This window comes from Talpa occidentalis, unplaced genomic scaffold (assembly GCF_014898055.3).
Source record: "Talpa occidentalis isolate TD23 unplaced genomic scaffold, MPIMG_talOcc4v2.1 talOcc4.4, whole genome shotgun sequence".
Taxonomy (NCBI): domain Eukaryota; kingdom Metazoa; phylum Chordata; class Mammalia; order Eulipotyphla; family Talpidae; genus Talpa; species Talpa occidentalis.
The window spans coordinates 114,641,018-114,929,375 of record NW_023604295.1 but is presented as its reverse complement, the minus strand read 5'-3'; the positions used below and the strand labels follow the sequence as shown (position 1 = coordinate 114,929,375).

General features: G+C 41.6%; 5 protein-coding genes across 34 annotated transcripts; 3 read left to right on the top strand and 2 right to left on the bottom strand.

The window, feature by feature from the left end:
- The first annotated feature begins 69,282 nt into the window (after nucleotides 1-69,282).
- FGFR1 (fibroblast growth factor receptor 1) lies at nucleotides 69,283-124,893 on the top strand. 14 transcript variants are annotated; one of them, XM_037526069.2, is made up of 18 exons: nucleotides 69,283-69,369; nucleotides 77,680-77,861; nucleotides 100,947-101,213; nucleotides 102,376-102,459; nucleotides 102,726-102,898; nucleotides 105,142-105,265; nucleotides 106,559-106,749; nucleotides 108,656-108,800; nucleotides 110,744-110,940; nucleotides 111,705-111,850; nucleotides 112,362-112,483; nucleotides 112,930-113,040; nucleotides 113,538-113,728; nucleotides 114,391-114,513; nucleotides 114,753-114,823; nucleotides 115,123-115,260; nucleotides 115,412-115,517; nucleotides 115,635-124,893. In XM_037526069.2, the coding sequence occupies exons 2-18, from the start codon at nucleotides 77,768-77,770 to the stop codon at nucleotides 115,809-115,811; spliced, it is 2,460 nt and encodes an 819-aa protein (XP_037381966.1). In that variant the 5' UTR covers nucleotides 69,283-69,369; nucleotides 77,680-77,767; the 3' UTR covers nucleotides 115,812-124,893. The 14 variants fall into 14 exon arrangements, with proteins under 14 accessions (XP_037381966.1, XP_054556867.1, XP_054556866.1 ...); XM_054700892.1 differs by having other exon boundaries at nucleotides 69,285-69,369; nucleotides 100,944-101,213; nucleotides 102,376-102,465; nucleotides 110,744-110,947; nucleotides 111,706-111,850; XM_054700891.1 differs by lacking the exon at nucleotides 69,283-69,369 and adding an exon at nucleotides 69,589-69,687 and having other exon boundaries at nucleotides 110,744-110,947; nucleotides 111,706-111,850.
- On the bottom strand, nucleotides 119,484-142,356 carry LETM2 (leucine zipper and EF-hand containing transmembrane protein 2). Of its 8 annotated transcripts, none has more exons than XM_037526082.2 (11): nucleotides 142,227-142,356; nucleotides 137,382-137,462; nucleotides 135,574-136,027; nucleotides 134,799-134,942; nucleotides 129,482-129,619; nucleotides 128,584-128,784; nucleotides 127,306-127,425; nucleotides 124,112-124,225; nucleotides 122,008-122,100; nucleotides 121,598-121,699; nucleotides 119,484-120,864 (listed from the first exon to the last, which is right to left on the bottom strand). In XM_037526082.2, exons 2-11 carry the CDS (start codon nucleotides 137,426-137,428, stop codon nucleotides 120,802-120,804), a joined length of 1,476 nt encoding a protein of 491 aa, XP_037381979.1. In that variant the 5' UTR covers nucleotides 137,429-137,462; nucleotides 142,227-142,356; the 3' UTR covers nucleotides 119,484-120,801. The 8 variants fall into 8 exon arrangements, with proteins under 8 accessions (XP_037381979.1, XP_037381980.1, XP_054556868.1 ...); XM_037526083.1 differs by lacking the exon at nucleotides 142,227-142,356 and adding an exon at nucleotides 139,303-139,338; XM_054700893.1 differs by lacking the exon at nucleotides 142,227-142,356 and adding an exon at nucleotides 139,007-139,024.
- An 841-nt stretch (nucleotides 142,357-143,197) lies between these two features.
- NSD3 (nuclear receptor binding SET domain protein 3) lies at nucleotides 143,198-255,691 on the top strand. 4 transcript variants are annotated; one of them, XM_037526065.2, is made up of 24 exons: nucleotides 143,198-143,716; nucleotides 180,695-181,413; nucleotides 189,590-189,661; nucleotides 189,813-189,975; nucleotides 197,087-197,241; nucleotides 198,954-199,469; nucleotides 201,652-201,778; nucleotides 205,097-205,197; nucleotides 207,312-207,357; nucleotides 210,239-210,369; nucleotides 210,743-210,871; nucleotides 211,752-211,878; nucleotides 217,959-218,156; nucleotides 218,644-218,817; nucleotides 222,861-223,007; nucleotides 226,119-226,275; nucleotides 232,415-232,617; nucleotides 233,605-233,717; nucleotides 235,398-235,667; nucleotides 244,496-244,612; nucleotides 247,127-247,268; nucleotides 248,336-248,442; nucleotides 248,933-249,137; nucleotides 249,555-255,691. In XM_037526065.2, the coding sequence occupies exons 2-24, from the start codon at nucleotides 180,739-180,741 to the stop codon at nucleotides 249,794-249,796; spliced, it is 4,317 nt and encodes a 1,438-aa protein (XP_037381962.1). In that variant the 5' UTR covers nucleotides 143,198-143,716; nucleotides 180,695-180,738; the 3' UTR covers nucleotides 249,797-255,691. The 4 variants fall into 4 exon arrangements, with proteins under 4 accessions (XP_037381962.1, XP_054556856.1, XP_037381963.1 ...); XM_054700881.1 differs by having other exon boundaries at nucleotides 255,480-255,679; XM_037526066.2 differs by lacking the exon at nucleotides 222,861-223,007.
- A 432-nt stretch (nucleotides 255,692-256,123) lies between these two features.
- Nucleotides 256,124-262,075, top strand: PLPP5 (phospholipid phosphatase 5). 4 transcript variants are annotated; one of them, XM_037526060.2, is made up of 7 exons: nucleotides 256,124-256,245; nucleotides 256,478-256,586; nucleotides 257,031-257,121; nucleotides 258,155-258,218; nucleotides 258,642-258,766; nucleotides 259,420-259,590; nucleotides 260,828-262,075. In XM_037526060.2, exons 1-7 carry the CDS (start codon nucleotides 256,184-256,186, stop codon nucleotides 260,989-260,991), a joined length of 786 nt encoding a protein of 261 aa, XP_037381957.1. In that variant the 5' UTR covers nucleotides 256,124-256,183; the 3' UTR covers nucleotides 260,992-262,075. The 4 variants fall into 4 exon arrangements, with proteins under 4 accessions (XP_037381957.1, XP_037381959.1, XP_037381958.1 ...); XM_037526062.2 differs by having other exon boundaries at nucleotides 256,136-256,245; nucleotides 256,478-256,546; nucleotides 260,828-262,074; XM_037526061.2 differs by having other exon boundaries at nucleotides 256,137-256,245; nucleotides 256,506-256,586; nucleotides 260,828-262,073.
- DDHD2 (DDHD domain containing 2) lies at nucleotides 261,745-284,458 on the bottom strand. 4 transcript variants are annotated; one of them, XM_037526057.2, is made up of 18 exons: nucleotides 284,182-284,458; nucleotides 282,605-282,832; nucleotides 281,708-281,898; nucleotides 280,892-280,981; nucleotides 279,944-280,064; nucleotides 278,787-278,876; nucleotides 277,401-277,536; nucleotides 274,802-275,010; nucleotides 274,470-274,537; nucleotides 273,505-273,633; nucleotides 272,083-272,178; nucleotides 270,586-270,714; nucleotides 270,338-270,493; nucleotides 269,983-270,085; nucleotides 269,674-269,844; nucleotides 268,507-268,669; nucleotides 265,141-265,248; nucleotides 261,746-264,304 (listed from the first exon to the last, which is right to left on the bottom strand). In XM_037526057.2, exons 2-17 carry the CDS (start codon nucleotides 282,822-282,824, stop codon nucleotides 265,167-265,169), a joined length of 2,154 nt encoding a protein of 717 aa, XP_037381954.1. In that variant the 5' UTR covers nucleotides 282,825-282,832; nucleotides 284,182-284,458; the 3' UTR covers nucleotides 261,746-264,304; nucleotides 265,141-265,166. The 4 variants fall into 4 exon arrangements, with proteins under 4 accessions (XP_037381956.1, XP_037381954.1, XP_037381955.1 ...); XM_037526058.2 differs by having other exon boundaries at nucleotides 273,511-273,633; nucleotides 284,182-284,283; XM_054700880.1 differs by lacking the exon at nucleotides 261,746-264,304 and adding an exon at nucleotides 264,327-264,355 and having other exon boundaries at nucleotides 284,182-284,283.
- Nucleotides 284,459-288,358: the final 3,900 nt, after the last annotated feature.

The following is a 288,358-nucleotide window of genomic DNA, read 5'->3' as shown; positions in this document are numbered from 1 at the left end:
CCCTACATAGTCTATCGAGCCCCCTCATAAAATTAAGCTTTCTTTTTCTATCCCTAAGTAAACCCCATTTTTTTCTAGTAAAACAGAAGTTGTTGCCTCTCACTCAAAATGTTTTCCTTTCCTGCTTTGTGTCTTTGTGGTTAATAATACATCAGGCATCCTGCTTCATGGGGGATATTAAGGTAACCCTTACAGCAATTCTATGAGCTTGATATTAATTCTCCCCATCTTCCATATGGAAAAGTGAAGCTCAGAAAGTTTAAGCCACACCACTGTTCAAAGCTGGGTCAGCATTGGGAACCCCAGCACCCACACTGTCTCTACCCAACACTGACTGCCTGACACCACTCTCCAGCTCCTGACGCTCTAACCTCTTCAAATGCAGCTCAAATCCCCTCTCTCTGACTGCTCCCCACCTTCAACCAAATGCAAGTTACCTTTCATCATTCTGAATTCTTATTGTCTGAACTGAAAAGTTTACTGCCCTAGTGCAGAGGCAAGAAGGGCACTGAGCAGGATTTCTATATGGAGCAGACAGGGTGAAGGAGGAGTCTTGGAGCCCTCGGTGGCTTTTTCAGGCTTTTATTGGGATTTACCAGGTACAAGGGGGGGGCGGGGAGGAGGGGAGGGGCAGCGCTGGGAGGCTGGTGGGCCCCCAGCAAGTCTTCACTCTTTCTGGGCTCTCTGGTGTTCTCTCATGGCCTTGCTTCTCTGCTGCTGGTTCTTTCACTCTTCTCTGTTCCTCTCTCTCTGTGATGCTGCCCTTATAAGCCCAGTCTCTCAGCCCAGGTGTACCCACCTACATATGCCCACACCCTACTCCAGGTGCCTGCCATCAGGCATGCATTCAGGACCACAGGGTTCGATGGAACCATCAGTCCTAATGGTGGAAGGGCAGAAAAGCCTGATAATTTTTTACCTTACCCTACACCTGGCTACTGTTTGCCACCCCTCTTCAGTTTCATCCATGTCAGCTTTTCTTCAGCACCTTTCATGTGCCAGGCCCTGCCAGATGCCCAGCCCACAGTCCCCATCCTGAAGGCAGTTGCATCTCTGACTAGATGGTGAGCTGATTGTAGGCAGGGGCAGAATGGCTATCTCTCTGTGTCTTCTGCTGTGCTGGTAGCTCAGGAGGCCTGCAGCAGCTGTCTGGTGGAAGGGGGGGGCTGTTTTTCTCCCTCAAATTAGTGCCACTGCACCACTGCATCCATGTAGGAACCTTATGGCTGCCCATTCTGGAAATTCATCCCTTCCTACTCTGAAGCCTTTTTCTTCTCACCAGGGAGGCAGCTCTGGCCAGGTAATTTATCTGTGTGTGCTGTCTTCTTGGGAGAGGGACGTCCAGCCCGGCAGGTATGTGATAACAAGCTCCTCTCTGTTCTCTGCGGGAGCTTCCAGGCACTCTGCAGTGTTTACCTCCCCCTAACAAGCAGGGGATAGACCAGGGGCTATCTTAGTGAGGCAAAGGCAGGAAAGAAACTATCCCTAAAGTCCATAGCCACCTGGAGGGAAGACAATGCATTCAGCTCCACACTCTCCTCCCAAGGAGCAGGGCAGTGGCCAGAGGTTAGTAGCATATGAAATCCTGGTACTTCATTCCTCCTTCAGATTCCTCCTTTGCCACACACACACACATACAGGGGCACACAGGTCCACGCGCCTTCTCTAGCCCCTTGAGATAAAAACTCAGAACACAGGTAAGAGGTAAAAATAAAGATATAACCTTTTATGATGGAACTAGAGTAGGGTGTTGTAGGGTAAGGAAAAAAATGTCAGGCTTTTCTGCCCTCCCACCATCAGGATAGATGATGGATCCTTGTGGTCCTGAATGCATGCCTGATGGCGGGCACCTGGAGTAGGGTGTGGGCAGATGTAGGTGGGATTCACCTGGGCTAAGTCTGGACTTTTAAGGGCGGTGTCACGGGGACGCCAGCAGAAGCAGAGAAGCCAAGAACGAACAGAAGCCGAGAGAGAAGCAGAGAAGGCTGGAGAGCCCAGATTGAGTGAAGACTTGCTGGGGCCTGGGAGGCCTCTGCCCGCCATATACCTGGTAAACCCAATAAAAGCCTGCAAAAAGCCACTGAGGGCTCTGACTCCTCCTTTACCCGGTCTGCTGGATCATAGAAAACCAGCACTGTGTCCTGTCCTGCCCCTACAGTGGTCCTCATCCCTAAAGTGCAATTTGAGAGTAACAGGCAGGACTAAGTCTGCCACCTGTCACCATTTTAAGTCATTTTCTGTGTCTTTGCATGCTGGTAGCAGTCTTGCAAGTTTAATAACATTCCTAAAACCCACCAAACTTTCTGTAAGAAGTGTGGCAAGCATCAGCTCCACAAGGTGACACAGGACCAGGAGGTACAAGTACAAGGTACAAGTCTCTACGCCCAGAGAAAGAAGCATTATGATAGGAAGAAGGTGGCTATAGTGGCCAAACTAAGCCACCTTTCCAGAAACAGACTAATAACACTACAGAGAAGATTGTGCTGAGGCTTGAATGGTTGATCTCAACTGCAGGTTCTGTAGGGTAAGTGAATTCATCAGGCTTTTTGCATTAATAGCCTCTGTGGCTATCACCAGGGCCCTGATTGTGCTAATGTAGGAGGCACTTGGGAGCATGGGCGCAGGGCACGCGTGCCTGATTCCAGACACCTGGGGTATGGGTGGGGCCATGCGTAAGTGTGCACACCTGAGCCTAGAGGCCAGGGCTACGAGGGCGGCATCACTCAGAGACTAGGGATGGCTACAAGAGTGTAGGGTAAAGAAAATGTCAGGCTTTTCTGCCCTCCCGCCATCAGGATAGATGATGGATCCTTGTCCTGAATGCATGCCTGATGGTGGGCACCTGGAATAGGGTGTGGGCATAGGTAGATGTGATTCACCTGGGCTAAGACTGGGCTTTTAAGGGCGGCGTCACAGGAACGCCAGCAGCAGCAGCAGAAGCCGAAGCCGAAAGAGAAGCTGAGAAGCAGCAGAACGAACGCCAGATAGCCCAGATAAAGACTTGCTGGGGGCTGGGAGGCTGGCAGGCCTCCCAGCCCCCCAGCCAGCACCCCTGCCTGCCATTTGCCTGGTGAACCCCAATAAAAGACCTGCAAAAAACCACTGAGGACTCTGACTCCTCCTTTATCCTGTCTGCATGGGATCAGAAAACCTGCACTGTGTCCAGTCCTGCCTTTACAAAGAGGAAGAGTGACTACCAAAGGGGCCAGACCATGAGAGAGCCCAGAGAGAGTTCAAAGAATTGCCAGCCTCCTGGCTCCCAGGCCCTCCAGCCCCCCTCCCTCCAGTCCCTCTGCCCACCCTGTATCTGGTTGCCCCACTGCAAGGTCTAAAAAGATACTGACAATACAAGCTTGAGATTGTTTAAAAAAAAAAAGTTATTTTCAAAATGGCCCCAAAAGTTCCCTTTGAGAAGCAAATCTTGGGTAAACAGGGCTGGCTTCATGGCATTTAAAGGTACCCTGCACTTGGTTGAATGCTTCGCTGATGGCATCTTGAGATTCTAAATTTTTTTTTTTTTTTTTTTTAGAGGCATGTTTTATTTATTTATTTATTCATTTGTTTGTTTTTTTTGTTTATACATGCACTGGGTACAGTCAGAAGCGCGGGAGGGTGAGAGAATTCACCAGAGCCAGAGCGGGGAGCAGAGCAGGCAGAAGGACCGAAGTACACTGCTGAGGGGAGCAGCGGGCGGCAGGAGATTCTAAATTTTTAAGGAACCCCGACCTTCCCTTTTACTGTGTGCTGGGCCCGCAAAAGACATAGCCGGTTCTGAGGATGTTATGAGCACAATTCTTCAGAAACAATGCAGGACAGGATGGGGGAGGAGTGGCCAGGAGGTTTGTGAGGGCTAGCAGAGCTGTCTCTGAGACACAGGCTGCCTCACTAACCCCACTCAGGCCACAGAACTTCAGGCTTCACTGTCTGAGCTCTATTTCTTACCCCTCTCCTTCCCTCACCAGTTTTTGCTAAGTCACCAAGGCCAGAAAAGCCCCAAGTTGAGAGATCAGGATCTCCCTCTGTCCTGGGGACATCAGAAAGTATCCCCCTGCCTTCCAGCTCTGCATGTGGACAAGGAGTACAATGGTTACCTGTTCCCATCCCTACCAGCTTCTGTCCACCCACGGGCCCTGGGCTCAGTCTCAGCCACAGTCACTGGAGCCATAACAAGGTCAACTCTAAAGAAAACACAGCTGTTTGCTGGGTGCCTTCAGCCACAGCAAGCTGGATTGGAGGTTCCGGTTCACCTGGGCTATAAGGGTTCTGTGTGAACCAGAGCCCAAGGACAGAGCAGAAAATTCACTCCCATCCTCATTCACAGCAGAAACCCTGCTCCCTCCTTGAGAAAATCTAGCACTTTATGCAGGAGATAGGTGTGGAGGGACAGTGAGGCTTCTTTAATGCGAAAGCTAGGTCTTAGGGGCCTCCCTGTGGTGCAAGCGGTGAAGTCTCAGCACTATGAAGATATCCGCAGCCTCTGCTGCACTAGTTCAATCCTGGCCAGGGAGGGAGGTAACCCACATGGCGCAGCAGACCTCTCCTAACTCACCTGCTGCTCCCCTCAGCAGTGTATTTCAGTCAGTCTGTCTATTCTGTTCCCCGCTCTGTCTCTGGTGAATCCTCTCACCCCCCACACCTCTGGCTGGTACCCCAGTTCTTGTATGCATGGATAAATTAAAAAAAAAAGCTAGGTCTTAGATCCTCTTCAGTCAGTGTCAAGCTCAGGGTCTAGCACAAAGTAAAACCATGGAAGGAAGGGGAGAGAGAGAGGAAGGAAGGAGGGAGGGAGGGAGGAAAAGGAAGGAAAAGTCTACCTAGACAGGATTATTCAGCATAGAACCGAGAATATCTCGTCTTCTAATCTCCACCCAAAAGCCCATCAGATCCCACCAATTTTATTGCATTTCTTAAGACATTTTGGCCTGGAGAAGCACTAATAAAATTCAAATATCCCTGGAAATGGTAAACTCATGAGCTTTCTTCCAGGGAGATCAAGGGTGGTACTTAGAATCTGGTGAAGGCAGAAGTCAGGGGGGAGGGAGGCAGGGGAGAGGGGAGAGGTAGTAATGACAACTGCTGCACTGCGGCTCCCGGGGGGGCCTGGGAAGGACACACCAGCGGCCACAGTGGGAAGAGGCCTTGTAGGCCACCTGGCTGTAGCCTCTGGCTACAGAGCAGACTGACACTGCTCTGCTGCTCTTGTTTTGTATGTCCTAAGCTCCCTCCTGCTGACCTGGGAGAGAGAGAGAGAGAGAGAGAGAAGGGGGAAGAGGGACATGATCAAGTGTTCTGGGCCTCTCTTCAAGGAGAAAACAGCCAAAGTTACCACGTGGGTGGGAACATGGATGGAAGGTGGAACTGCTGCAGTGTCAGTGCCCCGCCTCCAGCCTCCTCCAGCACCCTGCATCAGCCCACGGAGCACCCCGCCAAGGCTGTGCTGAAATCTGCCTCCTGCTACATCCACAAGCAGTAAGGGGCAGGGGCGGGAGAGGAGGGCTGGGAGTTGGGGGCGCTCAGACATACTAGAAACCCCATCCCTTGCCACAGAATGTGACCTCATTAAAAAGGCCTGCTGGAAAGATGATTAGGCATCACAGTGAGTTCCCATCATGTGGTTGTTATTATCACTAGTTTTCATCATCATTCAGAGCTCATCATTCAGAACTGGTGCCCTCTCCCAGCTGCAGCTGCCCAGGGCTCAGCTGAGCCAAGTCAGGCTCCCTCCTACCTACATCCCATTGTGAATGGGATATAATCCCATAAGCGTGTAAGTTCATCAAGTACACAGGCCTCAGGCCTTCCCTCCCTTCTCCTCCCTGAGAAGAGAGGTGGGTGCTGGAAGGTCTCATGGGGGTGGGGGAGCAAGCTGAACCTGGCAGAGTGGGGGCGACCAGCATATCTTTCTTTCTTAAGCACATGCCTCTGCTTCTATGTGATACCTCCAAATAGCCTGGAAATTGCCCCAAATGCAGTGAAAAGCATTTTCCTGGAAATTCTAGGAATCAAAGTGGTCTTCACTGCCCCCAGGATTCCCCCATAGTTGTGGAAGTGAAGAAAAGCCTGTCACTTCTTCATACCTGCTGCTGCCAATCAGAGAGCCAAGGTCTGGGGTCCTAGACTGTCTGTCCCTCCACCTCCTGCTTCAATCTGAAACAGTCTCTCCTAATGACCCTAAGCGTAGGGACAGTTCAGCCAAAGGAGCCCCTGAGGTATTTCACAATGTTCTCTACAGCTCATTTCAGGGCTGTTCTCACAAACAAGGGCAGTGCTGCAAGTAGTGGGCTTGTACGGGCTCCAAGGATCAAGTTCCCAGGTCACTCACTCATTCATTTGCCCCTTAAATTTGCTTGGCTGAACTGAGAAACTCAGGGGAAGACCTAAGCCTGAAGAACAGGAAGGGTTTGGTGAAGAGAAATGGGAGCAATAAAGATAGGGGAAGGGGCATAGGCAAAGGACCAGAAAACCTAGAACTTTCTAGAAGATTGGGAGGCCTAGAACATTGATAGTTCTGAGGTGGAGCTCAGACAGGAAAGAGGAAACCCTCTCCATTAGGCAGAATCGAGGCATAATCAGATTTACATTTTAGAATGTGATTGGCCAGAGTTGGAGGAGGACACTATGCTGGAGGACCAGGCTTTGTCCAGTGAGAGACAATGGACAATTGAAGGAAAGTAGTAGAGGAGGGGAGAGGATGGAAGGCATAGAGGAGAGGAGAGGATGGAAACTCTGATGGAAACTCTGATGGGGGGAAGGATGGACGAACCTGTGCTGATGAACTGATGTGCAAAACAAGCAAGAGAAAGGTGAAATCCTGTTTCTGGCTCATTGAGCTATTAACAAAGGTAGGAGACACAGGCGAAGGAACAGGATTGTGAAAAATAATAAAAAGTTTTTGTATTTGTTGCATTTGGGGTGTTTGCATAACTAATAAGATGCTGAGAAGTTTTAGATACTCCTACCTAGATGTTTGAAGACAATGGCAAGCTGAACTCCTATTAGTACCTGAGGTCATTCAATTTGTAAATGATGACATGACTAACCCCCACAGGAACACCAACATATAACAGAAAGAGAAGGGAAGAGGAACCTGGGAAAAGTTGAAAGGAGTGTCCAGAAAGAAGAAAAAACAAGGGAGAGAGAGAGAGAATTAGAATCTTTCTGCTTTAAAACTGGTCCAACCACTATGGAGAGCTGTGTGGAGATTTCTGGACCTACTAAACATAGAGCTTCCATATGTTCCAGCAATTCCACTCCTAGGTATTTACCCAAAGGACACAGAAACATCAATTCCAAAGAGCACCCGCACCCCTATGTTTATAGCAGCACGTTCACAATAGCTTAGCTTTGGAAACAACCCAAATGCCCAAAAATAGATGACTGGATCAAGAAGATGTGGTCCATATACACCATGGAATATTACTCAGCATTCAAAAAAGATAAACTGATGCAATTTGCAGCAACATGGATGGCGCTGGAAGGGATCATGCTCAGCAAAATAAGCCAGAAAGAAAAAGAAAAATACCGGATGGTCTCACTCATAGCAGGAATCTAGAAAACTTAAATAAGGGACCAGGAAAAAGAATAACTATAAGAAAGAAAATATCAAAATCAACAAACAACTACGAACCAGAGACACTCTATGGGGGGTGGGGGGCGGGAAAGGAGGGATTGGGGTCACAATAAGGGGGTTGTAATTGTATGGGGAATATAAAAATAAAATTTTTTAAAAAAATTTTTTTAAATTAAAAAAAAAAAAGAATCTTTCTGCTTTAACAAAAAAGCCAATTCAAATTGACCTAAATAATAAAAGTTATCTAGGACCTCCCCAGTGGCACAGCTGGTTGAGTGCCATGCTGTGAAGCTGTTTGCAGCCTCTGCAGTGTGGGTTCGATTCCCCGCCAGCCAGGGAGAAACCCACATGGCATGGCAGACCTCTCCAGCCTCACCCACTGCTCCCCTCAGCAGTGTCTTTGGTCCATCTGCCTGTTCTACTCCCAGCTCTGTCTCTGGTGAATCCGCTCACCCTCCCACGCCTCTGACCTATACCCCAATTCTTGTATGAATAAATAAATCTTAAAAAAAAATAAATAGGGCGTGAAAGGTTAAGACACCACCTATGAAGCTGTCCCCAGCCTCTGCAGCACAAGTTCGATCCCTGGCCGGCCAGGGAGCAACCCACATGGCGCAGCCAACCTCTCCTGCCTTGCCTGCTGCTCCCCTCAGCAGTGTATTTCAGTCAGTCTGCCTGTTCTGTTCCCCACTCTGTGTCTGGTGGATCTTCTCACCCCTCACATCTCTGGCCTATACCCCAGCTCTTGTGTGCATAAATAAATCTTTTATAAATAAATGTAATTTAAATTTTCATGCAATTGGAAGTCTTAGACCAAGACTAGCTTCAGGTTCAGTTTGATTCAGCTGCTCAACAATGACATAAAAGATCCAGTTTCCTTCTGTCTCTTGGCTCTTCCTTCTGTGGACTTAGCTTTCTTCTAAAAACCAAGTGTCCAAACTCTCAGGTTTCATTTTGCCCTCTCCAAGTCCAGGGAGAAAAGACCAATACACCCAGAGATCGCCCAGTGAAGCAAGGAAATTTCTTCCCCAGGAAACTATCAAATCTTTCCAAAGCTCATTGATTTGAATTTGGTCACAGCCCCATCCTTGAACCAATTTCTGTGGCTGATTAGCTTACCCCAAAACCATTTCCCCCAAAGCACATAGACAGGGGAGTATATTCCTTAAACTAAAAAATTTAAAAAACAATGTAATTATCATATTACAAAAGAATTAGAAAGAATGCATGTGAAGGAGACAATCACAATGTAAAGTATCACAGATGAGACTTTTCAAGGAAGAAGAGGTCCACAGCAGCAAAAAGTAGAGAGGTCAAGGAACACTTAATTAAATAGGTATGTTTTGAATGAGGTGGATGGTAGTGGCTGGAAGGAGCAGGGAGCCATCTGGACAGTCTTCTGGGAAATTGTAGTGGAATAGAAGGGAGAAGAAGCGTGCACTAGTGGAAGCATGGTGCTAGATACTGTGTGTGCACATGGGAAAGGAGAGGTGTTTCTGGGAGGAGTGTTTCCAGATGAGTCTTGCACAGAGATCTAGAGACAAGGTCAGCACACATTCGATATGGCAAAGCAAAAATCCATGGTAGTGGCAACAAGTGAGGGGCTAGAAGCCAAGTTTTCAAAAGGGTCACACTGAGCCACTGGGACATAATCTTGAAGGCTATAGGAACCACTGGATGGCTCTAAGCAGAGGTGGCATAGCCATCCCGGGCTTAGAAAAATCCCTCTGGCTTCAGTGTGGGGGATGCAGTGAAAGAGCAAGGCATCAGGCTTGTTTACAAGCCCTGTTCTAGCCACTGTGACCTTGGGCAATTTTCTCCTCTATAAAAGACCAACCTCATTAGGCTCTTATAAAGAATAGATGTGAGATAGGAAGCTATCATATATATCTGGGTGGCATCAGCCCCAGGTGGTGGTGGCAAGGGTAGACAGAAGAGACTAGAATGAGTGATATTAATAAGGATGCGATAGCAGGAGTGGGGAGTGGCTGGAAGTGAAAGCTGAGGAGGGGAAACACCCAGGCTTGAGGGCAAGGCAGAGGGCATCAAGGAGAGAGTCCTCACCACAACCCTCCTCCTCCCCATCCCATTTATCCACTGCCTAGATGCCAGTGCCTTCACCACAAGCTGCCAGCATCAGGATGACTCACTGTTAATTGTGGAGAGGAAATTGCTTGTACACGTATGGGAAATGCTTCAGGCTACAGCTGGCTCCACAGGTGGGGGAGCAGCGAAGAGAAGGGGGAGCAGCTACAAAATAAAAGAACTAAAAAGGAGATATGGTCCCAATGAAATGGAGATTTCATTTTTTTTATAAAAATGCAAGTGAAAGGGAATTTTGCACCAAGGAGCAGCCAGAACACAAGAATAGGATCCTAAGTCTTAATTTTGATGGCAGCTCACTGAGTGGTCAGTAATTTTTCTTCTTGAAAGTGAAGTATTTGCAACTCCTGCTCCAAGTACTTTCACCCCACGTCCTATTTCTTGGAGACCTCAGCTTTTATCAAATGAGAGATGCTGGAATCCTTTCCAAAGGAGACCAGACCAAGCTGCACACTTGGCTACACTTCCTTGGCCCTGGCTCCAGTTTGGGGGAAGAGGAGAGGGCTGGGGATTGATGGAGAACACACAAGGGACAAGGGTGAAGGAATGGACTGCTCTTCCCAACAGCAGGACAGGAAGGAGAGTGTTGGCAAACAGCTAATCCCCTGCCTCTGCTTTCTCGCTCAGTGTTCTCGGACCTGGAGTTTCAACCATTGTCTGATTCCAGGGCAGGAGAATGTTTCCAGGACTTGCTCGGCCAAAATGCAGGCCACCAATCTGGGAAACACAGCCCCTGGCTGACCACAGCCTCATTTGTCTCCATCTATAAGTGGGGTGACAATGTCCTCTGGGACACCTTCCACATTCAATTCCCACATCCAAGGACAGAGGACAAGGCAGCTGGAGTTAGCCAGAGAATATTGATGTGCAAAGCCTTGGCCTCTTCTCTGTCCCGTAGTGGCAGGAGAGTCTGGAAAGAGTCAAGCTAGAGGTCCTGGTCACTATTTTCACATGTTCAAGGAAATCTCTTCTTCAATCTAAAATCCTGTCCACCCAATCACCAGGAAGGACACAAGGTCAAAAGTAGCCTTTTTGCTCACACTCCACACCTTCTTCCTCCTCACAGAGCACCAAGAATAACTTCCTGCTGGGGGTGAGGGTGGGTAAAAAAAGATTTAATTACAGTTTCTGTTTCTGAGCTGGCTCCCCTTCCCCCAGCAGCCACCATATTGCCCTGCCTGGCTGTGATGTCAACGTAAGGGTACTGGCCATGCGGATACCTCCACAGGCCAGGGTGCCGCCCAGAGAGAGCGTTAAGGCAGGAGAGGCATCTCCACTGCCAAGCTCACTCATCCTCACAACAGCCCCTGAGCGCCTCTGGTAGTAACAGAAAATTTGGTCTTACAATACCTTCTTAGGAATCCTAAGACAGCATGGAAAAGGGTTTTAAATCTTTGAAGGAGACAGTAATCACCATACTCCAGTAGCACCAGGCCAACACTGTCTCCTTCTACTCTTTCCACATCTCCCACACTCCTGACCCCCAACCCCTTTCTTACTGCTCTGTGGCAGTCGACCAGGGTTGCTTCATGCTCCATGTTTTCCACATGCAGTTCTCAATCACACTGGACGGGCCTTTCATTGTGGATAAGACTGGGCCACACAACTTCTCTGAGCCCCACATCCCCTTACCCCAAATCCAACCTCCAGAAGGAAAAGTGTTTTAATTCAATGTTCACCAAGCAGAAATTCTCTTGTCTATCTCTGCACTGAGAGGGACTTGCACCTGTCCTCTTAAAGTCTGATTTGTAGGTGAGGAGGGCCCTTCCCCTACAAAGCCCCCCAAGCTTCTCAGAGATCTCATTTAATCTGGTCATCAGATGTTTCTAGAAACCATTGCTGAGCCAGGAGGGGTATTATGGAACTATGCGAAAACTATTTTTCTGGTTTGGGACCTCACCCACAGGGATTCCGTTAGCTGCCTTTGTTGTCCAAGAATTTGAGTTAGGAATCCCTCCAGGAGGTAGGAGGAGTGGTGAAAATGAGGAAGAGAATAAAAGCTCTTAGTTATGGTCCAGTCGTGCCAAGAGCAGCTTCAGAGGCTTACAAGTGCTCACAGGACCATCAAAGGGAAGCTGCAACGATAACTGTTTGTTGACTCGGTGAAATACTCCATCTCAGGGTTATTGCCATTGAAAACATCTCCTCTATCTGGAATCTTTTCTACACCCAATGAACAATTGCTTCATTCATCTCTTCAGAGGAATCTGTTCACCAAATCCATAAGCTGCCTGGGCCAGCCAACAGGCGGGGCAGGATACCAACTTGCCCAGCCTCCGCCCACTGGAAGGAGCCAAGGATGCAGTTCCTGTGTTCATAAAGCCCCAGATGTCTTTCCTACCCTGTGGGTGGCACCTTCCTCTCTCCCCCAACATTGTCTAGCCCCACTCCCACCCCCAAGGAATCAAGGCAAGGAATAGGGATGGAAGAAGAAATTCCCAACTCAATGTTCAGGAAGATTCACACACAGGCAACACGATCTTACACCATAAAAAAGAAAAACTAACCATATAGCATGGCTTCTATGTGCCAGACGGATGTTATGTCACACATCTAATCTTCATAACAGCCTAAGGAGGAGAAAATTGCCCAAGGTCACAGTGGCAAAAGTAAGACTTGTAAACAAGTTCTACCCACTGGTGATAAACCACTAAGAATTTGAGCTTGGGGTTACCTGTCTCTATTCTGGGAGTCATACATAAGGTAGCTTCCTTATCCACCTCACAGCCTCATGGAGAGGGAAAACAAGAGCAGCTGAGTCTGAGAATTTTATAGCCTAGAAAGCAATATTCAAATGTTAATGGACTGTGTGTGCCTTTCTCAAAGGCAGGGAGGAATCTTATACATTGTCTTTCTGTGTCTCTATATACATATCTGTGTCTGGGCAGTAATCAGCCTCTGACAATATCTAAGTGGAAGGAAGCGGTGCCCACAGCATGTCCTGTGGAGAGCTTAGTCTGCCTCTGTTCAGAGTGGGATTGGTGGAGACATGGAGGTGTCAGCCTGGTGTCAACCAGAGAGAAAGACTGTAGCTCTTGACGCTTGGGTTTGCCTAATGGAAGAGTAAAACGGAGCAGGTGCTTTGGACAGGCTTTAGTTGGAGGCAGGGAAAGGTGGAGAAAACAGGAAGGAAAGCTCTAGGTGGTGGTGGGGTGGGGGTCTCCTCAGGACATGCCCATAGAATCATAACTCCCTTATAGGAAGGGAGTCTCCTGCCCCAGACACAAACACTATTGTCACCTCAGGGGAAAGCCTCCTGGGTTCCTGCCAAGAGGGTCTTTAAATGCCCAGGAAACCTATCTGCAACTTGTTTTTCTTTTCTTTTTTAAGATTTATTTATTTATTTATGCAAGCACTGGGTACAGTCAGAAGCGCCGGAGGGTGAGAGAATTCACCAGAGCCAGAGCGGGGAACAGAACAGGCAGACTGATGAAATACACTGCTGAGGGGAGCAGCAGGCGCGGCAGGAGAGGTCTGCGCGCCATGTGGGACCCTCGCCATGTGGGACCCTCGCCATGTGGGACCCTCACCCTGCGGCCGGGGCCAGGGATCAAACAGGCGCTGCAGAGGCTGCGGGCAGCTTCACAGCCCAGCGCTCAACCGCTGTGCCACGGGTAACTTCTTTTATGGCACTAACTGCCTTCTACCTTTTGTTGCAAGCATTTGCATCCCTGTCTCCCCTTCCTTATGGAACTAAGGACGGGTCCTTGCTCGTCTCAGGCCCTACTCAGCAGCTTCCACGGTGCAAGCAGCTCGAGAGAGCTCCACAGACACAGGAAGCAACGAAGGCGGGTGCAGGCAAGGAAGGAGCCCAGAGGGCAGAGAAAGGTTAGAATGGGCCCGCTCGCCCAATTGCCCCCGGCCCTGCCCACCCTCGGCCGATCCCGGGCTCCGACACAGCCCACTGGGGGCCCTGGCACCTTCGCGGGCTGCGGGAGAGGGCGCGCGTTTAGCCGCGGGCGCGGGCGGCCTGTCCCGGGCGGGGAGAGCCGCGGCCTCCCGCAGCCCCGCAGGAAGCGCTCCTGCCGGCGCGTCTGCACGGCGCAGCTCGGCCGCGCTCTCCAGAGTGATTTGTGTGTCAAAAATACGCCAAGGCTGTAAATCAGGTGGTAGGAAGCTCTGTCTCCTGTTTTCCTGCTCAACCAGAAGGAGACGGAATGTACTGCCACCGGCTCCCCAATCTGGAAAGCGCGTCTGATTTAAGAGATTTTTAACAGGCATTAGCCTGGGCCAGCGCTGGACGCCGGATTCCCGACTCCCCTTCCCGCCCGGCCACCTCTTCGGGCTGGAGGGCTGAGCCCGTGGGGGCCCTGAGAGCCAGGTGCCTAACGAGTCCCCGAGTTCTATGGCAGCTGCTACAGCTCCTCCCCGGGAGGCTCCGGAGGGGAATTTTCCACTGCCCGGTTCGATTAGGCTCTTGCCTGTGCTGCTACCTTAACTGTTCGAGGGTGGTGGGGATCCACGCTGAGGCCTCCATCCCACGCGGCTGCAGCCAGACTAGAGGTGTCTGTGGGGGCAGAGGGTAGCGTGGGTGGGCACCAGGCCTCCCTTGGGTAGGGAGGAGAGAGGATCAGAGCGCCGGTGGCAGGGAGCGGGGGTTGGGGACAGAAGCCAATGAGTCGCCTCCCTCGGCCTGTCCCTCCCTTTCCCAGGATGTCCGAGAGGTGCCCGGCGTGGGTGAGCTCGCCCTCCCTCCTCCCTGGCCCTGCTCCGCCCCCTCCCCGGAACCGTGGCCCCCTCAGCGCTGAGCCGCTCATGCCCTCCGGGCTCTGTTTTCATTCCAGGCTGAGGATCCGGTCGTGGGAAGCAGGTAGGAAACCATGATTCTGGGGGTTAAATGAAGAATTATATTTAGTGCTCACAGAAAGCCAAATATTGGGTTAGCAGCCAGGAATGGAGAGGGAAAAAAACCAAAGCAAACAGCAGAGGAAAGAAATTCCTACCAAACAAGGTCCCTATTCATTCTTTCAATTCCAGGTGCAGGGGCCTGCAGGGGTGAGACCCACTGAATGTAAGCAGCCCATCCTGGCTACAGAGAAAATGCTTGGACCCCAAATTTTTATGGGGCCCCCCAACTCAGACCCTTCACCACCCTCCACTTGTGGCCCTAAGGCTCTCAGTCTCTGCCCCATAGAATGTCAATAACTCTGCTGGCAATGGTACCACAGAGCTCATTTCTTAGACCCTAAAACCTGGGATCCTGGAGTTGGGCAGGAGGCAGAGCAAAATGAAGTGTTCCTGGTTTGACCTTGAATAACTGATTTAACCTCCTGATACTCGTGTATGGAATGCAGGGATTGCATTAGGATTTCACACATCATAATATCCTATTATTCTGTTTCTGCCTAAAATTAATAAGAATAAGAGTGCAAATAAGACTATAACAGCAGTATCCATCTGTTCCTTAAGGGCTTAGGGCAAGGTTTAGAGAGCCAAAGTGATGTGTTTCAGTTTATTCCCCATTCTCAGTTTTTGTGTGTGTCTTGGCCTTCTACAGTGTAAACTACTAGAGTCTGAGCTGACACCTCTGGAAGTCCCAGATGTGCTCCTGGAATCTTCCCAGGCTGCTTAGGAGTAGGTAACAGACTGGGCTAGAGGAGAGCGTCCACATGCAGCCTGGCTAAGGGAGAACTGGAGAGACTCAAAGTTCAGGGAGAGGTTGGGGGTAGGTAGAGGTGGAGGAGCAGAGGAGGAGAAGTAGAATACCTTCAAACATCCTCTGTAGGCTCACAGTGAAGACGTTTATACTGACTCTGAGACATGTGTATCAAGTCACTGAGTTATCTAATTATCTACCTCTCCTGTGGAACCGTTGGGAGTTGAGATCTGCAATAGGAGGCTGGATGCCAGGAAATAAAGGAACGGTAGAAGCAGAAGTTGCTAATCAAGGGGTAAAGGACTGAATTCTAACCAACTAGAAGAAAGGAAAGACTGGGATTCCTTGCTCCTCAGTTTGTCTTTCTCTAAGTGTCCCTCTTACCTCATACTTTTTCTTACCTCATGGACTCTTTCTCTTCCCACCCCCTAGTTTTTGTTAAAAGGGCTCAAGCTTCTGGTAGAATCTGAGCACTCCCATACTCCTGGCCTGGAAAGGCCAACTTGAGGATTAGCCATTTCCTATACACTGATAAATGTCTCTTCCCAAAAGCCCCAACCTGAGGGTGACCCATTCTACTGGCTAATCCCCTTCCAATCCCTCTCTCCCCAGGCTCCAGCCCTCCTCAGGAGGGACTCAACTCATCTGTAAGGTGAGTTAGGAGACGAACTCTGGGAGGCGAGGACATGCATAGTTAGCCACTGACAAAATTGCGCAACAAAATGAATTGCCACAAACCTGTTCCTTCCCTGGTATTCCTTAAGCTCAGCAAATTACACCACCTTCCACCAGAAACTGAAAGTCATTCTTGGTATCTATCCAATCCATCATGTTCTGTTTATCTCCCCAGTGTATTCCTACAGTCTTGCCCCACTATCACTACCCTCATGGACTCTTGGCATGTCTCACCCACATTATTGAAATTCCCTCCCAGCTGGTAACCCTGGCTCTGTATGGCTCTTCTTCATTCCACCCTTTGTAGTTTAGCCAGAGAAATATTTCTAAAATGCCTATGTGAAAAATCATTTCACTTGCCTGCATGCAATTTTCATTGTCCATTCACTCCCCAGAGGACAAAGTCTGGTGCGTGAGTGTGCAAAGCTTTCCATCAGCTGAACCCAGCCTGTCTACTCTCATTTCACTGGTCTCCAGCCAGAACTAGTGACAGTTCCCTAAACAGGTATTGCTAGACTTCAAGTCGAGATGGAAGGACATGATTGGTGAAGTCATTATGGAAAACAGTATAGCAATTTCTCAAAAAAAATAAAAATAGAACTACCATATGATCCACCAATTCCACTTCTGGATATATATCTAAAGGAAACAAAAGGTCTCTCTTTATCTGCTCTCCTCATATTCATTATAACACTATTTACAATAGCCAAGACATGGAAGCAACCTAAATGTTGACCAACAAATGACTGGTTAAAAAAAAAAGTGATATATGTGTAAATATAAAGACATGTATATTGGAATATTTTTCAGTCACAAAAAAAAAAAACATTTAAGACAGCATGGTTAGACCTAGAGCAAGTACCTTGAATGAAATAAATCAAACAAAGACAAATACCATATGATCTCACTTATATGTGTGGAATCTAAAAAAAAAATTGAACTCATACATACAAGAACAGATTAGCAGTTGTCATCAGCAGATGGAGGGGGTAAGCAAAATGGGTGAAGATGGTCAAAAAGAGAAACTTCCAGCTATAAGATAAGAAATCCTGGAGATATAATGTATAGCATGGTGCCTGTAATTAGCAATATTGTATATTTGAAAATGCTAAAAGAGTAGATCTTAGAAATTCTCATCATAAGAGAAAATGTAGTTCTATGATGTGGTAGATGTTAAATAGACTTCTGGTGATCCTTTCTTTATATATAAATATCAAGTTATTATGTTGTACACCTGAAACTAACATAATGTTATATGTCAAATACGTTTCCATTTGAAAAATAAAGAACTCAGAAACCCATGTATCTTTGGAAATTTGCTATATGACAAAGATACCCCTAACTATCAGTAGGGAAAGAATGAATTATTTGGTAAATGATGCTAGAACACTGGCTATTTGCCCAGAAAAAAATTAGAGGTCCACTTTATACCACATAGAAATCACAAACTTTTGGTGTTCAGAGATATAAATATATTTTTAAAAACTTTTGGAAGAGGGCCTCCCCGGTGGCGCAGTGGTTGAGCGTTGGGTTGCGAAGCTGCCCGCGACCTCTGCGGCGCCGGTTCGATCCCCGGCTTCTCCCTTGCCACCGGAGGAGGGTCCCACATGGCGCGCAGACCTCTCCTGCTGCCCGCTGCTCCCCTCAGCAGTGTACTTTGGTCCTTCTGCCTGCTCTGCTCCCCGCTCTGGCTCTGGTGAATCCTCTCACCCTCCCGTGCTTCTGACTGTACCCAGTGCATGTATAAACAAAACAAACAAACAAATAAATAAATAAAAACATGCCTCTATTAAAAAAAAAAAAAAAAAACTTTTGGAAGAAAATGTAAAGGGGGGAGAAAATATAGGAGGATACCTTTATGACTTCAAGGTTGAAAATAGCTTAATCCATAAGGAAATGATTGAAAAATCTGACTGTTATACAATGTAAAACTTCAGTTTAAATAAGAGATAACTTCTAAAAATATAAAGACAAGGACCAGGAGAAGATCTATGCAGCATACACAATGACAAAGAGATTAGTATCCATATTTTATAAGGCCCTCTTAAGAATCAATTTAAGAAATGTTCCAGTTTCAGCAAGACAGAATAAGCATCCTTGCCTGTCTCTCGCATTGAATGTGACTATAAATCCTACACAAACTGTGTAAAGCAGCTAGTGTCCTATCTGAGGACACTGAAAGGAAGATGGTAAAAGGCTGACTAGGGAAAGATATCAGAAGTCAAAGATCTACCCAACCAGAGGTGAGGTCACCATTGTTTTCCCTTCAATATCACATGGCCTGAAGGAAAACCAAAACCCAGAATTACACATCAGGTGAGCAAGAAAAAACCAAGAGAAACCTTCTTTTTGTGGTTTGAAGAAGGGAAAAGCTAGAAAGAGTTCCCTATTTTGTTGTTGTTGTTGATTTAGGGGGGGTTTTAAAGACTTATTTTTATTTATACATACAAGAACTGGGGTGTAAGCCAGAGGTGGAGTGGGGAGTGAGGATTCACCAGAGATAGAGTGGGGAACAGAACAGGCAGATTGACTGAAATACACTGCTGAGGGGAGCAGTGAGCTAGACAGGGGATGTCTGCTACACCATGTGGCTTAGCTCCCTGGCTGGGTTAGCTCCCTGGTGATAGCTTGATAGTGCTGAGACTTTAACCCCTGTGCTACCAGGGAGAACCAAACGTTCCCTATTTTGCTTTTTATTTTGTTCTCATTTTTTGCATGTTTCCACTCCTGCCCCCAGGCAATACCAAAGTGGAGTCACACATTGACAGGTGCCAAACCTGTGCATTGCTGGTGGGAATGCAAAGTGTTGCAATGTTATAATGTAACTAACATTATGAATGTACTAAAAACCACTGTATACTTTAAAATGGTTACAATGGAAAATTATATATTATGTGAATTTTACTTCAATTTTTTAAAAAAGAATTCTTCATCCAGTGAATATATTCTTTCGTACTGATAGTGAAATAAAGATATTCTCAAATAAGGAAAAACGAAGAATATTTGTCATCTATAGACTTGTTCTAAAATAGATGTTAAAGAAAATTCTTCAGATGGAAAGAAAAATGATACCTTAAAGAAACTTTGAACATCAGGAATAAAGAAAGAGACACCAAAAAATGGTAAAAATATAAGACTATTCTCCTTGAGTTCTTTAAAATATGTGTAACAATTGAAAGCAAAAGTATAATATGTCTCAGTGAATTTTCAGTGTATATAGATATAATACATATGACAACTACAAAATGAAGGAAAGGGTGGTAAGGTTTCTACATTCTACTTAAAGTAGTAAAATATTAATTCTAAGTAGACTGTGAAATTATTTATATATATATATATATATATATATATTATAATCCCTGGAGAAACCACTGAATCTTTTTTTCACATATTAAGAGATACAGTTAAAAACTCAACAGATAAATAGGGATACAAAATGCTAAAAAAAAAAAAAAAGTAGACCTAATTTAAAACATACCAATACTTTTATGAAAGTATTCTAAAAGACAGGAAATTGACAAATTAGATTTAAAAACAAACAATAAGACCTATATGCTGTCTATACTTTAAAAAAAAAAAAAAAAAGATTTATTTATTTATTTATACAAGCACTGGGTACAGTCAGAAGCGCGGGAGGGTGAGAGAATTCACCAGAGCCAGAGCGGGGAGCAGAACAGGCAGAAGGACCGAAGGACACTGCTGAGGGGAGCAGCGGGCGGCAGGAGAGGTCTGCGCGCCATGTGGGACCCTCGCCGGTGTCCGGGGATGGAACCGGCACTGCAGAGGCTGCAGGCAGCTTCGCAGCCCAGCGCTCAAACGCTGTGCCACGGGGGAGGCCCTGCTGTCTATACTTTTATGATTAAAAGTAGATTAAAAGAATGGAAAATATATACCATGTGAAAACTAATCAAAAGAAAGCTAGAGTTTATATAGTAATATTAAACAAAAGAGGCCGCATAAAGGGAATAATTTCTTAGAATAAAGAGGGGGCAATACATGATAGTAACAGTCAATTCACTAAGAAAACCTGAAACTTTTAAATGTCTATGCATCTAACTAAAAAAGCTTCAAAACACATTCAGCAAATGCTGATAGGACTGAAAAGAAATTGGAAAAATCCACAATTGTAGTTGGAGACTTTAATACTCTTTTCTCAGTAACTGATAGGATATCCCAACAGAAAATCATCAAATATATGGAAGAACTGAGGTATTCAATCCACCAACTGGATTCGATTAACATTTACAGAAACTCCACGTAGCAAGAACAAAATATACGTTCTTTTCAACTGTACATAGAACATTCACTATGATAGATTATAACCAGAGTCATAAAACAAACCTTAATAAATTTAATAGACTTGAAATCATACAACGTATGTTCTCTGACCATAATGGAATTAAACTAGTAATCAATAACAGAAAGATAACTGGAAAACCTCCAAACACTTGGAAATTAAACATCATAATAATCTATAGGTCAAAGAGGAAGTCACAAAGGAAATTAGAAAAAACTTTGAACTGAATGAAAAAAATACAACAGATCAAAACTTGTGGAATGCAGCTAAATAAAGTAGTGCTTAAAGGAAAATATATACTATTAAACTTATATTTGAAATGAAGAAAGATCCCAAGTTAATAATCTAAGCTCCCACTTAAAGAAACTAGAAAAAGAGAGTAAAGTAAATCCAAAACAATCAGGACAGACTAGAAAGAAACTAAATGAAATTTAAAATAAAAATAATGGAGACTCTCCATGGGCCTCCCTGGAGGCGCAAGGGGTTAAGCGCAGCGCTATGAAGCTTTTCACAGTCTCTGCAGCACAAGTTCGATCTGGGTGGGCGAGGTAGCTACCCACAAGGCACAGCCTCGCCTGCTGCCTCGCCTGCTGCTCCACTCAGCAGTGTATTTCAGCCAGTCTGCCTGTTCTTTTACCTGCTGTGTCTCTGCAAGTCTAGCCTGTACCCCAGTTCTTATATGCATAAATAAATAAATCTTTGAAAAAAATAAAGACTATCAATTATAAAACTGAAACCTAAATTTTTGAAAATTTCCATAAAATTAATCTCTAGCCAAGCTAACAAAAAAGTAGGGGAGGGGTGAAAGAGAGGACACGAATTGCCAGTATTGGAGTAAAAGAGGATATCACTATAGACCTCACAGATATTAAGAGAATCCTATGAACAACTCTACACAAATACAATTTTTGACCTATATAAAATGAACTAATTCCTTAAAAGCCAGGAACTACCTAAGAAGAGATAAATAACCCAAACAGTTCCATATCTATAAAGAAATTGAATTCACTCCTAAAGTACTTTGATTTTGGGATGATGAAACTGTGTTGTACCCCAATTGTGGTGGTGCTTACTTGTATCTACACGTGTGTTAAAACTCAGAACTGCAAACCTCCTTACTCAAAAAAGGAAATTTTACTTTGCTAATTCTTAAAATAATCATTTAAGAAAAAGTCAAATGAATCCATATCAAAGTAGACAAAAATAAATAGGAAATTCACAGAAGAAACAAATGAAAATAATAAAGATGTTCAACTTTCCTAGTAATTGGGTGGAAGGTAGGGGAGGATGCAACTGACATAACAAGAAGTCATTTGGTACCCAATTTTGATCATAGAAATACTGAAGTCTGTCAATCAACAGGACTCTCACAACTGGTAGTGATTCAGCTGGCCAGTCACTCTACAGTGGAATTCATAAAATGACACTAACCTGTCCTTCCTCCTAGCGATACCCCTTCTAAAATTCTCACAGGAGCACAGAAAAGGAGAGGTGCAGGAAAACACATTGCAGCATGTCTATAATAGCAAAACATTTTTTAAAACTGGAGAATTAATACATGGTGTAGTATTCATACAATGAAATCCTATATGACATTTTAATATTTTATAATATGCTATTTTAAATAAATAAACTAAGACCTATGTGGAACCAACATAGATAAAATCTCAAAGATAGAAGGTTGAATGCAAAAGCAAGTTGTAATATGACATTATATAAAGTTTGAAGACATGCTAAACAATGTTATATTTTATTCATGGATATATACAAATGCTTTAATAGTATAAAAACATGCCTGGGGAAAATAAACACAAATTCAGGATAGGTACTACTTCAAGGAAAGGAGGAGGAAGTGTTCAGGGTAGAAGGCACAAGGGGACTTCAACAGTATCTGTAATTTTTCTTATTTTAAGAAAAATGAATATGTTGCAAATTAGGCAAAATGTTGGAGTTGAATGGAGATAGATGTTGGACTGATGCAACTTCAGTATGCTATTCTTTGTGTTTTTCTACCTATTTGAAATAGTTCCTAATCTAAATAATTACTGCTGCTTACAGCAAGACATCTTGGTGGTTAGAGCCACAGCCATGAGCACTGCAGGCTGCCTCCTGGGCTCTGATCCCACTTCTACTGCTTTCTAGCTTGGAGCTTAGAAAAATTACTTAACTTCTCTGAGCTTCAGTCTCCTTACCAGTAAAATAAGGATGATGATGACAACAATACTTTCCTTACAGTGTTTTTTGTGTTACATGAGTTAAAATCTAAGATGTTTAATAAAACTTGGCACATAACAAATACACTGTTAGTTATTTATTATTCTTCCTTTGAAACTCAACTGTCATCTCTCTGTGAAAGCTTCCCCAGCAGTGACTCCGTGTCTAATCCATCTATCAAGCCTGGTCCAAGAAGAACTGGTCATGCCATCTTCTTGTGAATTCTTTATTAAAAACTGTATAGCTTAATTATTTGTCTTTCCAACTATATTATTTTTTCCTTTGTGTCCTCAATATCTGGCAATGGTAGGAATATAAGAATCACTCTATGATTAAAAGAACAAACATATGAACAAGTGATTATCCCTCCTGTCTTCCAATAGACCCACTAGTGTTTTCTCCCCTCTTTTCCCCGTCCCCCACTTCCCAAGAATTCTGAACTTTTTAGAGACCCGCTCAACTCTTTCTAATTACAGGGGGGAAAACAAAGAGTCATTACTCTGAACAAATATTCCTCTTGGGTTTTACAGGAAACCTATAAGTAGAAGCAAACTTACGGAGTCCAAATTCTAGTACACACACACACACACACACACACACACACACACAATCTCTGTTCAGAGAGGGACTGTCTCGACGAGTGAGAAATAATGAAAGATAATATGAGAACAGAGCTCCCAGAAAAAAAATTGTGAATGTTCTCTTGAAAAATTGTGAGTCATATTTTTTAAAATCACAAATTATATTCTTAGTGAATAAGAGAATGTTTTTCATTTACTGAAGAAACTGGTTAGTTAGATCTTCTTGTGAATTCTTTATTAAAGACTGGAGTGAGGAATTCTTTTGTTAAGTAAATATTCAGGCCCTTCCTTGCCAAATAGCTTTTGAAATCTTTGCTGTAATTATGCTGATGTTTTCTGTGTTTATATGTTAAATGCTTAGAGCTTAATTGTTAATGGGTAAGTAAGGGAAGCCACAGGGTCGTTGCCAAAAGAGGCCCAAGGGCTGGGGCTGGGTAACAGTGACTCCACCGCTCCCCAGTGAGTAGAGGCTGTTAGGAAAAAACAGCAGACTGTGTTCTAGCTCCATAGAGGCAGCTCCTGGTGGAGTCAAGGGAGGTCAGTGACAGGCCTGGGGGTGGGAACAAGGGTGACCAGTCGTGGACCCGGCCCTGAACAAAGGTGCTGCTGGGGCTCTAGTCTTAGTTTGTTTTTTCCTCACCTCTAATAAGTCAAGAATTTCTGCTGCTTGCAAGAAACCAACCTGAGTATTAGGGTGCTGTCAGCATACCAGTCTACCAAACAGTGAGGCCAGAGCTAGGGTCACGGGTTTATTTCCCAAGGGAGGTGACCTGGGCTGGAATTCCTCACCCACCACTAGCAACCCATATTATTTAAGCTTAGACACATTGTTTAACCTCTTTTCTCAGGGTCCCCATCAGCAAAATGGGGAGAGGAGTACCTACCTCATAGAGTTTAATGATAAATAAATTAATATCATAGAAATTGCTTAGGACTATGTCTAACCCAGATATGAGTGCTATGTCAGTTAAATGCTTAACTGAGAGTTAAATAAACATAGATTTTGGTTTCCACATATCAAATTTATCAGGAACAGAGGTGCACGTAACACCTTACAGTGTGGATCTGTCACCATGTCACCTGACTTGCCATGCATATTTGATTGGTCCTCTATATCAATGCATATTTAAATATAGTATAGTCTTTCTAGTGACTGCTACATATCCTCTAGAAGATTATATGCTTCTGTTGAAAATCCACTATGGCAGCATCTCTGTTCTAGGAATTGGGGTCTTGGTCGAATCAGTGAGCTTCTGAGCCTGCCAGGGTAGCTCCAAGACAATCTTAGATATTCCAGACAAAGTAAAGCAGATCAGTTGTAAGGAAGGAGTTCAAAATGTCAAAATGTCTGTAGGTATGTTTGCTGAGTGCCTTTTCCAGCATTGAAGTGGGGAGTGGAAGCTACGGGCTTGTGGGAAGGTACAGGCTTAAGGCAGACTAGGTCAGGTAAGACAAGGTAGATCCCTCCAGAATCTAGTCTTTCAGATGGATAGAATGTGGTCAGAAACAAGGTTATCATACAAGTAAAAGGAAAATATGCTCTCAAGGCTTACCAAACTCAAAATGCCAGAGATGCAAAGGAGTATCCACCATCAGTTAGAAGCAGCTGACAGGAGCCTAAGTGTTCCCTGTTTTGAGGCACAGAAGGTCCCTCAATTCTCAACATCACAGAACGAGCACCAACTTGGGTATGAGCTCCTCAGAGCACAACTACCTAGATCAGTCACATGGAAGGACCCTCCTGTCCACTCACTGGAAGGGAGGACATCGTCAGAGCAAGTCAAAACTGCAATCTCACCATATCCCACAGCACTTCTTTGGAGGAGACAGAGAAGTGTGGTGAGGATACTGGCCAGCTGAGTACATAAATGCACCCAGAGGTTAATGACGCACCTAGGGAGATATAGCTACAGGCCATGACAGGTGCCAGAGGTCCTGCTGTGTTCCTCACTGAACTCTACTATACTCCTTGGTTTTTTGAGGGATCTTCTAAGGGAAAGAGGGAAAACAAGTCTCTCTCCTGGTGGAACACCCAGGCTTGTTCCCCTACCTTCCCATTAGAACTATGGCCATTCAAGTGAAGGCAGGTGCCCTTTGGTGTCCTTCTGCATACACCCCCACACACACACACTTGTTTCCACATATCTAGGGGAGGTCGAAAAGTCAAGGCCTAGCAGCCCCAGTATCTTCCTTCAGGTGTGCAGCACCTTCTTTTCTCTGCATCTTCAGAAACAGCTGGTTCTGCTCACATCCCATAGATGGGCTCTCCACCTGGAGAGCCTGTCCCAACAGGTGTGTTGGGACACACCTGTCCCAACATTTCCATTTGTCCAAGTGCTGGGAAGAGAGGGTATGCTCACATAGGGGTGTGCTCACATAGATGTGAAGGTCACACTTCAGAAGGTGCCAGCATGTTCTATCTTGTGACCATCGCTCAGTTGCAGTTCCCTTTGTCTTAAGAAGTCTGGTTCAAATGGCGCAAGCATTGGAGACCTTCCTGCCAAGACCCCCTAAGAAAGTCAGGAAGCTATCTCCAGGTCAGAGAGGGGATGAGACCCTGAGGGGAGAGGACTCTTCATGCTAAGGGGGTTATTAGAAACAAAGAATCTTGGACTGGGAAGGGGCCTTGGAGATGGTGGGGTTCAGTCCAAGAAATTAGCTGAAGAGTATTGGAGCAAGAACCCCAAACCAGCCAAGTAGGGGACAGAAGGGAAGGGTTGAAGAGCAAACAAAAAGACAAAGAACAGGCCATTCCAAAGAGCCAAGAACGCAAATCATTTGCAGACGCCGGTGCAATGCTCAACCACGGCTCCTGTGGGAGGCCTGTCACTGTGGGCTCAAACCCGTCCACACGTCACAGTGAGTGTGAGCCTGTGTGTGCAAGCATCCCGGATGAATCATCCCGTGTGTGTAATGATCATGTCAGTCGGTGAATCACTCTGTGAGTGTGTATGTGTGTGTGTGTTTTCCAGTGCCCAAGCCTGTGAAGACTGCCAGGCCTGGGTGTCTCCGGAATGTGAATGAAAGCCAGAGCTCAGCAGCGTGCAGAGAGCTCCCAGGGTGAAGCTGTGTTTAAAGGGCACCACGCTTCATTCACACCGTACATCACACACCACATTTCTGAACTTGTTCCAGAGAAAGCCATCTGTCCCCCCTTCCTGCTGAAACCCCCCCATGGAGCAGCAGTGTTAAATTCTACAGGCTTTTGGGGTTGTTTTCAGAGTCAGAGATGGCCACGATCTTAGAATCCTAAATTTCAACCCCTTTGTTTTAAAGAAGGGGACTGTGGCAGGTAAAACAGATACAGTGGTCCCAGAGTCACTGAACTGTCTTGTGGCAAAGGCAGCTGCCAACCCAGGTGTCCTGACCACTGTCCCCACCTGCTGCCCAGTCTTTGGTCCACCTGCGCAGAGTGGGTCTTTTTTTCTTTTCCCTCAGGGATGCGATGAGATCACTTCTTTCTATTAAATACACATGAACTCTCCCATGGAATGAAACACTGATGTTATGTCCTAGAGGCTGGAGTCCTCAAGTAACCTCAGAACAAAGTTGGGCATCTCTGGCCAGTGGCCATTACACTCAGAATCTTTTGACTGCTCCTCCACCAGCCTCATTCTCATCCCACCCAGGTCAGCAGGAGCTCTTGGGGAGATCCGTTCTTAGGTCTCCGTGTCCGTAACTGGCAAGGCCCTTTGGCAGCTATGACACCTTGTGATTCAGAAGTTGCTTATGAGACATCTATGAATATCTCACTCAGGATTCCTTATTCCTTCTCCTTTCACCTTCCTGGTAGCCATTTCAAGACTCAATTTTATTTGCCCCACAAGAATGAAAAATAAAGGAGAAGATTTATTTTACCAGTTCTGATGAAGGGTTTAATAGGTAAAGAACCTGGACCTATTAACTATTAAGATGAGGTTTGGGAATTATCTATGAATTTCAATTATCCATTCCATTCATTCTTGTCAGATGGCTCAGAGCTGACCTGAACTTCAAAGGGATCACTTCAGCCACTGGATTTATTGTTCTTATTTCATATTAATTAAGTACTTACTATATACACAGTGTTGCTGAGGCCATTCGGCAAATGCAGGCGCTGCCCCACATCCCTAGAGAGTAGAGATTGATTATCTCATTTATCCAAACTTCAAAGGCCTTTAACTCCAATAGCATCTTGTCACTGACTGTGGAGGCAGCCAGGGCACAGCAGGGCAGGAAAGGGACAGAAAAATCACTGCAGCAGGACAGGTCTGGAGTGAGGCTGGCTTACATCTGGGTCTAGGTCCTGCCTTCATGGAGTGATGTCTTCCAAACAGGTTTCTGCCAAAAATATCCCATGGGATGACTTCTTGTAGCGGACAGATTGACACAGCAAGTAAATGTTCATAGTTAGTATCGCTCAATGTAGCACATGGGTCACAAGAGAATAACCAAATATTCTCTTGATATATATATATATATATATATATATATATATATATATATATATATACACAAGGGTATTCATGTCAGCATTTTATGTAATAACTGAAAGCTGTAAGCAATCTGAAAATACATTAGTAGTATATTTGTTAAATAGATCATTTCCGGGCCTCCCTGGTGGCACAAGGGGTTAAGACACAACCTACCAAGCTATCCAACCTATGAAGCTGTCTGCGGCCGCTGCAGCGTGAGTTCGATTCCCGGGCAGGGAGCTGCCCACGTGGTGCAGCAGACCTCTCCAGTTTCACATGCTGCTCCCCTCAGCGGTGTATTTCAATCTGCCTAGTCTGTTCCCCACTCTGTCTCTGGTGAATCCTCTCACCCTCCACACCTCTGGTCTGTACTCTAGTTCTTGTACGCATAAATAAATAAATCTTTAAAAAAAAAAACTAAAGATCATCATTTCCATCATTCAATGGAAAACAATGCAACTGTGAAGAAGAATGAGTTATATCTGCATATATTGACCTGAAAAGAGATTTATGGTCATTAAATTAAAAAAAAAAGTAAGTTACAGAATATAATCTTTTATTATAAAAAGTTAAAATGAGTATGCTATAAGTAATGTTGTATGTGTAAAAGAATGTGGGGGAAATGTATATGGAAAACATGTGGAAGGATATACACGTGAATCTGGTTACCTTGTTCACTTCAAAGGGTTGAGTTGGAATGGATAAGAAAATTAATTTTTATATACTCTGTTTGATTTGTTGTATTAATTATTTTGCTACTTTAATAAAGTAGAATCAAATGTATTACAAAAATAAAGAATAAAAAAGGACTTGTCAATGATAACCGACCATACCCAACATTGGAGCTTGCCCCTATGTGTAGTGCCTCATCTATTATGACATTTGGAGAGCTGGCAGCCATCACTTGGGAAAACATGCCACATTTGGCCTCCGCTGCAACATCATGGAACAAAACAAGGACGTCAGCTGTCAGCTCAAAAGAAAAATACTGATTTGCATAAACATATGTGACATAAATTTATTCAATGACTTTGAGACATCTCACTCTAAACAGATAAAATTAATTAAAACTAGTGCAAGTTTCTGGCAACTATATTCTAACTTCCCATTTTTTATCCAGGACATTGAATACTGGAATACATCACAGATTCTTAAATCACATCCTGAATCAGGAGGAGGGAAGGGGAAGGGAAATAGGACTTGCTGTATGTGCCAGACACTGGGTTGGGCACCATGCCTATATCATACCATTTGGTCCCTACAAAATCCAGCAAGGTAGGAGGAAAGGACACACACACTCACGCATACACACACACGTGCACACACACACATTCAAGCATACACTAGAAACTATATAAAACAGGCAAGAGGAGGAGACCAACAGGGAGAATGTAAGACTCAGAGAAGCACAATCCTATGACCTTCCAGCAGGCAGGGGACAGGTTACTCGTCAGCATAGGGTAGTAGTATTTCTGGTGTCCCTTGGACACCATGGCCAGGAGACTAACTTTACGTTGTCTGGGTCCACTTTATCTCCCTGGAGGATCTGAAATTCCGGGGGCTGGAGCCTAAGCATGAAAGGAAGCTGTATTAGTCAGGACTCTTTTTATTGTTAAGTGACTAAAACCTAACTCAAAACAGCTTAAGCAAAACATTGACTTATTTGGCTCTCACACTAAAAATGTCCACGAGTAGATTGCTCAGTGGAACTGAGATTCAACTGTGTCAGTTGGGGCTCATTCTCTCTCTTTATTTTCTTGGTTTTGTTTTCCCATGTTTGGGTTCCATTTTTCAGCAAAATTTCTTGTAATATGGCAGCAAGTATGGGCCCATAATCTACATCTTACTTGGTTCTTTCCAACTTGCTATTCCAATGAAAATAAAGGACTTTTTTCTCACAAGTTTCAGCAAAAGTGCCAGAGATGACACTAGGGTCCCATGCCCATTCCTGATTTAATTACTACAGTAACCTGACAGTCCAGACTGAGCCAACACTTCTCAGATAGCATGGACTAGGAATGGGGCAGTGGTTTCTCTCTCCAAAATTGGAGGGATATCCCCAAAGAAAGAAGGAAGGCAAGTTGGACAGCTATCTATCACAACTTTATGTAAAATCTTACCCAAAAATTATAAACTGAGAGGTATTGATAGGTGTTGGTTATTTTTGTAACTCTCCTCTCTTGGCAACCATAAATTGCTATCAGAATTTGTTCCACAGCTCATGGAAATTGCTTACTACAATGAAAGCATCCTGAAGATTCTAATGACCCTATCCTCCCATTGCCAAGCTTAAGGGCTTGGGAAAATGACCAAGAGTTCTCTGATAACTCTATTTTGTCAGTCAGCACTGGAACCATCAGGTCCTAAAGCTCTACACAGATTGTGGGGAATCAGTTGTCTAAAGAACTGTAATGACAGAAAGCCCTGATGATAAGGAAGCTGGAAATGTCCTGGGAAAAGCTTTGGCCTAGTCACTAGGTGCCCAGGTTCTCACCCAACGTCTGCTTCTAATAAGACATATGTCCTGGAATACATGCCCTAAGTTCTCTGATGTCAGAATCTCATAGGTAAAATACAGAACAAAGCAAAATGACATCTAAAGTTATTTACAACTTTAAAATTTTGATTCCAGATCAGGTTACAACTTGGAATAAACTTATGGGTATCCATGAATAAATGAGGTAATACTAGGCTGAAAAAACTTACCACGCCCATGGGTCAAATCTGTGACAATTTGAACAACAAAATAAATGATGATAGTAATGGAATATAACTCATAAACAAAATTAGAAGACATGAGTTCATAGTGATATCCATCCATCCATCCATCCATCCATCCATCCATCCATCCATCCATCCATGAGAAAGAAAACTCCCTTCTTTACAGTAAAATGTCCACTAGAAGGAGTAAGGAAGTTAGAAAAACATCAATGGGTGTCAAAACTAGCAGGTAGAAGTTTAAAGAGAAACAGAATATTTAAAGTCTCAAGACAGGGCCTCTCTGGTGGCACAGGGCGTAAGTCTCAGTCCTATGAAGCTATTGTCAGTCACTGCAGCATGAGTTTGATCCCCAGCCAGAGAGCTACCCACATGGTGGAGCAGACCTCTTCTGTTTCATCTGATACTCTCTTCAGCAGTATATTTCAGTAGATCTATCTGTTCTGCTCCCCAGTCTGTCTCTGGGGTGTCCTCTCACCCCCCATACCTCTGGCCTACACCCCAGTTCTTGTATGCATAAATAAATAAATCTTTAAAAAATAAAGGCTCAAGATATCTCTCCATAGATTACTTATTAATTACAAAGGAGAAAAATAGTAACTTTATAGTAATAAAATTTGGAGATTACCACATTAGCCAATAATCAAAGTTAGCATCATCAGTTTTGGAGCAAACCAACTTTTCTTTCTGACATGGTGTGCTGAGAAGGCCATAGCACCCCTTTGGTGTCTTTCTGCCCAAAATGCATAATCTGAATCTAATCATGAAAAGCAACAGAAAAACAGATTTGAAGTCAATTTTACTTAATGATAGACTAGCTTAAAATGCCAAGGTTTCATTTGAACTCCTTTAAAAACAAAAGTCAAGGTCATACAACTCAAAGTCTAAGGAACTGTCCAGTATAAGAGACTAGAGAGATAATAGATTGGAAAAAAATAGCCTTAATTATCTCTCCCATGTTATATAGAGTCTTGAACAAGGTCCTCTTGGATGGAGGACAGGGGAAGGGTAATTTGAGAATTTTAATGATTTTCTGTGATTGGAAGGGGAGTAGGAAATGCCAGTTTGCAAGGTGGTGTTTCAACAGGGTCATGAAGGATGAGTAGGAGTTCCCAGAGCCAAAAACAGTAACAGCATTATCAGCAATGGAAAACAATGGAAGAAGCCACTTTCAGTGGTAAATGTTAGCTCAAACATAAGCACCTTCTTGCACATAACTCTGATTTACAGCAACAGCCAGGGAAAAGATCCCAAATCAAAAGTAGTAGGTTAGAAGAGAGAAAGGTGCACAGGTCTGGGCATCCATCAGTCTCTCATACTTGGGCTCTGACACTAGCGTTTACATACTGTTCATTTAAGGGTATTTGGAGATTTTAAAATTATGCATATTATTATTTTCCATTATCTATTCAGGAACTGTTTTTAAAGCTAAAGACCAAAAGTTATAAACGCCTCCCCCCCCCCGCCCCCCAAATCCCTGCCCTCTGCCCCAGGAACTTCTTTGAAACCTAGGAATTTCCCCAAAGCCTGGAATTTGGTGTCTGGGTTCCAGATTTTGGGGTAATTTTTGGACTCCTTCCTCAGACCCATGTGTGTCTTCTGGCTTCCCCACCCCCTCCCACACCATCTGCTCAGCAGGGCACAGCTTTCCAAAGCCCCAGGTCAGACCTCTTTTGGTAACTCTACCTGGGGAGAAAAGAAACTCTGATGACCCACCAGATCAAAGATAAAACTCAAAGTGTTTACAGTATCCACTTTCACTCCCTGGAGAGAAGGACTATATCTTTCTCTATGACTGAAAAACTGAACTGTAGCTTTTTGAATGACTGACCCTCTTGGCACTTCCAGGGCCAGGAACCCAGCTGCTGCCCTAGCACAGTCCAGAGAGAGGGAAAGATAGAAGGGGATGGAGGCCACTGACAGGACACCCATGATGAGAACAAAGCTATCAACCCCATCTTTGCAGGGTACCAGCCTGGCCCTCACACCTGCCAGGCGGAACATTCTCTTTCTTGGCAGACTTCTTTGTCCACCTAGTTCAGCACCGGGCACAAGGGAGAATCTCAATGAAGGTTTGTGGTTCACTAGCAGCCCAGTTTTGTGACAAGAATTTGAGATCTGGAATCAGGAGATCTAAGTCACACTCTTCTTCCACCTGCGACCAGTTACCACATTCTGAGCCTTGTTTTGCTCATTTTAAAATGGCACTGATAAACATGTTTGACCTAGCTGTCCATCAAGGTTATTTACTCACTTATAAAAATGACAGCATGGAGCAGAGGAGACAAAGGCCTCAGGTCTGGCCTTAGCAGCCAGGCTGTTATTGCCTAGTTATGTAACTCTAGGCAAGCTACATTACTTTTCTGATGACTTAGTGTTGCTCATCTGTAAAGTGGGATTATAATAGTTACTACTTGACAAGGTCGTTAGGAGGACTAAATGAGTTAATACTTATAAGGAGCTTAGTACAGTGTTGGGTACATAATAAAGTTTATCCAGTGCTGATTTTGGTCTCAGTGCCGTGGAATGTGCTGGGGTTCTAAGCTTCAAAGACTTGCACTGTGATCACTAATGTGAAGGCAAATCAAGTCGTCAGTCTGTGTGTGTGCCCTCACTACATGACCTCAGCCTGCAGACTCCATTCTCATCCTTCAACCTATCACCTATCACACTCTTTCTGTTTCTTCCCTCTGCCTTGAACAGTGGTCTCTCATCTGGAAACATCAGTGTCTTCTGGAAACTTTTTGGAAAAGCAAATACTTCAACTTCATGTGGGGCCCTCAGGAATCAGTGTGTTCTGGTGCACATGAAATTCTAGAAGTCACTAGACTAGAATATTCTTCTTTCTGTTCTTCTTGGACTGGCCCCTTCTCTGGAGGAATTCCTCATTATTCCTCACAGAAGACCGCCTGCAGCCAGCGAGGTTGTTGAGGTAGCTGTGGCTTTGTTTTCTTTGTTGATTTATCATTTACTTTAGAGGAAATTAGAAGTCTCTTTAAGAAGCCAGTTTGGTACATCCACCCCATGGGAACAGTTCTGGATGGATGAAGTCAATTGCTGGGGGCAGGTGCAATGACACATGTTGATTTCCTGACCATACCACGCATTTCAGAAAAAGGGCAGAGGCCTGGAACAGGTGAACTGGCTTAAGTGGAGAGAAATGAAGTCACTTGGGGATCTTTAGCACCTAGTGTAAAAGCAGAAATGTTAAAGAGGTAATTAACACCTATGTTCTAGTCTCAGTGGTAGCTAAGTACAGACTTAAACATGAGCTTGAAAATAACAAAATAGTCCCAGGAGAACAAAAGAAAATCTAGAAGGATATTGCTAAAAACAGTGATGTTAGTGATACCTACAAAATGGGGATTTTTTTCCCATTTTAATATAGCATCTCATTGTGATTTCCCAAAAAGATCAAAGTTCACCAACAGTCTATGTTGTTATCTAAATACTTCTAGATACATTTTCTTAACATATCTTGGGTCTGCGGGCACCTCCACACTCACCTGACAAATGGCAGCTCCCTCACTGCAAAAGTAGGGAGAGGCTGTGGAAGGACTGGGAAGCCCTGTCCAGCCCCCTCAACCTCCCCTCCCCCATGCTGTTTCAGCATGGAGAAGCAAGGAGGTGGTGGGCAGAAGAGCTGCACAGGCCAGTGAGCACAGAGCAGGGACCTGCCGCTGGTGTGCACGCACTGACCTCCTCATCCAGTGCACTTCTGAAGAAATAATGCAATTGTGAGAGGCCAAGAAGCCGCAAATAGAACAAAGGAAGGAAAGGAAAAATCAATACGCAGTAAAGGAGGAAGGGAGCCAGGCGTGATGTCTGAATCTTCTGGCAAGAAAGGGAACAGGCAGTCCAGGTCTGCTCCTCACCCCACATCACAGAGCCTGGACAGAACGCTGTGGACAGCGTTCCCAGGTCATTGACAGGACAACTGCACAAACCCCCTCAAAGAGGACACAAGTGACCATCTTCCACACAAGGAGAACTGAGAGTCAGAAAGATTGCATAACATGTTCAAATTCACATTATGAATAAAAGAATTGAGATTTGAATCCAGGATCCCAACCCCTGATCCCAAGTTCTTTCTTAGCAACCCCAGCAATTCAGTCTACGAGGGCACTCAGGAAACATGAGCTAAAGTGAATTTGGAAGGAAAGAGGGCCACTTTATCTGGGTTTATGGAGCTGGCTTCCCAAGGCTGATTCACCTGGGAAACAGCCTCTGGGGAAATTTGATTCCTTCCCTCCCTCTGCGCTGTGTAAACCGATGTCTATCTCTGAAATCAGCCAGTGTGAGACTTCGCCAGGGCCTCAGCAGAGGCACACCTTGCTCCTTGGAAGTGGCAACTTACACACACCCCCCCCCCACCCCCACCACCACCTCCTAGAGGAGATATAACAGAGACAGGGACACTCAGAGAAGGGGGAAGGCATGGGGCTCCAGAAATTGAATTTGCCATACTTTCCTAGTCAGGCTTTCCCCAGGGGGATGTAGAGACTTCCCTTCACTGAGCCACACCCTGAGCCTCCCAGACCTGGGATCATCCGCGCCATCCCTCCCACTCTGTGGTGTTTTAGTTCGAGAGTCAGACAGAACTGGCTAAATCAAAGTGGTTTCCCCAGCAACTGTAGGAGAAGCAGGTTTACTTATGCCAGGTAAATAATGCATGAGCTCAGGCTGAGAAATACGGCAACCAAGTTCATGTTACTAACAGGTTCACTGAACCTGGAGGGTTGGCTCCTGAGCCAGAGTCCCAGGGGATAAGGTTGCAATTCCCCGCCTGCCCCTCCTTTCCAAAGGAATCTTTTCTGCATTCACATTGTATTTTAGTGCCCCCACCCCTGCTATTTCCCTAAATCAAACCACCTTTCCTTCAAGAACCAAGGGACTAGGCACCCATCCTCCATGTGCTTTCTCCCATCTTTAAAGACAGGATGTTGGCAAAGGCTCCATTTTGCAAAGTCAGGCAAGGCAGCACAGACCTGGGCTCCCCAGCCTGCCAGAAGGCAGTTCATTTTCAAATTCAGTCAGTATACCTGACAGGTCTGCCAGGTCCCCACGCTCCCTGGTACAGATGCACCCTGCCAAGAAGAAATGTAAACGGAACCAAATTGTGAAAGAACAACTTGTGATAAAGACCAAGTTCTCCTCCCTCCCCCTGAGAATAACTGACACTGAGCTACATCCCTCCACCCTCCTGGGAGATGTGCTTTCTCTGGTTTGCGCTCTGAAAGTAGCGAGTTCCTTTTTTTTATTTTACAAATAGGAAATGGCAGTATAATACAGGAAAATCTTTTCCCAATTACACAGAACCCTCCCAATGTGACATTCCCTTACCCTAACTCCAAAGAGAATCTACTCATTCAATCATTTAGATGATTGAAAATTCAGTAAAAGAAGTAATTTTTTAAAAAGATTTATTTATTTATACATACAAGAGCTGGGGTGTAGGCCAGAGGAGGTGGGGGGTGGAGGTTTGAGAGGATTCACGGGAGAAAGTGGGGAGCAGAACAGGCAGATCTATGGAAATACACTGCTGAGGGAATTAGTGGGTGAGACAGGGGAGGTCTGCTGGGTCATGTGGGTTAGCTCCCTGGCCAGGGATCAAACTAGTGCTGCAATGGCTGGCAAAAGCTTGAGAATGCTGTGTTTAACCCCTGCCACCAGGGAGGCCCCTATAAGAAGACATTTTAAGACACCAATCATGGGCCTCCCTGGTGGCACAAGAGGTTAAGACACAACCTATGAAGCAATCCACAGCTTCTGCAGCACAAGTTTGATCCCCAGCCGGCCAGGGAGCAAACCACATGGTGCAGTAGACCTCTCCTGACTTGCCCGCTGCTCCCCTCAACAGTGTATTTCAGTCAATCTACCTGTTCTATTCCCCACTCTGTCTCTGGTGAATTCTCTCACCTCCCCCTCACACCTCTGGCCTGTACCCCAGCTCTTGTATGCATAAATAAATATATCTTTAAAAAAAAAAAGACACCAATCATAACAAAGTAAGAGGTTTTATTGGGGGGGAAAGTGAAAATTTAGCCAGTACCCAAAAGGACATATAGCCTTTGGGGTTCCCAAATGACAGTTACTGGGACTCCAAATTTGGGTAAGATGCACTGCTTGCAAGTGTGTATAGCAACTGACATGTCGTATCCATTTTCCTCAGGAGATAATGAGAAAGGAGCTGGACTCTATTTTCTTTATATTCTTGGCACTTGGCACTCTGCCTTGCACACTACAGGTCCTATCTAGATGAGTATGAGTAAAAAAAAAAGGTTGATGACAGCATCTATTTCCCATAAAAAAAAAATTAAGAACTTGCCTCAACACAAGCCAGAAGAGTTTGGCAACTGTTGCCATTTGCTGTGTCTGTTCTAACATAGTCATGGTACTATAAAATGGTCTGATGCAGGGATCTCCTTGGTGGTGCAAGGGGTTAAGTTTCAGCACTATAAATCTATCTGTAGCCACTGCAGCACAAGTTCGATCCCCAGCCAGTAAGCTAAACCACATGGTCCAGCAGACCTCTCCTGTCTCTCCTGCTGCTCCCCTCAGCAGTGTATTTCAGTCAATCGGCCTGTTCTGTTCCCTACTCTATCTCTGGTGAATCCTCTCACTTACCCCCACATCTTTGGCCTACACCCCAGCTCTTGTGTGCATAAATAAATAAATCTTTAAAATAAAAAGTTCTGATGCAGACATTGTATAGAACATCAGAGTGTTAAAGAATAACTATCTGTAGAAAAGCCCCTATGGAAAGCCTCCCTGTTTCTCAGGTGGAAGGAAGTAATTCACACTGACAATAGATTCCGCTCTGTGATTGCAAAATGAGGCAAGTCTTCAGTGAGTATCATAGCAACCTAGTTGGTCTGTGAAAATTATGGCAGCTTTGCATTAAAACCTGAAAACTGAACATCCAGCTCTGTTAGAAAACTATTTTTTAAAGAAGATCCAGGAGGAAGGAAATGTGACATATGCTGCAATGTGCATGAACCTTGAGGACATTATGCTAAGTGAAATGTCAGTCACAAAAAGACAAATACTGTATGATTGCACATATATAAGGTACTCAGAGTTGTCAAATTCAAAGAGTCAGGAAGTAAAATGGTGGTTGCCATGCATGGGGGAAGGAGTAAATGAGTAGTGTTTAATGAATATAGATTTTCAGTTTTAGATGATGAAAAGAATTATGGACATGGATGGTGGTGTCCACAGAACATTACAAATGTACTTAATACCATTAATGGGCCTCTCTGGTGGTGCAAGGAGTTAAGTCGCAGCGCTGTGAAGTTATCTGCAGTCACTGCCGCACAAGTTCGATCCCCAGCTGGCCAGGGAGCTGCCCACATGGGGCAACAGACCTCTCCTGTCTTTCCCGCTGTTACCCTCAGCAGTGTATTTCAATCAATCCACCTGTTCTGTTCCCCACTCTGTCTCTGGTGAATCCTCTCACCCCTGCACCTCTGGCCTGTACCCCAGTTCTATGCATAAATCAATAAACCTTTAAAAAAATACCATTGAACTGCATACTTAAAAGTGGCTAATATGTGACATTTTATATTATGCATATTTTTATCATAATTTTTAAATGAGGGGAGATCAAATAGCAAATGTAAACAGGACAACTGAAACACCTTCCAGTAACTATTGAAGTAGCTTAGGCAAAAATCATACAGATAAAAGCAGTTTGACTTGTTATTGAAATAAAGTAAGGTGTTTGGTCTGGACTGAAAATTTGTTTAGTTGATCCGGGATCATGCATTCACCACTAAACATTATGACAGGTACATCAAAAATGAAAACTTGCTCAATAACAACCAACTGAGGAAATGATTGAAGGTATAATTGGAGGGCAGGCACCTTGTCTGCCGCAGATCATGCAACAGGTATATAATGATTACACAGCAGCCGTCAGCCTCAAATGTGGGCTGATAAATGGATTGTGCAATACGATAGCACACACTGAAGAATGCTTTGGAAAATAACCACCACAAAATGTACTGGAATTGGGCTGTAACAGCACATCAACAAATCCTGTCCAACTGAGCAAACAGTCTGTCTGTTGGAGAAAATGAATAATCACTGTGGAAGTTATTGACAGAAGCACAAAAGTCTTGGTGGAAACATCACAAAACCTATTTAAAAGAGAAAACAATGTGTGTCCCTGGCAGAAGCACTCTGGAGGAACTGTGGAACCTGAGAAACTCGGGTATAAAATCTGCACTCTTTTAGGAAACTGGGGAGGCATTCAGACACTCTGCCCATCTTTCAAGTATCAGGACTTTACATGCTTTGGCATCAATTCAAAAGGCAGCACATCGAAACAACTGCCACCTCAGTATGACATCTCTGTCCCAACAACAGATTATTTTCACAACGGGGACTGGCTAATACAGCGGGGTCTGTTAGATTAAGTTATATAAACATATGTTTATAGAATGTTATACTTTACATTTCACACTGTATCATACTTTCAAAGCACCATTGGGCCTTTGATCAAATTTATATTTTTGTTTTTTATCTTCCTATTTTATTGAGAGAAATTCTTCCATTTCTCTCAAGGAAACTGTGGGACTCAAAGTAGCATTTTATAAAAAAGAAAACTAAAGTCCAGCTGGGTCTTCCAGCGCTCTTTGTGGCCAGGTCCATCATGCTAGCTACACTGGAACATTCAGCCCCCCGTTGGCATGTCCCTCCAGGTCAGGGTATATTGACTATGATTGTCCAGATGATATCCTTCAACACTTCACATGCCTCCCCCTGTGCTATGCACATCGCTGAGAGGAAAACACACAAGTGTTTGGGGCTCTATGTCACCAGACAATTGCCAAACCTCCATCTACCCCACTCAGTGTCGTGCACTATGAACAATGTGCATGGTTCTGAAAGTTGAGAGGTGAGGCACTCCCTTGCACCCCATGCTCTCCCTGCCACATCACCAATGGCACGAACATCCCTCCTGATGACCCTGCCCTGGGCTCTGACTCACCTAATCACAGCCCTGTGCCTCTCCATGAACTATAGGGAGTAATTTAGGAGCTTGGATCTACAGCGTGCCAATCAACCAGCCACCCAGAGGGGAGGGCCCACAGAACCCCTGAGGCCTCAATTCAGGACAGCAGTAGCTTGTGGAGAAAAGGGAACGCCATGGCCAGCTAAGCTGAGGGTCAAACAGGAACTGCGCAGTGCTCACACCAAGGACTCTATCCTGTGGCACAGAGACCCCAGCCCACAAGTACATTCCTTTCACTGTTAAGGACCAGGGGGAGACCTCTTTGGAAGACAATGGGTGTGGCCTGTGTCCTAAGCCATTGATGCCTTTCCAGGGGTTCTGGGGAATCCCCAGTTACTGTCAGAAGGAATGCCCACTTTGCTGTATGGCCACAGAGCTCAGGCCTTCCTCTACTGGACCAGAGTTCATTCTGCCCACCCTCAAGTCTGGTCTTTTGCCAGTTTTTCCAGAATTCTTTTCAGCTCTTAAAATATCTTTAAAAGGGGGCCTCCCCGGTGGCGCAGCGGTTGAGCACTGGGTTGCGAAGCTGCCTGCGGCCTCTGCGGCACCGGTTCGATCCCCGGCTGCAACCCGGCCACTGGAGAAGGGTCCCACATGGCGCGCAGACTTCTCCTGCCGCCCGCTGCTCCCCTCAGCAGTGTCCTTCGGTCCTTCTGCCTGCTCTGCTCCACGCTCTGGCTCTGGTGAATTCTCTCACCCTCCCGCGCTTCTGACTGTACCCAGTGCTTGTATAAACAAAACAAACAAACAAACCAGCAAACAAATAAATAAAGCATGCCTCTAAAAAAAAAAAAAAAGAAAGAAAAGAAAAGAAAAAGAAAAAAAAAAATAAAATATCTTTAAAAGAGCTCCAATTTAACTGCACTAACTCCCCTTCCTCCTTCCCCCATGATCCTCCTTTGTCTCTGAAAGGAAAACCAAACCACAATGTCAGATTAGGTTGCCATTCCTTAGACTCACACTGCCTGCACCTAGCCTGCCCCCCAACCTTCAGAGGAAGCCTGAGGCCTGATGGGAAGAGGATGCAGGAGACTGAGATTTCTAGACTCCAGGGCGAGGAATTATATTCCATCTTTCCCTTCCCCTTCCAACTCCAACACATTTTCACACACACTCTCATCTCCCACTGCTGCCGCAGCTGGTAGTGTAGAAAGCACCCCCAGTTCTGTGGACCTGTGAAGTCTCAAGTGTACTTTTCCATACTCACAAAAGCCCTGCAGGGCAGGTAATAGTATCTCATCCACAGATAAAGAAATTGAAGCTCAAAGGGGTTAAGTGTATGGGAAGACAAACACAAAACCACTAATTCCAAGGGAAACCTGCACTATGGTCGTTGCAGCACTGTTTGCAATAGTCAAGATATGGAAACAGCCTAAATCCCTCAAAGCAGAGGAGTGGATCGAGGAATACTACTCAGCAATCAAAAATGACGAACTCGTGCCATTGCAGCAACACAGATGGAGTTGGAAGGGATTACACTAAGTGAAATAAGCCAGAAAGAGAAAGATAAATGCTGGATGGTGTTACTTGTATGCGGGATAGAGGGAAACCAAACAAAGGGTTAAACTAAGACAGACTTTAAAACTAACCCTTGAAAACTGACAGGAGATCAGAGGAATCCAAGAGGGGAGGCATGAAAAATGAGGGACGGGATGGAGAGAGTGCAAAGGACGATGGGTGCTTTGGTGGTGGGAGAGCTGCAGTGACTAACACCTAAGGGGAGATATCTTATATTGCTGCAATATTAACAAGATGTAAAAGAAGTGCATGTGTAGAAAGGTGGTTGCAGAGCAGGAATTGAGGTGGGTTCACAGAGCTGCAGCTGAGAGCCCTCTGTGACATCATCAGAACCACCAGAGCTCCTCTCACTGCCTTTGCCAGGTGGGTCCCTGTTCATCTTCAAGCTTCTTTTATCCTTTGGAAACTGGGGCCCTCTATACTTCCCTCCATATTCTTGGCTTACAGCAGTGCAGTGACTGTAAATTACAGCAATCCCAGGAAACCAGCTCTCCTCTGATCATGCTTGTAAAGAGCATAGGGAGACACAGACTATCAGAAGAGCTGCGCAGAGCTCTTGGCCTAGGGACATCACCCAGGGACAGCACTGGGGTGGGAGCAACCCCTTCCATGATGTCAGGTCCTATGATTAGGGCCCTGTGGCCCTGACGGAATCCCACCCCTGCTGGCAGGGCACCCATGCTCTGAGTTCCTTAGGAAGGAAGGTTGGAGCAGCACTCCAGGGCCTTTGAGACTTCCGTGGCCTAATGGGATGCAAATTGGAATTTGCTCCCATAAAGATGTATTATGCATGGACTTTCTATTAGATTTCACTTGGAAACTCGTCATCCATCACCCCAGCAGGGCCTGCACAACCTCGGGCCTGTGTCAGCAGTTTCTTGTCATCTGGTGTCTGATGCCAAATTCATCTCCTTCTAGGGGGCCTGGGGGAATCCAAAGATTTGGAACATGGCCTAGGTGCAGCGGGAAAACATTGCCTGTCATCCTTTGAGGTTGTCCTGCCCTTGCTAGAAGAGGGCGGACCAAGAAGAGGAGGGTCCTGACTGGCACAAGCAGGGCTATGGAGTCTGGAGCAACTTAACCTCTTGTAAAAATGCCCCAGGGACCACTGGAGCACAGAGTATTCTTGGGAGAGTTTCAGGCTGGGAGGAAAAGAGGGACTGCAGGTGCTCGTCAACCTCAGGCAAGAAAGGCCAGAACTATAGTCTTTGATCATGGGGGTAAATAAAGTCCTGAGTCTCCCAGCAGGATTAGTCTGGAAAACTCACACATACGTGCTCACATATATACACACAATCCACATTTCTATACCTCTCACAATCTCCACGCATACACATATCAACCTATCTATGCCCCCCACATTCATCATATATGTGCCACATACAACCCATACCCATACAAATGCTCACTCTCATTCACATACGTAAATACACACACATACTTGCACACTGTGTTCATAAGGCACACGTAGATGCTCACAGACCCCATTCCCACACACACACACACACACACACAAACATGAAACACAGCCCATACATACCCACAATCACATACATATAACAAACAACCCCCTAACTCACTGCCCACATACACACATGCAACAACCACACCCTCACACACTCACACACTCTTTTACACATAGTTATGCACACACATACATATTCACATCCTGTATTGCCTCTGAAGCCACAGAAGGGAGTTTTTCCTCATTCATGAATGGCTGGGGATGCAACTTTCCAGAGTTGCTAGGATACAGACTCTGTGGGTGTGAGCAGAGCAACGGTAGACAAGTTCCCAGGCTCCTGAGGAGCAATGACTGAGGAAGTGGGAGTCCCGTGCCTTTCTGTAGTGTCTTCCTTCCCATGCAAGAGCAGATGGGTAATGAGGCCCAACAAACCCAAAAGGAGGAATCAATGGGGCACTGGAGATTGATAAACCGCTGGATGAGAAGGAAAGGTCTCAGCCCCTGAAGACTGTGAAAACAATAAACTCAGCAGCCACTGTTGAAGAGCATCTACTATGTGCCAGGGGTGAGCTAGGGAGCCTGAGACCCAGACTCAGCTTGCCAGGAGAAGATAACAGGTGAACCCATAATCCTGGGCAGTCTGCCATATGCCAAGCAAAGGTTTTGGTGTCACAAGTGCTAGTCTGGAGTCACTGAAGGGACCAAGTCACTGTAGGCTGGAGTGATCAGGGAAGGAAAGGAAAGAATATTTCAGGTAGAGAGACAGGTGGGAGCTAAAACTTAAAGGTAGGGCTATGGAAAATCTGCAATGAGGAGGCAGCCTTGAAAAATTGCTTGTTATGGGGGACTCCCTGGTGGCACAAGGAGTTAAACACCACACTATGAAGCGATTTGCAGCCTCTGCAGCACGAGTTCAATCCCCAGCTGGGCAGGGAACAACCCACATGGTGCAGCAGACCTCTCCAGTCTCACATGCTGCTCCCCTCAGCAGTGTATTTCAGCCAGTCTGCCTGTTCTGTTCCCCACTCTGTCTCTGGTGAATCCTCTCACCCCCTGCACCTCTCACCCCCTGCACCTCCCAGCTCCTGTATGCATAAATAAATAAATCTTTTTTAAAAAATTGCTTGTTATGGGTCTGGTCCCAGGGTTGCATTGAGGTTAGGAGCCTGATTTTAAAGTCACTCTTGCCGCTACTTGTCCTTAAATGATGCTTCCAGGCTCACCTCCTCCAGGAAGCTGCCCAAATCTCTCCCTTCTAAGGGTCCAGCAAATCTGTTGTCTCTATAACTTTAATTTTAAGGTCTCAGATTTAGACCTGTTTACTTACATAGTTGGTGAGATTTCCTGATAACACCCTGATGTAAAAAATAGAATCCCTGTCTACCAGGGTAAGTCATATAAACTAACAGCTATACTAGCAATCTCTTGGAGGCAAATGTCATTTCTTAACATAGACTCTTAGATGGGTTCAAAGCAGGGAGACCAAAAATTCAGGTAGGACAATCAGATAAGGCCTTAGGGAGGAAATTATGTTCAAGGACAGGCTGAATATGTAATTTCATTATTCATCAATTTACATCTTGTCCCGCACACTAAAGTTTGCTTATTATGTCTTATACCACTTTATCCCCTATCATGCCTAGCACAGAACTAGACATTAAATTTCTTAATACATTTATTATGTTGTTCAGCCTATCAACATTTGCTTGCTTATAAGTAGAGCTTCTGGAATGCTAGAAAAGTGGGGTTCCAAGTCCAGTCTGCTCTCAGCTATATGAGGGTGACATTTCTAGGGAAGGTTGAATGCTACCCTTGTCAGTCTTGTGGCTGCCGCCTCTAGCCTGTAGCTCAGAATGCAGCAAGAGAGTAAAACAGAATCCTGGAACTAGGACCTCAGAGATGCCAAGGTCTAGAGATACTTAGTGTTGTGCAAAGATCCAAAGGTGATTAGATGAGATACATACATTTTAAAAGGTGTTTCAAAGCAACTTGACTGTGGAGCATCCTAACAAATACTATCCCAGTCAGGTGATCAAGGTCAACACCAGCAGTGATAAGTCATGTTGATAGCATATATCTTGATATCATGTGCTAAAAATGGCACTTGGCTTCTGTGTTCTTCCTCCCCAAACTCATAACTTCACTCTAATCATAAGAAAAACTTCAGCCAAATGCCCGTGGAGAACCTGCTATAAAATACCTGGCCAATATTCACAAAACTGCCCCAAGTCATCAAAAACAAGGATAGTCTGAGAAAATTATCACAGTCAAGAGGAGGTTAAGGAGACATCAGAACCCAAATGTAATATGGGATCCTGGAACAGAAAAAGAACTTGAAGGAAATCTGAATAAAGTTTAGACCTTAAATAATAAGAATATGTCAATATTGACTCATTAACAAATGTAACTAATGTAAAATGTTAATGATAGGGGACAGAGTAAGGATATATGGGCATTTCCTCTATTCATTTGCATTTTTCTGTCAGTCTAAAACTGTTCTAAAAAATTTTTTTATTGAAAGAAAATTGTGCTTCTGTTAATGCTTTCTGCCATCTTGGTTCTTGCTAGTGTTAATAATACGCCCTCAGGCCAGGGTTCATCCTAAACAGGACATGGTTGCTGAACATATTAATGTCTTTTTAGGCTCCTCTTGGCTATAATAGTTTCTCCAACTGTCCCTGTGCTTGATGACGTTGACAGTGTTGACCAGTACTGGTCAGGTATTTTGTAGAATCCCTCGGTTATGATTTGCCTACTGTTTTTCTCTCAACTTCATTTCAGGTCATTAGAGCCATGCAGCTGAAACCACGTCTTTTTCCTACTCACGTAAGAGAATGTGGCACCGCGGCCTTTTCTATTATGAAAACTCTGTGTTCAGGGTGACCAAGGGGTCAGTGCATGTGGGTAAAACCACCTGCAGGGAAGCACGTGGGCTGTTCAGAAACCACCCTGGCATCCTCACCCCAGAAGCACTGGGCCTAATGTTCCAGCCTGGCTTCATGTGGGAGGTTCAGCAAGGGTGGGTCCAAGAGGGCAGAGTCTTCCTGAAGGCTGGCTATTCCAGAGGTTAGTCTCTGCTTTTTTCTTTCCGGAGCCAGTCCAAGAGACAGACTTCTTCAGTGGACCTCAGGGGGTCCACGGGGACTGATGGACCTGTGGATACTGGCGCCCACAAGAAGTTGCCTTGACAACCCATTCCTTCCAGGTGTGGGGGAGAGAGGGAGAGTGCCTGTGTGAGCTCTGAAAGGACAGGATTCCAGGATGCTGAGCTGCCTCGAAGGGCGTTGTCATTTTTATCCTCCCCTGGGTCCTTTCATTATACAATTTCTTAGCCTCAATCCTCCTCAGACTCAGTGCTGGTGAGGAGGAGGCAGTCACCGGGCATTGAACTGTGTGGGCTTGACAGAGCTGGCAGGCAAACTCAGCATGCTAAATCCAGTGGACCATTCGAGATGTCTAGACAGGAAGCCAGACTGAGAGAAAAGCAAGGACACTCCCCTCACACCAGAGCCCAGGGGCTGCCAGGCAGGCTGCTGTCACCACTCACAAGCCTGGAGGGCCAGTCCTCTGGGGTCTGGGTGCCAGTTCAGGGCACTGCCTTGTGAAAGTAAATGCTGTGTCTTTCCCAGATCAAGTGCAGCAGGGAAATGTCAGGCGCAGCAGTGGGTGGCACCGAGGTGGAAATGACCCAGCATGATCTTGAAGTTGAAGCTGGGAAGGTGGACCTGTCATTCCCTGATGCCAGCATGGGGCATGCTCTGATCATCACTCAACATCCAAGTGAGGGTATCAGAGGTAATAGAGAGCTCCAGAGATTTAGCTCAGCTCATCCAGTGCCAGCCAGTAGCTAGTACTGGGAGCTCAAACAAGTTAATCTGTCTCTGTTTCCCTACTTGTAAAATGGGGTTAATTGTATACCTGCCCAAACTGTCGCATAGCTCATTGTGAGGTGCAGATGAAATGATATGGAAAAGACCTGTGTGTGAAGTACGTGGAGGCATGATTATTTAAAATGGTGTTTATATATTTGAAGCTATTGAGTTATTCAATTCCATTGAACTGGGAGACTTGGCTTCTTCAGGTTGTCAGTCACCAAGTTGCTTAGACCAGTAAGTCTTACAGGTCATTAAGCCCAACTCACCCAGCTTGTCCTTGAGAAAAGCTAGTGCATGTGATTCTGTGACCTTCCCAGCTCCCAGAGCAGGTTAGTATCTGAGCTGGGCCTACAGCCCAGTGCTGCTGATTCCCATACAGGGATTGTGCATCAAGCTCCTCAGCTCTGTCGCTGCCAGACTGATTCTCTGGAGCTAAACATCTACATCTCACCCTGGCACCAAGAACTCGTCCCAGTAGCCTTCATTTGCATTTCAGTGCATACCCACTTTCACAGCTTATCATATAACCAACCCTCACCTCCCCTCTACCCCCGCCCGCCCCACCTCCCAGATTCTGGGATCTTTAAGGAAATAAAGAGAGTGGAAGACACAACAGAAAGATGATAACCAAGTGTTCTTTTGGAGCTTTGCCAGTGTTGGTCGGCAGTATGCCTGAAACTCCCGCCCTCAATCTGTTCACCAACCTGTTTCTCTCCTCATTCAAGCTGTTCCTGAAAGCCTTTTCCTCTGGGAAGTCTTCCCAGATCAACTAAGCTACTGGCAGCTTCCGTAGGTTGGCCCCATCTGAACCTAGTACTTCCCTGGTGTCCCTCACCCACCTTCCACCTCAGTGGGCACTTTGTCCTCCACTCCCAGCTGCAGGCCAAGCTTTCACCTCTTCTCTTGGCGCCTGTGCAGGAACACTTCCCAATCACTCCTGCTCGCCAGGCTGTCCGCATTCCTGCCATGCGCTTGACATATATTTGATGTTGATGCTTTATTGCCTCTTGATGTATTCACTTCCTGCTTTGATTTGGTCATAAGCCTGCCCTCTTCTCATTCTTCCCATCTCTGTTGTTTGTCTGAGACACTGATAAGTCAGAGGGTCTCATTGTCAAGAAGGGAGAATTGCTTGCCTCTGCCCTTTTGTTGAGTCAATTGGGGCACTAGCCTCCATTCCTCAGGTCCAAATTCCATGTCTCATCAGCCTCAGCTATGTATCTGAATTCCTTCTATTCAGACACTCTCTTGAGTCCTTGTGACAATTGTGTCTCTGGGTTTTTATTATTATTATTATTATCTAATTTATAGGATAGAGAAGTTTATCTTTTTCTTTCTCAGACTTTCTACTTACCCTGACCTTTTATTATCTAATGATAGTGCTTTTTGAAAAGGGTCTGCAGAAATGCTTCCATTGTCAAAAAGGAAGGGTGGTCACATACAAACACATACCCGTGTGTGTGCATATATGTATGCACGCTTTGTTGTCAAATATAATTTATCTCTGAATGGCGCCAGTATAAATTGCTTCTGTCAGTTTATATTATCTCTGAATAATGCACAAAACCCTAAAAATATGAGTTGCCTTTTGTTATATACCTCTTTCTACCTTTAGAATTTTCAAACTTTTAAAATATGAATTATTTCATAGAGACCAAAAAATAACTGAAATGAATTATAAATTGAAGTATAATAATAAATCAGTCTCCCCTGTGGATCCACCATTGAAAATAAGACATCAACCATTACCAGAGTTGTAACTACCTGCATGATCTTCTTGATTCTACAGAGGTGGTTGCTGCCCTCACTCTTAGGGCCCTGCAGGCCTCTCGAGTTTTCACACAGATGTCTGCAGCCCTAAACAATACATTATTTCATTTGACTTGTTTTGAACTTTTAATGGGGCCATACTATATGCAATCTTCTGTGGCTAACAACCTAGTTCTCAGAATCATCCATGCTGATGCTTACAATTTTAACTCAAGTGTTTTTATTGTTACTTACCATTCCATTGTATAACATTGAGTATAACCATTCCAGTGATAAACATTGAGTTATTTCCTATTTTTGTACCTCTGAATTTCCTTATGCCTGTTTCCAGGTACACGTGTATACAAATACCACTGGTCTAGAAGGCAGACACAACTTCAGTCCAAAAACCATTTGCTAAATGGTTTCCAAATTACATTCACCAATTTACATTCCCAACAGCTGCTTGAAGGGCTTTTGTTCTTCAAAGTTCTCACCATCACTGGATAGTAATTGACTTTTGTGGGTCTGCTAGACTTAAGCGGCCTGTTCGGCTACTATTATTGTTACCTGCAGTTCTGCATTCCTATACAAAGGTCACTACTGCCCTTCAGAAACCAGTCAACCAGTCATAGGCACCTTGTAAGGTGCCTTTCAAGTCAATCAAGAGCAGAAAGCTTGATCACCCTGGGAAGGGTATGCATCAAGAGATATGACTGGGGGGTAGGGGTGGGAATTGTATGGGGACTATAATCAAGATGAAAATGCATACATTGTGCAAAAATGAAAAATGATGTAGCAAATACAGAAAATAAATTTTTTTAAAAAGAGAGAGAGATGACTGGGAACACCCAGTGGGGCGAGGGGAGTGTGGGGGAGTGGTGGTGCTGATGACAGAATGGGTAAACTTACTCCTGACTCATTGTAGGGTAAAGAAAATGTCAGGCTTTTCTGCCCTTCCGCCATCAGTATAGATGATGGATCCTTGTCCTGAATGCATGCCTGATGGCGGGCACCTGGAATAGGGTGTGGGCATAGGTAGATGGGATTCAGCTGAGCTAAGACTGTGCTTTTAAGGGCGGCGTCACGGGGGGACGCCAGCAGCACCAGCACCAGCCGAAGCCGAGAAGCAGCAGAACGAACGCTAGAGAGCCCAGATAGAGTGAGGACTTGCTGGGGGCTGGGAGGCCTGCCAGCCTCCCAGCCCCCCAGCCAGCACCCCTGCCTGCCATATGCCTGGTGAACCCCAAATAAAAAACCTGCAAAACTACTGAGGACTCTGACTCCTCCTTTACCCGGTCTGCATGGGATCAGAAAACCTGCCTTGTGCCATGTCCTGCCTTTACAATTGGCGTAAGTCGGCAAGATCCATGTAGACGGGTATTGGAGCCCTCCAAAGACCTGGAGGAACTAAGGAGAACAGACTGTGTTTGACTGTGAGGATGCTGGAGGCACCATGGCGGCACAGAAGGTGGATTCGTTCTGGAGCTGTGGGACGAGACCTCGCATGGAGGAGATGCCCGAGAGGACCAGCCAACGACACCGGAAAGGACCAGGCAACGACACTGGAAAGGACCAGCCAATGACCCCTGAGGCAGCAGGCCGCTGCTGACGCAGGGAGAGGCCAATGGACATGGACGGATAAACCTGGACTGACAATCCCGCCAGAAGGCGGAGGACCTTAGCAGGTTATGTTTATTTTTGAGAATCTGGGGGTGGCCAGTGGGCCTAGATGGCCAAAAGCAGCCTGTGTATGCCCAGTGGCCAGGTGGAGGAGAAAAGCCAACTAAGGTGGCAAAAGCTGGTACTGATGCTAAGTTGAGAAGCCCTAAAGCGGCTGTTAAGCAGCCTGGGTATGCTGAAGCCCTGTGAGTCTCGTAAAATCACCTATGGGTGATGCCCTGCTCATTCTTGAGTGAGGGTGAGGAGCTGAGGAGCCCGTCCTTGGGGGACGGGTGGGGAATGTGGCTTGGGGTGGAGCCCAAGCCAAATGCAAAGTTTGGATCCCCGACCCATGTGCTTGTGCAGTGGGTTGGCCTGAGTGCAGGGGTCTGCGAGTCGCATGGGTGGCCATGAAGGCCGAGTGTTGGAGCGACTGCAGACAGAAACCCTGAGGGTTGGTGATTACCCCCAACAGAATAAAATTGCCAATCTCAGAGCTAGTGCATCCTGGGGGTGGATGCTGTGTGCCTTGTAGCCTAGACTACAGCCAGAGAAGGCCAGGAAGCCTGACGGCTCCTGGTGTGTGACAGTAGATGCCGTGAGTGATTCCCCTCCCTCGTATGAGCAGTGCCTTCGGCAGCAGATTTGGTGGCTCATCTGCTGGTACCAATAATTGTCTTTTGCACTTGGTTGGTGCCCTGCCTGGACTTATTTGTGTTCTGTTGTATTTTGTTATATTGTATTTTGTTATATTTGATGTATTTGCTTTTGTGGGCCATGGCTGCATTGTTAGTTTGCTTAGAAAATTATATATATATGTATAGACTGTATGGCAGAAAACCCTGAGGGGGTGGACTGTAGGGTAAAGAAAATGTCAGGCTTTTCTGCCCTTCCGCCATCAGGATAGATGATGGATCCTTGTCCTGAATGCATGCCTGATGGCGGGCACCTGGAATAGGGTGTGGGCATAGGTAGATGGGATTCAGCTGAGCTAAGACTGTGCTTTTAAGGGCGGCGTCACGGGGGGACGCCAGCAGCACCAGCACCAGCCGAAGCCGAGAAGCAGCAGAACGAACGCTAGAGAGCCCAGATAGAGTGAGGACTTGCTGGGGGCTGGGAGGCCTGCCAGCCTCCCAGCCCCCCAGCCAGCACCCCTGCCTGCCATATGCCTGGTGAACCCCAAATAAAAAACCTGCAAAACTACTGAGGACTCTGACTCCTCCTTTACCCGATCTGCATGGGATCAGAAAACCTGCCTTGTGCCCTGTCCTGCCCCCTACACTCATACATCACATCACGAGGTATGGTCGGGAACGCCCAGGGGGCTGAGAACTGATGTATGACAAAGGACCCCAGAAGTTGATCAGAGGAATGCCTTGTTGATAAGATTAAAACCATGGCCTGGGGTTTGGGGTATGGTTTCAATTACAACACTTGGTCATCAAGCAGATAAGAATTATCTGGTCAGCAAACTCATGTCCTCCCGAAGCCCTAGATGACAAAAACACATTCTTTAGTTTCACCCATCTTTTTCTCCTTGTCCTCCTACCCCACATAACTGATGTTGTACGACTATTCTATCAATAAGGCCAGGATCTTGCTTGTTCAATAGCATCCTGCATTGCACAGCCTGCTCCACGACTCCTATTTCTTTATCAGTATGATGTTGCCAATGCAACAGACTTTATTGTTTGCCAATCTAGTGGGTATAAAATTATGTGATATAGTACAAGCTTAACTTACATTTGTCTGGTTACTTATAACATCAAGAACATCCACTTAGGTTTATTGTTCAATCAGGTTTCCACTCCTTTGAATTTTTTTTTTTTAAAAGATTTATTTATTTATTTATACAAGCACTGGGTACAGTCAGAGACACAGGAGGGTGAGAGAATTCACCAGAGCCAGAGCGGAGAGTAGAACAGGCAGAGTGACGAAGTACACTGCTGAGGGCAGCAGCGGGCGGCTGGAGAGGTCTGCTGGCCATGTGGGACCCTCACCCGGCGGCCAGGGATCCAACCGGTGCTGCAGAGGCTGCGGACAGCTTAGCAACCCAGCGCTCAACCGCTGCGCCACCAGGGAGGCCCTCCTTTGAATTTTGTTTTTTGAAAAATGTAATTTGAAACATATTGCCTACACAAGAATATATATTTACTAAAACTGGTCTACACTATCTCATTTCTCATACACAAAAGACCCTCCTACTCTTCCCTAAAGCACACAAATACCATCTCTGAAGAGTTTACAATAAATGTAATTGCTAACAATACATGGGTGGGTGAGTATTTGTAAAGGGCAGGACTGGCCACTGAGCAGGTTTTCTGATCCAGCAGACCGGGTAAAGGAGGAGTCAGAGTCCTCAGTGGTTTTGCAGGCTTTTATTGGGATTACCAGGTATAGGGCAGGCAGGGGTGCTGGGGGGCCGGGAGGCTGGCAGTCCTCCCAGCCCCCAGCAAATCCGCACTCTCTCTGGGCTCTCCGGCGTTCTCTGCTTCTGCTTCTGCTTCTTGGCTTCTCTTCGGCTTCTCCTGGCATCCCTGTGATGCCGCCCTTAAAAAGCACAGTCTTAGCCCAGGTGAATCCCATCTACCTATGCCCACACCCTATTCCAGGTGCCCCCCATCAGGCATGCATTCAGGACCTCAAGGATCCATCATCTATCCTGATGGCGGGAGGGCAGAAAAGCCTGACATTTTCTTTACCCTACAGTATTATTGACTAAATTGTGTCACCCCCAAAATTCATAACTCCCAGTACCTCAGAATGTAACCATATTTGGAGATAAGGTCTTGGAAGAGGTGATTAAGTTAAAATGGTATCTTTGGATGCCATCTAATCCCATATGACGGTTGTCCTTGTAAGAATAGGAGATTAAGCATAAAGGGTCGACCATGTGAGGACACAGTGAAAAGGTAGCCATCTGCAGGCCAGGGGATGAGGCCTCAGAAGAAATTCACCTGCCAACATCATGATCTTAGATTTCCAGCCTCCAGAACAATGAGAAAAGACATTTCTGTTGCTTAACCAGCAGCCCTTCCCCTCCTTTCCCCTACTCCTGCCCCAGGACTTTATTATAGTGACCCAAGTTGACTCCTACAGTTTACACAGAGCTGCTTCATCTACTCATTCACCATCAAATATTAATCAAGCACATTCTGGGTCCACGAACACATTTCATTATGAAACCTTCACTGCAATCTCATAAGTCAGGAATAACTATTAAAATGAGGGAAGGAAGGCTCACTGTATTGGGGTGAGTTCAGAAAAGGATAGCTAGGATGGCAAAGGAACTGAAGACCGGAGAAAGACTGGAGAAGAGGAAATGTAGGCATCATATTTAAATGAGAGCAAACCATTCTGTGGGAGAGGGACCCATTCTCCCTTATGGCTCTCACGGTCAGAATTTTGATGAATAGGAGGAAATATCAGAAGACATATTTTGCTGGCGTTTAATAAAAAAAACCACTGTTACAGTCAAAATTGTCTAAAGGGGTAGTGAGATGATTTGGATATAGTAAGTTGTCCCTATAGAAGCTAGACAGCCACCTTGTGAAGGATGTGTGTATATGGGGGAGAGAGAGAGAGAGAGAGAGAAAGAGAGAGAGAGAGAGAGAGAGAGGACGGTTCAGATGTGTGGTTAGAGGACACAACATTGAAAGTCCCTCCCTATCCAGAGAATCAATGATATGTCCAAGACCAGGAACAGAACCTGTCTTGATTCTGATCCTCTAGTCTCCCCACCAGGCCAAGCTGCCTCTAAACAGATTAGTGGCTGGAGTCCTAATGGTGACTGCATTCACGCAGCTGCCTGGGGACTGCACACAGTGACAGGGAGTCTATATAGCTTTTAAAAGCAGAGAATTAATTGCTTGCTTTTCCCACTCCAGAAGTCTGATTATAGCCAAGTAGGTAACAGAAAACAGGAGGGAGCAGGCAATTTTGAGAACCTACTAAGCACTGTGCCTTATCATGATTTAATCCTTTTCATTAGCTCCAGCTGTAATATTATTCTTCATCTCCATTTTAAATACATCGAAGCTGAGTCTCAAAGAGACTAGGCAATTGTCTAAGCTCATGAAGCTAAATCACAGCAGTGACCTTGACCATATTCCCTCAGAATGTGAGCCAACGACTGCCTGATTCCAAAACCCATTGCATCTTGTTACCTAATGGCCAGTGGAATGCAAAAAATTTGGTTTTTATTTCTGTAAATCCAGACTACTGTCCTTTAGTACTAAACCCAGGATAAATAAATGTCTTGAATAGGACTTACATGCCAGGGAGGGAATAGGGGGCGGGACAACTTTTATATTCTTGGATTTGGACACATGACATTTTCTCAGCCTCATACAATGCTGCAAGCCCTGACTTCTGACCAAATTGCAGCCTTTGTGTTCCTCCAAAATTAAGCTCATTTCTGATATAATGAATGTTTTCCTTCTGCAGTGGGTATTCTCTCATTCTTCCCTCTCGGAACACTTTTTTTTTTTTTTAAGATTTATTTATATATGCATACAAGTACTGGGGTGTAAGCCAGAGGTGGAGGGAGGGGTGAAAGGATTCACCAGAAACAGAGTGGGGAGCAGAACAGGCAGATCTACTGAAATATACTGCTGAGGGGAGCAGCAGGCAAGGCAGGAAAGGTCTGCTGGGCCATGTGGGTAGCTCCCTGGCCGGGGATCCAACTTGTGCTGTGGTGGCTGGCAGTAGCTTGATAGTGCTATCTTTAACCTCTGCATCAACAGGGAGGCCCTTTTTATACCAGGAGATAGCAAGGACTGCATCTAGCAGAATCTCTCCACAGAAAAGGGAGAGATTACCACTGGCAAAAAGGCCTGAATGGGCCTCATTTCAAGCTGAATGATCTATTCAGTCCTCATTGATCTGCAAACTGGGCTGAGAGCCCTTTAAGCTGGCCAGGAATGAGGCCTCAGAGCTGGGAGTGCTCTGTGTTCATCTTTACAAAAAAAAATTTGTTGCCCATGGCAAAATGTAACTTCTGTTTTAGACTGAGCCCCACCTTCCTTGGTTAGGATTCATAAACAGACAGCTGGTGGTGGTTACTCCAGACAGTAACAATGATGAGGGGGGCAGAACAGGATCATTGCTTTTGCTTAGGAGCTGGAGCACTGGAGCACTCAGTAGTCTGCCAGAGGGGAAAAACTGGGGAAGTTCCAGAATACAAAGGAACTCTCTCCACTCTCAACCAACCTTTGTCGGACTTGTGGACACTTCAAACAGCCTCCTCCACGTCCAGTTGCATTAGAACCTGGGTCTTTCCCAATGTGACCCTAACCTGGAACTGAAGAATGGGGTCTCCTTAAACTCCGAGATTTGCTAGGACTGGGCTTTCCTCTCATCTCAAGCATTGACTCCAGAATCCCTCCCTGCACTATCCGCTTCTACTTTCCTCCATCCACCTTCTATCCCTGCCCCCTCCATTTCTAATCTAGCATATTATTCAATCCATCTGACCTTTATGGAACTGAGAACTGAGTACACAGCATTGTTATAGATAATAGGCCCAAAGGGGTGGAGAGTCACAGAACAAAGAGAAGAAATGGGTTTTTCCCCTCAGGAAGTTTAATTAGATCAGATGAACACAAAGTTAAGCTGGTTAAATACAGAATTTATGAGCCAGTGCATGGCACAGCACACACCCAAAGCAGGTTAGCCCAAGGACTGCTGTTGAGTGTGACTTTCATTCCTGCTTTTTGGGAAAAATTTGCAGAAGAGGCCAGCTGTTAGCTGTCGTAAAGGGAAGCACCAGGTTGATGTCTAGTTTACAAGGAGAGAAGAGGCATACCCTGCCTGGGGGCCCCAGAAGCAAATGCAGAGAGCTGGTGCATCTGGTTAAGAGAGAAACTGAGGTTCTGAAACCAGACCCATAGAGAGAAGAGGAGGTCATCATATTGTCAGGGAACATTTCCGTGTTCCAGGGAACAGACAGTATTTGTCATACACTCAACAGGCTCAGTTACACAAAATTCCCAGTGTAGCAAAGACTGCATGTACCTGCCATGTGATCCTGCATAAGTCCCTGAGCTTGTTGGGCCTCGGTTTTTGTTTTCTCACCTACATTAGGGAAGGTTTGGATCTGATCAATGATTCCTAAATTTTCAACCAGTCCAACTTTCAAAAAGTTTTGGGGACAAACTTTATATTGCTGAATAATAGTGTTGTTGTTTTTTTTTTTTTTATACTGCCATCAATTTAAAAAACAAAAGCACATTTCAGTGTTAAGAACATAGACAAGACATAACTTAGAATACTAAGGACAATCCCATAAGGAAATATGGAAAATCTACTACATGATATTACTTTTCCCTTCTCATTGCAGACTGTTGAAAAACTTCATCAGGGAAGGAAAGGAATTCTAGAATTTGGAAATTAAGAGATGACTCCAAAGGTGTTTTCTAGCTCCTAAGATTTCATGATTTGAATCTGAAACTGGGCCAGTTTCCCAACCCCACTTTGATCCACATTTGGTACTTTCTAGACTCAGAAGCATCGTGATGCTAAGTGAATGCTGGCCTGGGTGATCTGTGTAAGTGACTGATACCTGCAATGCAAATCACCATTCCCTTTCAATTTTCTCCTGTTTCCTGTGATACAGAAGATGTTGCCTGTTGAGGTTTTGTCACTGGCACATGACTTGGTGGGGTGTTGCAGGCAGAAAACTAAGAGGTGCTTCTTTCCCTCTTCTATTACAGGCAACAGGTCACTCAGGAGAGAAATGTACTCACCCATTTTGGGCATCCTCGCAGCACTTGTACATAAAGTCCTTGCATTAATATACACTGAGGTTAACTTCCATACTCCAAGGTCCAGAGAATCTAGGGTCCACACAAATGAGAGCAGATTGTATGTGCACAATTTTAAAAGACACCCCCACTCCCTTAAGGTGGCTACAAGTTCTGGAATTTAGCACCAGATCAGCCTGGGCTAAGGGAGGTTCTCTTCTGCAGATGTATGATTTTGGTAACAGAAACAACTTGGGGAGCAACTCCCCACACAGCCCCCAGAGTCTGGAACCAGAAAATGGACAGCTGCCCTGGCTGCACAGTCCTTGGTGGGACTGCCTAGCACAACTGCTGTCTGGAGACAATGCAGCCCATGTGACAGGCCCTAATGAGGCCCTTCTGGAATCCCACAATGGCCAAGCGCAGAGGCTCCCTGAATAGGTCTCTCTTTTCCTGGAATAACAGTGGCTCCTTTCTCATTCTCCTGCCATGTTTCTCTCCCTTCTTTTCCTTTCTTGTCACCTTTTTTCTCTTAGTTCCTTTAACTCCCCTGTTCCCTTTTGACCTTTTTCTCCTCCTCCACATACCCCATCTCTTTTCTTTCTTCTGGCATACCCTCTTAGTCACAAAATCACCCCTCACTCTGCCATGGGGCACCCCACTCCAGGATCTCAGAGCTGAACAGCCCCTCCTCCATGCCATGCTCTTCCTCTCCACCCCAAGAAGGCTACTTTTAAATCATGTTTCCCCTGCTGCTGCTGTGAGTTTGGGGGAGTTGGCAAGGTTTAGCGATTGAAAACAAAAATTATCTGTAATGTAAATTAATTGTAAGTACTGCCATTCTTCCCAGTTATTTTAAAGTTCCCGCCTGCACAAGACAGCTTCTTTTTCTCTGCCATTCAGAAAAATTGGGAAGGGGGCCTCCCTGGTGGTGCAAGGGGTTAAGCACCGCACTATGTAGCAGTCCGCAGCCTCTGCAGCAAGAGTTCGATTCCAGGCCCGCCAGGGAGCAGCCCACATGGTGCAGCAGACCTCTCCTGTCTCACCGGCTGCTCCCCTCAGCAGTGTATTTCAGTCAGTCTGCCTGTTCTGTTCCCCACTCTGTCTCTGGTGAATCCTCTCACCCCCCACCCCCAACCCCACCCCGCATCTCTGGTCTGTACTCCAGCTCTTGTATGCATAAATAAATAAATCTTTAAAAAAAAAAAAAGAAAAAGAAAAAATGGGAAGGTCAGATCCAGAAGGAGCATAGAGGAGTGTGTTTGCTTCCCTCTCTCACTTTCTCACATACACTGAAAGGAGCCATGTTCAGCTGCCCAACTTACAGCTCGACTGGCTGGCTTGGGGCTGCCCAACAGTTGGTAAGAGATCCTGTTAGTGAGGTTGGAGGGTGCCCCTGTCAGGCTATGTTGCCCTCAGCCCTCACTCCCACCAGGACACCCCACTCCATGGGGACCAGAGCTGACAGAAGGTGGGCCAGAGCTGACGGAAGGGAGATGGTGGAGCTCTGGTTTTTACAAGATGTGGTCAGGAAGTACTCAGGGGCCTTCCTAGCTCACTACTAGAACTCTGAAAAAAGGGTAATACAATAGAGGAAGGCTTGAAAGGGGTCTTCTGAAAGAAGAAAGATAGTAATTTATCTCCAGGAGGAGAGAGGTGAGCAGAGGGCAGAAACCAGGGCTGGGAACATTGTGGACACTCCATAAATCATTAGTTTTACAGTGTTCATTTAAAATCTAACTGTGAAGCACAAAGAAGGAGAATCCGAGGGGTGGGAGGAGAGAGAGGTTGCCAAGGAGGTTATAGAGAAAGAGGAATTCGAGACTCACCGATCTGTTTCATTCACCTTGATTGCTCACCATTTATTCTCTGTCACAATCACTTTTTCTTTGATATCTGTTTTTCCGAAACTTGTATGTTGTGAGAAGCAGCATTTTATTTTTTTTTTTTTTTTTTTTTTTAAAGATTTATTTATTTATTTATTTATTTATACAAGCACTGGGTACAGTCAGAAGCACGGGAGGTTGAGAGAATTCACCAGAGCCAGAGCGGGGAGCAGAGCAGGCAGAGGGGCCGAGGTACACTGCTGAGGGGAGCAGCGGGCGGCAGGAGAGGTCTGGCACCATGTGAGACCCTTACCCGGTGGCCGGGGAGCAGCGGGCGGCAGGAGAGGTCTGGCACCATGTGGGACCCTTACCCGGTGGCCGGGGAGCAGCCAGGGATCGAACCGGCGCTGCAGAGGCTACGGGCAGCTTCGCAACCCAGCGCTCAACCGCTGCGCCACCGGGAAGGCCCAGAAGCAGCATTTTAGCATAAACTGCTGGGGGGGAGTTGAGGGAGGAGAGGGGAGTGTGGCGTTGAAGACCACTGATAGTGATAAATAAGAATTGGAAACCCTTTGCTTCTTTAGACACTCCCTGGGATAAATCTTGGTGATGTGCTAGCTCTAGAATAGTTCCCTGGGGTGGTAAGCCTAACACCACCACCATCCCTCTACCTATTCCCCCTGCCACACACCCCTACCCCATACACACAAATGTCTGAATTTCAAGCTAGAACATTGTTCAGGCCTTCTTGTCAATTGTGACTTCTGGACATGGTCCAGTAGCTCAGGTAAAGGCAGCCCACATTAAATGAGTACCTACTATGTGTCAGACACTAGGCACAAAGCATAAAATGGACTATTTTTTTACATCCTCACATCCCTGTATTCCCACTTCACAGTTCAGGAAATTGAGGGACAGAGAGGCTGCTAAACTTGCTAAGGTAACAAAAGAAAATCATATGCTGGTCAGATTAATGCTTACCTAGACCCCAGGGAACGTTGGAAAGTCAGTGAAACCAATGATGCTAAAGGGGTCTTTGGTCTGTAATTTTTATCAAAGTTAAGGAACGTTACACTTAAATGCAGTGAGCTTTACAGTTTAAACAAAAGGCCCCTGGAAGCAGAAACAGAAAAAGGAGGGTAGGCAGAGGACATAACTGCTCACCCATCCCAGGACTGGGCACCTCTTGCCAGACTCGGGCAAAGCATACCACTGTCTGGATGAAGTCAGCCTTGTGTTCATTGTCCCAGTGTGTTTCCCAACAACATCCTCCCTCCTAACAAACCAATAGTCTGTTTTTGATGCCAACAACCCATGATAATCTGATCTGGAAGGAAAAAAAGAGAGTGAAGTATCTATAGAAATAAACATCATCAAATGTCCTGGCTCCCTTCCCAGAGCATCACTAGAAATGCAGGAAGGAAGAAGCCACAGAGCAGAGCTACAGCAGGTCTTCCGGAGCCTCCATTAAGTCACTGAGAGAGGACTTGGCATCTTCTATGCTGATTGCCAGGTGACGAATAAGGATGTGAAGTATGAGCCAGGTGCTAATCTTCTGGTTTATTCTCTTCCTTCACCTCCATATTCAACTTTTTGCCATGACAAACTTTCTCCTGATGGTTTAGTGCATTTAAAACCTTGGTTTAGAATCATAGTACTAAGCACAGCACTGATTTGAGCATCTAGTGACCAACATACTCTCGGGAAGAAGGAGGTGATGGATGGGAGGGCTGGTTCTGGGCTCCTTCACGGAGGTACAAATAATGTTTCTTTTCTTTTTTTTTAAGATTTATTTATTTATGCATACAAGAACTGGGGTGTAAGCCAGAGGTGTGGGGGAGTGAGAGGATTCACCAGAGACAGAGTGGGGAGCAGAACAGGCAGACTGACTGAAATACACTGCTGAGGGGAGCAGCAGGTGAGGCAGGAGAGATCTGCTGAGCCATGTGTGTTGCTCCCTGGCCAGCTGGGGATCGAACTCATGCTGCAGTGGCTGGTGACAGCTTAATAGCGGTGTCTTTAACCCCTGTGCCACCAGGGAGGCCCCACAAATAATAAGGTTTCTGGTGAAGGAAAGCTGACAGTGAAATAAAAGAGCAAATCATTTCACTCATCAGAATACAGTCCCTTACATCTCTCTTCAAAACTCTGAAGACAGAAGGAGATGATATTATAAGGGGGGTGGGGGGGAGGGTAAGGGAAGGACATGTAATGGAAAAAGATAAAAGTGAAAAATAAACTTGAAACATACCTGGCAGAAAGCACATTTGATTTGAATGATTCTTTCCATCTCAATTCTCTGTGGGCCTGTTCATAACAGAGATATGGTTACTTAAAATACAGTTTCTGCACTGAATGGTTGAGTCTCCTGAAAAATGCCTTTTATGTTTTTACTAGCCCCTGCATTAACTCATAATTCCTGAACACCACCTCCAACAGGACCAGTTGAACTTGAGCAGACAGAGTGATTCTGAAACCTAGTGACACCTCTAAATGACACTGAGTCTTAAGCCCAAAGGTGTCATATTTCAGCTCTTTTTTCTACCAGCCCACTCTCTACCTTCAACACACACGCACACAGTGTCAAGATCCAAGGCAGAACTATTTTAGAAAAATGGCACTGCTGTTGATTCAAGCAGAGTAGTAACAAGTTCTCTTTAAAACACACACTCAGACTGTTCCAATTCTGTTTAGTATGGCTTAAACTTTCTTTGAATAATTGAATTTTTAAAGAAGCAGTGGTTTTAAATTCTCTTCTGCAGACACCATTAATCAAGAGCAGCCTCTTTTCCTGAAGTAAAATGGCTGGCAATGAAGGTTCTGAATCAGACTTTTTGGATTTGTGGACTTCCTTCCTTCCTCACTTTTGAGTCTATGTAACTTCTTTAAGCCTCAGTTTCCTCACCTCTGACATGAGGGCTAACAATGGTATCCATCTCATTGTCGCGAGGTTTAAATAAGATAACCCGTCTTAAAGTGTTTAGCACGGTGCCTGCTCACAGTAAGCTTTCATTAAATATTAGCTATTATGGCCTCAAAAGAAAACATCTTTTTAAAAAGGCCTTAATCCAAGAGATCAAATCTAACACTGCTATTTGTATTTTCTAAATATTTCTTAGAAAATAAACTCACATGCTCGGACGCCTATCAGAGTCAATCAGCGGCTTTAGGAACACAACAGTGAATTATTAGGCACTATTTAGCCTTAGTAAAACTTCCTGGAAGATGAAGACATAAGCAAACCTGACACCCATTGAGATTGCTTTTTAAAAAGAAAATCTACCCCAGCTGATCTGGCAAAGAAATGCCTTCAGAACCCCTGCAGCTGCTGCCCAAACCACACATGGGTTACAGGGCACTTGTGGCTTCTGGCTGGGGTAGGCCTCACAGATGTGCTTTGCGGGACTCTGCACTGACCGGTATGGAAGAAGGCAGGTTTCAGTAAAGACTTAAGGTCAGAAGGATCTCCAACATTTCCTGAACCCAAAGCACCATCATCTGAGATTTCCGATAGGTTTTCAGGTTGTCTCTCTTTCTCTTCAGATGAGGGGTCATTTCTCTTCAGATGGTTGGGTTTATGGTCACGATGTATCTTGGGTTTAGGAGTGTCTTGTGAAGGTCTTAGAGTGGACACTTAAACGTTGTGCAAATGGTCTTGGATCTGGCAGGGTATTTCTTCATGATCTCTCTTCTAAAGATAAAAATCTTGGGGCCTCCCTGGTCATGCAAGGGATAGGTCTCAGACTCTGAAGCTGTCCACAGCCACTGCAGCATGAGTTCAATCCCTGGCCAGGGAGCTGACCCACATGGCACAGCAGACCTCTCCTGCCTTTCCTGCTGCTCCCCTCAGCAGTGTATTTCAGTCAGTCTGCCTGTTCTGTTCCCCACTCTGTCTCTGGTGAATCCTCCTACCCCACACCTCTAGCCTGTACCCCAGTTCTTATATGCATAAATAAATCTTTTAAAAAAAACGATAAAATCATCACACTAAGTATGTGTTTGTTTTTCTAAATATGACTTCTTGTTATTAATATTATGACTATTAATAATATTATTTTGCTGGGCCTCCCCTGGTGGTGCAGCGGTAGAGTGCTGGGCTTTGAAGCTGCCCGCAGCCTCTGCAGCGCCAGTTCAATCCTGGCTGCCAGCAAGGGTCCCACATGGCGCAGACCTCTCCTGCTCCCCTCAGCGGTGTATTTCATCAGTCTGCCTGTTCTGTTCCCCGCTATGGCTCTGGTGAATTCTCTCACCCTCCCACGCTTCTGACTGTACCCAGTGCTTGTATAAATAAATAAATAAATCTTAAAAAAGATAATAATAATAATATTATTTTGCTGACTGTTGAAGTAGGACATGATCAGGGCCAAGGTACTTTTGTGCAAACTATGAAGAAGGTGGTGTCCTAGTTTAAATCTCCCCTTTTCTTCCCTGTTGCCCTAGTCATTTAATTCACCAGTTGTGTATATATGTTTCCTTCCTGATAATCTACATACAGATTAGCATATATGCATAATGATATCTGTACATGTGTATATGTGGCCTAATTTTTTTAATACAAATGATCTCTTAAATACACAGTACAAAACTTCTTACTCTTTCCTCTTCATATTAGTGCATACAGAGCCATTTTATTCCTTTTAACAGATGTGCAATTTTGCAATTACCCATGTACCATGATTTATTTCACCAAATCCCCCATGGACCAGTCAGATAATGAAAAGTAGTACATTGTTTTCATTGTTTTTCAACCACAGACAATGCTGCAATGATTGTCATTGTCGATAGAGTCTCTCTGTGTCCATATGTGTTTAAAATGCACATACAGTCTCTATACATATGTAAAGACATCTCTTAAATTAAGTTTCTAGAGGAAGAATTATTGGGTCTAAGAGTATGTAAGGTACCTATCAAATGTTGATAAATATTATCAAATGGCCCCCAAGAGGCTCTCTGATCAGCCCTCCCACCACTTATCGTTTTGGGTGTTTATTTTCCCACACTCTCACAAACACCTTTTTCTTTCCTATATTCATCCTTCAGAGAAAAATAATACAGAAGTCTTTTAAAATGTACATCCATCTTTCCTAATCTAAGAGAAAACTATCTTTAAATTCTTTTTATCTCTGATATGGTCCATCCTTGTATCACCACAAGTTTGTGATAACCCAGGAGAAGTCATCTGCACCTTTGTTAGCATATCCTTGGATGAAATCCACTTCAAAGTTGAGTCCTCAAGAATCCCAGTCTAACTCTGAAACTTTGATCTTTGCCCCTCCCTAGCAGGGCAGCAGCCTAAAGAACCAGGTCCTCTATCCTGGGGAGACCTCAGAAATGCAAATAGTTCACTGTTCTGCTCCTACCACCACTGCCACCTCCCAGTCCCCAGCACAGTACTTTGGATGAGTGATTTTTACTGGGAGAAGACTTGTAAGTGGGGGCCAGAAAGAAGAGTTTTGGGAGCTCCAAATTAAATGGACAAAAGAAGGCCTGCTAGTCGGCAATGAGCATTCTGAAGGGAGTCTGAAATCTAGACCAGGGACCATGGTTGTTAGGATCCGCTGGGGTTTTATAAGCCTTGTTAGCTTCTCCATTTGTGGTCTTGTGGTTTTCTTTTGATTTCACAGTAAAACCTATCACAAAAAGGGTTTCTTGTCTTGGGGGGCAAGGGGAAAGGAAAGGGCAGGGAGATTGCATAACAGCAAGGAAGGAAGAAATTAATGAGGAAAGATATCCTTTTCTGCAACTGGTCTTGGGAGACAGAGATTCTGAAGGATGGTGATGGTGAATGGATAGCAACACTTTGAAAAAAAAAAACCTAGAAAATAGGCAACAAAAATAGCGTCTTTAGACAATGGAGTGTTCCTTGGCTAAAATATAACAACTACCCTTTGAGTACATACTATGTGTCAAGTGCTTTACATGCATGATGAACTCATTTAATCCTTTCTTTTAAAAAAAGATTTATTTTATTTATTTATGCATACAAGAGCTGGGGTGTAGATCAGTGGTGCGCGGGTGAGGGGTGGGTCTGAGAGGATTCATGAGAGACAGAGTGGAGAGCAGAACAGGCAGATTGAAATACACTGCTGAGGGGAGCAGCGGGTGAGACAGGAGAGGTCTGCTGCGCCATGTGGGTCAGCTCCCTGGCCAGGAATTGAACTTGTGCTGCAGTAACTGCTATCTTCATACTACTGAGACTTAACCCCTTGCGCCACTAGAGAGGCCCCTCATTTGACCCTTTAAATAGTGCTGCGAAAAACACATACTATTGTTATCTTTATTTTACCAGTGAAGAAATGGATAGTTAAGGGACTTGTCCAAGATCAAGGTCAGAAAGAAGTGGCCAAATAAGGACCAACCTCCAGATCTGTTTGAGCCCAGAGGTTATGTTCATCCCTTCAGATCAAGATAATACAGAACCTTCAAAGTATCCTCCCACCACCACCACCCTCCTGCTCCCCCCCACCCCAGCCCTCTGTACTCTCCAGCCTTGCTTTCCTCGAGTATCCCAGAAGAGTGTGCAGATTTTCACATGTTGTTCATGGTTTTAGATTTAGGCATCACATTCACCAAGTGGTCTCCTTTCCTGGTTTCTACTCTCCAGACAACTTGCAGGTACCCCTGGTGTGACACTACTTATAATGTTTGGTCTCCCCCAAATGGTTGTGAGCTCCTCCCAGAGACTGAGCCTCATCTCTTTATTCTTCAGACCCACTGTGCCCAGTCCAGTGCTCATCTCATAAGCAGTACCCCACCCTCTATGCTCAATGCATAGGGCCCACAAGCTGAGCTGGCACTACTGTCAGCTCCCTTCCCACTCCCAGTTGGTAAGAGAGTGAAATGCTATTTACAAAAACACTGAGCCAAATAAGACCCTCCCTTCCTTGATATGCTGAAGTTGTGCTGAGAACAGCCAGGGGTCACCAAATGGCAGCCAGATGGTAACTGACTGCTGTTCCCTAACTCCGGGGGCCTGGGGCAAAAGGCTTGGCTTCCCACCTGCTCCCAGGGACCTGTGAACAGCCACTCTGTAAGGAAAACCCAGTCAGTTCCCTCCTCTGGATCCCCTCCAGGACCAGTGCTCAGTCAGCATCAAGCCTCTGAGAGGGACTCCCAAAGGCCCTGGGGCAGCGCCAGGACCAAATTTAAAGTCAGTATATATGAGGCCTCCTTCTCCCCTCCCCCCTTTCTATAACAGGGAGGTGTTAACTTTGTAGTACCACCCCAGTGTGGTAGGGGTGTTGCTGCCTGTGGGAACAGCTGCGCCCTGAAATCAGTAGACTCAGATAGAGCAAAGGAGCGCTAGGGAAGAAGCACAGGGAGAAGTTCCTTTCTGGGTGAACTCTGAGGACACAAGTGGCTGGAGGAAGAGGGAAGGGATTTTCTGCAGTGTTCCAAACAAAGAGAAATGATGGGGCTTTAGGGAGAGCTCTGTTTCCCTCTCTTTCATTCGGCACCAGTTCCCTCCTCCCACTGCTCCATGAGGCAACAGGCCCCCAACTGGTTATCAAATCCTGGAGCGTAAGGGCCTTTGTCTCCCCTTCAGACATCTAGCTGGCAGGGCAAGGGGCCTACAAATCCTCCCTGACCCTCCCAGCTCTTTGTTATCTCTGAGGGAAGATAACATTTCTGTGTGGGGCGGCAAGGTGCCAGAAGTCCTCAGAGCAGGACAGAGGCAGGCAGGACAGTCTCCGACCCTGTTGCCAGGAGCTGCTCAGGGCTACCCTGGAGATGCGCTCTCTCTCCACTGGGGAGCCCTCCTCCTGGGGGCTGTCCTGGAGTGGAGGGTCTGCATTTCGGGAAGAGGAGGGGAAGGAGAAGCACTGAAGGAGAGCTGACTGGGAGGATAAAAGCAGCCGGCTCTCAATTATTCAGGAGCCAAGTCTGTGGTCTGTGGATGGCCCATTCGGTGTCTGGGTTTCTCACCTTCCCTATTACACACTGCCTCTGGCTGTTTCCCTGAAAACTGGGTGAGAGGGAGCTATGAAGTTGGCCGCTTGCTTTCATTTTGGTTTCTTGCTAAATCTACAGAGAAGTATGTTCAACAGCAGGTCTACGCCCTCGATGTCAACAGCACTGGGGTCATTTTCTTTCTGCTTAAGTCAAGGACATATTCTTCAGCTTCTTCTTTTGGGTTCAAACTATGTCTACCATAGTTCCAAATCAAAAGATTAAAAAGCTAGATTTAAAACTCCTGTCTTAAAAGAATCATAGAGAGGAAGGGTGGTATGTCCTCTTTTAGTAGTGATAAAATGAGGAAGTAGTTGGGTGTTAAAATTAAGTGCTGAATTTTCCGTGACTAATCTTCCCAGTCATATTCCCTTCTGTTGTATGTCTTCCTCTGGTCCCATATGCTTGTTACCCTCATCAAGTCCATCCATCAACAAGATGCATGGACAAAACACCTGTGAGTGGCGTCCTGCGTGAGATCAGATATGTAGATAGGATCCTTGCCCTAGAACAGTTTAGAAGTTAGCTAGAGAAAAAGAATGAGAGAGACAACTAACAAAGCTATGTTAAGCCTCAAATTGAGGTCAATAGGAGTTCCAGAGACTGACAGGGCTGAGATTGGCAAGGAAGAGCTCTCCAAGGGAGAGCCAAGTGAGTTGCGCCTTCTTGTGGGCCTCAAATGAACATTATTTTAATCGAAGATAACCTGATATGGAGGCAGCTTTGAGGGGAGGATAAACAGAGGATAAAACGGAGAGGAGGAGGAGCTGAAGGGCTGAAAGGTAGAGAGAGAGACTTGTAGGGGAATAATGCTATTTAAAAATGGCAGAAGTTCATTTATTCACACTTTCTACTTCACTTTAATTTGCTCATTTGCACTTCAAATATTCATTTAATATTTACTCTTCAGTCAACAGACATTTACTGAGATCCTGCTATTCACTATTCTTGCACTGATGGTCAAATAAAGAACTAACTTAAGACACTCCTTAAATTAGGGAGTGGCATAATCTTCTTCAGTATTCATGCATCCCACATCAGATGACCCTCAGTGTGGATGTGGAGAACATACCCTACCATTACCTGACATAGTGACTTCTATTTGTCTAGCACTTTTGGTGCACTAGACATGCGTTATTTTATTTGATCCTCAACCTTGTGAGGGAGTCCCAAGCAACTGGAGAGTGATAGGTAAACAAGTCCCGATTTTTCAATCACATGACTTGTCCAAAATACAGGTCCTAACTGGGGGACCAGATAGGGCTTGTCCTTCAAAACTAGTGTGGCATGGGCCTCCCCGGTGGCGCAGCGGTTGAGCGCTGGGTTGCAAAGCTGCCCGCGGCCTCTGCAGCGCCGGTTCGATCCCCGGCTGCTCCCCGGCCACCGGAGGAGGGTCCCACATGGCGTGCAGACCTCTCCTGCCGCCCGCTGCTCCCCTCAGCAGTGTACTTCGGTCCTTCTGCCTGCTCTGCTCCCCACTCTGGCTCTGGTGAATTCTCTCACCCTCCCGCGCTTCTGACTGTACCCAGTGCTTGTATAAACAAAACAAACAAATAAATAAAAAAAAAAAATAAAAAAAAAAAACAAAACTAGTGTACTTCGGTCCTTCTGCCTGCTCTGCTCCCCACTCTGGCTCTGGTGAATTCTCTCACCCTCCCGCGCTTCTGACTGTACCCAGTGCTTGTATAAACAAAACAAACAAATAAATAAAAAAAAAAATAAAAAAAAAAAACAAAACTAGTGTGGCTTATATTTCCTCTTACCGGTGGCCCCAACCTGGTCTCACCTCACCTTTAAGGTCTCATGGGAACCTTAGAACAAATATACATTCTCGACTCTTTCCTGAGACAGCCTGATTCCTAAATCTGAGTAGGTCCACTATTTTGTGTTTTTCAGTCGATCCCCCACAGGACTGATGTTCATTTGGATTAAGGTATCACTAGACTAAAGCACTCTGTGGAAGGACCTGTGGAAAGACCTAAAAAAAAAAAGGACTTCTTGGCCACTTTGGTAGGCTCTGGCTAATTTCCAGGCAAATAACAATGCCCAGCTCCCATCACGCTCTTTGCTTCTTAACCATTCCCTGCAGGCTGGAGACTTCTGGAGGCCAAGAATGGTTCCCTAGACTTTACAGTGCCTGGCTACCTGTGGCCCTCAAAACCTAAACTCCAGGGCTGGACAAATTGAGATGGGAGGGGAAGATCTGGGAAGGGGGAGGGTGGTGTCCATCTTCTCATGGATAAAATCATCTTGTATTTATTGAGTGTTAACTAAGTGCTGGGCCTTCATATAATCCTCAACTCTATATGCAAAGTACTGTCACCCCCCCCCCCCTTTACAGACCAGAAAACTGAGATTCAGCGTGAGAAAATCAATTCCCCCAAGCCACATAGACGCTGAAGTCCACGTTACCGCGTGCAATCTCAGGGCCACGGCTTTTCCCTACTTCACCCCCCAATCTGCTAATCTGCCCGGGACTGAAATTCCGGCGCCTCCCAGGAGGTAACCCTGAGGGGCACGCGCGCCCAGGGGGACCAGACCTCCCGAAAGGAGCGGCAGAGCCCCGGGCACTTCAGCCCTCTCCCCGCTTCTCCGGGCCGCGGCTCGGGAACTACAAGGCCCAGCAGGCAGCTGCAGGGGGAGGAGGCGGGGGAGGGCCCAGGCGGGTGGGAGTGAGCGCGAGTCCTCGCGCCTCGCCGGCGCACAGCGCTCGGAGCGCTCCTGCGGGCACTAGTGCGGTGGCCTCGGCGGCGGGCGGCGGCGAGCGGGACCCGTCCCCCGGTCCGGCGGCAGCGCGCGGAGGCGCCCCGGCTGTGCCCGGAGCAGGGCGGCCGCGTCGGGACCGGACTTAGATTCTGCTTAGCGCATTGCGGCGACCTCGCCTTCCCCGGCCGCGAGCGCGCGCCGCAGCTGGAAGAGCCGCGGAGACCTGGGACTTTTCTCCGGTCCGAGGGGCGCCCCGCGGGCGCACGGTGCCAGCGCTGCAGTCGGACACGCCGAGGCGCCGGGGACCCCCCAGCACGATGGAGTCCAGTCGACTAGAAGCTTGAGGCGCCGCCGCCCGGTTCTGGAGCGGGGGGGCCACAGGGTCTGGAGACCCCGGGCGGCGGACGGGAGCCCTCCCCCCGCCCCGCCTCCGGGGCACCAGCTTCGGCTCCATTGTTCCCGCCCGGGCTGGAGGCGCCGAACCCCGAGCGCCACCGGGAGTCGAGCGCCGGCCGCGGGGCTCTCGCAGCCCCGCTAGAATCCGAGTGGGGCCGGGTGGCGGCGGGCCGGAGCCGGGGACGCGGGCGCCCGCCCGCCGGCTCGAGCCACGGCGGACTCTCCAGAGGCGGAATCGCAGCGCCAAGTGAGGTAAGAGCCGCGGCGCCCCCAGATCCGGGGCGGGCTTGGCGTCCCGAGCGGCCCCCGGCGCTGGAGCCTCCCGGCTGCGCGCTTCCCCTGCCGCAGCCCTGTCGGGTCCGGCGCCTCCCTGGTTACCCGCCCCCCTCCACCTCCCGACTCCCTCCCCGACGCTCTGCGCCCCCCTTTTGTCTCCCCCCTCCCTTCCCTCCGCTCGCGTTGTCTTCTGCGCCCCCTCCCAGCGCTGGTCTTGCCGCTTCTCCTGCCGCCCAACTTTTCCGCCAACTCCGCTGGGGAGCCGGGGAGCCCGGGAGCTGGCGGCGGCGCGCGGTGAGTCCCGGGAGGGGACAGCGGCCTCGGTGTCTTCAGACCAGGAGGAGCCGGGAGTGGGCTTCGAAGTGGGGTGTGTGTGTGGCATTCACTCCAATCTTTTTAATCTACTCTTGGGGACTCACCCCAATTCAGCAGGTAGCTTTGGGTGGAACTCTCAAAATGCGGGGGGCATTTCCCAGTCTTTCCCCACCTCCGGGAAACTCAGGGATTGGGGTGGGGGGTGGGGATGGGGGGTCATGAGGAGCGAAGGAAGTAGAGGGTTAGGTTAGATTCTCTTCGAATAGGTTTTAGGGAGATGTCGTCACCAAATGGCTGAATCTGCTCAGGCTGAGAGTCAGAAAGGAATTCCCTTTTCCAGAGGGACTTATCTTTTACTTTGTCTATCTCGGAAAGGAAAGGGACGGAAGTTTGGGGAAGGGGGGTGTGATGTTAAGCCCCATTATGGGGGTGGGGGGTGAAGAACGTTCAGTTCCTAGGAGGCTCTAGATGGTGGGGGAAGGGATGAGGGTTTTGTCCGGTGCGGTTCACTCGGCAGCTCTGCTTGTTGCTTATGGGGCCCAGACCCCTCGCTGCCCCCCACCCCGCTCCTCCCTCCCGTTATGTTTGGGGTTGGGAGAAGAGAGGCTGACCCTTATTTGCAGAGGAATTTATTGACGTTGTAGACAGAGTTCATTTAGCACCATCCTATGAAGGCAGTCAGACACCTTTTTGGAGGGTGGGGTGACTCCTGCTTCTCCTTTCTAGGCCCAGGAGCTATTAACCCATTTAGATTTTTCTGCGGCGTCTTTCTCTCCCAACACCCCCCTCCCCCATTTTCCAGATGTATCAGCCGCATCTGGTTCCGTTTCACCCCACACGGGTACACCGCAGCCACATTATTAACATCCTCCTCCCTTCCCCCTACCCCAAATTAAAACTGGGATTTTGAAACTTGTCCTGAAGGACCACCTCTCGGTTTTAGATTGGAGCCTTGGAGATGAGGCTTTGGGATTTGGGGAGAAAGGAAAGTTACCCTGGATCCCAAGTTATGTAGGAGCTGATGGTTGTTGCTTCTTTCCAGATTGTGCAGAAAAGAGGCACAGCTGGAGATGGGGCCGAGGTTTTAGGGGGTGGCATTTTCCAACCGTTCTGCTGGAGGTGGCCTCTTGGGCCCGGGGTCTGACCCAGAACTGGCCCAGACGGAAATTTCTGGAACCAAAGCCTGGCCTTTCTGCCCCCCTGAGTTACAGCTGGAGCAGCCGGAGCATCTGACTCCGTCTGAGGCCCGCCGTCCGGTCTGGGGCCGCCCGCGGTGGCGTCATGCGTCCCCTTTCCACCCTCCTTGGCCCGAGCCCGGGGACGTTGCGTGGGGCGGGGGAGGGGGTGCGCCGCTGCTGCCGCAGGCGCTCCCTGCGCGTTTTTTAAGGAGTTATTTGGGCTGCAGCGCCGGAAACTACCGTGGGACATGTTGCCATTTAAGTAACGGCTACAGGTTTGAAAACGGAGCTTGGCTTGGGGACGGGCTATGGTCATATCCTTTGAGGTGGGAAAACACCTTCTGGTCCAAAGTTGCGGGAGGATGGGTAGAGTTGGGTCGCTCTCACCCTCTCCTTTCCAGTCTCTTTCAAATTGAAAACACTTCTCTGGTTTCCTTCTTTGGGCGGTAGTTTTGGAGGCTGTAATGAAATCGCACTTTCCCTAGACATGGTAATTAAGGTGACTATTTCCTCTGCAGATGTGCCCTGCCCTTTGCACCTCCGGACCAGCGCTTTTTTTGGAATACCCTCTAAATGGTAGACCTTAGCCTTGAGACTGTTTAGCAGAAAGTGGCCATTTTCCCCTTTGGCACAGGCCACCGTTTGCTTTATGCGCGTGTTTGAAAGCTAAGTAGCAGGACCCCGTGGGATATGCTTCGTCTGGCTAACTACCCCCAAGCCTGGGTCATCTCCCTTTCTTTCAGTGACCGAGGGAGGGGAGAGCCATCGCTGCCGACTGTCTGTCCTGATGGTCTGACTCCCTAATGATTTGTTTACATATCCCCCCCACCCCCACGTTTTGGTTGGGAGAAGCTCCAGGGCTGCTGCTGGACCACCCTGCCACCACCCCAAGGCAGGCACGGGGTATTTGGGGACCAGGAGGTTGCTGGGGTAGTTGCTCCAGCTGGGGTAGTTGTGTTCTGCATCTGAAGGGAGCTCCTTGAAATATCTGTTGCATTTACTCTTAATCATAGTGGAGTGTCAGCTTTTAAAAGAGGCCCCATGAATGGAGAGCCACCAGACTTGTGTGCTTGCACTCCTTGCTTTTTACTATGCCTGTAGAATTGTCCATTTTTTGAGGCATTTTTCACAGATGGGATTGGGGTACCACTTGCTTCGGTTCCAAAGTAGACAGTCTTGGGTACTTCTTATCCTTGGCCTCTAGCCCTGGAGAATGTTAGGAAGTGTTCTGTAAGGCACTGTGAAGTGAAGCAAAAGCAATGAAAAAATGGAGCCAGGAGCATGGCAGGTGCTTTTGGGCCACCCCTGTGGAGGGAGAAGGTTAGAGTACAGTGTCTAGCTTTACTCCTGGTGGACTCCAGAGGGCAGGAAGATTCAGCATTGAGCATTGAATAGAGTCACACTTCTTCAGTCTTGGAAACCAAGGAAAGGCCTTGAGTTTTGCCTTTTAGTTATATGCTTTCTGTTTGTTTGGGCCATTGACCTGAAACATGACTCCTAAAATAGGAGATTTGCTCCCGTGAGCTTTGGGCTTTAGCAGCCAGCTTCTCTGAATGCTTTCTTCTGGCCTCCATTTTTAAATCTTTCATCAAAATGGCTGTTAGTTAAGAGCTTCTTAGGCGTTTGAGTCTTTTGCTGCTGAAGGAAAAGACAGTAGAGAGAACTAATTCAAATGTCTTGTTCTGAAAAGGCCTCACATCTTTTAAGATGAGTTTAATTTCCTCTTGGGGAATTTGCCTTGAATTTATCTTCCCAAGAGCTTAGCAAAAAGTCCGAATGCTCCAAGGATTGTTGCGAGCCGTGAAGTCGAGCTTTAGAGAAGATTCTGGAGTTTCCAAAGAAGATTAAACATCAGAGTTGGGCCAAGATATTTGCTTTTCCACTTAAGGTTGATAACAGAAATTCTCTCCCCACCACCATTGCGCCCTGCAGTTAAAGAAACTGTTTTTCTCTCCCACCTCCCCCCACAGGTAAATAGACCTCTTGAACAACTCAAGAGAATGGTGGTGTTCCACTAGTCCATCCTGCCTTGGACAGCAGGGTCCCCTAGATTATGGTGGAGCAGTTAGTGTGTCATTTATTGTTACAAATATTTTATACATCTCACTCCCAAGGACAGACACTCAAAATTTAAAAATTAGCATTTCCTTTGGACCAAATAAAATTTTAAAAACTGAGCTGCATAACTTTTTTTCCCTCCCCAAATGTTTATTAAGTACTTGCCCTGCCATTTTCAACAGTGAGTAAAGAATGTTCCCTTTTGGGAATGTGATCATTTTTGTGAAAAAGTCTTATTCTCATGTAATGGAGTTACTTCCTTAATTCTGAGGAATCAAGGTGTTTAGAAAATGTCCTAGTTGCTATGCTTTGGAATAGTACTTGGCTGGCTAACAAGGAGTACTTGAGTATTTCTTTCCTAACCTTTCTGCAAGAATATCTGTGTCCATTTCTTTTCAATCAGTCTGTCTTTCACTCACTTGTTTACCCAGTTAACAAATGTGTCCACATCTGCGGTGTGCATGTTAGGATGTTAGGTGCTGTAGGTATTAACAAAAGTTGGACATAGGCACGGCTCTAAGGGAATCTGTGATCCCACAAGGAGGGGAGAGAAGGGAGAGACTAAGCCACAATCATGAGATAAACTAAGTGCTGCACGAGAGAGAGGGCCTAAGAACGTGTCTTGGAAATTCAGAGGAATGAAGTTGGGCTCGATGGCCCAACTAAGACTTGTGGGAGGAGGTGCCTTTTTCAGCAGGGCTCAGAGAGTAGCAAAGCTTGTCTTGTTGGACATGGTGAAGGACAGAAAAGAGACACTAGGGCAGGGCGTGGGGGTTGCCTGCATGTGTACCATCCGGCCACATGGAATCTTAGATTTTCTGGTAGCTCTGTTTAAATGTAAATAAATAGAAACAGGTAAAATTCACATTTTATTGATGAATTCATTTTTAAAAAATTTTAATAATATATTTGCTTTAACTCCATACATCTAAAATATTATCAGTTGAACATGTGGTCAATACAAAATTTATTAGTAAGATTTTACATTGTTATAACAAATTTTCAAAATCATTTCTAGTACATCCTACTTCACACTAGTCACATTTTACGTACTCAGAGCCGGAGTGGTTAGGGGACACCAAATGCACCAGCTCTGTCTAGGGGCTACAGTTTGAAAATGAATAGTGACAAACACCTTTGTAAAGGTGGTAAGTTTGATCCTCCTGCCACCAGTTACCAAGATCTCCTGGGAGTGTGAACTAGGAACAGCCAAAACTTTTATCCATGCTGCCCATTTGATCCTCATAACTACCTGCTCAAATAGTTTTTTCCCCTTTGACAAGTGAGAAAACAGATTCAGAAAGGTTAAGTGACTGTCCTAGGGTGACAGGGGTCACAAATGGAAGGGCAAGAATTTATTACTTTTACCAGAAAGCAGAAAGAAAAAAGATTTGCCCTGGGCTTCCCTGGTGGTGCAGCGGGTTGAGCGCTACGCTGTGAAACTGTCCGCAGCCTCAGCAGTGCGGGTTCGATCAGGCCTGCCAGCCGAGATGAATACCGTATGGTGCAGCAGACCTCCCCTGTCATGCCCGTTGCTCCCCTCAGCAGTATATTTCTCTCGTCTGCCTGTTCCGCTCCCTGCTCTGTCTCTGGTGAATCCTTTCACCCTCCCATACCTCTGGCCTGTATTCCAGCTCTTATATAAAAATAAATAAATCTTTAAAAAAAAAAAAAAGGAAAGAAAGAAAAAGACTTGCCCTAAATCACATCAGCTAGTTTTCCTGACATGGCAGTTGGAAGGCCATGGAATCTTTACTCTTTGACTTTGGGAGAAATGCGAGGTCTTTTCTTGTTGTTCAGCCCTGCTTGCTCTCCAGATGTGATCCCATCTGACACTGGATTAGTGCTTAGAGAGGGGAGCAGGCACCAAACCGTGCTGCCCATTTCATTCTCAGCCACCTGTGATGTAGGCCCCCTCTGACAAGTGGGAAAACTGAGATGTTGTGTCTGGATCCCCTAGTGAAGACTTCTGCACCCAGGTGGAGTTGGACTTTGAGTCCCAGGGGACCTGAGTGAATGGAAGAGGCTGAGGTGGAACAGCTGCAGGGTCTCTGAGGATCCTGCTGTGTACACCTGTGAGGCTACAGGTCACATCTGTGAAGCAGTGAAGGAAGGAGACTGGTCCCAAGGGATTTTAAGAATTCATTAATTAGTAAAATGGGGGGGGGGGAGGTGGCTCCCTGGTGGCTCAAGGGGTTAAGACACAGCACTGTGAAGCTATCTGCAGCATGAGTTCGATCCCTGGCCAAGGAGACACCCACATGTCGCAGCAGACCTCTCCAGTCTAGCCCGCTGCTCCCCTCAGCAATGTATTTCAGTGAATCCGCCTGTTCTGTTCCCCATTCTGTCTCTGGTGAGTCCTCTCATCCCCCACACCTCTGGCCTGCACTCCAGTTCTTGTATGCATAAATAAATCTTTTTTAAAAAATTAATAAAATGGGAAGAAGGTGAGGGGTAGGAAGAGGTGGCCGTCCCTAGAGTCCTAGACAGCATGTGGACTAGTGGTTTGCGTCACTGTGTTAGCTGCAGATTTGTGAAGTGGGATATGTGCCCATTTCTCTTCTCATTCTGAGAGTTGGTACCCAGGAGACTGGGTTTTCTTAACATTCTTTGTTTTACAGATGTGGGGCTTGAGGCCCAGGAGACTTGCAAAGAAGCTGCCATGCAGATTAGTTTGAAATGTTTTGTTGACAGAGCCTGCAACCAGCTCCCACCTATGATGGACGGGCAGGCTTTTTAGGAGTGGTAGCCTAGTAGTGCCTGCTGCTCTATTTGAAAACAAGATTAACTATCTAGAAGTGACACCACCCCTTTCCTTTGGATACTGAAAATTCTTTCATTATTCTGGCAGTTCCTTAGGACTTACATTCTTATCAGGCGTACCTTTGGATCACAGGCCTGCATCCTGTAGATGTGGATTATGGTTTAGAGAGGGTCTCTGGCAAGTGTAGCTTCTGTCTCTGGCCAGGGATCATTCACTGTCCTTTATCCTATCTGGCAGCTTCTGAGGGTTTTTCTTTCCAGCAGAGGAAGTGAAAATGGAGGTTCTCCTATTCCCAGGCTTACCTTGGATCTGTCCTTACTTACCTGGGTGTTCTTTTATGGTACAGGGATGCCCTTTGTGGAGAGTTTCCATCAGATAGAGCCAGATTTGATCACCCCCCCCCATTTGCTTCCTCTGCTCTGTCCCCTGGCACCCCAAACCCCAGGCCATGAGAGTACTGGTGTAGCTGCTTACCGGCGGTGTGTCTTTGGGCAAAAGAATGAACTCCCTTGAGTTTCTGCTTCCCCATTGCTTTAAAGGAGAATAATAATTCCTGTCCCCCCCCCCTAATTTATAGTGAGAAATAAATGAAATTTTATAGTTAACAAGTTTTACCTAGTTCATGCTCGGTAGGTAGTAGGTATTCAGTAAATATTTGTTCTGTTCAGTTTCTAGTCCCTTTCCTAAACTTAGAAAAATAAAAGAAATGTTTATTTCTCCTTTGACTTGAAGTCATTAAGAAATTTTAGTAGAACCTTGGGAGGGAGCAATGTACTTGTACTCCCACTGGCAAGCACATGTGAAGGAAGCCAAGAATCCAGGGGGGGGGTTCTGCCAGCCTGGACTGACTCACTCATGAGGGGCCCTGTCTGGCTCAGGGGGAGAGGGGACTGAAGCACCACTTTAGGGCATGTTCCGGGGAAGTGGATTCTCAGAATAACTCGAAGGGTTCCCTGGAGTATTTAGGACAAAAGCCACCTGGAGAACAGACATGGTCATCCCCACATAGCACAAGAAGTCCCCAGAAAGTCTTGTCACTTGGTAAATGTTTAGCGACAACAATCTGTTGTTCCTTAAGCCCCTAGGAAGTTGTCTGGGTGGTAGAGCTTCCGGACCTGAGAAGGGTGAAGGGTGGCAGCCTGTGTTTTAACTGGGACTGGCAGGAGCCACCAGGGAGTCAGCCCTTTCAAGGGCCCTTGGAGTCCCCACTTCTGTATTCATTTCTGTATGATATCAGCAATCACCCCTTTGATACTGGGTAAGAGAATTGGTTCTACCTTGTGGTTCTGCACCCTGAAGCCCCTTTTAAGTACTTGGTGAGAGCTGTGTACTGTCAGTGAGGGAAGCTGGAAGAACCCAAGATATAAGTGCTGCAGACAGTTCTAGAAAAAAAAGAAGAAAGGACCCTGGAGATACATTCATTCAACTTTCTCAGTGCTTAGGTCCAGCGAGGTTCAGATGCTTATATGACTATTTCCTTGCTCTTGGCTTGTTCCTTGTCCATCTCTCTTTATTCCTCACCAGAGGGGTTGGTTTGCCCTAGAGGGAGCCATTGGCATACTTTACTCACCTCAGTTCCTCCACACTCTCAGAAGTCCTTGCCCATGAAGTGACAGAACTATCTGGGACTTTCGTGAGTGATATGCTTTTCTGACACAAAAAAAATCTCAGCACTTAGGCCTTGCAGAACTTCTTGACAGTTTTCCCAGCAAGTCTTGCACATAGTCCACACTCAATAATAGTTGTAGGACAGAATTAAAACACTGCTTTGCTAATTAAGGCCTCTCACCTCAAATTCAGCCGTGGGGCAGCACCACAGTTCTCTTCTTTGTGCCTGAAGGACTAAGTTCTTGTTTCAAGCTCCCTTCCAAACAGTATGATTAGGTGGCATGCTTTACCTGCTCCCCCACCCCACCCCCAGCCCTCTCCACCTTGCAATCCCTCCTAACTTTTGGTTTTCCTTTTTCCCAGAGTCAGCTTCAAAGGGAGGATTGAGCTCAAGCCGGAGTCTCCATGGAGGGGTGGAGCCTTGTCACCAACCTCTAACTGCAGAACTGGGATGTGGAGCTGGAAGTGCCTCCTCTTCTGGGCTGTGCTGGTCACAGCCACATTCTGCTGCACCGCCAGGCCGGCCCCAACCTTGCCTGAACAAGGTAAGGCTGGGGCTGAGGGGCAGCTTGGACTCCTGGCCCTGAGAAATAGGGTGGGCTGGGCCAAAGGTGATGCAGTCAACTGGGAAGGCTCCATCCTAGGTGGAGCAAGGGCTCCTTTCCTATAGGAGAGATTCCCAAGATACCTGGGCTGGTGTGTGGTTATAAACATAATCAACTTCATCAGAGTTTGGGTCGTGTAGGCTGATAATACCCATTTACCAAAAATGAATGATTTGCTCTGGGTGGGTTTATGCTTTTCTTTTTTTTTTTTTTCCCCTGAAAAAAGAACTTTTGCTTAGGATCCAAGAACCAGCTCCCTAACTTATTATAATAGATGATACATAAAATGAAGTTATTGAGGCAGTGGGGAATAAGTGGTCAGTGAATTTGGGCTTAGTACTTGGTCAGACTATGGGGAATGTTGAGGGGTGTGGGAACTTGATAAAGACTTCTGACTTCTAGGGCCTCCCCTGGTGGCACAGTGGTTGAGCGCTGGCCTACAAGGCTGCCTGCAGCCTGGCCGCTAGTTGGTTCCCTGGCCGCTAGCGAGGGTCCCACCAAAAGAAAAAAAAAAAAAAAAAAAAGACTTCTGACTTCTAGAAGATTTGTTCCAAAGACATATGTTCTATAAAGGCTGACCATGCCTGCCATTTACTTTCCTTGACATTGTCTCCAAGGCTGTCTTTGGAGGCCTACTAAGCAATTTGCTTTGGATATAGACTGTCAGAGGGATTTTGAAGAAATTGAGAACCAAGGCACATTATAGGGCTTGGGTGGAGACCTCAGCATGTTGGAAATTCAGAGAGGTTATTGGTAACAGGAACAACTTGTCCCACTGCTCATAGAATTTGCTGAAATTATGAAAATACTTCATAGAGATGACAGGTACAGCATACTTGGCTTTTGAGGGTCTTTGAAAAATAATATTTGGGTGTTTCTGCTGCCAATGGGTAGTGTGGCTTGTAACTCAGTGGTGGTCACATCAAGAGAGTCGGAAGGCTGTGGGCGAGATATTCAGATGTGCATGTGACATAGCTGCATTTAAAGGGCCGTCATCTCAGCAGTCAGGACCTGTTAAATGATGCATGAGTGAGATACACTGTATGGGGAAGGAAGAAGGGAGGGTATGGGAGGCTTTTTAGGAAGTGCACTGGCTGGAGCCCAAAGGTTAATGTTGGATTTGGTAACAACTGAAGGTAAGACCTGAGCTAGACCATGCAGGAGACCCAAAGTGTGAGAGACCATCTCTACCCATGAGCAGTTCATTGTGAGGGAAGGAGGAGGGGAAGGAGGAGACAAGAGCACAGATAAATAAATAAGGCTAGACTGTTTAAACCTCATAGTGGAGTCATAACAAAATGCAGTGGGAATACAGAAGCAGACAGGAGCAGGGAGCATCTAAGATGTGTCTAGAGGGGTGGGCAGGGGTTGGAAGAAGAATATAAAGGGCATTTTAGGTGGAATAGCGTGAGCAGAGTTGTGTATAAATTGTAGAGAGAACAAGTAGATAAGTGTAGGAGAAGCTGGAAGAAGTTAGCATTGTTCCCTGCTAGGAAACTGTACTTAAATGGGTAGATACTGGGACTCTTGAAAAGTTTTGAGCAGGTCCAGCTTTTAGAAAATTGATCTGGCAGATGAATATGGGTGGGTGGGAGGAACAAGTGAGAGGGACTCTATTCAAATCCTTTTCCATCACTTAATGATGTCATTACTTGCTTTGACATATTTTCAACCAAACTGAGCCTTTGTTTGCTCATCTTTAAAATGCGGCCATTAATAAAGGATTAGAGGAGATAATCCTGATAAAGCACTTACAGGTAAAGTGTTAGTAGTTATTACTGCTGCTATTGCTGTTGCCAAAAAGACAAGTGGGACAGTTGCTTTGTTTTTTTTTTGTTTTTTTTTTTTTTGTTTTTTGTTTTTTGTTTTTTTTTAAAAGTCCACATTTAATAGTGGTGCTCTTTATTTATTTATTTTTTTTTTTTAGAGGCATGTTTTATTTATTTATTTATTTGTTTGTTTGTTTGTTTTGTTTATACATGCACTGGGTACAGTCAGAAGCACGGGAGGGTGAGAGAATTCACCAGAGCCAGAGCGGGGAGCAGAGCAGGCAGAAGGACCGAAGGACACTGCTGAGGGGAGCAGCGGGCGGCAGGAGAGGTCTGCGCGCCATGCGGGACCCTCCTCCGGTGGCCGGGGAGCAGCCGGGGATCGAACCGGCACCGCAGAGGCCGCGGGCAGCTTCGCAACCCAGCGCTCAACCGCTGCGCCACTGGGGAGGCCCGGGACAGTTGCTTTGAATCTCTAGCTAGAAGTAAGGGTGTCGATGAAGTGGGCAGGAGGGGAGACATACAGGTCATAAAGGAAGGAAAAATGGTAGAGACACTGTAGAAATAACCTTGGGTTAGGGTTTGACATCAACTCTGGGTGACTGCAGACAAAGGCAAGATGAGATGAGAAAAAGGGAATGAATTAGAGGGAGGCTTGGGTGAGGAGCAGAGAAGATTCACATCACCTACACCACAAACTTTGATAAGGGAGTTCTAAAGCAATGGGGGCTTGGATGTGGTTTGAGAATATAAATTTATAATAGCCCATAGGGTACTTTTTTCTTTTTTAACTTTTCTCTGACTCTTTTGCAGCCTAAGGATGGATCTCAAGCCTGGGGACTTATAAAGCAGGAAGGGGTGCCCAAAGTATAAGCTTAAGCTTAAGGAATTTCAGGGGGGCAGCAGTGAGGGGATAAGGGTATTGTCATTGAAGCTGCTGGTAAGTGACTCTATACGGGGAAAGGAAGTTACAGCAGTGTAGGAGGATGAGCCGCAGAGTGATGATTTTGATGAGGACAAAGTACAGGCTCCATGAGGGAGAGAGAGTAGGAGAGCTGGCGGGCTGTTATGAGGCTCTGTAGTGGTAAAGACAGAAAGTAGGCTGCCATTTTTAAAAAGAAGTGTCATTGAGGTATAATTTACATTCTGTAATGTACACTAATTTTAAGTGTACATTGCAACACATTTTCATAAATGTAACATTTCTGGAAACTTCCATACGAATCAAGATATGGGACATTTGCATCACCCTGGGCCCTCCCTCTTGCCCCTTTGCAGTCAGTCCCCTTGCAGCACTAACCTCAGGCATCCACTGATCTGCTCACTGTCTCTGTAGGTTAGTTTCATGAACTATTCCAGAATGTCATATAATGGAATAATATGGTGAATGTGTATCCATTTACCTAGTTATTGGCCATTTGGGTTGTTAACAATTTTGGCTGTTATTACAAAAATTCCTGTGAACATTTGTATACCGTATACCTCTCTTACCCTGGATTGCCTTGGTTTTGATTTTGGCTCCACTTCTTACTGACTGTTTACTGTTAGGAAAGGTTCTCTTTGTGTCTCTAAAATATATTGAGGGCCTCCCTGGTGGCACAGTGCTGTGAAACTGTTCGCAGCCTCTGCAGCGCGGGTTCAACTCCCAGCCCGGCAGGGAGATACCCACATGGCACAGCAGACCTCTCCTGTCTCGCCCGCTGTTCCCCTCAGCAGTGTATTTCAGTCCGTCTGCCTGTTCTGCTCCCTGCTCTGTCTCTGTTGAATCCTCTCACCCTCCCATGCCTCTAGCCTGTACCCCAGTTCTTGTATAAATAAATCTTTTAAAAAACTAAAAATATATTGATGATGGGCCTCCCTGGTAGCGCAAGGGGTTAAGCACTACACTGTGGAACAATCCTCATCCTCTGCAGCATAAGTTCTATCCCCAGCTGGGGAGGTGACCCACATAGCAAGGCAGACTTCTCCTGGCTCGCCTGCTGCTCCCCTCAGCAGTGTATTTCAGTCAGTCTGCCTGTTCTGCTCCCCACTCTGGTGAATCCTCTCACCCCTCCCTCCACCCCCGCATCTCTGACCTGTACCCCAGCTCTTATGTGTATAAATAAATAAATCTTAAAAAAAAAAAATTGATGATGAACATCTGCCCCTGAATTCACTGGGAACACCAGTGCGGTGCTCTTCAAACAGTGCCCAGTACCTAGTCAGTGAGCAGAGTAATCAGTGGCAGTGTGGGTGCCTTTTCCTGGAACCCCGCAGGAGACACCACACAGGGAAGGGCTTATTTCATAGGTAGACATGGGAAGTCTTAGGGCACAGAAGTGGAAACACTCTGGACTTGGAGAATAAGTCCCAGTTCACTATTGGTTGATTAGGTCCCTTTCGAGGTAGCACCTTCACATCACTTACCCTTCTGAGCTGTCTGATAGCCAAACTTGGGCCTGTTGATTATTCAATAATGTTGTCCTCAAAAAAGACTGTCATCTGTATATATAAAATATTTGTCCCAAAAAGTTTTAAACAGATTACCCAAACCCTGTTCACATGGAGAGATTTTCTGCTTTAGAAAGACTTTGCTGTGACTGGGAGGAGAGGGATTGGGGAGCCCCTCCCCCAGACTGCAAATACTCCTGAGGGATGGGGAGGGCCTGGAGTTTCTGGCTGTCCTTGGAAAGTTGATTTAATAAGGGTTCCAGGAAAACCAGCCCCCCTCCTTCCCTCCCTCTCCTTTCCCTTCTCTTACTCTGGATATTGAAGAGGCTGCCCTTGTTTCAGATCAGGCTTTGGGGGGATTTAGGGGGCCCCTTGTGGATGGGCTGAAGCTGGGCTATGTATGGAGGGGTAGAATGCCCTTTTCAAAAAATAAGCATCAACTTGAAAGACATTTGGAGCTTGAGGAGGGTTGTTTCTGTGTATTTTTCTGCCTTTTGGAATAAGACGGGAAAAATCAAGTGACGGAATCCAAAACTGCTTGTAAGACCCCTTCATACAGTTGGGAGTAGGGGTGCTGCCCCCTTTTCAGCCATATCATGGGCTAAACACCACAGATCCGATGATTGGGGGATAGTATAAGATTTGCAGTCTCAAAATACTTTGCCTACATGCTCAGAAACCTGCAACTAATAAGCGATTTAATGGGCTAGGGTTTTACAGCTCCTCCCACCTACCCAGATTTGAAGGAGTCTGGTGGCCAGTTGAAGGGGGAGAGGTTACATTTAATGGAAAAGCCGCACGTTTCCATTTCTGGCTGCAAGCCCCCTGGAAGCTGGGCTCCACAAAGCAAGGCTTTGTCTTTGTGTTCCACAGAAACCTGCACCCATGGGGGAGAGGCTGCGAGTGACACTGCCTCAGCTTCAAGTTGTAGGGTCCTGGCCACCCCACCTTAACCTCCTAGGGATCCTGTAGCTGCCTTTGCCCGAAGGGGTATGCATTTCAACCTTGCAGCAAAGAGAACCCCTGAACAGGTACCAAAGGGTATTCCACTACCGGCCTCAAACAACCTGTGGTCCTACTGTCAACAGCCAAACGGTGATTGGAGGGCAGCGTCTGGTGCTGCCCGTTTACAAGTAGGAGCACTCTTTAGCCCACCTGTGCTCAACTAATTTCTACCAGTGAAAAACCTGTTTACTTCTGCTTCTCACTGGATTTACCCTCTGCCAGAAGGCGAGTGGAACAAAACTTAGTATTGGAAGACCCACTTGAGAACAAGGGTGGAGGATTTGGGTCTGCAGAAGTCTGCAGGGTGCTTAGATGCGGGGTTCCCCCAGATGATCTACTCTGTTCCAGATTCTCCTCCCCAGAGGTGACTGGAGTGCCTTGAAAAAGGGTGTGTTCACAAGTGTTCCAGGGCTGAGCTGATCAGAACTGGGCATGGGTGGGGGCAGGAAGGACCCAGCGCTCTCTGCATGTGAGAGAATGTGAGGGAGGAGTGCTCACGTGTCCGACTTGACCACACTGGGCAAGTGCAGCAGAGCCACTCCAGGGCTGTGTTCTTGGCTCTGGCTTCTGCATTGCTACACCATTAGCTTCACTGATTTTCCACTCTGGCTTTGCCAGCCAGCTCCCCGAAGTCAGGGAGGAGGAATTTCTCAGGGAAGAACAAATGGCTGTCCAGAGATCTCTGCCATGGGTGGGGGAGGGGAGGGGAGGGTGCCCAAACAAAGAATCAGGCCTGCAGTCTGTCACCTGGTTTCTGGGGCTCCCTGGAGTCTGGGGTAGGCAGGAACTGGAGAGAGTGTGGCAGGGATTCTTCTGAAGCCAGTGGCCCCAGCACCAGGGTGGGTCAGCGAGGCTGGGTAGACTGCTTGCTTGGCTCCAGCAGAGCAGTGAGTGATGGTTGATGTCTTGGTGGTGATGGATAGATAGCCTTGGGAGAAGTGAGTTCTGGGGAGTCGTTATCCGGGACAGTGAGGTATGGGGTCATAGAGCCTGACCCTTAGCTCCACCCTGTTTTTTACAGTGCTTCACTCCTCTGGGGTCGCTGGGGTCTCTGGCTCCCTGTGTGGACACTGTCTGTGCCTCTCTCTTCTTTTCTTCCCTGAAACCTGGAAACTGGACAACTGTTCCCTGCTGACTGGGGAAAGTCCAGTCACTCTGGCGCTCTGGTCTCCAAGTTCAGCTGCTCAGGCCTTCCTGTTCTCTCAGGAGACAGCCCAGTCACAGATTTAGTGTCAGCATTCTGTTCTCTGCCCACCTACCCCCGGTCTCAGTCTTGGCCTCAGCAAGGGACTAGAACAGTGACTGCCCTACCTGGACTCTGAAGGGCCTGGAGTGAATGCCAAACTTTCCTGTTTGGGAGAAGCCTTCTGGAGTTGGGGCTGCTCCTAAACTTTCAGGGATGCTCTGACTTTCAACTGGTGATGGCCAAATAAGGGGTACAGTTACTTGTTGCCTCTTAGTGGTACCACAGTATGGCAATACAACTTGAGCCCCTACCCTCAAAGCTCCCCTCTCCTAGTGCTGGGTTCATGCTGACTCATTTTTTCAGTGCCCGCCCTCTTCATTTAAAGGCTTTGCCCCAGACTTCCCTCGTGTCCAGGGGTTTAAGTCTTAGCACTATGAAGCTATCACCAGTCACTAGGGCCTGAGTTAGATCCCCCACCCCCGACCAAGGAGCTAACCCACATGGTGCAGCAGACCTCTCCTGTCTCGCCCACCACTCCCCTCAGTAGTGTATTTCAGTAGAATCACCTGCGTGTGTTTTTTTAAAAAGATTTATTTCTTTATGCATATAAGAACTGGGGTACAGGCAGAGGTGTGGGGGCTGAGAGGATTCACCAGAGATAGAGTGGGGAACAGAATAGGCAGACTAAAGTATGCTGCTGAGGGGAGCAGCGAGCAAGTCAGGAGAGGTCTGCTGCACCATGTGGGTTCACTCCCTGGCCAGGGATTGAACTCATGCTGCAGTGGCTGCAGATAGCTTGATAGTGCTGAGACTTAACCTCTTGTGCCACCAGGGAGGCCCAGAATCGCCTGTTCTGCTCCCCACTCTGTCTCTGGTGAATCTTCTCACTCCCCACACCCCCACACCTCTGGTCTGCACCCCAGTTCTTCTATGCAAAATAAATGACACCCCCCCCCCGAAAACTGGGGAGTGCTGGGGGTAAGGGGTTTGTCCATTTAGTTCCAGCACTGAGAAAGATCCATCCAGGCAGAGCTTGAAACCCAACGCCCAGTGCTTATCCCATGTGTTGTGCGTGGTTCCTGCGGTGGGTTGTGTAAAAGGAGGTGAATGTTAGGGCAGCGGGCCCTGCCATTCCAGTGAATGCGGCTGTGTTTCCCGGGCCCTGGATGTGTAGGCGCATTGAGCCTCAAGTGGGTGAGAGGGTCAAGGAGATCGGCAAAGAGTGGATCTTAGTGGTTTGGAACCCTGGCAGGGAAAGAGGTTAAAAACCATCCACACTGAAGTTTCAAATACTTATCAACAACAACAACAAAAAAAGTTGAATTTAGAGCTTAGCCTTTCCTCAGATTTTTCCAGGATTGAAAACTAGCCTCTGGCTAATGACCCATTCATCATTCATTCACTGATTTCATTTGCTTCCTCCCTTTGCTTCCTCCCTCCATCACTCCCTCCCTTCCTTCCTCTCCCGTCCTTATTTCTTAATTTCTGTCTCATTCCTTCATCCATCTATCCACTTATATACCCATCTGGCCAAGTATTATTTCTATTTCGTTGTCATCGAACACTTTATAACCATTGTTTTTCCTGTTCTTTTAGACGGATATAGCCATCCCCGCTTGTCTGTTCTTTCGTTTTGTAGTTCCTACTCAATTCTTAGCTTAAAGTTTATCTTGGGTTTAGCTTAAGGGTCACCACCCTCTTGGTGATAGTCTTACTCCGTCTAAAATTAATCACTCTCTCCCCGCCCTTTCTGTTTAACTTTCAATCCAGCACTTCTTCTGCCTTACATTATATGGCGTTTTTAATATATAACTGTGTCCTCCAGTTGAGTAAAGTTCTGTTTCATTAGAGAGAATAATTGTATTGCTCTTTTAAAACATGTTTTTTTGCTCATTGTAAAATTTAGAAATTCTAGACCTGTAAAGAGAGAAAAAAGTCTTATAGTTCCATCCAAAATTTACCACCATTAACTGTGACTAAGACTTTTTTCCTTGCATTTGTATACTGGATTGTAGCATAAACATGTATTTATTGCCATGCAGGGAATTTTTTTTCTTCATCTTTAATAACTACATAGTATTCTATTATGTGATTGTGCAAATTTTATATATTTACCCCATTGTTGGGCATTTAGGTTATTTTTAATAATTGGCACTTGAGTGAGGAGCACTCAAGTAGGAGCTGCTCCTACTATTTTTAATAATTGGCACTTTTACAAATAAAATTTACCCAAGTATCCAAGGTATTTATAACCTAAAAGTTTTGACTACACTGTGTCAGATTTCCCTATAAAGGTTATACCAGTAAGGATCTTTTGAAGTAATAGTAACTATTTCTTCACATTCTGCTTGCTTTACATTTTTACATCTTTATACCAGCCCTGTTGCCATAGGTTGTTTTCCCACAATCAAATGAGGAAACTGAGATTCAGGGAGTTAAGTCACTTACCTGAGTCATTAGTTGGTGGGATGTGAAAATAGGATTCATGTTCAGGTAGGTATGGCACCTGTTTTTTTCCAGTGTGTTATACTATGTACCTATATCAATCTGGGTTCCCCACAAAATTCTGACAGACCAACCTTTGAATTTAAACATTGGTGGGTCAGTCCCCTTTATTCTCACAGGAAGCTTGTTTTCCCCCCCTTTCTGAGGTGGTGTGGAAATGGGTGTGACTGGGGTATGAGCCTCTGGAGACACTTGCCCAGTGACATTCTGCTCTCTTGACTGGAGGTTACACATCCCTCATTGCCTATAAGGGGCCTAATGAAGGTGGTTCCCTAACTTAGAATAATCAAAGAACAAAAACCCCATAGAGTCTGCTTTTTGCACTGCAGCTGAGCCCTCCTGCTTGGAGAAGGTCTAGGATCAGGGGTATGGTAAGTCTCAGGTGCCGAACCTGGGTAATCTTGGTATTCTACACTTGTGTTTGAATTCCGTGGTATCTCAGGGTGACACAAAATAAGCATCTAGATTGCTTCCAAAATGGTTATAGTCCAGCACCATCACATGGATAGAAATAAACATGTCAGAAGATTCAGAGAGGCTAGAACACTAGCATTGTTTTTAAGATAGAGTATTTTTTTTTTAAATGGAGAAATGCAAAAAGAGGAGGGAAGATCCTCAAGTTTTGTTAGTATTTACATTGAACAAGTTGTTTCAAGCAAACACACAGCAATATTATTAGGCTAGTCAGAATAATTATAGAATTTGAAAATACATTATTAATTTGTGGTATGCTATCTAAAGTGTAATTTAGGAATAGAAAACAGATTTATTGAAAATTGTTGGCAAATATTTTCTGCCAGTTCTGTCATTATCTGTGTAAGCTTTAGGGGAAAACATCAAAAGTTGCAGAGACCCTTCTTGAAAGGGTGGCTGAGGGGCCTCTCTGGTGGCCTAGGGGTTAAGTCTCAGCACTATCACCTCTAAGGCCTGAGTTTGATCCCTGAACAGGGAACTAACCCACATACAGCACAACAGACTGCTCCCTGTCTCACCCACTGTTCCCCTTAGCAGTCAGTGTATTTCAGTAGATCTGCCTGTTCTGCTCCCCCACTCTGTCTCTGGTGTATCCTTTCACCCTGCCCTAAACCCTAGTTCTTCCACACTAGATAAATAAATCCCAACTATCAGAAAAGATAGAAAAGGAAGGAAGCCAAAAACAAATGCCGGTCCTACCCCCTAGGCCAGTCCTGGCCAACATTACTCTCATTCGACATAGGTTAATACAGTAAGAGTCTCTTTTAAGAAGTGTCATCCACTATATCAAACAAGAACATAAACCCAGCTTATGAGGACATTTGAAACCACACGGGAGATGACCTCTTTCCAAAGGGAAGGGACTAACTGACCCTTATTTATGGAGGTGAGGAGCTAGGGGGGAGGGTCCGAGGTTTTATCTGTGGAGCTCTTACATCATCTAACTCAATCTAACCAGCACTGCTCATGGCATCCTGTCACCTGGCAGTCTTGTTCAAAGCTATTGCCATGCTCCACTCCCAGACGTCTTGATTCTAACAAGAACAAGGATGTTGATATTGCTTTTCCAGGGACCATAATTTGAGAATTTCTGATATTAATTTCTTATCCCAAAACTCTATAGGAGTAGGTGTTATTTCCATTTTCTAGGTTGGGAAATTGGCTCAGAGAGGTAAAACACAAAAACACTTGCCAAGGTTAAACTGCTAATCATTGGTGAAGCTGGAGCTCAGCCTTGGGTCTGTTCATGCTGACAGCTTTAACCCCTGTGCTGGAGGGTGGGAAGTCAAGGGGTCTAGGAAGAGGAAGACAAAACTAGCAGGGAGAGAGGTGGGGAAGGTGGAAGCAGACCCAGTTGGTTTGTTTGGAGGTGGAGCTTAGGGAGGAGAAAGGACAGAGAGTAGGAAAAAGTAGTCTGAAAGCTTTGCTCCGAGGGAAGGAGACCCTCTTCCTAGACCGCCCTCCTGCTTCGCCTGAAGCTTCCGGGGCTTTAAGTCAATTATCACCGCCTTTGGAATGTTGATCAGCTTTCCAGCAGGCTGTAGGCATCCCTTTGCATTCAGAAATCTCTGCCCCTTTATTGTCAAACTTCAGAATTGACTTTGGAATTAAGATTTATTTTCTTTAGGTTTTAGGAATTAGCTTTTGAACCTTAGGAGAGTCAGGTTCATCTACTAACTGCTAAATGAAGTTCTCTTTGGCATTCACAACTTGTCTTGTTATTTGAGCGATCACGACTGTATGAATGCCTGAAGAGTATGTTTGGAAGCAGCATTTTAGAATTGTAATCCTTCTCCACTACCTTCAGACTCCCAATCCACTTTAACATTTACTTGCCTAGCTAGTTCTTATGGGATAATACAGCATCTGAGTTTCTAGAATCTGGGCTCATAGTTTTCTGCCAGTCTCTCAGCTACTCCTTATCTCCCCTTCCGAGGCTGCTGCTACTGAGAATACCAGAGAGAGGAGATGAAGAACAGAAGCCTGTGTGGAAGATGCTGGTAGCCTCAGCTCTGGACCAAAGCAGAATGCCCTCTTATGGAAAGTTAACTCCTGGTCTCTTGCCTCCCCACACACCAAAGGCTGCTTGTGCTTGTGAGGGCAGGAAGGATGGTTTTCAGTGGGGAAGTTCTCACTGTAACAGAATATTGGTCAGAGCTGGAAGGGGCTAGAACTTGTCAAGACAGCCTACCCCGCCTGAGAAGGGACATGACTTACCTTGATTCACACAGAGTGGCTTCCACTCATCTATGCTCTTTCTGCTGCACCCAGCCATTTACAACTATTTGTCATTCAAGGAGTTTGGTACTAAATGTTTTCTATCAAGATTTCAAACCTGGCTCTCTCATTTGTGGGACATCGCAAATATTAACAATGCCCAGAGTAGGAATCTCTTTCCAAGGACTGTTCAGTATGCCCCCGGCCTTTTGAGAAGCAGGTTCCCCCATTGTAGATATTGGCATTTACCTTCCCTTGCTTCTTTCAAGTGCTTTCTACCGGAGAGCCATATCATCTCCAATAGAAAGGTCCCTAAACCATGTTCTCTTAATTTCTTCAGTACTAAATCCCCAAATTACGGTGCATGTGAAGGAGAGAAAGAATGAACACATGGCTACACCAACAGTGGGTTATAAATGAAACAACGTCCTGCAATCCTGTGGAACAGACTCTTGGTGCCATTGTTAAAAGCATGGACCAGTAGAATTTTACCCCAACTTTTGGAGACCTGCGTAGGGTTGACAACTTATTTTATCACGAACATGCCATCTACTACCATTACCACGTGGTTTCTTTTTCTGTTTTCATGAAACACTTAAATGCCCATTCTCCTCACCCCAGTCCCTGGCAACTATTGTTCTACACTATTTTATTTTAAAAGGGTTTTTTTTGCCCCTACCTTTCCCCAGATCCAGACCCACTATAGCAGCTTTGGGAGGACTCTTTGGGGTGTTGAGATCCCCTGTGAATTGTGCTCTCAAGCACCCATTGTCCTTTTGGAGGGCCAAAAAGGCAAATTCTGAAACAGCTGAGGTTTCTGCTAATTCATCAGCGAGTTTAGGGAGCAGCAACTTTTTCCTGCCCAGCTGCTGGCGTTTCCTTTCCCTAAATAAGCTCTGTTTGATTGTGGGGGAGGGAAGGCCTCCCAGAGGCTTTGCTAGGGGGTGGAATGGAGGGGGGAATAGGAGGGTGGGTGGGGTGGGAAGGCAATACATTCTTTTCTTTTAGGAACCTGACCTGACTGTAAGGTCAGAGTACAGCGGAGTAGAAGCTGCAGGGTTACCTCTTCTCCGTTGATTCATCTCACTCTCCTCCCCTCCCCTCCCCCACTCTTAATGATCTTTCCATTACAGAGCCCAGACCAGGAAGTGCATGACAGGTCGCAGCTGCAGACACATGGCTGGGAGGCCTGGGCTCCAGGCCAGTGGTGGGAGGGTCTGAACTCCCCTTCTAGCAGAGGGACCCCCCCCACACACACACAGACACACACCAGCTAATTGTCCAGCTTTTCCCTCAACTTAATGGAAAGTGTTCTTCTATATTATAACAGTTGGTGACCAGTACTTTTGCTTTGATTTTAGGATGTGATTTTGAATAAAGGCAGGAAAAGACCCCACCTGTGTGTCTGTTAGGGGGAAAGAATGTCCTTCTGCCCTGTAACATGTCTAGATACTTACAGCCTACAACTCACATAAATGGTCCTTACTGAATTTGGGTTCATTGTGGGGAGAAGTCTATCATTTAGCAAAGGCTTTCTAAATGCTTTTCCAAAAACAGGGCCCACCTAATATGGCCTTAGAAACTTCCCAGATGTCCAGAGGAGTCATTGGACACAGTCTAAATGCCACTGAAATGATCGCTATTCCTTTATTAAATATTCTATCAAAATGCCATTTTCAAAACATGTTTTGGAAAAAAGTCTAGAAGCATGGGCTTTGCAAACACGTTTTTGTGATTTGGGTCTAAATCCTGATTGAACGCGTTGAGATCGCCTTCATTTTTCCATCTTCTTAGGGGATGGCTCTTTCCACATACGTGCTTGCTCAGGAAGTGTTAATTTACCCTAAACTGTGTCCTAGAGGGGGCAGTTGTCACACAGAAGTTTCTGTCTCCACCGCCAGCTGTGTTGTTGGCTTTCTTCCCTGAATCTGCCAAGGCCGGATTCCTCTGGTGCCAAATGTGAGCCAGTGACACAAACTTCTAGGAACTGTGAGTTTAGCCTGCCCGCCCTTAACTGCAGGCCATCTCCCCTGGCTCCTCTTGGGTGAGTGGACCCTAGGCTTCCTGCACGTTGCCAGGGAACGTTCCTCTTCCCTGAGCAACTTTTTCCTGGTAAGGTAGGAAGGAGAGGAGCGAAGTGTACTGGGAATCGCTTTGGAAAAATGGATGCAATGAAAGTTTTCTGTTCAGTCCACGGTGTGTCAGCAAACAATTGAGGTGAGAGCTTTTGATGGGGAGAGAGGAAGAAAGGAAATTTCTTTTAAAACAACTCCTGGGCACATTCCTTTGTTAATCACTTAATTATAGCCCCGGAGTGCTTTCCCTGCTGGTGGGAGGTGGGTGGGGGGGATGCTGGTGCTGATTTAGAGACAAGAAGGGAAAAAAAATGCAGGTACCAAGGAGGCATCAGATAGAGCCCACACTGGAGGTAAGAGGTGGGGGGCTCGGTGGGTTGAACCCGACTCCATTCTGACGCCTTGTTAACCCTCGAAACATCTGTCAAAAGGTTTACACAAACTCTGTGCCGAGGGTACTTTTGGCCTGGGTCTCCTAAGTGGACTTCTCCGTGACAGGGCCTCCAACTTCTCAGCTCTTGGAACCTGTCTTTAGGGGGTCCTGGGACAGCACAGGGACCTGGCTGCGCCTTTGGCCAGTGCAGGCGGCTCAGCACTAAATTACAGTGACGAGGTGGGACACACAAAAGGCCGAAATCTTTTTTTAATAAAAACAAAACAAAACTCCGGCTCCAAGCCCCTGGGCTGCTGAATGGCGATGGCTTCCTGTCAGGATTAGCCGGACTGCCTGGGCATGTGTGCGCTGCCTTTCTCCTCAGGAAATACCTTTAGTAAGCCCCGGTGGGGTCCCCATGGCAACGCGCGAGGGGACCTGCTGACAGAGGCCATTCAGCCCGCCATTGTTCTGTAGGCCCTTTGTCGGGAGCTGTATTGCTGCCCCTCTGGCAAACACAGCAGTTTGCACCGTTTTGTCAGGCTGAATGTGGAGTTTTTACATTTTAATGGGCTCTTCTGGCAGTGGTCCATTTGCATGCAAAATGTTCCTTCTTCTTTCCCTTTTTCTATTAAAAAAAAAAAAAAACCAACCCTACACTCCAAATCCCCTGGATTGGGGAACTGGTGAATGCTATGGGATCAGGGTGTCAGGCCCCACCAATTGATTTGGTGTTCTTATCTCCCCTACCACGCATGCCTGTGCCCCCCATTTTCACCCGGTTCCCCTGGTTCTTGGGGACCTCATGAGTTCAGGGAATCATATATATTTAGGGTTTCCTCTCTACATCCCAACTCTTGTAGGACGATCGTTGTTCCCTGGGATTTCGGTGAGATTCCCCCCTTCTGGTCTGGCCTTGCCAGACTAAAGTAAGTTTTCAGTTCCATTTCAAAGCCAAAATAACGTAATAAAAACCCTCTGCAGAGGGCTCCCGGAGCCCCGCTGTGCTGTTCTGTGTTCCTTTTAAGTTGCTTTCAAAGCCACCCTGAGTTCCTCCCCCACCCACAATTGCCCCCTCATTTATCTCTGGGGAGTTTGTGCCAAGACTGTAAACATTCTTGGACCACCAGTTCCCCATGTTACTGAAGAGGATGACCATGCTCCCCTAATTTTCTTAACCCAGAAGTCCAAAATCAAAAGGATTTCAAAGGGACAACAGAAATTGCTGTCCGGAGACATCGTGCCTGAATTTGGTTGGGCCCTAAGCCCCTTGGTGTATAGAATATAGATGATATTACAGCTTACCTTAGAGGGTAGATAAAACATATGCTGTGGACCAACCCACAGCCAAGCAACATGAATAAGCACAAGATAAAGCCCTGGAAATGTGTAAGTTTCTGGGAAGACACTTTGAGATAAAGAATAGTTGGGGAAGTCTCAGAAGAGTGAGTTTTAGGGAAATGAGATAAGAGGAGAACGGCGTCTTAGGAGAGGGGAAGTCCATTGGGTGGGAGAAAGCAAAATAAAAGCAGTGATGAGGGCACAGACTTGGCTGGAGAGGGAGATTGGACAGCTGAGGTGGGGGAGGGAAGGTCACTGAGGGGCTTTGGGTTCTGGAGGGGAGGAAATAAATGAAAGCTCCCCCAGAGTGTGAGGGGATGAGAAGCCGAACGCCCAGGTGGAGAGGTCAGGACTTTTGAGCTGGTTCAGTTTGCGGATGTGTGATCAGGAGCCCTGCCCCAAGGGAGGGCAAGGAGGGCCAGATCCCTTTGCCTAATGTTCTTAATCTTCTCAATGGAGTCAGGCAGGGGTCATCGGAGGTCATCAGCTGTAAGCGATAATCAAGGGTGAGGGACTGGGGTCAGGAGAAGCTATCAGGTGACTGATGTAGAATTGAGCCAAGGATGCAGCGAGGGCTGGAGGGCCGGGCTGTCCACCTGTGGCCAAAGCAGAGCTCTGACTACCTTGTTGGGCCACCTCCCTCTCCTGTGCCCAGTAGAAGCATGGTCTGTGGAGGAGCCCAGGACCTAGTGGCCCAAGCATTTGGAGCCTGTGCTGACCCTTTTTGTGACTTGGGGTTAAGTCCCCGCCCCCATTTTCTATGTCTAAATGGAAAAGAGCATCAATAGCATGAACATGAGTATAAACATACCTTGTAAATTCTCAAGTGCCATATAATACAAATTAATTGTTATTATTATTTCTGGGTATGCCATTATCACAGTGCCCGCCCCCAATTTCTCCAATTGCCGAATGTGCAGTCATACCATCTCAACTTTCAGGGGTACGTGCGCATGGACAGGAAATTGCACTTATAAACTAAAAGCAGTAAATTATTAAAAAGGTTAATTTATAACGATGTGTGGTGACAGATGTTAATTAGATGCATTGTGGTTATTTTGAAATTTATATAAATATCATTTGATGATTCACGATAGATTAATATTGATGAATCATGATATCTGACACTAGTGCTATATGTCAATGATATCTCAAAATTTTTTTAAGCACTTAATTATAAGGTAGTCCTTGTGGGGCTTGAGAATATTGAGGGAATGAGGAAGAATAAAGCCAAAGAACCAACTACACAATCCAACTCGAGGTAGGAATATGGGTGAGGTTAGACAGCACTGATGAACATCACTAAGGGTTTCAGTCACTTCTGGAGATCAAGGATTATAAAAGCACAGTGAAGGTAGAGACTGCCTTTCAAAGCCAGAGGATGTGTGTGGATTCTGGAAAACCAGGCTACCTGGGTTTGAATCCTGGCTCTGCTGCTTACTAACTAGGTGGATCATCTTGGACGAATGCTGAAACTTTCTGTGCATCATTGTCTCCTTGTAGGGTCAGGAATGGGCCACTGAGCAGGTTTTCTGATCCAGCAGACCGCGTAAAAGAGGAGTCAGAGTCCTCAGTGGTTTTGCAGGTTTTTATTGGGATTTACCCGGTACACAGGCAAGGATGCTGGGGGTCCGGGAGGCTGGCAGTCCTCCTAGCCCCCAGCAAGTCTTCACTCTATCTGGGGGCTCTCCAGCGTTCTCTGCTTCTCTTTTGGCTTCTTCTGGCGTCCCCGTGACGCCGCCCTTAAAAGCCCAGTCTTGGCCCAGGTGAATCCCATCTTCCTATGCCCACACCCTACTCCAGGTGCCCGCCATCAGGCATGCATTCGGGACTGCAAAGATCCATCATCTATCCTGATGGCGGGAGGGCAGAAAAGCCTGACATTTTTCCTTACCCTACACCCCTCCTTAAAATAAGGGTAAATCCTATCAAACCTCACAGGGTTGTGTGAGGATTAAATGATTGTCTGTGTTAAGCATCTCAGTTTATGGGATATAGTAAGCACACAGTAAATACGGACCAGTATTAGTACTACCATTTTCAGAGTTGTTTAGGGATCCCAAGATAATATATGGGAAAACACAAGGTGAACTGCAGAGTACTATGCAAATATGTTATTCTTCAGCATGTGGGGCTTGGGCATGGGTAACTTCCAGGCCCATTTGCCTGTTTAGGCACTAGGACTGGTAACTTGCAGGTATATTTGTCCATGTGGCACAGCATTCATCATCTCTACAGAGAAATGTGTTCCCTGGGACTTCCTTAGTTCTATTCCCTACCTTACAAATTAAAATCATTATTTTTTTTTTACTATTTTCTATTAGAAATCTTCCATTCCAAGCTGGTTATACAACCTGGTCTCGTCTTCCACTACTCCTCAGCCCAAGGCACAACCATGTTCATAAGCACCTCATTCTTTCCTGCTCCCCCCAAAATTTTCATTTTCAATCAAATTTCTTAATTTGTTTCCCCCTGCTTTCCCGCCATTATATTCAACCTCTGCTGCAAACACCACTGTTCACTCTGACCACTGATACTTTTCTGTAACCTGAGAGCCAGTGTTGGCTTGCCTGTGCGGGGTTCTTATATTCTTTTCCAGTTGTCTCATGTTGCAATACAAAGTGTTTCATACATGTCAAGGACTAGTGTAAATCTTATCACCCTGGTTAGGACAAGGCATAGGTCTTCTGCTCCTTTGTTTAAACTATTTCTTCTTGCACAGAAGAACCTCATGATAGCTATTTTAAAGAAAGTACCCTGTCAGCTAACCCACATGGCGCAGCAGACTACTCCTGCCTCACACGCTGCTCCCCTCAGCAGTGTATTTCAGCCTTTCTGCTTGTTCTGTTCCCCGCTCTGTCTCTGGTGAATCCTCTCCCCTCATCTCCCGCACCTATGACCTACACCCCAGCTCTTGTATGCATAAATAAATAAACTAAATCTTCAAAAAAAGAAAGTTCCCTGTCTTCTCCTTGGACTTTAGGGAACAGCAGGGGCATGAATGGAGGTTCTTATTGAGACTCCATTCCCCTGACCTACACAATGCCTGAAGCTGGTGGAAGACACAGATTCAGAATCAAGAACTTGGGTCTGTTCCCAGGGCAGACCCACCTGCTAGGTGACTCGCAGGTTTCTGGACAGACCTGCCATAAGCAAAATCTGCATCCTGTTGACCTGGTGGTAATTATATATAAAGCCTTGCTATTTTGGAGAAAAGTAGGAAAGGGGAGGGATTCTATGGGGCTCCATTAACATTGTGCTTCTGGATACCAAGGCAAGCACAGCTCCTCACCATTCTGTTTTTTCTAGCTGCTTTCTTCAGCATTACTGAAAAGCATCCCAGATCTGCTACTTGTATTCCTTGAGAGAATAGAGAGGCTCCTTTAGAGAGGCAGGAAGGGATGGGTGAATTGCATGAGAATCCTTTCCACTTCCACTAAAGGGGATATGGGATCCAATCTGCTTGGCCTTCCACAGTTCTTCTGCCACCTGTCCCAGGGACCTGCCTCAGAGCCAGCACCTCCTCAGCCTCAGATTCAGGCTGCTGAGCAGGAACCTTTGTCCTCTTCTGTTTCCTGGATTTTTGTTCAAGCTGTGGCGGCCTTAATCCTCTAAGCATGTCCAAGTCAGTCCTAACCTTAACCCCGATTTTCCTGTTCCTGGTGATGATAGTAGTATATATGTGCTGGGGGTATCGAAGCACAGTGCACCTTTTTTCCACAAAGCTCTTTGAACACGTTGCACCTAGAGCAGCTAAGAGAAAAACCTGGTAATTTGACTTGCAGCCAAACATTTTCAGCATCAGACTAGGTCTCCATGGAACCCAAATACCAAATATCCTTCAACCTCCATTCCTCACCTCATCTCTTAGGAAACAAGATGCAAAAAGCAAGTGTTTTGGTCTGCTACTTCCTCACAGCATCCCATTCCAATTAAATCAGGTTCTCCAAGAGTTCAACCATTGGTTTCAAGTGGCTGAGCCATAAACTGGTTTTCTTTTTTCATCTTTCGTGGCCAACCCCAATAAAGGTCTCAGCTCCTTTCTTATTAACTAATACCAACAAATATAACCCTGGTCTGTTGATCGTGGCCAGAGGAAGACCAGCTCAAAGGAGATGGACCCACAGATGCAAGGGTCTTTCCAATGTCCTCATTGAAATGGAGAGTGACTTGTGACTTGTTAGTTATAGGCGATTAGTGAGTAGTGATGTTCTTGAATCTGCTTCCTTACCTAGGATTTCCCAAGATTAGGACTGCTATTCACAATTGATGCAGAAGGGCAGGCTACTATAAACCAGCAAGAGGTTAGTTTCCTTACCATCACCTCCCAGATGAAGAAAGTGGCATTATCCTTGCTTTGTAAATGGAGACCTTGATAACATCCAAGGGTACTACTGGCCATGAGAAAATCTACTATAACTCAAGATCTGAAGGTTGCTTTTTGGTTCCCTTAAAAATTAGCCTTTGCCAGATGACAAATTCAGTTCAAGACCTATTGAGTATTTTGCTTCTGACATTGTTATGTTCTGTGGGAAAATTACAATAGGTCAATTATGCCCAGAGTTGCTTGCTGTTTTCTAGGAGAGGCGAGACATGATTGCTTTTGACAGTTTGAAAACCAAGTGATGACTCGATAAATAAAATGTGATATCCATACAATGAAATAATACCTGAGAGTTAAAAGAAATGAAGTACTGATGGGTGCTACAACATGAAAGAACCCTTGAAAACATTAAGTGAAAGAAGCCCGTTAAAAAAGATTGTAATTGTTGAATTCCACTGATGTGAAGTGTTCAATGTAGGCAAATCTATAGAGACAGAAAGTGGTTTCCCTAGCCAGAAGATGGAGGATGGAGAGCACAGGGTTTCTTTGTGGGGTGAAAAAAAGTTCTGACATGAGATTGTGGTCCTTAACTTTGAATATACTAAAATTCATTGAATTGTACGCTTAAACGAATGGATTTATGATATGTGAATTATATCTTAATAAAGATGCTGAAGTAATCCAAGAATGTATGTAATTGAGTGTGAATTTGTGTGGTTCAGACATAGCTATACAGAAAATTAGGGCAGCGTAGAGACACTAGTGCAAACAGAAGCTTCCTGGACATTTTGCATGGTGCGTGTTGAGAGTAGTCCTGGGTTATGAGGACTCTAGAAAGGATCCGACAGTCTTGGGCAGAAGTAAGTTTTGCTGTGGGGGGAGGATGCAATTGATGCAGAGAACAGCCAAACTTGGAGGGAAGACAGGGAGAAAAAGGCAGCATAGAAAGGTAGGCAGAGATTATGAGAAGCCTAAACAGTCGAGCATGACTGTAGATTTTTTTCTGTACACAGTTCTGGATCTTGATTAGGAGAATAATGGGACAAAGTGCACCAAGCCTGGAGCATCAGGGACAGGGGGAAAATAAACTTGGTTCTTGAGCCTTCCTACAACTCATGTAGAAGAGTTTCATTTGAGTGTCCTGGTTGGAATGAGTGAGACGTTTTGTATCCAAGCTAGAAGTAGCAGGAGCCGGTCTTAACTGTTTTCTCTTGGGGAAATGTCCAGGTTCTCTTTGCTGCCACATTTTTGTCTCTAAGACCTGTTGAAATGGGCTGTATGATGCCAGAGGCTAAGAATTTGAATTTACTGAATTTACTGTTTGACCAACGGCTGGTACAGATCACGAGTTGCAAAATATTTAATCAGTGAGGTCACTGGAGGGAAATGAGATTTGATCAATAGGAGTGTCTGCTATTTTCCTTAAGGCTCAAATCTGAACTGCTTTTGTTTTGCCTTCTTTGCTCAAAACCACAAATATTAAAAATGGAAAGAATAACTTTTCTTTAAGACCCACAAAAACTTATTTTTGATGGCTTGTGTGGTCGACTCACCTTTGTGGTATTTCTCTTGACCCGATTTCACAAAAATAAATGAGTGCTAGCCTGCTGGTTTCTAAACCCTTTTAAAGCAGCACCCCCTTTTTGATGACTCAGTATTTACCCAGTATTGACAACAGAGCCCTTGGATTACAGGGCCAGGCTAGCCTTCATCAAGGCCCCTCTGAAGAAAACTCTTAGTCCTTGGTACCTGGTGCCTTCCTCTGCCTAGGACACCATTTCTAGTGGACACCTATTGAATGCTTCAGCGTCTGTGGAAATGCGGGTAGTAAAGGAGAACAGGGTGTTCACAAGGGAGACAATGAAGAGGTAGTGTGATTGTGCATGTGAGTATCACATTATTCAGCAAGCTTTCATTGGGCAACTCTTGTGTGCCATGTACTGTTCTAGGTGCTGGAGATCTGAAGGTAAATATGACATGTTCCCACCCTCAGGACCCATTTGAGAATGAAGACTTCCTGCAGTGCAACAGGAAGTATGGTTGGGTGGTAGAAGGTCACCTGACCCAAAGGCTTCAAGGGGGGATTCCCAGCAAGGCAGGGCTTATGGGTGGACACTGCAGCACGGGGAGACTGCTGCCTTCCAGAACATATATTTCAGAGCCTCATATATCAGGAACCTACAGGGAGTCCCAGGTGAGCCTCTGGTGAACAGATGGTGAGAAATCAGGCTGCAGAAGTCAGGAGGTGGTTGTGAGCTACAACAAGCTCATTGTTTTCTTGGGAGGAGGACAGTGGCTGAAGATGCGCAGAGCACCTTTGAATATACTGAAAAGACATAGAATCTGCATCCCCTTGTGAGTGAAGAGGGAGACGCCCCTTCAGGGTGTCCATCTCCAGGCCTTTTTGTGAACGCCAGAGCAGGCCGGCGAGGGGAGCATGGGTGTGGGGACGGGTCCCATCACATCTTGTGAGCTGTGGACCACCGGGTCTGGGGACAGAGGTGAGGGGGAAAGACTGTGTGTGCCAGGCCCCTAGGAAAGAAGGTGGGGAACTTGAGCGGGGGACCCTGCCGTGCGATGAGGAGAAAGAAGCTTTGTGTGCAACAGCTCATGCTGCCAGAGCAAGTGTGGGTTTGTGGCAGCTGCAGGCTCCGTTCCTAATATAGTCAAAGGCTCCCAGGCCGCTGGTCCACACCTGTTTGCTAGAGGTTCCCCTGAGCTGACCTCTCCTTGGGCTGCCTTTCTCTATACATCTCATGGATCTGACTCATGGGGGGCCAGACACCACCACCCCCAACACTTGAACCAAGAGCCTTCATCGACAAATTGCCTTCTCACGTGGGTGGGGACTGCTGGATCTTTGAGGGGTGGGGTTTGTTCAGCTGTTCCTAGGAGGAGGGTAAGGCTGACCTAACCAGAAGGAAATGGGGTATTCTACTGGAAACTGGCCATTTTGGGCAACAAGCTGAGTGTGTGGGGTGGGGACACTCTGGATACAGAAAAGTTGCTGGGAAGGGCCAGCCTTCCCCCCCACGATGGAGGGAAATGAAACTCGAACCGCTTAATGCTGCTGCAGCTGCTTCCTAACTTTGCCTCTTTCTTCCTTTGGCCTTTGGAGGAGTGGAATAGAGAAGAAGAGTTGGGGGTTCCCAGATAGCAGTCACTTTCAACTGAGCCATATTTCAGTTCCTCCCTCCCCAGCTCTGTAGCCTCCTGGGATGTGTAGCTCAGTGCGTCTAGCATAAATCCCTTTATCTCTCTCCTCCTTCCCTCTCTTCCTCTCCCATCCCTTGGTTCCTCTTCCTGGCCCCTGTGGGTGGCAGCAGCCCAGCCCTGGGGAGCCCCTGTGGAAGTGGAGTCCTTCCTGGTCCACCCTGGTGACCTGCTGCAGCTTCGCTGTCGGCTGCGGGAAGATGTCCAGAGCATCAACTGGCTGCGGGACGGGGTACAGCTGGTGGAAAGCAACCGTACCCGCATCACAGGGGAGGAGGTGGAGGTGCGGGATTCCGTGCCTGCCGACTCTGGCCTCTACGCTTGCGTGACCAGCAGCCCCTCGGGCAGTGACACCACCTACTTCTCCGTCAATGTTTCAGGTTGGTAGCAAAGCCCTGCCCTCACCCCATCCTGGACCTACCCCTCCCTCCAACCCTTTCTGCTAGTTTCAGGGGGAGGTGAACCTCCTCCCCCTCCATGATCTGCCCCCACTCTGCTTCAGAAACTGCTGCCCACTAACATTGCTCCCTGCCAGCCGCGTGGCTTAGCTCTCAGAGGGGGAACTGGTGGTGTGGGCCCCAGTCCATCTGGGACTTCCCAGGTCTGCCTCAAAAGTGGTTGCTGATCCTCTGGGGGGGGGCAGGGGGGCAATAAAGCTTGCCCGGATCTCTAGGGTGCTAGGTAGGGCGCCATCCTCTCACTCCCTTCCCATTTGGACTTGGTACTCCACTTAGTAATCAGAGCCCGAAAATACACAGTGAGGTCCCTCCCCTCCTGTGATAGGTAAGGGTCCAGGTGCACCGCACTAGCCCAGGCTTTATGGAAAACATCTGTCCTCCAGCTTCCAGAGCTAGAGGGATCTGCCACTTCTAAAATGCCACTCACAAAACTAAGATTAAACTAAGTAGAGCTGAAATTTTCTTTTGCCATGTGTGCATCCCAGGTTTCGGACTTGGCACCTCCTCCCCATCATTTAACACGCCACGAACTGAGGAAACTGCCTCCTTTATTTCCCTCTAGATCCTGAAAGCACTAGGAAGGACTGGGGAAAGGTCTGGTCTGAACCATGATTGGTGACCACATGTGTGTCAAGCCTCTTAAAGGGGGTGGATCCTTGTTGGGGAGAGCTGTTGGCAGCTGTGGATTGTGTGGTGGGCTGCCTATCTGCTCAGGTGAAGAAGGGCAGCTCCCAAACCTTAGCAGATGTGTGCTAGAAAAATTCTAACTGGGGGTTGTTCAGCCCATGGCTTTGGAAATTGCTTCTGGCAGCAGTGTGCCTAGATCTGTCTGGATTTCCCGATGGTTGGCATTCCAAAGGAGAATACAGTTCTCTGGGTTCTAGTTCCAAAACCTAGCCTGTCCGGAGGCTACCATGAGTTGAGGAATCCTTTGGAGAGAGAGTGACTGGGGGAGAGTCAGTATGGGGAGCAGTGTCTGTTCTGTAACTGTATTGGGCCACCCCCGGGGTGGCTGTTGAGCGATAGAAATCGAGAGCCCCCTTTCCCTTGGAGGGACCTCATCGCCCCTTTGTCCTTTCCATAGATGCCCTCCCTTCCTCAGAGGACGACGATGATGATGATGACTCCTCTTCAGAGGAGAAAGAGACAGATAACACCAAACCAAACCGTATGCGTGAGACACTGTTTCCTACCTTACTGCCTTTTGGCGCTGGGCACTGGGTTTGGGTGGGACAGGGGGAGCTTGGTTGCTTGGTTGCTTGGTTGGAGAGCAGGAGGAAAGGCCATGTGGGTTCATGATGCTTGGTCCCCCAGGCATTCATTATTTACAGGTGTTAGGCAGGCAGGTGGGGCCCTTCCAGGTGTTGGCCTTGGCCCCTTGCTCCTAAGCCTAACCTGCCACCCTGCGTGTCCCTCTTGGCTTTCCCTGGGCAGCCGTGGCTCCATACTGGACGTCCCCAGAAAAGATGGAAAAGAAATTACATGCAGTGCCAGCTGCCAAGACGGTGAAGTTCAAATGCCCTTCCAGTGGGACTCCTAATCCCACCCTTCGCTGGTTGAAAAATGGCAAAGAATTCAAACCTGACCACAGGATTGGAGGCTACAAGGTAGGTGTGTGTATACAAAAGTTGGAATAAAAAGAACTGGAGAACGTGACTTAAAACATTCTTACTGTATGCCTTTAATTGTTTAAAATAATGTGTGCTAATTATATAAGTAAAACACTGTAGAAAAAATTCAAATATAAAATACAAATAGGGCCTCCCTGGTGGCGCAGTGGATTGAGCATCGCACTATAAGGCAATCCGCAGCCTCTGCAGTAGAAGTTCGATCTCTGGCTGACTAGGGAGCAATCCACATGGCACAGCAGACCTCACCTGTCGCGCCCGATGCTCCCCTCAGCAGTGTATTTCACTCAGTCTGCCTGTTCTGTTCCCCGCACTGTCTCTGGAGTCCTCTCACCCCCCGCGTCTTTGGCCTGTACCCCAGCTCTTGTATGCATAAATAAATAAATCTAAAAATAATAATAATAAAATACAAATAAAGGTAAAAAATCTTTTCAATCTTTTTTTTTCTATGTAGATGATTTTCACATAGTTGATCACATTATTTTTAGATAATTCCTTGTCATTTATTACCATTGTAGCCTGAACTCTTTACCATGTGTTTGAATAATTTTTCACCACAGCATAATATTCCACTATTAAAATATCCCATAATTTATCAAACAATTATGTAGTACGAGTTACTTTCTGGGTTGGTTTTTTTTTTTTTTTTTCTCTATTTAAATAATGTTACAGGAAATGTTTTTGTGCTCAGATCTTTATCAGCATCTTTAAATTTCCTTGGGACAGATCACTGAAAGTGAAGTTACTCATTCCAAGTATAAGCTTTTTTTTTTTTTTTTTTTAAGATTTATTTATTTATTTATACAAGCACTGGGTACAGTCAGAAGCGCGGGAGGGTGAGAGAATTCACCAGAACCAGAGCGGGGAGCAGAACAGGCAGACTGATGAAATATATTGCTGAGGGGAGCAGCGGGCACCGCAGGAGAGGTTGGCCAGGGGTCGAACTGGCGCTACAGAGGCTGCAGGCAGCTTCGCAGTCCAGCGCTCAACCACTGCGCCACCAGGGGAGACCCCAAGTATAAGCATTTTTAAGCCCTTGGTGCAAATTACCCAATTACTTATTTTCCTGGTAATTAGGGAATTTCATTCATTCACTTATTTATTACATGGACATTTCTTGAACACATGTCTTTCAAGAAAATACACTAGGCAATAGAGGGTTCAGAGTCCAAAAAGTCATAAAATTTTACTGTGATAATTGTTCAAATAAAGGACAGATGATGTAGATTATGAGTTGGGGTGAGATTTTATTTTTAAGTTTTATGTTATTGTTATAACAATTACTTTCTTAAAAGGGAAAATTAATTTACCCTCCCATAACAAGGTCTAAGAATGACAAGATCACTATATTCTGCCAATAGATTTCATAGATGCAAGTATCTCATTGTTCTGTCATGCATCCTTTTGCTTATTAGTGAACTTAGAATTTTCATATGTTAATACATGATTTCCATTTCTTGTTGTATAAATTATTTGTGTCCTTTTGCCAACTTACATTTCTAAGGAGACCATCTTCATTGTAATCTTTTCTTTAAAGATTTTGATCATCCGTAGCTTCCTGTTTTCTCTCACATCTCACCTAGACATTCATTTCTCTTTAATCTTGTTAAGAAAAGCAGAAGTCATTAAGAAATAGGGGGGAAAAATAGGGAAGCCTTTTAAATCCTCTCCAAATACTTTTGTGTACAAGGCACTGTGCTATGGGTGATACTGATGGCACTTCTGCCCATAAAGAATTGTTAGTGTGCTGTGAAGGCAGACATCCATGAGCACCAACTAAAAAATGGAGGTAAAAACAATTCTAACTCGAGATTTGGCTGGAGGTGGTGGCTTTGGGGATGAGCTGTCAAGGGCAGAGAGGCCTGGACTAAGCAGGATGCTGTGGCACAGCAATGGCATGGACAGAGGCACAGTTGGGAAATTTCCCGGGTGTTTGGGAGAGTGAAGAAGTCACTTTTGTACCCATCATGAACACCTTGGTTATTTTGGGTAGATTTCTAGAGTTCCTCACTTCTGTCGCCAGTTAGCCTGATGTGTTCTTTCAGGATATAAATAGGCAGGGGTGGACAGCCCATGCCTTATCCTGGCTCACTGCAAGCATGAGCTATGTGCTCTGTGCTCTGATTGAAGGGTAAGTACCACGTGGCATCAATGCCACCAAGTGGCTCTGCCTTCATTTTCCTCCAGACCCTCAGTGGAGCCTTTTGGCATGTTCCCCTCAGGTCCGTTATGCCACCTGGAGCATCATAATGGACTCTGTGGTGCCTTCAGACAAGGGCAACTATACCTGTATCGTGGAGAATGAGTATGGCAGCATTAATCACACCTACCAGCTGGATGTTGTGGGTAAGAAGAAACATGGTCATGGGAGTATATTGCTGACAGCGGAAGAGAAAAGGTGCTTGAGAAATGGTCACGGGGTCCAGGGCTACATAGGGACAGAGTCCACACAGTGTTGGCACTTGTCAGGTCTGTCACCTCAAACAGATGACTTTCCCCTTATGACTTTCAATTTTCTGAACTGTAAAACTTAGCATAAAAGTCGTGGGGGCCTCCCCCTCCCCAGTGGTGCAGGAGTTAAAGTCTCAGTGTTATCAGGCTGTTGCCAGCCACTGCAGCATGAGTTCGATCCCCAACCAGGGAGCTAACCCACATGGCACAGCAGACTTCTCCTGTCTCACCTGCTGCTCCTCTCAGCAGTGTATTTCTCTAGATCTGCCTGTTCTGCTCCCCACTCTGTTTCTGGTGAATCCTCTCAACCCCTACCCTCCACCCCTGCACCTCTGGCCTAGACCCCAGTTCTTAAATGCGTAAATAAAAAAATAAATCTTTAAAAAAAAAGTCACTGTTGGTTCCTGAGAATCAGCAACATGCTAGGTATCTTAAATACATCACGTGCCATTCTCATGGCACCCCTGCACAGTGGGCACTGTTGTTCCAAGTATATAGAAGAGCAAACTTGAGGTTCAGAGAGGTCAGACATCTAATTAATGCAGAACTAAGGCCTATGCTGACTCCAGGGCATCCTACAAGATACTAGGGAGAATGTCCTGCTCTGAGTGCTGTCATTGTAACCTGTTTCTTCTGGAGGTTCTCAATCTCATTCTCTGGAGATCCTAAGGTAATGAGTTTCACAGCCTGCATTCTGTCTTGGTTTTGAGGCTATGGTCCAAAAAGAAACATGTGCTCCAGGAGGTCTGGGGGAGGATTTGAGACTCAGCATTTCCAACAGTCTCCTCAGTGGTGCTGGAGTGCCAGGACCGCACTTTGAACAGCAGGCATCTAAATGACTATGATTTTAGTCTAAGAGAAGTAAGGTTAGGCTGTGCTGAAGTCCAGGAGTGTGCTACAGGCTTCTCATTAAGGCAAAAGAGACTTCTTAGTCCTGTGAATATGGATGCATTGCTTTGGGGAGAAGGTTCCCGGTAGCCTTGGACCTGAGGAAAAGGTGTTTTCCCTCAGCTCAAGTTTATGGGGTCGGGGCTCATTAGAGACTCTGGGAGGTACACTGCCTGTCACTAGTTGAGTCTCTGGGGAGTGCACTTCACTTTGGTGGTCTTTGGATACCATCTGTCAGCATACCAGCCAGGAACAGGCCAAGAACAGTCTGATGAGCCTCTCCTCTCCCTTCCTCCACAGAGCGGTCCCCTCACCGACCCATCCTGCAAGCAGGGCTGCCTGCCAACAAGACAGTGGCCCTGGGCAGCAATGTGGAGTTCATGTGTAAGGTGTACAGTGACCCACAGCCCCACATCCAGTGGCTAAAGCACATCGAGGTGAATGGGAGTAAGATTGGTCCGGACAACCTGCCTTATGTTCAGATATTGAAGGTAATCTTGACCCTAGTCTCCGTGCGCTGAGTGCTGGGACACAGACCAGTATGTCCCAGGACCCAAGTTGCTGTGGTCAGGCTCAGTGCCCACAATTGGCACACATCCCTTGCCCTCAGGCACATGCGCCACCTTAACTCTGGAACTAGCCAGTTCCCCGGGACTACTGACTGGTCACAGAGTAAAGCTGTGATGGGAACAGAGGACTCTGGGGTTGGTAGGCAGTGCTGGTTTCTAAAGAGCTATAAGAGTGACTTTGCTTGGGCCTTTGGGTTGACTAGTCAAGGGAGACCTTTGAAATACTTTTTTACTGCCCAGGGCCAAAAGCTTTGCAGCTAGCATTTCCCAGTCTCTGCTTTGTTTCCCAAGTCACATTCTTTCTGGCAAGTGGGCAGATGAGAAGAACATAGCTTAGGTAGAGTTGGAAAAACAAATGCCACAGGTAAATTCTAAGTCATATCAGGAGTAATGGCATTTTCTTCCTTTTTCCTCTCACTCCCAGACTTTCATTGTCCCTGAATGCTCCATTAATCCAGGGAAGGTAATTGCCTTATTTTCTAGTGGATCTTGCAGCAGGAAGTAACCAGAGCTGGGAAAGTGGTTTATCTCCTGGTCCCAGAGTTAGACCTTCATCCTCCCCCAGCTTGGCTGCCCCAAAGACTTGCTGACCATCCCTTCTCTTCGCTATGGTGTTGAAACTACTATGTAGGAACTGGCCCATGCCTTGGGCCTTGGCCACTGTCTCCATTCATAATCTGCCTTCATTCCAAAGGAGTGGGTTCCACACAAGCAGCATTTGATTGGGGGCAGGGGGTGGGGAGCAGTGATTTTTTTTTCATTTTTTTAGTTTATTTTTTGCTCACATGCTTTGGACTTTTGAAGTCAATTTGTTTTTAAGAAGGAAAGGCTAAGTGTCACTGAATATCTCCCTTGCCTTAGCTCCCTGAGCCTGCCTTAAAGTTACATGGGAGCAAAGTACAGCCACATCTCAGTGTTTGCCCAACTGACTGGCGTGTCGTTGGTTTGTTCCAGCATTCGGGGATTAATAGCTCGGATGCGGAGGTGCTGACCCTGTTCAATGTGACAGAGGCCCAGAGCGGGGAGTATGTGTGTAAGGTTTCCAATTATATTGGTGAAGCTAACCAGTCTGCGTGGCTCACTGTCACCAGACCTGTGGCAAAAGGTAATGGGGAGATGGATGGGGCCCTGTGCTGGGAGTTTGATTTAGGCCCCAAGCTGCTGGGGCAGGTGGGGAGCCAGCACCGAACTCTCCCTGTTATCCTGCTGTTTTCCTAGTGCCCACAGCCATGGAAAAATACCTGGCCTGGGAGGCTGGTTTGGTTTGGTACTGTGTTGGTGTCTCTCCCTCTGTGCCTTCTGTGTGGTCCTTGGCTGTGTGTGCACTTGTGGGGAGTCTTGCTGCCTTGTGAGTGATTCTGCAGACTGAAGATTTACATGGTGGAGGAGAGAAGGGTCAAGCGTGCCCTTGCAGACCAGCGTCCACAGGCTGTGCGTGCGTGTGGCCGTAGCATCCTTCCATCCCTCTTGTGTGTGCCCTCTGGCTTTCTTTACCTGAAACCAAACAGCCCCCCTTCCGCCGGGCCCCATTTCTCCATGCTGCCCACTGCCCGCATGCTTGGATGGGCCAGGGGCTGCAGCATCTGGTGAAGGGTCGTAACCAGCGTCGTCATCTCAGGCGTGCCAGAGTGCCTCCCTGAGGGTCTCACACTCTTCCTCTAACAGGTCTCGCTGCCTGGTGGTTTTTGTTTGTTGTTGTTGCAAAGGAAACGCTGGGGAGCATTCCTTCCTCTGGTTCCCCCCCTTCTCTTTCTCCCTCCCTCTCTCTGTGTCTTTTGGAGGTCTCATGCCCTGTGCTTGTCCATTTTGCTTCCGTTGTCTCTTCTAGACTGCCGGAGTTAATACCACCGACAAAGAGATGGAGGTGCTTCACTTAAGGAATGTCTCCTTTGAGGACGCGGGGGAGTATACGTGCTTGGCGGGTAACTCTATCGGACTCTCCCATCACTCTGCATGGTTGACCGTTCTGGAAGGTATACACTGTACTTCTCCTCTCGATGTCCTGCCCTTGCGATGGGCACGGGGGGAGCATGCATTGCTGGGCTGGGGGAGACTCAGAGCCGGGACAGGGAGCTGCAGCAGTTTGATCAACCTTGAGGGTGAAATCTACTTGGCTCACACAGGAGCTGTCCTCCTTTTGCAGGACTGTGGGGACCTCCCCCGGTACACCTGCGTCTGGCTCTCCCCTTTGCCAGTGCAATGCATGCATGGGATCTGGATTTAACCTGTAGCTGGGCTCTTCTCCAGGGCAGCCTCCTTCCATCCTTGGGCACAGCAGCCTTCCCTCGTCCACTCTGTACTGAGTGTCAGTCAGCCCCAAAAGTTTCAGAAAGGGCTCCACTCCTCCCCTAACTGAATGTAGCCACTCTATAAACTGGAATTTACAGCTTATAAGGAACAAAGCTGACCCAGCCTTCCATACTGCAGTCTTCCAGTTTTGAAGGAAGAGATGTCCTACCTGGATGTGTGAACTCAAACTACTCTTACATAATGCCTGTCTCAAACAGCCTCCAGAGGCCTGATGATGCCCATTTACCCTCTTTGGCTACTGACTCTGCGGGACAGGAAGGAAGGAGCCTGCAGCCTGCTCGGGTGGTGGGCTGGTGACTGCAGGGCTGGAGCGTGGTGTTGCTGCTCTCTGAGCGTGCTGCACGTGGGTGTGGGTGTGGTGCTGTTCCTGTAACTGCTGACACTGCCCTTTCCTCTTCTCCCCACCCTTTCTCTTCTGCCCTGCCTGCCTCACAGGGTCTGATAACGCCCCTGTTGGAGGCAGAGAAGCGTTCTGTTTTTATCATTGTCACTGTCTGTCCTGCGTGTGCTCCCAGTTAGTTGTCTTCTCAACGCTGGGGAAAGAGAAAAACAGAAACACTTCTTGTTATCAGCTTTGCTGTCCCCTGTTGGGCCTTGGGAAGTTCTCTTTAGGCTCAGTTTGGGGGCATACCTTGTGGCTCCCCGGGGAGGTCCCCTGGGTGCCTGCCCTTGTGGCTGGCTGGTGTCTTTGGGAGGTGTTGGGGAGCGCTGTGGAAGGAAGAAGGACAGTCCGGAGGAAGGAGTGTCTGTGAGGGCACTTGCTGCAGCCTTGGGGGCGGAGCGGGCGGAGGGAAGGTTTGAACTGATGGGCTTCCATGGGAACTAGGTGAATTCTAAACAAAAGCTGAGAAAAAAGAAAACATGCCCTCCTTCCACTTTCTTTCTAAGTTGAAAGAGTTAGGGGCCTGTGAGTAGGATTCTTAAAAACTAGAAAAGTTTTAAGTTTTTATCTAGAGCTGTTCAGGCCTGTTTGGAAATTCAGTCAGTTTTACTTGTGGTCTGGCTAGTATTTACATGTCTGACCTGACACAGGTGACAGACAAACGGTGGGACATCTTGTCAGGATGCAAATTGGTTCTGCCCTCCCTACATTGGTCCTCATTTAGTGCCACTATATGCCACGTGCTGTGACAAAAATTTGCTAGGTACCTTCCTTGCCCTCCAGGCACTCATGGGCTCGTTGGAACAAAGGACTCAGGCAGTTTACCTGTCCCCATGTGCGAGGTGTGTGCATGCCATGCTGAGGTGCTGCAGAAAAGGGCATCTGGAGCAAGAGGCTTCTATCTCAACTGTCTTTGCAGGGTACTTGGTACCCATCTAGCCAAGCAGTCCAGCTGAGCAGTCCTGAGGTGATGGGGATGGGCCTCTTTAGGAATGTCTGGTCTAGTCTCTTTTGAGGCGTTCGACTCAGGGTCAGGAAGGCTCAACCATTCCCAGATGTCTGGTTTCTCAATGACAGAACCTCAGTTCTAGGTCAGACATGGTTTGGTTCTTCTTGCCCTAAGATTCTCAGAGGGAAGGAGATGGGTGGTATTTTTCTTATGAAACTGGGACCCCAGTGGACTGGGCCCCACAGCCTGCTAACTTTCTGTTCACACTGACTCAGCCCTGGAAGAGAGACCTGCAGTGATGACCTCGCCCTTGTACCTGGAGATCATCATCTATTGCACAGGGGCCTTCCTCATCTCCTGCATGGTGGGGTCTGTCATCATCTACAAGATGAAGAGCGGCACCAAGAAGAGTGACTTCCACAGCCAAATGGCTGTGCACAAGCTGGCCAAGAGCATCCCTCTGCGCAGACAGGTAACAGAAAGTAGATAGGGGATTTGCACGCTCCACATCACCTTCTTTCTTTGTGTCTGGGGCTTCTCCAAGGGCAACTCACACTTTACCCTCTTCTCTCTCCCTAAACTACACTCAGGCTTTGCTTTCTGGCTTCTGGGCCAGGGTCAGTGTAATGTCCTGACATAAGTGCTCCAGAGTTGGGTTTCCAGTTGTTCTAGCCCCTGAATACCCTCTCCCCACCAGACCCTGACTCGAGAGTGCTAACTAGGCTGAGTGTGCCACTGGTATTGCACATTTGAACTGTCCCTGGGGGTCAGTTAAGGGTATAGAGACTACAGAAGAGACCGGAGTGGGCCCCTGGGTGCCCTCTCTATCCAGTGTGCCCATGCCTGCTCATCAAAGGAAATGCATAGAGGTGAAAGTGTGTGAAAAGAGGGACTGCTAATTCCAGAAAGTACTTTGGGAGTTAGGAATCCATAATCTGAGGCAAGGTTTCACAAATAATCTGGACAGTAGAGTTGCAATGAGAAGTAATAAAATGTCAGTCCGAAAGAGGTACATTTGGTCTACCTATGTTAAAGGTGAATAAATCAATTTATTCAATTAGTAGTGAATATAAGTCAGTGTTAGACCTTTGGTCTTCCAATCTGCTGCTGTGTAGGGGCTATCAGATACCATACAAACACCTCTGTGACCTGTGAAAAGCCCTGACTAGTAATTGGAGGAATCTGCTGCCATTACCCCCCCTACTTGCTAGAAGGGTGACCCCACTCTTCCTGTAGGTGTCAGCTGACTCCAGTGCATCCATGAACTCTGGAGTTCTGCTGGTTCGGCCCTCACGTCTCTCCTCCAGCGGAACCCCCATGCTGGCTGGGGTTTCTGAATATGAACTTCCTGAAGACCCTCGCTGGGAACTACCTCGAGACAGGTTATTACTCTGACTCAATTTTTTTTTTTAAAGATTATTTATTTGTTTGTTTATTTATACAAGCACTGGGTACAGTCAGAAGCGCGAGAGGGTGAGAGAATTCACCAGAGCCAGAGCAGGGAACAGAACAGGCAGACTGATGAAATACACTGCTGAGGGGAGCAGCGGGCGCGGCAGGAAAGATCTGTCACACCATGTGGGACCCTCACCGATGGCCAGGGATCAAACCAGCGCTGCAGAAGCTGCGGGCAGCTTCACAGCCCAGCACTCAACTGCTGCGCCACCAGGGGAGGCCCCTCTAACTCAATTTTTTAAGGAAGCCCCCTGCTTATTAGTCTAATGGTGGAAATTGTGTGTACTAAGATCTTCCAGGGGGTGAAAACACATGAAGCACCTGCAGAAATCATTTCTACTTTCTGCTCTCAATTAGTTGGAATATGGGCAGGTAGAGAAGGGGTATCCTGCCCTAGGTTTGAACTCAGCACCAACTACCACTCTGTTTCCCCAAAAGGCTGGTTTTAGGTAAACCCTTGGGAGAAGGCTGCTTTGGGCAAGTGGTATTGGCAGAAGCCATTGGGCTGGACAAGGACAAACCCAACCGTGTGACCAAAGTGGCTGTGAAGATGTTGAAATGTAAGTGATATTTCTGTCCTTGCAAAAGTGATTCCTTCTCTTTCTAAGCTAACTGTGGACTCTAGGCCACAAAGAACACTCTCTTTCACGCCCACAGCTGCTACACTGCCTACCCTGGGTTGCCTGGGTACGGAAGGAGCATTCTGGACCTTGAAATTGGCCATAAACTCACTTTGTTTCTTGAGACCAGCCTGGGTTGTGGTCAGGTGTTTATACTAGATCCCACTGGGAGCTGACTTTCTGTCCCATAGCCCCTGCCCACTGGGTGCTATTTATTGCAACGAAAGTTCTTTTAAGAGGGAAAGAAAGAAATTTGGTTGCACAAGGCCGGGGGCAGGGAAGCAAGCCCTAGAGAGAAGGGGCTCCTTGGGCACACCTTCTCCTAAGCTGTCCTCTGTCAGTCCCACTTCCCAAGTCTCATCTCCATCTCTGGTTTGTGTGCAAAGCCGATGCCACGGAGAAAGACCTGTCTGACCTGATATCAGAAATGGAGATGATGAAGATGATCGGGAAACACAAGAACATCATCAACCTGCTGGGGGCTTGCACGCAGGATGGTAGGTGCTGAGCAGGCTGACTCTGCGACCCCATCTAGGGAAGGGTCTCAGACAGGAACCTGTCCTCCCACTCAAATAACAGTGCCTGTCATGGGGGAAGGCAATACTCTGGGGTTTCTATGCCAAGACATCTCTCAGCTCTGCATAAGGAAGGGGGCTGAGTTGGAATGTATTTCTCAGGATCAGGGCCAGTGCCCATTGGAGTTCATGAATACAGTTACCTAGATTAACACACACAGTGAGTGGATAGGAACAGGTGAGTAATTGTGGTCTAGATTAAAGCTCTTACTTCCATTTTTGCTTGGGAACTCTCTGGACTATGCCAGGAAGAATTATTTCCCTGACTTTAAGTAGTAGGCTAAGTTTCTTGGCTTCCCTAAAGGGGAGGTTAGGATTAGGAAACAATTGCATGGTATGCCATTCACTTCCCTGGAAGTGAAGCTAAACTTGCTTACCTGCCTGCCTGCGCTGATGGCCCCTTTCATCTCTGCTCTCAGGTCCTTTGTATGTCATCGTGGAATATGCCTCCAAGGGCAACTTAAGAGAGTACCTGCAGGCCCGGAGGCCTCCTGGGTTAGAATACTGTTACAACCCCAGCCACAACCCGGAGGAGCAGCTCTCCTCCAAAGACCTGGTATCCTGCGCCTATCAAGTGGCCCGGGGCATGGAATATCTTGCCTCCAAGAAGGTATGGCGCCTGCCAGCTTCCCTGGGTGAAGTCGGGGGTGGGAACAGAGCCCTCAATCATACTCCAGCTTGTAGTGGAACTGTAGATGTGTTGGGCGTGGCCTGCCTGTGCTGAATTAGGCACTCTGGGGACCTCAGAGTTAAGAGCCAGTGTAGCCTTGTGGGCACTATTTACTATCTTACATTTCTTCAAAACTAAAGTAAGACTGTTAAGACCTCTGTTTTAGGATGGCTCTGGGGGTAAAATGAAGTCATGGGACAGATACAGATGGCTTTGCTGGGGCCCCAATCCATTGTGGCTGTGATACACCTCAGAGACAGGATTTCAGAGCACACACATCTTTGTTGGCATAAGGCTTCAACCTTTCTGGCTATGAATCCAGGACTTTGGGAAAACCAGGACAGGAAGCGAATACAAAGTGTTTGATATAGTGATTGTGAGGCCTGGAGCCAGAGTAGCTGGATTTGAAGTGGAGGAAAAGGACTCTAGCAGGAAACTAGAATGTTCTGGAGGTGGAATGGTTTGGCTGGACAAGGCCTGTGGAGTCAGTGCAAGAGGAGACGGTCACTCAGACAGCTGGGTGCCGGTGCTTGTCACAGCTCTCGACTCCTCACCTGCCTCCTGCCCTCCTCTCTCCATCATTTGCCCACCTCTCTCCACAGTGCATACACCGAGACCTGGCCGCCAGGAATGTCCTGGTGACAGAGGACAATGTGATGAAGATCGCAGACTTCGGCTTAGCTCGGGACATTCACCACATTGACTACTATAAAAAGACGACCAACGTGAGTGCTGGCGATGCCACTGAGCACATGTGCTGTGCGTAAGACACTGCCCCACCAGCCTTTCTCCAGCTTGGGTTTCTCTGCTGTTAACCCAGCACAGGTTGCCTTACCTGAGAAACAGTGTGGTAGTATAAGCTGAAATGTGCATCCCCCCCCCAGTCCAGTCCCCCTTGTACCCCTACTTGTCTCCTCATTGCTTTTTGCTGGGCCATCCCCAATCTCCCCTGTGCTCCTTGCAGGGCCGACTGCCTGTGAAGTGGATGGCACCTGAGGCCTTGTTTGACCGGATCTATACCCACCAGAGTGATGTGTAAGTGCAAAAAGCAACTGTCAGGGATACTTGGGATAAGGATAGAGAATTTGCAGTAAAATAGTGTCCTGCACCCATCTCCAGATTGATGAGGGTCTCCTCAGTTGGGGAGAGAAAAAACAAAACATTGTATAGATATATTCACTTCGTTCCCAGAGCTTGAAAGGCCATTGGACTTTCAAGCACTGGAATTAAGGGTTTGTGTTGGAGGGGGCGGGTGGGTTCAGAATGAGTATCTGACCTGTGGGTGAAGGAAGGATGGAAGGACTAGATTGACCTGTCTCTGTACTCATCTACAGGTGGTCTTTCGGGGTGCTCCTGTGGGAAATCTTCACTTTGGGTGGCTCCCCATATCCTGGTGTGCCTGTGGAGGAGCTTTTCAAGCTGCTGAAGGAAGGTCATCGAATGGATAAACCCAGTAACTGCACCAATGAGCTGTAAGTATGAGAATATAGTTGAGGTCTGAACTAGCTGGTGGTTGGGGGAGAAAGGGAATGAGTTTGACAGGTAAAGGGAGAAAGAGGTGTGCGGCTAGGTCTAGCAGCCCTTCCTGGTTCTTCCTCCTCTGACTTGACGGTCTTGCTACAGGTACATGATGATGCGTGATTGTTGGCATGCGGTACCTTCTCAAAGACCTACCTTCAAGCAGCTGGTAGAAGACCTGGACCGCATTGTGGCCTTGACCTCCAACCAGGTGAGGCTGTCCCATCCTAGACTGTCAGCTATCATCAGTAGCTACATCTCTGTGAATTGAAACTGCTGCGGGGAGTCGCATACTGGACCCATTGTTCTTTTGTCTCTCCTCTCAAAGGAGTATCTGGACCTGTCAATGCCCCTGGATCAGTACTCTCCCAGCTTTCCCGATACCCGGAGCTCAACCTGCTCCTCGGGGGAGGATTCCGTCTTCTCTCATGAGCCGTTGCCTGAGGAGCCTTGTCTGCCCCGACACCCAGCCCAGCTTGCCAATGGCGGACTCAAGCGACGCTGACTAGTACCCCAGCATTCCCCCTCCCTGAACGCCATCATCAGCTGTAACCCTCATCTACCACTCCCTGCTGGACTCACTGCCTTCCCCTTGGTCCCTTTCCTGCTGGCAGGAGCCAGCTGCCTACTTGAGGCCTTCCTGTGTGACCTACCTTCACCCCAGTGAGCTCACTTCTCTTCCTTCTCCTCCTCTCAACCTGTGGGCAAGAGGGAGGAGCAGAGAAGCAGGTACTTGCTGTGGCCACTTTGTTCCCTCCCAGATATTGGACCAAGACCCCTCCCTGCACCTGGTACTGCCCGCAGGGATGGGGAGTGGGAGAAGAGCAGGCACGCAAGTGAGAGCACACCAAGCTTTCTCGTGTTGGTTTTGTCTGCTTTGCCATAAAGCCCCTGTGTTCTGGTGGCAGGCGGGAACCTCGTCCTCGGGGCTACAGCAGTAGTGAGGAGAGGTCAGTGCTTCGGGCCTCAGTGGAAGGTGACCTCTGCTCCAGATAGATGGTGCCAGTGGCTTATTAATTCTGATACTAATTTGCTTTGCTGACCAAATACCTGGTGCCAGAGGATGGGGAGGCAAAGGCTGGGAGCAGTGTTGTGGCCCTGGGGCCCAGCCCCGAACTGGGGGCTTTGTACATAGGTATGAAGAAAACACAAAGTGTATAAATCTGAGTATATATTTACATGTCTTTTTAAAAGGGTCGTTACCAGAGATTTACCCATTGGGTAAGATGCTCCTGGTGGCTGGGAGGCATCAGTTGCTATATATTAAAAACAAAGAAAAAAGAAAAAAAAGGAAAATGTTTTTAAAAAGGTCATATATTTTTTGCTACTTTTGCTGTTTTATTTTTTTAAATTATGTTCTAAACCTATTTTCAGTTTAGGTCCCTCAATAAAAATTGCTGCTGCTTCATTTTTATATGGGCTGTGTGACAAGGGAGAGAATGTCAACAAAAAGGGAGATAAATGGGGTCCTGGAGTCGTCTGTCCAGGGAGTGTCACATGCTCCCTGAAGTTTCCTCCTAACATCCTCTTAGATCTGTACTAAGACCCTTAATTCAAACTTCTGTGATGCTTTTGGAAAGGCAGGAAAAGAAGTTGTCTGTCTTAGGGACACAAGCCTCCTGTCAGTGTGCACCCGAGGTGCTGGGCCCAGAGCCCAGTGCCCCTCCCCTAGCCCTCAACCACAGATTGTTTCCTCAGGAAACTGAGGGGAGGAGGGGAGGCATGGGGTTGGGGGTCAGAGAAAGTTGGGGGCCTACCTCAGAACAGCCAAGGGGTTGAGCTAAAGTGATTAAGAGGAAAGCTAAAGATTATCCAGCAAGGGCCTGCAGAAACTCAAACCCAGATATGCGTCTGCCCACTCTGGGTGTGTGTGGTTTTACCTTTGCTGCCATGTGAGGGCAAACATGTCACCTGAGACTATATTTGTGTTCAATTCAGGTCCCTTGCTTCTTGTTTCCCAGCCTGCTCTGTTCATAATCCTCCCCCACACCATTCTTCTGGTACCCATGTGACCAGGCTGCATTTGTTGGGAGTATCACAGATCTTGGCATCTTATAGTCCTTCCTGTACAGACTCCACCCCATCCCTCAGGATAGGGAAAAAATTCTCTGAATGTTTGTTTTTTTTGGCTGCTTGGAAATTTTCTTCCTCTGCCACCTGCTGGTTACTGCTGTACTCACCAAATGGGTCCTGGTCCACAGAAGCTTAGTTTGCATGTTGATGAATATAGGCACCTAGGATCTGAGTACAGACCCTCAGTGGGTGGATCTGCTTCTGTACCTAAGACTTAATTTTTGCTGAATTACTGCTGAATGAATACAGAAGAAGGTTCAATACACTTTCATTTCTAGAAGGAAAATGGGGTTGCTGCTTTACGTTTCCTTTCTAAGCTAGCTACTTTTAGCAGCTGTAGTGGCCACTATTGTAAAATTGTCTCTTGTCCTTGTGTCTCTCTGTAAATATGCAACTATCAACATATTACAGCTTGTGTTTATGTTGAATGAAGGTATAATTTGGTGAACAAAGCCAGGAAATGAATTTTAGCTCTTAAAGCCATTTGCTTCAAGATGTTATAATAGTGTATTTTGTTGTGAAAGTGATCCCTTAGCCCTCCCTTGAAACAGTGTTGTGTGAATGAACGGAGGATCTGTAATGGGCTTTACAGGCCATCGGAAGAGGTACTAGAGAAATAGAAGGCACAATTATGATGACAGTGGTGTCCTTGCTCTTACTACTCAAATCATGCACGGATATCCCCAGAGACTGAGCTGGCTGTCAAATAAAAGATAGTGAAATTGACCTGAGAGAAAATGAAATGGCCATTTTACTTAGATGACCAGATTGAGTCTCTGGAGGAAAGGAAAATCCAGTTTATCTAATGAAGACATCGGGCTGTCAAGGCACTAAATCTGGTTTCCTGAGGGTTAAGAGATTAGGGCTTGGGATCACCACAGCATTAATCAATACTGCCTTTCCGCCTTTTCTAATTGCCATAGGCTGGGGATCATCAGTCCCTTGGCACTGCTAACGTAATATATTGATCTCAGGTAAGTAAGATTGAGCCTCTGATGAAACAAGAACTCTATCTCAATGACAATGAAGTTGCTTTGTATATCAGCTACCACTGGGAGGAGCCAGCACTCCAAAATCTCAATCAATAATGTGTCAGTCTGCTTTGAAGTCCTATTAGTCTGACTTTCCTTACAGAGGTATACTGGTCATGACTAGAAAATCTTTAGCCTAGGCGTTAGCATTATGGAGCATTTATCACCAGTGTGATTGAAGTATAGAATTAGACATGGCAGACGTGCAGGTCCATGGAAGACACAGGCCAAGTCTGACATCACTGAGGCTGGATTTTAAAAAAAGCTTAAAATTATACCCAATGAGAGTATTAATATCAGGTATAGCTAAGGTATATGCAGGGAAAGGAAAAAGCTGAAGCAACCTGGCACCACCTTCCTTTCCCTCATAAGAACCAAGGAGAGGGAAGGTTCAGTTTGGCACTTAACAGTATTCAGGGTGCTTGTATTCCACATAGAAGTGATATATTAGCATGCCACCCACTAAAGGTTTTATCGTCTCGTTTCTCAAAGAGAGGAGGGGTCAGCTGGGTACTAGAGGCAGCTCTTGAGCTAATTGTGCACATCTCTTCCCAACTCTGAGTGCTGTTTAGTGACCCTCCTACTGTGGCCTAAAATTAGCCGTTGGGGTGGACTTATATCATTGAAACCAGCAAATGCTACAAATCAGCGTCCTCCACCGCCAGGCTTGGTTGTTAATCTTTTACCGGACCACCACTGGCTCAGTTTCAATGTGGGGCTAGCTCTAACAATCACCGAACCCAACAGCCAAGTACTTTAACTGATGAGAGCAAAAAAATAACCTGGGATTCAATGAGCTACTGTAAGAAAAGGAAGAGAGGAATACTGTGTCTTAGATGTGCAGATGTAGCAAAAAATGGATGGAGGCCAGGTGGGGCCAAAAGTGACTAGGGGCTCTTTGACCTAACCATTTTCATTCTACTCATAGGGTAAGAATTACAGAGCAGCCCAGTAGTACGTATGAATCATTCACCTGTATCAGGATTGAGCAAGTAGCTAAATCCCTTTCCCACATTCAACACTTTGAAATGTGAACTAATTAAAATAAACACCCATCATTTTTAAAATGGGAAAATTTATTGTGAATCACCTTGCTAGGCCAATGGCAAGATCCGTGGAGTGCTACACAGTAGGGACTCATCCTCAAGGAAGTGGAGTTCATTAGCGGACGTGATGGGACTTGTCCTCTTGTAGAGAGGTGGTTTAGGAAGCTTTGAAAAGTGCATATTCTTGCTGCAAAGTGCTGATGACATTCCTCATTCGGGTGATCCCAGACAGGGAGATTTGAGTTTTACTTGGTTTAACTGACTCCCACCTAACTGCTTTTAATTTCTTAGCATCTGACTGGCAGTAAAGAAATCTAACTTCACCCGTAAGTCAAAATCTATTTTCCCTTCTAGGTGACCCCCCCCCCCCACCCGGAAGAAAGCTGTTGGTCGGTTGCCTGGCAGTCTATTTGTTATCTTAAGTTTTCCAGTACTGACAATACTAAACATAAATGCCTGAACATAATACTTGTTACTGAGTAGCTTAGGGATTATATCAAACTTTAACAACCCCTATGACTAACAAATAGTCTTGTTTGTGAAAGACAAACAGACCAGAAAAATACACACCCTGCACAGACAAATCGTTAAGCCTTAAGCCCTTAATTATGTCTCCTAGCAAAATGGTGGCTAATGAAAACCATATGTGCTAGAATAGTGGCAGCCTCCCAGATTCCTGCAGCTTCTGCAGGCCCAAGAGGGAGATGTCTCAGAACAGCCACGCAGCAGCCAACTCTCTGTGACTGCCAGTCTGCTTTACTCCCGGTTTTCTCCTCCAAAAAGTGTTTTCTTCTTTACATCCAGGAAAACCTTCCTGGGGAGTATATCCATTCTGTTTCACAGGGTACTTTGTTTCCAGGATACTTCCTATTGCTGGATCACTCTGAAAAAGCTGAAGAGGTGCTCTTGCAATGATCTTTGGAGTTTCCAAGTTCTTGCTTGGGCTACATGTTTACAAGCCAGAGGAGGCAGAGGTATCTAAGGTACCAGCCTGACTCCATTATGCAAAAAATTCCCTCCTTTAAAGAACATGCACACAAATAGGAAGCTGTTTAAAAATAACATGGAGGTGAGGGTGAGGGGCTTTACACAAAATTTAGTGAGATGACATAATGAAACAGAAGAAGTGGACTTTGCAAATACATTTTTCTAAATGGTCTGACCTTGCTCTCACTGCTGATATCATCTGGAATGATTGGAAGGCCTCAACGGATGGCTCCAAGGACTAAATGGCTGATCCCCGATCTCAAACCAGACACAGACAGTCCTAGCTGGGAGGTCCTTTATGTATACTACTGCTGAGGGCAGGACGCTGGAAAGCGTGAGCTTCAGCCTCCAAGATTCCTTAGGCTCCTTTTGAACTAGCCTTGCTGTTCTGGGTTGTCTTTTGTGATTTGGCTTGGTGTACCTAGGTACAAAACAGAAGGGCTTGTTAAGTGTTGGTCACCATTTAGATAATATAGCTTCTTTAGTAGTCCCTATTTTATTCTCTTAATCAAAATAATCACAGGCCACAGAGTGAAATCTGTTTAAAGTTTATCTTGGCAATAAATATAAAGAAGACAGGCAAACAAGGCCCCTATGTGTTTACTCCATCTGACTGTCCACAGGTTCTCTTTGGTCCTCAGGAGCCAGTAGGGCCACTCCATAGGTCAGCTCTCCCATGCTCCTCCTACTGTTTATGTGTTTCATGCATGCTTTGTGATCTCTCACCAGATTCCTCCACCCAAATGGAAAAGGTGAATAGATAAGTAATTTCTTATTTACATGCATTTCTCCTAAGACTTAAATTGCTTTCCTGCTAGTATTTCCTGACATCAGAAGCCTGTGTGAAATATAAAACATATGGGAACCATTTCCATCTGGCGCAAAAGAGAATAAGAATCTGCCTATATTGTAATTAGCTTCTAGACTTAACATGTTTAGGTCTAATCCACGATTGCATTGGTTGATTTTTTCTTTGCTTTTGGATAATTGAGTTTAAAAAATGCAGTGGTTGTAAGATGACTAAAGTTCAGCCTACAACTTCCTGTTTGGACGACAGGAAGAACTATGCAGTGTTTTGCAATAGTTATAATTCTAGATTGTCACTGCCCTTTAAATTACTAGAGGAAAAGCATTTTCTTTTTTAACATACTTACAGCTTCTTTAGCAGAAGTAATGGGTTCCTTAGGTAATAAAATAGGTACTGATGGTGCTATGGGTGATGCGGTAACTGGTGGCAGCTGTATAAATTCTTCATCCTTAAACATCAAGAACTGGGTTACTGGGTTAAACATCAAGAGTTGGGTTACTGATTTAAAGCGAAATGTGTGTTAGATCTACAGTAACAGCCACAACTACCAGGAACTTATAACAGCTAATTCATCCTGTGCTATTCTGGCACAGGATGAGAGAGACAAAATCTGGAGCCCAATTTTATATAATCAGTTCAATAAATATTCTTTATTAAAGAACACCATTATATTGAAATTCAGTGAAGGAGGTTAAAAAATAGAGAAATTATTTTCATTTATAACCTAATTAATCAAATGAAAAGTAATTATCTAACCTCAGTTCCCTTCAGTTGAGGGGCAATATCCACCATGTTCTCTTTAGATTTAGGGGAAGTAGTTGATTCCACAGGAATATTCGTCATTGGTGGCTAAGAAGAGAAATACTTTCTATAAGCATAAGCTTTCTGCTCCTCCTAAAACTCAGACACACTTCTATAGTAGTCAATACTAGTCAGCACAATTTGCTTCCCACTAAATCCCTGACTTCCTCCTATTATATCCCTTATGAGTAACATAGAAAATATGTCCCTGAATTTACCTTTGAGTTTTGAGCACCCTATATGCAATAGTTGCCCTCTAATCAGATTCTAGTGTTTAAGATCCTCAATAACAAGCCATTATTTTGTAAGTTCTGGTCCTGTTCTCAGTTTCAAGAAAACAACAACAGTTACTATTTTTCAATTACTTCTGTTTGTAACTTAAGTCAAAATTGACAGCTTTATCACTTTTGGTATCTAATAATAAACAATGAATTTACCTGATTAAAATGGTAGGTGTTGTTTAACAGAAGCTCCTGCAACATGAGGAAATGGAGTAGGCTAGCTAAACTGTCTTCAAGAATTATATTAGATTTGAAAAATAAATATATCACTGTCTTTGGTAATACGTATTTTCTTTGTGTGGCTGGAAAACTATAATATATTCAATTTGATGACAGATACATGAATTCTAAAACAATTAAATTTCTAGGAGCTTGTCATTCTCAACTATTCCAGAAAGCAACATCTGACTGAAGAGTTTATGCCCATCTAGAATAATTCTGAGAACCCAAATTTAACTATGAGCCACTGTGCTGCTCCCAGAGTTCCTTGTTCCTGAGAGCCGTCTAAGAATAACAAATAACTTTGGTCTGTTTTAAAGACCAATGATAGAGTAAAAACCCACTAACCTGCCTTTTAGACCATAGTCTGTACTCCAAAATTGCTCCTACTCTCCTAGAATCCTTCCTGGACAAAGCCCAAATCCAGATTATCTCAGGAAATATAGAAAGGGAGAAAGCAAGATGGTGTTACCTGAAGCACAACCTTCATGTGGGAGTTCATATATTTTTTTCCTTGGCTTGTCCAAAAAGTCAACAGTATATGGTTAAAAATGCTTGTTTTTCCTCACTCCAGAGTACTTAGTCTAATCTCCTAAACCATACAAACAGCATCTATAATGATCTTTCCTTTCTCATGCAGGCTCTGAGTTAGACATGAAGCCACAAATAGAGAAATAAGAGACCATTTCTGATGACCAGTCATCTGCTCTGGTGACTACCAATCCTGGGTCAGAAAAATGCCAGAACAAAAGGTGCTGGGTTAAAGGCAACAAAAAATGATTAAGGATGTGAGGTGAAGGAAGACATTAAGTTTACATTCAAGATTTATCCATCCATTGCTTAGAAATTAATAGGAATCTGGACAAATGAATCAGACATGAAAGAACAAGCACCATTCAGTCTCAACGGAGGAGGAGTGTTTAAAAACAGTCTACCAGGGGCCTCCCTGGTGGGGCAAGGGGTTAAGACCCAGCCTGTGGAGCTGTCCGCAGCCACTGCAGCATGAGTTCGATTCCTGGCTGGCCAAGGAGCAACCCACATGTCACAGCAGACCTCTCAACCCACATGTCACAGCAGACCTCTCCTGTCTCGCCTGCTGGTGCCCTCAGCAGTGTACTTCCATCAATCTGCCTGTTCTGTTCCCCTTGCTATCTCTGGTGAATCCTATCACACACACTCCCCCACACATACACACCCCTCTGGCCTGTACCCCAGCTCTTGAATGCATACATAAATAAATCTTTAAAAAATAATAAAAAATAAAAAACTGTCTGCCGGTGATGCCTAGATAGTTAAGGGGAAAGAATAAACCAGAATTCTATTAGTAAAACTAAATCAAGATGGAATTAAAGATAATAACAGTGCCTTTAACTCAGCACCTTTTGTTCTTCTGGTAGTTTGAGGAGTTTTAATTTTTTAGGAACTTTTTAAAGGTTATAAAGCCATTTGAGCCAATTCCAAAAGATAATGTCTGTTCTGATTGTAAGAAGAAATAAGACACTTGTGGAGAGGCTCTGGTTTTAGACGTCCAGATTCCCCAGGAACCAGTAGTTACTCACCTCTTCACTTAATGGTATCTCGATTGGCTTTGGCTTCACATCTATTAGGTAGAAGGTTCGTGACAAGAGCAAAAGAGAAGGAGGGACATTCTCCTTCAGGTGGAGGTCCTGCCACTGGAGAAGGGGAGAGGAATAAAACATGATAGAATCATAGAATGTGAAAGCTAAACAGGGACCACGTACAGTCATCTACTGTTTCTTTGGGTTTAACCGCTTCCCCGGGTGTATGCTGACAACTAATGGAAGGAAGAGGGTAAGAACTGGTTGTACCTGCAACCTCATTCACTACAGTGAGATTACTCTCAGGGGTGGAGAGGGAGTGTTCAACTAAATTCAACCAACTGTGGGTCAAAGTAGCTAACTATCTTCACTTAGATAAAAAGTAGATAATGTGAAAGAGTAAGTCAACCTTATTTAGAATCCAGAAAAGTAAACATTAAAATGAGAATGAGATGTAAGTTTTCAAGTACCAAATTGGCCAAGATTTTGAAAATATGTATTTTTAATTCAAAAATACATGCACAGGGTCTCCCTGTGGTGCAAGGCATTGAGACGAAACCTATGAAGCTATCCGCAGCCACTGCAGCACGAGTTCGATCCCTGGCCAGGGAGCTACCCACATGATGCAACAGACCTCTCCTGACTCACCTGCTGTTCCCCTGAGCAGTGTATTTCTGTCAATCTGTCTGTTCTGTTCCCCACTCTGTCTCTGGTGAATTCTCTCACTCCCACACCTCTGGCCTGTACCCCAGTTCTTGTATGCATAAATAAATAAATCTTTTAAAAAAATACATGCACAACAGTCAAAATTCAAAAGGTCAAATGTAGTCAATAAAAATAATCCCAACTTCTATCCCGGTTCTCCAGCTACCCTGTTTCCCTCCTTAGAGGCAACCACTGGTACCAGAGCCTTATGATTTTCCAGAGATATCCTATACATATACAGTATATGCATTTATATATTTTCTTATCTTTACACAAAAGAGTGACATACACTTTTGTTCTTTGCTTTTTTTTTCCCACTGAAATATCTTAGAGATTGATTCATAGCAGTAGCTGCAGCACTGCTTCCTTTTTTTAAACATCTATAAAGCACTCCACTGTATGAAAATGCCGTAATTTGAGTATTCTACTTATGAACTTTAGGTGATCTCAAATCTTTTGCTATCATAAATGGTGCTGCAAAGGATAATCCTGTAGTTGTATCATTTTGCACATGTGCAAGAACCTAAATAAATTCCTGGAGGTGAAATTGCTAGATCAAAGAGTAAATGAATTTTTAAATTTTGGAAGATACTGCTATGAATTAATCTCTATGGGGGTTTTACCAACAGTGCACAAATGCCCCCACCTCACATCCTCACTTCGTAGTGTGTTATCAGAATCCAATCTTTGCTGGAGTCTAATAGCATAGGTAAAAATGCTATCTCTCAAGTTTTAATTTATCTTATCATGAGGCTAAGACATCTCATGTGTTTCTCATACATAAACTTGAAATGTCTCCTCATATTCTAACACAGAATTTTTTGAATAACATAGTTTGAAAGAAAAAAAAAAAGACTAAATAATTTAAAAATAAAATATATGGGGCCTCCCTGGTGGCACAAGGGGTTAACTCAGCCCTATCAAGCTACCAGCAGTCACCACAGCACCAAGTTCTATCCCCAGCCAGAGAGCTAACCCACATGGCGCAGCAGACCTCTCTTGTCTCATCCGCTGCTCCACTCAGCAGTGTATCTCAGTCAAGCCACCCATTTTGCTCCCCACTCTGTCTTTGGTGAATCCTCTCACACATACCCCCACACACATTTGGCTTACACCCCAGTTCTTGTATGCATAAATAAATAAAATAAAACTTTAAATATATATATATACACATACATACATACTCTGACTGTAGACTAATAGAGGCTTGATACAAAAAAATCATAAAATACAGAAAGTATAGTTAGCAAATAAAGTCATTCACACCCCTACCACGTAAACATAATCAATGATAATATTTTGGTATACATACATGTTTTATATGATGTGAAAAGTACATAATATGAAATATCCTAATTAAATTGGTATCCTCACTCATTTATAGTGGGATTATAACTCTTTCAAGAAAGACTTGTATATATGTTCATCTTCCAACAAGAATGACTCCAACATGTAAAAGGAAATAGCTACCCGACATGGTTTCAAAGTCACAGCAGTAACTCCTATTACCAGATAATTTGTGTGTACTTTATAGCACTTTTTACACTTATAGGAATGAGAATTTGAATAGGCGTTATTTTTATTTTAAATTATTGGCACTGCTAGTTAAAAGAGGAATATATTATATGCGGGAAAATATTAAACATCTATAACCAAAGCTAACACTTCACTTTGGTATGGAGCACTGGTTGGGAAAGCAGTTCCACATGAGCATGTTTAGACCATCTCAGGGATTTACTCAAATTACACACCTTGCATTAGATTTTGCCAAGCCCTTGCAGTACTTACAGTAGGCAAAATTCTCAATTGGTCTTGAGATTCCTGTCCCTGATATACTCATGCCTTCTCCCAGTTATTCAAACACTAATCTAGGTGCTGCTAAAAAGGAATTTTGCTGATATAATTAAGGCCTCAAGGCAGTATACCTTGAGATATGAAGTTTAATATCCTGATAGGTCTCACCTAATCACACGAGATCTTTAAATCTGAGGCTAGAGGTCAAAAACGGGAATGCTGAGGTTTGCCATGTGAAAAGTTTTCCATGCTGGCCTCGTAGATGGAGGGACCTAAAGATAAGGAATGCAGGTGGCCTCCAGGATGGAGGTCAGCCTGGAGTTTACCACCAGTGAGGAAATAGGACCTCAGTTCTACAGTTTCAAGCAGCTAAATTCAGTTAAAGAAAGGACTGCGCATGGAATGGCGTCTTCCCAACATCTAGGGAGAAATACTGCCTGCACATTAAATACAGAACTGAGAGTTAATAAATGGACGTTGTTTTAAGCCATTAAGATTGTTTTATGCAGCAATAGGAAATGAATACAGCACTGTCTCAGTCAAAAACAAATCTACCTTCTTCAGCAACACACTGCTCAATAAAATAAGACAAATTCGGTAAGACAGTTCACTGCAAAACAGAAATCATAAAATGAGTTTTGCAAATTGCAGGAGGGAGAGTTCTAATGAGAAAGCTCAGGAAAGCTGCTACTTGCCTCTGTCAGCTGTTGTCTCAGTTGTTCCTCAGTGAGACCCAGCGATCTCATCCCTCGGGCCCTACAGGCAGTTTGTAGTTCTGACACGCTCAAAGCACCCACTCCTTCTTTGGCAATTATCTGAAATAAACATAAGGAATAGTATTAGATCTTTACCTAATCCCTAAATCCCCACAAATCAGAGAAAAGACAGAATCTAATGCTTTCTCATTTTGTCCCCTGCATGTCTGCTGCAAAGGCCAGGAACCTAAAAAACAAGGTGACTTCAGAAGGTGTAGCAGTTGAGATGAAGGCAATTCTGCCACCAGGTATTTATTATATCAGAGATATTTACATAACTCCTCCTAACATTCAGTTACCAATGTAATTCTTTCCTGTCTTGATTTGCATTTCACCTGGTTATGACACCTCCTCTTTCCTTTCTTGGCAGCTTCAGGATTCATAATAAAAATTTGCACTTGAAAAGCATTCAATGTAACATTTGCTGCATGTCCCAGAAGTGGTTTTCCCCTGCTATCGCCCAACTACCACCCCAGGAATGGCCCTAACTCTTTGGTTCACAAACCTCCCTCCATAAATAACTTAGTCGAGTTTCTGCTTAATGTGATCCAAAACTATTATTCTTCTGGGACCAGTATTGGTTATTCCAAAGTTCTGAAAGCAACAACTGAAATCTAAATGGGGCCAGTGGGATTATACTTTCTCAGTTCTGGGAATCCTGCTCCCTCAGGCAGAATGCTTTAAAGCAGCTGATTTGGATTCAAGAAACATTCTTCCCATTTTTTAAGAGATCTAATTAGTAGTTATAGTCCAACTGGTGCCTTTCTTCCACAAGATGGCTAGGCTCTGCTTTCTCTCTCTGCATTACACTTTGCCACCCCCTTCTTACCAAATCAACTCACCCAGCAGAATATTTACTTTGGTAAAAGCTTAGTGGGAGAGGAGCACAGGTGTTAGGATAGAACACTGTCCTTAGCAGAGGAAGACTCAGAAGTCCACTGAGCTGCTGTTCCTTCCTAGAGGGTCCTACTTCAGTGTCAGCTAAAAATCCAAATTACTAAGTGCTTATGATGACTTTCTCAAGAAAATGGGTCAGAGTACCACAGACAACTCTAAAATGAGTAGTCAAGGTTCCAGCTGTCATGGTAATGGTTGTTTAAACCACTCATTTTGGTAGAACCAGTCCATGAGCAGAAAATACCTCATTTAATCACAAAGTCACCCTATGATATCTCTCAATGCCTTGCTAATTTCCTAAAATAATAGTTAAGTTCTTACTTCATCATCTGCTTTTATAGACTTCAGTCTCTGCAGGAGTTGAAAGCGAAGCAGATTATTGGTTCCAAAGTATTGTAATTCTAGCAGTTTGCAAAGGGCAACCAGTTGCGGTCGGTCTAGGTGTTCCAGGGTTAGCTGATCCTCAAAGAGTTTGGAAAATTGAATTATCTCCTTTGTGCAGGGCTTGTGGCCTGTCTGGACCTTAACAGTGGGATAAAGAGGCTAATTAAAATGTGTTTCCTGGGCCTCCCAGGGTCAAGTCTCAGCACTATGAAGCTATCGGTAGCCACTGTAGTAACAAGTTCTATCCCTAATCAGGGAGCTACCTACATGGCGCAGCAGACCTCTCCTGTCTTGCCCGCTGCTTCCCTCAGCAGTGTATTTCGGTAGATATGCCTGTTTTACTCCCCACTCTGCCTCTGGTGAATCCTCTCACCCCCTCACCCCCACCTCTGGCCTGTACCCCAGCTCTTGTATGCATAAATAAATCCTTAGAAAAATAATAAAAAATAAATAAAATGTGTTTTCTATCTAATTTAATTTACTCTGTAAACTATTTGAAAGACAGGTCAAAGCATTTATGGACTCTGTCTTATGTCTGAAAATGGGCCTTATGGCCCATTTTATTCCTTAAAAAGGAATAAAAAATTCCAAAGTCAGTCTAAATTAACTGAAAAGAGTAGTTCAAAAGTTTGATTCGAGAAGCTACCAATGTCTCCCACATGTTGATTGTGTTAAGTTTTTCTGCAAACTACTATAATTGTTTGCAATATTTTATGTATATAACTTAGATATCTGCAAATTCAGGTTGTGCATAGTTTAGGAAGCCCACAATGATGTGAATTTTTCATATAGCTGCCATCCCAGGAGTTCTTTAGTTTATATAATAAACTGACACCTGTTCGACATAGTTTGAGAACTGTGTAGAGGCTTCTCCCAACTTGGTTCTGTTCCTCTTTGCCAATTCTGTAATAGTTTCTTGAAGAAATTTTGCTAGTTCCAACATTGCAGCCACTTTCTTTTTCTGTTTTTCTTCCTTAATAGTAGAAAAGGATTACATGATTACAGCTGATAAAGATGAGAGAATTACTGTCCCTTTGCTATTGCTTATCCCTATATTGTATTAAATATTACTTTCAGACCAAATTAGATGGGTTTTGTAAGAATTAGAACAAGTAAAAAGTAGCTTCCATTTGCAATTTATTTCCTTAATCTTACCTTTTCTTTTTTCTTTTCCATTGATATAATGGTCATAAATATTTGACAGATCCAAAATATCCCCCGGGGATTCCCTGATGACATAGCTGTTAAGTCTTAGTGTTATCAAACTATTACCCTTACAACCTGAATTTGATTCTGGCCAGGGAGCTAACTCACATGGTGCAGCAGACCTCTCCTCTCTCGCCTGCTGTTCCCCTCAGCAGTGTATTTCAGTAAATCCACCTATTCTGCTCCCCACTCTGTCTCTGGTGACTCTTCTCACCTCCTACACGCTGCCTACACTCTAGTTCTTCTACACAAAAAATAAATTAAAAAATAAATATTTTCTTAAAAATGTCCCTTCAATGGGGAGGCTTTGTCATTACTTAAGAAGATGAATTTGTTATCTCTTAACCTGGTAAAAACCACCTGGATTACTAGTCAAGTCAACCCCTGATCTGAGTATCCCTTAATTTTGTTTGACCCACAAACAAAACTAGAAAACTTACTTTATGCTAAAGTAGCTTACAGTTTAAGTAGAAAACAGATAAAATCAGTTACAATACAACGAATTAAGTGCTATCCAAGATATGAACAAAGCACCACAAAAAAGAGAGTTAACTACACACTCTTAAAACACTATATTGGGGCCTCCCCGGTGGCGCAGCGGTTGAGCGCTGGGTTGCGAAGCTGCCCGCAGCCTCTGCAGAGCAGGTTCGATCCCCGGCTGCTCCCCGGCCACCAGAGGAGGGTCCCACATGGCGCGCAGACCTCTCCTGCCGCCCGCTGCTCCCCTCAGCAGTGTACTTTGGTCCTTCTGCCTGCTCTGCTCCCCGCTCTGGCTCTGGTGAATTCTCTCACCCTCCCGCGCTTCTGACTGTACCCAGTGCATGTATAAACAAAACAAAAACAAACAAAAAAAAAAAAACAAAAAAAAACACTATATTGACCAGTATTTCTAAATCCTTGATCATTACCAGAGTTTGAATGTGGTAGTGTTTTCAAAACAATCATGATCAGGACTCAGTAGGGTAGAGAGGAACAGAATCTACAGACCAACCTTTTTTTTTTTTTTTAAGTTACTCAAGAAATACTAATGATCAGTCAATCATAAGTCATTGATTATTAGAAACATCTTTTTTTAATTAATTTAGTTACTTTTTACATCATTGTTCAATTTTTAGAACGCTCTTACAAGACTCAGTAAAAAAAAAAAAATTACACAATGGCAATATCGTCATTAGAACCCATTCATCCATTTCATTATTCCATATTCACCCATCCGTCCATTTATTAATTTATGGAGCAGCTATGTACTGGGGATAAAGTGGGCAAAAGCAAGTAAGAATTCCTACCCTCATAGAATTTCTAGTCTAATGGGTTACAAATACTAGTGACTAATGATAATGCAGTATTCCACAAATTAATGTAAAAGTATAATGCATAAGTGTTATGAAAGAGAAATGCATGGTACAGTGATCTGATGTAAACAGAAATTATGCACTCTCTTTTCTTCACAGAATAAAACAAACAAGAAAGCATTTTCTAAGTCTAGCTCTGATGTGTACATAATGTGTATAGATGTGTTTTTGGAGAATACATGGTGCTGAAGAAAGCAGAAGATATAGATAAATCTTTTTCTCTATTCCCCCAACTTGCTGCATTCACTAACACTTTCCTTGGAATCCCCTAAGCATTAATTCTAGATGCTGACTACTTTAACTACCATTAGGCAGTTAAATATTGAAATTTGATTCTACCCCTTTATGTATCTCAAATTTTCAAGATTTTATTCCTAATACCACTTTTTATAATTTAGGCTTGTCCTCTCTCTCTTATGATATTACAACAGCACTCCAGGTGATTTCTCAGCTTGGTTCTGCTCTTTCAATCCTTCTTGCCAGCAAACTTATTTTTCTAAAACATGGATGTAATTATTATTTACTCCCTGCTTAAGTTCACTTTCCATGATACACCATTGTCAAAGCAAAGCCTGAATTTCTCAGAATGGTAGATACTATCCAAAATTGACACCAACATGACATCTCCTACCATGTCATCTATCTACCTTGGGGCCTCCCTGGTGGCACAAGGAGTTAAGTCTCAGCACTATGAAGCTATCAGCAGCCACTGCAGCATGAGTTCCATCCTGGCCAGGGAGGTGCCACACATGGCTCAGCAGACCTTTCCTATCTCACCTGCTGCTCCCCTCAGCAGTGTATTTCGGTCAATCAGCCTGTTCTGCTCTCTACACTGTCTCTGGTGAATCCTCTCACCCCTCCCACCTCTGGCCTGCACCCCAGCTCTTATATGCATAAATATATCTTTAAAAAAAACTAGTTAAAATTCAATGCAGAAGGGCCAGTGTTTCCAACAAATGGTACTTGAAAAACAAGATATCCACATGCAGAAGAATTAATTCTGACACTGAGGTTATAACTCTTACAAAAATAAATGCAAAATAGATTGCAGATGTAAATGTAAAACTCAAAACTATAAAACTTCTGAAAGAAAACATAGGAAAAAATCTAGGTAAGCTTGTGTTTGGCAATGAGTTTTTAGATAAAATACCAACAGCACAATCCAAAGTAAAATTAATAAATTTTACTTTATTGAAATTAAAGCATTTGATATGAAAAGACGAATCAAATTAAGAGAATATAAAGACAAGTCACAGACTAAGAGAAAATATTTGCAAAAACATATCTGAAAAAGGACTTAGATCCAAAGTATACTAGGAATTCTTAAAACTTAACAATATGAAAAACAACCCCATTAAAAACTGGGCAGAAGAACTGAGCAAAAATCTCCCAAAGAAGGGCCTCCCCTGGTGGCGCAGTGGTTGAGTGCTGTGCTGTGAAGCTGCCTGCAGCCTGGGCAGCGCCGGTTCCATCCCTGGCTGCTGGCGAGGGTCCCACATGGCGCGCAAACCTCTCCTGCCATGCCCACTGCTCCCATCAGCAGTGTATTTTGTCATTCTGCCTGTTCTGTTCCCCGCTCTTGCTCTGGTGAATTCTCTCACCCTCCAGGACTTCTGACTGTACCCAGTGCTTGTATAAATAAATAAATAAATCCTTAAAAAAAAAAAAAAACTCCCAAAGAAGATACATAGGTGGCAAATAAGCATGCGAAAAGATCAACATTATGTCATTAGAGAATTATAAATTAAAATAACAGATTCCTGTGCCTTTCTGGTGGCGCAGGGGTTAAAGAGAGCACTATCAAGCTATCACCAGCCACTGCAGCACAAGTTGGATCCTTGATCCTTAGCCCTCCAGGGAGGTGACCCACATGGCGCAACAGACCTCTCCAGTCTCACCGGCTGCTCCCCTCAGCTGTGTATTTCAGTCAGTCTGCCTGTTCTGCTACCCACTCGGTCTCTGGTAAATCCTCTCACCACCCCCTTTCCTGTACCTCTGGCTTACACCCTAGTTCTCATATGCATAAATAAATAAATCTTTAAAAAATAATAATGGACACCTGAGAGAAGAAAGCAAACATTGTACAAAAATGAACAATGATGGGGCCTCCCCGGTGGCACAGCGGTTGAGTGCTGGGCTGCTAAGCTGCCTGCAGCCTCTGCAGCACAGGTTCGGTCCCCGGCCACCGGCGAGGGTCCCGCATGGCGCGCAGACCTCTCCTGCCGCCCGCTGCTCCCCTGAGCAGTGTACTTCGTCACTCTGCCTGTTCTACTCTCCGCTCTGGCTCTTGTGAGTTCTCTCACCCTCCTGCGCTTCTAACTGTACCCAGAATTAAATAAATAAATAAATAAATAAATAAATAATAAATCTTTAAAAAAAATGAACAATGATGTAAAATATATATAAATAGAGATACCGCTATAGAATGAGATACCACTGTTAGAATGGCTAGTATTCAAAGCACTAACAACAGTAAATGCTGAAGAAGATATGGACAAGAGGAACTCTGGTTGCTGGTAGGGAATAAAAAATATCACAACTACATTGGATGGCAGTTTAGTGACTACTGACAAAAGTAAACATAGTCTTACAAGATGATCTTGCAATTGTTCTCCCAGATATTTACCCAAGTGAGTTGAAAGTTTATGTCGACACAAAAACCTACACATGAATGTTTCATAGCAACTTTTATTCACAAGTGCCCCAAATTAGAAGCAACCAAGATATCCTTCACCTTGAATGGAAAACAAACATCTGTACAATGGAATATTGTGCAGTTATAGAAAGAATTGAGCCATAAAAAGATAAGGAGGAAATTTAATTGCATATTACTAAGTGAAAGAAGTCAGTTTGAAAAGGCTGTACAACATATGGTTCCAATTCCATGATATTCTTGAAAAGGCAAAATTATAGAAAGAGCAAAAAGATCAGTGGCTTCCATGGGTTGGAGGATGAAATAGGAAGGAAGAGGAACAAATAGGTGGAAAAAAGGGAATTTTTGGGTGGCAGTGAAACTATTCTGTATGATACTGTACTTATAGATACATGACATTATATATTTGTCAAAACCCATAGAACTGTGTAACACAAAGATTGGATACTAACATAAAGTATGAGCTTTAATTAATAATAATATACAGGGCCTCCCTGGTGGTGCAAGGGGTTAAGACGCAACCTATGAAGCTATCCCTTGGCCAGGGAGCTACACATATGGCGAAGCAAATCTCTCCTGGCTCTCCTGCTGCTCCCCTCTCATCAGTGTATTTCAGTCAATCTGCCTGTTCTGTTCCCCACTCTGTCTCTGGTGAATCCTCTCACCTCCTGCCCCCACCCCCATCTCTGGCCTGTATCCCAGTTCTAAGTATGGATAAGTAAAAAAAAAATTTTAAATAATAATATACAGCTATTGGTTCTTCAATTATTACAAATGTACCACACTAATGCAAGATGTTAATAAGAAAAATGGGGTAGTGGGGAGGGGATGGAAGAAGGTATCCAAGGAGTCTGTACTTTCTGCTGAATTATTCTGTAAATCTAAAGCTGCTCTTTAAAAAAAGGCTTATTAATAAGAACAAGTTTAGAAATCTTACATACCTTTTTGGATTGTCTTTCAAAAGTTGATGGCAACATCTCTGGGAAGAGTTTCACAAATACTGGTAATAAGAATTCCATGAAGGGTACAATTACGAACACCATAAATGGAACCAGGCGGAACAAATCAACACAAGTTCTCAAAAGCTAAAGAATTAAATGCATATGCAATATTCATTATTTTAGGACATGCCAAAAACAAAAACACAAAAACAAAAGAGCTTGTCTTGGCTTTTAAAGTGTTAAAAACCAAAGACAGATTTTCTGCAGCTGTTTATAAAATAGAAAGGTAGCACTTTCCCCTTTACTATAGCTCTGAAGTAATATTTACAGGATATCTACAAGGAAATCCATGACAATCAAAACATAGTATTGGCATCTGTTAGCTTTCATCTAAGTTAGGGGTTTTTACTCTAATAACATAGCAGTTTTCTAAATTGCTTTTTCAAATGCATATAGTTAATATATTAACAACAGTTTGTATTTCAGATGCACAGATCCAACCTGAAATCCCTCAATTACTTGGAGAGATTAGAAAACAATTGTAACCATTCTATAGGCAAATATCTACAAATTCTAAGAATCTTGCCTAAAACTGTATAGCAGGTCAGTGGCAATTAGTAAGTAATTCTGGTCCTCACCACCAGTTACTATTCCCACTTTGGAATTTTTAGGGTGAATTTTAACTTGATTTTAAAACTTGGTTCTAAAATATTTCATCTAACCTTAAATATTTTTCTTTCTTAAATTTTCTTTTTTAAATAGGATTCTTGCCTACCCTTCTCCTATCTCGTCTGGTCAGCACCTGTCCATGCAACAGCCTCCAAATCATTCTGATGGCAATTTTGGTATCGATCCAAAGCAAATAGAATCCATTATAATAATATTTAAGTTCATCCACAATTTTTTGCCTGAAAGATCGCTTTTCTTCCTTAATCTTCGTGTCAGTTTCTTTTGTGGGCTGAGGACTTGTCACCTCTGGCTTTTTTGTGGTTTCCTCCTGTTGAGGTTTACCAGGGACCTCTTGTAGCCAGCAAGTTGATGTATGTAGCTTTTGTATTATCCTAGTTCGTACATGAAGTACTTTACTGCCTGGCTGACTATAATAAGAGAACTTCTTGCTTCCATAGTTCTTCATATATGTTTTATTTAAATAGAAATCTGGCAAGTGAAGAAGTGCAAGTGATGTGTGAGAACAAGCGCAGATAGGATGGACAAAATGGCTAGGGAATCTGGAAAAAAGAGCAACAACCTCTGAGTTGAGCACATACTGTGACACATTTAGAAGTTAAAGAATTAGGACCTCCCTGGTGGTGCAGGGGTTAAAGTCTCAGCGCTATCAAGCTATGGCCAGCCACTCACTGCAGCTTGAGTTCTGCTTCTCCTGTCTCACCAGCTCCCCTCAGCAGTATATTTCAGTAGATCTGCCTGTTCTGCTCCCCACTCTCTCTGGTGAATCCTCTTACCGCCACCAACTCTGGCCTACACCCCACTCTTGTATGCATAAATAAATAATTTTTTTTAAAGAAGCTCTGCAACTATTAATTAAAAAATCTAATAGCAGGGCCTCCCCAGTGGTGCAGCAGTGGAGCGCTGGGTTGCAAAGCTGCCCGCAGCCTCTGCAGCTCCCGGTTCGATCCCCAGCTGCTCCCCAGTCACCGGGTGAGGGTCCCACATGGCGCACAGACCTCTCCTGCCGCCTGCTGCTCCCCTCAGCAGTGTACTTCGGTCCTTCTGCCTGCTCTGCTCCCTGCTCTGGCTCGGTGAATTCTCTCACCCTCCTGCACTTCTGACTGTACTCAGTGCTTGTATAAATAAATAAATAAATCTTAAAAAAAAAAATCTAATAGCAAACATATTTCCACCAGAGGTTATGTTTGAAGTTTTGTCTCTAGCTACTATCATATAACAGGTAGAAAAATTTGTATCTTTAGCTATTTTACTGACAATTGGAATATTGTTTGAATGAAGCTTCATGGTGCCTGTGGGGATTAATCAATTACACAATTCTGCTTTGTCCTTGTAGTACCAATGGACTCTCTCAAAAGAAAGGCACTGATAGGGCCTCCCTGATGGCGCTCCTGGCAAAGGGACTTCTCTTGGCAAAGAGATGGCTTTTTCCATTTTTTTTCAGACTTTTTTTGAAACATGCCAAGATAAGATACTCTTTGAATGGCCAAAATGGAAAATGTAAAATATCTGGCACATGGTAAGCTCTCAGTGAATATTCTTTGGAATAAGTGATAAGAGATTTTACTGGGACAGGTAGGTTTATGTCTTAAAACTGGTTTGTTTGCCAGCCATTTTACTCCTTTTTCATATCTAATATTCATTGATTACAGAGGTGTCACTCTAAACCCATTACATCTTCTATCCTATCTATACCACAAGTCTACAAAATCAGCCAGAGTTCTAAAGCATATAGAAAAGTTGGGATAAGTTTAAATACATTAGAATGTCAGTTCCCTAAACCCCAAATCTATCCTTGGTTAGTCTAGTCCTTGCCTAATCCTAAGTCTATCCTTTTATATATCTTTTCCCTCTGGAAGAAAAAAGTTCATATATTGTGGGTGGAGGGTGGCTTACCTTGTTCCGGTAATAGCTAAGACTGTATTATAACTGTAGAAGGCCATATTTATATTTGTCTCAACTAGTCAACATAGAGACCTAGACAGGAGGAAGTAAGCAATTTATTATTTCAAAATATATCAGTTCTAAAGATAACAGGATTAAAGTGTTTTTAACTATTGCAAGGGTAGAAAGTTTGCATATTCTAGTCAAAGTATAAAATCTCCCTCAAGTTATTTCCAACAATCATGAATAATATTTTCTTAGCCCTTAATTTGAGAATGGTACTTTGATATCCCAACAAAAAGAAATGATATCTAATGTGATGATGCTCATAATGATGATATGGTCTTCAAACATATTTTGATTTCTGGTCAATAGTACATTGCAAACTATCTATTTGAATGGTTGCCCAGTATTTAAGAAACTGAACATGACACACTTATTTGTATCCTAAAAATACAATGGATACGGTGGATTTGTTTTCAATTAGTTCTTTTTCCATTCTGGGCCAAGCTGCCCCAAACTTTTAAGATTGAAAGGACTCACTAATCTCATTTATGTAGCGGTGAAAATATACACGGTACCTATTCAAGTTCAAGAACCGGTAAACCAGTTTCCTGGGCTAGTAAGTTTCCACTTTTAAAATAAGCTTTACCCAAAACCTTTCTCTCAACTCTAGTTTACACACAAAAAGGTCATTTGGAATAAAAACAAATAAATGATCTCCATCCTGAGGTGCTTTTCAGCCAGTGACAAGTAAGAAGCCTTGCTATCTCATGCTGTCAACTTTGCTTTCCTGCAAATGGGAAGGGAGTACTGCTGCGGGACGGAGACCTCACCCGCAGAGCTGACATTTTGAACCGGCAGCCAAGTAATACTTCAGCAGGTCTGAACCCAGCCTATGAGCGGGTGGGGTGGCCTCACGCTGGAGGCAGACCAGACCGGGTTTACGGGTGATCTGCCGTCTGGTCCCGGGCACTCCCGCTCTGGACTGTGAGCAACCACTTCCCAGGGGGGCCGGGCCTAGGCGAGGACCAGCTGCGCGCCCCGCCCGGGCTTTCGCGCCGCCCTCGCCCAAGTCAGAGCCCCGGGCTCTCGGGGTTACCTTTGCTTCTGGCATTTGACCCCCCGGGGGCAAGACGAGCCCTCGGCTTCCCCGGCCAGGGGCTTTTGTGCGCGCTGTGTGTTGGTGAACAGTGTGTGTTGTCTCGGGGTCGGGGCGCGGGGGTGGTGCAGGCACCGGAACGACGAACCAGGTTGGCGATCGGGGGTGAGGGAGGAAGGTGAAGGGAAGCTGGGCTCAGGGTACGGAAGAGAAAGACGCGAAGCTCGGAAGCGGGGGGAAGGGAGGCTGAGCTCCAAGTCTGGGGGGACGAGGTCAGGGCTGAGGACCGCGCAATGGGGAGCAACTGGAAGCTGCCGGGAAACTGGGCGCGACGGGAGGAGCAGGATGCGCGGACTCCGGAGGAGAGCAGGCAGGTACAGCCCCCCGAACTTGAAGGCCTTGGCCGGCTCACCCCGACCGCCTCCCGCCGGCTCCACGGAACGGCTGCCTCAGGACTCCAGGCCCCTTCCCAATTGCCCCTCGCCCTCAGCTCCCCAAGCTAGAAGGGCCCGAGGCCAAGTCTCTATGGCTCCACCTCTTTCCTCACCCGGTGACGTCACTCTGAGTGACGACACCACCCACCAATGAGCGCTCAAGCTCTGAGGAGGGCGGGCGTGCCTCGCCGAGGCCGCCCCCGAGGCCGCCCCCGAGGCCGCCAAGTCCGGTTCCTCCCCGCGAGAAGACTTCTCTTGTGTTTAGTTTCTGGAGACCCTGCGCGGGGAGGTCCGAGGCTGACGTCTCTCTGCAAGTCCACTCTCCGTAGGCTGTGGATTCACCTCCGCCCCCTCCCCAAAGCCCTTCATTGAAAGCTAGTATTAAAGAAGCACTTACCTTACCGATAGCGTAATACGCCAGATAGTCGCCATGGTAACCATCTTGGAACCACAAATTACATCACTTTGATGTTTTTCCTCCCCACCCTCCTCCCCCTCCATCTCGCCACAGCCGGGGTGGGGTGGGTTGGGGTGGGGGGGTGGGGGGAGCAGTGGGAAGAGGGAGTGGCAGAAAGGGCGGGAATGGTTAAGGAAAAAACATCTCTGTTCCTTCTTCAGGGCCCACGATTGTGAAATTTTCCTGTGGAAATATGAGTTCCACTAAAGAAATTTGCTTTATAAAGGTTCTTTTAACGGGTGTTGTTCATGATCAATAGATTGTGTATAAATTCCAAAGAACATTTAAAATGTATAATATAGTTGGTGTGTGATGACACAGGCACTGCAGGTTTGCAAGCACTTCTAGGATGGGCTACTGAGTCATCTTCGGAAAGTGAAAGATCTAGAAACAGTCTCGCTCCCCAGTTATTTCTACCCATCCATTTTATCTGACTCTAGAAGGAAGACAACATTTTTATTGGCTCTGTTTTGACATAACACCAGACAGCAAGGAATCGCTTTCTCACGGAGAATAGTTTTCCTAACATGTGAGCTGACCACAGATGTTACTCATCTGGACTGCACATTTGTAAGAATGAAAAATAGTGGGTATTAAATTTCAGTTTTTAAAAAAATGCAGACTGCTTTTAATCCACAAAGCATTTTTCAGCTAATAACCAAATGGATCAACTATGTTAAATAAGCAAAAACATTCATTTTGGCCACTAGAGGTCCCTTTGTGAATGTTTGATGACCAACTTTCCACTTAAAGGTTTTCACGTGCTACGTTTACTAGAATTAAAATCTATAAAGCTTTGGCTTTATAGGCTTTCCTACTCTGAAAATTCTTATTGGCAAAATTTTGAGCTTTAAAACTATGTATAGCTTTCACACTAATTTTGTAAATTACTGCACAACCATGTATACATTTCTGGAAAAGAGCATTAAATGATGGACAAATATTCCTCTCAGTTCCCTGGGAGACAATTCATATTGTGAAATATTCTTATTGATGCATTGTATTGGCTTACAGCAAGGCATAGTGAACGTCATTAAGTATTCATAAACCAGATGAATGATTCCAAGCTCTGTATTTGAAAGATGAACTAGGTTTTCTACCATGGCCATATGTCAGCTATCCTATTCTGAAAGGGGAAGGGTTAAGAAAGTTTACAGAGGGGCCTCCCTGATGGCGCAAGGGGTTAAGCACAGAACCATGAAGCAATCTGCAGGCTCTGCAGCACTAGTTTGCTGCACAGGCTGGCCAGGGAGCAATCCACATGGCCCAGCAGACCTCTCCTGTCTCCCTGCTTCTCCCCTCAGTTTCAGTCTGTCTGCCTGTTCTGTTCCCCACTCTGTCTCTGGTGAATCCTCCCACCCCCCATCTTTGGCCTGTGCCCCAGTTCTTGTATGCATAAATAAATAAATCTTAAAAAAAAAAGAAAGTTTACTGAAATCCATTTCGAAGCAATGTTTGCTTTCTGTTACCAGGCCTGGCAACTTTTTGACTTTAGGATGAGTGATTTATCTTGTAAGGAGTGTGGGGATAATATTGGAAGAGAAACAATTTTTTTTTCTCCATAACTTTGGCCCTAAGAATTGTTACATTGCTGTTTTAATGAGCTTGTTGCTCATTTACTATGGGGGAGAGAAAGCTCACTGAATCTCAGAAGATGTTAGATGCTAAAAATGTTTTTTTTCCCCCTAAGTATGGCTGTAGATCAAATAGTATTAAGTGTATTTTCTAATGTTTTGCGTGAAGTGACTATGCACCTACTTCATATAACTTTAAACATTTGTCAACATATTTTTAGGAGCAGAGTGAAAGCAAATCTCTGGGGACAAGGTATCAGAGTTTTTTTCCAAGGAAAAAACAGGTGTGAGGTGAAGGTGATGATCTATCAACAAAGCCATGAGGATACAGGAAGATGGGAAAGGAAGTATGAAAGTAATAATGACCACAAGAACGAAAAAGATGAAATTCACCTCTATGGGAAATAGAGTCAAACAAATAGGCTCAGATGGTCCCCTTTTGGACGTCTGTGTACTAAAAAAGACATTTATAACAAACAAAAATGTGCTTTTATTGATTCCTTTAACTTTTGGTACTCAAAGCATAGGTTCTACACAAGCATAAGTTTAGAAGTAGTTAATGATTATGTGAATATTTAATTCTGAGTATCATCCTTAGGATTTTTTTTAAAGGGTTGTTTTTATTTTTATTTAAATATTTATTTTTTATTTATTTATGCATATAAGAACTGGGGTGTAGGCCAGAGGTGAGGGTGGGTGGTATGAGAGAGGATTTGCTAGAGACAGAGTGGGGAGCAGAACAGGCGGATTTACTGAAATACACAGCTGAGAGGAGAAGCCCGAGATGGGAGAGGTCTGCTGCGCCATGTGGGTTGTCTTCCTGACTGGGGTATTGAACTCATGCCGCAATGGCTGGTGATGGCTTGATAGCGCTGAGACTTTAATCCCTATGCGACCAGGGAGGTCCCAGGGCTACGTTTTTAAAAGTGATAATCAGTAACATTAAAAGAATTGGTCGTTAGGAACCTTTTCGTTTCTGATTTAAGTGGTATTTAGAGATACCATGAATTTCTTGAAAGATGGTATCTACTGAGAGATGAACCCCACGTGCTTGCAGTGCTACCACTTTACTATTCTGAGAGCAAAGCATTGGTTTCCTCATCTGATGGTTGCCCATGTTTCTTTTGTACATTCATATCTCTGCGTGGCAACCTTCTAAGTCATTCTCACCAGGTCCCGGGAATTACCACCAAATGCGCACGCTCCTGCAAGACAAGTTCAGCTTGTCCTAAATCTCGGACCTTCTATTGTTCGACATAGTTTCCTCGGACGCGAGGGCAAAAAGCTTACAGCGATTTTTGACTCTCTTCCTCCTCTCATTTTGGCGCGAGATCTGTCCAAGACAAGTGCCCTCACATCCCTCGAAGCGAAGGTCTGGCCGCGAGCAGCTGAGGGCTCCGGCACGTGACGGGTTCCGGGCCCCTCGGGCCCGGGCGTCCCGGCGGCGGCAGGCGCTGACGTCCTCCTCTTTACCCACAAGCCTCCGGGCCGCACCGCGAGCAGGAAGCAGGCGCGCGGGCCCGGCGCCTGCGAGGATGTTGGTGCTTCCTAGACACTGAGAGGAGGCACCGCCTTCCAATGCTTGGCTTCTGGCCCTCTGGGGTGGGGTGGGGTGCGGTGGGTGGGGTGGGGGGCCTGTGGCCCTCACATCCGCGACCGCGAGGGAGCCTGTCCCCCGAGGCCGAAGTCTGAAACTGCAGGCGCGGTTTCCAGACGCCGACACATGTGTAACAGGGGAGGCTTCCCTGGTTCCCTGACAGCTGTCGGACGGGGACAGTCAGGGAGGCGCATAAACTGTCCCACTTTTCCCTGGTCATCGTGACAGGACACGCGTTTGTAGGTTATTTCTCACATCCAGGGCTGGCAGAGCAGAGCCCCTCCGAGGCGTGCCATATGGTACTGAACACGCGCTGTTATTTAATAAGTACCAAGAACACGCACAAGCTCAATTTTATCTCACAGGCCCAGCCAGCCTTTAACCTGTTTTCTAGTGTGTGTGTGTGTGTGTGTGTGTGTTTAACTCTTCTTCGCATCATTCCTTCCTCTCTCCCTGACTTTATCTCTTGCGGTCTCGTGTCTCATCTCGACGCTCCCCGACCGCTCGCGGTTCTGGTGACGCTCCCGCCCCTGCTCTCCGCCCCGCCGCCTCGCCTCTTCCTCCTCTCGCCCCTGCGCCCCAGCCGCGGACTGCATTTCCCGGCAGGCGCCGCGGCCGGCGGCCAATGAGGAGCTGAGGATTTGGCGGCGGCGCCGGCGGCGCTCCGCGAGTCGGGTGGGGGGGCTTTGTGCGCGGCGGCGGCGGCGGCGGCGGCGGCGGCGGGAGCGGACGGCGGCGGCGGCCAGGACGGCGGCGCGGGCCGAGGGGGACGGTGCGCGGGTCGCCGCGAAGAGACGTGCGAAGGCCGCGTCGAGCGCCGAGGTCTCCGCTGCGCCGGCCCGGCCGCCGGCCACAGGCTGCTCTCCAGCGGCGGCAGCGGCTGCGCGGCGACCCCCATCCCTCCGGCAGCCCTTCCCCGCGCACCTCCGGCTGCCCTCCGCCTCGCCGCCCCGCCTCGCGCCCGGCCCGGCCCGGCCGTGGCCCTCCTTGGTGCTGGCCGCCATGGCAGAGGCGTCCGGCGCCGGGGAAATCTAGCCCGGGGATTTCATGCGGCCTAGCTTGGTTCCGTCTCCTTCCCCCGCGGCCCCGGCGGCTGCCCGCACCCCAGCCCCACTCCGGGCCTCCGTGTCTCTCCTGTTATCGTACTGACACGGCCGGGGGGTTAGAATGGAACAAACTGAAGGTAAAGTGAGCGCGCGCGCGCGTGTGTGTGTGCGTGTGTGTGTGTGTGTTGTGTCTCGGAAGGAAGGGCACCGGAGGGGGCGGCGAGGAGGGGCGACCTGTGATGGGACCCGGGTAGGGAGAGGGACCCTGGCTTGGAAGGAGAAGAGGGCGGCCTGGAAGGGCTCGGAGGGGGTCTGCAAGGAGGAGCAGATGGCAAGGTGGGGGTGTAGAGGGCTTGGGAGGTGGGGCAGGGGAGGTAGGGTTGGGGTAAGAGATGGGGTGGCTCAGAACTGGGAATTGGGAGTAGAGGTGGGATGGGGGCGGGGATAAGGATGAATCGGGGGAGGGGCAGGGGCAGAGAAGAGTTAGGTTTGGGAAACATAAGAGACCTGGGCGGACTGAGAAATAGGGGAGGTTTGGGGTTGGGGGTGGAGTGTGGGAACTGAAGAGTCTGGAGCAAGGGGATGGGTTTGATGGAGAAACGAGGCATCAAAGGAGAAACGAGGGAATGGAAGTGGAGGAAAAGGTGGATTAGGGAAAAGGATGAGAAATAATTGAGAAGAGATGTAATAGGATAAGATTCAGGAAACTGAAGGGCAGGTTATTGGGATAGGGGGAGACGTGAAGCCTCCTCAAATGAATGTTGAGAAGGGTGAGAACTATCGATCAAACATCACAAAGTGGGAGGAAAAGAAGGGGGTGGGGGTTGTTAAAGTGTTAGGAAGGGAAAGCCTTTTGTTTCTACATTTGTGTGTATTTTGTACCTTTTCTTTAAAGGCTAAAGAATAGAGAAGCTAGTGGTTGTGGGGTTGTGATTGTTGTGAAAAGAGGTGTGGGTTTTACTGTTCTGAGGGAGGAGGAGATGTGTTTGTGTTATGGTAGCAAGACAGGGAGAGCCATGGCCATAATTTGATGTTTTTGGTGAGGGAGTGAAGACTATTCCGATTTAAAGGGGGCAGGGGCAGCCATGTTTGCTGCCAGGCACTGCAGTGTAAATAAATTTCTTCTCCGACATCACTGTGATTCAGGAGGGCCAGTTCAGATTGTTAACCCCCTTTCTATTTGTGAACTCTTCCCTTACATCTTGGGGTCATTGAAAATTATTCACAACCACCAAAGGAGGTGGTGATGTTTTCCATCTTGTGTGTTTTGCTGCTCCCCCCACCCCCTTTCCCTCTTCCTTCTGGTTGCAAACAAGGCATGCTAATGAACTGCAGTGTAAAATTTAACCCTTTTTATAAAGTTAAAACTAGCTTTTTACTAGCCGAAGGAATCATTAATACTCTCATATTTTAAACATAATCATGAAAAGTCTTCTAAATAACGAAAATTCGTTTGTATTTGAAACCTCAGAAGCAGTTAACATGTTTTCTGCAATTCTTTAAGTAAACAAGGAAATTGCATTGGTTATTTTACTTGGGCTTGTGCTCTTGGCAAAACACTGTGGGGGTGAGAAGGGCTAGGGAGATCTGCTTGCTGTATTTTGAATGTTGGAATATTATAAATGTGTGTATTTTAAAATGGTTGTTTCTGATTGCTCTTGCCTGTAGATGATGGATGTTTTAAGTAGTAGTGTTTTGGATTTTTTTTTTTTTTTTTTTTTTTTGATAAACTCTCCTCTATCCCTTCTCTCTGCTTTCATGTGGCTAGGTCAATACAATTTCCAAATGCTAGTTCAGCACAGTGCAATCATCTATGAAGTAGGCATTCAGTTCTTAGAGCCTCACTAAGAGGCCAGTTTTTTTGGTGGGAACTTCAAGTCACTCTCAGGAAAGCTACAGTAGCTCTTTAATGTAGTCAGATGTAAATACTTGTGTGATTTGAAATAGTTACTGTTCTAAAGGTTTAAACCCTGACAAATTTACAGTAGATAAATTAAGTGGAGCTATTTTGTTTTCATAATGGAAATGATTAAATGTGTTATTTTGTTTGGTTTTATAACTGCAGTTGGAGTAATTGCACACTTTAGCCCATCTTATTGATAGGGAAACTTCTCTAATACCAGGAAGGTCTGTCAAAATTGTAACATGAATTCAAACCATTTGTGCAACATGCTGATTTAATCGCCTTTAGTGCAGTGTCTTTTCAGGTTGTTTTAAAGTTTAGGATGTGTTCGTAGTCTGTTGGAAAAATTAAATTGAATAATGTGATTGGTGCTTTGTGAGAGTGCTTTTAGTCGAGATTTATAACTTGCAGTATTTTGATTTGATAATATTTGGCCAGAATTTTTTTTTTATTCTATGAAAAAAGTTCTACTTTTAAAAAGCCATTCAGAATGTTTCTCTGGAACTTCTTTTTATAGCGATTCCAATTTTATTATCTCCCAGTTGATTGATGTGTTATTTGTAATCTAGTAAACTGTGCAAATATCAGTGCCATAAATTTTTAGAAAATTTAGAAATAGTTTACTTAAAAAATCATGTTGGAAACTTGAATTACTAAAAAAAAAAGAGTATTCCTATGTATTCAGCATTATAAAGAGCAGGGTCCCCTACTCAGCTGTCTTGATTATTTTGACTCCTTGTATAGGTATCTATATGATGAACTAGGCTATTCTAGTTGGATTATACTAATTAAAACCTAAATTTTGCTCTTAATTCTAGGTTCCTTAGCTCACCTGCTATCTGTGATAACTTAAAAAAACTCTCAGTTACTAAATATGTTCGTATACAATCAGTTGGATGAGTCTGGGGTGAAGGAAATTGGTTGCCTTTGAAATTGGTCATCCTTGAATTATCAAATCTCATTCTAAAGATCACACATTAAGTTACTGGAGTTTATAATAATCATAGTAATAGCTGCTAATCATTATTGTCCTCTTAAAGTTGCTCTGCTATATCTTATATACATGATTTCCTTTTATCTTATTAATAGTTGTATGAGGTTAGTGGTAGTAATTCCCTTTTGCAAATAGAGAAATTGAGGATAAGTAATCTCACAGATGGTAAATAGAAATCAGTATTTGAATCCAGATCTTTTCTAAGCATAGAACCTGTATCAGCAGACCTTTACTTTCAGATTTTTTTAAAAGTTCATAAAAATAAATATTCACCATTTAAATTTTTTAAAATGTCCCAAGAGACTAAGGCTTTAAAAGAAGTTAACACATTTCCCATTGATAATCATTCTGAAGTTTCTTGTGTAGCCCTCTAGAAGATTTCTGTACATATATATGCACATTTCCAACTTAAAATGCACACAAATTGGATCATACTATCTGCATTTTGGGTTTTTTTTTTTTTTTTTTTTTTGGTTTGTTTTAATAGGCTATCTGGGTCATCCTTTTAAATGAGCTCAGAAAACTGCAACTTTTTTTTTAAGGACCAGATAGTATTCCATTGTTTGGAATACTGATTGTTAGGTTGTTAACAGGTTTTTGCCATTATCACTAATATAACCGGTCCTGAATTAAGTCCCTACCAGCCTATGTAAAGGGAAGAGATACAGTGCAACTACTAATACAAGAGACAGAACAGAGGCCTAGAGCAGATAAGTTCAAGTCTTTGGTAACCTGCTATCTCACTCTTTACACTGTATCACATTATTTTATTATGATGGATTTGAACTGTCTGTGAAAACTCAAGGTGAGGTAGAATTCTCAAACTTAGGCACATTTAGTATAATGAATGCATTAGACTTAAGTTACAGTGAGGCAAAGGATTTTCTCTTCATACATCATTTATATATTTAGCATATGCAAAAATTATTTTTACAATTATAAATTAATCATATACATGTATCTTGAAGTGTGTGTTTTGTGTAATGAAATGGTTGGGGCAAAATTTTCCCATTTTAATTAAATTATCAGTGAAATAAGATAGTGGAATGAAAAAATAAGAGTCCAACATCCTGGAAAATAACTTGGAAAGAAAATTGAGACACTGGTAAGTTTTTTAAAAATGAGCTAAGAATATCTAACTGGAAAACAAGTTTTTTTTTAAAAAAAGACCTTAGCAGGCAACTGTTTGCTTTATCTTTAATTATTTTTGCCTATCAAGAAGAAAATAAGTTAGCCATGTTTCTTATTCACTCGACACTTTCAAAACTGTTTTAGGCACTCAAAAAGTAAAATAAATTTAAAATTTAGAATTTAGGTTTAGAATTTGTAATCTGTCCATAAAATTCTGTTTCTTGGTACAATGCTATTTTCAGTTTCACTTAAAAAACATCTTATTTTTTGAAAGAGCAATTAAAATACTTATTCCTTTGTTAATACACATGTCCAGCTTTTGAGTGTTTAAATGAATGGTGAGCTCTATTTTGTAAGTTAATTTTTTATAAGTACTAAGAAAGATAAATTGAAGAAATTTATTATTCTGCAACTGCCTAACACATTTCTTGAAAGCTTACAGAGTTTTGTTTTTGGCTCTTGTTAACTTTGCTAAGTACTTAATAAGGGCTTTCTATTAAATATTTCTGTATTGTGTTATGCCTAAGCAGTTTGGCCTGAAAAAAAAATAAATAGCATCTTCAAATTTTGTGGTGTAGAGAACAGAGGTGACAGATAGATAGCTAGATCCCTAGATGAATGTGTGTTATTGCTTGTAAAGTACCTCTGCTTACTGATAAGATTTTGAATTTGAAAAGCTCTCTGAAGGATTCTTGGCTAATTAAAAAATTTTAGATTTAGATCTGTGTCTTCATTAATCTACAGTGTGGTAACTTTTTTCTTACTAGGTTCTCTTTTTATCCAGATTTAGGACTACGCTAAGGTAAAAATGAAAATTTTTCATCGGATTCCATTTTAGCCATATAAATATATGATACTGTCACCTAATAATATATTTGTAGAAACTTTCAGAGGTGTTTCAATGGAATCCCTACACAATAACTACCTTTTTAAATTTTTTATTTTTTTAAAGATTTATTTATGGGAAAAAAAAGATTTATTTATGCATATGAGCTGGGGTGTGGGTCAGATGTGGCTGAGGGGGGTGAGAGGATTCACCAGAGACAGAGTAGGGAGCAGAACAGGTGGATTTACTGAAATACACTGCTGAGGGGAGCAGTGGCCAAGACTGGAAAGGTCTGGTATGCCATGTAGGTTAGTTCCCTGGTCAGCCTGTGGTCAGTCTTGGGGATCAAACTCTCATGCTGCAGTGTCTGGCAATAGCTTGCTAGTGCGGTGTCTTTCACCTCTGCGCCACCAGGGAGGCCCAGTAACTACTTTTTTTAAAATGTGAAGTGGGAAAGCACAAGAATTGTTTAACTCAGTTAAAAGATGGGAAAATTTAAGATTTTGGGAATTCCTTAAGCCAAATAGTCTGCCAGCTAAGTACAATAAGGTTTTCAGATGTCTGATTACTGAAGAATTTTTCTACAAATATGTGTGTATGTGCCTTGATTTTTTTCCTTCATGTTCTGCATTATCTTTATTTTAGTAGACAATTAAAATATACAACAAAGAATTTTTCTATTATAGTATATGCTTTTTCTTATTTTGGTATAATTATTTCTATCCTGAAATATACAAATAGGTATTTCATATTTAAGAAATGTGTGGCTTCTTGGGGTTTTTTAGTAAAATAAAATTTAGTTCATAGACTAATTTAAGATTAAGAAGATTAAACACTCGCACAGTGGTGTTTTGGCCATAGCCAAGACAGTAGAATGTCTATTGAGTCTTGTGTTACTGACATCTCTTAACTGTGGAATCTTAAGAAAGAGATACATTAAAAAAAGTAAGCATTTAAAAAGCCTTTAAGCTGTAAAATAGGATAAATATATATAAAAAGAGCATAAAACCTAAATGTACAGTATAAACAAATAATTAGAAAGTGAAAATCTTGTCGCCACCCACATAATAAGCTCTTTAAGAAAAGCTGCAGAAACAGTCTTGGTTTAGCTGGTGATGCTTTGGTGGGAATTGGACTTTTAGAGATAAAAATATGCTGAAAAGTAACATGAAAAATTAATAACCATGAAGAGTTAGCATATGTAAAAATGGAATCACCATTTTTAATTTTGTTATCAAAAGGGTTACCTAGACAATTGGGAAAAATAAAGTTTCCTAACATTTAGTATATTCCTTTAGTGCTTTGAAATCTTGGTGCCTTATTAAGAATGTGAAACAAGAAACTATTGAATTCTGTAAGAATCATGGCATTTTATATAAACTTACTTATTCATTTTATTTCTGTTGTAACTTTTTGATAGGATTCAGTGACTTGATTTTGTTTTTTGTAAAGATTTTACTTTTTGCGTAGAACTGGGGTGTAGGCCAGAGTTGGTAGGGGGCGGTGAAAGGATTCACCAGAGACAAAGTGGGGAGCAGAACAGGCAGATCTACTGAAATACACTGCTGAGGGGAGCGTCAGACAAAACAGGAGAGGTGTGCTGCGCCATATGGGTTAGCTCCCTGGCTGGGAATCAAATTCAGGCCTTGGCAGTGATAGTATTGAGACTTAACCCTTGGGGCACCAGGGAGGTCTGACTTGGTTTTTTTTTTTTTTAAAGATGTATTTATTTATTTATACATACATACATACATACATACATACATACATACATACATACATACAAGCGTGGGAGGATGAGAGAATTCACCAGAGCCAGAGCGGGGAGCAGAACAGGCAGAAGGACCGAAGTACACTGCTGAGGGGAGCAGCGGGCGGCAGGAGAGGTCTGTGCGCCATGCAGGACCCTCCTCCGGTGGCCGGGGAGCAGCCTGGGAGGGGAGGATCGAACCGGCACTGCAGAGGCTGCAGGCAGCTTCGCAACCCAGCGCTCAACCGCTGCGCCACTGGGGAGGCCCACGTCTGACTTGTTTTTTTTTTTTTTTTAAATAGAGGCATGTTTTTATTTATTTATTTATTTGTTTGTTTTGTTTACACATGCACTGGGTACAGTCAGAAGAGCGGGAGGGTGAGAGAATTCACCAGAGCTAGAGCGGGGAGCAGAGCAGGCAGAAGGACACTGCTGAGGGGAGCAGCGGGCTGCAGGAGAGGTCTGCGCGCCATGTGGGACCCTCCTCCTGTGGTCGGGGAGCAGCCGGGGATCGAACCCGCGCCGCAGAGGCCGCGGGCAGCTTCGCAACCCAGCTCTCAGCATGCAAACTGTAATGATGACTTTTGCTTGGAAAATGTCAATTTTACCTATTTTAATAACCTCTTAGGTATGTTTATTTTCTAAGTACAAAAGTGTAGGTTTTATAATTTACAAAAATCAGTTTGATTCTCTTAGTTTCACATTAATGTAATCATTCAAAAAGTAAACTGATTGGTAATGACAGTCTCTATTTGACTCTTTACCCTTGGTGCCTCTGATTCTTACCTTTTCAGTATCTTGAGTAGGTGAATCAAATCTCTTTTGAGTCTGGAAAAACGTACTTGTGTTTTCCCTGGCTTTCTAGGCTTTTTTCTTACATGTTTGGAAAGGTTAAGTGTTTACTTCTAAAGGTTTTGAGAGCAGAAAAAAATTGAATGCTTCCCTTTGATTACTTAACAAATGTATCTTTTTGCATAAAATGTAGATTCTGAAAAAGACATTTTTGTAACACATCTACATACATAAATGAAAGTTTTTATAATTTTGTCACTTTAAGCTGTCTCCAATTTTTAATTTTTACCCCTCTCCTGTCTCCATTTTTAAAAATACTATAGGATCCAAGTGCATTAGCAACTAGTGTTTAATATTTGATTGTAGTGAGAAACTTCTTGCTGGCTTTACTGTATCCTTGAATTTCTGTGATGCATTAGGATGTTATTCTTTTTTATTCTGGCTGAGGGTTAAATAATTTTTTTTCTAATTTTCCTCCTGCAAGGATAATAAATAATTAAGTCTTGAAATGAACATATATGTTGAGTTTTCCTAGATATAGGTGTAAACATTAGTTGATATTTTTTAAGTCTAAATTAGCTAATTTGATTTTGTGTATGAAGTAGAGTTAATATGGTTTTTGCATATTTCATACATATTTTTTAACATTTTATTTATGCATACAAGAGCTGAGGTGTAGGCCAGAGGCGGGGGTGGGGGGGTGTTGCTAAGAGGATTCACCAGAGACAGAGTAAGGAACAGAACTGGCAGATTGACTGAAATACACTGCTGAGGGCAGCAGTGGGAGAGACAGGAGAGGTCTGCTGTGCCATGTGGGTTAGTTTCCTGGCTGGGGATCGAACTCCTGCTTCAATGGCTGCCTATAGCTTCATACTGATGAGCCTAACCCCTTGTGCCTATCAGGGAGGCCCCATTTTATAGTTTTTATGGTGCTGCCAGCTATACAGTTAAGCCTTAATCATTAGAATTTATCTTTCTGGGTGATAAAGTTAGTTGAGATATTTAAGTTACTAGTTTAGGTATTGCATACATATACATACATGGGTACACATATACACACATAATACCCTTAAGAAATGTTGATGACCCTGTCAGTTTCGAATTTTTATTGGAAAATTTTTACTTTCCAAAGTAGCTGCTAGTTTAAAAATAACATTTTGTTTAAGTTATGAAAGGATTGTATTGTAAAAAAAATTGAAATCGGTGGGTAGATTAAAATCTCCTGAAATCTTATCTACTAAAAGTAACTACTCTTAACATTTTGTTCTATCACTTTCCAGTGTTTATTCTTATGCTGACATGTATTCTTTTTACAAATTGAAATTGTACATTTATATTTTATAGCATCCTTGATTGTGAAATGATTTTCTTTTTGACAATGTGATTTTTAAAATTGGCTTACAGTCTCACTATATGGATGTGCCATATCTGTTTACCATTCTTCTGTTGGTGTTTTAGGCAGTTTGTATTTTTTTAATATTATAATTTGTTGATAAGACTTAGACAGTAACAATGCCTACATCTGTCTGACTGTGATTATTCTGCTATAGCAAACGTCTAGAAGTAGAATTACTTAAAAAAAACATTTCAAAAGCTTTGGACACATATTTCCGATTTGTTCTCCAGAGAGGTTTTTTTTCAATGAGTTTTATTGAGAAATACTTCACATACCACGTATTTCACCCATTTAATTGTACAATGCAGTGGTTTTTCTTATATTCACAGAATTGTGCAACCACCACCACAATCAGTTTTAGAATATTTCCAGAAAGGTTTCCAATGGTTTCCAATTTAGTCTCCCCTCAATATCAGAAAGCTTTGTTTTTAAAAATTGTATTTGTGGATTTTAAAGTATAATACAAATATACAAGAACACAACACCTTGATACTATTTCTTTATAACACTCATTTATTTTAAAAATAGTCAACTTTATTGAGATATTAATTGATGTCTAGTTTATGTCCTTTTTTCGAGTGAGATTTTAGAAAGTCATCCATGAAAAGGTGTTGAGGTAGATTTTTTGAATTATAAAAATGCCAAGATGGGGCTTCCATGGTGGCCTAGGGGTTAAGTCTCAGAGCTATCACCACTAGGGCCTGAGTTCTAGCCCTAGCCTGTCTCTCCTGTCTCTCCCGCTGTTCCCCTTAGCATTGTATTTCACTATATCCTCCTGTTCTACCCACTCTGTCTTTGGTGTATTCTCCATTCTTCACACCGCCTGCCCCCCCCCCTTCCCTGCACCTCTGGCCTATACCCCAGTTCTTCTACGCAAACATAAATTAATTTAAAAAAATGTTAACAGCCTCCCTGGTGGCGCAGGGGCTAAAGACAGCGCTATCAGCTATTGCCAGGTACTGCAGCACAAGTTGGATCCCTGATCCCTAGCCATCCAGGGAGCAACCCATGTGGCGCAGCAGACCTCTCCTGCTTCTCCCGTCCCACTGCTCCCCTCAGCAGTGTATTTCAGTAGATCTGCCTGTTCTGCTCCCCACTCTCTGGTGAATCCTCTCACGCCCCCACACCTCTGGCTTACACCCCAGTTCTTATATGCATCAATAGAACTTTTTAAAAAATGCCAAGATACCTTTATTGAGAATGGAATTAGGTTTTAGTTCCTTTTCATTCATAGTTTACTTAGAAACATTTTATGTCTTTAGAAAGTATGATACATAATTTTATAATTAACTATGACAAATTTGTCTTATGGAAAGTATGGTTTTCTTTTTATTTATTTTTTAAAAAAGATTTATTTATTTATATAAGAACTGGGGTATAGGCCAGATGTGCGGGAGGGTGAGAGGATTCTCCAGAGCCAGAGCGGGGAACAGAACAGGCAGACTGATGAAATACACTGCTGAGGGGAGCAGCCGGTGAGACAGGAGAGGTCTGCTCACCATGTGGGATTCTCTCTGGCTGGCCGGGATCGAACCTGCACTGCAGAGGCTGCGGACAGCTTCACAGTGTGGCGCTCATTAAGAAAGGTTTGCTTTGCTTTCACTGACCTTCACCCTAACAGTTATTCAGTTGTTTGTTTTAAGCCATTTAACAAAACACCTTTTTTTTTTTTAAACTCAGTGGACAGTGGAGTGTAGGTCAAGAGTCAAGGAGACCTGAGTTCCTATCCCCAATGTATTTCTTGCCATTGAGCCTTAATGTTCTTATCTCTGAAGTGGAGGTGAAAATTACTTTTTGGAGTAAGGTGGATCCAAATTAGAAGTACTAGAGTATGCCTAGAACTATACCAGGCATATGACTGATAATAAATTAAATGACCTTTTCATAAAAGAAATATAACCTGCAAAATGAACTAGCCTTTAGTTGCATATTTAGTGGATGAAGACATGAACTCAGTTCACCTAAACTCACTTTCATGCAAGTTAAAAGTTGAATGTTAACTAAAGCTTGAACAGAACCTTTGCATGATTAGATGGCTGTTTGTCAGTTGGTGAGGAAATTCATGCTGGTGCAAGTATGAACATGAAGTTAACTTTCCTGTCCAAATTTACTTTCACTCTTGTTATTACAGCAACATAATGGCCTTACCTTCAACACTTACTCTTCTGATTTAACAAATGGATGATAATACAATATTTAAATTAGTATTTTAAAGTTTTTTGTGTTCTAACTTTTAATACTGATTTTGAAAACAAAGTTGAATACACTTCAACCTAAAATGCTAAAGTAATAAACCTAATGAACCAAAAACAAAACTCACTGATCTTTATAGGAAAGATACACTTAGCAAACTGTTTTAGATATTGTGATAAATTACTTAATACTTTAAAACCTTTACCTTGGGCCTACCCTGGTAGCGCAGGTGGTTGAGCACCGCACTGTGAAGCTGTCCACAGTCTCTGCAGTGCTGGTTTTCCCGGCCGGCCAGCTGGCGAGGGTCCCACATGGCGCTGCAGATCTCTCCTGTCTTGCCTACTGCTCCCCTCAGCAGTGTATTTCATCAGTCTGCCTGTTCTGTTCCCTGCTCTGTCTCTGGTGAATTCTCTCACCCTCCCACGCATCTGGACTGTACCCGCATTCTTGTATAAATAAGTAAATAAATCTAAAAAAAAAAAAAACCTACAGCTTATTTTTTAAATACATTCTTTTTGCTTTGCTATGGGAATGCATAAGTAAAAGTAAAATTTAAACATTTGCAAAACTTTAAGACAATCTTAGTAACTACTGTAATTTGTTGGGAAAGAGGCAGGAAAATATGTGGATCAACATGTTTATTTACTAGATTTCATGGTGAATGGAACAAACAAGAAATGACTGTTTAAAATTACTTGGTTTATAGTAATTTTCAGTATGAGCCACTATCTTTGAGGTAAGGGATTGGAAAATAATTTAATGTAAATTTTCTTCAAGTGGTAATACCATGTCTGTTGTTGCTGGGTGTGGTAAAGAACAAAGTGAAAACATTTGAGGTTAAACCAAATAGATAAGGGAAATGGGTGTTTTACGAGTACGTTTTGTATTGGTACAAGACAGTTCAATAGTAATGTGGTTTAATCAGGAAAAAATAAGAACTACAAAGCAGTCTGAAATGTATGACTATGGAATCACAGTCAAGTGAAAATTGTGTGATTGTAAATAGTGACAGGTTTTCTGGTTAAGTAAAACAAGATTTAAAAAAATTTAATTAACTAATTGGGTTTCATTTCATTTAAGTCACTTCCTAAAATAAGATAATTTGTTTGTCCTTGACTATCATCCTTCAGGTAACACATTCTTTCTTTTTTTTTTAGCAGTCTGCTTTTTTTTTTTTTTTAAGATTTATTTATTTATGCATATAGGAGCTGGGGTTTAGGCCAGAGGTACTGGGACGGGTGTGTGTGTATGAGAGAGAGAGAGAGAGAGAGGGGAGAGAGAGAGAGAGAGAGAGAGAGAACTCAGCAGAGACAGAATGGGGAGCAGAACAGGCAGATTGACTGAAATACACTGCTGAGAGGAGCAGCTGGGAGACAGGAGAGGTGGGCTGTGCCATATGTGGGTTAGTTCCCTGGCAGGGGGTTCAAACTCCTGCTGCAGTGGCTGCTGATTGCTTCATAGTCCTGAGACTTAACCCCTTGTGCCACCAGGCAGGCCCTCTTAACACATTCTTTTTTTTTTTTTTTTAATAAATTAGACTAGATTTATTTTTTTTTTTATAGAGGCATGTTTTTATTTTATTTATTTATTTGTTTGTTTGTTTTGTTTATACATGCACTGGGTACAGTCAGAAGCACGGGAGGGTGAGAGAATTCACCAGAGCCAGAGCAGAGAGCAGAGCAGGCAGAAGGACCGAAGTACACTGCTGAGGGGAGCAGCGGGCGGCAGGAGAGGTCTGCACACCATGCGGGATCCTCCTCCGGTGGCCAGGGAGCAGCCGGGGATCGAACCGGCGCCACAGAGGCCGCGGGCAGCTTCGCAACCCAGCGCTCAACCGCTGCGTCACCGGGGAGGCCCTCTTAACACATTCTTAATGTGAAATTTCAGAAAATATTTTGAGTGATAACAATAGTTAAATATATTGTAGATTTGTATAGTTATAAAGAACAGTGTTCTTCTCTGCCACACCTGGATTACTTAGAGAAAATTTTGTAGAAAGAAACATGATGGTCATGGGCCTCCCCTGGTGGCGCAGGTGGTTGAGCACCGCACTGTGAAGCTGTCCGCAGCCTCTGCAGTGCAGGTTTGATCCCAGTCGGCCGGTGAGGGTCCCATATAGCACAGCAGACCTCTCCTGTCGCGCCTGCTGCTCCTCTCAGCAGTGTATTTCGTCAGTCTGACTGTTCTGTTCCCTGCTCTGTCTCTGGTGAATCCTCTCACCCTCCTGTGCATCTGGCCTATACCCCAGTTCTTGTATAAATTAATAAATAAATCTTTTTTAAAAAAAAGAGAGAGACATGATGGTCATGCTGATTTTACCCCCCCAAAGTTTTGTTTATGTATATAGGTATTGGTTGTGAATTTCATATAATTTTTGCTAATGGAAATAATGAAAATCTTTAAATAATGTTAATATGGCATCGACTTTAAAGCTAACTTTTTTTAACCACTTGTCAGAGTGAAAATCCAAACCGTACTTTTATGAATTTATAACTAGGAATAATCAAAGCCCATTTTCCCATTGTTTGGGATTATTTCAGGTTATGTGCATATTCTGATTTAATATCCAGTGTGGGCTATAAATAAAAGCTCAAAGATCTTTTCAAAATTTATGCAACTAAATTAGAGGTAGAGTGAGAACTAAAATTCAAGTCTAATGACTGTGAGACAGTGTCAGAGTACCTTTTTTTGCTTGTCCCCACATTTACTGGAATCGATCTTATTTTAGCATAAAGATCTGATTGTTAAGAGTTTTCTTGATGTGGCTCTTTATAGTACTACTGACCAGTTTCTTTAAAAAGTTTATTATTATAATTTTTTCCCCCCAAAGATTTATTTATTTATTTATACAAGCACTGGGTATGGTCAGAAGCGCGGGAGGGTGAGAGAATTCACCAGAGCCAGAGCTGGGAGCAGAGCAGGCAGAAGGACCGAAGCACACTGCTGAGGGGAGCAGCGGGCGGCAGGAGAGATCTGCACGCCATGCGGGACCCTCCTCCGGTGGCCAGGGAGCAGCCGGGGATCGAACCAGCGCTGCAGAGGCTGCGGGCAGCTTCTCAACCCAGCGCTCTACCGCTGCGCCACCGGGGAGGCCCTAAAAAGTTTATTATTAACATTCTATAAACTTTTTTTAAGGTGTTTTTGTTTAGGTCAAATTTGAAAAATAATTTACAACAGCACTATCTGAAAATTTTCTGCAATTATGGAAGTGCTGTATATCTGTGCTTTCCAATATGGTGGCCACTAGCCACATGTGGTATTGAACATTTGAAATTTGGCTAGTGTACCTGAAAACTAATTATCTAATTTTGTTTAATTCATTAAAATGAAATAACCACATATGGCTAGCACTGATTTAAATATTTTTATTTTTATGAAAGATTTATTTATGCATACAAGAACTGAATGTAGGCCAGAGGTGCATGGGGGGAGGGGCGGGCGGTGAGAGGATTCACCAGAGACAGAATGGGAAGCAGAACAGGTGGATCTACTGAAATGCACTGCTGAGGGGAGCAACAGGTGATACGAGAGAGGTCTGCTGCTATGGGGGCTAGCTCCCTGGGCAAGGATTAAACTCATGCCACAGTGGCTGGTGATAACTTGAGTGTGCTGACACTTTAACCCCTGCACCCCCAGGGAGGCCCCAGATCTACATATTTTTAATGAAAGGGAAGAATTAAATAGAAGTGAACATATTTTCAGTGTTCTTTGCTTTTGTGATTACTGTATTTGTTTTGTGGAATTGTGTTTTTAAAATCTCATTTATCTAAAATGTGCACTTGGTCAATAAATCCATTCATAGGAAACAAACTTCGTAACAGTTGTTTGAACACTAACGTGTTCTTTTTTTTTTAAAAAGATATATATATTTTAAGATATATTTATGCATACAAAAGCATGCATCTCTGGGGTACAAGCCAGAGATGCGGGTGAGGGGGGCGCGGTGAGAGGATTCACCAGAAACAGAGCGGGAAACAGAACATGCAGATTGACTGAAATACACTGCTGAGGGGAGCAGCGGGCGAGACAGGAGAGGTCTGCTTCGGCATGTGGCTTGTTCTCTGGCTGGCTGGCGATTGAACTCGTGCTGCAGAGGCTGTGGATTGCTTCACAGTGTGGTGCTTAACCCGTTGTGCCACCAGGGAGGCCCCTGAACACTAACATTCTTTAAAATTCTTTTAATCAATGAAGTTATTTACAGATTGTAGACTGCTAACCAACAAAATGATCTCATTTTAGTAGTATTTTGGAGTGGATATGGTTCCATAATATATATAGCTTAAATTTTATGTACATGGAATACATGACAAACTATTATTTAAGTCTTCTAACTATACCCATAGTAAGAAAGGAAATATTTCAGAAAGGAAATAAAAGATATGCCAGATGATCATGTCTTCACTTGTCTTCATGACTAATTCCTGATTTTGATTCCATTTGCCTTTTTTTAATAACTATCTACTCTTGTGTTCACTGTAGGACATTATCCCATTTTGTAGTAACTTATCACATCTGAAATTTTCTTGTTTATTTGAGCTCTATAACACCAGAGTCTTATTTTCTTTGATATTCCAGGACCCAGAACATGGTCTGTTTATTTGTCTGTGTGTGTGTGTGTGTGTGTGTGTGTGTGTGTGTGTGTGTGAGAAAATCAACTACAAAATCCATTATGACTCAAAGATTTTGATTGTCAGAAATTGAAAATCTTAAATACAGTGAGTATTTTAATAATAAAAGACCCAATAACATTACTGTGTCAATACTGTGTAATAGATTTACTGCCATTTCCTTCTGTGTATCACAGCTATGAATAGAAAGTAAACTCTTGAGCATAGAAAGCAGCAGTGATTGTGCCAACAAAATGGGAACAAGTCACTTCCATTTCATCTGCATATGTAAAAGGTGGCAACAACACCCTACCAGCAATTATAAACTAATGGCTTTTTCTGGCTGTCTAGGGATAAATTGTAGGTCACATTAGCATATTTGTATCCATACATAGTACTATTTATGTTGTGATTGTGTAAGACATCTTTAAAGTGGTATTTCTATTTCAGGTTCCTCAAATCTTTGATTAAGGAATCTAAGGAATTCCCCTCCCTGCTATATGCTTTATAGGGGTGTTAGTGGAACTGAAGAATACGAAGTGATTGTATGGAAATACTTTCAGAGAAGGTTCTGTTAGTTTCCTATTGCCTCTCTAACAAATGACATCTAATTTCGTGGCTTAAACACAACAAAATAAAAAACACAAGTTTATTATCTTACAGTTCTGTATGTCACAATCCCAGTGGGTCTTAGTAGGCTAAAATGAAGGCATTGCGTTCCTTTGGAGGCTCTAAGGGAGAATCTGTTTCTTTACCTTTTCTAACATCTAGAGGCCAGCTACAATCCTTGGCTCAGAGTTCTCTTCCTTTATTTTCAAAACCAGCAGCATAGCATCTTCAAATATCTTTAACTCTTCTCTCTCCCTTTTTAGTTTATAATGATCTTCCTGATGACCCACCTGGATAATCCAGGATAATCTCTCCATTGCAAGATTTTTGCCCACATCTGCAAAGTCCCTTTTGCTATATAAAATAATAATATCACAGATTCTAGGAATTAGGATGAAGGCATTTTGGTAGTGGGCATTATTTTGTCTCTCTCGATCTCTATACAAGTTGAAAATGCTGACTTTGTTAATTGTAAATAGGGATGTTTTCTGAAGCAGCAAGCATTGCCTTTTTGAATTAATGTAGACGTGACAGAAAAGTGGTTTAATGGTCAGTGGCAGTATAGCATGAGGTATAGAAAGCAGGTCCTGAAACAAGACTTCCTGGATTTGACTCCTGGTTCTACCACTTATTGTGTGTGTCACTTGGAACAAGCCAACTAATCTGTTTTTCAATTTTCTCATCTGTAAAATGGATGTACTAATATCTACCTTATAGGGTTTTTCTGAGGATTAAATGAGATGTTCTAAAGTTCTTGGAACATCACATAAGTGCTTGGTAAATGATACTGTTTTACTTGAAGCATCTTTAGAATATATTTCACTTGCAATTTTAGAGAGATTCTTATACAGATTAAAATTTGAATCTATTCTGAGTTGCTGCAGTGTTTTTTTTAAAAGATTTATTTATTTATGCATACAAGAATTGGAGTATAGGCCAGAGGTGCTGGGGATGAGAGGATTCACCAGAGACAGAGTTGGGAACAGAACAGGTGGATTGACTGAAATACACTGCTGAAGGGAGCAGCGGGTGAGACAGGAGAGGTCTCCTGCACCATGTGGGTAGCTCCCTGGCTGGGGATAGAACTTGTGCTCTAGTGGCTGCTAATAACTTCATAGTGCTGCTACTTAACCCCTTGTGTCACCAGGGAGACCCTGTTGAAGTATTTTTTTTTAAACATTCTGAATACTCAAATATTTCATATTTAAGTATTTAAATATTTCATGTTTAACATTACTTGCTGAGCTGAGTCTTTAGTTTATAATTGATTAGTTGTATTTTTCTCTTAAAAATTAAAAATTTTATATGTTTATATAAAACCTATGTTTGGTAGTGTTTAGAGACTTTTGATTGTTAATTACTGGTAGGTGTTACTGCTGGCATCTGGTGAGTAGAGGTCAGGATCCTGCTAAACATCTTACCATGCATGTGGTAGCCCACCACAAATTATTTGGCCCAAAATGTTATTAGTGCTGAGGCTGAAAAATCTTGTTTAAGTGTGAACTCATTGGTAAATGTTTTGCTTCCTCAGTCTGATTCTCAGTTATATATTTGAATTTTGGATCACCTTTAATCAGTGGGTTACTTAAAATCCAGCTATTAAAGCCCAAACTTGATTTGGTAGCTCATACTTGGCTCTAGGGAAATGTTAGTAGTTGTAGAGATTAGTATAACACAGAAGTTTCATGTGGTTACCAAAAAAAAGTTATACCTTGAGATTATCTGAATAATTTATTTTTTTAAGATTTATTTATTTATATAAGAACTGAGGTACAGGTCAGAGGTGTGGGAGGGTAAGAGACTCCACCAGAGACAGCGGGGAGCAGAACAGACAAAGACATTGCTGAGGGGAGCAGCGGGCAAGGCAGGAGAGGTCTGCTGTGCCACGTGGGCAGCTCCCTGGCCAGGGATCGAACTGGTGTTGGCAGTGGCTGCGGAAGGCTTCATGGATTGCATCTTAACCCCTTGCACCACCAGGGAGGCCCTGTTAACATATATTAAACTAAGTTGTTAGTCCAGTCCTTTCAACCTTTACTGTAATACTGCCTTCTGTTTACAGTTGAATTTTTTTTATTGATAATGTGCCAGGTACTGTAGTTAATTCTGGAGATTCAGAGGTGAAGTAGTCCCACATCCTCAACATAAACTTAAGAGTCTTTCCTTATTCTTTGGCAACTAAACTGATTTTATTCCCCTGACTTACGTAATGTGCTTTCTTTAAATGCTTGTAATTTGGTTTTGCAACATATCAGTAAATGCCATTCTAGTAATCTAGATCATTTGGAAGCTGTGATATTGAGAAGCGAAGAAATTTCTTAACTGAAACACTTTAGGTAATGGTTTATGTAGGTCTTTACAAAGGATCTCCTCTCTTTCAACCACAGTTGGGGATTTTGTGTTTCTAAGTCTGGAAATGTCTTTAGGTGTCCTATAACTTCTCTCTGTCCTAATATACTCCGATTTCTCAACACTGAATATTTTCCTTTGTCATCCAGGGCAGTAACTGTCAGCAGTAACTCTGTTTCGCTCATCTTTTATCTCTGGTACTCATGACTAAACATAATGTAAGTACTTAAAATGAAATAAATACATGAATTTTATCAGGAGCACTTTCTGAACCTCATCTCTGGCACTTTGCCTTTATGGATTTTATTTCTTTCTAGCAATTTTTTAATTGTGTAATTGCAGGAATTAGGTCTGAATTTTTATCTCTAGAACTTTAGTGCTTAGCCCAGTATCTGAAAATAGTAGGTCCCTAATAAATGCTTGTTTTATTAGAGAAACCTGTGTAAGTTGGTTGGAGACAACCTGACTGTAATTTTGATCTCCTTCCCATTGTAGCAGCAGCAGAAGAGGAAGGAAGGATGTATTGGTATGACTCTTAGCCTGTCATTGTCTCAACCTATAGAAAGAAGGCAATTAAAAGGCAGCATCTGGTAAACCAGAATTGACGTAATATTTTACTATTATTTCTTACAAAAGTGTTTTAAGGTTCCCTCTGGTGGCGCAGGCTGTTGAGCGCCGCATTGTGAAGCTGTCCATAGCCTCTGCAGCGCTGATTTGATCCCAGCCAGCTGGGGAGAAACCCACATGGCATGGCAGACCTCTCCTGTCTCTCCCGCTGCTCCCCTCAGCAGTGTATTTCGTCAGTCTGCCTGTTCTGTTCCCTGCTCTGTCTCTAGTGAATCCTCTCACCCTCTTGCACATCTGGCCTGTATCCCGGTTCTTGTATAAATCTTTAAAAACAAACCAAAAAAAGTGTTTTAAGATCATGTTCACTTATACACACACTTTATTTAAGGTCAAGAATAGAAGGTCACTATGATGCTATGTCAGCAGAAAAGGGTACTGAATCTGGCTTTAGTCCTTTATCTACCTAGAGTTGGCATGTGGTATATTATATAGTGTGATGTTTGAGAGGTGATCTAGAAAAGTTCTTGGGATATTTTCACATAGCTGAATAAATCTAAAAGGATCAGAGGGAGATGAGAAGAAATGCTAAAATAGTAGAAGGTAAAGTGGGAAAGCTAAAGCAGCAAGAGAGGAGGCTGGACAAGTAAGTGGGGCCAAATCAAAAAAGCTCTTCTTTTTTAGATTTTATCCTAATGCATGGAGGGACAAGGAAGGTTATTATTGATACATTTGAGAGTCAATCTGCTATAGAGAGTAAATCAAAGTAGACAACTTTGACAGCAGGAAGAACAATTGGAAGTTGTTGCTCTAATCCAGTGAGCAGTATAAGACAGAGCCAATAGACAGCAGGAATTGTGTAGATATGGGGAAACGCTGGAGGGTAGAACCCAGTGCTGTTTTATGCGTTTATCTTCTCCCAGCATGGGGCCTTGTCTTTGCAGTTCCTTGTATTGTCTTTTGGCTTATAAGTTTTAAAATTAAGTTTGTTGATACTATTATTCTTTCTTTTGTGTTATACTCTTGTTTAAAAAATTCTTCTCCTTTGATTTCTTAAAGACATACTCCTATTATGTTTTTCATTTTTCACAGAAGTTTTTAAGTTTTATATTTTACATTTAGTCCTTTATCTACCTAGAGTTGGTATATGGTATATTATATAGTGAGGATCACATTTTTAAATATAGACAAGCAGTTGTCCCAATACCATTCTTTGAATCTCCTGTCCTTCATAATCCAGTGTTTTCTTTTTATGTCAAATTCCAGTAGAGGCTTGGGTCTTGTCTAGGATCTGAATCTGTTTCACTCCATATCCCTTTGCATCTACCTCACCTTTTTAATTACTGTAGCTCCCTAAGTATAAAGCTTTTTTAGCACATTCACCATGTACAAACCAGTAATTCTTTAAATGAATATTATAAACTTTATTGTTTATATGTAAATGCTTTTTTGATTGGAGAGTATTTTTTGAACCATAATTCACATCATATAATTCACCCTTTTAAAAGTGTACAATTCTGCGGTTTTTAATATATTGACAAAATTGGTCATCCATCACCACTAGTTCCAGTATATATTCATGCCCCCCAAAGAGATCTTGTGCCTGTGTAGCACTCACCCCTCATTCTTGCCTCTTCTCAGCCCTTGGCAACCATTACTCTTTCCGAGTCTATGGATTTGCCTCTTCTGGACATTTTATATAAATGGTATTATAAATATGTAGCATTTTGTGAGAGAACATTGCATAAATTAAGTAAAATTGATAGATTAGGGAATTCAGTGGAAATATTACTGTGTCTTTAAGAAAATAGGATGAATATATTGTACCTTAATGGGGGGAAAGAAGAGAAAAATCTCACTAATACTTATTTCTGTTTTTTATTATTGAAGCCTCAAATTCATTTCTTTTTCCTTCATTTATTGGACAAAGAGACCTATTTTATGCTTTTTCTTAGGTGCTTAATGAGTAAGGGTGCAGCAAATCTTGTTTTAAATGGTATCCTGTATTGCTGTATCTTGAATTTATTTCGTATAGACAGTGAGACTATTTTGATTAGGATGTGTATTGTCAGTATTTGTATGAAAATGACATGATTAACTTTGTATCTTGGTGGATAAGTGAGTAAAATCATGTAAAAATATAAGAGGGATCTAGTCTTATCTGAATTATTTATGCTTTAAAACAAGCAGATTTTCCATTTTAACCTAGAAATTAGTCAGCAGCTTAGAGTTCCTTCTAAAAGGTCAGCTTGGAAAGTACCTTTAAGTCGAGATACCCAGATAAGGTTTACTAATATAGAACATTTAACATTCTAAAATGTTGTAAGCCCTTTGTGTCATTTGGGGAATTGATGTTTATTAGTGTAATTACTGAAGAATAGTTCAGAAAAAAAATTTCCCTTAAATCATAGCATTAAACCTTCAAAGACTTAGACTCAACCAGAGTTGTAGTAATCCTGTTTAAATGTTCCAGGAGTTTGACCAGACCAGTCTTTCAAACTTGGTAGTTTTGACATCCTCAAATTTTCATGAAAGCCATAAAGAAACTAAAACTTTGTTAGGCACCCATAGAGTTAATACCATTGTATAATAGTTTCAAAGTCTCAGAAGTCCAAGCATATGCATTACCATGGGAATGTAACAAATTGAGAGAAAATCCCTAAATTTCAGTCAGAAATAATTGCTTCTATATCATTGCCATTATAACTTTTATGAATGGTTCTAACTACCAACTGTGTAACACTTGGATGCTGTTAAAACACTTATTTTCGTAGATAAAATGGTAAATCCTGTAATCTGATATAGTTTTTATTTCCTCAAATAATAAAATAATCTAAAGACAAAGGGAACAACTACTTCCATTTGTAATTTTGTTTGTATTACCCTGACAAAAATATTTAAGCGGGATTCATCGTTTTGAAAGATTGTCATTGACTTGTGTAGTCACTTTACCAGATTTAGTTAATGGCCTTTTATCTATTAGATGCTAGCAATTCTAGTTGCTTTTAGTAGACATTGTTGTTCATTTCCTTTTTGGTGCTGTAGAGGCCTGGACAAGTTCTAGAACCAAATGTTTGATTGTTTTTTTCTTTTTTCCCATGAACTACAACCTCACCCCCATTTTTAAAAAAAAATATTTATACAAGAGCCTGGCTAAAGGCCAGATGTGCGGAAGGGTGAGAGGATTCACCAGAGACAGAGCAGGGAACAGAACAGGCAGACTGACGAAATACACTGCTGAGGGGAGCAGCAGGTGTGACAGGAGAGGTCTGCTGCGCCATGCCATATGGGATTCTCACCAGCCTGCCAGGGTCGAACCTGCGCTGCAGAGACTGTGGACAGCTTCACAGCGCTGTGCTCAACTGCCTGCGCCACCAGGGAGGCCCCACCCCCATTTTTTGGAAGTTAAAATGTAGAAAGACTTTCAAAAGGAGAGTATTGATTTTTAATGTAATTTGTGTCCTGTTCATACTTAATGGTTGTTTGTATTTGATGATTTTTAAAGGTGTATATTTAGGTTCCTTAAAATATTTATCTCTGACTTCCAAAAAGAATGAATTGCTTGTAGTTTTTTTTTTTTTTTTTTAAAGATTATTTATTTATACAAGCACTGGGTACAGTCAGAAACACGGGAGGGTGAGAGAATTCACCAGAGCCAGAGCAGGGAGCAGAGCAGGCAGAAGGACCGAAGTACACTGCTGAGGGGAGCAGCGGGCAGCAGGCAGGAGAGGTCTGCGCGCCTTGTGGGACCCTTGCCAGTGGCCAGGGATCGAACTGGCGCCGCAGAGGCTGCGGGCAGCTTTGCAGCCCAGCGCTCAACCGCTGTGCCACTGGGGAGGCCCAGTTGCTTGTAGTTTTAAACTAGATCTAGCATAATAAAATAGCGTGATCTCTATTTTTTAACATACATCTTTATTACCTTAACAGTTAAATGACTTAGATTTTGAAGGCCAAAGTAGGCAATAAAGAATTTATGACTTGCAAAGGATCATCCTGACCACATAATTAGATTAAAATCTGACTTGAACACAGAGCCTAAAAGAATGGGGCCTCTTTTTTTTTTTAAGTATTTATTTATGCATACAAGAACTGGGGTACAGGACAGAGGCATGGGGCAGGGGTGAGAGGATTCACCAGAGACAGAGTGGAGAACAGAACAGGCAGATTGACCAAAGTACACTGCTGAGGGGAACAACAGCGAGTCAGCTGCGCCATGTGGGTTGCTCCCTGGCAGGGAATCGTACTCATGCTGCAGTGGCTGAGGAGAGCTTCATAGGTTGCGTCTTAACCCTTGCACCACCCGGGAGGCCCCCAAGAGGGGCCTCTTTTAAAACCCTAGCAGTAGAAGACTTTAGCATTCTTTTTATAGATAAACGTATTTCTTCAAGTTTTTACTTTATAGAGGCTCTGGTTTCACTCTTGTAAACCTATGGTCTGAAAATAATGGACCATGTTAAAAAATAAAAATTTCTTCACCTGTTTTCTTCTTGATACTGATTTGGGGGAAAATTAGTAAAATGAACATGGAAAGTTCTCTTGATATTGTTACCTGAAATTGTCATGTTTTATCATTATGTATGAATCACTGTTGGAAGGTTTTTTTGGGGGGGGGGATTTATATGTGTATGTATTAAATCAATTTCAAATGCAATCTGATTTTTAAATTAAGTGATTGGTTAGAAATTGTGTATGTGTGCATAAATATGTATATGATGGCCTTCTCTTGTTGTATCTCCAACAGTGTATACTTAAGCTGGCCTTTCTATACTATATTTCTATTTTTTGCTCTAAAGCAAAATGATACTCAAATTTTTTATTACTGTTATGTGTCTTAAACATTTTTTAAAATAGTTTTTTTAAGATTTATTTATTTATACAAGAACTGGGGTACAGGTCAGAGGCACGGGAGGGTGAGAGAATTCACCAGAGAGAGCAGGGAGAGAATAGGCAGACAGACCGAAGACACTGCTGAGGGGAGCAGTGGGTGAGGCAGGAGAGGTCTGTCATGCCATGTGGGTTTCTCCTTGGCCGGCCGGGAATCGAACCCTTGCTGCAGAGGCTGAGGACAGCTTCACAGCTCATCGCTTAACCCGCTGCGCCATCGGGGAGGCCCTTTTAAAATATTTTTACCACAGAAATCGTCAACAGTAAAATCACCAGGTTTTCTTTTTTTTTTTAAAGAGGCACGTATTTTATTCATTTATTTATTGATTTGTTTGTTTGTTTTTGTTTATACATGCACTGGGTACAGTCAGAAGCGCGGGAGGGTGAGAGAATTCACCAGAGCCAGAGCGGGGAGCAGAGCAGGCAGAAGGACCGAAGTACACTGCTGAGGGGAGCAGCGGGCGGCAGGAGAGGTCTGCGCGCCATGTGGGACCCTCCTCCGGTGGCCGGGGAGCAGCCGGGGATCGAACCGGTGCTGCAGAGGCTGCGGGCAGCTTCGCAACCCAGCGCTCAACCGCTGCGCCACCGGGGAGGCCCAAAATCACCAGGTTTTCAAGAGCCAACATAGCTGGTTTATTACTGTACTCTGTCTGCATGCACTCTATGCCTGTTACTATAGAAACACATACAGACTGGATTTATCATAAACCTTGAGAAATGTCCTTGCAGCAATTCACATAAGAAACATCTGGATTCCTTGTTTATCCTGGGGTAAAGGAAGACCACCCTCTTCCTCTGTGTAGTGGAAATCATGTTATTTTCCGCTATTTTATTTAGCTATAAAAATTCTCATGCCGATTTATCAAGTATGTTTTGTATTTCAGTGTGATTGTAATTACTGCAATTGAGTTGGAAAATAAAGATTAATGTTCATAGTCAACTATGACTATGAAAATTATATTTTGAGAGCTACATTTTGAATTTCAGATCTACAGTATCAATAAGGTTTTAAATATATATATATTTTATAGCAGTTTTATATATCCCTTGTTGGATTAATAGATTCCTTAGAAGTTCTTTTGACTTCATGTCAGTCTCTTGAAACTTTAAATCTTAAGGGAAGTTTAACTCAGAACTAAAGACATTCTTAGTAATGGCTAGGTAAGCAGTCATCAGTCAAATTTTGCCAGGGATATTACTGGGAGAGACTATAACTACATTTATATTTTTACTTCTCTATGGGAAGATCTTTGACAACCCTTTAAAGCATTTCACTTACATGTAATAATTCCTTGATGTTTATATAGTTTAATTTAAAACATTCTTTAAACTCCTCTAATTGCTTCAGATTCTAGGAACCTATTGATAAAATTATTCCTGTTCTTGAAAATCAGATAAACAGTTTGTTTCATGATTACATCTAAAAGGCATGCATAGGGTATTTTAGGAATACAGAGGACAATTGCTCACACTAACCTGGAACTTGTGACTGCTTCTTGGAACTGACTTTCTGAGCTCAAAAGATGGTTAAAATTCAAGCAAAGAAGAGGGCGTTAATAGGGCATTTATTTGGCTTAGGAGATAATACTTGTAAAGGCACAAAGTTCTGAGATTATATCAGTTATGGTATTTCTCAGTGATTTAACATTACTAGCATACAAAAGTTACTTGAGGTTGGAGATGTAGACTTGGGTCTCATGATAGGCCTTCTAGTAATTATTGAAGGATTTTAGTTAGCAGAATGATGTGGTTGGATTTACAAATTAAATAGTAATGTATTTAAGGGGTAGTTGGGTACGAAAACAAATAGGCAATTCATGTCGTCTTGGAACTACTCTAATTCCAAAATAACTGAATGATGATAGATGCATGAATAATTTTAGTGTATAGTGAAATATAAAGTTTCGTCTTATTGAGAAGAGACTGGTGTTAAGCATAGAAAAATAATTATTGACAGCATTTACAGCATTTAATTTTGAAATAAGGTAGAATCTGGCAGTGTATATGGCCTACCAAAGGGAATTGCTCATTTTAAGAATTGTTATAAGTTATTTAAACTGTGACATTTGACATATGAGAACTTCATTGATATTTATAGCCTCAAGTTGTTCATCTGATTCCATTTTTCTTTGTACCTATTCTTTGACTTAAGGATTCTATAAACTTTTATGTTACCACTTTCCTCTTTAATAAATAAATAAATAAATAAATAAATAAATAAGAGCACTAAAGCTTTAGTTGTTAATTTTCTACATTAAAAGTGTCTATGGACAGGCTTCCCTTCTGGCGCAAGGAGTTAAGCGCAGTAGTATGAAGCAATCTGCAGCCTCTGCAGCACAAGTTCGATCCCCGCCCAGCCAGGGAGAAACAACATGGCGAAGCAGACCTTTCCTGTCTTGCCCACCGCTCCCCTCAGCAGTGTATTTCAGTCAGTCTGCCTGTTGTGTTCCTCACTCTGTCTCTGGTGAATCCTCTCACCCCCCACATCTCTGGCTTATACCCCAGCTCTTGTATGCATAAATAAATCTTAAAAAAAAAAAAAAACGGTGTCTATGGACAACTTTAGTGAAATCAAGAACAAAGTATTTATTATCTTTAAAAAGATCTAGAAACATTGACTAGAGGATGGATTTGTCATAAATTGTTTGCACATGACGGTTTTCATTTACTTGGAAGTACATCAAAATGTTGGAAAAGACTAGTACCATTATTTAGTCCACCATCCAAATTGTTTTACTCCAGTGAGTGGGACTGGGGATATGTGATGAATGAAAATGCTGTGCAACAGTTGCCTGGGTTTGAGTCCTACATGTGTGAATGTGGGCAAGTTACTTACTAGATGTGTGAATGTGGGCAAGTTACTTAATCATGCTGGCATTCATATTTCATTTGTAAAATGGGTGTAGTAATAGAATTACCCCAAATGGATGTTATGAGAAGTAAAATAATAAGAAAAATGTGAAGCGTTTAGGATATTGTTGACATACAGCGTTCAGATGTTAACCATTATTATTACTATTTTAGTAATACAAAAAAATTAAAGCACAGCATCTTTTTCAGGGATTTTTTAAGGAAAAAGGTGTGAGAATTTTTGGTGTCCTAAACTGTGGTTTTAAAATTAGAAGGTGAGGGCCTCCCTGCTGGCGCAAAGGGTTAAGCACAGCACTGTGAAGCTATCCATAGCCACTGTAGCACAAGTTCAATCCCCGGGCCAGCCAGGGAACTACCTACAGGGCGCAGCAGACCTCTCCTGACTCGCCCGCTGCTCCCCTCAGCAGTATATTTCAGTCAGTCTGCCTGTTCTGTTGCCCACTCTGTCTCTGGTGAATCCCCTTACCCCCCGCACCTCTGGCCTGTACCCCAGTTCTTGAATGCATAAATATCTTTAAAAAAAATAAAATTAGGGGGGCCTCCCCAGTGGCGCAGCGGTTGAGCGCTGGGTTGCGAAGCTGCCCGCAGCCTCTGCAGCGCCGGTTTGATCCCCGGCTGCTCCCCGGCCACCAGAGGAGGGTCCCACATGGCGCGCAGACCTCTCCTGCCGCCCGCTGCTCCCCTCAGCAGTGTACTTCGGTCCTTCTGCCTGCTCTGCTCCCCGCTCTGGCTCTGGTGAATTCTCTCACCCTCCCACGCTTCTGACTGTACCCAGTGCATGTATAAACAAACAAGCAAATAAACAAACAAACAAATAAAACATGCCTCTATAAAAAAAAAAAAAAAAAATAGGGGCCTCCCCGATGGTGCAGTGGGTTGAGCGCCATGCTGTAAAGCTGTTCACAGCCTCTGCAGCACCGGTTTGATTCCTGGCTGGCCAGGGAGAAACCCACATGGCTTGACAGACCTCTCCTGCTTCACCCACTGCTCCCCTCATTAGTGTCTTTGGTCTGTCTGCCTGTTCTGCTCCCCGCTTTGTCTTTGGTGAATTATCTCACCCTCCCACACCTCTGATCTGTACCCCAGTTCTTGTTTAAATAAAAATAAATCTTGAAAAAAAAATAAGGGCCTCCCCTTGTGGCACAGTGGTTGAGCGCTGGACTGCGAAGCTGCCCGCAACCTCTGCAGCACCGGTTAGATCCCCGGCCGCCTGCGAGGGCCCCACGTGGCTCAACAGACCTCTCCTGTCTCGCCCACTGCTCCCCTCAGCAGTGTACTGCGTCAGTCTGCCTGTTCTGTTCCCGGCTGTCTGTGGTGAATTCTCTCACCCTCCCGTGCTTCTGACTGTACCCAGTGCTTGTACAAATAAATAAATAAATCTTTGAAAAAAATAAAATAAAATTAGAGGGTGAAAAACACTTCCTGGCCTAAGTGCCTCTCTCCAAAGAATATTGTTCTTCTCTAAATGTCTGTAACGGTAACACAGTTATTGTTGTAATGGTAGTCTGTTATGGTAATACAGTCTAATTCTCAATCACTTTCTGTTTCATGTTATTCTATTGTTTACTGTAATTTTATGAGTCTTTCTTATAAAATCTTTTCTTACTGAACAGACTATAAATGCTTTTAGGTCAGAGATCAGATTTTTCACAAGTTCTTTGTGCCAAACATCAGACTGAATGATGATAATAGCTAACAGACATTGAACTGTAACCATACTTTAGTCCTCTCTCGTCCATGGTTTTGCTTTCTGCAGTTTCAGTTACCCATAGTCAACCAGAGACTGAAAATATGTACAACAAGGTTTCAAGAGAGAGACCACATTCATATACCTTTCATTATAGTATATTGTTATGACTGTTTTATTGCTAGTTATTAATCTCTTACTGTGTTTAATTTACAGATTTAACTTTAACATAGGTATGTACATGTAGAAAAATATAGCATATGTAGGTGTTTAATACTAGCTGGATTTCAGTCATCCACTAGGAGTCTTGGACCATCTCTCTTACAGCTAAGGGGGTACTCCTGTATGCCAGGCACTGTCTGAACTACTACTAATGGATTAACTCTTGAATTCTTAAAATAATATTGTACAAGGTAGATGAATATGAGTATTCATAGTACCTGGATAAGCAAATTGAGGTTTTGTGAGATTTGGTTGCCTAAAGTCACAGAACTGAAAAGCCTTGGTCTGGATTTTGAACATAGCAGTTTGAGTCTTACCTATACTCTCTACCAGTGTTCACTAATTCAGTAAGTTTCAAACATTGATATTAGTCTGCATGTCTGTTACTTGAATGTTGGCTACCAGATTCCGGTACATATAATGTAAAGTACATCATTATGTAAATGAATTTAGTTATAGTCCCAATGTCTTTAAAAAATTATCAAAACTGCTTTCTTGGTTGCAATCATGTATTATTTGGAGGTATAAGAAAAAAAATATGGCTCTGTTTGTTCTTTGACTTTCTAGAAATTAATACAGTAGACCATTTGGCGTATTTGGTCAGAATATGGTATCACATTTTATTTTTTTAAAGATTATTTATTCATTCATTCATTCCTTCCTTCATTCATACAAGAACTGGGATACAGGCCAGAGTTGTGGGGGGTGAGAAGATTCACCAGAAACAGAATGGGGAACAGAACAGGCAGACTGACTGAAATACGCTGCTGAGGGGAGCAGCAGGCAAGTCACTGATGCCCTATGTGGATCACCTCCCTGTTGGGGGATCGAACTCATGCTGCAATGGCTGCGGATAGCTTCATAGTGCTGCATCTTAACCCCTTGCACCACCAGACTTTTCCCATCTTAAACAGTAAGTTTTTCCTTTTTAGTACTTAAAAAATTTTCAAACCTTTAGAAAAACATCGCAGTCAGCACCTGGATAAGCCAGTGGTTAACATTTTGCCTGCTTTGTTTTGCTTTAGGTATATCTACTTTCTAAATCCTGAACTATTTGAATGTTATGGATCCAATGACCCTATTTTTGAAAGATTTATTTTTAATTATGCACACAAGAACTGGGATGTAGGCCAAAGGTGTGGTGGGGTGAGAGGATTGACCAGAGACAGAGTGGGGAGCAGAACAGGCAGATTTACTGAATACACTGCTGAGGGAAGCAGTGGGCGAAACAAGAGAGGTTTGCTGCGCATGGTGCAGTGGCTGGCACATGGTATAGTGACTGGCGCAGTGGCTGGCGATAGCTTGATAGCGCTGAGACTAACCCCTGCGCCACCAGGGAGACCCCAGATCCTATGATACTTTAAGTATTTCAGCATAGCTCTCATAGGAATAAGGACACTCTTCTTATATAAAAAGAATGCTGTTGCTATACCCTTGAAAAGTAATAGCTCTATTATTTAATAGCCAGTTCATTACTAAATAATTGTCTCCAAAATGTTTCTTACCTATGTGTGTATGCCTAAATCCAGGACTTAATGAAAGTTCATGCATTATGTTGGATAATCTTTGAAAATCTACAATAGCCTTTCTTCCTTTTGTGTGTTGATAATAGCTTTTGTAAAGAGAGAGCGCAGGCCAGTTGTCTGAGAGACTCTCTCATATTGTGGATTTGTCAGTTTCCTCATTTTGAGATTCAGTTTATGCATTGGAGATGATGTGTTAATGAGTCACATCATAGGGTGTATAATACCAGGTTATCTTGCTTTTAGTAAGGTGATGTTTCATCACTTTTTTTTTAATGGTGTCTCCCAGGTAGTTCTGTTGTATATATTTCTGGTTGCAATTAATAAGTAATCTGTGGAGTAACGAATATTTAAATTATAATTTCACTTCTCTCAGTTTTGCTCAAAAAACCTTACTGGGTGTCTCATCATTTTCTGGAATGTGAGAATAAGGATATTCTTTATTAAGTATATTTCGCAAATATTTTTTTCATACCTGTAACTTGGCTTTTTTCTTTTTTCCCCTACCTTACTCCATGCTTTTTGTTTTCTTGACTTTGTCTTTTGAAGAGTGAAAATTTTTAATTTTAAAATCCATTTTATCAATTTTTTTCTTTCATGGTTCATTATATTTGTGTGCTGTTTAAGAATTTGCCTCAACCAATGGTATATTTTTCCCCCATGTCTTAGTCTAGAAGTTTTATAGTTTTGACTTTGGTATTAGGTTTATGAACTAATTTACTTTCTATGTACAATGTAGAGTAAGGATTGAGGTTCACTTTTTTTCCATACAGATAATTGATTCAGTTGTTCTAGCCCCATTTGTTGGAAGTAGTATCCTTTCCCCTTCAATTACCTTGCCATCTTCATGGACAATCAGTTGATCACGTAACTATGCATGTCAGTGTTTTTTTTTGCTTTGTTTTGTTTGTTTTTATTATAGTGGGCATGGTGCATTTTTGGCAGTTAAGCAGTTAGTGCATGAGTAAAGTTATGTTGAAGAGTAATAACCCCAGATACCTGGCAGATAAATGGAAGTGGTATACCAGGTTTAGGCCCTTTGATGGTAGGGACTCTTTGATATATTTATTAATTAAACCATGTTGAGTGTCCAGCCTTGAGTGTATGCCATACATGGTCCCTGCACTTACAGAGCATACAGTGGGGTGAGGGAGACAATCAGTAAGAACACAAACACATTTGTATAACACATTATTTAAATGCTAGAAAAAAGAAAAAAGTAGGCTTAATGAGGAAGCTGAGCAAGGGACCTCAGGAGGCCTCTGGGAGATTAGAGTACTCAGGTAGTGAAACTCCTGATTGCAAAATCAAATTTGGCCCATTTGGAAAACTGAAAAGAAGGGAATGTGTGGAGAGGGCAGTGGTGCAGCGGAGAGTGCTAGTAGATAACTTTGGAAATATAAACTGAGGCCTGGCCATGCAGGAACTTGCTGGGTATGGTAAGTAGCTTGGATTCAGTTCAAGTGCAGTGGGAAGGCGTAGAGGTTTTGTTCTTTTTATTTATTCTACCAACCATGGCAGCCACCGTCTAGATCAATACATTTTAATATTAACCCAGAAACCATCTTATATCCCCCTTCAAGTTCTCCGCCTCCACAAGAAGCAACTATTTATAATTTTAATGGCTGTCTCCATAGATTTATTTTTAACTTTATCCTGTTTTTGAATCTTACATAAATGAAAGCACATGATATACCGTTTGAATGGAATCTTGTCTGGCTTCTTTCACTCAGAATGATGCTTGTGAGAGTCATTGTTGAATGTAGCAGTAGTCCATTTGCCTTGCTGTACTTTGAGAGGGATAGTTACATGATTGGTTTAGTTTTTAAAGGGTGGCTTAAGTTATATGAAAAAATAGATTTTAGAGAGATGAGAAGCAGCATGGAGACTGGGAAGGTAGCTATAGCATACACTGGGTGAAGAGCTTGCACTAATATGAAAAGCAGAAGAGATGAAATGAGATAGACAAATATGAAATATGCTTTGAAGATAAAATTCAGAGGATTTGCTGCTATATTGGATAAGAGTAACAATGAGGGAAAGAATGTATCATCATGCTTTCTAGGTATCTGACTTGAGCAACTGAGAGGAGGAGGTATCATTGTTTCTTCATAGGCAGACTTGGGGAAGGACACATTTAAGTAGAATAAAAATTAGGAATTCGTTATTAGGCATTTTAAGATGTTTGTGAGAGATGAAAGAAGCTTGTTAAACAGATATTTGGATTATGGGTATGGAACATATCGGGGGAAAGTGGAAAATATGGATTGTTTGCAGATCATGAAGCATTTGCTGTGTAAAGAGCATGGTATTGAAATTAGAAGATAGAGCTTCACCATTTTATTCAACTTCTGTTGATTGTGTGATTAAGGGTGAATTAATCTTTTTGAACTCCATTCTCTATTTGGGAATACTACTACTTACGGGATTAAACAAAGCATAATGTATGAGCGAGGTCATGTCTTACAGATATTTGACCCAATGGATGCTCAGAAAAATTTATTCATGCACATACAATTTGGGTTGGTAGGAAAAAAATGAGATCAAGGAAGGCATTGAAAGACATGGAAGGGAGTTGGTATAATAGGGAACTTTAGAGTTTCTCAGTCTAGAAGTAGACTTACTGTAGTTTGGTTTTAGGACACATCATCTAACTCTATAGGAAGAAGGTAATGGCAAAAATATTTAGAAAATTAGTTTTCACAGTTCAGATAAATGTGCTGAGGGTCTGGCCTGACATAGGTGTAGAGATCAAACAACAACTGAAAGATGTCAAGGGAAAAACCATTAAGATTTGTTCAATGACTAATTTGAGTGGGAAGAATCAGTCATCGAGAGCCTTAGGCTTTCAGTCAGGAAACTAGTAAAATAGTGGAAGCAGTGAAAAGTCTGGGGTAGTCTGAAAGGAAAACTGACTTAGAGAAAGGGTAGTGCATTTAGTTCTGAACATATGACTCATAAGGTTGTATTTCAGCATTCAGGTGGTTGTCACTGGGGAGTTGGATATTCTGTGCCAGTGAGATATTATGGAAAAGAGTGTAAGATTAGAAGTTCAGGAGATTGATACTTTTTTGGGCTTAATCACCAGTTAGTTTTGTTGTCTTAAGATTTCAGCTTCTTAAATACTCAATGTAGTTGTTTAAAAAATGAAGCTAACATCTGCCATGTCAGCAATATAGGATTGTTTTGAGATCAAATATGAACATACAGGAAAATATTGTAATTGTCAATTTCTATGTAATTGTAAGATGGTAATGTCATTTCTTAATTTAAACTAAAATGAAACATTTGGTTCTAGAACTAGGATGGAGAAGAAAAGGAGGGGAAGTACCAAACATGTTAAAAATTTATGTTTGGAAATAAATCAGAAATCTTAGTCTCTGAATTTATATGTCTGAAAAGCCCTGTAGACTATAATTTGGGAAACTAATCTGGAAGCTGATCTTATATATGACAGTTATGAGAAACCAAAAACACAGGTTGCATCTTGTCCAATGTCAGTATTTAACTTGCCTTCAAATTGAAAGTTCAAAGAACTTTTGTTCTGTTCTGTCCTTTTTTTTTTTTTAAGATTTATTTCTTTATGCATACAAGAACTGGGGTATAGGCTGGAGGTGCGGGGGGCCGAGATGATTCACCAGAGACAGAATGGGGAATAGAACAGGCAGACTGAGTGAAATACACTGCTGAGGGGAGCAGTGGGTGAGAAAGGAGTGGTCTGCTGTGCCATGTGGGTGGCTCCCTGTCCGGGACGGGATCGAACTGATGCTGTGGAGGCTGTCGATAGCTTCATAGTGCTGTGCTTAACCCCTTATGCCACCAGGGAGGCCCCAAAGAACTTTTGAATTCCATCAGTATAGTTGTCCCATGGATGTTTACATTATTTTATTTTAAAGATTATTTATGCGTACAAGAGCTGGGGTACAGGCCAGAGGAGTGGGGGGGGGGTTGTGTGAGAGGATTCACCAGAGACAGAGTGGGGAACAGAATAGGCAGATCTACTGAAATACACTGCTGAGGGGAGCAGCGGGCAAGATAGGAGAGGTCTGCTGAGCCATGTGGGTAGCTCCCTGGCAGGCCGGGGATTGAACTCGTGCTGCAGTGGCTGCAGATAGCTTCATAGGTTGCGTCTTAACCCATTGTGCCACCAGGGAGGCCCTGTTTACATAATTTTGGAATATATCCTTGTGTCTGTAAGCTATACATTTTTGCAAAGTGTTAAATTAGGGTAATATTTCATTCTTAAGCTGTATATAAAGAAATAATTATTCCTAACATTTATGGAGATTATCAGTATGGTAAATTGGTTAGGATCACAGATTCTGAAACCAGACTGCCTGGATTGAGTCCCAGCTCTGTCAGTTTATGACTGGCTCGTGTACTTGAGCAAGTCATTTAATTTCTCAATGCCTCTATTCCTATCTGCATTGGGAATTAATCTTTACCTGAAGAGTATTGGGGGGACTAAATGTTTTACTGTATGTACTTCATGTAAAATATTTAGATTGGTTCTGGGCATATACCAAGCACTATTTAAGTGTTAGTGGTGGTTATTATAGAATAGTTAGTTGTTATTTTGGCAGCAACCAAGAAATAAAGTACTTGAGAAAAAGAAAGTAATCCTGGGCCTTCATGATGGTGCAGGGGTTAAAGTCTCAGCCACTGCAGCTGAGTTCTGTCCCCTGCAGAGGGGAAATTGGGGGAGGTATCAGCAAGGCCTGTCTTGCCTGCTGCTCCCCTCAGCAGTGTATTTCAGTGGATCCACCCGTTCTACTCCCCACTCTGTCTCTGGTGAATCTCTCACCCCCTGTACATCTGGCCTACACCCCAGTTCTTATATGCATAAGAAGGGAAGTGGAGGTGGTATAAGGGTAAAGATCATAGATTTTTAAGTTAGAAATACTTAGATTCAAATCTTAATTCTGTCCCCTTTTGCTTTGTGATTTAAGCAAGTCGCCTAACCACCCCTGCAGCTCAGTTACTTTCACCTCTGGACTAGGAGTCAACAATATCTATCTTGCAGCGTTGTTATGAGGAATAAATGAGATAATGTATAAGTTCTTAGTCCAGAGTAGATGCTTAAAAAATCAGAGTGCGTTTTACTCCCAAGCCCCTTCCTCTACTATAGAGCAATATGGGCAAGTTTGATTTTCCTGTGTTTTCTCATACTCATTTGTTTGCAATTTTAGAACTTTGGAAATTCTTTCCATTTGCTAACAACAAAATGAACCGCAGCTTTTTAATTGGATACACCTTGAAAAGTATATTGTCAACTTTTTTTTCCCCCCTCTTTCTTTGCTATTTTGGATTACTTTGTCATTAATGGTAAATCCCACTAAAACCAAGATGGTAGACAGTCATAGAATTGAACTGAATTACAGCCTCAGAATCCCTTTTCACAATATTTTTCCGATAGCTACAAGCTGTTTATCAAACTTGCTACAATAGCGAAATCCTCTCTGCTTTAGAGTTTCCTAGAAGAAATGTTTGTGGAATTATCAAAATAGTATCTGGACTGTTCCTTAATCCTGTCTCAAGATGTGGACATGCCAAATTTATGACACAGCAGAGTGGTTTTAGAGTATCTTCTAAGAGATGCTTATCTATATTGTAACATTGTTACAGATGTGGACATCTTTAGATACCTTTTAGAAGACATGACTTAGTTGTAAGACTATAATACAGTGACCTAACCAAGAGTGTGTATCAGAATCAGCTGGAGTGTGATCTTAAAATACTCATGCTGTGGGTCTCATCCCAGATTTATTGAATCAGATTCATCAAGAAATAGACCTTAACATGTACATTTTGTAAAAACACCCCAGATAATTCTGCTACTCATACCATTGATTAAAAACAACTAGATGCTAGCAGTGTATCAGGCTTTCTTACACACTATTGGGCTGAATGTAAATTGATGTAGTACTTGCCTGTCGAACAGTTTTAATGTGTCTATCAGAAAGTTCAAATATGTCCTATAGGAAAGTAAATATATGCACAGAGATGTGGTTTCAAGAAAGTATCCTATAAGGCTACATATATATCATACAGTTATGTGCAACTCAATGATTACTAGTACACAAATAATTAAATATATTGTGGTAGTTGTCATAGTTGTTTACTATGCATCCATTTAAAGAATGAAGAATGCATGAAAATTTTCTATATATGACAATGTAGAAAAATATTGATGTATTGTTAGGTTGAATAAGCAAGTCTGAATAAACCCTCTTTTTAAAATTTCGTATGTGCCTGTATAAAGACTTGGACAAATACACACCAAAGTGTTTACAGTGTTTATCTATGATATAGAAGTGTGGGAATAAAGGAAAGGGGTAGGAATTGGCCTTTTTTACTTTTGTATTTAAAATATTGCAGTAATATTTTGTTCTCATAATAAAAGAACTTCTGTACAAAACATCAATGATATGGAGGAAACTTGTATGAAACCTAGTTTATTGTGTCAGAAAGCTACTTATTTTGCAAATACCAGTTTTAAGCAGGGATTTATAATTCTAACTTGGGAAACAGAAAGGAATGTTAAAAATATTTTGCATGTTTGCAAGGAAGATATAATTTTATTATTAAAGTTACCGCAAAAGTAATTGATAATTTTGAACAGATAAGCATTTATGATAAAAAGTATTTGCCCTGTGTCAAAATTACATTGGCTAGCTGTTTTAGAAATATTAGTGTGTATGCATATCTGGGTGTGAAAATTGGATTCATAATATTTCAGTTTAATTCTTTTTCAATTGATTAGCCTTTAACCTATGAAGGTATTAATACCTTTTAATCTCCTCTTTTAAAACTTTAGGCCCGATGAGAGAAAGGGAAAGTTAAGGATGCTGGAGCAGAACAATGGATTTCTCTTTCTCTTTCATGCAAGGGATCATGGGAAACACAATTCAGCAACCACCTCAACTCATTGACTCCGCCAATATCCGTCAGGAGGATGCCTTTGATAACAACAGTGACATTGTTGAAGATGGTGGCCAGACACCGTATGAAGCTACCTTGCAGCAAGGCTTTCAGTACCCACCTACGACAGAAGATCTTCCTCCACTCACGAATGGCTATCCACCTTCAATCAACATGTATGAAACTCAAACCAAATACCAATCATATAGTCAGTATCCCAATGGGTCAGCCAATGGCTTTGGTGCAGTTAGAAACTTTAGCCCCACTGACTATTACCATTCAGAAATTCCAAACACAAGACCACATGAAATTCTGGAAAAACCGTCTCCTCCACAGCCGCCACCACCTCCTTCGGTACCACAAACTGTGATTCCAAAGAAGACTGGCTCACCTGAAATTAAACTAAAAATAACCAAAACTATCCAGAATGGCAGGGAATTGTTTGAGTCTTCCCTTTGTGGAGACCTTTTAAATGAAGTACAGGCAAGTGAGCACACAAAGTCAAAGCATGAAAGCAGAAAAGAAAAGAGGAAAAAAAGCAACAAGCATGATTCATCCAGATCTGAAGAGCGCAAGTCACACAAAATCCCCAAATTAGAACCAGAGGAGCAAAATGTAAGTTGAAACATCTTTTTGAAAAATTTTGTAATATTTCAAATTTACAGGAAGTTCCAGAGATTTTTCACTTTTTATCTTGTCAAATATAAATATTTCTGATAATTTCTAATCCCAGAAAGGAGCTTATGATATTATAATTGGTATTGAGTAAATATTTGTTGAATGAATGAATGGACATCAGTTGAATGAAGAGAGATTTTTAAAACATGTGATACTAAGAATTTTGTTTCTTGACCTAATAACTCACTTGTTATAATAAACTCATTTCTGAAGAATGAAAAGGAAAGGCAAAGAGAAGGTGGTTAATACCAGTTTTTCATTATTTCAGACTAACTGTTGCTGGTAGAGCAATTTTAGCACTCATTGTTAATGTGTTTGCTGCAAAAACATTTGAAGTAATAGAGGAACTTTTTAAATTAGTGAATATTTATATTTACTGATTAAAACTTCAGTTTTTGTAAGTCATCTTTCATAGATAATTTATGATGCATGGTGTTAAATTTTTTAATAGCTAAGGTTTCAGTTTGAATTTTTATCCTCATAATTAATTATGTAACAAATTAATTCTACCTTGAATGATACATGGTATGTATTAAAGATGTTTCCCAGACATTGGGACAAAATTATTTGGGACAAAACATATGTGTGTGTGTATATATATGTATGTATGTATGTATGTATTTTTGTGTATGTGACAATTGTATACTTTTATATTTGGTATGCCTGAATAATATGTTATCTTCTGTTCAAAGAAATGTTGACTTATCAACTCACTTTTGCTTGGTGATAGGTTACAGTGCTTTGTACAACTCAATCGTGATTTTTTTTTATGGAGTAAAGCACAGTGGTTCTACACTTCGACAAGTCTCAGTATGATATTTTGATAGGTTTCCTCATTCTTCTATAGTTTTCTTATTCAATTAACAAGTATGAATTCAATTAACAAAAGTCTAGCTGCTGTGTGCTCAACTCTTAAGAATTAACAGTACAACAATGGGTATGGAAAGCTGTGTGGGGGTTCCTCAGAACACTAAAAATGGATCTACCATATGATCCAGCGATTTTACTCCTAGGAATCTACCCAAAGGACACAAAAACACTAATTCAAAAGGAAACCTGCACTCCTGTGTTTATTGCAGCATTATTTAAAATAGCCAAGATGTAGGAATAACCCAAATGCCCCAAATAGATGAATGGATCAAAAAGTTGTGGAGTAATTTATACAATGGAATATTACTCAGTGATCAAAGAAGACAAACTCATGCCATTTGTGGCAATAAGGATGATGTGGAAGGGATCTTGCTTGGAAATTAGTCAGAAGGAAAAAGGTAAATACTGAATGTTCTCACTTATATGTGGAATATAGAGATACCAAGCAAAGGGTCAAGAAAAAGTCAAAACTAGCAAGCTGACGGTAGAACTGAAACATTACAGCAAAGGAGGAAGGGAGCAAAATAGGGAAGGGATGAACACAAGGGAATATGGTTCACGGGTGACATGGTGGTAGGTTACTACAATGTGGGGACTACAATGATGTAAGAAAAAAATTAATAATAAAAAATTAAATTTGGTATAATGAAAGAAAAATAATGTAGAGCAGTGGGTGAAATCTAAAGATGCCAGTATGCAAGATGCTTATATTCTAGGAAGAGGAACCAGAAAATACATACACATGTATATATGTATAGAAGTTCAAATAGTGATGAGTATTATTTAGAAAATAAAACTGGGTAATAAGATAAAAGTAATCAGGTGTTCTTAGTTATATTGGTATCTTAGTTTATACATCTGTAAAATTAAGATTTTGGAAATGGTTTTTGAAATGTCTTTTAATTCTTATGTCATATACATAATATCTTAACGCCATTTGTTAGGTAGATAAATAAATGAAAGGAGAGAAGTTAACTTTTTTGCACATTAGATATATTCACTGTAGCAATTCCTTCTATAGACCTGAAGTGAAAAGATATGAGATACACTTAGGCCATTGGAAATCAGAAATGCATAAACCTGAATTTTGTTTTAGCTTAGTTTCCAAGTATTGTCTTGCTGGCCCATCTTGCTTTTGCTCTAGTGAATCTGGTAAATAGGGGAATATCCAATTTTCTTATTAGGCTAGACTTTTGCCTTTATTGATAAAGTTAGTTAGAATAGATATCTTAAAATTGAAATAGAACTGGAAGCAATTAGGTAGGATAATAGGATCTATTTACTCTTTGTATCCACTTTTTGCTTTATTTGAATCTAGGAAAAAATTCAATAGTCCTTTTGTAATGAGATTTTATAGTTAGTTCTGTCTTTGCTGGATATCTGCTATACCTGGCTCTTTCTATTACTTAAACCTTCAGTTTGTAGGGGAAATCTAGATTTTTTTACTTGTTTCTCTTCCTTCCTCCTTACCTTTCCTCCATCCTCCATTCTCTTTCCCTGAAGTCCTCTTCCCACATCCCTCATCCTTCACTCCCTCTCTTTCTTTCAAAGAAGTGAACAACTAAGAACTTTAAAGCTAGAACTACCAAGGCTCTTCCTTGTTAGTGTCATGCTTCTGCTAATCTACCCAGAAAACTAATGGTGTGCATAAATTAATTTTGTGTATTTTTTTAAATAGTTCTTAATTGGATTTCTTAATTTGCATATCTGTTTTGCATCCTTCAGGATGATTTTTTTTTTTTAATAGAGGCATGTTTTTTTTATTTATTTATTTGTTTGTTTGTTTGTTTATACATGCACTGGGTACAGTCAGAAGCGCGGGAGGGTGAGAGAATTCACCAGAGCCAGAGCGGGGAGCAGAGCAGGCAGAAGGACCGAAGTACACTGCTGAGGGGAGCAGCGGGCGACAGGAGAGGTCTGGGCGCCATGCGGGACCCTCCTCCGGTGGCCGGGGAGCAGCCGGGGATGGAACCGGTGCCGCAGAGGTCGCGGGCAGCTTTGTAACCCTGCGCTCAACCGCTGCGCCACCGGGGAGGCCCCAGGATGATTTTTTTTATTAAAGTTTTAATTTTTGACATCCTATACCTCCTATCACTGGGGATCCAAATTATTGTTGTTTAGCATTATAGAGCACCTTAAAAGTGAAAGAGTTGTTCTAGTAAGTCCTGATGCTCCTGGATAGCTCCCCTCCTGCAGATGCCTTAGAGAAGCATTTATATGATGCTTATAGAGAACTATCTACCCGGGGAAAAAAATTTAAATTATTGTTCTCAAGCTGCATTTGTGTGTAGTGTGTGTGTGTATAAAGAACACTTTATTTTTTGAGAAAACAAAGTTTCATCTAAAATAACACTATTAGATAAAATTTTATCTAAAACGCACACAAAATAACTACTTTCTTACTTTGTAGTTGATCTACAAGTATTTCCTCCCACTTCTGAGCTCCTTGGCCTTTTACAGAGTGGCTGTTTATTTGGAACATCTAAGTATAACTCCTCAACAATGAAAATGTGTCCAAACATCTAGTCAGCAGGAGACCTGAAATCACTATTGAAATTGTATATTTTATAAAGCTGCTAGCTGTTTTTCTTCTCACCAAATTAGAAACATGTGGAAATGTTTCTGCATTTCTTTCTCCTTGGCAGGTGTAATGCCTCAGGCATGTGAGGGTAGGCCCTATTCAAACATTGGTCTTCTGTGAGCACCTCAGTGGGCTTATCCACTTGGTCTCATTAACTCTTAGCTTGCTATTTTTATTTATAGCTGGTTTGGTGCTGTTAGCATTAAGTTAGAGGGTTGAATATGGTTCTGTAGTCTTAAAGGATTTTTTTCTTAAAAAATACTTAGGAACTGTTCACATGCATATGTTCTTTTTATACAGATTTTTTAGTTTTTAAGATTATAAACAATCAGTTATGTTGGAAGTAAAAAAATGCATGAACAATTTACTGTCTTTAAAATTTTCTTTATACTTTAAATGTGATATAAGTTTTCAGTTTTTTTAGAGAGTATGATTCTGCTTAATGTTGAACTTGAAAGTGTTAAAAATTTGCGTATTATTCATTTTAGTAAATCTCTAGGTTTTAATAAAAGTACTAAACCAAAGCTTGTTTTTAATTGTTATTTATTTTTTATTGTGGTATGATGGGCATATAGCATCATCATTTGATATTTGTGTATATTGTAAAATGTAGACCAAATTTTTTTAAAGGAATATTGAGGATAATGTAATTTTAACTGGTCTCAACTTTCTTTCTTGTTTAAGAAACTTGCTGTGATTCTCTCCTGGAATATTGGTCTTTCCCATGTGGAATCAATTACAAATGTAAAAAAGTAGTGTATGCCCATAAAATCATAAATTTAACATTCAAGTGAATCAAATGCTAAGAACTCACTGTCATCTTTTTTGCCGATGTTTTCTCTCTGTAAAGCAACACTACTAGTATCAAAAAAGGTATCTTCTGTTCTTACTTGATTTTAATCACTTTTAAGCTTGTCCTATCCAAAGAAAATGGATTTTATATCCAGATGTTGGTAATTTTATCTGTTGGTAATTTTTGATCTTTATTTTTTTTTGATATCTAAAAACAGTTAACTTTTGTTGACTATTTTCATTTCCCTTTCTTAAACTGGTATTTCTGATACTATGTTAGCTCTGACTTATCCTTCTTAGCTTATTTTTGAGTTCAAGTCATAGATCTAATATGCCTTCTGACATTTCTATTTTGCATACATATTAGCATATGTTACAATTTACTAATTTGCTAACTAGCAGAATTTACTAATGTACTCATTGCAGCATCCTTAGTTGACTTTTCCCCCTTTATTAGTCTTAAAAATTTAGAATAAATCTTGGACTTCTTTCTTTCCCTTGTTATTTTTTTCCTTTTAAAATGACTGTGTAGGGCCTCACCGGTGGCGCAGTGGTTGAGCGCTGGGTTGCGAAGCTGCCCGCAGCCTCTGCAGCACCAGTTCAATCCCTGGCTGCTCCCTGGCCACCGGGGGAGGGTCCCGCATGGCGTGCAGACCTCTCCTGCCGCCCGCTGCTCCCCTCAGCAGTGTACTTTGATCCTTCTGCCTGCTCTGCTCCCCACTTGGCTCTGGTGAATTCTCTAGCCCTCCCGCGCTTCTGACTGTACCCAGTGGTTGTATAAATAAATAAAATAAATAAATAAAAATAAAGCTTAAAAAAAAAAAAGAAATGTTTGAAAGGGTAAACTTTAAAAAAATAAATAAATAAAATGACTGTGTAAAAAATCAATTCTATGAAAGTGATTTTAACAGTATTTCAAGCTAGCCTGAAAGCAATGCCAACAATCCAATAAACCAAAAATTAAAAAAAAGAAGATAAGCTGTTTGAATAATAAAAAGGTCTTGAAGGAATTCCTGTCTTTAATCCAGAAAGGGAAAAATGTTAATGGACTTCAGATAAATTCTTATAATAGTAGGATTCTATTGTTTGTAAAGATTAGTCACCACATACCTATCTAACCCTCAAAAAGAAGAGATCCTTTACACCCAGACATCATGAAAACTGAATGTACAGGGGAGGATGACTTGTTTTCTTGGCTACATCTGTGCTTCCGTGAGTGGTCCTATTTTCTTGCTGTAGCGTGAGAATGAGAAGCTGAGGTGAAGGCTTAAGCTACATCTGTAAACTAAAATGAAGCTATGAAGGAGGCCCATGAAAATGTGTGCAACATTTCTAAACTGCTTTTTTATTACAGTAGTGATCAAGAAAAAGAATTTCATTTGAACACAGATTTTCTTTTCCTTGCTCAGTGAACGTGTCTTTTCAGATTAGGTATTCATGATGCTTTCACAGATAGATGCATCTGACATCTAATTTTGTGCACATCAATAAGTTGTTACTTTCTTTCATCCAGGATGTTTCTAATCTCAGTAATTTAATTAAACATTCTGCTTCCCCTCTTGCCTTTCCAAAATATTTTCCACAGAGCTACTAATACTCTTTCAAATATACAAATCAATATATAATACCCCCTCTATCTAATCTCTTCAGTGGCTTTTTATTGCAGCTGAGATAAAACACTTGAACATGGCTTACAAGGCACTTGTAATATAGCCTGCATCTCCACTGTCACCTTATAAACCTATCTCCTTTTGGAAGTCAGTTGTAATAGTCTTCTTCAAGTTTCTGCCTTTTTAACCTTAGGCACCTCACATATGCCATTCCTTTCTGGGATTTTCCCCAGTTTTTACTAGATTAACACTCTTCCTTTGATTCTCAAATTATAATTTATTTTCTCAGACACCTTTCCTAGTCTTCATATCTAAATATAAACACATACATGTAACCATTATTTCATATACTTACATTGTAAAAATCTATATGTGTTTATTTAATATCTGTTTTTTTCCTACCCAAAGTAAGCTCTTTGAGGCCAGGAATCACATCAGCTTGTTTCACCATTGTCATAGGCACTGTTGAGTAGTTGACACTTGGAGTTTTGAATATTCATTTGGCTTATTATTTCCTAACAGTTTGATACCTTTTTACAAATTATAAAACTTTGTTTTTGCAAAAGTCCTAAATTAATTGAATGAGAATTTTCAGTAACCTGTAGAATTAGCCTTTTTTTTTTTTAGTGGAATAAGCCCTCATTTAATGGATATACCCTTCTATTTAAGCCATCTCAATTAAATTTTTTTTTTGACAAATGAGAAAACTTTATTTTAAATTACAGAAATAACTTGCTTTTATATAGAAAATGCATAATGCAAAAGGATAGAAAATCTTCCTTCAATATTTTCTTAATTTGGGCCTCCCTGGTGGCGCAGGTATTAAGTCTCAGTGCTATCAAGCTGTCACCAGCCACTGCAGCATAAGTTCGATCCCCTGCCAGGGAGCTAACACACGTGATATGCAGCAGACCTTTTCCATCTTGCCCACCACTCCCCTCAGCAGTGTATTTCAGTAAATCCGTCTGTTCTGCTCCCCATCTGTCTCCGGTGAATCCTTTCACCCCTGCACCTCTGGCCTATACCCCAGTTCTTCTGTGCATAAATATAAATATTTTAAAAATATATTTTCATCATTTCATTACCTAAAGATAAAACTACTCATCAGTTTGATATACAACATACCAAATATTTTCAAAGTATATATATAGGCTTTTAAAATAATAAAAAAAAAAAACCAGGAAGATATTGATAGGCATGTAGATTACTGACATGAAATAATACTATGCTTACCATACTTCTGCTGAGGTTTTCTCACTTCGTATATTTCTGTTAGAATAGGTTCCTAAAATATAGTTGCTCGATTAAAGATTGTACGTGGTTTGAATTTTTTTCAAGTTATTTGAGATAAAGTTGGTTTTCATCATTGTAATATAAAATATTGTTTTTCCATGTCATTTTATAGTGTATGTTATTCTATGTAGTTATAATTTAATTCTACATTTTTGGACATCTAAACTGTTTCTAACATTTGTTCTTCTTTTCCCCTAACATTTGTTCTTATCAATAGCATTAGCATGCATATCCTCATTCTTAATAAATATTTTTATATTTCTTATGCTTACAAGTGGATTTTACTGGGTCAGAGTCTGAAAATTTCAGGCTTTTTTTTTTTTTTTTTTTTTTTTAAGATTTTTTATGTATACAAGAGCTGGGGTACAGGCCAGAGATGCAGGGGGTGAGAGGATCTACCAGAGAGAGAGTGGGGAACAGAAGAGGCAGAGTGACCGAAATACTCTGCTGAGGGGAGCAGCAGGCAAGACAGGAGAGGTCTGCCTTGCCATGTGGGTTTCTCCCTGGCTGGGGTTTGAACTCGTGCTGCAGAGGTTGTGGATGCTTCATAGTGTGATGCTTGACCCCTTGCGCCACCAGGGAGGCCCAATTTCAAGCTTTTTATACATACTGTTACTTTCTGGAAAAGTTTCCAATTATATCTTACTAGCAGTCTCAGAGTACCAATTTTCCTGACTCTGATTGGTTAAAAAAAAAAAAAGCAACAGTTTAATTTGAAATTAAGTTTTGAAAGTAATAAGACAATGGTAATAATAAAGGTAATAATAGCAATGGTGTGGAATGAAAAATTAATACTAATATATAGCTTCAAGTACTACATAAGTTATATTCATACTCCTTATGTTATTTGGTTAACAAATGTCCTCTATTGCCTTTGCTATTTAGTTTTCTTTGAATCTTTTTCTGTATGTCACTATCCTTTGGTTTGCTGGCAGTTTATTCTTTTCACCTATATCTTTTCACCTAGGGACCAAATGAGAGGATTGACACTGTATCAGAAAAGCCAAGAGAAGATCCAGTAGTAAAAGAGGAAACCCCAGTGAGTTGCTTTCTTGAATATTCTCTGACCAAATATGATGTAAGAAGGTGAAAGCAGTAGCGATTAAATTATAGAATAATATTATTACAGTACTTGGTGCATAATTTCTAAAACTTCTCTGCTAATGAAGTTTTATGACCTTTTTCTATAGGTTCAACCAGTATTATCTTCTGTCCCAACAACGGAAGTGTCTGCTGGTGTTAGGTTCCAGGTTGGCGATCTTGTTTGGTCTAAGGTGGGAACCTATCCTTGGTGGCCTTGTATGGTTTCAAGTGATCCCCAGCTTGAGGTTCATACCAAAATTAACACAAGAGGTAAGCAAAAGTAAAAGGTTGGAAAAAAATAAAACTGAATCTTAAATGTTTTATATGAATATAAGATTACACACATATAACCTGATTCCAAAATACCTCAGTTTTTAGTATCAGTGAAATAATTATGGTCATCTTAGAAAGATCTATAACTGGTATAATCCTTATTTTCCGTTTTAATAGAAAATTTTTTTTTTTTTTAAGATTTATTTATTTGTACAAGCACTGGGGTACAGGCCAGAGGCGCAGGAGGGTGAGAGAATTCACCAGAGATAGAGCGGGGAGCAGAACTGGCAGAAGGACCTAAGTACACTGCTAAGGCGAGCAGCTGGTGAGACAGGAGAGGTCTGCTGCGCCATGTGGGGATTCTCACAGGCCTGCTGGTATCGAACCCATACTGCAGAGGCTGCGGATAGCTTCACAGTGCTGCGCTCAGCCGCCTGACCAGCAGGGGAAGCCCTAATAGGAACTTTTTTATCCTTTGTTTTGTCCTTTCTTTCACAACGTTTTTTTAAGACTATACTCTGACTTGCCTTTCATAAGAAATCTTAAAGACAGCACATGGATATGTAATTAGATTTCTGAGATGAGCTTAATAGGCATTTCAGCCAACCCTTCTTTAAACATTTTAATTTCACCATTGACTTCTATGGATAGCAATTTTTTAACCAACATAGGTGCTTTTCATTCTGATAAATTTTGCAGGATGATTTTTTTTCTCCACCCCATTTGTGAATCTGTGCGTTTACTGTGACATTCTTATGAATTCAATATGACATAGAAGTATAGTTTAAACCTAGCTGTGTAACATAGAATCCTACCTTAGGAATGTTAATAAAAATTAAGAAAAGATGTTCTTACGTTTCTCTGTTCCTTTTCCTGGGTTTGACCAAAACATGTGGATTAGATTCCTGAAATTCTAGCATTTGGAATGGATTTGCTTAGTAGCCAAAGGAAGATTTGAACTTAGAACTTATTTTTTGGATATCCTCTTTGTGAACTCACTCTTGTTATGCATTGAATTTCCTTATTGTTTGTGACATCTTTGCCCCTTGCTTTTATTGCTCCTTTAAACTTGGTATCTCTTGGTCCCTGTTCACTGTTACAAGGAGAAAACATACCTAAATCAGTTTAGCAAGTCAGATTTGTGACAGAATCCGCCTTCTCTGTAACTTTTGTGCTACATAGCCAGGAATCTGCCCTGGTATAGAAGGCAGTCATCTTGTCATAACCTGCTGATTAAAGGTTGGGGTAGCTTGATGCATCATTGGGGCAGATGTAAAATAACAAAACAGAAAACCAGTGTTGTGTGTCTATTTTGTGCAAGGCACTGTGTTAAGCAATTTTTTATGCAGTTCTCACAGCAGCAACACTGTGAAACAGGCATTATTAACCTGGTTTCAGATAAGTAATAGAATCTCAAGAAATCTTACTTCATAACCACCATATAGTAAAGTGAAAGTAATCAAATTCATCCAGTCACAATTTACAGAGATTGTAGGGAGACATTCCTGGTTCCTTTATTTGTATCATAAGTATGTTAGGTTGTTAATGTCTGAAGTCTCTTGCAAATTTAATAGTCTGATTTTATGAATGGGAGAAGAATGGAATAAGGATTTCCCAAGAGGACCTGCCCTTCTTAAAGCAATTCATGTCCCTCTCTGGGTTGCAAAGCACTTTGAGATGCTGTATCATGTGAGAGTTGTGGCTCTTCAGTTCTCTAATTCTCTCACCTTAGAAAATTATCCCTTTGAGATTATATAAAGAGTTTCATGTTTAATTACTTTATGAAAACCTACTCATTTTAGCTTTTTTTAAAAATGGGATACAAATGAAAGCACAATTTCACCTCATTTGTATTTCAAAGAAAGTATTTAAATTTAATTTTGTGAAATAATCCGGTTGGATATATGCTCCGAATTCCCCTTTAGTGCTGAAAAACTGAATTTGTATTATTGAGGAGCAAAGAAATCTGACAATTTAGGTTAAAATGCATATTCTGATATTTAAATTTTTCTTTCTGCAGTAGTTTTTAAGTAATAGTTTTCTTGATTTGATTTATATACCATAAAATAAATCCTTTTAAAAGTGCGATTCAGTAATTTTTAAGTAAATTTACTTTTCTGTCTCTGTAGATCTGCCTTTCTGTAGATTTCATATAAATAGGATTGTACAATGTATGCCCTTTTTCACTTAGCATAATGTTTTAGAGGTTCATCCATATTGCATCATGTATCAGTACTTCATCTCTTTTTATTGCTAGTAATGCTCTACTGTTTGTCACATGCAGTTTTAAGAGAATTAGTTTTCTGGATACCAAGAAAACAGCATAAAACTTTATTGATTACATTGAGCACATGATGCCTGTGAAGCCTTTTGTATTGCTTATTATCTAAACTGCTTTGCAAACTCTTTATCTTGGTTATGTATAGTCAACATTGGTTTCTATATTATTATCAGTATTGTTATTAGTCAGATTCTTAGCATTGGGAATGTGTAAGTTTTCGCACATATACAGTTCTTTGTAAGAACATGTTGAAAATGTTTTAATTGGGCCTCTCTGGTGGCGCAGTGGGTTGAGCGCAGCGCTGTGAAGCTGTCGCAGTCTCTGCAGTGCCAGTTCTATTCCCAGCCAGCCAGGGAGCAACCCACATGGCAGGGCAGACCTCTTCTGTCTCGCCCACTGCTCCCCTCAACAGTGTCTTTGTTCCATCTGTCTGTTCTGCTCCCCACTCTGTCTCTGGTGAATTCTCTCACCCTCCCATACTCTGTCCTGTATCCCAGCTCTTGTATAAATAAAACAAATCTTTAAAAAGATGTTTTAATTATGTCTATCTTAAGTTGTATTTCCTTGTTTAAGACTTATAAGTTTAAGAGTTAAAAATGAATGCTTTTTCTGTTTTTAGAAATAAAACACATATCAGGTCAAAGCAAAAGCTGCCCGTTGTCTCATCCTGCAGATCTATAACTACTATTAAAAGTTTGAGAGTTAATTCTTTTCTCTATGCATATTGTAATTAATAGATAGAAAATAAAGCCTTTTCCTGAGAGTTTTATAATTACTTTTAATCTTAATATATGTATATATATATTTAAAGATTTATTTTTATGTATTTATGAACTAGGGTGTAGGCCAGAGGTGTTGGGGGTGAGAGCACCAGAGACGGAGTGGGGAGCAGAACAGGTGGATCTACTGAAATACACTTTGAGCAGCAATGCAGTTGAGACAGGAGAGGTCTTTTGCACCATGTGGATTAGCTCCCTGGCTGGGGATTGAACTCGGACCGCAGTGGTTGGTGATAGCTTGATAGCACTGATAATTTAACCCATGTACCATCAGGGAGGCCGTGTGTGTGTGTGTGTGTGTGTGTGTGTGTGTGTGTGTGTGTGTGTGTAAGTTTAAAGCTAGATGGTTTTACCTGTATATTAAAACATTTCCTCAATATTTATCTACTGGAAATTTAACTTACTTTTTAGAGACAGGTATACTTGTTTTTCAGTCTTTCATATCTAAGAGTTTTTATTTTGCTCTTATTTTATAGTTTTCCACCCAGCAGGAAACAAAGTGCTAACATACAGCCAAATGGTTTGATTTGTTTTATCTGTAATAAATGACTTAATGTTGGAAGAGGTTGAAAATAAAGATTAAAATGAGATTTTGTTCTGTTTTCTGTTTTAAACTATAATTTATCCTTCGTAATTCCCTATTTGCTTCTAAATAAATAATTTTTACTTTCGGAAACAGATTATATTTTGTTATTTTGACCCTATTACTTTACCTACTATTCTGTCTCACATACTTACCTATTAGTTTAGGTTATATTTCTGCTTTTTCCTTCAAAACCCTTGTACTTTTTTTTTTTTTTTTTTTTAATAGAGGCATGTTTTATTTATTTATTTATTTGTTTGTTCATTTGTTTTGTTTATACATGCACTGGGTACAGTCAGAAGCGCGGGAGGGTGAGAGAATTCACCAGAGCCAGAGCGGGGAGCAGAACAGGCAGAAGGACCGAAGTACACTGCTGAGGGGAGCAGCGGGTGGCAGGAGAGGTCTGCGCACCATGTGGGACCCTCCTCCGGTGGCCGGGGAGCAGCCGGGAATCGAACCGGCGCCGCAGAGGCTGCGGGCAGCTTCGCAACCCAGCGCTCTACCGCTGCGCCACCGGGGAGGCCCAAAACCCTTGTACTTTTGACATATTTTCTTTGATTAATTATAAGCGAATTTGTGCTTGGCTCTTCTCAGATTAGATGATATGGAAATCTGAGATGGGTGTGTGTTTTTTCTCATTGGCTATTTTGTATATGAAATTTTAATCTGATTTCAAAAATAGTTCCTTAATTTCTCATTAACGACTAATAAAACGAAAGTTTTTCAAATTCTAGATGTAACCAATGGCAGATAACATTACTCCAACTTAGACCTGTGCCCATATTTTTCTAGACAGGATCTGCTTGCTGCCTTTCTCTCCCTACCTGTATTATCTTAGATTCCCCAAGAAGACCCATTTCTATTATTTCTCTCTTGACCTGAGATGTATTCTGTAGGGCAGCATTTTTTCAACTATAGTAAAGGGCCAGTTTTTTTCCTTTAATTTTCAGTCCACCATGGACTAATACTTCTGCAAAATATAATAAAATTAACTATTCGAAAAATGAAAGGTGGCCAGGGAGCTACCCACATAGTGCAGCAGACCACTCCTGACTCGCCCGCTGCTCCCCTCAGCAGTGTATTTCAGTCAGTCTGCCTGTTCTGTTCCCCACTCTGTCTCTGGTGGGTCCTCTCACACACAAAAACACACACCCCCCACGCCTCTGTCCTATATCCCAGCTCTTCTATGCATAACTACATAAATCTTGAAACAGAAAAGATTTTTTTTTAAAAAATGAAAGGCTTCCCTCTCTAAAAACAGGCCAAACCTCCCCCCCCCAAAAAAAAACCATAGTACAAAATCCCTGATCATATATCTAGATGTCTTGGGAATGTCAAATTATAGTCTAAATGCTTACTCTTAACTTTTGTGCTTATTACGTCGTATACAGACTTGTTCTGGGAACCACAGTATCAGGGTCGTAGTACTTTATAGCAACAGTTCTTAAATGTTTTGGTCCCAGGACCCACTTTACTCTTAAAATTTGAGGGCTCTAAAATTTTTATTTGTATGGATTACATCCTCTGCTATTTATTTTAACTAAGAAATCAAAATTTAAGAATATTTACTAGTTTATTTAAAAATAAGCATTATCATTATGGTTTTATAAAAAATAACAGATTCCTAACCAAAAAATAAAAAGAATGCCACTTCACAGTTTTGCAAATCTCTAATGTCTGGCTTAAATGAAGACACTAGATTCTTGCATGTTACTATGTTCACTCTGTTATGGTTCATTGTTTTGATTGAAGTATATGAAGATAATCTGGCCTGACACAGATATGTCATTGGAAGAAGAAAGGCTATTTTAATGGCCTTGCAGACAATTGTAGATTTTTCTCTGATATTAAGCAAAAAATTCAACAATTGGTGGTTTAGTTGCAATATGGAATCTGAAATCCTATCAGTAAAATATTTGTACTGTGACATTAAAATCCATTGGTTCTCTGGGCCTCCCCGGTGGCGCAGCGGTTGAGCGCTGGGTTGCAGGGCTGCCCGCAGCCTCTGTGGCGCCATTTCGATCCCCGGCTGCTCCCTGGCCACCAGAGGAGGGTCCCACATGGTGCTCGGACCTTTCCTGCAGCCCGCTGCTCCCCTCAGCAGTGTACTTCGGTCCTTCTGCCTGCTCTGCTCCCCGCTCTGGCTCTGGTGAATTCTCTCACCCTCCTGCGCTTCTGACTGTACCCAGTGCTTGTATAAATAAATAAATAAACAAATAAACAAACAAATAAATCTTAAAAAAAATCCATTGGTTCTCTTGCACTTGATCTTTTTTATACCTTTGAAACATTGCACATTGGCTGTTTAAAAAATACTGGTTCGCTAAGTCATTCATATTTTCCAGATGTTAGTGTTGACATATTTCTTTATAGAGAATTTAAAAAATCACTTTTGTTAATATCACTGCTTACTCAGAAAATTCTTTGATTATTGAGAAGTTGAAAGACTCATAGGGGCAGATACTAGTTTTTCCAAAATTCTAATTTTTGATTGGAAGATCAAATGTCATTACTGGCAACAAATGCTGTCAGTTGTTTTCCCTGAAGTGACAAACTTATTTGTTCCTTTTTTTTGAGGAATAGTTGTCAAGTGCCCAAATTAAAATAACCATAATTTTTCTGTTAGTAATTCTTTCAAGTAAAAATGGTGTTCCCCTAAAAGTGGCCAATTCACCTTGCAACTTACACAGTCACACACAACTGTTCCTCAAGATAACCATCATACTGTGCTTCGATATACGAAGTGCTTAATGCATACTTCCCATTTTGTCACATAGACTATTAACAGACATGTATGTATTCAAAGGTTAAGATTCAATGAAATTAATTTTTTTTACTGTATCAAGGACATTAACAATTTTTAAAAAAAACTCAGATTATGACTGCCAAGAATATGGCACTAGTATGATTTGGTTTCTTTTACTGCCTTTATTTGTGGTAAGATGCCAGCACTTTTACAACCACCATTGCTCTTTCAGTGTTAAGTGCAAGCGTCAACATAGTAAGAGAGACAAGTAACAACGTGGTATTATTACGAAGATAGTTTTGCCCTCATAACATCCCTGAAAGAGTCTCAGAGCCCTCTCCTCCTCCACCTGTAGGCCTGTATATTGCACTTCTGCATAGCTAGAAAATCAATGATCAGCACTTGTCTTTTAAAAGTCCAAGAAAATAGTTATATATTTTTCAAAGCAAACATGATTTATACCGAGATTTGTTTGCAAAAAGGCTTGAGGCAAGGAAAAATATGTTACCAAGATAATAAAATTTGATAATTAGCAGAATTTCTGATTTTCTTAAAACTAATTTTAATCATTTGAGATGATTTTTACAGTTCTCTAATTGGTAGGTATTGTATTATATCTTTGGACAACCCAAATCATGTAAGTTTTAATAGCAAATTTATGGCAAAGTATATGTGGATGCTTATGTTCTGAAATGGTTAATAAGAATTTTCACTTGCAGGTGCCCGGGAGTATCATGTCCAGTTTTTTAGCAACCAGCCCGAGAGGGCATGGGTTCATGAAAAGCGGGTACGAGAGTATAAAGGTCATAAACAGTATGAGGAGTTACTGGCTGAAGCAACCAAACAAGCCAGCAATCATTCTGAGAAACAAAAGGTAACTGACACTTTATTAATACTATCACTCAAATGTGGTTGGATGTAATAATTTGGAATTTTTCATATTTGAATTCAGACAATTGTTAGAATGTGTGTTAACTCCTTGAAGCTACTGTGTTGTATAAGCAAAATTACAGTACTATTGAAAACTATAACATTAATACAATGTTGATTCTGTTTTGAATTGGATTAATGTACTTAAATCTGGTAGATCTAGTGAAATGTGGGTTTTGCCTTGTTTTTTTCCCTCATTTCATAATTTTTTCTTAATTCTCTTTTGTTTTCATTTAGCAGAATTATTTGATGAATGTAGTTTTAAAAATATTTGCTGAGACAGGTGCTATTTTAAATTATTAATTTTAATAATTCCTTTAATCTTTATAACATAAATGGGGTAGATACTATTACTTGTGTCTGCACAGATGGAGAAATTGTTACCTAAAAAACTTAAGTAACTGGTTCAGTCAAGGTCACACAAATGATGGAACCAAGAAATATGTTTGACGTGGTAGTAGGTATTTTAGTATTTGGCTGAAATTTTTGTTCTAGTTGAGATTTTTAATCAACCTATTTTAGTGTGGGTCTCTTGTGATTCAGAACTTTGTCATTTGCTAATTTTTTTCACAAAGGGGTTGATTACTTTTATCAGACTGAACATTTTACAGATTTAGATATCAGCATTCAACATATGGCTAAAGAAGCCATTTAACAGCTTCATTAGTTGATTTCTGCATACCTGAGCCGCCTGTAATCCCCTGGATAATTTTTTTTTTAAAATATTTATTTATACATACAAGCACTGGGTACAGTCAGAAGCGCAGGAGGGTGAGAGAATTCACCAGAGTCAGAGCAGGGAGCAGAGCAGGCAGAAGGACCGAAGTACACTGCTGAGGGGAGCAGTGGGCGGCAGGAGAGGTCTGTGTGCCATGCGGGACCCTCCTCCCGTGGCCGGGGAGCAGCCGGGGATCGAACTGGCGTCACAGAGGCTGTGGGCAGCTTCGCAACCCAGCGCTCAACCGCTGCGCCACCGGGGAGGCCCGTGGATAATTCTTAATTGCTTTGGTTATCTCGTATACCTTTATTTAAAGTTTTATCTTTTTTCTTGTCAATTCAAAATCTTCTGATTAGCTGTGGACAGCGACCTATAGAAACTAGTTCAGGTTTATTTTTTTTCATCCATTCGTGCTTTTCTATGTGTTGTCAGCTTTCACTTGTTTCCTAGCCTCTCTCCTTTCTCTTCATCTTGTCCGTGTTTGCATTATGATCAAACTAGCAGCACATTTTACAGTGCTTGCTTTTTACCATTTAGCTTTGTTGTGTTCTTGGTAGCACTGTGAGCTTAGGGTATCATTTTTAATGTTGGTGTTTTATTGGCCACGGAAAGTAAGTATTTCTATAATCTTCTCTTTGCCCTCATTATTGCTAGCTTTTTCATGAATATGATGTGAGATGAGTGACTCCCTCTTTAAGGGATTTGTTCAGCAGAGTGGTCCACAAAGGAGGATTTATAGAAGAGTAGGCCTGCATGTCATCTTATAGTGGTTTATCAGAATTATGGAGCTAGAACATTTCATTTATTTGACTGAAGAACCTGAAGACTTTTATGCATACCTAGAAAGAGTACATGGGAAATGCTAATTGACTTAAATGTACCTATTAGATCAGAGCATGTCCGATTATGTTATTGTATTATTATTATTTTTTTTTAAGATTCGGAAACCCCGACCTCAGAGAGAACGTGCTCAGTGGGATATAGGCATTGCTCATGCTGAGAAAGCATTGAAAATGACCCGAGAGGAAAGGATAGAACAATATACTTTTATCTATATTGATAAACAGCCTGAGGAGGCTTTATCCCAAGCAAAAAAGAATGTTGGCTCCAAAGCTGAAGTTAAAAAAACTCGAAGACCAAGATCAGTGCTGAATACTCAGCCAGAACAGACCAATGCTGGTGAGGTACCTTCCTCACTATCAAGTACTGAAAATCGGAGACATAGCCAGAGGCGGCATACCAGTGTGGAAGAGGAAGAAGCACCTCCTGTTAAAATTGCCTGGAAAACAGCAGCAGCAAGGAAATCCTTACCAGCTTCAATTACAATGCACAAAGGGAGCCTGGATTTGCAGAAATGTAACATGTCTCCAGTTGTGAAAATTGAACAAGTGTTTGCTCTTCAGAATGCTACAGGAGATGGGAAATTTATTGACCAATTTGTTTATTCAACAAAGGTACCTCTTTTTTTTTAACGAATTTCTTTGGGGGATGATATTTAATAGGTAGTCAGTCTTGGCATTTAAACAAAAAACAAGAAACCCAAAATTATAGTTTATGTAGCTTTTGTAGCCACTGCATTAAAAATGTACGGTAAGTTTACTCTGTTTTAGATAGGGCAAAAAAGACATGGGCAAAAGGGCTATGGTTCCCCCACACCCCCTTTTGTAATATCCCCATCTGTACTAGATTAATCTTGAACTGTGTAGCCAAAATTGAGCTTAGGTTCCTACAGTTGTGGGAAAAAACTGGGCACTTTGCCTATTTCTAGTTTGTATAGTTAGTTTTTCCTAGATGCAAAGTGTGCTTCTTGTGAAATCATTTTTGTCTATTATGGAATTAACCATTGTAATAATTATACCTGCTGATCTGTTTGATTGCACCAGCAGTTTTGTTAGGCCCATGTTGACTTAGGATATCTAAATGCATTTTAGAGAAATGACAGAACTGTGATGGTTCTGTAACAGTTAAATACAGTGATAATTTGGAATAGGGTGAAAATAGCTTCTTCAAATAGAGTGTCTTCATCAGCCCATTTTGGGCACTTATACTTTTGCCTAAAGGTTTTGAAATTCTTTCCTAACATTTGTAATATTTCATATATCCCTGCACTAGCCTTCCAATCCAAACCACAATTTTGGGTTTGTAAATTCAATTTAGTGGAACCTCGTGGATGTATACTTTCAAAGATTTCAGTATCTATTTCCTAACATCATCATATATACATTAAAATAATGAAGTATGCTTCATTAGTTGTATATTTTCCTAGAGAGTAGTGTAAGCACCCTCTATTAGCCTGTTTCTGCTTATAGGTTCAACCAATTGTGGTAAGGTTAAGCTGCTTGTAAAAATTTTAAGGTACAAAACCCACTTGGGGGAGCTTCCCTGGTGGCACAGGCGTTAAAGTCTCAGTGCTATCAAGCTATTGCCAGTCCTGTGGTCTGAGTTCCATCCCCACCAGGGAACTAACCAACATAGCTCAGCAGACCTCTCCTGTCTCTTCCGCTGCTCTCCTCAGCAATGTAATTTAATAGATCTGCCTGTTCTGCTCCCCACTCTGTCTCTGGTGAATCCTCTCAACCCCTGTACCTCTGGCCTACACCCCAGTTCTTGCATGCATAAATAAAATTAAAAAAAAAAATCTTCAGGGCCTGCCTGGTGGCACAGGGGGTTGAGCGCAGCGCTGTGAAGCCGTTCCCAGCCTCTGCAGCACCGGTTCGATCCCTGCCGGCCGGCAAGGGTCCCACATGGCGAGCAGACCTCTCCTGTGTCGCCCGCTGCTCCCCTCAGTAGAGTATTTCTTAAGTCCGCCTGCTCCGTTCCCCGCTCTGTCTCTGGTGAATCCTCTCACCCTCCCCCACATCTGGCCTGTACTCCGGCTCTTGTATAAATAAAATAAATCTTAAAAAAAAAAAATCTTCAAAACCCACTTGGTTCTGTTGAATGAATGTTTTGCATCTTTTTTTTTTTTCACTGCAAATTGGCTTCATTTTTGAGTTGGTTTGATCTACTTTTGGATGCACAAATCAAACTTTGTCACTTCCTCCAAAGAGTGCTATTTTAAGTGAAATTCAATATAAAACTGGTCTTTTCAAAATGAAGGCTTTAAAAATACAAACATGCAACTATATATATATTATAAATCACTCCTTTGTTTCATTGCATTAGAAATACCTAAAATGTGACAGAACTGTAATTGTACCTACTTTCTGTCTGTTCTGACTGCTTATTGGCCACATTTTGGTAACTATGAATGGCATATTTCTATATCGAAGAATATTTTGTCTTTTAAGATGTGGTGACACATCTACCTATGTAATAATGTGTTTTACCAAATGAAAATGACTTAGAGTTCTCTTACTGTTATATTCAAGACAGAGAATATTTTGATTTTGACAGAAAATTAGATGACATAGTTTCATTTTTTAGTGTTAGTTTTTTTTCCTACATACTCTACATTGGGCATTTAGAAAACATACTGATAACTAAATAAAATCTTTCTGATAATGGTTAAGATAATTCACTCTAATCAGACTATATAAAAATCAAGCAAACTGTGATCATCTTAAACTATATTTCTAAACCAGTGATGCCATTTGCCTGCTAATCACCAATTTTTTAATTTGCCTTATTTTTAAGGGAATTGGTAATAAAACAGAAATAAGCGTCAGAGGACAAGACAGACTTATAATTTCTACACCAAACCAGAGAAATGAAAAGGCAACTCAGAATATATCGTCTCCTGAACCAACATCTGGTCTTACAGGTTGGTGTGAATGAAGAATGTATGAATCTATTTTGAGAGGTCATAGTTTTGTTCTGTGATAATACGATAGCTATGTGTGTAAGAAACTTTTAGTTGTCAAAATCAAATTATATTTAAAAAAATTAAATTATAAAATCAGTAATTTCAATAGGAAAGATTGGTTGAGGGGCTAATAAAGACCTTTTTCATAGCAATAGTCACTTTTCCAATAGAAGTTTAAATAACAGGAGGGTTCTGTAATTAAGAGTGTAGTTATGAAATCTGCACATAAGTGAGTACATGGACCATTTGATTATCTATCTTTGCACTTACTTTTCCAGCATTGTCAAAACATTCTTAATATTTTCTCCCTTGTCCCCTGTTGGAAACATTAGTAGCTGCCCAGGCTTTTTTCATATTTCTTAGGTGTGCTATATGTTAGCAGCTAATGACCTAGGACCTAACTCTTCTATTATTGTTTATTCTCTGATTAACAGATACCAAGAATTGAAAATCAAACTGTATTATTATTGCTTAAAAGAAAAATGCCTATATTCAGGAATATTGTCCCCTTGGAATGGTCAAAGTAATTTTTATAAAGAGACTTAACTGAGGATCATTTTAACTGTCTGTTTCATGCAGTTATCAAGAAAAGAGTTATATATGACCTAGCTTGGTCACTGAGAATCTTAATAAAGGAGAAAGGAATTTAGTTCTTTGTTCTTTTAAATTTTTTTGCAATCTAGTAAGTGACCAAATAATTTTCCAGAAAGTATTGAAGTCTTATAACCGAAGGTAATAATCTTGAATCAGCTGTAACTCAGGCAAATCTGTGATTGTATGGCAACAAGGGACAATTTTTTTTTTTTGGTGGAACCCTCGCCGGTGGCGGGGAGGGGAGGGGGGGGACTGGCGCTGCAGAGGCTGCGGGCAGCCTGGCAGCTCAGCGCTCAACTGCTGGGCCACCAGGGTAGGCCTGTGGCAAATATGTTTTTTAAGGGAACTTTTGAGTAAGATTCTTATAAAAGCTAAATAAAATAATCATTTTTTAGGAAAGATTGGGCTAGCTTCCTTTAAGAAAAATATGGGGCCTTCAGGACAGGGAGAGGTAGTGGCAGAGGGCATGGGGCATATATTGGATAGATCATGTTAAAGAGTATGCCTTTATCCAAAATTGGGTTGGGAAAGGGAGCTGTGTTGCAGAAAGAAGGGAGTGGCTAAGTTCACAACAAGATTTGCAGCTTCTATAATTTCAAAATATTGCATTAAAAGTGAAATTATAACGGACTTAGGTTTTGCATTAATTATCATTAAAAATGTTCCCTTCTTTGTGTATTAAAAAATATTTGGCCTCACCTACCCATAGTTATCATTTTGTTATCTTTACACAATTGTTAATTTGAATGTAAGCATGGTACTTAAGCTAGGAGAACCTTTATTTAAACATCTAATCCTAACTAGGGGAAAAGTCAATTTTTTATTTAGTAGTACAGTGATTTTAAATATTTTGTTTATTTTTAATGAAGCTTGGTTTTTCCTTACCTGCAACTACTAAACATTTTTTAATGCTCTTTTCATTTTAAGATTTAAGTTCTGCTATGAATTGTTTATTCTTAAAGTGAAAGATAAAATGCAAGGTTCTAATTCTTTGTATCTGGAAAAAGGTAGCCTACTTCCTTCCTTAGGCATACATACGATAATTAGGTTGTAAATTAATATTAGAACCTTAATTTAGGGATTAGTGTTCCACAACTTTGACTTAGTTTTCCCTTCAGAAATCAATTGCATCATTATCTCAGTTGGTGTTAAATACTTTGGGAGAATTCTTGAGCTTTTTCCTAATAAGCAGGTGAGATACACATTCATCTCTATAGTTTGAAAAATTGCATTTATACTAGATTTCTAAGCTATTTTCTAAAAAGTCATGTTGCTTTAGATCAAATGTTATCTGCACTTGATGGAAAATTATAGTCATCATCAAAACAAAGATTTTTTTTGTTTGTCTTAGGCAGATCTATTTCATATTCCTGTTCCCTGATATAGGTACTTGAATATTGATGACTATTCTAAAGTATGGATCTCTGGATATTCAGGTGTTTATAAGGGTAGTGTATCTGTTGTCCAACACTTTCATCAGTATAAAGAAGAGTGAGGGTAAAGGAAGGAGCCAATATCTTCATTTTTGATTTTCCTCCTAGAAATAACCATAGCTCAGTAGCAATATATAATGATCAAACTCCCCATTCCTTCTCACAAACAAAAATAGTGGAATCTTTCTTTGATTTGGCATTGTGCTATGATGAAGGAAACTATTTACATAACCAAGAGCAATGAAATCAGAAAATAAATAAGCTGATATGGCAGGCTTTATTTAAATAGCTTCTGACTGATTTTATAGGTCTTAGTAGCTTTTCCCTTGGCAAGTGAAAGATGATTTATTATCTAAGAAGGACCATTTAGGTGGTCCAAGCAATGAAAAGATGAAGAACAGCTGCACTGAAGGTATCATTCCTTCTCAGGATCACAGAATGAAATCATCCCTGACTTAGTGTTCTTTCAAGTTGTGGTCTTCAATCTATGTTTTATCCTTTCCAAAAATGGGGTCCATGTGAGTTTTCTTCTGTTTACTTTCAAAGAATTTTACTGTTTAAAAATCTTAGTAGCTTATTGTTTTACTATTTAACATGAAAAAGCTTGATAATTTGTTTTAACTGGTTTTCTTTGACTTTCTAAAGCATAACAATTCCCTTTATATTCAAATTAACAATTTAGTTTTGGTCACATTTTTGTGCCTTTCCTGCTTTTTTTCCTTTGGCTAATACCAATCGTAAAACATAAAAGCATACGAATCATTGTTAAGTTTTTTACATGTAGAATTTAATTCATTTGTTAAAATGCAAAATATGTAGTACTGGTTGAATTTTGAACCAATAATTCCTAATGTCAACTGGTTAATGAAGTCATTTCATTCTTCCCCTCAATCATAGTTACCTAAATGAACATACCTGCCTTTAAAATTAAACTATTTCTCTGCTGTTGCTATTTTTAGTTAGAATTTATAATTTTAGTACATCTTTATCTGTATAATTTAGGGTCCTTAATGAATTCCCAATTTCAACCTATCAACCTTTACAGTTTGAGCTATAAAAATATTGTCTGTGTTCCCAAGTACCTAATAGATTTTTAATGATTTATAAATAAAAGACCAAATAAATGGATTAGAAATTAGGGAATTTGGTCAAATCTTAAATTATATAAATGTCATATATTTATCCTTAACGCATCCTTAGGCATTCTTAAGAGATCCTTAAATGAGTCTTTGTGTTAATCATCTCTTAGGCTCAGTAGAAAAGAAGCAACAGAGAAGATCAATTAGAACACGATCTGAATCAGAGAAATCCACTGAGGTTGTGCCAAAGAAGAAGATCAAAAAGGAGCAGGTTGGCTTCCTACATGTAGAGAGTTAATACATTATATTTGTAAATGTTGTGGCTTCTGTTGGTATCTTAAAAGAAAGAGAAACTTTTTCCACACTGGGTTTCCTTTCTGGACTATGTTATGCTTCTCTATGGTGAGTTCCAGAACCTAATTCTAACAGCCATCTCTGTGATTCTGCTTCAAGCATTTTCACAGAAAACAGTCAGGCGTCAGGAGATGGGAAGCCAGTGGTGCAAGACTCTTAAAGAATCCTCATATTTAATTTGAAATTTCTGTTATGAGAAAAATGATTTCATGTTTTCATGATTTTTATTTGGAACCATCATTGAGTTCCCTTTTTTCCTTAATTTTGATTTTTGGTTTAAGCTGCTGGTATGTATTGTTTTTATTTTTTAAACAAATCTAATTTATAAGAATTATATTTAAGAAACATAATCATAGATCGTCTGATTTTTCTGTTGGCATGACAGATTTTTTGGAATGTTATTTTCCCAGTGGAATGGCACTCACCTATTATTGGGTTATCAGATACACACTATTTAAGTGAAAAAAAAAAAAAAAAAGAGGAGGGGCATTTGAAGGGTCCTAAACCTTTGTAATCAATGTAGTTATATATATATTAAATAACCTTTTCAAAGAAATTTTTAGAAACCATTACTCATTTAAATTAAATTCACAATAGAATTTTTTCCTATTTTTTTTAAAGTGGAATAATATTCATTTTTACAGCCCAGACAGCTGCAATTAAATAAAAAAAATTCTGAGTAATGTTAGTCCCAACAAGCTATATATTTTTAAACTGCTTAATATGGAAGAGTGTGGACTTTTCTATTTAAATTATTTCCTTCATAATTTTAAACTCTGAAACTTACAAGGTGAATCTGTTGGTATACAATGGTAGCATCAAGCATGTAAAACCATTTTCCCAGAAATATTAAACTAAAATTTTAAAAATATACTAATTTGTCATTTATTTACCATAATTAACTTTCATACATAGGAAATCATATTCCAAAAAATCTTTCTAAGCTCTTGCAAATCTACAGTATTCATTACCAAAATGAATTTGTGATTTTGCCAGCTGGTTCCCAAATTCAGTCTGTGACCAGTCAGTTTAAAATTAATAAGCAGAATGAGTGCAAAAATGGGACAAATTGTTAATGCCACTGTGTTATAGTTAGTAGTAGATCAATACCAGTGATTGTTTAGAAGATTTTATATTTGTATTACTAATTGTATCTTATAAAAGCACTTCTGTTGTATGTTTTTTTACTTGCTGTAAAAAAAAATAAAATTTTTTTTAAAAAGCTTAGAACAATCCTTACATATTTACAAAATGTGTTTCAACATGCATATTTCACCACATCTTAAAGAAACATAAAATTCAATTCATAGCTTAAACAGGAACTCCTCCAAACAGCATCCTCTCTTTAATTACAATGGTCCTCAAATTACCACGTGTTTTACATATACATTGGCAGAATAACTTCTGATCTCGCTCTCCTAATGTAGGATCAAGACACTGTTCATAAGACACTCAAGAAAGTGCTTTTGCAATATCACAAACTTATTTTCTTAAGTTTGTACTAGCAGCAAAAGTATTGAGCTTCCAGCTGTATGGAGCCCTGTAGCACTCTCTACAGAGAGGGTCCTGATTCCCAGCAACTTAGCTGTGAGTGCAGGCGCGGAAGGGTCTTAAAGTGGCGTGAGTTACATTAACCTGAGTATCATAGTAAGTAAAAATTTATCCTAACGTCTTTGGGGTGGGAGGGGTTTATAGCAACATTGGGGCTGGTTGCAGAAACAACCCCTCTCCTGCCTCCCAGACACTGAGGAAAGTATTTTTGTTCTCTTCATATACCAAGGGTATGGTGGGAAAAGTCTGCTAGAGAGCATGTGGCTGTGTGTTGTCACTTGGTATTCAGCACAGGCAGCGAGGCTTTAACCCTACCCGACCTCGAGACAGAGACTTTTACCCAGAATATGGGACTGAGTTCAGATTTCAGATACATTAATCACTCATCTTAACTTAGATTGATGAAAATATTATTTTTTCCCTCTGTTACTAAAAGTGAAAAAAATTTCTTGTTAATGCTGTATTTTTCTGTTCAAACAGGTTGAAACAGTTCCTCAGGCTACTGTGAAGACTGGATTACAGAAAGGTGAGTTATTATAATGTGGCTTTGCATTTCCTTGATTAAAACCAATTTTTAAGAATTATTTGTATTCACGTATTTTTGTTTGTCTATGTTTAATCATTGTTGTTGCTCTTCAGTCAATAATTTGTGTGAAATTGCAGTATTCCCTAGTGTTTGTGTGTGTGTATGTGTGTGTGTGTGTTTGACTTACAGAATTTATCTTATTCTGTACCTCCATGTAAAAAGTCATAATTGTTTTGGTAAATTGGAGAACACCATGTAGACTTGATACTGTTTCCAACTTTTCTCCATAAGATTCTGGGGTTTCACTGGTTCATAAACTAGGGATGTGACGAATCCACTTTTTTTGGTATTCGACTGAATACCGAATAGTAGCTATTAATGTTTGTCAAACATGGACAATGACAAATCAGACAAGACACCAGATTGAAAAAAAATCTTGCCACATTTATTTTTACAGTGCTGTAAAATCTTTTTGTAAATTAAAATGATTCATGGCATATTTATGGCCATCATTAGATGACCTATGCAAATCTATTTGAAATATGCACAAAGTTTAAGAAACCTTAAACTTATATCTGTATTTTCTGTGTGCAATTTGACTACAGTACAAACTCCATAGCATGATTCGTGCGTTTTTGGTGAGATCATTCAAACTGTATTTAATACCTGTAGTTTACTCTGGGCAAATTGCATTATTTAAAAAAAAAAAAAAAACACACCAGCCTCTCTGCATTCTCGGGGAGAAGTCTGCAGCGATGGTCTCCGTGGAGATCCTCAGCAGAACTGAACAGCCTCTCGGAGGGAACACTGCTTGGCGGAGCTCCAAGAAAAGACATCGCGATCGCTGCGAGATTAGGAGGCCTGATTGCGTTGTGTTTCCACCATTCCACAGGGTCGGCGGACCGGGGAGTGCAGGGCTCTGTCAGATTCAGTGACAGCTCCGTCTCCGCAGCGATTGAGGAAACTGTGGACTGAGATTCCTGTACAATTTCATCCCAGAAACTCCAGACTTGTAGTCTCCATGCAAGATTTCTTTGTCGGCGGCTCGATAAACAGTTTCTTTGTTTTCAATTTTGATTTGCCAAACATCATTATTGGCATTTTCCTGCCTGGTTTCTTCTTCAAGACTCTGAACAATTGCTTTAACATTCAAATGATTTTTCTTTTTTTCGGTCTGAGCTGGATGGGTACAGCTTAAATCAGGGGTCCAGCCTAAAAACCATCGTTTAACTTACACTGATCAACATGGACTGTTTTTGTTTTTTGTTTTCAAATAAAGCATCATTAATGCACATCTGCAGGGTTTTGCCAAACAGCCCAAACTGTATACATTACAATCATTAAAAGTTCTTTTTTTTATTAGTGCCGTTATCATGGAGAACAGCATGACAGCTGTCTTTGGCAGTCTGTCATTTTTCTAGCATTTTCAGAAACTCATCGGAAATATGGCGGTACCTGTGTTTCCCTTGGAAAGCCTCTCAGTACAACACTCCTGTTCCTCTGTTAAAACTCCTTGTTAATCCAGTGATCTTGTAGGCCAAGGAAATATTTTGTGGTGGTGTTCTGGGTCCATACACCAGCAATGAAGGAGATAGATTTGTGTACTTGTGTTTTTTAATCAGCGTTAACATGGGCAGGCACCCTCATTTATAGATGTAAGGAAACATTCAGTGAAAAACTTGTAGAATGGGATGTGATAACAAGGTTCCAGTAATCTGAGCAGTCTAACGAGGCCCACATCCTCCACCACAGAACATGCTGTATACCAAGTGCTGCTCTCACTCAGCCTGTTGCGGATCTTCATGGCCTCAGGAGACTTGTTTCTCCGTGGTCTCTTCTGGACTGCACACTTCCACCATAGCTTGCTGGGCTGATCTAGATGTCTGTTTGTTGTATGGAAATTTTGGGGGAAATATCCAAAACACAAACTGTGGGTTGAAATATTAACCGTCTCCTTGGTTCCTTGGTATTCACCGTGCCTGATCTGCACATTTCATCGTGGCTGTTTCTGTATAGCCTATACTGCATTAGCCCAAGAGATTGTTGCTTTGTAACTTTTTGCACTATTGTTTTGGCTGGATTTGTATTACACACAATTTTAAAAAAAAATTCCACACTATTCTCTGCCTTTTTTTTTTTTTTTTTTTTCATATTCCTTCCCATACAAATTCCACATAAAGGCCTCTCATCCAGCTCTTCGTAATTTGGCTGCACTTGAACATTGATTGTCCGTTCACAACCCTCAGCAGTGTGCCTCCTAAATGGCATGACATATGTAGATATGCTGCAGCACTTGTTCATGGTCACAATAAATGCCACTTCACCAAGGAAGTCTCAGATGAACAATTATGAACATCCAAAATTTATGTGGGGGGCAATAATCAACTGAATTGCAAAATTCGGGGGAAAATGGCACTATCCGTGTACGAATCGAATACAAATCAAAGATTTGTCACATCCCTAATAAAAACAAGATGGAGATGTCTCTGCGACCATATTTGTAAGCTACACAGTGTGTTGGGTTTATGTCTTCTTCCCCCCCTCCAAATTGAATGGTTCTTTGATTGCTCCAAATCAATCAACTATCCTGCAGTTTTGATAAATTGATTCTTAGGTTGGAACTTGGGCTCTGTTTACTGAACATAATTTTAGAGCAGGAGCACCGAATTAAGTGTTTTTATAGAGCGGTTGTAAAATTAAATCACTCACTCTCAGGAAGGTCAGGAGCTTAAGAAGTTTTGACTTATGACTTCAGTGTTACAAAGAGCTGTGCTTTTTTTACACTACAGATGAGTTTGGGGAAAGAAAATATTGTCCCACAGAAAAATTAAAACAAACTTTAAGCACTATTTTAGGATTAATTTCAGTGTGTTGTATTAAGGTGCCAGCGAGATTTCAGATTCCTGTAAACCTCTAAAGAAAAGGAGTCGCGCCTCAACTGATGTAGAAATGACTAGTTCAGCATACAGAGACACATCTGACTCCGATTCTAGAGGACTGAGTGATCTGCAGGTAAATATGGCCAAGGGTCTGGGCACAGTGCTCTTTTTTGCTTTGCAAAACCAAGTAACAATGTTTGGCTTGACTTATTTGGGAAGATTTTAAACATATGCATGAAAAAGAAATCATTGTGGTTATTTTATACCTTATAAGTACCTTCATTTTGCTGATCTCTCACATAAAGGAAACCTAGTTTGTTTCAAGCTTTTTGATTTGAACTACAGTTTCTCTCAAAACACCAAACTTATGATATCCAGGGGTTTTAGGAAGAAAGGAAAAGAGTTTGTATCAAGGTTTATTTGAGCAAGTCTTACTAGGGTTTTCATAATACCTAAGTTTGAGAAAAAAATTGTTTTTTAAAAAAAATGTGCTGTTTTCCATATAGGTAGGCTTTGGGAAGCAAGTAGATAGCCCTTCAGCTACTGCAGATGCAGACATTTCTGATGTGCAGTCTGTGGATTCAAGTTTTTCGAGAAGAGGCGCTGGAATGAGTAAGAAGGATACTGTGTGTCAGGTAGGCAAGTGACCTGTCCTGTAGGGTGAAACAGCTGCTATATTCTGCTAATAATATACTTATTTGTGTTCTAAGTGAATGACATTACTTTAAAGCTGCAGATCTGAAAGCCTTATCTAACTTTTTTTCTCTTTCTGAGTTGGAATGCTTACTTTTTATATGCGAAAGTTGTCTTGTGCTAATCTACTATTAATTGAAAGTAAATGTCAAATGACTGATTTCAAAAGCATTACTTAAACTTAAGTTGGTATTTTTTAATTTTTTTAAAGATTTATTTTTTATTTATACAATAGCTGGGGTACAGGCCAGAGGCATGGGAGGGTGAGAGGATTCACCAGAGACAGAGTGGGGAGCAGAACAGGCAGACAGACCGACAGCACTGAGGGGAGCATTGGGCACCGATGCGCCGTATGGGAATCTCCCTGGCTGGCTGGGAATCGAACCTGCGCTGCAGAGGCTGCGGACAGCTTCACAGTGCTGTGCTCAACCCGCTGCGCCACCAGGAGGCCCAAGTTGGTACTTTTTAAATGTGTATTTACCATTTTTGAAAAATACTGTTTTGCCCTGTGAAGAAAAGTTAAAAGTATGCAGATTTCAAAGAAGGAATTATAAAAGATCAAGTATGTATGTGTTTTAAACTTTATTCCATATTGGGTCTGGAAATGGTTATCTAGTTCAGCCATTCTCAAAGTGAGGGCTGAGGACAATGTGCATCTGCATTGTCAGGATCCTTCTTAGACACACAGATTCTTGGGCCCCATCACATACCTACTGGATCAGAAACTGGGAGGAGGGATCCAACAGTCTGTCTTAATGGAACGTCCATGTGATTATGGTGCTAGCTAAAGTTTGAGAACCATTGCCTTTTGCCATATTACAGATTTGTGAAAGCTCTGGTGATTCTCTGATTCCTTGTGAGGGAGAGTGCTGCAAATACTTTCACCTGGAGTGCCTAGGACTGACATCACTCTCTGATGGAAAGTTTATCTGCATGGAATGTAAAACTGGTAAGTTTTCTTACTTTCATAAATATGGAAAGATGACTAGAGAGGAATATGCAATGCCATCATCTCCCATGACGTCTAATTCACTAACTGCCTTTGATCTAGCTCTTATCCTCTCCTATAGGTATTTCAACAAATTAAGACCATTCAATGATTTGCATTCCTAAGATTAAAGAGCAGTTAGCAATGTTATGGTCTGATGTACTCCCACCAGTGCTTTTACCATAAAATATATCAACTCATTGAGATGTACTTGTTCTGTTCTATTGAAAGAGCTATATAAAGTGTGTATATGCAATTATTTTTCAGTTGGATTTGAGGATTTTGTGTTTAATAAATTGGTTTACAGCCTCTTTGATATTAATAAATTGGAATAAATGTCAGTCATAAACTATAACCATAATGATTGTAATTTTAGTAGAAAGATAGAATTACTGGAAATTGTTTTTAAAACATGGGAGTTTGGGAATCACCATTTATTTCTTACCTCCCCCATACATAGACTAGATTCTATCAAAATAATTGAAAAAGAAATATGCAAGTTTATATTTCTTCTCTTTGTAACCATGGTTCTAGTTAAGGTCAAAGAAAGTCAGAGTAGAGTTGTAACACAGTAAATGAAAAGTCGACCAGAGGTGGTATGATAGTGCCCCTCACAGCTGTGTTTTTGTGATTTTTTTGTTTGTTTTTAATTCATTTTTGCTATACTGAACTATGAGCCAATTGCATATCAAGTATTTATAATATGCTGATCAAGTATTTATAATATGCTAATATATAATAAATATTATATTTATAATATAAATATCAAGTATTTATAATATGTTCACTTCCTTTATTTGATCTTCACAGATATTTATGATTTTTGATTGTTGTCTCTTAAAATCCTTTTATTCTAAATTCCATTAGAGTAATAATTTTTTAGTTTGAAGTACGTCAACTGGCAACCTGGGGGTCAAATTATCTCCACGTCCTTTCCTTTGGCTCTCAAAATGTGTTTTGAAAGTCTGAACACGAATTGGGCATGTATTACTGGTATCCCATATTCCTTATCATTTTTTTTTTTCTAAAACGCTGTCACTCCAGTCATTTATGTAACCTGCTTAACTCCTTAAACATTTGTTTGCTGTGATTTAGACTACTTATTAAAAGGACCATATATATCAGTATTAAAATACTGAGTACTTCTAACTTCCGGATGCATCAACACTCTGCCAACAAAAATTAGATATAATCTAATTGGTATATAGCTGTAAGGAAATTTAATGGGAAATTTGCTTTAAAAACAATAAAAAAAAACAAGTAGAACAAAATTGGAAAGCTTATACTTCATGATTTCAAAACTTACTGCAAAGCTACAGTAATTAAAGCAGTGTGGTACTGACATAAAGAGACATATAAGTCTATTCCATTGTATGGAAAGCCCGAAAATGAACATTGGCATATATGGTCAAATGATTTTTTGACAAGGTATAAAGGCCATTCAATAGAATAAGGACAGTCCTTTTCAACAAATGATACTGGAAAAATGGATATACACATTCAAAGAATGAAGTTTAACCTTTGCCTAATACCATAAACAAAAATTAATTCAAATGCATCAAAGACCAAAACATAAAAGCTAAAACTATAAAACTCTTGGAAGAAGACCTGGAAAAACAATCCATAACATTGGATGTGGCAGTGATTTCCTGGATATGATACCAAAGACAAAGGCATAAATAAACAAACAAACAAACAAATAAATAAATAAATAGAACTTTATCAAAATTAAAAACTTTATATACCAAATAATGCTATCAACAGAGAGAAAAATCATCCCACAAAATGGGAGAAAATTTTTACAAATCATATGTCTGACAAAGGACTAATATCTGGAATATATGAATTCCTACAACTCAACAGCAGTAACAGCCAAAAAACCAAAACAGCTCTGTTCAAAATTAGGCAAAATACTTTCATAGACATTTCTTTAAAGACACACACGCACACATGCACACACACACGGCTAATAAGCATGAAGAATGCTCAACATCGTTAGTAATCCAGGGAATGCAACTCAAAACCACAGAGAGATGCTACTTTACACTCATTAGGACAGCTATTATCAAAAATAAAACAGAAAACCACAAGTTTTGAGCAGAGTATGGAGAAATTGAAACCCTTACACATTATTGGTTAGAATGTAAAATGGTATAGCCAATGTGGAAATTACTGTATGAACCAGCAATTCTTCCTCTGTGAATATACCTAAAAGAATTGAAAGCAGGGACTTAAGCACATATTCGTTGCAACATTATTCGTAACAGCCAGAAGAGTGGAGACAGCTCAAATAACCATCAATGGAAGAATGGATAAACAAAATGTGGTATGTACAGGCAATGGAATATTATTTAGCTTTAAAAAGAAATGAAATTTTAATACATGCTACAACATGGATTAACCTTGAAAACATCATTATGTTTTCATAATAAGGGAAATAAGCAAAACACAAAGGACGAATATTCCATGATTCCACTACTATGCATGATTAACCGTAGTTACTTAGTGTAGGTAAATTCATGGAAAGTAGAACAGTTGTGGCGGGGAAGAGGAGCTTTTTGGTATATAGTGTTTCAATATGGGATAATAAAAAAATTCTGGAGATGGTTGCAGATATGTGAATGTACTTAATGTCTCTGAAGTATACACTTAAAAATGGATAAAATGGTAAATTTTATGTTATATATTTAACTACAATTTTAAAATTACCTTTTAGCTTTTGATTTCAATTCATTATTACATGAAAATTAGTTTATACTATTTGGTATCTTTTAAACATAGGATTAAGACTCAGGTTTTTCAAATCATTATTTAAGGTCTTTTAGGAAATTTTCTTATGTTTATCAAAATATGTACACTTTATATATGAAAAGTATTATAGCATACATACATAATAAAGTTCTTACACTACCACTCTATTGTTTAAGAAAACAGATTTTTAGAAAGTATTTACATTTGCCCTTTTGAATAAAATGTATCACTTGAAATTTTATGTTATTTGTCTAGATGAAGGCCATATCCTAGTGAGAAGGAGGCGTATTAGAAGTATCATATGCTATAATTTTAAACATAAGTCTTAAAAGGTTTTCATCACTCAGCTCTCTATTAATATAACAGTATCATTAGTTATAATAATTTTTCTTTATTTTATACTCACTTTGATCATTATGAAAGTGAAAGCCTCTTTTTACATACAGAAGTTTTTGCATTAGATAAAATTGTAAAGTCAAACCTCTTAAGATAATTTTCTTCAATTTTAAAATTTCTAAAAATTACTTTATTTTTAATTTTTTTTAAAGATTTATTTATTAATATATACAAGAGCTGGGTACAGGTCAGAGATGCAGGGGGTAAGAGGATCCACCAGGGGCAGAGTGGGGAATAGAACAGGCAGATTGACTGAAATACACTGCTGAGGGGAGCAGCGCCTGAGTCAGGAGAGGTCTGCCTCGCCATGTGGGTTTCTCCCTGGCCTGGCCGGCCTGGGATTGAACCTGTGCTGCAGAGGCTGCGGATTACTTCATAGTGCAGTGCTTAACCCCTTGCGCCACCAGGGAGGCCCTAATTTTTTTTTAAAGATTATTTATGCATGTAAGAACTGGGGTACAGGCTAGAAGTGTCAGGGGAAGGGGTGAAAGGATTCACCAGAGACAGAGTGGGGAACAGAACAGGCAGAACTACCGAAATACACTGCTGAGGGGAGCAGCAGGTGAATCAGGAGAGGTCTGCCGCGCCATGTGGGCAATTCCCTGGCTGGGGATCGAACTCATGCTGCAGTGACTGTGGACAGATCCATAGGCTGCATGCTAACTCCTTGCGCCATCAAGGAGGCCCAAGATTTCTAAAAGCTACTTTTAAAAAATATTATTTCATGGGGCCTTCCTGGTGGTCTAGGGGTTAAGTCACCACTACAGCCTGAGTTTGATCCCTGGTCAGGGAACTGACCCACATATGGCACAGCAGACCTCTCCTGTTTCACTGCTGTGCCCCTTAGCAGTATATTTCAATCAATCCGCCTGTTCTACTCCCCACTCTCTCTATGGTAAATCCTCTTACACACACACATCTGTTCTTCTATGCAAAAATAAATAATACACCCCAGTTCTTCTATGCAAGAATAAATTTTAAAAATTTAAAAATATTATTTCATATCTACATGCATATAAATATAATTTGAAATTATATCTATACATCAGGACAAAAAAAGAGGTCTCTGCTGTATTTCTAAAAATTTTTGCTTATTGTTTCTATAACAAAAAACAGTGGGTGAAAACATGAAAATCACAGCTGAATCTGCTAACTTAAAAAAAAAATTTCATGAATCAAGCAATGCAGATTTTTGTAGTATAATACAAAAAATGGGCAAAAACTTGAACACTTCTCAAAAGATGATATATAAATGGCCAATAATAACTTCAATTTTCATATGTAAAGCAGGCGATACAAAGTGAAAACTCAATCTCAATAAAAAATTATATAACAAAATTATAGCTGGATATCTAATTAAAACTGTAGACTCAAGGATAAAAATACTAAAATTATTCACAGAAAAGATAATTACCTTGAAAGAATAATAAGACAAATGGTGATGAAAATGTTGTATTTTGTTGTTCTTTATTTATAACCAACCATTTTTCTGCATTAAAAAAATATTCTAATTTGGGGGGGGTTACATTTTTTTACTACTCCACATATGCAGATGTTTTACTCAACCTCCACCAAATCACTTTTGCAATACCCTATCTGCTTCCCTCCTCTGTACCTACCTCCTTTCTTGCCTCTTTATTGCCCCCGTTTTTCCTGCATCTTTATTGACATGCTTATGATCAGTTCCGTGTGTCTTGTCCATTCATGTTTTGCAATTTTAAAGGTATTTTTATGCTGGTATTTTAAATTTACTATTCTAATTGTACAAATAATGCACAAATGCAGTGTTATGAAAGTATTGTAATTTTAGCTCAAGCTGAAGTTCCTTTTGGTCGTTAGTCTTAATGGAATTTTGCTTAATTCTAGCCCTTACCAGAGGTTCTACTGTTCATCGGTTTGGTATATGACCCTGTGAATGTGTGTGTGTCTGTGTGTGGTAGTGAAATTGTGTTATACCATTGTTCTGTAGCTTGTTCTTTTTGCTAAGTTTGTCTTGGATCTCTTTTATGTCAGTACAGATACATTCTGTTTAGTTTCTGCCTAAAGCTTCCTAGTACCCACGTTTCATTGTTTATTTAACTATTTCCCTATTGAAGAACACTGAGTTGCTTTCAGTTGCAAACAATGCTTCACTCAACATCCTTTTCATGTACAAGTCCTCCCTAATGTAGATAAACAAGAAGTGGAATTTCTAGGTGACAGAAAGGGAATGTGCTTTTATTTTAATGGGTATTTCCCTGCCTTCTAAGATAGTCCTTCCATCTCAACTACCAGCAATATATAAAAGTACCTATTTCTCTACACACTAATCAGCAGTTGTCATTATCAAACTCTCTTAAGTTTTTTCCTAATTAATTTTTAAATGATACTGTGGTGTTAATATTTATCAGATTAATGGTGAAGGTGAACATTTTTCATGTTTATTGACTATTTGTCTTTTTGCCTTCTGTAAATTGCTTATTCTCACCTTTTGCCCATTTTCATATTCGGATATTTTGTCAATTTATTGATGTATCATTCTTTATAAGTCTTGTTTAGTTATCTTTGCTGATATATAAAAAATATGCAAGATACATATCTGAATTCTTTATATAACAACAGTCCTTTGTCTTCTTTGTTGCATGTGTTTTTCCACATTTGTGGAAAACAAACACAGCGCTGTGCTCAATCACCTGCGCCACCGGGGAGGCCCATAAATCAATTATTCTAACAAAATTTGTTAAATAATCTTTTAATTTAACCATTTATTTTCAATGCCTTCTTTTGTATGTTAAATTCTTAATACATGCTAGCATAATCTTTTGAGGATAACTCTTTGATGTCAGTAGTTGCTCCTATATATAAAGAATATACTTTAATCATATTTAATATGTATTCCTCAACTTATTTTCTAGGACAGCACCTATGTTTTTCATGCAAGGTGTCTGGTACAGATGTGAAGCGTTGCTCCGTTGGTGCTTGTGGGAAATTTTATCATGAAGCCTGTGTCCGCAAATTCCCCACTGCCATCTTCGAATCAAAAGGATTCCGCTGTCCCCAGCACTGCTGCTCTGCCTGCTCTATGGAGAAAGATATCCACAAAGCAAGTAAAGGTAAAACAGGGCTAAAGAAGGGGACAATGCTTTTTGCTGTTGTTGTTTTAAGTGCAGTGGTAAATAATTTATTACCTACACTATTATAAGAAACAATGGCATTCTCCCTCTGTTTATCTATAGTTATAACAGCTCACCCACAATCAGTAGCAGAATAAGTGAAGATTAGGTTCTCATTCATTCAGACCATGAGAAGAAAGTTACATATGTTCAAAATTATCCTTGAAAATTTCTTTAACATGGTTCATAGAATGACAACCATCTCTTCAGCATTGGAACAGACAAATCTTTCTTTGAGTGATCTCTAGGTGGTTATTGCACTTAGGGGGCACATAGCATAGGAATGACAACCAAACAATGAAGAAAAATGTTTGTGTCTTTAACCAGCATCAAATGGGAATTCAAAGAACCCAACTCCAAAAATCTCATTTAAATTCAGAGCTGCTGTCCTGTTACATAGATTCCTTTTTGACTTGTGTTTAAATAGGTCGCATGATGAGATGTTTGAGATGTCCAGTAGCCTATCACTCTGGAGATGCTTGCATTGCTGCAGGAAGCATATTTGTATCCTCCTACATTCTCATCTGTAGTAATCATTCCAAACGGAGCAGCAATTCTTCCTCTGCTGTAAATGTAGGCTTTTGTTTCGTTTGTGCAAGAGGTGAGTGGAAGTTCTTTCTGTTTCTTTCTGAGTTCATTGACACATATTTCCCCATTAAAACAGATTTTAAGTATTATCCTTGAGAGAGATTTATACTTCCAGTAACTAATCCCTTTTATAACATTAGATATCCAAATTGTTAGAATGTTAATTTTTCCATTTATTAAGTTGAAATCCGCATTTTAAAAAATAACTTAGATTATAGATAAGTTCTTAGTGTTCCTGTTGGAGCATCAGAAGATTATTTCCTTCTGCTCACAGTTCTTCCATTCAAATTAGACTCTTCCTATGTTATATCCTTTAATCCATTATCTTCAACTTGCTGATATTTCATTTGGAAGGCAAGCACATTTATTTTTCACTTGTTTACTTTGTATTTTATCATGTTTTGGTCTGGCATTGAAGAAGGTCTAATGGGATACAGCCAAGGGAACATATGTGATAGTGTTAAGAGCCAGCAATAGAGACTTCCTTATTTGCCAGCTGTTGATATTTAAATATGCCAAGAGACTGATCAACTAAAAACAATATTGTAACTCTGAGGGGGTCAGTGAACTAGAGTTTGTGATAAACAGAAAATAGAACTTCTTAAGTTGAATACAGAGCGTCCAATTTTATCTCAGCTGTACTATAATGAAACAATTTTTAGTAGTTAGTAAGCAATTTAGAAACCAAATTATATCCCCAAATGCAGTTTGTTCTTTCTAATGTAAACACTAAGTTTTCTAAACTTCGCTTAAAGTAAAATATCTGAAAGGATCTGTGGCTTGTCCAACCTGTTGATTATATTAGGCTATACTGAAGATGAAGATGGTTTGATTTTGGTTTTGGTTTTTCTTTAGGAGACAGTCTTATTTTGGTGAAAGTACTATAAAGTGTTTTAAAATAGAATTTAGGTGGATCTTCAGTTGTTGTGCTTTTGTATCTTTCATTTAAAAAGTTAATAACCTGAGAAAGTAGGCAATAAAAGATTAAATAAATAGTAGTCCTTTTTGTAGCAGCTACTGAGTCCATTGTATATTACGGCTTTCAGTGTGCCAGGGTTTTATAAGCAGCAGGGCTGTCTGCCATTAAGGAAGCATTGTGGTGGATTTGTTTTTGCTTATTTGTTTGCTTGTTTTTGTTTTATTTTTATAAGAGCAATTACATTTGTAACCAGCTCTGAAGCCTGATTAGTACATAAAGGAATCATCTGAAATGTTTGATACTAACATTGTAACAGGTGGTAGAAAGTATTGAAATAGTGAAAAGCAATTAAAAAGTCACCAGTTGTGTCTTTCTGTGTGCCCATCCCTAAAAACAAAAATAGGATGGAGATATTGAATTATCTTTTGAGTGGCTAGCTTTAGAGAATTTTAAACAGAAAAGCATGTCAATGATAAAATCTCTATCACTATAAATCTTTTATTCTGCTATTATGAGCACATACTTTTATTAGCTCTGTGTGTATGTGTATTTGTGTGTGTGTGTGTATAATTGAACCAACATTTTAAACATCAAGTTTATAACTATCGTGCTGCCTTGTTTTAGAATATATTCTGAATTAAGTACCATCAGTATATTAACCAGTGTTTTCTCTTACTCTGTTTCATTTAAAAATTTGGAGGCCTTTAAAATGGACATTTTCAATTTAAGATAGGTGGTAAATATCCCATTTTCAAGAACCCTAGTCTCTTACAGTCTCTTTTAAACCTTGATTATAAACTTGAGATAATGTAAATAGAGGGGGAACATTCATGTTTTAATAGCAGAATTTGTAGATGCATTTATCAATTTGGCAGCTATTCTGAAGGAGTTACTGTATTTAAATGCCTATTTAAGCAAGATTATTTAATTCTCAAACATTTTAACTGTGAAACTGTGCAGTAAACAGAACCTTTTGTTTTTCTTTGCAGCATTTTACAGAAATTTATTCTAAATAGATCAGATGTTGAGATTTGAGAAGGCTTATTTAAATCAAAGTTTTTCAAAAGTAAATATGTGTTCATTAATCGGTATTTATAGAGATTTTCATTTTAAAAAAGCCCTGATTGTAATAAATCCACACACAAAAATGTATATTTTAATCATTTATGCTTTGATATTAGAAAAGTTAGCTTGTTTTGCTTTTCTTTCTTTGCCTCATAGAGAATTTTTTCCTCCTTGGAGGGGATTTTTTATTGCTGCTGGTTGTTTTAAATCATTAAGGTAATTATTAAGGACTGACATACCTAGAAATATTTATAGAAATGTTTCAAGGTTCTGGCCTCCAAGGTGGTAGAGGAGTTAAAGTTTCAGCACTATCAAGCTCTCAGCAGCCATTGTGCCATGAGTTTGATCACTAGCCAGTAGCTACCCACATGGCACAGCAGACCTCTCCTGTCTTGCTGTCTGCTCCCCTCAGCAGTTTATTTCAGTAGATATGTCTATTCTGCTCCCTGCTCTGTCTCTGGTGAATCCTCTCTCTCCCCCAATCCGCCACCACCGCCTCTGGACTATACCCCAGTTAGTGTATGCATAAATAAATAAATCTTAAAAAAATGTTTTAAGGTTTAGAGGAACATTACTCCTCTCTGCCCCACCTCCCACCATGGAAATGTTCAGTCATATTTCAGTTTTATATATATTCTTTACATTTCTCTTCAGCTGAAGGGTGGTATGAAATGAAAGTTATATTCTGTGCCTTTGTAATGGTAATTTAAAATGAAGATGGTAGATTAAGGTTTTCTTTTACATTTTAATAGCAATTTATTTTGTATCTGCAAATCAAACTCTGCTAGACATAGCTGAATGAATTGCCACAATTGCTTTGTTATTTCTCCATTTTATATGAACAAGAACACTAAAGCCCAGATTAATTAATTTACTCGGGGTTACACAAGGAATTTACTCGGGGTTACACAGGTACCAACATTTGTACCTGATCTTTCTTCTTTCAAAGCCCTTGTTTTATATAATTCCTCTTCTTCTCTCTATTAAATCTATAAAATTTATTTAACTTTATAGCACCTTTTAAGATTCTTATGTTACCATAAGCAGTTTCAAGTTCTATTTTATCATCTGTGTGAGAGAGATTTCTTGAATCTGTGTCAATATACATTAACAGCATCCACAGAAAAAAGTAAATAACCCCATTAAAAATGAAACTCATCCCTCTTATCAAAATGATCTCTGTAAAACTGCTGTTATAATTTGTATTGTAAACTCCTAGATCATGCTAAACTGACCAGTATCCACATAGAGAATTTTTCCCTGGTCTCACAGTTCCCCTAGGTTTAGGAGGGGCCTGTAGCTATACTATAAATTCGATGAGGAGAAGAGTTGTGAAGAGAAGTGGGTGTCACATGTGTATTAGAGCAGATCTTGTGTTTTCCTCCAAATAGTATAATTATTGTACTGATAAATCAGAAAAGATTGCTTTTATAAGCCCTTAAGATGTCAATCACTTTATATCTGGCAGGGAAGATTTTTAAATGGTTTGTATTGCCTCAGTAGAGTTCAACAAATTATGTTTCCTCTAGACTCATGTATCACATTAATAGAGAAAAGCTTCGTTATTTGGCAGAGCAAGCTAGAATTTGAGTAAAAGGTATGAATAAAGAAGAGGAGAGACTTAATTCTGCCTTTATGATACTTGATACATTGAAGGTAGATCAGGGTCTGTCTCTACTGTGTTATGTAAGTAATTCTTATTTCTAGTAAAAAAATGGTGTATCATTTAGTTCATTGGATTGTCATCACAGCACTTCTAAATATTAAGGAATGTAGGTTTGTTTTCCATAGGTTGTTTTCAGTATGATCTCAGATGCAGTTTACATCTTCAAATTACTTTGGAGTTTTCTTCTATGGCATATAGATTTCTATATAGGGATAAAACAAGAGTAGTTTAAACTCCCTTTAATAACTATAGAAGGCCTTTTCTGTCAGGTCTTTCCTTTTCTTCATACTCTCTTTTTTCCCCTCAACTTTAAGCACAGCTACATAATAGGTGTTGGTTTATTTTTTCCTCATGGAATCATGGGTAGTTTCATTGCAGCTCATCTCTTTCTGTTTGTTTCGTATAGGGCTGATAGTTCAGGACCATTCAGACCCCATGTTCAGTTCATATGCCTATAAGTCCCACTACCTACTGAATGAATCAAATCGTGCAGAGTTGATGAAATTACCTATGATTCCTTCTTCGTCAGCTTCCAAAAAGAAATGTGAGAAAGGTAATAATCAAAATAGTTTATCTCTTGCTTTTATTTTTGCATTTCCTATTTTTCTCTCTTTCAACAAAGGGGGGCAAATGTATGCCTGTCAAACACCATCTGTTATTTTTGGTAAATTCTACCTTGGTGGTTGTGACTTTGTCTTCATATGGCTGCAAAATTATTTAAAAGGGCTTAAAATAATTCCATTATTACAAAATTTTACTCCTCTCCTTGAATAAATTTTCACAGAAGAACATTATGAGGACACCCATTCTTTTGCCTGATGTAGAACTGCTTTTCATGTTAGGATAGCATAGATGTGATGTTATTTTTTACTTTCAACTAAATAACAAGAAGATTATTAAATAGAAGGAAACCAAGATACTGATATTTAACATTTTGATTTTAGGCACATTCTTTTTGTTTTGTAAAGTTTTATTACAAATATATAAAAACTAGTTGCTCTTCTCTCCAGAGACATTGGTGGGCAACTAGGGCAGATATCCCCAAATAATGGATATTGAAAGGCAGTCTGATGTATGTGTATATATATTTACACACACATAATTTAATCTATGAAGAAAATCTTGTGTTTAGCTTTATATAACCTACTTGCAATAAAAGAGAGAAATGGTTTAACAATAATGTATCAACTGGGGAGTTATGCCATAATGTAAAATAAATAACCTGGAAGGTGAAGGCTTTTTCTTGTATATATTCCTGTTATGATCTAGGCCACAGAGTCAGAATCTTTAAAGAAAAATTAATTCATACCTAATATTTTAAGGATATTTGAAATGGGCTTTTTATTCTAGTCTTTGTTGCCTGCTTGGTTTATCTTTGCTCTCTATCAAACATCTGAGTGGCAACCCATTACTAAAAGAAAGTATAACTAAGCAAGTTGATTAGCACCTGTCAAGAAGTAGGCTAAAAGAGAGTATTGGCATTTTTGTTTGCTTTCCATTAAAGTCAGTATGTCACCTTGCTGGTGGTACACTACTTCCAAAACAAAGACGGACATAAGTCTGACTAACTCCATAATGCAATGAAATTAGACTACCCAAGGCATTTTAAGAAATACCTTATTTTGCTGCTAGCATCTTTATAAAATTAGATTAATTCAGTTGTTGACTACTTCGTTTTCAGTACTGAGTATTGACCTTGACGTGAACTGAAATTATTTTGAGCCCTCTATTTGCTTAGCTGAACCATATCTTCTCTTGCATCCTAAAGCAGTGTTCTTGCATAGCACCAAGGTGGATTATTCATATTTTTATTTTTCTATTTCCCTTGTGTATTTTTTGTCAAAAAATCGTGATGATTTTCACTTATGATTCTGGGTCTGTATTTCCTCTGAAATAAGACTTAAAATTAAAAACTATTCCATAATGGCAAAGTGGCCAGCCTGACTTTTCCACATCAGCTCTAATAATCCCATGTCCCTTAAAGCTGTTTGCAAAGCTCTCCTTATTGGCCACTCCTTCCTGATGGAAAAATTAATTATCTCATTTTACTTAAAACAGAAAAGTTCCCCACCTAGGAGAAGAGCACTCAGGCAGCTGATTTCTAGACTGGAGAATTGGAACAGTTAATCCATATTGAGATCTGTAGACAAAAAGAAATAATACTAATGATTGAAGTAAAAACTTTTAAGCAGAGGAAATATAGTAATTTAACTCATCACTGATTTGTGTATGGATTTTCTTTTTGTTTTTATGTTAATCAGTTAGATGTTTGAAAGTCTACAGAAAGTCTGGAAAATTGATAGCAAATCCTCAAAAGGTTGGAACATGTGATTTGATAAAGTTATATAAAGGACTCAACCTTTTGTGTATGAGACATTAATTTTCAGAACACTTGTGGATTATAGATCTGATTTTCCAATGGAAAGATGAATTTTTTCTTTGCAGTAACTGTCTTTATTTTATCTCATCTTCAGTGGTTACATCTTTCTCCATTACTTGTTGAAATACCTGTTAGAAATACCTAATATCCCCCATTTAAAAATATTATTTTGTTTGCTGCACATGTTTTGTTCTTAATCCAAAGATCATTTTGTGTATTTAAAAGAAGAAGATTTTGCTAGGGATCTTGGAAGGATCTCCTTGTGTGTGGTACTTCATTCTATACTGATAATTACTTAGTTTTATGCTATAAAGCAGTGGTTCTCAATATGAAGTCAGAAAAGACTTATATAAACAAAATTTTTGAACTGTTTAATATCAGAAAATCTAGGAGAATCACACATTTGTACAAAATTAGGCTGCATGTGTATTTTTTATATTTGGCTACAATTTTAACCATTTAATGTGATAATACTAGTTATTGGGATCATAAGCTCTGATTGGCAGTTATATTTTTCTTTGATATAAACAAGAGAAACTAATCTGTTATTTTTAAAATGCAGGGATTTTGGTTTGCAGGTGTTTTTTTTTGGTTGATAAAATATTTGAAAACATAGGCCCATAAAGTTGATAAAATATTCAAAAACATACAGGTTCATAATGAATGGAAAGGGAACCCTTGGTGATGAAAAGTTTCAAACCACTGCTGTATAGCTTATTTGACTTTATCTTCACTGAAAAGGTAATGGTAATATAATGACCAACTTGACAAAGTACAATCCTTTTGCTTTTTTGTATTTTATCGGAAGAAAAAACGTGCTGATCAACCTATTGGCTATATTTTCATTCTTGCTAATTTTGTTATAAAGGGATTTAGTTAACTGTGGCACTGGATTAAAATACAAAGATGACTATTGCTTGCTTTCTTTGTTCTCAAGGAGCAAAGAAAATAAGTTGCTACATATTTATTTGAAAAATCTGCTCTCAAGTCTACTCAGTCTAAAGATTTTATGCATCTATTTTGTCATGTTAAAGTTTCAGCTGCCCAGATTTTAGAGTGGTAAAGAATACACTAATATTTTGGTGCAACTCCAAAACTTGAAATAACTTAATCTGTTCAATTTGCTTTCTATTTTAATCCATCACTATAGCTATGACTCAATCCCTTTGTTATTTCCCCCCAGTTTGAATCAAATTTAATGCACTACAAAGATAACTTTGTCCTTTTTTTTTTCTCCTCTCTTTCTTCTATTCTCAGTTATTAAGACTGTTTATTTGTTTCAAGGTGGAAGACTGCTCTGCTGTGAATCGTGCCCAGCTTCCTTCCACCCGGAATGCCTGAGCATAGAAATGCCAGAAGGCTGCTGGAATTGTAATGACTGTAAAGCTGGCAAGAAACTACATTACAAGCAGATTGTTTGGGTCAAATTGGGAAATTACAGGCAAGTTTTTCCAAGGGCAAAGAGGAAGTATTCAGTCACTGATCACACATAGGCTCATAATCTTTATACCAAGTGGGTAGAAGATAGGTAGAACAGCACAGAACTCCGTCCTTAAATAAAAGAAATGTTGTAAGTATGGGTTTTGGAGGATTGGGAAGGATATGTTGCTAAATTTTTTTTTCCTTTGGATTGGTTATTTTTTTTTTCTCTGAAAGTTATTTTATACTGATTAACAATAGACAATTAGATTCTGGAATAAAGGGTATTATGTGGATAGTGAGGAATGTTTTCTTGTGTCCTAATTGGATTTTTATTCATTTTTTATTTCAAATAAAATCGAGAGTTTATATCCTGGCTAAAATAGCTCTTCCATTTTAGTTCTAGCTAGAAGCTTTAAGCTGTATGCAAAGAGAGAGCTTTTAGAATTTATAAAGAGATTAATTTATTATATCAAGAGCCTTTTGTTCTTAAGGGACTAAAGTAAGAAGTATGTAGGATTGCTATTATTTGAATAAAATTTCCTCCTTTAAGAAGCTTTCTTTTAGTAAGTCTTCACTGAAGGAGTAGCAGTATATTTGAAAATTTCTATGCTCCATGTTTTGGGACTGTTTATCATTTTACTAAGAAAATAGATACAGTTCAAGAGAGCACAACAAAAATAAGGGGGTTGCAATTGTATGGGGAATATAAAAATAAAATTTATTATTAAAAAAAAAAAGAGCACAACAGAGGTTTTTTTTTTTTTTTTTCCCCCAGTTAGAATCCTAAGTAAAATGTCTTTCTAGAGAATTTCCAACGTACTATAATTTTTTTTTAATATATGATTTTTTTTTTTAAGATTGATTTATTTATATAAGAACTGGGGGTCAGAGGCCTGGGAGGGTGAGAGAATTTACAATAGACAGAGCAGGGATCAGAACAGGCAGACAGACCAAAGACACTGCCAAGGGGAGCAGCGGGCGAGGCAAGAGAGGTCTGCCACTCCATGAGGGTTTCTCTCTGGCCATGCGGGAATCGAACCCTCACTACAGAGGCTGCGGACAGCTTCATAGCATGGCGCTCAATCCTCTGCGCCACAAGGGAAGCCCACATGCTTTAATTTTTTTCAGTAAGTGCTATGCCATGGTCTCAGGTTGAATTATGCTGCTTGCCTATGTGTTTAACTTCAAAAGCTTCATTTTCAGCTGAGATTGGGGCAATAGGGGATTGAGAAGCCACTACCACCCAGCACTGTTTTTGTGTGTGTGTTTGTTTTATAACATATTCCAGTAAACCTCCAAGTTCTGAGAAATAAAACTGACAGTTTGAATACATAAACAGTTTTATACTGTATGGCAAAAGAGATCATAAAGTTTTAAAAGGCAAATGTCAAACCAGGGGAAAGTGTTTGCTCTTCTACTCTCAATAAGAAAAGATTAAATAAATACCTTACTTAGAAAAATGGGCAAAGATGAGAGAGAGCCAGTTCGTAAAAAGAATAGCAAATAGAAAATGAACATACGAAAAATACTCAGCTTCACAAAAAGTAAATGTACATTAAAAACAGAGGTTTTTATGTTTTCAGTTAACAGATTAGCAAAGATCAGAAAGAGTAATAATTTCGTGATGAGGGCTAGCATGAAGAAACAAGTGCTACCTTTAAGGCAGTCTGACATCATGTATCAGAATTATAACTGTGTGTACCCTTTGACTTCAAGGAATTTAAGAGGGGAAAAATTGGACTTGCAGGCAAAAAATGCAGTTCTAGGGATGTCTACTGCAGTATTATTTTTTTTTTTTTTTTTTTTTATAGAGGCATGTTTTTATTTATTTATTTGTTTGTTTGTTTGATACATGCACTGGGTACAGTCAGAAGCACGGGAGGGTGAGAGAATTCACCAGAAGGACTGAGGTACACTGCTGAGGGGAGCAGCGAGCAGCAGGAGAGGTCTGCACGCCATGTGGGACCCTCCTCCGGAGGCCGGGGAGCAGCCGGGGATCGAACCGGCGCCGCAGAGGTCGCCGGCAGCTTCGCAACCCAGCGCTCAACCGCTGCGCCACTGGGGAGGCCCTACTGCAGTATTATTTTTAACTGCAAATTTGAAATAACTCAAATGCTCAGTCATTGGGGGATCTGTCAAATAAATTATAGTGTGTTCATATTGTAAAACACCTTAAAGCCAATAAAAGGCTAATGCAGATCTATGTAGTAATGTTACAGGGCAACCCCAACATGAAATGGGTTGCCTGGGGGCCTCCCTGGTGGTGCAGGGGTTAAAGTCTCAGTGCTATCACGCTGTCGCCAGCCACCGCAGCATGAGTTTGATCTCAGGCCAGGGAGCTGCCCACATGGTGCAGCAGATCTATCTTGTCTCACCTGCTGTTCCCGTCAACAGTATATTTCAGTAGATCCACCTGTTTTGCTCCCCACTCTGTCTCTGATGAATCCTTTCACCCTCTGCATGTCTGGCCTGCACCCCAGCTCATCTATGCAAAATAAATAAAATAAATCTTAAAAAAAAAAAACAAACAAGAAAGGGGTGCCTGACTGTGGGTCCTCACCCATGTGCTTAAAAGGGACTTATGAGACTCAACTGTAGGCATACACAAAAGGTTAATAAAGGGTTAATTTACAAAAAAGGGAAATGCAGAAATGAATAACTCAGGGAGAACAATAGAGATAAATTCATGAATGCATCCTACCAGTTCCACTGAGCTGGAATCCCATTAGCATGCTGAGAGCTGGTGAAAAACCAAGAGACCACCACAAGGCCCACATGTCTGGTTATATACCAAACCTGGCTGCTTAACCCCACCCTCAGTTCCCACTAATCCTTCCTTTGGTGATGATGACATTATGGGATTTGTAGTCCTTGGTGTCTTGGATCTCTTTGGTCTGGGGTGGAGGTGGAGTCCATAAATCCTATGTTTGTGGAGTTGGTTCAGGACATCCTTCCCCCATCCCCAACAGTAAACTGAGAAGATCTTCAGGATATAGTTGAAGTTAAAAAGTATGTTAAGCAGTATATACATCATTTCCCCATTTGTTTGTAGTATAATTTTTAATGGCTGCAGATCTAGTTTTCCTCTTTTTTAAAAGAAAAAGGTAGGTTTTTTTTTAAATAGTATTTTTTAAAGAAAGAAAAGTGAGTGTGCATGTTTTTGTATGTATAAGCATAAGAAAGTCTGAAGTATTTGCAGTCGCCTTAGCACTAAATCTCTAGCTAGTGGAATTGTGAATTCTTGTGTTTTAAAAAAATTCTTATATGTAGTCAGGTTGTTTTTTTTTCAATAAGTATAAAATTTATATAATCCACTAAAAGAATGTGGTCATTTATTTTTTAAAGTATTGTAGAAATAGTAAATGAGTTTAATTTTACAGTATCAACAAGTTTTTCTAAGTCAACTCTAATAAACATTTTTTTGGCTACAAAAACAAAATCCAAAAAATGATCTTTCACATGTCCATCTGCAGACAAATATAACCTCTAAAAAGTATCAAACCCCAAAACAACTTTGTGTTGTTCGTTCTTGGGAATGAACTCTACAGAGCCAGTCTTTCCATGTGATTCTGAAAATATGTTTTTTAACACCTGGAAAGAAATACATCTAACATTAATAATCTGAGGTATGACACTTTAAGGGAAGACATTTTCAGTTTTTCTGCACTGTTTTACTTTCTAGTCGAGGCAGACACTGCTTTTATAATTAAAAAATATGTATCTTTCTGGGGAAGGGGTGTGAGTTTGACATTTAATCGACAAGACAGGCATTCCTAGATACGAAAGATCTATGCAGCATAAGGAGCTCCAAATCTTCCCATAAGTTTCAAGATATTTCCCCCATTTTTCACTTTTTAAAAATTTGAGATATAGGGTCTTCCTGGTGGCACAAGGGGTTAAGAGGCAGCACTATGAAGCTATCGCCAGACCCTGCAGCATGAGTTTGATCCCCAGCTGGGGAACTAACCCACATGGCAAGGTGGACCTCTCCTGTCTCACCCGCTGCTCCCCTCAGCAGCCTGTTCTGCTCCCTGCTCTGTCCCTAGTGAATCCTCTCACCCCCCTATACCTCTGGCCTACACCCCAGTTCTTCTATGCATAAATAAATAAAAACAAATCTTTTTTAAAAATTTGAGATATAATTGACATGTTGTAGTATTATATTAGTCTTAGGTGTTCACCATGAATTTTTTTTTTTAAGATTTATTTATTTATTTATTTATACAAGCACTGGGTACAGTCAGAAGCGTGGGAGGGTGAGCGAATTCACCAGAGCCAGAGCGGAGAGCAGAGCAGGCAGAAGGACCGAAGTACACTGCTGAGGGGAGCAGTGGGCGGCAGGCGAGGTCTGCGCGCCATGTGGGACCCTCCTCTGGTGGCCGGGGAGCAGCTGGGGATCGAACCGGTGCTGCAGAGACTGCGGGCAGCTTCGCAACCCAGCGCTCAACCGCTGCGCCACCAGGGAGGCCCGTTCACCATGATTTGACATGTGTATATATTGTGAAATTATTACCATGATAAGTTTAGTTAAGGTGCATCATCCTGTTTGTTGCAATTTTTTTTTCTTGTCATGAAAAATTTTAAGATCTCTCAGCAACTTTTAAGTATGTAATACAGGGCCTCCCCTGGTGGCGCAGTGGTTGAGCGCTGGGTTGCGAGGCTGCCGAGCCTCTGCAGCGCCAGTTCGATCCCTGGGCAAGGGTCCCACAAAGATAAATAAATAAATATGTAATACAGTATTATTAACTGTAGCCACCATGCTTATAATACTTATTTTCTTTTTTTAAAAGTTACTGTGAATATATCTTTGCCTTAATTTTAATATCTACGCTTCAATCACATTACATTTTAAAGAAACCCAAAGCAGTGCTCTAGTTCAGTCTAATCAAATTTTATATGTAGGTCAGATTCTTCTTACATGTTTTGGAAAGACTTCCATCCATGAACTGATTCTTAATGTTTCTTTCCAGTTAGGCCCAGCTGGGCCACATGAAACTATTTCTTTCCAATAATTAGTTACCTCAGTGTGAAGCCTTCCTTAGGAGTATAGAACTTGGAACAATCAGTGGCAGAATATATGCCTCTTCCTAACTGACCCGATGAATGCAGTTGTTATGTACATACTTAAATGCCTTAAGGTGATTTAGAAGTAGACAGAATAATCATTTCCTATATTACTTCAAGAGGAAACCAATAGTGTTTTGTATTTATTAAGCATTTGCTTCTTAACCATGTTTTTAATTCTCACGTGGACAGTAGGATAACTTTTAGATGATGTGTATTCAAGTTCTGTACTATGAATCTGGGAGAGTGATGACTTCCTTCAATTATGTTCCAAATAATGTAATTTTTCAGAAAGTAAATGGTTTTGTTAGACATGAAAAATAAAGTGAAAAAATTTAAGTTTTTGTATATTTACTATTCCTATTATTGACTTTATATACTGAAGAAGCTATACCCTTCAATTCCTGACTTGCCCAATTGTTAAAAATTGTCAGTTGCCTCATAGATGGTTTCATTTAGTAGTAATTCAACCATTACTGCATGAAATAATTGTTTTCATTATGTCCAAAACCCATGTTTGTTATGATCTAAGATAAATTAGATTCAGAAATATACATTGATATAAAATCTAGTATTGACCCTGGTTGATTAGCCAGAAAGTGCTGATTTGTTTAGAAGTTTTTACACTTTGAAAGTGTAAATAAGTTTTTACACTTTGAAAGATGATCTTGGTATTAAGAATATCAAGTTTGGAGAGAAGCATGACTTTTTCTAGGATTCAAATTGGGTTTGGAACAGTATTGGTAATTCTCTAATTCTTAGGTTGGGTAGCAGGTTCATTATTATTTTATTATTATGCCTTATGACTTACATTCTCATAATGTTATTTTATAAATATCAACTATTAATTTTTTAAAGAAGCTAGATCAGGTGCTTAGAACTAGTTTAATCTATGTTCACTATTTCATTCATTATTCAACATGTTTTTAAATGATTTGGGCAGAATTAATGACAAAGTATTTTGTGTCCTTAGAATGTGAATGAAAAGTACAAAGTATAAAACCTGCCCCACCCCTCACCCCCTACCCTCACCCCTTTCTGCCAGCCATCTAAAGAATAGTGTCATTTTTCATCCTCTTGCTTGTTTTTCCCAGGTGGTGGCCAGCCGAGATCTGCAATCCCAGGTCCGTGCCACTGAACATCCAAGGCCTTAAGCATGACTTAGGGGACTTCCCTGTGTTCTTCTTTGGTTCTCATGACTACTATTGGGTGCACCAGGGCAGAGTATTCCCTTATGTTGAAGGAGACAAAAGTTTTGCTGAGGGACAGACAAGTATTAACAAAACCTTCAAGAAAGGTAAGTTGGAGGATGTTTATAGTGGCTCAAAACTGAGTCTCCAGGATGATTTCTTGAAACCTCCTAATGTGCATATAACATGTTTTTGGGATTGGAGAATTTTACCAGGGATTATGATGCAAATTTTCAGTCACATTAAAACCATGCAAGAACTCAGCCAATTAAAAATTCTCCAATTAAAAAAATACATACTTTGCTATTATGGAAAGTGTTTTAGTCATCTTTCTACAGACATGGAAAACTACTCTGGCAGTAGTTTTCTTAAGTGAAGCTCTTTTACCACAGAAGAGAAGTAAAATCTTCCTATGACAAACGTTACAAGTGTTTGTGCAACAAGTAACCAGAAAGTTTGACTTCCTGGGTAAAAGAAAAATGACTGGTAAGTCTAGTACTAAGTGAAAAGCTGCTCTTTGATTCATTTGGAAGCCTCTGATCATTGAAATAGGACCGCTTCTCTGAGGCAGCAGCTGGCAGAGCGTAATAGTTTTCAGTTATAAATGACTTACATCCTATTTTGAACTATTTACCCTATTCTGGTAGAAATGGCTATTTCCAGAATGTAACTTTATTTTTTTTTATTTTTTATTTTGTTAAAGATTTATTTATTCATACAAAAACCAGGGTACAGGCCAGATGTGCGGGAGGGTGAGAGGATTCACCAGGCACAGAGCAGGGACCAGAACAGGCAGACCGACTGAAATACACTGCTGAGGGGAGCAGCAGGCGAGACAGGAGAGGTCTGCCGCGCCTTGTGGGTTGCTCTGTGGTCGGCGCGGATCAAACCAGCACTGCAGAGGCTGCGGACAGCTTCACAGCACTGCGCTTAACCACCTGCACCACCAGGGAGGCCCTCCAGAATGTAATTTTAAAAAGAAGACCTCAGACCAGATCAGTGCATTGTGAAGGCAGTATAAAACTAGTCTTCTAACAGGTTTTATTTTATTTGTTTTTCTGGTATTTATATACTTACTTTGGTCTTGTTGGCAGCACTGGAAGAAGCTGCAAAGCGTTTCCAGGAATTAAAAGCACAACGAGAAAGTAAAGAAGCACTAGAGATTGAAAAGAACTCAAGAAAACCCCCTCCCTACAAACACATCAAAGTAAGTTTTTACCCATGAAAACACTGGTATTTGACAGGAAAGATAAAATGCATTCATCTCAGTAGTTAGAAGGCTCTTTTTTGATTTGTGGAAACTCTTGTAAATTATCACCTAATCCTCTGTAAAACAACTGAGAACATTTGTTGGAAGCATCAAATGGGAGCCATAGCTGCTATCCTCTGTGATGAGTTTTTTGATAAACCCTGTCAAGTCTAGGAGCAAAATGTTTAATGTTGTTTTGGGGTTCTGCACCCAAACCAATGTGTGTGTGAGGGGAGTTCCTCCAGGCAGTTCTGGACATCAGCAGGATGTCTGAGAATTCCACTTAATTCTGATACTGTATACCTAGAGATAGTATCAGATTCCATCTCTCATAAGATCCCCCCACTTCCACCCACTCCAGCTGCCAGTAGCCAGTAGAAGTTCAGATTTTCCCTTGTGCCCTCTCCTGGGCACACCAATCTCTCAGTATTCCATGTGTTCATCAACCCAGAAAGTCTCTGAATCCCTCTGTTTGGGTTTTTACGGCAGCTTCATCACATAGGCCTAATTAATTAAATCACTGGCAGGTGGCGATTAAGTCAATCTGTAGCCCACTCCCTTCCCTAAAAATCAGAGCAGTGTATAAAGTTACAACCCTCAATTCAGGGTTGATTCCTCTGCAAATAGCTCTCTGACTGGCTCTCTGACTGACCTCCCCCAGGTGCATCCAGAAGTCACTTCATTAGCATAAACCCAGTTGTGGAAAAAGGCTTGTCAGGAATAAAAAGGCACCCATTTCACTGTTATGGCTTTGAAGTGCTTTCAGAAAGTGAGAATAAGAAACCAAATACTATGACAAAGGATGTTCCCATAACTCTTTATCACTTGGGAAATTACAGAATGAAGGGTTTTGGAAGCCAGGAGTCCTGAACCAAAGATTAAAATTGACCAAAATACATTTCTTAGAAATCATAGTATCGCAGATGTGAAATCTTATTCTTGCTCAACTAGATTATTCTGCAACTAAATGAGAATATAGATATTTAACCCTTTTCTTCCAGCGAGCCCACAGTTGTTTTCAGTTATGAAATTTCCATTCAAGATGAAAAATGCACAAGTTAAATGAGAATTCACACCAGGTTTTTTGTGGTTTTTTTGTTTATTTGTTTTTTAAAGATTTACCTATTTGTTTACACAAGCACTGGGCACAGTCAGCAGCACAGGAGGGCGAGAGAATTCACCAGAGCCAGAGGGGAGAGCAGAGCAGGCAGACACAAGAACCGGGGTATAGGCCAGATGCGTGGGAGGGTGAAAGGATTCACCAAAGACAGAGCAGGGAACAGAACAGGCAGACCAACTGAAATACACTGCTGAGGGGAGCAACGGGCATGGCAGAGGTCTGCCTCGCCAAGTGGGACCCTTGCGGGCTGGCAGGGATCGAACCGGTGCTGCAGAGGCTGCGGACAGCTTCACAGCACGGCACTCAACCGCATGCTTCACCAGGGGAGGCCCCACACCAGGTTTTGATATTTTTGTCAACTAAAAAGACAGTTATTTTTCCTAGCTTATTCATAAGGAAACAAAAATTAAGATGAATACCCTTTTACACCACAAGGCAGAGACAGGGCCAAGAATAGCATGGATGTTTCTTATGTCCTGGTGTTAATTCTTCCCTCTCATTTCTGGCTTGTTTCCTAGGCTAACAAGGTTATAGGAAAAGTCCAGATCCATGTTGCAGACCTATCAGAGATTCCCCGCTGCAACTGCAAGCCTGCTGATGAGAACCCTTGCGGCTTAGAATCTGAGTGCCTGAACAGAATGTTGCAGTATGAGTGTCACCCGCAGGTATGCCCAGCTGGAGATCGATGCCAGAACCAGTGCTTTACAAAGAGGCTCTACCCTGATGCAGAAATCATCAAAACGGAGCGAAGAGGCTGGGGCCTCAGGACCAAAAGGAGCATTAAGAAGGTAGCATGGGTCGGGGATAGGGTGGAGGTTTGTATAGTGGGTGGGAGATAGACTAGAATTACGCCTCTTAGAGATGCTTCAGAAGGGGTGAATCACATAGGGAACTATGGCAACCTTTGAAAGGTCTCACTTGGCACTTCTTGGGCAAAGAAACTGTAGGAGGAGTTAGTAATAAAATACACAAAATTTGGGTATTAATGATCAGTCATAAAAAGGACAGGGGACATTGGACATTCTCTATTTGAAATTATTTTTTACTTGGTAAGCAAAGTAGATTAAAAGACTCAGTAAAGGTAAAATTAGTGTACTGGGACAGAGACTAGCAAACCCAGGACTTTGCTCCAACATCATAACTCACTGGTCATGAACTCATTACCCAGTCACTAACTGCCCTAAGCCTCATCTTCATCTCTGAACTGGATATTATAATCCCTGCCCTAATGCTGTAAAGAAAAAATAAAGATGTTAAAGTGGAGAGCTGATTGATGACAGGGATTGTTATTTTAAATGAATTGGTTAAGGGCCTCCCAGGTGGCGCAGTGGTTGAGCGCTGGGTTGTGAAGCTGCCCAGCAGCCTCTGCAGTGCCGGTTCGATCCCCGGCTGCTCCCCGGCCACCGGAGGAGGGTCCCACATGGCGCGCAGACCTCTCCTGCCGCCCGCTGCTCCCCTCAGCAGTGTACTTCAGTCCTTCTGCCTGCTCTGCTCCCAGCTCTGGCTCTGGTGAATTCTCTCACCCTCCCGCGTTTCTGACTGTACCCAGTGCTTTTATAAATAAATAAATAAATCTTAAAAAAAAGATTTAAAAAATTTAAAAAAAAAAAAATGAATTGGTTAAGACAAACCTGAGGAGGCCTCTTATTTTTGTACCGTCAACAGGGAGAGAGACACTTCGGAAAGATGGACTCTTAATCACCATTCATCCTGCCACCCTTGTCATATTCTATTATGACTGTATTCAAGGGGAGAGGATCACAACACATTAGTACCAGGAGGCAAGGATCATGGGAACCATTTTAAAAATCTGTCTGCCACCCTTGGGTTTCAAAAGAATAACTTTTAACTATAGCATGGAGATTTTACATTAATGGGGGACAAGTGACAAAAGGAGACCATGATTGTTCTGGAGAGACAGAATTGTGGCATGGACAGAATTTACTGATATATTGGCTGTGTGGATTGAGTTGTTCACAGGTCATCTGCATTGAGAATGTCATTTTATACTATAGTGCAAAAAATCTTAATACTACTTTAATACCATTCATGTTACACGTACAAATTTTGCCTATGATTTCTGGAGCATTTTGAGAGCCATCCTGAAACCAGTTAGATATTGTGTCAACACCATTCAATGGTAATTTTATTTATTCTAAAATATAATCTGATTTATTAAATTAATGACATAATGAAGAGAAAAGAAAGCACAATCCAAATTATTCTTACCTGTAACACTTAAGGAACTGCTAATGTAGGACAACTGATATCTTAAAAAATAATTAGAACTATGCAGTCGCTGAAAAGCATACTCATGAAGACTTGGTAATAACCTGGAAAAAATTTTCGTACATTTAGGAGACTACAGCCAAATTTGAACTGAAGGAACACAGACCCCATCTTTTCACACACAAATTCCCGAAAAGACGTGTCAGAGTCAAAGTGACTTCTTACTGTGAAGAAGTTTCTTTCCTGGAAATGAAAAAATACATATTAAATATACTAAATTATATTAAATATACTAAAATACATATTAAATATGCTAAATTACAGCCTGCTTTATTGCCACAATCTTTTAATCATTCTAACTTTTTTGTTTTGGAGGTAACTTTGGCTTACATTATATATGATTGAGAAGTATAGGATCACACCTCTTCAGATATTTGTTACCACAAACCACATTCACCACCAAGGAAAAGGGAGGCTAATTACCAACTGGTAATAAATCACTGTAAGCCATAGGTCCATTTATGACAGCATATAACCAGAATCAATATAAGCCCCGGGTCACAGTGGTAATTGTGTACATGGAATTTAAGCACGTATATAATATAATCTAGAGCAACATGTGTTACTAAAATCGCCATGATTGTCATCTTCAACATTCACCTGGAAAATAACTGGCTCTTGTTGACCTGGTTGTTGCCACAGCTTTAAGGACAGGTTTCTAATATTTTTTTGTCCTTTGTTATTTTTGGTCTCGATTGAATTCACAGTTAATGATTTCAAGTCAATAAGCAACTCTTTCAATCTAAAGATGTGTCACTTTTAGGGCATGTAAAATATTTTCATCTTTACTTATGATGGTGTCAAGTTTATGAGACTTGTACTCATGTTTGGTAACAACACTTAAATTTTTCTATATTCACTCATTTTTATAGAATAGTAAGTATCAAACATAATAAATGTTCTCAAGCTTTTAAAGCCACAGAACTATTTTTTCCAAATAATATCTTACTTTGAATCCTACTATGTAAAAAAAATGAAGTAGAGCTGATTTGTTTGAAATTCTCAACAGATTTCCATTAAAAAAAAATTACCGTAAAATAGCAATGCTAGGAGGCAATCCAGCCAAATATCGATAAAATCTTCTCTCCGTGAAGGCAGTGATACCATATAACTGCATAATTTAGATAGCCCATCAGTGATATCAGAGTCTAAACTGGATGTTGGAAAAGCCATTTAAGCCTGACCACACATAAAATACAAATGTGTAGAACCATCCGATATCCTTCATGACAAAGGATTGGAAGGGAAAAATAAAGTGTCCTATTAGGGTGTTTCAGTTATAGATGAAATGTTATTCTTTTTCTAACCTAATTATCATAGCTTGTACAATCAAAAAAAATGGGAGAGAAAAAAATCAGAGGTCAGCTTTTGTGGTGATCATTCCCCAGTTGAAGCAAGTGTGTAGGCACACTGATTTCCTCATTGACCTCACTAGCAGCAAGCTGTCAAGGGAAAAAACTGATGCATGGGAAGTTAGTTTGATTCTTTCCAGTTTGACCCATTAACTTCTTTTCTCTTATTACAGAAGTAATAGTCTTTTTACTCTTGTTAATAGGGAAAAAATGAAATATTTTTATGAACATTCTTTTGTTCTTACTAATTTACAAAAAAATCAGAAATTATGATATAATACTTCTCCTTAGAATACTGGTATTTTCTTTTTTTTTTTTTTTAATAAATTTTATTGTTATATTCCCCATACAATTGCAGCCCCCCCATTCTGACCCCAATCCCTCCCCTCCCACCCCCGCCCCCCTAAAAGTGTCTCTGGTTCATAGTTTTTTGTTGATTTTGATTTTCACTTTCTTGTAGTTATTCATTTTCCTGGTCCCTTATTTAAGTTTTCTAGATTCCTGCTATGAGTGAGACCATCCGGTATTTTTCTTTTTCTTTTTGGCTTATTTCGCTGAGCATGATCCCTTCCAGCGCCATCCATGTTGCTGCAAATTGCATGTGTTTATCTTTTTTGAATGCTGAGTAATATTCCATGGTATATATGTACCACATCTTCTTGATCCAGTCATCTATTTTTGGGCATTTGGGTTGTTTCCAAAGCTTAGCTATTGTAAATAGTGCTGCTATAAACATAGGGGTGCAGGTGTTCTTTGGAATTGATGTTTCTGTGTCCTTTGGGTAAATACCTAGGAGTGGAATTGCTGGATCATATGGAAGCTCTATGTTTAGTAGGTCCAGAAATCTCCATACAGCTTTCCACAGTGGTTGGACCAGTTTGCACTCCCACCAACAGTGCAGAAGAGTTCCTTTTTCTCCACACCCTCGCCAACATTTGTTGTTGCTAGTTTTTTTAATATGTGCCATTCTCACTGGTGTAAGATGGTATCTCATGGTAGTTTTGATTTGCATTTCCCTGATGACAAGTGATGTTGAACATTTTTTCATATGCCTGTTGGCCATTTGCATTTCCTCTTCAGAGAAGTTTCTTTTAAGCTCTTCTGCCCATTTTTTGACTGGATTATTTTCTTTGTTGTTGTTGAGTCTCATCAGCTCTTTGCAGATTTTTGTGATCAGTCCTTTATCATTAGTGTTGGGTGCAAAAATGTTCTCCCAGTTGGTGGGGTTTCTCTTTGTTTTTGTTATTGTCTCTTTTGCTGTGCAAAAGCTCTTTAATTTGATGTAGTCCCAGCTGTTTATCTTTGCCTTCACTATCACTGCTTTGGGTGATGTGTCTGTAAAGATGTCTTTGATGTGCAAATCACGTAGTGTTTCGCCTATATTTCCTTCTATATATTTTATGGTTTCAGGTCTTATGTCTAGTTCTTTAATCCATTTTGAGTTGATTTTTGTGTATGGTGTGAGGTGGTGGTCAAGCTTCATTCTTTTGCATGTAGCGACCCAGTTTTCCCAGCACCATTTATTGAACAAACTTTCTTTGCTCCAATGCATATTCTTTGCTCCTTTGTCAAAGATTAGTTGACCATAAATCTGTGGGTTTATTTCTGGATTTTCTATTCGATTCCATTGGTCTGTATGTCTGTTCTTGTTCCAATACCATGCAGTTTTGATGATTATGGCTTTGTAGTATAGTTTGAAGTCTGGGAGTCTGATGCCTCCATTCCCTTCTTTTTTTTTCAGGAGAGCTTTGGCTATTCGGGGTTTTTGGTGATTCCATATGAATTTCATCAATAATTGTTCTATTTCTTTGAAGAATGACATTGAAATTTTGATTGGAATAGCATTGAATCTGTATATTGCTTTTGGTAGGATGGCCATTTTAATAATGTTTATTCTTCCAATCCATGAGCAGGGGATGTCTCTCCATTTCTTTGTGTCTTCTTCTATTTCTTTTAACAGTGTTTTATAGTTTTCTTTGGAATACTGGTATTTTCTAATATCAGTTCTGTGATGCTAAGAGCTATGAGAAGGGATAGTGAAAATTTGTGTGTATGTGAGGAATAGAGTCTGATAAAGCAAAAAGCACATATATTTATTTCCTAAGACATTTCTTTTCCTCAAAAATTTATCAGTAAAACTGATGAATCCTATAGATAATATGATTGTCATAGATTGAATCAGTCATGCTTTTCAGGTAAAAGGGTTAATATTTATGCATTTATAAACACAAAATATATGCTGAGAATGTACAATGATATAGAAACTCTGGAAAATAGTTTGGCAGTTTCTTAAAAAATTAAACATGTACTCAACATATGACCCAACAAAACCAAAAACTCTTACCAGAATGTTGATACCAGTTTTATGTATAATAGCCAAAATCTGGAAACAATTAAAATGTTTCTTCAGCATTTGACAAGATGCACCATCCATTTGTGATGAAAAGTTTTAGTAAAATGGGGATAAAAGGAACATACCTCAAAATAATAAAGTCCATGTGTGACAGACTCACAGCTAACAATATCCTCAGTGGTAAGAAACTGGAATCGTTTCTTTTAAGATCAGGTACACAGCAAGATGTCTACTCTCACCACTACTATTTAACATAGTATTGGAAGTCCTAGATAGGACAGTTAGGCAAGAGAAACATACAAAAGAATCCAAATTACCAACGAAATAACTGCCATTATTTGTAGGTGACATATTAATACACATAGAAAACTTTTAAGACTCAACTTAAAAACTAATAGAAACAATGAATCAGTAAAGCGACGGGCTACAAAAACAACATATAAAGTTCTCTTGTATTCCTAATGCAAATAGTAAACTAGAAGAGAAAGAAATCATAAAAACAATCCCATTTACAGTAGCAGCAAAAAATACTAAATACCTAGTAATAATCTAAAAAAGGAGGTGAAAGATCTATTCAGTGAAAACTATAGAACATTGTTAAAAGAAATAGAAAATGAGGAAATGGAAAGATATTCCATGCTCATGGATTGGAAGAATTAACATTATTAAAAGTCCATATAAGGGCCTCCCCAGTGGCACAGCAGTTGAGCCCTGGGCTGCGAAGCTGCCCACAGCCTCCGCAGTGCCGGTTCCATCCCTGGCCACCGGCGAGGGTCCCTCATGGTGCACAGACCTCTCCTGCTGCTCCCGCTGCCCCTTAGCAGTGTCCTCCGTCTGTCTGCCTGTTCTGCTCCCTGCTCTGGCTCTGGTGAATTCTCTCACCCTCCTGCACTTCTGACTGTACCCAGTGCTTGTATAAATAAATAAATAAATCTTTAAAAAAAAAAGTCCATCTAAACCCAAAGCAATATATAGACTCAATGCAATCCCTATCATCAATGGAATTCTTGAAAGAAATAGAGCAAACATTATTGAAATTTATGTGGAACCACATAGACCCCAAATAGCCAAAGCAATTGACAAAAAAGGAATGATGGGCTCATGCTTCAAACTATTGTAAGACTATAGTAATAAAAAGAGTTTGGTATTAGAATAAAAATAGACTCACAGGCCACTGGAATAGAATTGAGAGCCAAAAAGTTTACCCACATTTTTAAGGACAGTTAATCTACGACAAAAGAGCCAAGAATATACAAAGGGGAAAGGAAAGTCTCTTCAAATAGTACTAGGAAAATGAGAGCCACATGCAGAAAAATTAATTTTTCTGCATTTTCTCACACTATACACAAAAAATTAACTCAAAATGAATTAAGGTCTTGGAGACAAGACCAGAAACCATAAAGTACATAAGAAGAAAACATTCCATGACATTAGCTTTGGGGGTTATGTTTGGGACTTGACTGCAATGGCAAAGAAAACATGCAAAAATGAATGGAATTAGATCGGCTAGAAAGCTTCTGTACAGCAAAAAACTATCATTAAAACAAAAAAATGCCCTAATGAATAGGAGAAAATATTTGCACATCATACATCTGACTAGGGACTGATAACCAGTATCTATAAAGAATACATAAAGCAGGCCTCCCCGATGGCGCAGCGGTTGAGCGCTGGGTTGCGAAGCTGCCTGCAGCCTCTGCAGCGCCGGTTCAATCCCCGGCTGCTCCCCGGCCACCGGAGGAGGGTCCCGCATGGCGTGCAGACCTCTCCTGTCGCCCGCTGCTCCCCTCAGCAGTGTACTTCGGTCCTTCTGCCTGCTCTGCTCCCCGCTCTGGCTCTGGTGAATTCTCTCACCCTCCCGCGCTTCTGACTGTACCCAGTGCTTGTATAAATAAATAAATAAATCTTTAAAAAAAATACAAATAAAAATAAACATGGACCTCATTTATTTAAAAAAAAAAAGAATACATAAAGCAATAAAAAGCAAGCAAAGAGCCCAATCAAAAAATGGGCAGATGAGCTAAATAGATAGTTCTCCCAGGAGCACATACAAATGGCTGACAAGCATATAAAAAAATGTTCAACATCACTTACCAGGAAAATGCAAATCAAAGGCACAATGAAAGAGCACCTTTTACTTGTAAGAATGACCCATTAAAAAAAATAGAAAAACAAATGTTGGGAGGGTGTGGAGAAAAAGAAATCCTCATATACTGTTGGTGGGAATATAAACTGGCCCACCCCTGTGGAAAACAGTATGGAGTTCTCTCAAAGCATTAAAAATAGATCTACCATATGACCTAGCAATTCCACTCCTAAGTATCTACCCGAAGAATGCAAAAAAAAAAAAAAGAAAAGAAAAGAAAACATAATTTGAAGGGAAGTTCATTGCAGCACTATTTATAAAAAAAAGAAAAAAATCTCTTGTCATTGGCAACAACATGGACAGAACTGGAAGGGATTATGCTAAGTGAAATAAATCAAAAAGTACTGGATCCTTTCATGTGGAATATAAACAAAAGCAAAGGGGCTGATTAGACTATTTATAAAATAAACCCTAGAAATATAACTAGAATTAAGGCTGCTGGAGGGGAAGAGAGAAAGGGTATGGGAAAGCAGTGGCCTACTGCCCTAGGGTAAAGGATTATGGGTGCCTTGATGTAGTGATGTGGTAACAGACATCTGAGTAGTAATGAATCTGTACAGTAATGTAAAGCAGTGTTACCTCAATAAGGGGAAAAAACGGTTTTTTAGTAGGTGAATGATTTAAGTGAACTGTGGAATGTCCATACTTGGGAATACTATTCATCTATTTAAAAAATTGAATTATTAATAACATACAACAAATGATGGATCTCAAGGGAGTGAGGCTGAGATTTTTTAAAAGTCAACTGGCAGGTTATATACCACATGATTCCACTTACAGAACATTCTCAAAATGAGAAAATTATAGAGATGAAGAATAAACTGGCTATGGGATGAGGTGAGGGATAGAGGATGAATGTGATTATAAAGGATTACTACAAGGAACATCTGTAGTAATAGAACAGTTCTGTATCTTGATTGTGTTGGTGATTTCACAGTTTATACTGTGAAATAATTTTATTAAGTTTATACTTAATTTTAAGTTTATACTTTATAATTTTATTAAGTTTATACTTAATAAAATTCCATAGAACTAGACACACACGAATGTATGTAAAACCTATGAAATTTGAATAAGATTTGTCAATTGAGATCAAGCAAGCCAACGAGAATAGTGTAATATTAATATTTTGCTATAGTTGTATGTTATCATTGGGGGAAACTGAAGGGTTCAGGGATCTGTAATTACTTCAAATATACATGGCATGCAGACCTCTCCTGCTGCACCCGCTGCTCCCCTCAGCAGTGTATTTCGTCACTCTGCCTCTTCTGCTCCCCGCTCTGGCTCTGGTGAATTCTCTCACCCTCCTGCGCTTCTGACTGTACCCAGTGTTTATATAAATAAATTAAAAAAAAAAGTAAACCTTTAAAAAACAATATATGTGTGTGTATATATATATATATATATATATGGTGTTAAGGAATGCTTTCTAATACAATATACTGATTTTACATTTACATATTGCATGATTCTCTGCAGGGTGAATTTGTAAACGAATATGTTGGAGAATTAATTGATGAAGAAGAATGCAGATTGAGAATCAAACGAGCCAACGAGAACAGTGTAACTAATTTTTATATGTTAACAGTTACCAAGGTAAAATTGCTTATTCTTTTTTCCCAAAAGATTTTTTTGGTTTTGTTTCATAGTCTTAGGTTAATTTTGTTTTCTCTAATTTGACATTTCTCAAGAAAATTATAATGCTACCTACTATAATGTGCCAATTACACCAGAGTATACAATGAATGATTGCTGAAGCCCTGCACATGTCATGTGAGACAGCACTGAATGAAAAGAGAACCAGGAATGGGGTTAACTTGCCTGGATTTTTTTTTTTAAGATTTTTTTTTTGTTTGTTTATGCATGCAAGAACTGGGGTGTAGGCCAGAAGTGTGGGGGGCTAAGATGATTCACCAGGGACAGAGTGGGGAGAAGAACAGGCAGATCTACTGAAACACTGCTGAGGCAGATCTACTGAAACACTGCTGAGGGGAGCAGTAGGCGAGACAGAAAAGATCTGTTGTGCCATGTGGGCTAGTGGCAGCTGATAGCTTGATAATGAGACTTAACCCCTTGTGCCACCATGGAGGCCCAACTTGCCTGGATTTTAATCCCAGCTCTCCTCACTGAAAAGCTGACCTTCAGTCTATTACTGAAAGAGAGAATCAGCTCTATAATTCTAAGTTAGAAAGCATTAATAAGCTTTCATTTTAGCAAAAATTCCATTTTATAAGTTCCAACTTTTTTATGAGTTAGGAAAAATGAATGCTGGGGGAAAAATGACATTAAAACTGCTAATTTAATACATGCAATTTTCAGTCCTATTTGATGCACAGTACATCCAATATTTTATTTATTTTCTTAACAGTCCTCTGATTTACTGAGGATAAGTAACTGATATCCAGAAGGATAAGTATTTGTTGAATACCTTGTTACAGTTTAATGAAGAGCCAAGGGCCTCCCTGGTGGCCTAGGGGTTAAGTCTCAGTGCTATCACCCCTATGGCCTGAGGTTGATTCCCCACCAAGGAGCTAACCCACACATGACGCAGCAGACCTCTCCTGTCTCACCCGCAGCTCCCCTTAGCAGTGTATTTCAGTCAGTCTGCCTGTTCTGCTCCCCACTCTCTGGTGAATCCTCTCAGACCTCTGACCCAGGTCTTCTACACACAAAAAAAATAAAGGAGCCGAGACTAGTACCCATGTTTCCTGTGATCCATGATCTCTCTAAATCTAAGAATCAGAATATCATTAAAAGAAAGAAGTAGAGATCATTTAAGAGCTCTGTTAACTAATGTGTCATTGTTTGAAAGTTGTACAACTGTCATAAACATAAAATTTTATTCATTTATAATTGCTGATTGACCCCTTAGATCCAGTCCTGACCACACCATCCTTCTTCCTTTTTTTTTTTTTTTTAAGATTTATTTATGTATACAAGAACTGGGGTACAGGCCAGAGATACGGGGGGTGAGAGGATCCATCAGAGACAGAGTGGGAAACAGAACAGGCAGACTGACTGAAATACACCGCTGAGGGGAGCAGTGAGTGAGTCAGGAGAGGTCTGCTTCGCCATGTGAATTGCTCCCTGGCCGGCCGGGGATTGAACTCGTGCTGCAGAGGCTGCTGATTGCTTCATAGCGTGGTGCTTAACCCCTTGTACCACCAGGGAGGCCCCCACTCCATCCTTGACAACACTTGGGAGACTCCATCCTCTAGAATTTGTTCAAACTTTTAGTTCAAGGGCCAAAATGTGGAGCTCTCTACTATATTTTGAACTTTAAATATAAATAGAACAGATAGCTACTAGGGATTATATCTCAAACTATAGTCCTTCTGTCAGTCACTTCTCCACATCTCCAACTTTCAGACAAGTTTCTCATTTTTCCTTCTCAATGGCCTAAATTCCATCCATGTACCTCCATACTTATTTTGCTTTTTGCTCAGAACAAGAAAGGAGGGGTGATCGTAAAACATCATAGTTCCTATTACAAGTAGCTCTTTAATCTGAAAATATCATTCCTAAACCTGTGGCCAGATAATCTTCTAAATGGTTTTATTCTAAGGTCTGTTTGTTTGTTTGTTTTTTTTAAGTCAAAGTTTGTTTTTTTTTTTTTAAAGATTTATTTATACAAGCACTAGGTACAGTCAGAAGTGCAGGAGGGTGAGAGAATTCACCAGAGCCAGAGCAGAGAGCAGGACAGGCAGAAGGACCTAAGTACACTGCTGGGGGGAGCAGTGGGCGCGGCAGGAGAGGTCTGTGCGCCATGTGGGACCCTCGCTGGCAGCCAGGGATCGAACCGGTGCTTTAGAAGCTGCAGGCAGCTTCGCAGCCTAGCGCTCAACTGCTGTGCCACTGGGGTTTGTTTCTTGAAACTAATGTAAAAACAAATTAAATTCCATTTTATCTTAGTTGCTTTGACTTGAAGGTTTCAAGTTGAGAACTTTGTGAGAGCATAGAGAGTCCCACATTTTTGGAGCTGTGGTTGTCAAACATCAGCTGATAGCAAAATGCTGCTGCCTTGAGGCTCTTGACTGAATTGGATGTTTCTAAAATAAAGTTATACTTAGTTTTATGTCACAGGTGTCTTTCATTTCCTTTATTTTAAAGGATCGTATAATTGATGCTGGCCCAAAAGGAAATTATTCTCGCTTTATGAACCACAGTTGTAATCCAAACTGTGAAACACAAAAGTGGACAGTGAATGGGGATGTTCGAGTTGGACTTTTTGCTCTTTGTGATATTCCTGCAGGTAAAAAAGTGACTTATTCCCATGTCCCTGTTCCTGGGAACCAAGTATATCCTTTGAATGCAGTGCAATATTCTTTAAAGTCTGATGCTAAAGTATTTATTCAAATAAGATAAAGTTATATTTAGAATTATCTGCCAATAAGACATAAAAATCTATATTCTGTAAAAGAGAGCTTAATAAGAGCCTTTATGTGAGAGCAATAATAGAGAATTCTGTGTGTCCATGATCCTACTGAATTAATTCTCCAAATTATCCCTGTCTATGAATGTAATCAGTTGTTTAAACTTTTGTTTTCTTTTTTTAAAGTATTAAAAGTAATTAGCCTGTGTTAACATCATCTGGTTTCTTGATTTGTGGGGTTTTGTCTTGTTTTGTTTTAGTTTGAAAGGTCAGTCTGTTTTAAATTAGACATAAAAAGCCTCTAAAGCCAGAGTTAGTGCTTTTTTCCCCCTTACCCATCCAGCATCTTAACAACAGAATTCAGTTTTCTCCTTTAAGTTTGTAGGAAAATACATGAGAAATGTTGTAGCTAAGAGATTTTAATTTTTTCTAGAACTCATTGTGGATTGTGAAGCCCAATTAAAGGAAAGCTAGGGCCTCCTACTTTGAACCCTGTGGGTCTTTGGTATCTATAGTAAACCTCTATTTCGAATTGCTCTGATCATAATATAAGCACTCATTAATTATTGCAAATAGTACAGTCATTACAATTCCATGATCATGTTGTTCATTTAGGAACTATCGTAAATTAGCATTAGAAAAGAGGGCTAAACTGGAATCCATTTTTCTTGAGCATAGGTTTCAGGTTTTTTATTCACTGTTATTTAGATTTTGGCCATTTCAACAAGAAAAATGTGAATTCTTTAGTAAAACATTTATTTTTGCTGTGGTGATTGGATGGGGCTCCCCCCCTTTTTTTGTCCATCATTATCTTCAGTGCAGAATACAGCAGAGGGAAAGTATTCTTGTCAGATTATATCTCTTTTTTTTTCATTATGAAAGAGTGTGTGACCACATTTCTCCTTCCTGTAACTGGAATATGAGTAATTATTTCTCTTATATTTTAGGGATGGAGTTAACATTTAATTATAACCTGGATTGTCTGGGCAATGGCAGAACAGAGTGCCACTGTGGGGCAGAGAACTGCAGTGGTTTTCTAGGAGTACGGCCGAAGGTCAGTCAAAGAAGTTTGTAAACAAGCTCAGGAAAATGCTGGCAAATCGGTACCTAGTTCAGTTTGGTTGTCATCGGTGGTTTATCCCAAAGTTTAGACTCTCTGACTTTCCTGAAACACATCTTAGTAAGAGATATTAGGTTCTGGAAATATATTTGTATTTCTGACTTAAGTTAGCAAAATCCTTTACAAAAATGTCTTTGAAATTCAGAATATATTAAAAACCACTGGTAAAGGGTGGATTTTATAATATATGAACTATATTTCAGTGTCCTTGCAATATAAAAAAAAAATCACCCATTCAAAAGTCAGTGAAATGAAGCCTTATTTTTGCTATATTAGCTATATTACTGTTAATAGGATAAGTCCTCCTGGTGTTTTAGGTAACTGAACAACAGATGAATTCAAATGAATGTGAGGTGGTTGGATTTTTCTTTCTATGGAAACATATACTGTGGTGGTTAAAGCTGTGATCCTTTTCTCCTGCCAGTCTGCATGTGCGTCAACAACTGAGGAAAAGACAAAAAATGCTAAATTAAAGCAGAAGAGACGAAAAATTAAAGCAGAACCAAAGCAGATGCATGAAGATTTCTGTTTTCAATGTGGAGATGGTGGAGAGCTGGTCATGTGTGACAAAAAAGACTGTCCCAAAGCATACCACCTCCTATGCCTTAACCTGACACAGCCACCATACGGTAAGCTAGAGTTCCAGACCTTTCCTCTGGCTTCCCAGCCTTGTGTAGCTTGGAATATGTTCCACTTCCTAAATGGAGCAGTGGAGTGGGATATATTAAATAGGACAAATAACAATAGTAAACAAAGATTATGCTGGTGAAGAATCTGCAAATCTCAGATACCTGTTGGTTCGCAAGGATTGTTTTTTTTCTTTTTGTTTATTATTACCCTAGGTGAGTAGTTGGTGCCTATGGTATTGGGCTTTGGTCACTAGCTCACATACCGAATGGTACACCCAGATTTTTGTTTGACTGAAATTTGGAGTTGTATTCAACTGAACTCAGTCTCCAATCCGAGATGCTGGGAACTTAAGTTTCTCGGGGCAGTGGAGACAGGCACTAACTTGGGCTCTTTTCCCTCTTCCCGCCCCTCACTAGGAAAGTGGGAATGCCCGTGGCATCAGTGCAGTGAGTGCAGCAGTGCAGCTGTTTCCTTCTGTGAATTCTGTCCACATTCATTTTGTAAAGATCATGACAAGGGGGCACTGGTTCCCTCTGCACTGGAAGGCCGGCTCTGCTGCTCTGAACATGACCCTGTAGCTCCTGTGTCACCAGAATACTGGAGCAAGATCAAATGTAAATTGGAATCACAAGATCATGGAGAAGAAGTAAAAGAATAAATGGGTGGTGATTTCCCTTTTTTTTTTTTTTTTTTTCATTTAAATGAAAAAAGGAAAAGAAAAGCAAATAGATAATGCCTTTGTAAAACAGAGACTGCTGCAGTGCATACAACCTTTGCCATCAGTACTGCCTTATTAAAAGCAAAAATGGGGGAGGGGGGACTGGAATGTGCAGGCAGAAGCTGTTGGTAGTGTCTGGTTTTTCTGTTTTGTTTTCATGGTTTGAGGATTCTTTTATGGAGGGTTAAATACCCTTGGTCTTTTATTGTGCTTCAATGCCTTTTCAGCTGGAAAGAGTTGTCTTTGCTTTTCATTAAGAACAAGTGAAAAGAAAATGACGAGATAAACTTAAAGTCTAGGATGTATTCTGTGGGTATAAAAAGCAAAAGTTGCCATCATTCCTTTATTTATTTTTTTTAAGTTTTGAGAAGTGTAGTTCAGATAGTCCGTAATTAATGTATGTGTGCATATGTGTGTTTTAAGTAGGAATTGGAGAAAGCCCTCTAGGAAAGGGTATAATGATCATTATATACCTCTTCACTGAGCAGTAAGTAGGCTAACTTCTCTTTCAGAATGTTTTTCATAGTCTTTTAGAAGGGCTTAATGGGAGTGTTGAATCTGGCCTCTTGAAAAGAAAATGACTCCGTGGATTTTACCTGTCTGGTCTTAAACTGGGTGGGCTTTGTAATTTGATAACTTTATCTAGAAAGGTATAAAATGTGGTTTTGATTTTTTTTTTTAGAGGGAAAAAAGAAACAATGCACTCATTGAAATGTTTTCCATTGACAATGGGTATTTTGATGAAGTGCATTTGTGTGGATATGAATGCATAGTTAGAATGGACATCCCTGTTATCATGATACATTGATAAAGGCAGCTAGAGAGAGATGAAAGGCACAGACCAAAAGTTGAATCATAGAAGCACCATTTCCCGTCTCATTTTATGTAGAGCTAGGTCTAGCTTGGAGAGAATTATGGGATTTTAATTTCTGTTCTGCTTCCCTTTCCTGATCAAACATTCCCTTTGTCAACTGACCATTCAATCATGTTTCCTGGTGAAACTGCAGAAATTAATTTGAATTGTATTCAAATAGATCTTTTTGGTTTAGTGTTCTTAATTTGGGGAGTAAACGGGATAGGGGCATCCCCCAGTTACATGTGAACAATTTCTGTTCATTACTATCCAGTACTTAAAATCGTCCCCATTGAGAAGGGGAACACTTCTACTTCTACAGGGTATGTAAGAGCCACACAGCACACTTCATCTTAGAAAGCACTTAGGGAAAGCTCCCAAGAAAGTCAGTGTTAGCAGAAGTGGTTGGCTGATGCTTGAATCTCACAGATGCAAGTGTATTAAGATGTCTGCTCACAAAACTCACTTGCTTTTAATGCTTAGGAATATGTATATTCCAGTATTCCTTGTATGAAGTAACTAGTAATGTCAGACATTGCTGTAACACTGTATTAAGTAGAAGTCTAGGTAGGGTTAGCTTGAATGAACGTTCTCGTTCTCTGTGAATGTTGACTGCTTACCATTGCTGGTACCTGATAGCAGTTATTTTCCCTCAAAAAGTACCTAGTAACCTTATGAAGGTAGGGAAGATAGACGCTCCACTACATTCCTCCAGTTGTGTTACCTGTGTTCCTTTTTCTTAGCAACTTAGAGCTCTTCTCTGGAAAAAAGAAGAAAAAAAGCTGTTTTGTGCCTCTTTTTTTGTATGTAAATGTGCAATTATACTGGATTTTCTCTTTTAAAAAACAAAAACAAACAAAAAACACTACAATTCCTTTATTTAAGCTCCTAAACTGCCATTTGCCTGAGTCCAGCAATACTGAGGTAACTCATTGGGTCTCCAGTTATTCTATTGATTAGATGTGGTCCCAACAGAAGAGCAAAAATAGAAAATGCTGTCCATGTTACCAGGAATAGTTGCTACAAGTAACATGGATTACAGATCACCAAAACACTAACCTTTGCTCTTGAGCAGTTATATAGTTTGATGTCCTTTTAAATAATTTAAGAAAATCTAGGTTTTATCATACTAAAACTTTATTTTATATATGTATATGATAAATGTTTGTTTTTCTAAACTTACTAACATGAAGGATTTCCTTTAATATTTGAAATTGCAACTCTTGTTGAAACAGTATCCAACATGAAATCTTAACTCCTTGCTTTGTTTTTAGACTTAGTGCTATTTAATATCTGATGACTTTTATATGGTAAGCCAGGGTATATATCCTATATACTGCAAATACCTTAGGTTTAAGTATTTTTATGCAGCTTCTTCATTGTGTCACATTTTGTTTGTATTATCTGTAAACAGAGCTCTGCTGAGATTTTAAAGATCTTTTTTGGGAGGTAAAGACGGATGACTAATAGGATTGTTCTGCCATTTCAGAAATCAGGGTAGAAAACAAAATAGCTAACCATGCTCTGGAATCTTTGTCCATGATGTTCTTCCATGATCTATAAAGTGGATTTAGTCATGCCAGAATCAAGGAACTTTCTTCACACCTCCATAGTATCACTGTTGATCTCTTTTACATATCTTTAAATGGCACGTTTTGGAAGCTTTATTTGTGCATAGTATATCTGCGCCATGCTTGCCTGTGCTCCATCAGTGAGATAGTCCAGAAGACTCACTGCTCACTCATAGTCTGAAGTTGATATTTGTTGCCTTTATAAATCTGTATGTGGTCAGAGCATAAATTGTTGGTTTTTATTCTTGTCCAAAAAATTGAAATAACTTAAAGCAGCATAGAATAATGGTGGTTTTTTTTAAAACCTCGTATTAACTCTTTAGAGAAAATGTGAATGTAAGATTTTTGATAATCAGCATAAACCTTCAGAATTTGGACAACAACTGAAGATGAAATGCTGGGAAACCTTCCAGGGACTGTGCAGTGCAGGGAGGGAGGGGCTGGACCTTGGCGGGTGTGAGGAGTCGCAGAGCTGCCTGGAGCTGGCTACCCAAGGGGTAGGTGGCTGGCCCTTCATCCCTGGAGGGCTGAGAAGTTGGAGGAAGTGATTTACTTCTTTATTATCTAATCAGGGCTAGAGTTAGGAGTGAGATGGGTTTTATTTTCATTTTTGTTTTAACACGTCCCCACTGTATCTTAATACTTAAATTATTATCTGGCCTAAAACCATAGAATAGGCCGATTTTTAGAATCATTGAAACTTGGCAATTTCTGGGTATTCAAGCAAGGAACATGTAAAAAAACATATAATGGAGGGAAACCTATTCCCTTAGCTCCTTTCCGCCATTTCCACATAATATTTGGAAATATGCCTGTAAATAACATTGTAAAGTTGAGATAATCATATAAAGGACTTGCAGACTTGGCAGGCTGTTGGACAGCTGTCTTTCCTGGTTCATGAAGTGGTCTGTTGCACCTGTACTCGTTGGATCCATACCTGTTTTCCAATCGGGGTCAAACTTGTAGTTTGGAAAAAGCCCAGCTAGCTATACAGAATAACCTCTGAACTTCCCAGAATTTGTTGCTTGTCTTTCATTCCATTTTTAAATACAAAGCATTTACCTTAAAGTCAAGGTGCTGCCACATGCCATGTCCCAACAGGATAAGAAAACAAGTCACCATAGAGTCCTTACAGCTGGGGAAGCTTAATATACTTCTACACGAGGTTCAGTGACATTGGGAACTTGCTTTATTGCTGGGCAGTGCACATCAGACTCGAGTTACTTCTCACGAGGCAGATACATCAGCCACCCCAAGTTGTCCAAGTTGCTGCAGACATGAAAGGATTATTTGGAATGATTTCCTGTGACCTTGGCCACCTGGAATTGGCCTCTGGTTATTTGTAAACAAAGAGTAGAACTCACTTGCATTTTCAGATGACTAGGGAATAGCTCTCATGAGACAGCTTTGCCATGAATTTAAGAATATTGAAAAGTTGGAAATTTGTATATACTGATATCTACCAACTTTTATCTAGAGTGGGGTACAGGGAGAAAAGGGGGTTATACGAGGGAATGGGAGGGGAATGATGATGTTTACCACAGGTACGAAGTAGTCACTTTAACATTTGAGACCTCTGCCTCATTGAATTCAGGTTTTTTTAAGTACTTGAAACTCTTCAGATTCTCCTTATTTTACAGTTATTTTTCAATTTCTGAAGTAGAAAGCATTGTTTTGTATACTCTTTTGTGAATTAGTAGCCTAGTCTCTTATCCTCTTTAACTTGGATTAAAGGTGACATTCTGCAAGCGGGAGAATGTTCACAGTAGATAGCTCAGATTTAATGTACACATTTGAGGAAGAGACTCCTGCATGAAATACCAGCAGCATTTTTATGAATATTTCTTATATACATTATTTTGTCATTTTTCAACCCTGTTGCCAAGCACCTCTTCTTTCCTTTTAATATATGCCTGGGTAGGGAAAAAAAAAAAGCAAAACAAAAAATTGCACTTATGTTACACTCCTGAAATGCTGGGTGTAACCTGTGTGTTTCAAGCCACCACACCCATTCCCCTGTCGTCAGTCCATTGCTTCAGTGACAAGTGCAGGTGCTTGTGGACATACTTATAAAGAGGGGGGAGCAAAAGAATTACCTGTACTTCAGTAGCCTGTAGCCATTATTATTATGTGAGAGAAAGGAAGGATGAATAGTTGCCAAAGTAATTTATTCAGTCCTTAGTTTTCTTCCGTGACATTACTGCGTCTTCAAATTGGCAAGCGAGCAGCCTCAGGCTCCAGTACTGCCTTCCCTGCCTGCCGCGGACTTCTGACACGCGGGCCCGCTCTCAGCGTCCACGTGATTACCTAGATAAGGTATTTATAAGGTATTCTTGTCAGTTTAGAAGTGGACTGGATAAAATTTCCTTTTACTTTGTTGTCATTAATATTGCTCTTTATCTCATTTACCCTGTGTTACATACCCTGTGTTAAAAAAGAAAATCATATTGCCACTGATAACCAAGATGCTACATGATGATTACAACTGGCTAATAATAAAATTCTTTTTATATACAAGGGTGTGTGCATTATTGGAATTGATATGAAAAATTAATTTGTATCCACTTGTGATATTGCACAACATAGATACCTACAGATTCTGTTTTCATTTCCTTGTGATCTTTATGATAATGACCTTTGTAGATTGGTTATTTCTGTACTTTGTTTATCTGTAATAAACTTTGTAGATCCTGTGAAATGTTATTTTGCCTAAATCACTTGAGACTTGAGTCTTTAATAACAAAGTATCAATATTCACTAAAGTCAATCTCTTTTGAGTTTCTGTGACTTGGCTAGAAGCTCTTGACACTAAGGTTTTAGTGTTAAATTTCCCTGGGGGTGTTCCACTAGGGCATTACTGTATAATGACTTGATGTTGCCACATAGACTTCAAGATATATGATATTTTGGGGATTTTGTTGGTTGGCCTATGTTTTATTGCATAGTGTGAAACGTGTAAAGCTTGGTTAACCTGTATATAGATAGCTTATTGTTGACTAGTTATAGTGTATTTAGGATTGCCTGTAATATTTAAGCTTCTTACTTCTGTGTGTGCTGGTAGGAACATATAATTTTTGTACATTATATTTACTGAGATGTCGCCTTTTTTTATTTTACAAATACTTTGGAATCAAAATGTGTTTTTGCTTCCGTGAGGATTAATTTGGAAAGGTTTTTAATGACATTCCACTGATTTCAGATTTTGCTTGAGATTGACTTCAATAAATTGCCCTGTATGTTCCAAATTAAACCCGTGGACTTGTTCATTGCCTGTAATTTCTTGCAACAACTCGCTGAGCCAGAAGCCATCGTGGGAGGGAGGGGACCTCGCAGGTAGCTGATGACCCAATTATCTGTGACAAGCAAGACAAAGTCCTGTATGAGAGCTAAGTATATCTTCCTTCAAAGTGTTGCTCTGCTCCTAAGCAACTTGGTTCTGAAAATAGGGGCTGGGGACTGGTGGGGGAGGGGTAGGTACAGGAAAGATCCCTGGAGAATGTTGCTCCCTGATTTGGCATGAGACGAGAATACTGAGGTACTGACTGGTGGGCCAAGAGCGCGTTGAGGAGCTAGTCATCGCTTGGTTTAACAGACTGAAGTTGACTTGAGCTTGGCTGAACTCGGCGAGCCGGCTCACTGCTGGACCAGTGCCAGAGAACGGCACTGCTTGCTTTTCATTATTTTGCCAGGCCGGGTTCTCAGAACAGAGCTGCCTCGCCTGCTTCCTGGATTGCCGACCTGCCGCCCAGGGCTGAGGAAGTGGCTCGCGCCTTCCCTGCGTGCAGTTCCCGCGGTGCGCGCGCGCGCCGGGAGCGGCAGAGATCCGGCCTCCGGGGCGGCCCGTTCTCCCCACCCAGCGGCTGCCACGTCAGCGCGGCGTCTGTCCAGGAGCGGTGAGGCCGGATGGGGAAGGCGGCCCTCCGTGCGGAATGGGGCCTGCGGATCGCACTGTTCACGGCCTTTGTGTAAGCGATTTGCGGATTTGCGGATTGGACCCCGGGGCCTCTCGCACAGAGGGGCGTGCGGGCTGCTGACCCGCGGGAGGCGGGCAGGGCCGAGGCCTCGGCCTAGCAGCAGCACCACCTCCCCCGCCCCATCCCCTGCAGCCCGAGGTGAGGGGGAAGCGGGTGTGACGCCCAGAGGAGAGCCCAGAAAGCCAGCCAACGTGCTTTGCACTTTCTTTTGTTTCCCCTTTAGGGTAACAGAGCGTCTCTCTCCCTTCCAGAGGCTTATTCAACCGGAGGAGATGTGGCTTTACCGGAATCCGTATGTGGAAAGAGAGTATTTCCCCGCCGAGTCGATGTTTGTGCGTGGAGAACTAGCCCTTCCTTCTGACTCTTAATACTTGCCGACTGATTAATGCCAGGAAACAGGAAGGGATCATTCTGGCCCCAAAGTGTCACTGTAGGGAACTTATCCTTCTGTTGACGTGCTAAAGACTTTACTTCCAAAAGTTTAAGAAACAAGTTTGGAGAGCAAGATGTCAGTCTGTTTAGCCTCAAGAAACATGTTCTGAGGATGGTCTAAGGTGACCTAGAATAATGGGTGTTTGCTGCTGATGGGACCTCCTGGAGCCGGCTTAACCCAGAGACTCTGAAGTCAGGATCACTCCTTATATTTACAGGGGAAGCTGGGTCTCACACAGTTCTGCTGTCCGTTCTATCGCTCTTCCCTGCAGGAACTACTTTAACAACTAGTATGTGGTGGTTTGTGGTTTTGTTTGTTTAACCTTTGACATATTCTTTTTCAGTTGATTGCTTTTCTCTCTCCACTGTCTATTATCTTCCTGGTCAAATGTCTCAAGAAGGCAGACACAACAGACAGCACACAAGCCTGCCTTGGTGAGTTAACCCTTTATGGTTGGTTTTCTCAGTGCTGGAATGAGATAGGATAGCTCAGTGTGTAGAGGCCACTGAGCTTTGCATTCCTAAAATAATCTATCTACCCTGTACCCCACAAGAAAATCATCACTGTGAGAAGTTGGTCAGTTAACCTGATAGGCATGCCTAAATGTGCTGGGTTATTTGGGCCTCTGTGGTGCTGCAGGCTTTACAGTCTCAGTGCTGTTGGGCCTCCCTGGTGGCAGAGGGTTAAGTCTCAGCACTATCAAGCTAGCAGCAGCACAAGTTCAATCCCCACCCAGGGAGCTAACCCACATGGTGCAGCAGACCTCTCCTGTCTCGCCCACTGCTCCCCTCAGCAGTGTGTTTCAGTAGATCCCCCTGTTCTGCTCCCTCCTGTCCCTCTGGTGGATCCTCTCACCTTCCACACCTCTGGCCTGCACCCCAGTTCTTGTATGCATAAATAAAAATAAATCTTTTAAAAAGTGCTGGGTTGGGCCTCCCCCCGTGGCACAGTGGGTTGAATGCCGTGCTATGGAGCTGTCCGCAGCCTCTATAGCATGGGTTTGGTTCCCAGCCTGCCAGGGAGAAACCCACATAGTGGGGCAGACCTCTCCTGCCTTGCCCGCTGCTCCCCTCAGCAGTGTCTTTAGTCCACCTGCCTATTCTGTTCCCTGCTCTCTCTGGTGAATTCTCTCAACCTCCCGTACTTCTGACTGTACCCCAGTTCTTGTATAAATAAATAAATGTTTAAAAGAAAAAGGATATAAAGTAAGTGATATGAAAGAGGAAATGTCAAGTTATGTGGTAGATTAAAACAAAGTGCTGGGTTATTTTGTATCCCAGAAAGGTCTCCAGCCTATTGCATGCTGCGTGTATTTATTCTCCCTGTGTTAGAACAGTGGTCATTGAGGAGTATAATTATTTTTATACTCAGCTCTGGCTGAAGACTGACTGACTGTTGCCATGTCTCAGGAAGACCATGCACTTCTCACAGCAGAAATCACTAATAGTATGTTTCTTTGCTTTCTAGCTGCCAGCCTTGCCTTGGCTCTGAACGGTGTCTTTACCAACACGATAAAATTGATAGTAGGGAGGTAAGCGAGAAGAGTTAGCCACCCGATCTGCCTCAGCCCTTTCCTCCTCAGGAGATATGATTAATGGCATTCACACACATCGTTTTCTCCTTTATTTTCAGTTTAATTGTTCTTTTTTCATTGAATACTGCCTCCTGGCCACATGGGCTCTTTCCCACTGACAGCCACTCAGAGTTCCGTGTCTCGCAGAGCACCTCCTAACGCTGCAGTCGGATTTGCTCTTTACCCTAAAAAGTGTTTGTCATAAAGTGTGACTTCTTAATTCCTAAATATTGACTCTGAAAGTAAGATTTTTTTCTTGGTGGTGAATATCCTCATCCAGTTTTATTATTTTGTCTGGGATACTACTAGTTAACAGAATAATTGATGTCTGATACAATCAAAAAATAATTTCTAGAGTTGTAAATGTTTATTTTCTTCCAGGCCACGTCCAGACTTCTTCTACCGCTGCTTCCCCGATGGGCAAGCCCATTCCGACTTGGCATGCACTGGAGATAAAACAGTGGTGAATGAGGGCCGCAAGAGCTTCCCTAGTGGACATTCTTCCTGTATGAATACCACATGGACTCTCTGCTTTTTTGCAGATCACTGAATTTTACATAGGATACTTATGAGAATGCAGACATTTCACTGCTCTTGTTCTTATATCTAGAAATTGAAGAACAACCCCCTCTTCTTTAATAACTCCAAGGCTTCAAAAGTTTGAGCCTGGAGTATTAGGGAAAAAATTCAAGCACAGAGGAGATAGTTTATGGGATTTGAACATTTTATTGTAGTCTTTGCCTTGATTCCACAATCTAAAGGTTAAAATATTAACTTGTATTGAATAGCTACTGTATATATCAATTAACTGCTTAGGAATGTATTTTAGATTTTTACCTCATTTGATATTATAATATCACAGTGAGGTGGGTGCTATAATTTTTGATTCCCATTTATGTATGAGGGAACTAAGTCATTGAGAAGTTAAGTAACCTGTCCAAAGTCATTTAGCTAGTACTCCAAAATCTCCTCTCAGGTAAATACTAACAACTTTGGGATGCAAAACAAAATCATTTTTCTGTGTCTTTCTCCCTCAATCAATAATCTGTATCAGAAGTATATAAAAAAATGGGGATAAAACATTTTCATGCCCCCCCCCCCGGCCTATTTGGAGATGAGCGTCCTTTAAAATACATACTTACATGTTTTCTCCTTCTAGTTGCATTTGCTGGTTTGGCCTTCGCTTCATTCTACCTGGCAGGGAAGCTACATTGCTTCACACCCCAAGGCCGTGGGAAATCTTGGAGATTTTGTGCCTTTTTGTCACCTCTACTTTTTGCAGTTGTGATTGCACTGTCCCGTACCTGTGACTATAAGCATCACTGGCAAGGTAAGTGAGCCAATCATATCCTGCAAGCTTCCATGTTTTGCTCATCTTATCCCTAGCACTGGCTCACTTAGTGTCTGTCAAATGAATAAACAGGTAGAAGATGTTCTAGGTTCTCTATTAAAAGTATGACTTTATGACCATCTGGAAGATGAGAAAGCACTGTTACCTTTTAAAGAGACTGCCAAGGAGGAACCCCCTAATTTTTCCACTGTAGTAATCTCTGCTTGTCCTCGGGATAGGTTCCAAGACCCCCAATGGATGCATGAAGCCACTGATAATACTGCTGTTTTTTCCTGTGACGAAGCTAAATTTATAAATTAGGCTTAATAAGAAATAACAAGGGCCTCCCCTGGTGGCGCAGGCAGTTGAGCTCCTTGCTGTGAAGCTGTTCGCAGCCTCTGCAGCGCCGGTTCCATCCCAGCCGGCCAGTGAGGGTCCCACATGGCGCGGCAGACCTCTCCAGTCTCGCCCGCTGCTCCCCTTAGCAGTGTATTTAGTCAGTCTGCCTGTTCTGCTCCCCACTCTGTCTCTGGTGAATCCTTTCACCCTCCCGTGCATCTGGCCTGTACCCCTGTTCTTGTATAAATAAATCTTTAAAAAAAATAACAAACCCAATTAATGTTATACTACAATAAGTTATGTGAATGAGGTATCATTCTCAAAATACCTTTTTTGACCTCAGGTAACTGAAATTGTAGAAAGTAAAATTATGGGATGTGAGAGACTGGTCTATTTTGAAGTGTTTCAAATTTTTCACAACAAACCCCAATGCTCAATCTATTGTCTTACAAATCAAGTTGTCATGAGACTTTTATTCATAAATGATAAAACATCCACAGAAAACCCACAATTCCCCCCAAAAAAGGATGACAGTATTGCCCAGAGGTCCTTAGGAGTCCTGTTTGAAAGAATAAACTAAATTTTTCCAAAAGGAATCAACTCTTAAAGAGTTTATTCCTTCCTCTAGAATTCTGTAAATGATGGAAAGGGATTGTTAATAACATTGTTACTCTCCTGTATTTAAAAAATTCTAATCTAGTATACTTGGGAAAAGCTTACTAAAGATGCATTTTGATTTTAATATTTAGAGAACTTGATAATGATAACCCTTTATTAAAAATTGAAGTTTTTTGATGCCCAAATAAGTAACATGGAAGACTGACTTCTCTATTTTGTGTGGTATCGAACAAGATTTCAGAGTCAAATATGATTAAGACCCTATCTATTCTCTCCTCAGATGTACTAGTTGGATCCATGATTGGCCTGACATTTGCCTACATCTGCTACAGGCAGTATTATCCTCCTCTGACTGACGCAGAATGCCACAAGCCACTGCAGGACAGACTTACACTTCCCACTGCACAGAAGCAGCCTGGTGATCCTTATCATTTTAATATTTAGAAATTGAAGCTATCTCACTGGAAAATAATCAGTCCCCTGCTAACTGGACCATACCCAAGCAGGAATTTCTGGACCTTTTTTAAAGGTACCTTTTACAAAGGTACCTCTTAAGAGGTACAGGTGAAGGCATAAGTACTGCATTCTGCCACCTCCCCGCCCCCACATGATTTTATCATGAGAAGTGAGGGAACCATGAGCCATACCTTCTGGTCAAGGGATCTTGCAGTAGTCTTCCAGATTGGTATCTCAGCATACAGTGGTTTCACAATTAATTTATGTACTGTTGGAAGGCTCTCGTCACTAAGAAGCCTTTATTTAGTCTCACTTTCTCCTAGAGCTAGAATTAACTTACTCCTTTTCCCATAGCTCAAAATCTATAGCATGACCATGGCCAATTACATTATTTTGGTGGTTTACTTTCTCTGGTGACAGTTCCATTAAGCCTCAAATAGGGAAATGTCTGATTCTGACTAATTTACAGCTATTAGGACTATCTTATGCCAGTTGAGGCAGATATTGCTGTCCATTCTGAATACTGTGAAAATAAGTGACTTGTAAACAGAATTTTAAAAAATGCTCAGGAGTGTGATTTCTGTGCTAACAAATGATGCTTGTTTCTACCTCATTTGTCCTAACTGCTCATGAGCTGCTTTCCTTCCACACCATGATTGAAGAGCTGCCAAAATGCATCACCTTTGCCAACTGGCTGAGGCAAGAAAAAAAAAATCACAACTATCATTAACTTCTGGAAGACAAGGAGATCTTTTTTTCTAACTACTATGGGACATACTTTTTCTCTTTATTGGGATTATCCTTTAAATATGACATCATTTTAATATATAACATTTTCATTGTATCTTTTTCCTTCAGTAAATGTGATATTCCAAAAAAGTAAAATGAGAAATGTGCTTTTTATTTTGTATTTACAGTATTGTTTGAGAACTGGAACGTAAGTAAAACACTTATACAACCAAAGGATAGTCTCAGTATTTACCTTGTAATTGCCATGCTTTAAATTCTAAACTACATTTGCCTGTGATAATGAAAACCTTATTCAAGGGAAAAGAAATGTAAATGTTAGAGAAAACAGTTAATGTATTGATTTTCCTTATGATAGCTGAAATCAGGTAAAAATAGGCAATTGTTCAATAAGATTTTATTTCAGTATTTACTAAAGTTTTAAAATATAATCACGTAAAAAACAAACATTTCAAAAAGTGCAAAATGTTAGAAAGCTAATCAGTGCTATTAATCTTCCCATGCAATCTCTTGCTGAGATAAGCAAGACCAATTCTGCAGCTGGGATATGTAGAAAATGATGCTTCACCAGAATTTAAAAATAGACTTGGTCAAGAGATTGCACATGATACAACTGAACTAGTGCAAATAATGTACAACCAAACAAAGGAATTAAATCAAGCTTATTACCGCTGTAATATACACCCATGATAATACCACAAGTAAACAGGCAAGATATAAAGTTCTTTAAGTTACCTGCCCCTCCCCACCAGGAAAGAAACAGTTCTCAGTACAAAGATGTGGTTTATCTAGCTGTCCAGGGTTATGTTGTTCATCTTTGGTTTTAGGAACTTGTTCTTGCTTGTCCTGTAGTTTACTCATTCGTATGGTACCTATTCTGCTAATATGAAGAGTAAATTTGAAATTGAAGATGCAACTTAATTCTCAATAAGCCATACTTCAAACTCAGAATATGTCTGAAACTTCTTAGAGGCTTAATCAGCCACTTAAAGCAAATGGACAGGAAGGCCAAGCTTTGATCTCCAATGTAGCCTTACCTCTCCCATTTCTAGGGTGACATTAAAAAAACCTTCCTTTTGCTTTTCTCTTCAGAAGGGGATAAAGACCGGTGCTATCTAACAGAGGGCTTAAATGAATATTAAATGCCAGTGCTCTGGACACCATGATGCATTTACAAAAAACATTCATAAAAAGCAAAACACAGCTTGCCTGCCTATGCCACTCTATAAACAAGGCCCTGTGGAACTCTGAGGAGTGCAAAGGACTAATCACGAAGAGAACTCCGACCAATGAGAAAGAAAATACATATAAGCACAGTGGTGAACAAATGCCTTTAAAAAAAATTAGTCTACATTCACTTGCCTTCATCAAGATTTATGTCACTTTGCATGTTTTGAGACTGACTCTGCAGCAGCTGTTCCTCGGGCCTTATAGGCATAGGTTTTTCTTTCAGAATAAGAAACATTTTCCCCTAGCCAAACCTACCTGTTCACCGAACAATGCCTGTGCCACGAGCCTTTTAAATAAGGATTCTGGATTATAGACACCTAAGATGGCAATGATATTTACAAAATGCTTTTAAAGCCGACAACACAAAACCATCTTCACCCAAATGGATGTCACAGATGGCTTAAGCAAACTATTTCACTATGAACTTTATAACCTAAGCAGTCTGTTCTGTGTAATTTCAGGTTTGTCAGTTTTTATAACCTCACCTTCAAGAACAGAAGAGTCTCCCAATTCCCAATTTTAAGTATGATATAAAAGGGCAGATCTGAGAGAGAGAGAGTGTGTGTGTTATATATGTGTATATATATATATGTGTATATATATATACACACACACATACACACACACACAGCATCTTTGCTTTATAAAAATGCATTTAATGTAAGCTAATTGCCCACTTTAGACTCAAATAGCTATAAAAACAATTATCAGGATAGTGATTCCTAGCAATAAATCTGTCAGTCACCTGTAGAGAGACTAAACAATACTCTTTATGCTACATTTCAGTCTTTCTTCATACAGTACTTGTAAGAAAGCAAAGCTGGCTCAAAAAAATTTGTCCAAGTCTTTCTCTGTCCAGTTAGCCTTTGCGTTCAAATGCAGAGAAACATCAACAAGAGAAGTGCAAGTTCCAAAATGTCTTCTGAACCTCACCTGCTTCCAAACTAGAACATTTTCTAAGGTAAGCAATAATTTTCTAGAAAAATCAAACTTAAATCACCCACCCAAATCAAACTTAAAACAGACTTTATATTATCTCAAGTAGTAAAAAATAAAGTTTGGTACTCATTTACTATCATCAAAGAATTAAAGATGCAAACCACTCCCAGCTATTAAGAATGAACGGAAACTGTTTGTTTGTATGAAGTCAGTGGTAAAAAGTAATAGGGTCTTCCCTTTGCTTTTCCACTCACTTCCAAAAGATCATCTTCCAAGCACCCCAAAGGTGGTTAAGTGACAGGCAACATGCAGGAAATGATGCAGCTGAGGAAAACTGCAGCAACAAACAGATGAGTTTTCTGGGGAAGGCTCCCTCAAAGTCCATCTAGGGGAGAGAGTGGAGAACAGGCCATCATGTAGTCACAACTGGAAGACACTAGGGAAAATGCCAAAATAGACAAACTTTCTAGTTACACACCTAAAAAGCTGAGTAATTGAAATGAATATTATTGGATCAAGTCACTGGCAACATTAACTCCTAAGTAGGTATGCTTTTACCCCATTAATTTTATTTTTTATTTATTTTTAAAGATTTATTTATTCCTACAAGCACTGGGCACAGTCAGAAGCGCGGGAGGGTGAGGGAATTCACCAGAGCCACAGCGGGGAGCAGCGGGCGGCAGAAGAGGTCTGCGCGCCATGTGGGACCCTCCTCTGGTGACTGGGGAGCAGCCGGGGATTGAACCGGCGCTGCAGAGACTGCGGGCAGCTTCGCAACCCGGCGCTCAACCGCTGCGCCACCGGGGAGGCCCTCACCCCATTAATTTTAAACACAGTTCTGTGTTTAAAAATGAAAAGTAGGGGTCCTCCCTGGTGGTGCAGGGGGTTAAGTGTCAGCACTATCAAGCTGTTGGCAGCCACTGCAGCATGAATTTGATCCCCAGTCAGGGAGCCAACCCATGTGTCACAGAAGACCTACCTGTCTTGCCCACTGCTCCCCTCGGCAGTGTATTTCAGTATTTCCACCTGTTCTCACCCCATGCACCTCTGTCCTACAACCCAGTTCTTGTAAGCATAAATAAAAATAAATCTTCAAAAATGAAAAATAACTTAGACCTTGAACAAGCACAGAAAAGTATATTTATGAAGACTGTAAGACTCCAGTGTCTATAATGTTAATATGTAAGAATTATACTACATATATGACATTTAAAAACTTACAATAAGCAGTCATTGATGGTTCATTTTTACTGTAAAGGCTGATCAAGGAAGATCCCCTGGGTTTGGTAGATTTCTTTGAGGACCAACAATACTGTATCTTCAGACTCCCTATAGAAAGAGACTACGTTGTGAAAAGAAGAAACTAACATTTTGCTAGTAGCTTTACATATATCATTACCTCACTTCATCTATACAACTACCTTGCACATGCATTTTTTTACTACAGCAAAAAAAAAAAAAAGATCAGAGTGAGAGGTCAAGTAACGGGAAGGTAACTTTCTAACAAAAGTCTAGCACTGGGGCCTCCTTACTGGCACAAGGGTTAAATTCTCAGCACTATTAAGCTATCAGCAGCCACTGCAGCAAGAGTTCCCCTGGAGGATTTCTATCAGGCCAGGGAGCTAACACACATGGTGCAGCAGACCTCTCCTGTCTTGCCAGCTGCTCCCCTCAGCAGTGTGTTTCAGTGGATCCACCTATCCTACTCCCTACTCTGTCTCTGATCAATGGTCTCACCACCCCCTCCACCTCTGGCCTGCACCCCCAGCTCTTGTATGCATTAAAAAACAACAAAAAAAAAAAGTCTAGTATTATGTCTCATAACAGGAGTTAATGGTTAAAAAAAAAAGACAAAAAAACAACTTTCCCAAGTTTATTCTTGGGGTAATATGAAGAAAGGTCAATCCAGTTGGTCAATTTTTTAAATGTTACTCATTTTTAAAAAAAGAATACAATTATAATGGTTCAAGAAGTCTCCCTTCAACCTGTTACTTAACCACTAGTTCCCATCTTCTGATAACCACTGTTAATTTCTTCTGTCTCTTCCAAATACTGCGGTATATGTGTACAAGCAATTACTTTATGCAGTTCTTAAAGAAATTTGATTATAAAAAATACTTGTGAAGAATTACCTCTGGATGTAGTACTCAAACACTTCTCTAGAGCTGTGATTAAACATTTTTGAGTTACGGATCTATTTCAGAACCTAATGAAACCGATCAGTTTCTTCCCAGAAAATATCACATCATATATGCCCCAAATTATAAATAGGATTTCACTGGATTCATAAACCTTTTCTATCCCCCACAAGGTTCATACAAAGATTTCAGATTAAGGAGCTCCTGTTACCAACAAGGGAGGGTTAGCTACACCAGACACTGAAAATGCTCTAATTCTGGTGCATAAATAAGTGATCAATATAAAAATCATAAATACTCCTAAATATATACAGGTATTTAGTACAATAAAGTTAGAAATGCACATTTATTAACAGTTATGACAACTGGATAGGCACAGAGAAAAAGATGAGCGATCAAGCCACATCCTTTTAATAAATTTTGAAATTAATCAAAGATTAATATGTAAAAATGAAAACATCAAAATAAACTAAGACAAAATAAACTAAGAAATCCCCAGAAGAGTTAGGAAGATAAGTATAACACAAATTCTGTAAACCAAAAAAGAAAAAAATCAAATTTGACTATTAAAGAAATTTTCTACTCAGCGAAAACCAATGAAGGCAAAGACAAATGGGGAAAGCTATTTTCAACTCATAATGTAGTCTAATCAATAAAAAGACTAACATTTCAATATTTGAAACAGTAATAAAAATTTCCTTTAGATGTTTGTTAAGATGCTCAACTTTACTCATAACAGGATCTATTTCAGTAAATCTGCCTGTTCTGTTCCCCACTCTGTCTCTGGTGATTCCTCTCACCCCCCACACCTCTGGCCTACACCCCCGTTCTTGTACACATAAATAAAATCTTAAAAGAAGTCATTCTTAGCATCATTTTGGCCTCATATAGTAATTCAGTAAGTTGCACTTTGATTTTATGTCCTACTCTTACTTGTTCGCGGTGATATTAATCATATCAAATCTAACAAAAAATTCCTTGCAAAATATTAATGCATGCATTTCTCAAAAAACTTATCTTGTCCCTTACCTATCTTACTTTCCTAGCTTCATTTTCCTTCAGTTCAATTTCTTCAGTGATTAAATTCTATTCTATAACATATGAATTTCAGAAAGCACCCTTAATCCATTCTACAACTCACTAGGTAATTATTCTTAATTCTGATAAAAGTTGTGGGGAGGTCTACTATTCAGAATGGTGGTACAATTAGTAATACTGTATATACAATTGACAATTGCTGAGACATCTTAAATATTCTTTTTTTTTTTTTAATAGAGGCATGTTTTTATTTATTTGTTTGTTTGTTTGTTTGTTTTGTTTATACATGCACTGGGTACAGTCAGAAGCGCGGGAGGGTGAAAGAATTCAGAGCCAGAGTGGGGAGCAGAGCAGGCAGAAGGACCGAAGTACACTGCTGAGGGGAGCAGCGGGCGGCAGGAGAGGTCTGCACGCCATGTGGGACCCTCCTCGGGTGGCCGGGGAGCAGCCGGGGATCGAACCGGCGCCACAGAGGCCGCGGGCAGCTTCGTAACCCAGCGCTCTACCGCTGCGCCACCTGGGAGGCCCATCTTAAATATTCTTACCACAAAAAAAAAACCATTTACGTGAAGTGATGGAGGTATTAACCTGTCCTAGTATAGTAATAATTTCACAATATATACATGTATCAAATCATATTGTACACCTTAAACTTACATGTTATGTGTCAATTACATCTCAGTAAAACTGGAAAAAATATATAAACATTAAAAACTTAACCATGAAAACAAAAATATGTTCTGATCTAGCTGTTGTAAATACTTTCTTTATTTTTTTTAAAAAAGATTTTTTTATTATTATTTATTTATTTATACAAGCACTGGGTACACTCAGAAGCGTGGGAGGGTGAGAGAATTCACCAGAGCCAGAGTGGGGAGCAGAGCAGGCAGAAGGACCGAAGTACACTGCTGAGGGGAGCAGCGGGCGGCAGGAAAGGTCTGCGCGCCATGTGGGACCCTCCTCCGGTGGCCGGGAGCAGCCGGGGATCGAACCGAGGCTGCAGAGGCTGCGGGCAGCTTCGCAACCCAGCACTCAACCACTGCGCCACCGGGGAGGTCCCTGTAAATACTTTCAAGTGAATTTTTAAAAATGCTTTCAGCAATAGTAATGTATTTGTTCCAGCTTATTCATTACTCAGCCTATCCCACCAATGGACAAAGGACACACTTTTAAGATTAACTGAACTCACAGCTGCTAGCATCATCAGCTCTAGGTTCTAACCAACTACGAAAATAAAGTAGTATTTAAACCAAATTTCTTTAAACGACATAATTGTGCTATTTTGAAATCATCTAAATAAGAAAACATTTTAATCCCCAAAGTACACCAGCCTATCATTTTTCTACATCTATCAAATAACTGAAACTACTAGACCGAATAACACCAGAAGCAAAAACAAATTAACACTTACCAATAGCACAGATGGCTTTGTAGAGCAAATAAATACTCATTAAAGCTTTCAATGGGCTTCTCCTGTAGCACATAGTCAATACGTTGGCCTCCGTTCAGCATTCCCACATTAATGGGTGGGTCTTCTTCTTTAACTGCCACAGAGGCCTCTTCTGTGTTAACATCTGGATATGGAGGAGCCACAGTAAGAATCTGAAAGCTTCCTGTCCTCCAAAGTAGCCCTGTTACTACCTCTCATACTCCCAAGTTTACCACACAATAAGTTACTTTCCATTTGGAAAATGCTTGCTCATCTTCCTCAAGCCCTTTAAAGTTTCTCAGGTCACACTGATTTTGTACAATCCTGTGCTTTCAGTACATTGACAGCTAATTCATTTGCCTTCAGTTTATAAACTAAATGTAAGGTGGGATAAAACTCTTTAGGTGGCTGAAAGCTTATGCGAAAGAATGAAACATTAACTGATCAATGTTAGGAAAAGAGTATCCTAACTCGTTCCCAGCTAGGAAAATAAAACTGACTCGAGAATATTCCCCTGTAAAAGCAAAGTGCTTCAGGGCCTCCCCGGTGGCGCAGCGGTAGAGCGCTGGGTTGCGCAGCAGCTGCCCGCGGCCTCTGCAGCTCTGGTTCGATCCCCGGCTGCTCCCTGGCCACCGGAGGAGGGTCCCACATGGCGCGCAGACCTCTCCTGCCACCCGCTGCTCCCCTCAGCAGTGTGCTTCGGTCCCTCTGCCTGCTCTGCTCCCCGCTCTGGCTCTGGTGAATTCTCTCACCCTCCCGCGCTTCTGACTGTACCCAGTGCATGTATAAACAAAACAAACAAACAAATAAATAAAAACATGCCTCTATTTTAAAAAAAAAAAAAAAGCAAAGTGCTTCACAGAGTATGTTCTAAACATCACCCCATTTCAAGTGGTGAATGTTTTAAAGCCTTATTACCAGATGTTCAGTTTCCCAGGACATTTTCCTCACAAAAATGTTTTTCCGTAATTTATAGTTATAGATGACAGAAAAGATCAGCTGAATTGAAGGTCCACTGAGAACAATAGTATTGGTCCTATACAATAGAAAGGGGGAAAAAGTCCCTGGTAGAAAAATTACTATACAACTTTGGTGGAGTCCCTCTTATCTGACCTGATGCAGGAAATCAATGTGTATAGTGTCACTGACCACTAGGCTTCTCTGAACTTGATTCAGATTCTACTTCAGTTTCTTCTGTAGTTTCTGAAGCTTGTAATGCAGGGTTTTGCGGTCTGGTGAAAGATTTCCAGGCCATTCGTAGTGAACCTAGCAAGTTGTTCTTAAGGTCCATACTCATTCTAGTCAATCCCTCTCTCAGTTCTGAAAAATATATTAATAAAGAACACTGAATGGTTTATATAGTTCAGAGTCCAACCAAGCATAACAAAGGAAATGTGGTCCAGTAAGTTTGCACAAACCAGAAGATCTAGAATTATCAGGTTCTGTACTAAGACTTACCTAAGTGCATCCGCTTCCTGCCTTTATGATGTGGGATCAGCATTGGCTCAAATTCCACTTTTGGGACAATCATTGGCTCAATCCTATAGGCCACAGGATCAAACTGTATAGGAAATACAGTAACTACACTTAACTCTGCTGAAGAAAGTCAAATAATCTGAGGAACTATATATTGGGCAAGAACAATTAAATGGTCAAATAAAAACATACAGTTTTCTGTATCAATACTGTTGTAAGTTGTCTCATTACTACAGAATAGTACCAGAAAAGCAACCAAACACAACAGAAAAGCATATGCTCTTTACCAATAAGCCCTAATATTCAGGTAGAACCACAAGAGCTGTCCAATGCTTACTGGATGATAAATATTGAAGAAACCTTTGCATGTTGGAAATTTGTAATTGGGATCTATTCTTTTTAGTCCTCGGACGGTAAGGAACATTCCAATGGGAGATCCAAAAGCAAAGAATATTTCTGGTTTATAGATGAGCCGGGGGTATTTTACTGACACCTTGGAAAGGGGAAATTAATAAGAAAAGTTACCTCTGTTCCTACCATACCAATGTAAGCAATAAAATGACCAAAGAAAATTAGCATTGTTACCTGCCCAATGCCAACGTCCAAATACTCATCGTTTCCAGTATCACCAGCACCACTGCTGAATTCCAATTCTTTGGGGATGTTAGACCCATTTGCTCCTAAAGCTGACTGTAGGGTTGGTCTATTAACACCCTGAAGAATAAAAAATAATTCTGTAGAGCTACTATGCAGTAAAAATACCTAAAGGATTATATCGTTTTCTACTGGTTTCAAAGGATGCTTGGAAAATTTCTGAAATGAGTAAATCTAGGAAGAATCACTGATGAAAACAAAAATTGCTTTGAATTATGAACTGACATCCCTATATAGTCTAAAATGATAAAGCTGGTCACAGTCATTTGGGCAGCAGATTATCGAGAGAGAAACTAGCAGAGCACCATGGGAAGGAATACTGAGGGGTGCTGAGGAGTTCAATAAAGTGCGATGCCTTTCTAATAAAAGCAAGTAGTATCTGGGTACAGAATATTATGCAAATACTAGGCCAAGAACTGGACCTTCATAACTAAGCACCCTGCCAATAAAAAGTTGAAAAATAACTACTAACATGGAAAGTAAGTCACTGGCCAAAATAACTGAATGCAGAAGAATTATTACAGGGGGCCTCCCTGGTGGCCTAGGGATTAATTCTCAGTGTACCAACCTGAAGGCCTGAGTTCCACCAGCCAGGGAGCTAACACACATGCCACAGCAGACCTCTCCTGCTTTGCCAGTTCCTCCCCTCAGTAGTGTACTGCATTAGATCTGCCTGTTTGCTCCCAACTCTGTCTCTGGTGAATCCTCTAAATGCCCCCCCACACCCGCTGCACCTCTGGCCTGCACCCCAGTTCTACACAAAAATAAAATCTTTAAAAAATAAAAACTATTGGGCCTCCCCTGGTGGCACAGCAGTTGCGCACTGGGCTGCAAGGCTGCCCGCAGCCTCTGCAGCGCCGGTTCGTCCCCCGGCCGCTGGCGAGCGTCCCACAAAAAAATAAATAAAAATAAAAAATAAAATAAAAACTATTATAATATGGATAAGCCTTGAGCATGCTAAATGGAAGCCAGTCACAAAAGGGTACATACTGTATGATTCTATTTGTATGAAATGTCCAGAATAAAAAAACCTCATGAGGAATGGGAAGTGACTGCTAATAGGTATGGGGCTTCTTTTGGGGGGGTGATGGAAGTGCTCAGGAGTTATAGTGGCAATGGTTACATAATTCTCAATATACTAAAACCCACTGAATTGTATAATTCAAAAGGGCAAATTTTATAGTATGTGAATTATAGTTCAATAAGCAGTTATAAAACAAAACAATAGAAAGGTTTGAGTCCAGAGTAGATTTTTGATGCTAATAAACATTTTTAAGGATACTGATAGAGAAAATTTTTCATTTCTAAAAAAAGAGCCACAGGCCAATTTAAAATGCTGTTTAGCTCCACAGATTAAGCATCTCACAGAACATTAGAATACAAGGATACCAAAAATTGTTTACTCCTATAAGCTATATTAATACATACCATTGAATTTTTTCTGGTCCTAAAGTAGTTTAATATCTTCTTTCTTGGTCCTAAGGGAATTCCCATTTCCTGAAGATCTTTGTCTGAACATAAAACCTAAGTATAGAAAACCAATCACACCTTTCTTATTTCTAGGCAAATAAAATCAATTAAGTGTCTTTTTTTCTGAGAGGAATAAGACCCATGCATCTGTTATTCTTTATATACTAGGGCTCTAGTTTTTTTTATATATATATAAAATTAATAACTTTAAGAAGGATAGGGTATTTTATTCATTAAAAAAAGCCTAAAAAAAGAAAAAAAAAGTATCAGCACTACAGTGTCAATGTTAATGGGATATTGATAATATTACTGGGGGAAAAACTATAGTAGTGGATATCTAATTTCACAACAAAAAACTCTTTGATTTCCATACTCATGTCACAATCTTGAGAAATATTTTATCCCTACTTATGGATGCAAGCAATAAGAACGTATAGCAAACACAGTACTAAACAGACTAATAAGATCTCAGTTTAGTATTAGGCATCTGATTAGGGAAACATCCCTTAACCCTCCCAGACTAGCTAGGTTAGTGTTACATTCCTGTACTACTTGTACTCTTACTTAGAACTTACCACAATTATAATTATGTGTTTGATTATTTATGTGTCTTTTTCACTAACATATAAACACCATGAAGTTAGGGACCATATTTGTCTAATTCACCAGTCTATCTTCAGGGTGCATCAACTATGTTATCTATCTGTGAAATGAAAGAATCACAAACCTGAAAAATAGCACAACAAAAGTAGCAAAACCAGGCCTCCCTGGTGGCACAAAGGGTTAGGACACAACCAATGAAGCTGTCTGCTGTCTGCAGCCTCCACAGCACAAGTTCGATCCCCAGCCAGACAGGGAGCTACCCACATGGCGCAGCAGAGCTCTCCTGGCTCACCCGCTGCTCCCCTCAGCAGTATACTTCGGTCAATCTGCCTGTTCTGTTCCCCACTCGGTCTCTGGTGAATCCTCTCACACACACCCACCCCCACGCTTCTGGCCTATACCCTAGCTCTTGTATGCATAAATAAATCATACTTTAAAAAGAAAAAGTGGCAAAAACAAATATCAACAGCTGTGCTTTTAAAAATAAAAGCTGGATTAGTTGGCAGTAATTTACTCTTGCTCATGTTTTCTCAGCTGTGGTGTTGCACTGTATTTGTTCTATCATTGTACATATATAAATATGGCTCCTCTGAACTTTGCATTCCCACAAAGCAAAGGTCACTTGGTATGATTTAAAAAAAGACACATAAATAATGCTAAACAACATTACTAATGATAACAAAGTATGGCTAAAATGCTTCCAAAGTGCAGGTGTTTAGTAAGCAGTATGATGAAGATAATAAAGATACTGAAAATGAAGTAGTTTTAAAAGATTACTTTTACCAGTGCTTCCTTATCTACTTTCTCCTTCTCAAAGATACTAAAGAATTCAGAGAGTTGAAGTTTCTTCAGATCTTCTTCTAGTGTAGATATGTCTCCTTGATCCATAACAATATTTGTTGAATCCTTAAAAATCAAATTGTAAAGATCATAGCCCCTCATTTCGCTTAAATGTTCCCTTATTAATACTATTTTGCAATAAATTACTATATGATTTCCACAGATATATCTTAATTTTAAATTATAATTTACACAAAATGAAGGTGGTTGATCTCAAGTTTTTGCAACTTCAGTTGAAAGTTAATGTTTTTAAATAAATGAATGGATGATTCAGAGTATGATAATTTTTCATCATCATTAACAAAACATTTACTGACTGTATTAAGCAAACTGTTTAAGAGAAAGAACCTAAGACAAAACCCTGTGCTGGAAGAAATCACAATGCAACACAAGAAATAGGACACTTACAAAAAAACAGAAAAAAATACAAGGTAGTATATACTAAATACTAAATCAGTACTATAGACAAATGTTCACAGGACTTTGTTTTACTGAAACATGCTAAAATACCAAGTCCTCTCATTCCTTTCAAACAGAATTTCTAAAAATTTTATCAATTTGCATCTGATTTATTCTTCATCTTATATGCAAACTCCATTTCAACTTCATGGTTCTATAATTCTAATAGAATTCTAGTAATGTGTATAGACAAAGTGCAAGTCTGTAATAGAAAATAACATACCTACAGTTATTTTAGAATGTGGCAAATATTTGTAGAAGCACATTACTATCTTGCTTCTATCATTCAAGAATAACAAATAATTACAATGAAATGTAATGAAAGGAAAATAAATGCAATTAATGTTATAAGTAAACTAAGCTGAAAACAAAATGTACATCTGAAATCCAAAAATCCTTACTAATAAATACTACAAGAAAACCTATCTGAACATCTAAATTACCTTTTCATTGTCAATATCCCACAAAGAATCTTTCTGATTTGTTAGGATATCAAACAATATAAGCGAACCTATAAGTAAAATAGAAGAAAGGGACAATTTCTAAGCATTAGCGCTAAATAGCTACTTATATACAAATAATGTCAATTACCCATGGAGTAACTTCTATGAGGCAGAGAGTCCTTTCCAATCTACCACCACCCTTCCAACCCTTCACAAATTCTTTATCAGAGATCAGTTCTAGACTTCTAAAACTAATACTGAGAGAAGGCACTGTGCTTTAATAAATGTCCTTAAAATGTGTCCTCCCAGGTCACAGAGAATTCATTTGTTACCTAAACTATGACCAGCAATGGATACACCCCCTTTGAAATCAGGGTTCCTCTGCAGAAAAAGTGTATATATTCTGTTCATTTCAGAAGCAACTGTGTCCACAATAGTCTGACAGTAGGTGGGGCTATTGTAGAAGAAGACATCCAGAATTGTGTCATTGGTGAAGTGCCTTAGGCGGTTAATGCTGGGCAGGGTTATTCGCTGCAGATCTCTGAAAAAAGGAAAGCTATTTTAAGCAGAAACTCTAAATACATTTCATAATTCCAATAAGTAATTATCCACCTTAGCCTTCAAGCTTAGATTTAGACATTTATAAATACAAGAAAGAATTATCAAGTTACAGGAAATTGAGGACAGAGAGATATGTTTAATAATGCCGAAGGGATATTAATCAGCAAAATTCAGAGTGCAGGAAACTCTACAAGGCAAACAACCCAATTTTCTCAATATATAAATTGCCAAAAAAACAAAATTAGAAAGGTAATCAAGAGATTAAGAGACCTTGTAATACATAGCCCTTATTTGGATCTGTTTAAAATTCCAGTGTATGTTTAAAATCCCAGTGCGTATGTTTATATATACATATATATCATGACATTTATCAAACAATTGGGAATTTGAATACTGACTATACTATATAGTTGCTGACATTAATTTTTTTAGGTGTGATAATGGTGTATGTTTATGTAATTTTAAGTCCCTTAAGATATACAAACTGAAACATTTACAGATGATATGATGTCTAAGACTTAGTATGTTTTAGACATACTATTTTTTTATTCAAAAATAATATGGTAGAAAGATGGGTAGTAGACATATGTTTGAAGATATGGCTGGGGCAGAACTGGCTATGTGCTGATGTCAGCTGGGTAATCACAGTAAGTACTAAGATTCATTATATATATATTTTTATGTGTAAAATTCTATATAATGAAATATTTTTTAAAAAAGACAAGATACAAAGGGGATTTTCTTAGGATTCTCAACATAAGGTTTTTGATAACAAGTCAAATGATAAACCAATCAACTCCCTCTTAACTCAGAATGTCTAAAAGCTGAAAAGGTGTCAAAGACAAACAGACTCATATCTCACACAGGAAAATTCTGCTGATGTAGTCTAAAGTAGCATTCAGTTAAAGCTTTTTCAAAATTCCCATAACTTTTACCTCAAAGATTCAACATCTTTTGGAGTATTTGACACATGGAATATGCTCAAATCATAGGGTATTAAGAATGGAGAGATGGGGCCTCCCCGGTGGCGCAGCGGTTGAGGGCTGGGCTGCGAAGCTGCCCTGCAGCCTCTGAAGCACTGGTTCAATGCCCAGCTGACGGTGAGGGTCCCAGATGGCGCGCAGACCTCTCCTGCCACGCCCACTGCTCCCTTCAGCAGTGTGTACTTTGTCAGTCTGCCTGCTCTGCTCCCTGCTCTGGCTCTGGTGAATTCTCTCACCCTCCTGCGCTTCTGACTATACCCAGTGCTTACATAAAATAAATAAATAAATCTTTAAAAAAAAAAAAAAAAAAAAAAAAAAAAAAAAAAGAATGGAGAGATGCAGAATCAGGAAAGGCATTTCTAAGACCAGCCTGGAAATAATGCTATTTCCTCTCTTCCAGAGAAGCATCTTCTAGTTTTATCCTACAACTATGTTACGAACATCCTTTCTGAAGAGCCAATAGCTGAAAATCCTTAATACAAGGCAAACTTCTCTAGAGGACATTACATAAAATTTACAAACAAAACTACTGGATTTTATAACTTAAAAGTAATAACTTAGAAGTCACTGTACCATTAACCTCAAGTTACTCATGCTAACAATTTAATGTTTCAGAATTTCTTTTTTTTTTTTTTTTAAGTCAAGCACTTTTTTAAAAAAAAATTTTTTTTTTTAAGATTTATTTATACAAGCACTGGGTACAGTCAGAAGCACAGGAGGGTGAGAGAATTCACCAGAGCCAGAGCAGGGAACAGAACAGGCAGACTAATGAAATACACTGCTGAGGGGAGCAGCAGGTGAGGCAGAAGAGGTCTGTTGCACCATGTGAGACCCTCCCTGCGGCCGGGGATTGAATGGCGCTGCAGAGGCTGCCGGCAGCTTCGCAGCCCAGCACTCAACCACTGCGCCACCAGGGAAGACCCTCTGAATTTCTTTTTATCCCCAAACTTGGACAAATAATATCTAAATATGAAGTAAATACAAAAGGAACTAAATACTTTGTACATCTTAAGGTCCAAATTGGCTTTTGACATCTGAGGATATAAATGTTTACACATTCTAGGAAAAAAAATCAATGTTTACCCTTTATGTTTTTAACGTTTATCTATAGTGTTAAAGACAAAGTGAAGATGTTACTTTAAATACTAATGTGCGAGTAAAATATATAAGAACATACAGCTCTTTATTCCTAATCCTGGCTAATTAAGTCAAGGGAGAGGTCAGCATTTAATAATGTATATCTATGAGATAAAGAAGTAAAAAAGCCTAATGTTAAAAAAAATTTTAAATCTACAATCCACTATAACAGAAATGTCCCTAAGCATTTCAAAGATCAGCAAACATTACAATCACAATTAACAACTCAAAGATATAAGACATTACTCACACATCTACACCAGTAGAATGTAAAGGACTATGCCAGTTGACTGGAAGAAATTCTACCCTTCCAATCTGCTGATTTTCTTGAGCTTTCTTAAAATGTGTCTGCAGCAGGTTCAAGGAAACACTGCGAAAATCATTAACTGAAAAAGAAAATTAACTTATGCATCAACCATGAAGTCACAATCAGAATGCAACAGATCACGTATTTATACTCTAGATTTTCTTTGAAACCATATAGACTTGAATCAAAAATAGCTAAGTGGTATTCAGGAAAAATTATCAGTGCATATAGGAAAAGACATTCCTTTAACATAGAACTTGCTTTCACCATTGAAAAGATTTCATCAAAAGAAAACTTCAAAAATTCTGTGTTAGAATTTTTCATTTCAATTTGAAAAAAAACCTCGTAATTATGTTATTAGACATTGCAATCAGACTTTTACCCTACCTTTCTGCTTCTTATAACCACTAACCAACATTTCAGATTTAAAAAAAAATACACTGCTGATTGAAGTTTATATTACATCAGTCTCAATCCTCTAGAGGGCTTATACCTTTTAGTAGGGTAAGACTCCCAATTTGGGACAATCAGACTTTGGCTACTATCACGTTTCAAAAGATGCTATCTTTCAAAATCAAGTTATATTAATGACTTAATATGCCAATTAAAATATCAAAACATTTATCACAGCATACATTACAAAAGTGATGAAAAGTTTTGTTATTCATTTAAATTATATCATCTTTAAAGGTCCATTTAGATTTGGAATGGTCAGAAACAGGGCCATCATATCATAAAACAATTTTATAAGAATGAAAGGCTCTCAGTGAAGCAAGTCAGAAGGAAAAAGAAAAATATCAGATGATTTTACTTATAGCAGGAATATAGGGGGACCCAATACGACATCGGTGTAAAAAAACAGTAACAATACAAAACACAACAAAGCAAAAACAGACAATTATAAATCAGAGACATACTGCAAGGGAGGAGAAGGGAGAGGGATCGGAGGGAGGGAGGGAGAAGCACAGGAGACTGAGGTGATAGTGCACGGGTGCACTGGTGAAGGAAATTCTATGGGGACTACACCTTAGGGGGTGGAGAGAAGCAAATATTGCTTAAAAATGAACAATGATGTAAAAAATAAAAAAATTTTAAAAAATTAAAGAATGAAAGGCTTATCCACTGAAGAATTATTAGTTTAGAGTTTTACACTACTAACCTAAGGAATTTACTTTAGGTCTAAGCTCAGAAGCTTTAGTACCCCACCACCTGTCTTTAGTTCTCCCAATCTTATGCAGTTAAGACAACAAAGACAATGCTTTATCTCAGCTCACAGAAGCACTAATAGTCCCTGTAAATGATTTAATCACAGGTACTTTGCAAACCTACCACACTGTACAATGCTTCGAAAACGGAGATCACAAGCTGGTCCAATCCCATGCACTACAAAAACCAAGTGATCTATTTGTAAAGGTTCCCCTATAAATGAAATTAAAAAGAAAAACTTACTCTATGTTACTAGTCATGTATTCTAAAATCAAACATTTACAATGAACAGGTTATAGGATGATCAAGTGAAAATATGAGCTTTAACTAAAGGACACAAAATTGTTCTCTACTTAACTACTTAGTAAAAATATAGTGATCTTACTATTTGCAATTTATGTTGAAATTTTTAATTTTTATGTTGAATATTTAACTGCAATCTTACAGAAAATATGAAGGAATAAACGCTGATGTACTTTTTATACAGATTGAATACTTTAACATTTACCATATTTGCTTTACTGTTTATTTCTCTATCTGTATGTATATACACACATTTATTTTTCTGAACCACTTGGGAGCAGACTGTATGCATCATCAGATTGCCCATATATATATTTTTTTTTAACCTTTTAATATTTTAATGTGTATTTCCTAAGACTATTCTCTACATAATCATAATGTGTTATCAAATTCAGACAACTTTACATTGATAAAATATTTTTATCTAATATTCATTTTTATCATTATACCAATAATGTCTGGTATGTAGTAGAAACACATTATATTAAACTCATTTTTTTAATTTGTATTAAGTCTAAGATAAATTCCAAGAAACAAGCCATCGCCTTTATAAAATAAAAGGAATCTTATAATCAAGTTAAGTGTATAATAAAATCAACGATAAATAACCCAAGCTAGACAGCAACCAGTAACTATCAAGATCCTACTGAAAAATTAGTTTTCTTTAGTTGAAAATCTTCAAGGAGTTACCAGAAATAAATTTCTAATCAAGCAGAGAGAATCACATGTCTTAAAATTAGGACTAAATCAATTCATCTGTACTTAGTGACTTCCTGATTACTACCATATGTAATTAGCAACTCTAAAAGGTATTAAGATTCTTAGTAGATGATGTGATCCTAATCTTAATTTAGAAAAATCTATGTAGCTGAAGATTTTTAAACCTTGATAGAATCCAAATCCACCAAAAAAAGGTAACCATTTAAGTCATAAGTAAATAACTATATAAGAAGATAAGAAAAAAAGATTAACATTACCACAGTGAATGTCAACAGAGATGTTTTCAACCCCTCTCTTCACTGTTCTTGGTCGACCCTGTTCAGTGGGTGTTGAACCCCAATCATCAGCGCCTGCCACTGGCTGGTAATGTACCATAAGCTTAAATACAAAAGAGGACAACAAAAAAGATATTCCATATTAAAGTCATCTCTATTTATACATTTTTTTAAAAAAGATTTATTTATTCAAGCATACAAGAACTGGGGTACAGGCCAGATGTGCAGGAGGGTGAGAGTATTCACCAGAGACAGAGCGGGGAACAGAACAGGTAGACTGACTGAAATACACTGCTGAGGGGAGCATTGGGCGAGACTGGAGAGGTCTGCCATGCCATGTGGGATTCTTGCCGGCTGGCTGGGATTGAACCAGCGCTGCAGAGGCTGTGGACAGCTACACAGAGCTGTGCTCAACTGCCTGCACCACCTAGGGAAGGCCCTCTATTTATACATTCTGAAGAGTGGGAACATATCTTTGAAAACATAATATATAGTTAAATCTCAACCGGAGTTTTGATATGCATCTCCTAAGCTTGAAATAAAACCCCTGGAAATATGTTATACTACTGATAATATAGTACACTTTAAATCTTGCAATTTTGTCAATTATACCTCAGCAAAAGTAAAGTAAATCGGGTTAACAACTTTCAATGATCCCCTACACGTGGATGATATTCCCACATAATGTGTGACTTTCTTAATCTATAGTGGCATAATTTTCTTTAAAAAAAAAAAGCCAACAAAACTTTAGTATAAGCTGAACAAGGTAAATAGTAGTGGCTACAAGTTTTAAGTTGCATAGTTGTGAAGGTAACACAAAAATTTCCAAAGGTTATCCTAAGTAGAATCCTTAGGAAAAAGAAATCATTTATCATTAGCAATGCAATTAACCTTTAACTCCACATAGAGATAGGCTTTAATTTCCTCTACCTTTGGATTGTGTAATATAATAATTTCTCTGTTGGGAGACTCCAGTTTCTTTTTCCATTCATCCAGAGTTACAGCAAGCATGTAAGTTTCCTTAAAAGTAAACATATTTCATTACATTTATTAATACATCTTAAAACTGAACTTACAAGAATACTGCTAAACAATTACAGTAAGATATCCTACTCTAGTTTATCAAATTTATTTTTAAATTACTTTAAAATTACAAAAAAAAGTATAGCACAAGAACAAAAATCACTACTTCTATCATTTAAAGAAAATGCCGTTCATATTTTGATTTTTTTTCAATAAGAATAATGCATGTATATTTTCCATAAAATTAGATATATTATCAGACAATTCTTTCTCTGGATTTATGAATTTACTTTTAAGTTATTTTAAAATAACAGTAATAAGGATAAGAAAAAAAATCACTCCTAATTCCATCATGTAAAGTAGTAACAATCATATTTTTGAAATATTCCTTTCAGCAGTGATTAATGTCTTACTTCAGCTTGAAGAAATTTCAGATTGTTTTCAGAGCAAAAACTAAAAAGCGAATAGCCAATCCTTTGGTTATAGTTTAAGTATTAACACTAGTGGGGGAGGATATGTTAATATAAGGTCATAAGTTCCCTTATTTTAAAATTTGAAAGTAAAACTATTTTATTCTGAAACTAACTTGAAAAAGAAATGCTATAAACTGATGCAGACAGACTTAAACTCTATCTAGAAATTTCACAAAGTCACAAGAAGAAGAAAAGATTATTAAATAACAGAAAGGAAAAAATGATGAGTAGAAAGCAGTCAGAGGAATACCTCTAATACTTGGCTGAAGTTCTCTGAATAGGGAACATATTTATTATCTTTGTCTCCTTTGTAAAACCAGGTACATCGTCTCACTTCTGAAGCTAGCTCATCCCAATATACAGCATACCGCATCCTCTCCCCCAAATGAACATCATATCTGCCTCCATCAGTGGGGACAATTTTCCCATTACAATCTTTCCCTATCAAGGATTAGAAAAGGGAAAAAGTGCATTTATCAAAATACACCTCCCAAAATATAATTCTGAATTATATTATAAATAATGTTATGAAACACATGAAGTTTCTACTTGAATAAACATTTAGCAAGATGAAATTTAATAAATATATCTTTTAACACTGACAACTTTATGAACTATCAAAATCATTCATGGTTTTAACAAAACAAAAATACCCAAACATTATTTTGTTCTTTTTCTGAGGAGTGAAACAGTATACCTTAAAAACAAAAACAAAAAGTATATAAGAAAAGTCAGTAAGTAAATTAATGATGATTATCATGATGATACAGTAACTAGCATCATTCTTATTTCATAAAAGAAAAAAAATGAGTGACAAGTTAAAAAATGCATTCATTTGCAATGTGACACCAACCCACACACACACACACATTCTCATTCTCTCATTTTCTTTCTTTCTCTCTCTCCAATGAAACAAGCTAGAACATAATACCAAATAACTACACAGAAATTACAATGGGTACTTTTTTCTTGAGTATTAAATATTTGTTGGGTAGTAATGCAGAGTTTTTCTATATAAAAACCCTAGGTGATAACTAGGGGGGAAAAACCTAGCAATTTTTTAATAGCACTCACTATAAAAACAATGACAGTTTGAGAGAGATAACAGTAAGCCTTTGTCTATTACAAGTAATCATTTTCACCCTACCAGAGCCATATGCCTCTTCCAGCTGCTGTGAATCTTCAGAGTTGAAAGGAATCCATGTCTCCTTAGAATCAATTATCTTACAATAAAACCAATGAGGAGAAACTGGTTCGTACAAACTGCCAGCATCCATGTCTACTAGCTCAAAGGAACTACATGAATTTGGTGATGGGGATGGATCGGACTGGGACAACTGCTCCTGGTGTGATTCCACTGATGACATTTCGCTCTCTAAAAGATAAAAGAAAACTTTAAGAAAAAATTATTTTCCTTCAATTAAGAATGTAACTGCACTTCTGCCCTCGACCTAGACCATTCTGCCTTTAAGTCCTAAATCACACCCCAGTCATTAAAGGTCTATTTATAACTTAAAAAAAAGAAGAAGAAATGTAACTGCTGACACAAACACATCCAAAACTGGCCATTTTAAGGAGTCATTTCTGCAAAAACAAACAAAAAAGTCTATGGGGGCTACATACTTTAAAAATAACATGAACAGCTGGACGTGGAGGGAAGCTCTTTAAACAAAATACTTCTTATAGTGAGGCCAATCTCCCAATTCTCTCAGAAAACTGTATGGTTTTCACCAGTTTGTTTAAAAAAAAAAAAAAACCCAGAATCACAAGATTCACATGGTCAAAAACTTGATTATAACAAAATATCCCAATCTAAGTCTACCTTCAATGTAAAAAATTTACTTCAGCAAAGTCAGTTTGCCATGTTTAATAACACCTGGGTTTAGGCTCCAGGCCTCTATCATTCCACATGAACATGACGATTGGCATCTTAAAATACTGAAAAGACTCGCGACTTAAGACCCAGTCCCTCGGACTGATGCTGGAGTGAGCTTAGGAAGGGGCCACAGTACCGATTCCGAGAACGCGAGCCCTCGCTCGGGGCCACCGCGCGCACGCGCGCCGCGACGCTCCAGCTCAGGTGCGAGGTAACAGGTGACCTCAAATGCCTCTTTCCCCAGAGGCGACTAGACCTCTGCGTTTCTACCCCCTCTACACTCAGACCCCCCGGCAGCGACCCACACCGCTGCCACTGACAACGCTCACGCTCCTCTGAGGAGAGTGAGCAGCAGCCCCGGTACCCCCGCCCCTACAGCCGAGTGGAAACACCTGGCCTCCGCAGCGCGCGCTCGGGCTCTCGGCCGCGTTCCACTTTTTCTGGCACAAATCTACCTGGGTCAGCCTGGCGCGTCCCTTCACCCCACGACCCCCTGGGCCTCCTGCAGTCCAGATAAGAGACCAGAAACTACGGTCCTGTCTCCTCCTCCTACGGTCCTGTCTCCTCCTCCTCAGCCCTCACAGAAGAGCGGCGCTCCCCGGGGCAACAAGGTGACTCGCCGGCGTCTCGAGGCGCAGGGACCTCAATTCCTTTGGGGGCTCAACACAAGGGGCCCGGGCTCCTTCCCCAGGACCGCGCTCGCCCTCATCCCCCCGGTGCCAGCCCGGCCAACAGCTCCCACCCTCCCCTTCCCTGCCTCGACACCGCGTCCTCCCCGCCGGCATCGCCGCGCCGCGGTGCCCCCCCCCGCCCCGCCCCGCCCCGCCCCGCCCCGCGTCCGAGCTCACCTGGCAGGCCCGCCGCCTCTCACGCTCCCCGGCCCTCGCTGAGGGGAGCACGACATGACCCAGCGGCGGCCTTTTCCTCCAGCCCGGGCGGGGCGGGGCGGGGCGGGGCGGCGCCTGTGGCTCCGCGGGGCCCGGGCCCGACGCCGGGCTCCAGCGCGCTCCCAGCGGGCGAGTAGCGGGCCGGGCGGCGCAGGGCGAAGGGGAGGCGACTGGGCGCCGGGCGTGAAGCGACGGGTGCAGCGAGCAGGGCCCCGGGGGAAACCGGCGGAAGTGTCGCGAGAGGTGGAGGGAGTCGCGCGAGATGTGGCTCCTCCTCGCGGGCAGGGGCCGCGGCGCCGGGTGCGGGTGGTGCGTGCGGCGAGCGCGCCGCGCTGAGCCGGTCGCGCAGTCTCTCTGGTCATAGGTCTTTAAAAAGGCGAAGCAGGGGCGTAAGACGGTGCGGGTGTAAGAGCGCATTCTGAAATTCAGTGAAAGGAAGGCTTTTCACTGACGTCCAGCCTCCCCTCCTAGGGGGGACACGAGCTCTCCGACCCGAGTGGCGCTCCGGCTTACCCCGACCCAGAGCCCGGGCTGGCGCGGGAACCCGGGAGACGCGGGGAGGCCACGCCCCGAGGAGCGGAACGGCCGGGCGTTTGCGGCCGTTAGGTCTGCCCGGCCTCCGGGGTGCTGGGGAGAGTATTTGCATTTGCAAGGAAAAAAGTTTCTCTGGTCCCGCCCCGTTAGTTTGGAGTTAGAGGCTGCCGAAAACGTATTGACCGAATTTTAGGAGACCCAAATTGGTTAGAAACGAGGTTTTTTGGTTTGGGTTGGTTTTTGTTTTGTTTTGTTTTGGTTTTTGGGCGGCGGGACGGGAGGGGGCAGTTACAGTAAGATAATGGAGGTTAACATTTAAACGAATTTCCTAGTTATGAAGCTGATTAGTATCCTTAACCTGCTCTCCTGAGTATTTCGTCTTCTGGAAGATGTCAATTCCTTTGGGTACTCAATAAAATACTTCCTATTTTATAACTATTATAGGGCAAGGATTCAGGGAATTGTATTTCAATTTTAATTATTTATTCGGAAGCCAAAAAAAAAAAAAGGGGGGGGGCGGGGGAAAGGGATTTGTCTTAACACATTCTCTTACAGGTTAAAGCCAAACACAAATATTCACAAGTTTACTTATACCATATCAAATTTGTAATACCCAAATTGCTTCTGTTCTCTAGAGATGAAGGCCAGGAGTGTGTCTCGTTACCTAAGACCCTGTCAGAGAATTACCTAATAGACTAGTTAATGGTAGCAGCTAGCTAACATTCACTGAGCTCTTACTATGTGCTAGGTAGCTGATTCTCTATAATGACCCTCAAATTCCCTATCTTCACCTCTGCTCTGTGTCTCCAGATCCTTTCTATAAGTCTTTTTCTATAGCAGTCTGCACCTAAGGATTTTCATTTCTATACCCAGTTGAATAACTATGTTAATCATATCTACACCCACCTCCAATTTCTGGTCTTGTGACACCTCCACCCTAAATTTTCTACTTTTAGCCTCCTATCAGTTGTATTCAAGTAAAACTGCAGTTCCAAAAATTTAGGGTAGATTAAATTTGCTGACTCCATGCTATACTATAAAAGATAATGTAATGGCCAATACATTGCAAAAAACAGCAACACCAAGTGTCTAAGGGTCATGAAACAATTTGATTTAATATCCAAAATTGACAGGCGTCAATTTTGAATTCCCCTTTCCAGAATAAACCAAATTTCAGTATTCAAGGTATGTGTGGGGACTCCCTGGTGGCGCAAGGGGTTAGAGGCAACCTATGAAGCTGTCTGCAGCCATTGCAGGGTGAGTTCCATCCGGGGCAGGCCAAGGAGCTACTCAAATGGTGCAGAAGACCTCTCCTGCCTCCCCCGCTGCTCCCCTCAGCAGTGTATATTCAGACTGCCCTCCTGTTCCCCACTCTGTCTCTGGTGAATCCTCTCACCACCAAGCCCCCACCCCCCCACCTCTGGCCTGTGCCCCAGTTCTTGTATGCATAAATAGATTTTTTTTAAAAAGTATGTGTTGAGTGCTAATGAAGGTATTAGGTGACAGGAGGATACATAGTTTCTGAACGCAGATGTCTTCCATCCTTCATAGCATCTAAGTATACAGAGTTGAGGAAAACTCCAGTTGCCTCCGATGCCTGGGCTGTGACTAGGGCTTTGGACTGTGACAGTCCACATTTGTTTTCTAGGTCCTAGAAATTTTCTAGTTTGATAAACTCTAATGAATTGAAGAGTATGCTGAGTAGATTCTTCAAAATGTAGATTTTTCAGCTCTAACACTCAGAAGGATACATGAATCTACATCTTAATCAAGACTACACAGGCTGGGCCTCCCCGGTGGCGCAGCGGTTGAGCGCTGGGTTGTGAAGCTGCCCGCAGCCTCTGCAGCGCCAGTTCAATCCCTGGCTGCTCCCCGGCCACCGGAGGAGGGTCCCGCATGGTGCGCAGAACTCTCCTGCCACACGCTGCTCCCCTCAGCAGTGTACTTCGGTCCTTCTGCCTGATCTGCTCCCTGCTCTGGCTCTGGTGAATTATCTCACCCTCCCTCGCTTCTGACTGTACCCAGTGCTTGTATAAATAAATCTTTAAAAAAAAACACAAAACTTTATTTAAAAAAAAAAAAAAGACTACACAGGCTGCTGCTGAGGCAAATTGCTTAAATTAAAAAACAGAAAACCTGAACTATAATTTCAGCTGTACCATTTGCTGACTTTGTTTATAAAATAATGATGGTAGGACTAGATGGAACCTGAGAGACAGGCAGTGTGATGTTCTCTTCCAGTCAAAGTTGGTGATTTTTTAAGTCCATAAACCATTTACAAAATGTACTTTATGACTCTGAATAATAGTTCCTGCACCCAACTTGAATAAACCTATTTGTTTTCATTGTGAGGAAAGTGATTTATACTTACGATTTCTGTCTTATTTCAATGAGGGCTATTTGTTTTGAGAGCTGACAACCTGATAAGTTTAGCTGAGCAGCAAGGTGGCTTTCCTCTAATCCTTGGAGGTTTCTGTAAACCCTAGAAGTTTCTTTTCAGCTACAGTTGTCAGATTGAACAAATGTAAATGTAGTAAATGCAAATTAAATTTTAAAACTTTGGGGGAAAAAAAACTGGAGGGGCCTCCCCTGGTGGCGCAGGCGGTTGAGCGCAGGGCTGTGAAGCTGTCCACAGCCTCTGCAGCACAGATTCGATCCCGGCTGGCCAGCAAGAATCCCACATGGCGCAGCAGACCTGTCCTGTCCTGCCCGCAGTGTATTTCAGTTAGTTTGCCTGTTTTGTTCCCCACTCTGTCTCTGGTGAATCCTCTCCCATCCCACGCATCTGGCCTGTACCCTGTTCTTGTATGCATGAATAAAGCAATCTTTAAAAACAAAAAACAGGAGGAAATCTTCAGAAACTGAGGGGTAATCAAGGAATTTTGAGAGATTTGACACGAAAAGTCTGATACTTAAGAGGAAAAACTGATAAGTAGGATTTCAATAAAATTTAAAATTGGTAAGTAGGATTTCAATAAAAATTGCTCTGTGAAACTCTGCAAAGAGGATGAAAAGGTAAGCACAGACTGAAATATTTGCAACCACATAGCTAACAAAGGACTAAGACCTAGAAAACAAATTCTCAAAACTCAACAGTAGAAAGAGACAATGGCTATCCCATTCAATACCATTCTTCAGTAAGAGGAACCAGGACTTAAAGAAATATAACTGCTTCCAGAACAGGAAATATACAAAATGGGCATAAAGAATAATGTAGTGTCAGAAAGGGCTTTGTCTTTTTTTCCCAAAGGCCTCATATACACACAATGATACAGCTATGTAAAAAGGACACAGAGCCAAAAGAAAGCACTCCCAATTGCCAAAGCAGGCAAATTTGAGCAACAAAATAAGTAAGGTATTATTAGAGCATAACACAAAGTATAAAATAAATATCTGAGTCTATATTGATAAGTGATTAAATAAATGGAGACTAGACACTTGTAGGGAAATTCACATATGTGTAACTGAATACCCTCACAGAGCTAGGAGAAGGTAACTCCCCACTTCTAAGTGTGACGCTGTGTATAGTGATTTCCTTACAGTATGAATAAGTAACTTTATATTGGAAGAAACCTGACAAACATCACCTCAGCCAGGTGATGAA

Excerpts from the sequence above, each read along its gene's own strand:
- NSD3 (XM_037526065.2), top strand. The coding sequence starts at position 180,739 with ATGGATTTCTCTTTCTCTTTCATGCAAGGGATCATGGGAAACACAATT. Across the intron at positions 207,358-210,238 it reads GAAGACTGGATTACAGAAAG|GTGCCAGCGAGATTTCAGAT; the intron begins GTGAGTTATTAT and ends TGTTGTATTAAG. Across the intron at positions 210,872-211,751 it reads AGAAGGATACTGTGTGTCAG|ATTTGTGAAAGCTCTGGTGA; the intron begins GTAGGCAAGTGA and ends GCCATATTACAG.
- DDHD2 (XM_037526057.2), bottom strand. The coding sequence starts at position 282,824 with ATGTCATCAGTGGAATCACACCAGGAGCAGTTGTCCCAGTCCGATCCA. Across the intron at positions 281,899-282,604 it reads GGAAGAGGCATATGGCTCTG|GGAAAGATTGTAATGGGAAA; the intron begins GTAGGGTGAAAA and ends AATCCTTGATAG. Across the intron at positions 275,011-277,400 it reads CATTCTACTGGTGTAGATGT|AGATCTGCAGCGAATAACCC; the intron begins GTGAGTAATGTC and ends TCCTTTTTTCAG.
- PLPP5 (XM_037526060.2), top strand. The coding sequence starts at position 256,184 with ATGGGGAAGGCGGCCCTCCGTGCGGAATGGGGCCTGCGGATCGCACTG. Across the intron at positions 256,246-256,477 it reads GCACTGTTCACGGCCTTTGT|GGTAACAGAGCGTCTCTCTC; the intron begins GTAAGCGATTTG and ends TTTCCCCTTTAG. Across the intron at positions 256,587-257,030 it reads TCCCCGCCGAGTCGATGTTT|TTGATTGCTTTTCTCTCTCC; the intron begins GTGCGTGGAGAA and ends ATTCTTTTTCAG.
- FGFR1 (XM_054700892.1), top strand. The coding sequence starts at position 77,768 with ATGTGGAGCTGGAAGTGCCTCCTCTTCTGGGCTGTGCTGGTCACAGCC. Across the intron at positions 105,266-106,558 it reads CTACCAGCTGGATGTTGTGG|AGCGGTCCCCTCACCGACCC; the intron begins GTAAGAAGAAAC and ends CTTCCTCCACAG. Across the intron at positions 110,948-111,705 it reads TCTGCGCAGACAGGTAACAG|TGTCAGCTGACTCCAGTGCA; the intron begins AAAGTAGATAGG and ends TCTTCCTGTAGG.
- LETM2 (XM_037526082.2), bottom strand. The coding sequence starts at position 137,428 with ATGGCCTTCTACAGTTATAATACAGTCTTAGCTATTACCGGAACAAG. Across the intron at positions 136,028-137,381 it reads TTAGCTATTACCGGAACAAG|ATTCCCTAGCCATTTTGTCC; the intron begins GTAAGCCACCCT and ends TCTTTTTTCCAG. Across the intron at positions 122,101-124,111 it reads AGATACCATTAAGTGAAGAG|CCACCAATGACGAATATTCC; the intron begins GTGAGTAACTAC and ends TTCTCTTCTTAG.